We start from the raw sequence: 288,358 nt of genomic DNA, 5'->3' as shown, positions 1-288,358 counted from the left end.
TCCCACTCACTCTCAAAAGAACTTTAAGAAAGGTTCTCCATGGCTGATGCTTCAGTTTCTGGGGCTTTTTATGCCGACATAAAAGCCACGAGAAAGGCAAACTTGACAGAGGTCTTAAACGGAGACAGCCCTAGAACACTCTGCTTCAATTCCAGAGAGGGAATCGAAAACAAGAGGAAGATTCCCTTTGGGAAGCCTCTGCTTAGTATGAGGTCTGAGCCTAGTTGCTCCCTTAAAGAATTGTCAGACAGACGTATGCTGACAATTGCACTCTGAGGGAGCTGACTGATAGGGCCAGATATAAATCTGACAGGAGGAAGCCCAGAATATTTTGAACTTCACGATCATTACATGATCCGTCAGCAGCAGACATGTATTGCACAAACTTTGACCAGATTCACCCATAAACTTTGTGTTCACTCTCCTAGTATTCGTGAGAGTGAAGATGACTCTGAAGGAACCAGACCATCAAACGCCATTGTGCTGCACATGGATATAGAATTGCACCCTGTGACTGAAGGTCTGGCCTGAGGGGAAGGAGCTCTGGGTTCCGGTAGTTAAGCTGTGCTAGCAAGGGAGACCTTGGCCTATTTGGCCAATAAGGCATCACTGCCTCTACCTCCACAATTTCTGTTCTGAGTCTTCATAGAAACTCCATGATATATGGAACTGGAAGAACCACAAAGGTCCTGCTGCATTTCCATGATCCATCAGGGCATCTATCCTGAAGCCTTGGAGATACTGGCCCCACGTATAATACTTCTCCAATTTCTTGTTGCACAGGGAGTCGAACGGATCGACTTCTGGACTGACCCCCAGGGACAAAATTTGCCTGACAACCTCCACATGGAGAAACCATTTGTTGTTGTGGAATTGGACTCTGGAAAGAAAGTCCGGTAGAATATTCTGGACTCCGGAGACATAAGCCGCTGAGATGTTGGCTAGAATCTTCTGAGCCCAAGACATAATTGGCTTGTAGGGTGCAGAAGGCTGCCCATAGTTTCGGAATGTTCAGCACAATCTTGTGAAGCTGACAGCCCCACCTGCCTTGAGCTATCCCCAATAGGCAGTAAGCCCCCATCCCATATTGCTGGCATCGGATGTGATTGTCAACCAATAAATGGGGCAATGGAGTGGCAAATGGGTAAGTTTCTCTGTTGCAGCCACCAGGGACTCTCTCTCATGACTGCGGTTATGTAGATGACCTGAATTCTGTTTCCTGGCTCCCACTGCTAGAGAAACCCCTTCTGGAAGAGCCGCATTCTCCAGAGCATCCACTTGACCATCAGATCCATAGACACCATAGTGCCGATAATTTTAGACACTGAAAGGCACGCAGGTAGGAAGAAACCAGGGCCAGAAGTATTCTGTTCCAGAGCATCGGGATCCAGAGGCAAAGCAATGGTCCTCTTGATTATATCGAACTAAACCTTGAGGTACACAAGAGACTGAATGGGCTCCAGGTGGCTCTTTTCCAGATTCAGCAGCCAGCCACATTTGAGGAGCATTGAACAGACCTGAGCTCTGGGCTCCAGCAGCTGCCCTCTGTCTTGAGATAGTAGGGGAAGGTCATTCAGGTAATGATGCAGGCGTATGCCCTTTGTTTTGATAAAAACTATATAAACCAATGAGACCTTGAAAAACATGTCGAGCGATGTTGAAAGCCTGCATGGTAAACAAGTGAGCTGGAGATGGTCTTGACCAGAGGTGAACCAAAGAAACTTGTGGAAGACTTCTACAATGGGCACATGCATGTAAGCATCTATGGAAGCAAGCCAGTCACCTGGCTGGACCCCTATAAATCAGGGACAATGTCTCCGTCTTGAACTTCTTCTTTTGATAAAAATTGTTTTAGGTGCGTGTGGTCAATTACCGTCCTCTGCAAGCCGTTCTTCTTCTTCATGACCATAAAGAGGGGCAAGTACATGCCCTGAAAACTTCCGCATTCTGAGACTGGCACAGTAGCACCTTGAAACACCAGAGACTTTACGTAATACAAGAGTATGTGCTTCTTTACCTTGGAGTGAGGAAAATCTGTGGAAACTAATCTGAGGTGAGGTGGACATCTAAAGGACCATGCGTGTCCTGAAATTATCGCTTTGACGTTCCAATAGTTTGAGGCCCAAACCCAGCTTCTCGAATAACCGAGGGCAAGTTGTTTTTTTAGCAAACGTTTGAGGAAATATCTGGCCTCTTCACAAGCTCTTCCTAAAATCCTGACCTGGTCTGTAAAAGTGTGCAACCCCCGCACACTCTGAACTTTGTCTTCTTGATTGTGTTGTCTTCTGGCCTAGCAGGTGCTGGTCCTGAGGCAAAACCTCGACTTGCCAACTGTGGCCCGAGTTATGGTGCTATTCAGCTTGTTGCCAAAAGATGAAGTTCCCTCAAAGGGATCTTACATCAAGCCTGCTAGAGGCGGGGTCAGCAAGCCAAGGCCACAGCCATATCGCTTACTTAGCCATAACCACTATGCGGATGATGTCAATTGAAACCTCACCATGGAAACCGATGCTAGCTCCGGCTCCTGAACTACCGAGTCTCTGGCCACTTCATCTGAAAACGTTCTTGAATACTGCATCCACACATCCAAAACAATGTCCCTTAGTTCCGTTAGGAATGGGAAATTAGAACGTTCTCTTTAGAGCTGCTTAAGGAACTTCCTCTTGCTTTTGCATGAGACTCTACAGGTTCTACCCATGTACTTGCCCCCTTCATTGCTTTGACCAAAGGTGTCACAAGGGCAAAGTGACTCTCATCTTCCTCTGCCTCACTGTCTGAGGTCTTCATAGATGGATTGCCGTCCTAGTGGGTGAACCCGCCATAACGGCTGTTGGACATTGCGTGTGGCTTGTACCCCACTCTTTAAGGGACTCTTGCACCACGAACCTCACCGAACCTCACCAGAGATTTTATTTGCTGGAAATCACCATCCCTTTCTCCAACCGCCCGGACATAGCATGGCTCACACAGAGACTTGCCCTCTGGGACCTCAGTCCTGCATCCCCAGCAAGCTCCTTCCTTGGAGCAGCTGACATGGCGGTGGGTGCGGTGCATAGAGGAGGATTCAGAGCTTCTGCATTGAAGGTTGGACTTTGAGAGTGACTTATAATGACTAAATCTGGACGAAGAATGTTGATGTTGTGGCCCAATGAGGTCTTTATCATCTCATGCCGTGTATTGTCAATTTGACCTTGAAAGACTCACAAAAAAACAAAATAGGGTAAAAAGGAAAGGGTTAAAAAACCCAAAAGGCGTGCCCAGGCAAGCGAGGAAAGAAGAGGGTTAAACACACCCTCTCATACCTGCTACACAAGGGCTGGCCACAAGGGGGGGGCAGTGATACATCCATAGTATTGAACTGCACAGACAGCCAACCTGCACAGGTGATAGAATCATCGAGGGATCACACACACAGGGTGTTAATGCATATACCGGTGATGATTGCACACAGCATTTAGGGAAACTGCTGCAAGATGCCTACAGAGCAATCCCAAAATTAACAGTACTGACCGCTGATTGAATTTCTCCAATGTAATGACGCCACCGCCGCCCACAGAGCGCATGTGCTGAGTCCCTGGGCTGGAGTAACCCAGGGACACCAGGCCAGAAGAGACAGTGGCGACTTGGAACGCTAATGCGCTCCAGCCACCTTAGGCTGAAAGACACTAGAGCCAAGAAAGAAAACATACAAACACACAAAACTGTTGGCATAGAATATGTAATATAAAAGCATACAGCACCACGCACAGCATCCCCCACGACCATGCCTGGACACTGAAGATGCTGCTGCAAGGGCCAAAGGCATTTATGGTCTCCCGCTAATAGCTGGGATGTTTTGGCCGTACTGATGCTTTGCCTGAAAATGGCTAGGCTTAAGCTCTTCATGGCACCGCAGCCATCACCCTTCTCCACCCTGCTAATAGCTGGGGACTGCTGGAGACTCCACATGGCACCGCATCCATCGCCCTTCTCCACCCCATTAATAACTGGGGACTGCTGGAGACTCCACACGTCTTCTGGGGCACAGCTTGCCGAACAACCAGGCCTCGATTGTAGACACTTTATCCAAGGTAAGACTTCAACCCTTCCTGTCCTTAGGAGGAGGACAAAAAAGGAACGTGGCCTCTGGCTCTGAGCAAAAATTTATTGAATGGGGTCCTATAGGAGTGGAGAGGAGGCGGGGTTAACCCATACGTATGCTGCCATGGAGTCTGTCAGCAAAACGTTTTTATAGTTTTGGATAGAGTGGAGAGGGATTAGAGCGCTTGTCGCTTTTTATTGCTGTCTGTGCCCCTGTTAAAGAGATTCACCCTCTCTATTTGTTCTGTTTACCATTATCATTAAAAGTGAAAGTAAAAAAAAATCACAAATTTTGGATTGTCCCCAGAAAGGTAAGTGCCCAGAGGGCAAATCTTCCAATGGGGACACTAGTTCTGGTGGTCTGGGGGTCCCCAAGGAACACCCTTAATTTGCAGAGATTTCCTCTCACTTCCTGTTTGGCTATGGGACAGGATATAAAGGGAAATCTCTGAAATGGGACACAGATGGTGAAAAAAAACTGACAGGGGTTATAACCCTCCCTTGCTCTTTCCAAAATGGAAAACAAAGTTCTGCCTTTAGTTCTACTTTAATATGTCACAGGAGTAGACATTCATTTTTTGTTCAATGCAAAACTAGGCATTGTAGGAAATACCTGTAAGAGCCAAGAATTTGCACAGCCACACCAACAACTTTGCTATTTTGCTATCCGGTTAAAAACTCAGAGACAATGCCTGACATCATAGAGGGAGAGCCACACCATACATACACTTCAATTAATATAGACTTGCATTAGTCACGTTCACTTGTGGTAATGCCTGCTGAAAGCGCCATGCTGTCTAATTTTTACTGCAGCCGTGAAGCATCGCAGCTCCAGCATGTGTGCAGCTGTGAACGGCTGCATGTTAGCGTTCAGGTAGGCATTTGAAGGCAGTGAAACCCGAGTTTACTGTTGCTCGACTGTACATGTGAACAAGACCTTAGAGTTATAGGCATTCCATAAACAGTTTTTTTTTTTAAGTTTTTCTTCCTGAACTTTCACTGGAATTAAGTTATGTGGAAAGATTTAATGCAATCAATGTCAATGCTTGACACTTGTGGGTATATTTATAAAAAAAAAAATAATGTATAGGAATTCACCCAGTAAAAGTACACGTACATTTATTCTGTGCGAATAGGGCAAAATGAATGTTATTAAAGTGGAAGTAAACCTTCCTATTGTTTTCTGCCAAGGAAGCTGCCATCTTGGCCTCTGTTTAATCTTCAACTGCCATGATGCTGCCCATGCGATAAGTTATGATACTAGCCATTGGATGGTTTGACAGCTTGGTTGAGAGCACAAACAATGTGACACTTACATTGCGGTCACTTGCTGGAAATGTAACTGTTTTTTCTAAACTGTTAAATCAGTGGGTTTACTTCCGCTTTAAGCCATCTGCTGAGCTGGATGAATGTTTTTAATTGATTTAAAACAGAAAATACCATAGTTGGCCAGTAGATGTCGCTAAATATCATAAGAATTATTTAGGATATCTATTGCCATCTAGTGGCCAAACACCTTATTTTCTATTTGAAATCAATAAAAAATATAATCTAATCTAATATAAACTAACAAATCTAACAAAATATAATATAATAATAATATAATCTAACAAAGGAAATAACCTAATAACATATTTTTTTGTCCCATTTACAGAAAACGAATATACACGCACTTTCACTGCATGAATTGGTGTGCATTTTTTTAATACAAATACTCTCCTTGTATATTATTGTATAATAATACCTTTCAACAGCTTAAAGAGTTTTCAAAGACCATGTTAAACTGCTTGCCACACACAGTCTTCTTTTCTATGTGGGGTGTTGAGTTTTCTTTACTTGTTATAAACATATATTTGTTTTCACTCCAACATATTAATCCAATTCAATGTACCAAGCTCACAAGCAACTTGTCTCATACAGTGTACAAGGTATTAGATAAACCATGTTTTGACTTGCAATATCCAACTCAGCAGGATTTGACCTCTGATGTCTATTTCAGTTATTTGTTATTCTCATTGTGCATATTTATAACCACTTTCAGGGCCTGTTCCAACTTTCTTAATTAAAACCATAAATATTTCCCATCCTTTAATGGCATCCAAAAGACATGAGTTAATGAGAATAATTGTTTTCAATGCATTCCACTTCTTGAGCTTTGAAGTTCAGCAAGTCTCTGTCTCTATAGTACAGCAGAAGGATGTAATTTCTATCATTTTATGTCTCTAGATCAGTTCAAGAAGAAATATTTGGGGATTAGCAATAAATATTCTATATAGTTTATGTCTTCATAATCCTGTTACTATGCTGACACGTGAAAATAAGCATTTCTGGGGATCTCACATGATATAGTCTTGAGTTTGTGACGTACTTTATCTCTTTATTGCCCTGTAAGATAAATGTTTTGAAAATGCCCTGGTAAGTTCTGTGTTGTGTTTATCACAGCCATTATGGTGCTTTTTTTTGTGCTATTGGCATAATGCATGCTGGTGTTACAGTTCTTTCTTTGAGAGGCTGTGGGGCAGCACAGTGGCTTAGAAGTTAGCACTTCTTTCTGTGCACTGTGGCCCCTGGTTTGAATCCTTGACAGGATACTATCTGCCTGCATGTTCTCCTGTCCTTGCTTGGTTATTCCCTGGGTACTCGGGTTTCCTTCAACTCTCCAAAGACATGCTGGTAGGTTAATTGTTTCCTGCCTGCGCATGTAAGGTGGGGACTTTAGATTGTAAGCTGGGCCGCATTCACACCTCAGTGTTTTGTAGCTTGAAGCCCCAAGCTCGAAAACGCTGGAAGAGAAAAAAATCTATTATTCTCTATGGGGTTGGTTCACATCTCCACTCCAAGTAGCCTGAAGCCAGATGCCTAAAGCTCCAAAAAGTTCTGCATTTTTGGTGCTTTTTTATTCCAATAGAAATGAATGGAAAACGCAAGAATTGCATGGTTTTTGTGCACTCATGTGCGTTTTGTCACGCGTTTTTACGCAATTTTCTTCTCAAACACAAAATAAAAAATTGTAATATATGAACAAATAAATGTAAAATAAATACACAAATAAGAAAAAAAAAACAAAACATTGTCAATAGATAATAAATAAAATAATAAATTAATAATATGTAATAATAAATAAATAAATAATAATTGACCCCTAACCTTAAAAAATATTTAAAATAAATTATGAATAATAATAATAATAATAATAATAATAAAATAATAATAAACACCCAAACCCAAACAGAAAAAATATTAATAATAATAACATAAATAATAATAATAATAATTTATTATTATTATTACTATTATTATTAATAAATAATAATCATAATTATTATTATTATTTATTTATTTTGTGTTAGGGTGTTTATTTATTATTATTTTATGTTATTATTATTTTTTTAAGGGTTATGGGTTAAGGTTAGGGCATTATTTATTTATTTATTATTACATAGTATTCATTTATTGTATTTATGCACAGTGGTGCAGTGGGTAGCACTCTCGCCTTGCAGTAAGAAGGGTTGCTGGTTCGAATCCCGACCACGACACTACCTGCCTGGAGTTTGCATGTTCTCCCTGTGTCTGCGTGGGTTTCCTCCGGGTACTCCGGTTTCCTCCCACACTCCAAAGACATGCTGGTAGGTTAATTGGATCCTGTCTAAATTGGCCCTAGTATAGGTATGAATGTGAGTTAGGGACCTTAGATTGTAAGCTCCTTGAGGGTATAGGGACTGATGTGAATGTATAATATATATATATATGTAAAGCGCTGCGTAAATTGACGGCGCTATATAAGTACCTGAAATAAATAAATAAATAAAATTTATTTATGATCATTTTTATTTATTTTCTTGTCTATTTATTTTACATTTATTTATTTATTTATTTATTTATTTATCTATTTATTATTATTATTATTTATTTTGTGTTAGGGTGTTTATTTATTATTATTTTATTTTATTATTATTTTTTATGGGTTAGGGATTAAGGTTAGAGCATTATTTATTTATTTATTTATTTATTATTACATAGTATTCATTTATTGTATTTATTTATTTATGATCATTTTTATTTAATTTCTTGTCTATTTATTTTACATTGATTTATTTATTTATTTATTCTTATTATTATTATTATTGTTATTAGTAGTAGTAGTATTAATAACAACCTAACCCTAACAAAAAATAATCAAATAAAAAAAAATAAATAGTAATAAAACAATAATAAAAAAAAAAACCCTAACCACTAATCCTAACCCCAACCTAACCTCAACTCTAACTTGAATCCCTTACGCTAACAACAACAACAACAAAAATAATAAGTGAATTATAGTAATAAAAAAGAGATAAAAGCTAGTATTAAAAGCTAAAAAGCTGAAAAGCTGCAACAGATGATAGTTTTCTCTGTTGGCTAATAAAAAATGCCAAAGCTTTTATTTTATTTTTTTAAGGTACTTATATAGCATCGTCAATTTACGCAGCGCTTTACATATACATTGTACATTCACATCGGTCCCTACCCTCAAGGAGCTTACAATCTAAGGTCCCTAACTCACATTCATACACTAGGGCCAATTTAGACAGAAGCCAATTAACCTACCAGCATGTCTTTGGAGTGTGGGAGGAAACCGGAGTACCCGGAGGAAACCCACGCAGGCACAGGGAGAACATGCAAACTCCAGGCAGGTAGTGTTGTGGTTGGGATTTTTTTTACTTCTAGGCGAGAGTGTTACCCACTACACCACTGTGCTGCCCAAAAGCTTAAAAACGCTGCATGAAAATGTGCATAAAAATGCACCTAAATTGCGCATAAAAACGCCCGGAAAAATGCTCGAAGACACTACGCGTAGGTGTGAATGCAGCCCAAAGGCAGGGACTGAAGTGACTGTACAATATATTTATTACAGGTACTACACTATATGAAGTGCTGTGTAAATTGTCATAGCTTTATAAATACCTGTAATACATAATATTTTGTAGGATATGGATTTTAATTTGGCAACATGCATTTTATTCCAAAATTATTTTATTGAAAAGTATTTTTTTCTAACATTTCAGCCATAATTACAGAGCAGTTGAATACCTTGTGTGATACAGAAGTAGTAGTTACAAACGCAGGAGGGCTTAAAAATATAAGGAAAACAGTTTTTTCATTCCAGAGTCAACTTATACAGCCAAAGGTAAACTTTTTGAACAAAGTGAAGTTTCTTGTCAAAGGAGAAGGCTTGGGCTAAGCTGAGGGAGAAGCAAGACCCAATGAGAACAGCCCCCCCCCCCCCCCCCCCGCCCAGGGGCCTACCTGGTGAGGCTAACATTAGGGGGTTGAATGGAGTTTAAGCTGGGTGTCTGCTAAGTGAGGTCTGAATTTTCTAAAGCATGAGGGATGTGATGTCTAGGAGGGAGTAGGTGGCCGGCAGGGATATAAGGAGAAGGCTTGGTGTGACAGGGTATCTGTGTGGGGTGGTGGGTATAAGTAAAGTATACTTTTGGTGGGAAAGGGGGGTGCGTGCGATGTGGGGGGGGGAGAGGTGGGGAGTAAGGAGATGGGTTCGTAGAGGCAGTGGAGGCCACTTTGCCTCTGTAGATGTTTGTACCAAGGGCAGAGGACATTTTTCCAAATGATTATGTGTAGTTAGGCCCAAGAGTTGTGAGTGATTATGTTGCCCCTGGTCTATCATGGTCTAGCAGCAGGTTCCAGTTAGATAGTTAGAAAGGAGGGTATATAATTGTAGCGGTACCCCCGTAGGGGCTGCTGAAAGGTGTGGCCCATCTGTGACCCCTCCCAGCCCGGCATTCACTTCCCAATCACCTTTGAGACATTGAACAGTCCAGATGTTTGTTTTGGTATTTTATTGAGGGATTTGAACTTGGATAGAGATAGGAGTACATGGGATGCCCAGTAGAACGAACAATTCTTTGATTGCTTTCCAATCAGTTGGAACGACTATATATACTTTACAGCTCCAGTCTCCTCCAGCACAACACTTGCTTGCAGACTGTTTCTCTCACTCTCTCTCTCTCTCTCTCTCTCTCTCTCTCTCTCTCTTGCACAACACTTCACTTCCAGGTACAACTAGCACATGGTTAGGCCCAACACTGACTCAGTCAGGCCCTAGAAACTGCCATTTGTAGGCAGGGACTGTGGGTCCCTTTTAATGTAGCAAAAATATAGAATAGGAAGTCCTTCAGTGCTAGCTGACCTATGGTGGACTACTGCTCCCAGCAATCCCTCTTCAGGCCCTGCCAGCCCTCCTGGCTGCAGTTGCCCGACTCCACTGCCTGCAGCATCACAGTCCTTACCACTGGCTCTGCATCCATCCCAGACTGCACACTCCCAGCCTTCTCCAGCGTACCTCCCTAGTCTTCCCGACTGTGCCTGTCACTCACCAACCCTCCTGGCCACACATACACCAGTGGTTCCCTCGTGAAGACTTGTCCGGCAGTACTAGCTCCTGCTGTCCTCTCTGAGCCTCCTGTCCAGATCCAACATGCATTCTTGAAGGGATCCTTCCTGTACCTGAGTCCCAGGCCCAAGGTCACCCCCCAGACTGGGGGACGCCCTTCAAGGCTCCGACAGCCCAGCACTCCATCCTCAGTTCTTCAACCCAACAACAACTACCCATCTGGGTGGACTTTAGATGTAGCAAGGGCCCAGACACCTAGAGGCCTAATGATGACCTCCAGAGTCAGGGAGAGCTGACATCCTTCTTTGTAGAGTGGGTTACTAGGCATAGTGGGTGTAATGCAAGATAGAATGATTGAGCGCCAGTCACTTTTTGAATGCAAACAAAAGATATTTATTGTCTCTTAACAAAAACTGGGGGAGAGAGGGTTAGGGCCTGAACACCCTTAGGCAGATGCAAACTGCTGTCTCCTATGGCAACTGAACTTGTAGGTTGACTTCAACACAAATCTGTACACATACTAGACTTGGTATCGCCGCTGTGTAGGTCCTGGCCGCCATCTCACAGCCTCTCGCTGTAGCTTTTCTCACTGAGCTCCCAGTCTTCTCACCAAACCTTTAGAACCCAGCTACCCACTGGATCCCCTGAGCTCTTCCACAGCTAATCCGCTGTACACTCCAAGCGTCACCCATGCTATCTGCTAGGTCCCTGGCTTGGCTCTCAGCTAACCCACTGAATCCTCTTCAAGTGTCACCCACGCTCACCCGCTGGGTCCCTGACTTGAACGGTGAAGCTTTCCAAACTTGTTCACCATCCCCGGCTAGTGAAAAAGGCTGCTTTGGTACTACTAGCCAGGTTCCTGGCCTAGCAGCCCGGGCAATACGACACACGTCCACCCAGACAGCCATCCAGGTGGCACAGAACCCCAATCACCTGACTCCACCCAAATAAATAGGCTCTCCCAGCAGACCAAGGGACCCTAGAAAATCCCTGCCCATTGGCTGAGATACCCCATGCATCCATAATCTGTCCTTGCTATGCCCTTGTCTTATCCAATGTCACTAGCTACCAGGACACCTAGTGATGAAGAGAGAAGTGCAGCAATTCCAGAATTAGGGGGAAATCAATTGATCTCCTAACAATTGGCCAAGGCAACTAACGCCTGGCAACTAAATTTAATAGCAACCCTGCCTAAACATCAGGGTGCTACATCCTCCCCCTGCCTAGGAAAACAACGTCTCTGAGTTTGCAGAAAAACCATTTGAGTTCTCAAGCCTGAGAGCGAATGTCCTGGCAAAAATACTGGGATTGGTGGGGAAACAGGAAAGGAATAATAACACAATAACAATGCATGTGGCATATCACATGAAGTAGGTATGCACAACCTATACATATACATGAGCAAGTGGGAGTTCACACAGGGCAGATAAATAGTAGACATTATATACAATTTTACGTGTGGCGTACCAGTTAAGGGAAAATATAAACAGTAGCCTTATATCCTAACTATCTACCTAATTTTTACAATAATGAGAACATAAAAGGTTAGCATTGCTATCCACTTTGAATCACTGTCTCTCCCTGTCCAAGGAAGATGCAATGGGTGCAGGAACACCTGAAAGAAAAAAACAGACAGCAACGAAATGCATCCTATCCCTATAAAAACACAGTGTAATATGTACATAAGTGAATTTTAAGTAAATGTTGACTTCCTCTCACCCGAGAGCAGCATAGCAGTGTAAATACACCCTATAATATGCCTAAACGACAATGATCTCAACATCTAAACATACATATAAATGAAATTGGGCCCCATCCTCATCCGAGGATACACCCTTTCCACAGCTATCTTACAAAAACTTTCTAATCATTCTCTATCAAATAAGTACAAAATGTGAACAAAGGCTCACTCAGGCTGGCACGACTCACGCCACCTGGTGGCCAGCATATTAATACCAATCCTGGTACACATAATAGTCCATTATTTAATTGTAAGGTGAGATCTTGCCCCTTTGTCACAGCTTATTCTACCTAACTAGCTAAAGACCCCAGTGTCTTTGAAGCCCCAAAGTCCATCAGGTTTTCACTCGGGTTTAAACAACATTTCCCAGCAGTCTCCCTTCTCAGGGACAACTCCGGGGACAAGAGGCAACAAACAGCCAGGCTATAGTGCAAGGGACTGCAGTTCTGAACACAGTTCCCCTTGGAGTAGTAATCTTAGTCTGTCCTCACAACAGCCGGGGACAGAGAATGAAGTTGCTTAGCTGAAGAAACAACATGCTGAATGTCCGATCAACACATTACTTTTCCAAGGAAGACATACTGGCAATTCCAGAACACTAGCCAGCATGACTCAAGCGGGCACTCCCCTGTATCTGCCGGCAGCATACAGTCCCCCACAGTCCCAGCAATACAGCTAACAGGAATGTTCCCCACTAGCAACAATTTCTGTACAAAAGGTGGAGTGGCTTTCAGCATAGCGTCCCAACTCCATAAAGCACACATTTGTAATCCACATGGTGTCAGTTGTGTTGCGTTTGATATAAAATATGATTTTTCTATAAGACTGTCATAACATTGTGGTTTCACAGAAACAAATGCTGTTGGATACAATGGGAACATAGATACCATTGTTGTATTCAACTGACAGTTTGAATAGGCTATTGTCTCTATAGCTACAGTAAACAGTTAATATATTACTTATTGCATTTATTATAGCAGAGTACCATCTTGAGGTAGAATTTGAGAGTGCATCTCTAATTAAAACAATAGAGATGTCTTTCTGTTAGTCGGTTGTTAAGATAAATGAGTTTGTAACCATTGTCAACAAACTAGGACATATAAAAAGGATTCTCAGGTATAAGCTGGAAGCCACTTCATCATGCATTAGAGCCAAGGACACTCAAATCTGTTCCAGCCAAGAAGAAGGTGCCTGATCTCCAGAAGCAACGGAGCTCATGAACACACAGTAACCGGAGTTAAGTAACTTTTAAGTGTATTTCTACTGTTACAGACCATAGGCTGTTTATTTGCTAGGCATTTTGCTTGTTATAGATATCTGTCAGTCGTGTACTGTATTCCTAATATTGTAATAGTTTTGTATGTACAGCATTTTTGTATAGTAAAAGCACATTTACTCATTGCACAGATCTCAGTTTCCTTGTTTATACCACAATGTAACCTTGCTAGATAGACACAAGCAAACCAATTGGGGGCTCGTCCAGGATAATTTGGGGGCTCGTGCCGCGATATATTGTGCTAAAGTTCAACTGAAGCAGACCTGTTTTTCTATGGTGAGTGATGAGTCTTTTTGGGAAAGATGCAAGAAGTTTTTCACACCTGGATTTGGGGATCCTCTGCCATTCCTCCTTGCAGATCCTCTCCAGTTCTGTCAGGTTGGATGGTAAACATTGGTGGACATCCATTTTTAGGTCTCTCCAGAGATGCTCAATTGGGTTTAAGTCAGAGCTCTGGCTGGGCCATTCAATAACAGTCACGGAGTTGTTGTGAAGCCACTTCTTCCTTATTTTAGCTGTGTGCTTAGGGTCATTGTCTTGTTGGAAGGTAAACCTTTGGCCCAGTCTGAGGTTCTGAGCACTCTGGAGAAGGTTTTCATCCAGGATATCCCTGTACTTGGCCGCATTCATCTTTCCCTCGATTGCAACCAGTCGTCCTGTTCCTGCAGCTGAAAAACACCCCCATAGCATGATGCTGTCACCACCATGCTTCATTGTTGGGACTGTATTGGACAGGTGATGAGCAGTTCCTGGTTTTCTCCACACATGCTGCTCAGAATTAAGGCCAAAAAGTTCTATGTTGGTCTCATCAGACCAGAGAATCTTATTTCTCACCATCTTAGAGTCCTTCAGGTGTTTTTTAGCAAACTCCATGCGGGCTTTAATGTGTCTTGCACTGAGGAGAGGTTTCCGTCGGGCCACTCTGCCATAAAGCCCCGACTGGTGGAGGGCTGCAGTGATGATTGACTTCGTGCAATTTTCTCCCATCTCCCGACTGCATCTCTGGAACTCAGCCACAGTGTTCTTTGTGTTCTTCTTTACCTCTCTCACCAAGGCCCTTCTCCCCCAATAGCTCAGTTTGGCCGGACGGCCAGCTCCAGGAAGGGTTCTGGTCGTCCCAATCGTCTTCCATTTAAGGATCATGGAGGCCACTGTGCTCTTTGGAACCTTAAGTGCAGCAGAAATTTTTTTGTAACCTTGGCCAGATCTGTGCCTTGCCACAATTCTGTCTCTGAGCTCTTCAGGCAGTTATTTTGACCTCATGATTCTCATTTGCTCTGACATGTACTGTGAGCTGTAAGGTCTTATATAGACAGGTGTGTGGCTTTCCTAATCAAGTCCAATCGGTATAAACAAACACAGCTGGACTCAAATGAAGGTGTAGAGCCATCTCAAGGATGATCAGAAGAAATGGACAGCACCTGAGTTAAATATATGAGTGTCACAGCAAAGGGTCTGAATACTTAGGACCATATGATATTACAGTTTTTCTTTTTTAATAAATCTGCAAAAATTTCAACAATTCTGTGTTTTTCTGTCAGTATGGGGTGCTGTGTGTACATTAATGAGGAAAAAAAATGAACTTAAATGATTTTAGCAAATGGCTGCAATATAACAAAGAGTGAAAAATTTAAGGGGGTCTGAATACTTTCCGTCCCCACTTTATATCCATGGACATGATAAAGACTGTAATAGCGACCTGTAAAGTGTGTGGAGATGTGCGACAATGGCCATTGCAAAATTACTCCACTGGGTCGATTAAGAGGGCAGAGAGGCCTGCAGAGATCTGCCAGATTGACTTCATCAGTCCCCTGACCCATGGAAACAATGGACTGAGTTATTGTTGTACTGCACTGGACACCTATTCAGGACTTTTGCTTGTTCATCCTTGCAAACATGCAGATCAAGCCGCAATGCTGCAACTGCTCCATAACCTTGTCGTTGCTTATGGTTGTCCCAAACAAGTAAAAAGTGATAACGGTTCACACTTCAGTGGTTCAACAGTACAGCAATGGGCCAAAGATTCTGGAGTGTACTGGTTATGCCACATCCCATACCATCCACAGGCAGCTGGTTTGATTGAAAAATACAATGGGCTATTGAAGGACCATATACGCAAGCTTACACCCACACATACACTAAGGGGGTGGGATCTGGTCCTCACACAAGCAGTCATGTTGTTAAATTCTAGGCCAATAGCCAAAAGCACATCATATAAGAGGATGGTAGGGGCTGGGGCACAGATTCCACAGCTGGAGTGCAGAGTTCAGTATTTACATAAGGTTCATTAAAGGTACAGGGCTTAACGGGTACCATGTTACTGCTTCCCATGACATGAAACCAAGAGTGACATATCTGAAGCTGAAACCTATCTAGGAATGAGAGGGAATCTGGCAGGAAGGTTTGAAATTACATTTGCATTGGCAGAGGAGCTTCAGAATAGTGGCTGGGGCTCTGATTGGTTAGTGGACACTTCTCAGCAAGAGTAGAAAGTGAGGTTGTATAACATCAAACCTTCCAAAATAAACAGCAGCGATCTGGGAAATATCAGTAAATTGCCTTTCCTACCTATTGATGTTCTTTGGCAGGGTATGAAGTGGATACAGGCAGGTGGGAAATTGTTGGTCAGAGATCCAGGCAAGAAGTTAGTTAGAGGAGAGATTGTAGCTGAAGGGCCAGGTCTACTGTTTATGTAATATTAGAAGGAACAGATAATCCGCTGTGTTTTCCACTCCATGGGTTGTCTCCAATTTGGTCCACAGGAAGACCAGAGAAAAGTGTTTACATGATGGATAGAATGATGGAAGACTGCAAGAGCTGTGGAGAGCAAGGCCTTTGATGTATTACAAGCCTGGACTTGTTTCTAAAGAACTTTAGAATGGACTTTCTAATGAACTTTTAGCCAAAGATTGAAACACTTTCTCAGTGACAGAAATATGGGAGGGGGTGCATTGAAGGAAAATTAATGGTTAGAATGAGTTTAGTAATGAAGAGATTTTCTGTGTGTAGTCTGAGAAAAAAAATCAAGGGCGGAATGTATTGCGTTTGATATAAAATATGATTTTTCTATAAGACTGTCATATCATTTTGGTTTCACAGACACAGAACTTCTCAAACAAATGCTGTTGGATACAATGGGAATGTAGATACCACTGTTGTATTCACTTGACAGTTTGAATAGGCTATTGTCTCTATAGCTACAGTAAACAGTTACTATAATACCTGTTGCATAAATTATACCAGAGTGCCATTTTGAGGTAGAATTTGAGAGTGCATCTCTAATTAAAACAATAGAGATGTCTTTCTGTTAGTCGGATGTTAAGGTAAATGGGTTTGTAACCATTGTCAACAAACTGGGACATATAAAAAGGATTGTCAGGTATAAGCTGGAAGCCACTTCATCATGCATTAGAACCAAGGACACTCAAATCTGTTCCAGCCAAGAAGAAGGTGCCTGATCTCCAGAAGCAACGGAGCTCATGAACACACAGCTACCGGAGCTAAGTAACTTTTAAGTGTATTTCTACTGTTACAGATAATAGGCTGTTTATTTGCTAGGCATTTTGCTTGTTATGGATATCTGTCACTCTTGTACTGTATTCTTAATATTGTAATAGTTTTGTATGTACAGCATTTTTGTATAGTAAAAGCACATTTACTGTCAGGAACCATGAATCAGACCGAGACAGAAGTAAAATTAAATCACACTTGTTTAATAACAATAATGTAAACAGAGTAAGCATAGTCAAAACAAGCCCGAGTTCAGTAACCAGATGGGGTAGTCAGCCAAGCAAATGTCAAAGAGCCAGAGATAAACGTAGTAGTACAGCAAGCAGGATCAGGAGCCAGAAGGAACGTCAGCCAAGCAAGTCTTCAACAGGAATGCAGGAGAAAGTCTCTGTGATGTTGACAAAGGCGAAGGCAGAGATCACATGAGCTGGACGACTTTAACTAGGCAGGACTGACGAGCAGAATCAACAACAGCTGGGTAACTGTGGAGAGAGATGGGAGCTGGCAATTAGCCGACAGCTGAGCAGCCAGCTCAGAGAAGGAAGGGCTGAGCCCAGCCCTGACATTTAGACACTGCACACATCTCAGTTTCCTTGCTTATATCACAAAGTAACTTTGATAGACACAAGCAAAACACAGTGAACACAATTCAAGAGCATTCACCAGTAATACCTGGGATCTGGCAACTTCAGAGTTTCTCCATTGGCATTTACCAAAATAATGTAATAGTGACTGTCTCTCTTGTTAGGCCTGTGGATGATCACCCCGTCTGAGTTAATTTTGTGACCATAGCCCCAGGTTTGCAATAAGGGAATATATTTCTCAGCAATCTTGGGTGAAAAATTTGGAAAGTCCACCCGCAAAGGGATCCGAAGGAAACTTCGCACAGCCTCATCCACCCGTTGTGTTTCCTTGTCCTGGATCTCTTCCTCTAGATGGGCCAGTATATAGGTGTACAGATATCCATATTCCTCAGCCACTTTCTTAATAGTTATGCGCTGTATTCTTGACAGCCGGGGCAGTGTCTTAGGGTCTCTGTGCCCGGTTAGGACCCGTGCGTCTGGGGCACGCTGAACCGGGTGTCCTGCAATAGTATCGGGTTTGCAATCAAACTTATTCACTGAGATTGGTTTGGTGAGCTTAACCTTAGGGACCCACTTCTCCCAGCGATCCTCCTCAAAGGACTTAGTAATACACACAGTTGGAGCAGTATTAGCAGACAATTCAATCTTAACACTTATAGTAGGTTCAGGAGAAATCTCATTCTACTCCAAGTCACATAATTGCTCCTCTTCACTGTCGCTCCACTTTCCAGTCCATGACAAATTGTCTGAAAACAGTTCAGAGATCCCATCAGAGGGGATGTCCAAATTGGATATAGTGGAGCATTCTTTGGCCAGGAAATAGTTGCACTTGGAGCTGGCTTTAATTGGCACAACCACATTATCTCCTTTAATGGCCCACAGGTATCACCTCCCCCACTGGCACACCACTTTCACCCCTTGCAGGCTTACCTGACTCTGGCACCCTTTTCCTCTGTGATTCTGCCATCAAGGAGAGCAGGTGGGCCCGACCACGGCCTCAAGGGGTGACTGGAGTACTGGGTCCTGGAGCAGCCACAGACACAAGAGGAGCAATTTCTCTCACAAGCCAAATTATATTAGGTGGACTCTCAATACCACTCCCAGCTGGGTGCGGCGACATTCTTGTCTCACCTTGCTTGCAGTATCCGCAGGGGTGGGGCTGGTGAGACTACCCCGAGTAGGGGTTACTCGCAGCATCCACAGATGATCCAAGGCCTCAGATGCATGGCCAAACCGGAACATTTCCCGCAGATCAGTTCCAAAGCCTCATAGCCTCCAGCCGTGTACAGGGCAAGACTACCCTTAGGTGTATACTGCACTCCGGTGTCAGTCAGAACACCTTTCGACTCGCTCAGACCAAATCCAACACCCGGAGCATACATCTTCCAATCTGCCATCGTACTTCCAAACAGCGCCATCTTCTCCAACCCACAACCGGGCACACGTGGCAGCACTTCCTTATCCTCCTCTGCAGAGCAGGGGCTCCTCCCTTCTGCCAACAGATTGGTGCAGATACTTTCTGGAAACTTCAGCGCACGCTTCTTTTCTTTCACGGCACGCCAAACCTTTAATAGAGTCCATTTTAACTCTTGCAGCACTGGCATAAAGTGTCAAAAGACCAGGCTGGTTAGGGCCAGAACACCCTTAGATAGATGCAATATTAATGGGCAGACTCCGAGACTTCTATAGGCAGACAGCTATACAGGTGAAGGCCTGCAGCCAGACCCCACTTCTTTATAGGTAGGAGACGCTGTCTCCTATGGCAACAGTTGTAAAAAAGTTACTAACTGTAATGGTATCTAACTATTTGCAACTCAAACAGTTTTCCGCTTACCCCACAATCACTCACTGTGGTTCTTCACTCTATGAGCTCCCAGTCTCTCTCACTAGACTTCAGATCCAATAGCCACTGGATCCCCTGAGCTCTTCCACTGTTAGCACTCAGTATCTTCCTCAAGCGTATCCCCCCGCTTCCCTACTGGGTCTCTGGCTTGGCACTCACAGATACTCTTCAAGCGTCACCCCTGCAGACATGCTAGGTCTCTAGCTTGGCACTAACTGATGCTCCACAAGCGTCACCTCTACTGTCCTGCTGGCTCTCTGACTTGGCACTTGCTGAAGTTTTCCCACTTCTTCACTGTCCCCAGTTGGCGAGAAGTCTACTCTGGTACTGGCCTCAGCTTACTCACAGTGGTCTCCAGTAACAAGGTGGGTGGTCCCTTAGTGGCGACAGCTTCCCCTCTACCTCTGACCACGGAACTGTTACTTCTGGTTAGACTGCAAGCCCGCAGTCCCAACACTAGGCTGCTCTCCTGCTTCTGGATAGGCAGGCCCTCAGGCAGCCTAGCAGCCAGATGTCCCCAGGATAAGCCTTAAGTTCCTGGCCTAGCAGCCCGGGGCAATACGACACACATCCACCCAGACAGCAGTCCAAGTGGCACACAACTCTGATCACCTGACTCCACCCAAATAAATAGGCTCTCCCAGCAGGCCAAGGGACCCAAAAAAAACCCTGCCCATTGGCTGAGTTACCCCATTCATTCATAAGTCTGTCCTTGCTATGCCTATGTCTTCTCCAATGTCACCAGCTACCAGGCCAGCTAGTGACAGAAGAGAGAAGTGCAGCAATTCCAGAATTAGGGGGAAATCAATTGATCTCCAAACAATTGGTCAAGGCAACTATCGCCTGGCAACTAAATTTACTAGCAACCCTGCCTAAACATCAGGGTGCTACAAATATATGTGGCGTACCACATGAAGTAGGTATACGTAACATATGTACATAGGCAAGAGGCATTTCACACAAGGGCAGATAAATAGAGGACAGTATTTACAGTTTTACGTGTGGCATACCACCCGAACAAATGAAGGAAAAATACAATAACAGTAGCTTTATATCCTAACTATCTATCTACTATATACATCTGTAAAGAACAGAAAGTTTAGCATTGTTATACAAGCTGTGGTCATTGTCTCTCCTTAGAAAAAGAGGACACGATGGGTGCTGGAACACCTGAAAGAGAAGAAAATAGAGAGCATAGAAACACATCCTATTCCTATAGCAATACAGTGCAATATGTACATAAGTAAAGTTTGTTTACGCTCAGCCGAGAGCAACAAAGTGGTGCAAAAAAAATGAACACAGTAATATATCTCAATATACATTTATATACTTTAGCAATGACTATACCTAATCGTATGTACAGTTGAAAATGGACCCCACCCCCTCAAGGATGCCACCCCTATTCCACAGCAATACTGGAAAATAACTTTTACTTAACAATCTACATTAAAATATTAGCAAAGCTGCAATCAGGACTCACTCAGGTTGGCCCTCTCCCATGAGCAAGGAGCCACTTTGGTTCTTCCCCACATAGTTGAAATGGATAATAACACAGTCTATGAGGAATAAAAATGTTACTTGTGACCTTCCCACGGAGCCAGACGAAATCCTGATGTAGCTGTAGCCGGTTGCTAGGGATGACCACTGCAGGAATAACGCCTTTGCCCCACGTTGGGCGCCATGTAGCAAGGGCCCTAATGATGACCTCCAGAGTCAGGGAGAGCTGACATCCTTCTTTGTAGAGTAGGTTACTAGGCGTAGTGGGTGTAATGCAAGACAGAATGATTAGGCGCCAGTTACTTTTTGAATGCGAACAAAAGAGATTTATTGTCTCTTAACACAAACTGGGGGAGAGAGGGTTAGGGCCTGAACACCCTCAGGCAGATGCAATAGCAACTGGCAGACTCTGAGATAGAATAGGCAGGCAGCTATACAGGTTGAGGGCCTTTAAGCTGGTTGCAGCACTGTATTTGTAGAACTACTGTCTCCTATGGCAACTGACCTTGCAGGTTGACTTCAGCACAGATCTGTACACATACCAGATTTGGTATTCCCGTTGTGTATGACCTGGCTTCCAGCTCACAGCCTCTCCCTGTAGCTTTTCTCACTGAGCTCCCAGTCTTCTCACCAGACCTTCAGATCCCAGTCGCCCGCTGGATCCCCTGAGCTCTTCCACAGCTAACCCGCTGTACACACCAAGCGTCACCATGCTACCTGCTGGGTCCCTGGCTTGGCTCTCAGTCAACCTGCTGAATCCTCTTCAAGAGTCACCCACGCTCACCCGCTGGGTCTCTGACTTGAACACTGAAGTTTTCCCAACTTGTTAAACGCCCTGTCAAGTCACCGTCAAGTGAAAAAGGCTGCTCTGGTATTCATTTAGACTTCACAAACCTGGCCTCTGATAACAGGAGTAGTTGTCCCTTACTGGCGACTGTGCCCCCTTTATCTCTGACCTCTGGTTCTCACTTGCCTCTGGTAACAGGAGTGGTTGTCCTATGTGGCAACTGCTTCTCCTTTACCTCTGGGAACACTCCATTCACCGTCTGGCTGAACCTCTGCAACGATCAGGCTCCCCTCAGGCTGAGTCTATACACACATGGCTAGGCCTCAGGCTTAGGCCTAACCTTCAGCTGCTGCTTCACATACAGCCCCCAGGCCTCAGCCTGGGGTTAAAAGAACACTGATCACATGACTCCTTCCCCTTAAATAGACTCTCCCAGCACGCTTAGCCACAAATATGATTGTCTGAGAAATTATGTCTATTCACAACCTGAACTCACTGTGGTCTTGTCATTCTAAAGTCAAAGGCAGCAGTGCCATCTATTGACAGAAGAGAGAAGTGCAGCAATTCCAGAATTAGGGGAAAGTCAGTGGCTATCCTAACAATTAGCCAGGACAATTACTACCTGGCAAACTAAATTTGTTAGCAGCTCTGCCTAAACACTAGGGTGCTACATCGGTATTTAAGGAGGCCTGCCCCCTGCCAATCCAAGTTGACGATTGGTCAGGGCTCCTTAGAACACCCCAGGCAGCTCCACCTGTCTTCCCCTCCTCTCTTCTAGAATCCTCTAGATGCCAGAGGGAGGTAACCGAGAAGTGATGCTGTCTGTGAGTCATCAGCCTACTCTGAGCCACTCCCCGCCCACACAGATCAAAACAAACAGCTAGGCCTGCCTAAATTTACCTGCACTCACTAAATCCTAACTCTAGCACCTACCTAAATAGAGGGTGCTACATAATATTTTTTCATGTGGGATTATATTTGAAAAAATGCCACTTGGTCCAGATCTGTGGAAAAGGAGTTTGAGGAATGATTGACAGTAATTGAGAGGTTAGGGCTACTCTTCGAAAAAGTCAGGAGACGAAACTAGTCAGGGTCAGACCGCATGACAGATGGAAGTGACAACAGACCCCTGCCGGAAATGAGCAAGGGGATCAGGTGAGACTCCTTCTAAGCAGCATACTAGCAGTTTCTCACACATGTTTGTAGGAGATTTGATGGGCTTAATGATGTAATACTTTTGTGAGTGGCATTTTATTAGATTTTAATAAAAAGCTGGTTTTATAGAATTACAATGATGGTTTTTCTTTTCCTTCTTTAGTGTTTAGTGATGATTTAGTGTGAAAATAGCGAATATTCATTTGCTATCATCACACATCTGGGTGGGCTTGGAGCGCAGTGCTCTGCACCTCAAGCCCACCCTTTTTTGAAGCCTATTAGAGCCTCTGGCTCTAATCACGTGCTTCAAAAAACACTCTCCCCATTGGAGTCCATGCATCGGGCGTCCTGTATGTAGATCAGGGTGCCGGATACATGGATAGGGGGGGCAGCGCCCTTGCGCCCTCTATGGACGGGCCGCCACTGCCCAGATCGGATCTTAGAGCGAACTGTTAAATGGTACATGAATCGGATCGCATGGGTGTGAACAACCATGTGATCTGATTCCAGTGCGGACCAAAAAAAAGGGTCCTGCACTATTTTGGTGAGAATGCGATGCGATTTCAGCCATACAGTCTGTATGGCTGAATTCGCATTGCACAGACATCGCATGTGATCTCCACAGCAATGCAGTACGAATCACATGCAATGTCTGTGGTCACACCAGTGTAAACCCAGCCTTAGGGCTGGTTCACAACACAAAAACACACTCTAGGTCCATTCCGGTTTCTGCATGCGCGTTTCTGGCACATTCTGGTGTGTTTTTGATGCGTTTACAGTAGCATCCCAGATGCTTTTTTTCTTCTTTTTCCCTGTTTTTTTTTTTTCATTGTACTGGGGTCTGGTGCGTTTTTGATGCGTTTTACTGCATTCCAGTACAGCCCAGTGCAGGAACTACTTTTCTGGTACTGGAAAGCCCTGGAATTGACCACACTGGTGTGAACTATGCCATTGGAAACCATATAATCTACTTTACATGCATTTTTAATGCAGAACTGGCCCTTAAACCCAAAAGCAAACATTTATTATATTGCAGCTTACTATTTCCTAGATGACTAGTGATGGCTGTATTAGACCTGGGCATTTTAGACTAAGCAGCCCAGATCCCCTGCAGGAGCCAGCAGGAGAGGGGAGGGGGAACCTGGCAGCTCTGCGGGGGGAGGAGAGGGAGCCAGGAGAGAGCACACAGGGGCCCAATGAGAGAACAGGGGCCCAGGGGCAGCAGAAAGAAGATGGATAGGAGCAGAGGTGTAACTAGAACATTCAGGGCCCTGGTGCAAGAAATCACAAAGTTCTCCCTTGGCCTCTGGTCCTGGGGTTCTTCCCACTGATCCTGGGACCTTTTATTCCTATTGTGGGGCCATTTATTAAGGTCCAGATGCGTGACCTTTTTACATGTTCTGCAGCGGGCCTACCCCCACTGTAATAGAATGCCAGGGCCTAGTCGCTAGTGCGACCTCTGATACCCTGGTAGTTCCGCTAATGGGTGCTAGCAATATTTTGAGGGTTCTGTAGTACCCCTCTAAGAGAGAGAGGGAAGTGTGTCACTTACCACAGGGTGTTTGAAATGGATAGCATGTGCTCACATCACAGGAATGGACTATATGATATTGTGTTAGTTATATGACATTGGTGGAATGGACTATTGAGCACTCTATATGACTTTTTTTATCATATGGACACTTTAAGGGATATGTTGTGTAAGTAATATAGGTTCTTTTTGTTTCATGTTGAACTCCAAATTTATGTTTATGGGAGAAGTATGGGAATAAGTTTTTTTGTAGAATCATACTTATCTAGCTGGATGCAGCATCAGTCCCCCGCCAGCTCTAACACTGAGAACCGAGTGATCGAAACACTGCTGATCGCTCGGCTCTCAGGGCTCCCTGAGCAGAGAGCTGGTGACTATCAGTCATCGGCTCTTTACTCTGCCCCCCACCTCCCTCACTGGAGCACTGGGCTGTGGAGGGGGCGAGAGTGGCCGGCTCGCTGAGAGGCTGAGCCTGGTGCAGGTCCAGGCATGTGGGCGGATCCTGACCATATTGTCACGATCTTACCCGAGCCTGGACAGGCACTGTGACACCAGCCGACAGTGGGCTTCAGCCTGCTGTCTGCTGAAAACGGGTCACATGAGTGCAGAACGAACTGCACTCCTGTGATCCATGGGAGAAGTTCAGCCAAACAAGCTTTGGCTGTACTTCTCCTTTAGGTTACACAGATGTTCACATATGCAATTTATTTATGTTATGATTTAAGGTGGCAACAGTGATTTTCTTGCTTGAATCACTATTAAGGAGGGGATTTTTTTTCACTTGTTTTATTTTTCATTTTATTCACTTGCGGGGTGTGCTTGTTTGTAATTGTATTTTTCTTAGTCTAAGTGGAGATACTTTTTGAGATGTTTAATTCATTAAACCTCCCGTTTTTTTTATTGTCAGTTCCAAGTTACCTTCTATTCTTAGGTATATGGCCTATCAAACAAATTTTAATTGTGCCACTGAAGGAGAACATTTAACAAAATGTCATGCCACTGGCACTTGGACAAGATTATCCCAAGATTTATGCAAATCTGTCCTTTACTATCTGAGGCATCTCCCTGATGTAAAAAAATTCACATGGACATTTCAGAAAATATATTTCATAAATGGTTTGAAACGTAAAATAACCATTGATCTTGACCTGATGACCCCCCATGCAGGCAATTGTAAATAGTGCTGATCGATAGAAGAAATAGCTGTTTTCCCCAAAAAATTGCAACAATTCTAGAAAGAATTCAATTTTACAGAACATATAATTAGGACTCCTCTAGCAGTCTATAATATGCCTAGAACACCTAAATCAGGAGAAATGTTGTAGTATAATTTAAAGTTATTTTGTGTTACAAGAATGGAGTCAGCAGATGCTCTTATTTTCCTATGATATTTTAAGCAATCATTGGTCTCATGAAAATAAGGATTTGTTTTCTGTATAAAGAGGACCTACTCCCGGTTCACACATATGCAATGTGGGAACCAACCAGCATGATTCCAGTACGGGTTCCCACATCGCATGTCACTCACAGGCAGTTCACACTGCCCTCTGCGAATCGCTGCAGGTGTCAATAGAAAGTCAATGACACCCCCAGATGCAGTGGTGGCTGGTGGGTTTTTCTTTGGGGAGGGCAACAAACAACCACCCCCCCGGCTGCCAGCGTTGCGCTGCTACCCTCCCCCCCATATGCCAGTCGGTCCGGCCTTTACCCCATCTAGGTGGCGGGTGGCAGGAGGTGGATTGCGGGCAGCAGCTCCGATGGGTAGCTGGCGGTGGGCTGGGAGCAGCGGCTCCGGTGTCCTCAGTGCGGCGGGTGGCTAGCAGTGGGCTGGAAACCACGGCTCCGGGGTTTTTAGTGTGACAGGTGGCTGGTGGTCAGCGTAGAGCAGTAGCTCCGGTGTCCTCAGTGTGGCGGGTGGCTGATGGCAGGCTGGGAGCAGAGGCTTCGGTGTCCTCAGCGCAGCAAGTGTCAGGCTGGGAGCAGCGGCTCCAGTGTCCCCAGTGGGGGGAGGTTGGCAGCAGGCTGAGAGCAGTGGCTCCGGTGTCCTTTCCTCCATGGCTTCCGTGCCGTGCGTGTCCTCTCTCCTCCTCCTTCTCCTAGGTGTCCAATAGGATCGCCTGACATTTTGACCAATTGGTAAACGGGTCTCACACCCGCTTCCTGATTGGCGGGGAGGAGATTTAGTGTGAAAATAGTGAATATTAATTCGCTATTGTCACACAACTGGGTGCGCCCATGGGCCCACCCTTTTTTGAAGCCTATTAGAGCCTCTGGCTCTGAACATGTGCTTAAAAAAACACTCCCCTCCCCAATTGGAATCCATGCATCCGACGTTCTGTATGTAGATCAGGGTGCCGGACGCATGGATAGGAGGGCAGCTCTTTATGGATGGGCCTCTACTGCCGATTCCAGTGCAGACCAAAAAAGGGTCCTGCACCATTTTGGTGCAAATGCGATGAGATTTGACCTCTGATCTTGGGGTTCTTCCCACTGATCCTGGGACCTTTTACTTCTATTGTGGGGCCATTCATTAGGGTCCAGATGTATGACCTTTTTACATGTTCTACAATGCCCCCCCCCAACTGTGGTAGAATGCCAGGGCAGAGTCACTAGTGCAACCTTTATGACCCTGGTAGTTCCGCCAATGGGTGCTAGCAAAATTTTGAGTGTTCTATAGCACCCTTCTGGTCCCGCCCCTAGTGACAGGGAGGCTGCATGGGCCCCCTGCAGCACGGTCGCAGTTGACCCCTGAAGCTCCGACATTGAAGCATTATACAGTGGGGGGGAGCATTGAGCAGTATACAGTATGGGGGGAGCAATATACATTGGGGGGGAACAGTGGGCAGTATACAGTGGGGGGGGCAAAGAGCAGTATTTGGGGGAAAAGTGGGCAGTATACAGTGGGGGGAGCAGTGAGCAGTATACGGGGGAGGCAGCAGTGAGCAATATACAGTGTGGGGGAGAGAAGTGGGCAGTATACAGTTTAGAGGGGGCAATAGGGGGGAGCAGTGAGCAGTATACAGTGGGGGGGAGCAGCGTGTAGTAAACATTGTGGGGGGAGCAGTATACAGGTTGGGGGGAGCAGTGAGCAGTATACAGGGGGGAAGAGGAGCAGGGAGCTTTACACGGAGGGTCAGTGGGCAGTTTACAGTGGGGTCAGTGGGCAGTATACAGTGGGGAGGGCAATGAGCAGTATACAGTGAGGGGGAGGAGTATACAGTGTGAGGGGAGCAGTGAGCAGTCTATAGTGGTTGGGAGCAGTATATGGGGGAGAGGAGCAGGGAGCTGTATACAGGGGGGACAATCGGCAGTATACAGTGGGGGTTGGGCAGTGTGCAGTATACAGTGGGGGGGCAATGACCAGTGTAGCACCCTGGTGTTAGGCAGGATTACTAACAAATTTAGTTTGCTCGACAGTAACCAGCCTGGCTGATTGTTAGGGAGATCCACTGACCTATTCCTAAATCTGGGTTTGGTGCACCTCTCTTCAGTCACTAGGAGGCATTGTTACCTGTGGTATTAGATTGACAAGGGCTTAGTAAATCCGGACTAGGAGTGGATGGGTTGTCTCAGCCAATTGACAAGAGTTTCTTTGCCCTCAGCCTGCTGGGAGAGCCTATTTATTCGGGAGGGGTCAGGTGATCAGGGTTCAGTGCCACTTGGACGGCTGTCTGGGTGGACGTGTGTTGAAAAGCTCCTTGCTGCTAGGCCAGAAGCCCGAGTCCTATTCGGGAGTAGCTGACTGCTAGGCGGTCTGAGGCCTATCTAGTTTTGAAGCAAGCAGCACGGGATTGGGGCTTCGGGCTTGGAGCCCAACCAAGTTGCAGGGGGTTCTACCGGCTGAACAACCAAGTAGTTGCCACAGGTGAAGGAAAGCAGTTGCCATCAGAGACGACCACTCCTGTCGCCAGAGGCAAGCGAGAACCAGAGTCAGAAGTAAAGGGGACACAGTCGCCCGCAAGGGACAATCTCTCCTGTTATCAGAGGCCAGGTTCTGTGAAGACTGAAGAAGTACCAGAGCAGCCTTTTTCACTAGCCGTGGATGGTGAAGAACTTGGGAAAGCTTCAGCAGAGTCAAGCTAGGGACCCAGCGGTACAGTGTGGGTGACGCTTGCAGAGGATTCAGCAGGTTAGCTGAAGAGCCAAGTCAGGGACCCAACGGGACAGTGTGGGTGACACTTGGAAGCCACAGCGGGATAGTTGTGAAGGAGCTCAAGGGATTCAGTGGCGGCTTGGACCTGAAGAGTCTAGTAAGAGACTGGGAGCTCAGTGAGAGGATCTACAACGGGATACTGTGAGTTGTGATCTGTGTTGAAGTTACCAGATCAGTTGCTATAGGAGACAGCGGTCTACAGATACAGTTTGCTGCAATTCAGCTTAAAGGCCCTTGAACCGTATAGATGTTCTTCTATTCCTATTTTCTCTCAGAGTCTGCCAAGTATTTTGCATCTGCCTAAGAGTGTTCAGGCCCTAACCCTCTCTCCCCAGTTCTGCTAAGAGACAATAAATCTTTTTTGCATTCTCAACGTGTCTGGCATCCAACTTACTCCATCTACACCACACCCACTATGCCTAGTAACCCACACTGTGAAGATAAAAGTCAGCTCTCCCTGACTCTGGAGGTCACCATTAGGCCTCTAGGGGTCAGGCCATGGCTACACTAGTATACAGGGAGGGGGGAGCAGTGAGCAGTTTACAAACTGCTCACTGCTTACATTTATAAATGACTCCTCAGATATGGAATAGAGTTGAATTTAAAAAAAGGCTGCCATCAGCAGGGCTGGATGGTTCACCTGTATCCTCCGCCCGCACCTAAATGCCAGAGCCTCATGCACCAGGGCTAAACATTAAGTGTGCACAAGGCCTTACATCTGTGTTCCTGTCAGAGCCTCCCTGCCCATTTGTGTCCCCAGCAGAATCTCCCCACACAATTTTGTCCTCATCAGACTCTCCCTAAAAGCCTGTGTCCCCATTAACACCTCTCCTTGCACATTCCTGTTTCCATCACAGCCACTCCCCACACATGTGTGTCCCCAACAGAACTCCTGCCACACGTTTGTGTCCCCCCAGAGCCACCTCCCCCATTAAAACTCCTCCCCCCAACACTTGTATCCCCTATCAGAGCCCCCTCCACACTTGTGTCCCCCTCAGAGCCCCCTCCACACTTGTGTCCCCCCCATCAGAGCCCCCTCCTCAGTTGTGTCCCCCCATCAGAGCCCCCTCCACACTTGTGTCCCCAATCAGAGCCCCCTCCACACATTTGTCCCCCTTCAGAGCCCCCTAGACACTTGTGTCCCCCCATCAGAGCCCCCTGCACACTTGTATCCCCCATCAGAGCCTCCTCCACACTTGTGTCCCCCATCAGAGCCCCCTACAAACTTGTGTCCTCATCAGAGTCCCCTCCACACTTGTGTCCGCCATCAGAGCCCCCTTCACACTTGTGTCCCCTCATTAGAGCCTCCTCCACACTTGTGTCCTCATCAGAGTCCCCTCTACAATTGTGTCCTCATCAGAGTCCCCTCCACACTTGTGTCCCCTTAAGAGCCCCCTCCACACTTGTGTCCCCATCAGAGCCCCCTCCACACTTGTGTCCCCCATCAGAGCCCCCTCCACACTTGTGTCCCCCATCAGAGCCCCCTCCACACTTGTGTCCCCAATCAGAGCCCCCTCCACACATTTGTCCCCCATCAGAGCCCCCTAGACACTTGTGTCCCCCCATCAGAGCCCCCTGCACACTTGTATCCCCCATCAGAGCCTCCTCCACACTTGTGTCCCCCATCAGAGCCCCCTACAAACTTGTGTCCTCATCAGAGTCCCCTCCACACTTGTGTCCCCCATCAGAGCCCCCTTCACACTTGTGTCCCCTCATTAGAGCCTCCTCCACACTTGTGTCCTCATCAGAGTCCCCTCTACAATTGTGTCCTCATCAGAGTCCCCTCCACACTTGTGTCCCCTTAAGAGCCCCCTCCACACTTGTGTCCCCATCAGAGCCCCCTCCACACTTGTGTCCCCCATCAAAGCCCCCTCCACACTTGTGTCCCCCATCAGAGCCCCCTCCACACTTTTGTCCCCCTATCAGAGCCCCCTTCACATTTGTGTCCCCATCAGAGCCCCCTCCACACTTGTATCCCCCATCAGAGCCCCCTCCACACTTGTGTCCCCATCAGAGCCCCCTCCACACTTGTGTCCCCCATCAGAGCCCCTTCCACACTTGTGTCCCCCATCAGAGCCCCCTCCACACTTTTGTCCCCCTATCAGAGCCCCCTCCACATTTGTGTCCCCATCAGAGCCCCCTCCACACTTGTATCCCCCATCATAGCCCCTCCACACTTGTATCCCCCATCAGAGCCCCCTCTACACTTGTATCCCCCATCAAAGCCTCCTCCACACTTGTGTCCCCCATCAGAGCCCCCTCCACACTTGTGTCCTCATCAGAGCCCCCTCCACACTTGTGTCCTCATCAGAGCCCCCTCCACACTTGTATCCCCCATCAGAGCCCCCTCCACACTTGTATCCCCCATCAGAGCCCCCTCCACACTTGTATCCCCCATCAAAGCCTCCTCCACACTTGTGTCCCCCATCAGAGCCCCTCCACACTTGTGTCCTCATCAGAGTCCCCTCCACACTTGTGTCCTCATCAGAGTCCCCTCCACACTTGTGTCCCCATTAGAGTCCCCACCACACTTGTGTCCCCCATCAGAGCCCCCTCCACACTTGTGTCCTCATCAGACCCCCCCCCGAACATCTACATCTCCATCAGAGCCACCCCACACACAGTTTTGTCCCCATCAGAGCCCCCCCTTCATTTGTTTTCTCCTTCACAGCCCCACACACACAGTTTCGTCCCCTTCTATACTTGTGTCCCCAGCACACATTCCTTTCCCCATCACCGCCTGCTTTTCCCCCCTGTAGATCAGTGTGTTCTGTGCTGCTTCTCTGAAGGTCTGGCACTAGAGGAGACCTACCGCACTTCCTGGGTCCCGCCCCCCTTTTACACAGACACACTGTTACACTGAATCTAGCTGGGAGCTGGGAGGTGCACAGATCTGCCCTGAAATAACATGGGCTTTGTTGGCTTAGTCGAGTTGCGGGACTTGCGCTGCACACCCCCTCAATGCCTGAAAGAACAAGAAAAAAGAAAGTTACACCCAAGCACATAAAATCACCCCCACAATTTTGAGGCCCCCCCACCCCAACATATACACATGCACCAATGTAAACGCATGCATTGGGGCGCCTACACGTGAAAACCTCGATTGCGATACACATGTTACATATCGCCACGTACGCTGGAGTGAGAGCAATAATTCACCACCAGACCTCCTCTTAACACTAAACTGATACCTATAGGGGCTTTTGAAGCGTCGCCTATAGAAAATATAGGGTAGTGAAGTTTGTCGCCATTTCACGAACGCTCGTAAATATAAGGTTTGGCATATTGGGTATCTATTTACTTGGTGCAACCTTGTCTTTTATATTTAACCCAAAATGCGGGTACTTGATTGTGTTTGTTTGCACTAAAATTCACAGTAGTGTGTTTGTTACTGATATTTTGCGGTAATATCGTGTGACATAAAAACTACCACTATTTTATTCTCTAGCCACTCCAGCCCTGGAGGATTTGGCAGCTCAATACTAGAGCACTTTCTACAATTTGGCACTGTGCTGCTTTAACTGGTAATTGCGCGGTCATGCAATGTTGTACCCAAACTAAATTTGCATCCTTTTTTTCCCACAAATAGAGCTTTCTTTTGATGGTATTTGATTGTGTCTGCGATTTTTATTTTTTGCGATATAAATGGAAAAAGACCGAAAATTTAGAAAAAAATGATATTTTCTACTTTTTGTTATAAAAAAAATTTAATAAACTCATGTAGCGCTGACAACCTTTGTTTCTAGCTCTATGTGTATTATACAGTACATAGGTTGTGTTAGTGCCATCTTGTGGACAATTGAGAAAGTACAATATGTTTACATTTCATGATCAAGTGAAATGACATGGAAGTGATTCATTGTTTACTTCGGAAATTTAGCTCTGACCCACCCACAATGCTCCTGGACAAGGTGAGAACTGAACTGCATTGTGGGAGGATATAAAAGGGTAAGGAACGGCCATCTTGGGTCTCTTGTTCCTGGGACGCGTGGCCTGCCAGCAGAACCCCATGGGTGTGTGTGTCCTACAGGGTTGCGGCCTACTTTGCGAAGGAGCGGAGCAGCTGCAAGGGTCCTGCCATCACAGCGTGCTGGAGCAGCCAAAGTGATCATTCCAGAGACCCGTGGGGTGATAACCGAGGACTCCTGGTCATTTGTGAACGAAACAGTGTGACGGCGTGGTGGTGTCTCAATACAGACTGAGAACTGCTGAAACTGAGACATCCATCTGCCTGGATCTCGTGTGGTGAGAGGGTTAACACCCAGAAGTTTGTTTAACTATTACATACACAGTTAGAACTGTTACAGAGTGTTACTGGGACTGATAGTCCCACGGAACAAGTGAAGTTGGAGAACTTTACACCTGAATAGACTTTATTTTTTACACTACGTTGGTGTGATAGTATAGTCATTGTAATAATTCTTTATATAAATATGTTATTCACTCAAAGAAAGAAGTTATTTGTGGTTATTACTGAAGTTTGTGTGCAGTGTTGTCATTTCTCCTGCAGGTGGAGCTACCAGCACCCAGGTAGAGGTAACTATAACTATAAGTGTATATTGTGGGTTAAAGTTGATACTCATATTATTACAACACTGCACTACATTTGTGTCAAGGGGATTGAACAATTTAAGAAGGGTGAAGAGCATACAGGACAGGCCCGCTTAAACCAGCAGCTCCATTGAGAGTTATTGCTACATGTGGGGGCTCATCTGGGATCACTGTCGCTCTAACGCCAAGCACCCTCTTAAGAACCCTAAAATGGATCCCCCAACTGTGGCACAGTGGTGTGAGGCGGAAGGCGTCCGTTCAGAAGCGAGCGTGGCCATGGAACTCTGGGGAGATATCTGGGAGAAGGAACACATCAACCAAGTGGTAAAAACACTATCCCCAGGACAAAGAGTCAAAGTGGTAAGTAAGGCCTGATCATGAGGCGTTCCGCACCTATGCATTATTGAAATGGCGGAAGGGAGTTCCGGAAAATTTCAGGGGTGCAAGGTGTTGAACTCGCTGACAAGACCAAATTCCACCTGACTCACGCAAAGGAAGAAGGGGAGAATCCTGCCACCTTCTCCCAAATGAGTCCCACAGGAATCAGGGTCCCCTCACAGTCAGCGCTGGCCACAATTGAGCCAGAACTCATCACAGCCCTGGGAAATTTGGTGTCCCAGTGTCAAAAAGGGAACCCAACCTATTCAGGGACTGGGTACCGAAAACTGGGTATTTTCTCGGGCCAACGGCCTGTACCCAAAGGAGAGGATACCTTTGAAGAATGGTTGGAACAGACCACGCAGGTATTGGATGAGTGGGACATCCCTGAAACTCAGAAGAAACAGCGGATTACTGAGAGTCTCAAAGGGCCTGCTTCCAAGGCCATTCGAAATCTAAAGCTCAGCAAACAGGACTGTGTAGCCCAAGACTACTTAGATATCCTGCAAGATGTGTTTGGACGTACTGAAAAGGTTTCCGACCTAATTTACCAATTAGAACACACCTATCAGGAAGCTGGAGAGAAGTTGTCGGACTATATGAGACGGCTGGACAAGGTCATTCATCAGATATTACTGAAGAAGGGACTAGATACTTGTAAGGTGGATGAAATTCGAGCCAAACAGGTCTTAAGGGGTGCCCAGCCTTTGGACCCCATCACCCTCCAGTTAAGGACTCGCCAAGATGGAGGTATATTAAAGTACCCAGATCTAATTCGGATTGTACGGGAGGAAGAAGCTATTCTGGAAAGGAAGAAGGAGAACCTTCAAGAACCAAAGCACACTGTTGGAGTTCGAACAGTTAATGTGATGGAGGATGATCCCCAGATTGAGCTTCTTAAGACTCAGGTGGCTCAGTTGATGGAAATGATGGCTTTGCTGACCATGAGACCCCCAAATCCGCCCAATAAAGGAACAGAAAAATTGAAGAGAGTATCAAATTCCACCTTCAGGAGCAGATCTAGACTTTGTTTCAACTGTGGAGGAGTTGGGCACTTCGGAAACGTGTGCCCGAGTCCAAGGGCAGCAGTACAACGCCAAAAGCTGGCGGAAAACTTCAAAGGGCCCTAGTGAAGGAGTCAGTTGGGCGCCCCGTAACTGTCATCAACTCCAACGAAACTCAAGTTCCCAAAGTTCTGAGAGTAAAGGGAGGAATGAAGAGGAGTGAACGTCCATGGAAGCGAAGAGTCAAGATATGTTCTAGTAGGCAGAAGAAGCCGAAAACTCAGGGAGAATTTCCCCGCAACCTAGTGGGACCCTCTCCGATTATCCCAATCCAGGTAGAAGGAATCTACGCTAAGGCCCTGTTGGATACCGGAGCTCAAGTGACCTTATTATACAAAGATTTCTACATGAAGCATCTACAGCATCTGCCCCTGCAAAAGTTGGAAGAATTGGAGATATGGGGTCTAGGTACCCAGAACTTTCCTTATGAGGGATATATCCCTATCAAACTCACCTTTGACCCAAGTGTGGCAGGGAAGGCGGAGACTTTCGACACCCTGGCGGTTGTATGCCCCCGCCCCTCTGGGGCTCATAAAAGTTCCCTTATCATTGGAACGAATATTGATCTGGTCGGAAGACTCCTGACACCGCTTGTACAGAAGGAAAGTGCCCCGGCCGTGAAGATGCATCCCATGCTGACCCAAGTGTACAGGAACATAGTACACGAACAAAAGGCCCCACCAGAAGGGGTGGGAAAAGTTTGGCGTTTGGACCGAAATGAAGAACTGCTACAACCGGGTGAAGTGGTATGCATGAGAGCCTCTGTCAAGTTGAGTTGGAGACAACCTGGTCCTTTCATTGTCTTGGAGACAGATACTTGGGAAGAAGATGTGGATCTGGAGATACTCCCAAAAGTGTTATCTACTAAGGCACTTAAGAGAAGCAGGGGGAGAGTCTCAGTCAGTGTTCGGAACACGATAGCCTTGCCTGTGAAGATACCAGCAAGAATGCTACTTGGGCAAGCGAATCAAGCAACCCCGGTTTCGCCAAGAGATGTGAAAAAGGGGCCAGAAGAGGAGATTCCCATAGAGAATTTTTACCCGAAAAACACCTCCCTTACGCCTGCATGGATGGAGAGGGCCAAAGCCCAGCTCATGAGATGGAAGGAAGTTTTCTCTAAAAGCGAGTTTGGTGTGGGGTATGCCAAGAGTGCAGAGCACAAGATCCGGTTGGAGGAAGACAAACCTTTTTGGGTAAGGGTCAGGAGGATCCCGCTGGGAGATCTTGAAGACCTCAGAGAACAGCTGGCTGAGCTGAAGAGGACTGGGATTATCAAAGAGTCCAGGAGTCCATACGCCTCTCCGATAGTGGTGGTGAGGAAGAAAAATGGGTGACTCCGGCTGTGTATTGATTACAGGACTCTGAACCGACGGACCATTCCTGATCAATACACTACCCCCCGTATAGAAGATGCCCTACAGAGCCTGTCAGGGGTGAAGTGGTTCAGTGTATTAGCTCTGAAGAGTGGTTATTATCAGATCCCCATGAGTCCTGAGGATAAGGAGAAGACTGCTTTCATCACCCCTGTGGGGTTCTATGAATTCAACTGGATGCCACAAGGTCTGTCTGGGGCCCCAGCAATGTTCCAGCAGCTCATGGAAAAGACGGTAGGCGACATGAATTTGATTGAGGTCTTAGTATACTTAGACGATATCATTGTGTTTGGCCAAACTATTGAAGAGCATGAAGAGCGACTGGAAAAAGTTCTAAAGAGGCTACTTGAAGAGGGTTTGAAACTTTCAATGGAGAAGTGTCAATTCTACCAATCTTCAGTGAACTATCTAGGGCACATTGTGTCTGAAGAAGGGATAGCAACTGACCCTGAGAAATTGGAAGCTGTTATCTCCTGGCCAAGGCCCACGAATGTGACTGAGCTCAGGTCATTCCTAGGATTCTGCTCCTACTACCGGAGGTTTGTGGAGGGGTTCACAAAGATAGCTCACCCACTTACAGAACTACTGAAGAATCAGGAAGAGGCCGATGTGGATTCAGAGAAACCTGGGAGACAAAAAGAAGGGCCCCGGAAGAAAAAGGAATCTATCATGGATCAGTGGACCCAAGAATGTGAAGAGACATTCAGTTTATTGAAGAAGAGTCTTACAACTGCTTCGGTGTTAGCTTATACGGATCCTACCAAGCCCTATGAACTGCATGTGGATGCCAGCCGAGATGGGCTGGGCGGAGTGCTCTATAAGAATAACAATGGACAATTAAGGCCTGTTGCTTATGTGAGCCGAAGCTTGTCTCCTGCTGAGAAGAACTACCCAACTCATAAGCTTGAGTTTCTGGCCTTGAAGTGGGTTGTGGTGGAAAAGCTGAGAGATTATCTGTATGGTGTATGGTGCCGAATTTGTAGTTAAAACAGATAACAACCCCCTCACATACTTATTCACCACCGCAAAATTGTACGCTACAGGCCATAGGTGGTTGGCTGCTCTCTCAATATTCTCCTTCAGCCTGAAATACAGACCGGGAGTGGGCAACAGAGATGCAGACCCCACAGCCCCCTGAGCTCACAAGAGGATTGGACTCAATTTGCCTCTGATGGGGTAAGAGCCCTTTGTGAAGGAACAGTAAAGCAGGAGAAAGGTGGAGCCAGAGCTGAAGAGATTGGAGTAACTACCGCAGGAGTACCCAGGTATTACTGTAATGCCTCCCAGATTGCTGCAGAGGGTTTACCTAAGTTATCAAGGAAAGATCTTAGGAGAGATCAACAAGAAGATCCACTCTGCAGCTTGGTATTGTAAGCTCTGGAGGGAAAACACCCTGATTTACTTTTGAGAAGTGCCCAAAAAGAAGCTCTGTTGTTACACAAAGAGTGGGATCGGTTGCAGTTGTTGCAAGGAATGGTCTACCGTAGGGGCCCCTCTTTAGATCCGGAGGAGAAGTGGCAACTGTTGCTGCCAGAGAAGCACCGAGAGACAGTGTTAATCGCTCTGCATGATTGTCATGGGCATTTGGGGTCAGAAAGAACTCTTCAGTTGATAAGAGATAGATTCTACTGGCCTTACATGAGGAAAGAAGTGGAGAGTTACTGTCACTCCTGCCATAGGTGTATCCAGAGAAAGACGCTGCCACAATGGGCAGCCCCAATGGGATATTTATCAAGCCAAGGCCCCATGGATCTAGTTTGCATAGACTTCCTGTGTCTCGAGTCTGACTTGAGTGGGCAAGGAAATATTCTGGTAGTCACAGACCATTCTACCAGATATGCTCAAGCTTTCTTCATGAAAGATCAGAAGGCGGTCACAGTGGCAAAGACATTAGTGGAGAAGTTCTTCGTCCATTACGGCTTACCAGAGAGGATCCACTCAGATCAAGGAAGAAACTTTGAGAGTACACTCATCAGGAGGTTGCTGGATCTATTAGGAATTCAAAAGTCCAGAACTACACCCTATCATCCGCAAGGAGACCCTCAGCTGGGGAGGTTTAATAGAACTCTTCTTAATATGTTAGGGACACTAACCTCTGAACAAAAGCCCAACTGGAGTAAGCATATTGCCGCTTTAGTGCATGCATATAACAGCACCAAGAGTGACGTCACCGGGTACTCACCTTATCGGTTGATGTTTGGGCGTGAGGCTAGGTTACCAGTGGATCTAGCTATTGGAACTTCTCTGGATCATCACCAACAGCCGAAGAGAGTAGTGAGGCTCTCAGGCCAGAAGCTCCGGAGTTTGTGCCATTGTCTGAAAAAGCTGAGAAGTGTTTATCTTCCACTGAAGTAGAAGAAAATAGTGTCCATCCAGAAATAGAGGACACACCAAAAGAGCAGAGGGGAAAGAGGAACATTCACCCACCCAATAGACTAACATACAATACATTGGGCGAGTGTTCTGAAACAACAAAAGTTACCAGCAAAAGGAATGCTGATGAGCCTAGTTCCTCCTCAGTCAACCTGGACAACGAGAGCCCTGTTTCACCCATTGACACATCTGTATCTGATACTAAGGTGACAGTTGTGGGTACACAGAGTAGCTTTCCAACACCTGAGAATTGGTGGGAGGCTCCTCTGTCGGTCCTGTGTACTCGGTTAGAGGCTAAGATGTGTAGCAGGAACAAGGTCTTACATATCTTTGGGGACCAAAGATTTAAAGCAGGGGGAGAATGTAGCGCTGACAACCTTTGTTTCTAGCTCTATGTGTATTATACAGTACATAGGTTGTGTTAGTGCCATCTTGTGGACAATTGAGAAAGTACAATACGTTTACGTTTCATGATCAAGTGAAATGACATGGAAGTGATTCATTGTTTACTTCGGAACTTTAGCTCTGACCCACCCACAATGCTCCTGGACAAGGTGAGAACTGAACTGCATTGTGGGAGGATATAAAAGGGTAAGGAGCGGCCATCTTAGGTCTCTTGTTCCTGGGATGCGTGGCCTGCCAGCAGAACCCCGTGGGTGTGTGTGTCCTACAGGGTTGCGGCCTACTTTGCGAAGGAGCGGAGCAGCTGCAAGGGTCCTGCCATCACATCACAGCGTGCTGGAGCAGCCGAAGTGATCATTCCGGAGACCCGTGGGGAGATAACCGAGGACTCCTGGTCGTTTGTGAACGGAACAGTGTGACGGCGTGGTGGTGTCTCGATACGGACTGAGAACTGCTGAAACGGAGACATCCATCTGCCCAGATCTCGTGCGGTGAGAGGGTTAACACCCAGAAGTTTGTTTAACTATTACATACACAGTTAGAACTGTTACAGAGTGTTGCTGGGACTGATAGTCCCACGGAACAAGTGAAGTTGGAGAACTTTACACCTGAATAGACTTCAGTATTCAAGAACGGATGCTAGATGCTTGTTTCTTCATATAAGAACACTTAGCCAACCTGTTGGATTACAATTGTTTTAGTGTGATACATTACGCTGCGCAACACCCAGGAGGATCCCCTTGTGGATTACAATTATAAAAGCTAGCGAAGACTGAAGAAGTTCGGACTTCCTTATCATTGCAGGGCCCTGCATTTAGTTACAAGGGATAGTGACTTTAAGGTCTAGAGCAGGGGGAGCTCCCGGGTATATTTATATATAATTAGATATATCTGTGTCTGTTACTGATTGTCACAACCATTTCTTATACTGTTACACTACGTTGGTGTGTTAGTATAGTCATTGTAATAATTCTTTATATAAATATATTATTCACTCAAAGAAAGAAGTTATTTGTGGTTATTACTGAAGTTTGTGTGCAGTGTTGTCATTTCTCCTGCAGGTGGAGCTACCAGCACCCAGGTAGAGGTAACTATAACTATAAGTGTATATTGTGGGTTAAAGTTGATACTCATATTATTACAACACTGCACTACATTTGTGTCAAGGGGATTGAACAATTTAAGAAGGGTGAAGAGCATAGAGGACAGGCCCGCTTAAACCAGCAGCTCCATCGAGAGTTATTGCTACACTCAATTTTAGTCATACATTTAGGCCAAAATGTATTCAGCCACATGTCTTTGGTAAAAAAAATGTCAATAAGCGTATATTTATTGGTTTGCACAAAAGTTATAGCATCTACAAACTAGGGCACATTTTCTGGAATTTATGCAGCTTTTAGTTTATGACTCTCATTTCTTGAGGTGCTAAAATGGCAGGGCAGTAAACCCCCCCCCCCCCAAATGACCCAATTTTGGAAAGTAGACACCCCAAGGAAATTGCTGAGAGGCATGTTGAGCCCATTGAATATTTTATTTTTTTTATCACAAGTGATTGAACAATGACAAAAAAATGGCATGGTTATATGTGGAATTACACCCCAAAATACATTCTACTGCTTCTTCTGAGTATGGGGATACCTCATGTGTGAGACTTTTTGGGAGCCTAGCTGCATACAGGACCCCAAAAAACAATTACCGCTTTCAGGATTTCTAAGGGTGTAAATTTTTGATTTCACTCCTCACTACCTATCACAGTTTTGATGGCCATAAAATGCCAAGATAGCATAACCCCCCCCCCCAAATGACCCCATTTTGGAAATTAGACACCCCAAGCTATTGATGAGAGGCATGCTGAGTCCATGGAATATTTTATATTTTGCCACAAGTTTTGGGAAAATTCCAATTTTTTTTTTTTTTACACAACGTTGTTACTAAATGATATGTTGTTCAAATATGGCATGATTATATGTGGAATTACACCCCAAAATACATTCTGCTGCTTCTCCTGAATACGGGGATACCACATGTGTTGAACTTTTTGGCAGTCTAACCGCGTACAGGACCCTGAAAACCAATCACCGCCTTCAGGCTTTCTAAGGGCGTACATTTTTGATTTCACTTCTCACTGCCTATCACAGTTTTGGAGGCCATGAAATGCCCAGATAGCACAAAACCCCCTCAAATGACCCCATTTTGTAAATTTCCCGAAACTTGTGACAAAATATAAATTATTTCATGGACTCAACATGTCTATCAGCAAATTTTTGCAATTTTTTTTCACACAGTATTTGCGCAGCGATTTTTCAAACGCAATTTTTTGGGAAAAAACACACTTTTTTTAATTTTAATGCACTAAAACACACTATATTGCCCAAATGTTTGATGGAATAAAAAAGATGATCTTATACCGAGTACATAGATACCAAACACGGCATGCTTTAAAATTGCGCACAAACGTGCAGCAGCGACAAACTACATACATTTTTAAAGCCTTAAAAGCCTTTACAGCTTACCATTTTAGATTTACAGAGGAGGTCTACTGCTAAAATGACTGCCCTCGAACTGACCTTCGCGGTGATACCTCACATGCATTGTGCAATTGCTGTTTACATATGACACCAGACTGACGCTTGCGTTCGCCTTTGCTCGTGAGCACAGGGGGCACTGTGGTGGTGAAATCACCTCCGGCGCTGGAGTCACAGCTTTACGTATCGTGGGAGCAAGATAGATAAACCCGGTGCTGCAACTGAATGGCATACCTGCTAAGCAAATGATGGTTAACAATAAAACAAAGTAACATTACAGTGTAACAGCGTAACAGTAAGACTTACCATACCTGCAAAGCAATTACAATAAAACATAGTCAAAATAAAATATTGCAATCTGTGCCTAAAAAAATATATGCTGAATATATGCAGAAGCATGGGGCAATCCGCCCCTAATGTTAGGAGCAAATCGCTCCTCCACCGCTGCCCCCATGCTTCGGTATATATGCTCTTTTTTTTTTAACTGTGGTGGTGAAATCACCTCCGACAGCGCTGGAGTCACGGCTTTATGTATCGTGGGAGCAAACGCTGTTGCTGTCAAAATAAATAAACCCGTGCTGCAGCTGAATGGCATAACATACCATGGCAGCAGCAATTTCTAACTTAAAAACAGACGTGCAGGCGATAGCTCACCGCCTGGATACTGTGGAACAGGCATCACAACTAGACGCGGTGGCTATTAAACAGGTGCAGCGCACCTATGACACTCAGTTGCCCCACTTACTGGAATTGCATCGCCATGGGGAGGATCTTGATAACCGTGGCCGCAGACATAATATAAGAGTAAGGGGAGTCCCTGAGGCGATTGAACCGGCAGCCATACCACAGGCCATATGCTCAATTTTTAATGACCTCCTAGGCCACCCAGAAGACTCCCCTATTGAAATGGAGAGATCCCATCGTGCATTGCGACTCCCACCCAAGGATTTGGAACCCCCAAGGGATGTTATTTGTTGTATTGTGAACTTTCCACTTGTCTACTCTGTCATTATCTCAAGGTTCAAGATCCCGAGACTCACCCTAAATTAAAGGCTCATGTAAGTCCTCGGGGTCGCGGGAAAATGTTGGTCTCGTCCATACTATTACCCCACAAGCAGTAGTATTTATACTACATTTGCTAACCTACCGGCTCTTTTTCCTTTCCCTTTTCTCTCTTCTCCCCCCCCTTTTTTTTAGGTGATATAGAACCACTATCTTCACCTCCGGTACCTACACTTATACATAGTGTGTGACCCTCACACGAATATTCCCAAATCCTTTCTCTGTTTCTGTCCCTAAGTGTCCTCTCCCCCCCCCTTCTCCCCCCCTTTTTTTTCCTCCCTGCCTCTCCTCCTCTCCTCTTCCCCTTTTCGTCTCCCAATTTTCGCTCCTCCTTACTTGGGGCATCCTGTGCATCTCTACTCCCCCTTCAGCCAACCCCCCACTGAGGTTTAGAGTTACCCCACGTACATTAACTCACCAGGCCTTATTAGGCATACACCTCAGTATACCATGCAAAAAATCCCCCCCACAAATTGTCTCTTTTATTAAAATGTGTTTCGCTTAATGTGAAAGGGTTAAATATTTCAGAAAAAAGGTTGCAGGTCTTGTCCGCACTCTCCAAGCATAAAGCTCAATTTCTCTTTCTCCAAGAGACTCACTTTAGATCGGACTCTATACCCAAACTTTCCAATCGCCTGTACCAGACAGCGATACATTCCACTAACGCCGCTGCGAAAACTAAATTAGTGTCCATTCTAATTTCTAAATATGCACAATTTAATATGAAAGATACCCAGAGGGTAGGTTTGTTTTCATAAAGGGCCATTTCGCTTCCAAAACAGTAACATTAGCTAACATATACTGTCCAAATGAACATCAAGTGTCATTTATGAAGAAGGTAGTTAACTTTCTGTCTACCTTTACAGAGGGAATACTCATCCTGGGAGGGGACTTTATTGTGCCACTGAATCCCGATATAGACACCTCATCAGGTACAGCTACTTTGACATACCAGACCTTACGCCAAATCAAATTGCAACTACAGAATCTAAATTTGCACAATACTTGGCACATTTTATTCCCAACAGAAAAAGATTACACGTTCTACTCCGCCCTGTTTCAAAAATACTCTAGAATTGATTATTTTTTCTCTCCCAAAGAGATTTAACCTATCTTACTCAAGCAACGATAGAGCCAATGTTTTTATCGGATCATCGTCCAATCTCTTGTACTTTGACCTTTCCTGAAACAGAGTACAGAACTAAAACATGGAGAGGAAATCCTTCTTTATTGAAGGACCCAGACAATCTTTCCAGGCTCAAATCACGGATTCAGCTCTATTTCGCAGAAAATGACACTCCGGGTATCTCCCCAATTTCACTTTGGGAGACCCTCAAGTGTACGGTCCAAGGAGAATTATTGGCTCCAGCGGCAGCTGCTAAAAGAAAACACCAGGAAATGGTCGAGACACTAATAGACAAATTTCATAGACTGGAAACTCTCCACAAACATTCATAGTCACAAAAATCTTTGCTGGACCTATTACACACATGCTCCCTTCTGCTGGAAGAACTGGGAAAGCGTACAAAACGCCAATATGTGCTTCGTCAGAAGGTATTCTACGAGCAGCAATAAAAGGGGAAAACTTTTGGCTAGGGCAGTGCAAGCCTCAAGAGGCTCCCTCACAATTCACCACATATGCGACCGTCATGGAACACTACACGTGACTAATGAGGACATAGCTAAAAACATTGAGAGGTATTACTCTAAGCTTTACAACCTAGGTTCAGAAGACACTAACCCAATGTCCCCGGAATCAAGAAAGGAGGCAATTGCAGAGTTTTTAATTCAATATTGCACACAAACTATTACGAAACAGCAGGCTGAGGAGATGGAAGGCCCCCTTTCTGAACAGGAGTTACAGACTGCTGTGAAACAAATGAAACCTGGTAAGAGCCCAGGCCCTGACTGGCTATCATTACAATATTATAAATGCTTTATGGATGTCTTGTCTCCTAAGATGATTACGACCTCTCAGTACCTGATATTTCTACGGGCCACATGTTAGATACGCATATTACGGTTCTCCCTAAGGAAGGTAAAGATGTCACGCAAGTATCAAATTATAGGCCTATCTCTCTACTTAACGTAGATATAAAATTATATGCAAAGATTTTGGCCAATAGACTGTTACCCCTCCTTCCTTCCTAATCTCATGTCTCTAGACCAAGTAGGTTTTGTTCCGGGTAGAGAGGCTAGGGACAATACTATACAAGCATTGAATATCCACCACTGGCTGACATCATCTAAAACCCCGGGGTTTTTTTTGTCGTTGGACGCGGAGAAGGCGTTCGACAGAGTGGCCTGGTACTATATGCGTGAGGTTCTGAAAGCGACGGGACTTCAGTTGCGCATGTTGACTCATATTATGGCATTATACTCCAACCCTATCGCATGTGTACGGGTAAATGACCACCTGTCAGACGCCTTGGCAACGGCACTCGCCAGGGTTGCCCCTTGTCCCCACTGATTTATGTCCTTACCCTGGAACCCTTCCTAAATAAACTAAAATTGAACACTAACATCACGGGAGTCCAGATAGGAGACAGGAAATTTAAAGTAGCCGCTTATGCAAATGACATTCTGTTACCACTGAGGTCACCCCAGATTACCCTGCCGAACTTGTTGAAGGATATAGAACATTTTGGTACTTTGTCAAATTTTAAAGTAAATTATGCAAAATCACATGCATTAAATATTTCACTTACCTCACAGGACATAGACCGATGTCAACATTATTTTCCATTTCAGTGGAAGGGTGATGCAATCACATACTTAGGTGTACAGATCACTGCTAAACTGTCCGACTTATACAAACATAATTTTCATGTAATTTTGAATAAAACAAAATCAGATCTAAAAGACTGGGCAGGTTTAAACGTCTCATGGTTTGGCCGCTATTTGATGCAGACCATTCCAATCCATCTTCCGACAGCCTTCTTTGCGACATATAGGCAGGCCTGCTCAAGATTTATCTGGAGGGACTCCCCGCCACGTATCAAGTATACTCGGTTGACTCGCACCAAGATTAAGGGAGGGATAGGCTTGCCTGACCTCTATAAATACTATTTAGCTTGCCATCTCACCAGAATCGCTGACGGGAATATTTGTTGCGATAAAAGCTATGGATATACATTGAAAACTCCTTTTCAGGATTCCCAATTCGTGATCCCCCCTGGCTCCTGCCTAAACACTGGCCAATAGAGTCTCTGACAAACCCTCTCATTCATCCATCTCTGATGGCCTACTCACAGGCAGCTTAATCTACAGCCCTTTCCTCTGCTCCAGGGCCCCTGACCACGCTAAAAGGAAATCCTGACTTTCCACCAGGAAACATAGGCTCATTTCTAAGATACGAATGGCCCCACAAAGATATGAGGGCACAACACTTCTTCTCAAAAGGCACCCCTTACTCTTATGACAATTTGGTGGACATTTGGTGACTAACAAAATCCTTCCCCATTTGGACTTATAGACAAATACGGAACTTCCTGTCTACACAATCAACGCCTTCAACATGGACAAGACAGCTCACACCATTTGAATCCTTCTTTACAAGAAACACACCACAAAGACATTTAATATCCTTTATTTACATAGTTTTGCTAGAAGAGGCTAACATTACTAGAGAATCTGCACGCAACGCATGGGATAGGGCATTACACATTTCCTTATCAGATGAGGAATGGGAAACCATACATGAATACACACATAAGGGTTCCATGAATGTTGCTATTCAAGAAATTGTTACAAAATCTAAACACGTTGGTACAGATCTCCCTCACTCCTCCACAAATTCTCACCCTCTATACCTAACACGTGCTGGAGGTGTGGTACAGCAGAAGGCAATATGCTCCACATTTGGTGGGACTGTGATTCCATACAACCTTTCTGAAAAAAGATACATGATATCATCACAAAGGTCACCACATATACCTTAAACTACACCCCAGCGCAATATTTATTGCATCACTCGACAATGTCTAAAAAAGACTATTACAAATCACTAGCTATGCACATGGTGAATGCGGCAAGACTTTGTGTTTCAATACATTGGCGATCTAGTACCCCCCCAACTGTTAAAGAGTGGTTCGCTAGGCTCTCTAAAATAGAAGAGATGGAGGAACTGATACATATCTCCCAAGATCGGATACAAAAATTTACAACCATATGGGCATGCTGGACCCACTTTAAGATTGTTTTGCATTCTGTTTTTCTCTCTGGTACATAACATGACCTGAAGAATATTTGTAGCTCATAAAAACTTTTGTATGATGTCCATGATGTTCGAATTTAACATTTATCTGTTTTTTGACTTCAATAAAAAAATTTAAGAAAAAAAAAAAAACTGTAAAAAAACTTCGAACTGAACATTGCAGATTAGGGTCTCTCAAAATGTGATGGCCATCACATCTTTTGAGACCTCGAGACCCTGTGTACGTGTGCCTAGGACTGTGTGGTGCTGTACCCTAGGCTAATACTCAGCTAATGTGTGGTAGCGTTCAAAACAGTCACCAATGCAAAGACCAGGTTGGTCAGGACAGGAGAGACAATAATAGCGGGTGTCACACCTATATCCATGCTTTCTACAGACACAACATCTTCTTTGGGGGTTTCTTTGGGTAGGGGTACCAGAGAGGACATGCAGAAAATGCCTCTCAGGAACCCGGCTTACTGCATTTGCATTGGGAAGTTGGACCAAAGCACCATCTGGAAACAGAAGGGCTCTGATGATCTCTTCCTGGAATTTAAGAAAGGATCCAGTTCGTCCTGAAGCTTTGTATAGCACAAAAACATTCAGCAAAGTCAATTGAAATAAATAAACAAACATTTTTTTGTACCAGTGTCTGGCCTTACGGGCAATTAGGTACGGTACCAACAACTGGTCATTGAGGTCCACCCCTCCCATATTAAGGTTATATTCGTGGACACAGAGGGTTTTCTCCACAACACCAGTCGCCGTAGGAATTTGGACCATTGTGTCTGCGTGAAGGAAGGACAGAACGAAAACATTCTTATTATCCCTCCACTTCACAGCGAGCAAATTATTACATTTCAAGCAGGCTCTCTCCCCCAGCCTAAGACAGGAATCTACAACCTGCTGGGGAAAGCCCCGGAGATTAGATCGCACGGTGCCACATGCGCCAATTTGATGATCAAACAAGTGACTAAAAAGTGGCATGCTTGTGTAATAATTGTCCACATACAAGTGGTACCCCTTTCTGAATAAGGGTGACACCAAGTCCCACACAATCTTACCAGTGCTCCATATGTAGTCAGGGTAGTTCTCTGGCTCTACGTAACTATCTCTTCCCTCATAAACCATAAAACTATACAGTGGGGAAAAAAAGTATTTAGTCAGCCACCAATTGTGCAAGTTCTCCCACTTAAAAAGGTGAGAGAGGCCTGTAACTGTCATCATAGGTATACCTCAACTATGAGAGACAAAATGTGGAAACAAATCCAGAAAATCACATGGCACCCGCTTGAACTTGTTATCAGTATAAAAGACACCTGTCCACAACCTCAAACAGTCACACTCCAAACTCCACTACGGTGAAGACCAAAGAGCTGTCGAAGGACACCAGAAACAAAATTGTAGACCTGCACCATGCTGGGAAGACTAAATCTGCAACAGGCAAGCAGCTTGGTGTGAAGAAATCAACTGTGGGAGCAATAATTAGAAGATGGAAGACATACAAGACCACTAATAATCCCTCGATTTGGGGCTCCACGCAAGATCTCACCCCATGGGGTCAAAATGACCACAAGAACGGTGAGCAAAAATCCCAGAACCACACGGGGGGACCTAGTGAATGACCAGCAGAGAGCTGGGACCAACGTAACAAAGCCTACCATCAGTAACACACTATGCCGCCAGGGACTCAGATCCTGCAGTGCCAGATGTGTCCCCCTGCTTCAACCAGTATATGTCCGGGCCCATCTGAGGTTTGCTAGAGAGCATTTGGATGATCCAGAAGAGGATTGGGAGAATGTCATATGGTCAGATGAAACCAAAGTAGAACTGTTTGGTAGAAACACAACTCGTTGTGTTTGGAGGAGAGAGAATGCTGAGTTGCAACCAAAGAACACCATACCTGTTGTGAAGCATGAGGGTGGCAACATCATGCTTTGGGGCTGTTTCTCTGCAAAGGCAACAGGACAACTGATCCGTGTACATGAAAGAATGAATGGGGTCATGTATCGTGAGATTTTGAGTGCAAACGTCCTCCCATCAGCAAGGGCATTGAAGATGAAACATGGCTGGGTCTTTCAGCATGACAATGATCTGAAACACACCACTCGGACAACGAAGGAGTGGCTTCGTAAGAAGCATTTCAAGGTCCTGACACTGGTTTCATTCTCCAGATCTCAGCCCCATAGAAAACCTTTGGAGGGAGTTGAAAGTCCATGTTGCCCAGCGACAGCCCCAAAACATCACTGCTCTAGAGGAAATCTGCATGGAGGAATGGGCCAACATACCAGCAACAGTGTGTGACAACCTTGTGAAGACCTATGCCCCGTACACACGGTCGGACTTTGTTTGGATCTTCCGACAACAAAATCCTAGGATTTTTTCCGACTGATGTTGGCTCAAACTTGTTTTGCGTACACACAGTCGCACAAAGTTGTCGGAATTTCCGATTGCCAAGAACGCGGTGACGTCAAGCACGTACGACGAGACTAGAAAAGGCCAGTTCAGAACCAAGTGCGGCACCCTTTGGGCTCCTTTTGCTAATCTCGTGTTAGTAAAAGTTTAGTGATAGACGATTCGCGCTTTTTCAGACTCGTGGCTTTCAGATCGTTTTCTGCCATTCAGTTTGTGCTTGTGGGTTTGTATCTGCTCTTCAGTGCGTGCAAGCAAGTTCCGCGTGACTTTAAGTAGTCATTGTGTTCTTGTTCGTTCGTTACTGTTTTTCAGGACGCTCTTCACAGGCCTTGCTGTTCTTCAGTGCGTTCTGTTACTGCGTTCTGAGCAGCCGACCGTTTTCTAGCCATGTTTCGTATACGTACTCCTCGTAGAGTTCGTGCTGTGCGGGGGCTTGGTGTTGGGGTCCTGATCTTGACACAAGTCCAGTCCATGAACAGGGTGGGGAGGAGTTCATGGACCAAGAATTGGTTGCTTCAGCGTGACCAGTTCTCTCATATGCCTTTGCTCCGTGAGATCCATGAGAATAATCCTGATGATTTCAGGAACTTTCTCAGGATGACGGACCCTGTATTTCACCGTCTGCTGGCTTCGCTGCCCCCCTATATCAGCAGGCAGGATACCTGCATGAGGCAAGCCATCACTCCGGAGCAGAGGCTGGTCGCTACCCTGCGGTACTTGGCGACAGGGAGAAGCCTGCAGGACCTCAAGTTCTCTACAGGCATCTCCCCCCAGGCTCTGGGTATCATTATCCCAGAGACCTGTTCTGCCATCATCCAGGTCCTGCAGAAGGAGTATATGAAGGTAAGATTTTTATCCTTTAATATCACATTTTATTGTATTTAATGTTTGCTAAGATATTGTATTTCTTTCCTCATTCCCTAATTACCATGATTGTAATATGCTGTGAATGTCCCCTTTGTTCTCATGCATGCTGGTTTTTTAGGTATTTATTTTTTAAGTCCTTCATACATATCTGCCTTCAATAACCTCCCCAACATGTTCTCCTGCCCCTATATTCACCTCATGTAGTCACTTAACAATGTATTTTATCAGCTCCATAGTAGTGCTTTACCCCAAACACCCCCTAAAATGTTTAGAAATTTCATTTGTGCTTTAAATTCAGGCAGAGTGGCAGAGGTTTTTTTTTTTGTAGTGTCCCCAAATCATTTTTCTAAACCCTCCCTCCCCCCAACTGCTAAGTCAGCTGATCCCAATTCTCTATCTATCCTCAATCATCTATCTGCTGACTTTGCCAAACCCATACACACTATACCCATCTCTTTACTGGTCAGATTTATGGATGAATTCCCCAAAGCATGTAGTGCAAGGGCCTGCCTGTATACTTTCCAATGGTACTCTTTAAAGTTTTTGTATTCTATTATTATCTTGATAGGTAATATCAGAATGTCCAAATATCCTCAAATGTGTACAGTGTGTATTTATATCTTTGTATTATGACACTTCTTACCTGTCCAGTGGGCTGCCAATAGTGTAACTAAGGAGGGGCTGTTACAAGTAATACCCTGTATTTAGGCATTCATCTCTCAATGAAGTGAAGAGGGTTACCTGTCCACGATCCCCCCCCCCCCTATAATGTTAGAAATGACCCATGAGGGGGGGGGGGGGTTGAATATGATAGGTGTACCTTATACTTTGGTGTTAATTTCCCCTTAATAAATGCTATCTGGAGGTTGGCCAAGAATGTTTGTGCCTAATCTGCTTGCCATGTTTATGTGCAAAAATAGTAAATTATTTTTGTTTTCCTCAACAGTTTCCTTCCACGCCACAGGAATGGCAGACTGTGGCCTCCCACTTTGCCCAGTGGTGGGACTTTCCTAACTGCGGAGGGGCAATTGATGGGAAACACGTTCACATCGTCCCACCACCCAACTCGGGGTCGTACTATTTCAACTATAAGGGGTTCAATAGTATTGTGATGTTGGCGGTGGTGTCGGCTAATTACGACTTTTTGTATGTGGACGTGGGGAAGAATGGCCGGATGTCCGATGGTGGAGTCATCGCCCAGATGGAGTTCTACAGGCATCTCCAGAATGGCAGCTTGGACTTGCCACCTCCAGAGGACAATGTGGAAGGACTCCCATTCGTCTTCGTTGCGGATGAAGCATTTGCATTGGGGGACCATCTTATGCGGCCATTCCCGATGAAGACCCTCACCCCGGAACAGAGGGTTTTTAATTACCGGCTGGCCAGAGCCAGAAGAGTGGTGGAGAACACATTTGGAATCATGGCCAGCCGGTTCCGCCTATTTCTGACACCCATCCATGTGGCGGAGTATAAACTTAATCATCTAATCCTGGTGTGCTGTGTTCTCCATAAATTTTTACGCCAACATTCTGCCAACTATGCTGGCTCAGTTGGGCCTGAGGCCGGAAATCTACATGATACAACCCTGACGGCGCTTAAAAGTGGCCGTCCTGGCTTCCCTGAGTGCCCGTGATGTCCGGTTAAGATACCTTGAGTTCTTTGCGGGTAGGGGGGCCATCAATATGTCAATTTGTGAAGCATTTATCAAATAAAAAAAACAAATTTAATCTTTGGTGACATTTACTGCTTGTGTTTGTTTTAGCTGACCCTGACAGCAATGTGTGGAGTCCTGAAAATGGCGTGATTGTGTAACCTTATACAAAGCACTGTTGGCTGTTATTTACTAAAGGCGTATACACTTTTTATACTACAAGTGCTCTTGAAACTGCACTGAAACTGCACTTGTAGTGCAAAGAGGATTTGCCCTTAGGAAATAACCACCATTTTCTCAGAAAACAGCAATTACATCACCACAAAAGTGTTGTAGCGTTGAGACAATAATCCACACATTCTTGATTAACAAACTTTTTAATACCTGCACAATCACATGTGCATTTAGAAACAGTTTTTAAAACAAACCAACATGTTTGTTGTATAACAATTTTTGGGGTGGCATTATCAAAAATAGAAATGTCCATTTACGATAAAACAGGCCTGTGTAAAACCAACAAGAAACACAACAATCTTGAACTTACAAAGTTCACATATGGTAAAACTTGAAGGCAATCTCAGACATGAGTATTTAGGAACTGTGTTTGATATTGCGTTCAGATGGGGTGAAGTCACCCCTTGAAAAGCCAAATTTGGAAGATGCACACCAATTTACGAATGTCAACATGTGCTAGCTGCCATCATGGGGGATCAAGGGACGTGTTTTGTGGGAGCAACCCCTTCCTCACCGCTACTTTATTATTGAGGAAGGGGTTGCACCCCCAAAACGCGTCCATTGATCTCCCGTGATGGCAGATAGCACATGTTGGCACACTGTGTGCATCCTCCAAATTTGGTATTTCGAAACATCACTAAAAAATTTAAAAGATTGTACCTCACAAAAAAAGAGATTTTGTGGGGTTTTAAATTCGCCCCAAAACATCAATGATGTTATTATTTTTTTGATCACATCATTGATTTTTTTCTTGATGTTTTCCAATTCTAAATTACACCCCATTATCTCCCCGATCAGGATCTGGGCACTTTCTGATGGGAAAGGATCTCGATCCATAACCTCACGATCACCTAAAAAGAGAGAAACCAAACAAAAACAGGTATCAAAAATCTGCCAGCATCCATCTCTTACCTGAGCCTGTGGTCGCAGACACTCACCTGTTGTGGTGCCTATTTCCACCACATCTTCTTCCTCCTCCTGCTCCACTTGTGTTGGGGGTATTTCACCTTCTTCCAGAGGTGGGGGTCTCTGGTCTCCTCAGATGAGGGGTGTCCTCCGAGTCTTTTCTCCCCTATGTAAAACAAAAATGGTATAATTAGCACACAGATATTTGATGGCAGAACTATAAATAGGAAACATTGCTTGGAAATGGTGTACAATTGTCAATTTTAGCAGAGTTCCAAGATGTCGCTTTTTTAGTGTCCTTTGTCAACCTGCAATACTTTACCTGTTTTGTACAAGCTTCACAGATGGAGCTCCCCCTATAGTATACACTGGAGCACCTGTGTGGGCCCCCTAATAAAAAGGGTGTTCTTGTGTCCCACACTAGTGCTCCAGTTTCCAGATGTGAAAACAGCTGCTGAGTGTCCTCTCCTTACACAGAATCTAGTTTGCATTTCATTCTAGTAACAAAGCCATCTACACAACCAAATATTTTGCATCCAAGTAGGCCCTAAAAAATGTAGGAAAATGCATATGGCCTAAATAATGGTGTTTTAGAGGCCGAAAAAAAAAATGTTTGATACGAACGAATAATGGGCCCATGAACATTAAAATTGACATTTTAAACTGTACAACAATTAAGAAAAGCATATGGAGCAGCACGAACGTAATAAAGACAAAAAGAATAGGAACACAGCACAACTGCTTACTTTTTTGCAGCACTCTCCGGATCTTTCGGTACTGCTCGGGCTCTCTTAATTTTAGGTCCGACCACCGCTTCCTGAGCTGATCTTTCGATCGTCGTACCCCGAAATTCCTGTGCAGACTTTTGACCACTTTCGCAATGATCTTGGCCTTTCTGATATTGGGGTTGGGGTAAGGCCCATACTTCCCGTCATAGTCGGCCTTCTTCAGGATGTCGACCATCTCCAACATCTCCCCAAAGGACATATTTGTGGCCTTAAATCTTCTCCTTCTGGATCGGGACGTGTCCGGATCCGGGCTTTCCTCCTCCTCCTCCTCGTTCCTGTAATTAGCACGCACCTGCTGTGACTCCGCCATGTGCTCTTCACCCACTGCGCCGAACGAAAAGGGGCAGGGAATAGACTAGAAAGAACGTCAGGGGGGGCGGAGTTACACACATGCGCAGTGTGTATAAAGCGTAACACACGTGCGTATTATGTACGATCTGTGAGCGGAGGAAGGAGCATTGGACGCGCCAATCGTAAGGTAAGAGACATACTTGTGCCTATACTGCTTCTAGATTGAGGTCTATATTGTAACAAGATTAGGAGAGTTTGGTCTGACATTAGGCTTTGTCTTGTGTTGTGTCTTGCAGTGAACATGGATATCTTATTACAAGATAATGACTTCATGTCAATATTCATTGACATGTTCAGGGAGCTGCCCTGTCTGTGGGAGATCAACCACCCACATTACAGGAACCAAACAAAGAGGAAGGCAGCACTGGAGCAATTGTGTAAAATTGTGAAGCAGGTGATCCCCACGGCAGACATCACATATTTGAAGATCTTAATTGGTGGCCTGAGGAGCACATATGTAAGGGAGTGCCAGAAAGTCCAGGATTCGCAGAGATCCGGGGCAGCAGATGACATCTATGTCCCCAGGATGTGGTACTATGACAGGCTGCATTTTCTGGCAGGCCAGACTGAACCCAGGTCATCACTCTCCAGTCTTCCTTCCACGCTTCCTTCCCCCCCAGCTGAGGCTTCTGATGCCCAACCTGGGCCTTCCAGGCAGCAACATGTGGAGGAGTCCAGCTTGAGCCAGGTATAGCATTCCTCTAAATATTTCTGCTTGTCCAATCAATGATGTTAACTAGATGTTAGTTTGGAGTACTCATTTCTGATTCTGATTGATGAAGCAAAAACTAAAACCATGTCCCTTTTTCATACACAGGGAAGTCTCAGCCAGGAGGTGGCCGGGCCGAGCCGGCTGCCTGATATGCCGGTCCCTCCCCAACACCTGGAAAGAGAAAGTGGCAGGAGGAGGAGTGCCCTAGATGAGGCTGCCATAGGCCTCTTTTGGAGGGCTACAGAGGCCCTGGGAGCACCACACACCGTGGAGGATGACTTTGCTGCCATCATTGCCTCTAAAATGCAGAGGATGGAGGAGGGACAACAACTCATGTGTGAGTCGCTCATATTGGAGGCTCTTAATAAAGGTATGAGGGCCCAAATTACATCTGAGACACACCTTTGCGAACTCACACATGGTCCTCCTCTTCCTCCTGCAGGTCCTCCTCCTCCTCCTTCTCCTCCAGGTCCTCCTAGTCCTCCTCTTCCTCCAGGTCCTACTCCTCCTCCTGCCACATCTCCAACAGCACAGCCACAGCCCGGAATGAAGCATGGAAGGAAGACCAGAAAGTGAGGACCCTGGATCCAGTCTGGTCGGCCAAAAGATGCAGCCTCTTGTGGTACCACAGCCTGGGGACACAGATGTCATCTGCTGCTTTCCGGATCTCTGCGACTTCTGGACCAGACTGGCCTCCCTTACATATGGACTCCTCAGGCCACCAATTTTGATGTTCAAGAATTGATGTCTGCCCTGGGGATCCCAGGCTTCGCTAATTTCTCCTGTTGATCCAGCGTTGCCTCCCTCTTTGTTTGGTTCTGAGCCCTTAATAAAGGATTTTTGTTTTGAATTATACTTGCCTATGTGTGTTTTACTTCAAAAAGGACAGTTGGTTTGTGAGGATTCAGGTACATTTCAAAAATACAATGTGAAATTAACAAGGGACACCAACAACAAACAATCTCCTTGAGATTAAATAATAAAAGATATCAATGGTGTTGTGGTAACTTGACACACAAAACACACACAAAAATAGTCTGGAGTAAAACTAAAAATAACATTAAACAAAGATCAGCCTTGGAAAAAATACAAACATAAAATCTAAACGAAAAATGGCTTTAAATAAAAAAAAAAAAAATAAAACAAAAAAAAAAAAAAAATTATGTCAGATGTGACAAATAACAATATATTCAGGGAATCCCAAGAAAAAAACAAAAAAATAAGTTTGTGAGAAGCGTGTGTGAATATGAGCAGCAAAGCTATTTAATTCTTGTCACATTATAAAGAAGAAGAGAGTGCGCTGTATTAAACCATTTTTAACATTGCAGCGTGACGAAAGTGCTGTATCCATTGCGAACGCTAATTTTACCTGACCGAGCTGTTCCGTGTCGAAATTTCTTCTGAGCATGCGTGGCACTTTGGGCGTCGGAACAGGCCACACACGGTCGGAATTGACGCGATCGGATTTTGTTGTTGGAAAATTTTATCTCCTGCTCTCCAACTTTGTGTGTCGGTAAATCCGATGGAAAATGTCAGATGGAGCCCACACACGGTCGGAATTTCCGATAACACGCTCCGATCGGACATTTTCCATTGGAAAATCCGACCGTGTGTACGGGGCATTACAGAAAACGTTTGACCTCTGTCATTGCCAACAAAGGATATTTAACATAGTATTAAGATGAACTTTTGATATTGACCAAATACTTATTTTACACCATAATTTGCAAATACATTCTTTCAAAAATCAGACAATGTGATTGTCTGGATTTGTTTCCACATTTTGTCTCTCTTATTTGAGGTATACCTATGATGACAATTACAGGCCTCTCTCATCTTTTTAAGTGCTAGAACTTGCACAATTGGTGGCTGACTAAATACCTTTTTGCCCCACTGTATGTATAGCCTGTGGCCCTGTCACAGAGCTTATCCATCTTGACCCCATACCTGGCATGCTTGCTGAGAAGATACTGTTTGAATGACAAGCGGCCAGAAAACTTATTCAGGGACTCTTCAACGCAGACAACTTGATGGGGAGTAAACAAGGCTGCAAAACGTTGTTTGAAGTGGTTTATGAGGGGCCGAATTTTGTAGAGCCGATCAAATTCAGGGTCACCCCGAGGATGACAAAGTTCATTATCATTGAAGTGCATGAACCGCAAGATCTGCTCGTATTGTGTCCTGGTCATGGAGGCAGAGAACACAGGCATATGGTTAATTGGGTCAGTGGACCAATATGACCGCAACTCTCTCTTTTTAGTTATGCCCATGAGGAGGGATAGACCCAGGAAGGTTTCCATTCTCTGGCAAGGGTCAGCTGGGGATTAGCGGCGATGAATTGACCAGCATATAAATTGCTTTGGTCCACAATAGATCTATAGAGATCTTCGGTGAAAAACAGCTAATAAAAATCAAGTGACGTAAAATCAACTGTTTTCACCTGAATTCCGGGTTGGCCAGTGAATAGGGGAAGTACGGGTGCTGCAAAAGTGGTGGGTTCCCAATTAGGATTGATGAATGCAGCAGAAAGGGCACTATGGGCTCGATGGGCCTGTCTTTGTCTTCTTGGTGGCGACGGGACACTACTCGTGCTTGTCACCTCGCCAGCTTGAACTGCACTTATGGGACTCGCCACGTCACCAAGTGTTACTGCAGTGCTGGATGTACGACCAGGATGTACTAGGCCGCTGCTGCTTGCCAGTTCACCAGAAGGATGAGTGGCGCTAGTACTGGCTCTCTGCTCCATACGAGGGACCTGCGGTTCTTGCACCTCAACGACAGCAGAAGAAGAATGGGGTCTGGTACGCCTGACCTTGGCAGGGACCACAACTCCATCGTCAGAGCTATCTGTCAGGGTGCCGCTGCTGTCTACAGGTTTGTATTCTGAGCCTGAATCTGACAGATGAGTGACTTTCTCTTCACTATCTGTCATGCTCAGAGGCCTCAGTGTAGGCCTCTTCATTACTATACTTTCAATTTGACATTTTGGTCTCTAAATTTACTGGTACAGTATTGAGACTCACAAGAAAAAAAGCACCTGACTGTCAGCGACTGATTCAAACGCTACCAAAAAAACTGTTAGCGTTCGCAGGGATCAGGCCTGACTCTAACACTGCAGTTATGTGTGTTGTGTTTTGTAAGTGAGAGTGATCAATTGATACTGCACTTGGGTGGGCTGGGTGGGCTGGGCTAAACGCAGGTGCTAGCAGGTATCTGGGCTGATCCCGCTAACACTGTGTTTTTGGGCACCCAAACTGCTGGGGACGCTAATATAGTTCTGATCAGATCAGATATCGTTCCGTTCAGACACTATACTACTAAGGGAGGCGTATGGTGCGTGCATGGGTGTTAGCGCTACTGGCACTAATCTGATCCTGCCTGAGGCAACGCAGACCCTATCTGATGCTAAAACCTAACTTTGATCTCCCGCTGGGTGATCTGGGGGTTAAACCTTTATTGGGTAAAATACGGCGGGTGCCCTGACGCTATAAAAAATAAACTAAACTGCGTCACCCGTGACACTTATACAGTGATCACAGGTGACAGGGGGTAATCAAGGAGTTAAACCTTTATTGGGGGTGTTAGGGGGGTCCCTAGACCTATCTGGGCCTAAGACTAATTACCCTAACACTGATTTTTGTCACTAATGACACCAGTACAGCGATAAAAAAAAATCTGAATGCTGCACTGGGTGACACAGTGACAGGTGGTGAAGGGGTTAACTGGGGGGGTGATCGGGGGGGTGATTGGGGGTGAATTGTGTGCCTACGTGACCTGGTGTCAGTGTAGTGTTGGTGCAACTCACTGTTAGATGTTATCTCTCCTTGGTCTGGAACGGAAAAGACCAACACGAGGAGAGATGACATCACTTTACCTGTCAGTGTTTACAGTTACACGACAAGGGAAGGATCTCATTCGCCAGGTCCGATCACCAGGTCCAGGACAGATTTCATTGGCCATGAGATTGATTAGTTTTGGATTGAATCCGATCATCGCGGTCACCGAGGGGGCCCTTTGGCAGCCACGCGCCCGACGTAGTATGATGGCGATTCACCTGCCCGTGCCATTCTGCCGCAGTACAACTGCGGCGGCTGGTCGGGAACAGGTTAAGGTATCTGCTTTCATAAAATACTGTATTTTTTGGCGTATAACACGCACAGGCGTATAACATGCACAGGCGTATAACATGCACATTCATTTTAAGAGGGAAGTTTCAGGAAAAAACCTTAAATTTTAAATAAGGAACTTTGAAGCAAAATAAGGGTCAGTGCCATCTGCAGCCTCACAAGTGTCATTAATGCAGCCTCATCAGTCCACATCAATGCAGCTTCACCATTGCCATCAATGCAGCAGCCTCACCATTGCCATCAAATCAGCAGCCTCACCATTGCCATCAGTGCAGTCTGATCGATGTCCATCTGCAGCCTAGAGGGGGCAGGGAGGGGGTGGGACAAGCGCCAACAGATTACATACAGTGAGAATCTCCTATGATAGACAGAACAGTGGTCTAATGGCTTCCCAGGAGACGGGACTTCCTATTACAGAGACCGCCAAGTAAACAGGAGATTCTCACTGCATGTAATCTGACGGCGCTCGTCCTGCCCCCCCGTCCTCTCGTCCTCTCTGAGGCAGCTAAAATTGAAATATTGGCGTATAACACGCACGCGATGTTTGCACCCGATTTTCAGGGTGAAAAAGTGTATATTATATGCCAATAAATACAGTATATAATATTTGTGGGTTTTGTGTAATCTTCAGGCTTAAAATGACTTCTTAAACAAATGTGCAAAAAACCCAAAAGCGGCTCTGGCAGCAAAAGGGTTAATATCTGTTTTGTATATTATAGCAAATTCTAAAAAGGTATGCTATGGTTTGATATTGTAAGTCATGAAAGCAACTATGATTTTAACTGAGTTATGTTACTCCTAACAAAAAACAACATGGACCCATTGGTGACAGCCTTTGAATGAAATTGCATGCGTTAATCTCTATTTCTCCTGTTGATTCATTTATATTCTCTTCCGTTTCCTTCGCCTTTCTAATGCACTTCAGGTTTTCACTAAACTCCGCTGTTTCCTTCATATGGGTTCCAGATGCCCTATGGTAGAGCAGCACTTATACATGAATGGCTTTGCAACTTGGCCTGAAATATATCCATGCGTTGCTCTCTGATTGATATTGTTCCTGATATAATTATCTCTAATATGCCATAAATAACTAAAAACAAGCCTTGTGTTTCTTTTGTAACATTGTTAATTATAGGGCTTTGTGGGACAACATGTGGATAGCTATCAGAGAGAAGATTTGTGTGTGTACTGCATATGTGTAAAATGTACTGAAAGATAAAGACGACTTTGGAGCTTGCCCAAGAAAGCAGAGAAAGTGTCTCAGTTTTAGTTTCTTTAATTCATTTATATGTGTGTGTGTGTGTTATACTTTTCAATTTATGTACATTTCTATTTCTACAAGACATAACATAACAAGATATAATTACATGTTATTACATTCTTTCTTAGATTGAATAACGGTCTTAGCCTAGGTTTACACTATTGTTTACACTATTGTGGGTGCAGAAGTGCATGTAAATCATGTGGTTCTTTGTGGCTGCCGTAGGACTGGTCAGGACTTTTCCCCTGCAGGAAACACAGGTACAGCAGCCTATACAAATGAATGGGCAACCGCGAAAAAACACAGCATGCAGGACACACAGTGGTGGGAAACTAGTCTTACAAGGTAGCATGGTGTTTGATGAAAGCGGTGGTGTACCTAGCACATCTGGCACCCAGGGTCAGTCATTTTTTACACCCCCCCCCCCAAAAAAAAGTGGTATGAAGAAACCATAGGATGCATTAAGGTGAAAAAAACACGAGGGTTTACAACCCCTTTAAGGTTTTGGAGTGGCCTAATGAAAGTCCGGGCTTAAACCTGATTGAGATGCTGTGGCCTTAAACAGACAGTTTATGCTCGAGAACCCTCCAATGTGGCTGAGTTAAAACAATTCTGCAAAGAAGTGTGGGCCAAGATTCCTCCACAGTGATATGAAAGACTTAGGTTTAGGGGGTAATTACTTTTTCACATAGGGCCAGGCAGGTTTGTACAATGTTTTTCCCTTAAATGAAATCATCTGCATTTTGTATTTACTCAGGCAATCTTTGTGCAATATTAAAATTTTCTGATGGTGATGACGAAGTGCGTCTGGAGGAAGGCACGTAGTGACGTCACCATGCGATTGGAGTAGGAGGACGGGCTCCGCTTTGTTTATGCCGGCCGGCATTTTTTTACGCAATGCTATCTTCTTTTAAGTGTAAGTGCAATACTTTGTTTTAATAAACGATGTTCAGACTATATTACACTATGGCCAGTTTTTTCTTTTCCTGAGTACCCAATTGAGTGAACGAACACTATAGCGGAACAAAGGGAGCGATCCGTACCATCCGAATCACCGTCCCTTTTGTGGTCATCTGCAAGCTTAGAGGCCTAGGCTGGGTTATAGCCATCTGCCTTTTAAGCTTGCCATCTGGTAAGCAGAATCTACAGCTACGGTGGTCGGGCACTTTTCTTATTTGTGTGTGAACACTGCGGTGATATTAAGGATACGAATACTTTGAATGATTTTTCTTGTCTCCATATCATTTTTTGTGGACATATACAGCAAATATTCTAGCGCAGCTTTTCTAATTTTATTGGACTTTCTGTGTTTTCGCACTGTATGCTGCTGCTTTTTCACAAGTCCATTCATTTAATCAATTTTTTCTAGCACGGTATCCTCTTTTGCATACCAATATTAAAATTTGTTTGATGATCTGAATAATGTGACAAATATCCAAAAAAATAAAAAATCAGGAAGAGGGCAAATACATTTTCACAACACTGTATTTTATAACTGAAAAATCTATGGTAATTGTTTTAGCAATTTATATGTTCTATATTTGAGGCTTACATCTACTTTAAGACATGCCAACATATGGGATTAATGAGTAAATTAAAGTGATAATAAAGTCTATTTTTTAAATAAAAAAACAAGTGGTTATAATTACCTACTGTGTGACATGATATTGCACAAAAAGCATCCTCTTTTGCTTCTCTCTGCTCCAGGGGGCCTTTTTAGCAAGCCGGGTGCTAAGGAGGCATTGGGGTTTATTTACTAAACGCAAATCCACTTTGCACTAAAAGTGCACTGCAAGTGCATTTGGAAGTGCAATCGCTGTAGATCTGAGGGGGAAATAAAAAACAGCATTTTTGCTTGTACGTGATTGGATAATAAAATCAGCAGAGCTTCCCCTTATTTCAGATCTTCCCCTCAGATCTAAAGCGACTGCCCTTCCAAGTACACTTGTAGTGCAAAGTCGATTTGCCTTTAGCAAATCAACCCCACTGTGTGCTACCAAGCTGGGCTGTGTGTAAGCTGGTTAGCAATGTTCTTGTTCCCTCCTCACAGAAGTTTGGCTGACAACAGCAGGAGCCTATGTGAAAGAAGGAAAGTGAGGGAGCAGTGCTGAAGTGACATGGAGCCTGGTAAATGTTTAGAGATGGTGAGGGGGGTTATCTTAATGGAGAGAATACATTAAGGTAAAAAAACACTCAGACATTAGGACAACTTTACCTACGTCTGTACCGCCCACCGCACATATACTGTGGCAGGTTGGCCTGGCTGCGCGAAACAACATATCTGTATGTTGTTCGCAACTTCTGGGTCTGGGGCATGCGCCGGCCACCCATGATCATTCGGAGGAGAGACAAAACGGCAGTCTGCCTATGTAAACAAGGCAGATCATCGCTGTGTCAGACAGGAAGAGAGAGATCTTGTGTTCCTGCTAATCAGGAACACAGATGTGTCTCTACCTCGAGTCAGACACAGTTAGAAAGCACTCCTTAGGAGCACACTTAACCCTTTGAAATTGCACTGAAAGTGCACTTGGAAGTGCAGTCGCTGTAGATCCAAGGAGGGCATGCAAGGAAAATAAAAAACAGCATTTTAGCTTGCACATTATTGGATAATAAATTCAGCAGAGCTTCCCCTCATTTCAGATCGACCCCTCAGATTTACCGCGACTGCACTTCCAAGTGCACTTTCAGTGCAATCTCAAGTGCACTTAGCACTTGTAGTTTAATAATAATAATAATAATACATTTTATTTATAGTGCCATTTTCAACAAAAGATCTCAAAGTGCTACAGTTTAAAAACAAAAAAGAAAATTGAGCAATTTAACACAAAACAAATATCTAAAAGGGACAAAAAGCTTTGCTAAAAAGAAATGTCTTAAGACCTTTTTTAAAACAGTCAGTAGATTGAGGGGCCCTCAAGGTGTCCGGTAGGGCATTCCACAGGCGCGGGGCAGCAGCACAAAAGGCCCTGCCTCCCATTGTCCTAAGTTTAGTTCTGGGTATATGAAGAAGGTTTGAGTGAATGGAGCGGAGGGAAAATGTTGTGCTTTGTGGTTTGAGAGTAGTTTTGTAGTGCAGTGGATTTGCCTTTTGTGAATAACCCTCTTAGTGTCAGATTTTTCCGTCGCAATATCGCAGTCCCGTTAAAAAACGCTGATCGTCGCCATTACTAGTAAAAATTAAAATAAAAAAAAAATATCCTATAGTTTGTAGACGTGATAACTTTTGCCCAAACCAATCAATATAAGCCAATTGGGATTTATTTTACCAAAAATATGTAGCAGAATACATATTGACCCAAATTGTTAAAGAAATTAGATTTTTTACATATTTTTATTGGGTATGTTTTATAGCAGAAAGTAAAAAATATTGTTTTTTTTTCAAAATGATTACTCTTTTTGTTTATAGAGCAAAAAATAAAAACTGCAGAGGTGATCAAATACCACCAAAAGAAAGTTCTATTTGTGGGAAAAAAAGGACATAAATTTTGTTTGGGTACAAAGTCGCACGACCACACAACTGTCAGTTAAAGTAACACAGTGCCGTATCGCAAAAAATGACCTGGACATTAAGGGGGTAAAATCTCCTGGGCCTGAAGTGGTTAAGCTTATCTTTCTTTAGGCATTCATATTCCAAACTCAGTAAATTTTTGGAGGCAAGAGAACCAAGGGACAGTGCAGAAGAATGGAGATATTGAACTAAAAACAACACATCTGGCCTTGTTTTTATTTACTTTTATATTTATTCTATATATTCATTTTTTAATTTTACATGCAACCTTTTCTGAGCATGATGACATTATCGTAAGAAATGATGCAAATGCATTGATTTTAACATCACATTTATTTCACGTACAATGCCTTTTTACATTTATTTAATCATTTAATAATTAACAATCAATATGTACATTTTGTTTCAAAGCTGAGACAAAACTTGTCTCGACATAAAGAAATTTACATTATCAATATTTCCTGTTGATTCTTTGTACCCTGATATTAGTTTAAAGACACTCTGTGCATTCTAGTTTTTTTTTTCTATTTTATAGAAAAGTTCCTAATAAATACAGTAGATACAGATAAAATAATTGTATTGTATAATATGGTAAAACCTGTTGTATAATACTGTTTGACCAGCCCAACGACTTCAATGATCATTTAATGGCACTACTTTCACATTCTGACTTTACGGATACACCACTCTAATCGTTTGAAAAAGCTGACGATACCTGTGATGCATGCGGTATGTACCACAGGGAAATACTTAGGAATTTTGAGATCCCCAAAATGGTTCCTGGATCCATAGAATATTTTACTGGGTGTTATTGAGAACCAACATCTTTGTCCATAGGTGTTGATCTTTTTTTAATTTTTGGAAACCACAACCTTTTTGAGATCCCAAAATAGGAGTAAATCATTCATTCAATCTGCATTAAAGTAAAAAAAAAAAAAAAAAAAAAAAAAAAGATTCTTATTTAGGTCACCAGCTCCCAAGACTTCAGAGGGAATGGAAAGCTAGGGAAAAAAAAAAGTATTTAAGGGCGTAGGTTTGAATTTTTTTCTCTTGTCCTTGGCATGTGGTGGACCAAGCATATAAAGTAAAAAGAGGCCAATAATTATGATAGTTGATGAATGTTTGTATGTGCATTGGTAAACATACATGTCTTTGTCTCTACTTATGTTGGTATCTGGTGTCATTAAAATCATCTAAAAACCCGGATGCATTCAGCCCATTAAACCGAAACAATAAAGCAAGCATTGAACTAAAATATAGGCAGTTAATGTACAAAGTCAAAGTATCTCCACAGTTTGTAGTTAGACAGGCAGTATATGAACTAAATGAAATAGGTGCAGAGGAAAGAGTAATTAAACTGTGGTAATTGTGCTTTTATGGCACACATAATTGTTTTAGAACATATTTTATCAATAATTACTACTTGAAATAAGGGCACTAGAGAAATGAAGGAGAACGTCTATGCATAGTGATATCACTAATGCCTTCAAGGAAACCCTACAAATGTGTTAAAGTCAGAAATCCTTCTCATTTTTCCTTAATCTGTAATACAATGTGGGCAGAATTCAAAGTGCTAGCTCCTTTCATATGGCTTGAGTCTACTTCCTGAAGCTTGTTCTTTGTAAATCCCTCTCCTTCTAGTTGATGTATCACCAGTCAGATTTAAAAGTCCAAAGCAGGTTTATGTATGACTGGTGAGTGTGTATTGAGACTCCAGTTGGTGTGTTTTGGAATGCTTTTCCCACATTGCAAACAGGTACAGAAAAGAGGTTCCCAAATCACCAGGTTAACAAGTGGGAATGGGATGAACAGCTGTTTCTTGATAAATACCTGAAGCATTAAGAGGGTAGGCTCTCTATATCTGAAGGCATTATTTTACATTTGACTGAAAAGAACTTTTGAAGAGTAACCTTATGTTGACACAAAGTAAGCATTGGGGGGGGGGGGGGGGTTCGATGTGCTGTGTCACCAAAGCTTTGGTATCATCTGCCACTGTAATGTGTCAATTGTAATCTGCAATTTGCATAAAGCAGTCCAGCCCCTAATGCTTTATTCATTTGTGCAGAAATACAGTTCCTCTTTTATATGACACAAACATTTTTGATGGGTATTATAAATGTTATACTCAATTTGCAATGAAACACCAATAAATCATATTTATTTACTCGTTCTTAACAACATTTGATAAATGCAAGGTAATAATTTTAACACACCAAATAAATAAACGGCTTGTAAATATATAATGCATATGATTGTCCCTGCATTTTACGAAGCAATATGAAATAAATTTGAAAAATAGTATTTCATATATATATATATATATATATACAGTATATATACAAATGCATAAATTAAAAAATATCCATTCCATTTCTTTAAAATAATGCATATACAAAATAAGCAGAAATAGTGCAAAGCAAATAATATTAATATAATTCTTAAGAAAAACATTTTAGAATTACTTTGAAATAAAGTAAGTCACACAGGCTTGTATCAAGCTCAATAATACCTACAGTATAGTACAAATAGAAAAAATTCAATAGATTTAATACAGTGTATTGACAGAGAAATACTTGATTTATACAATTTATTTGAACTAGACCACAAGTGCATTGATAATTAGAATATCTTGTATAAAAATAGGAGGAAGTGTCTGTTTTGCTTAATTCATTTTCTCACACCTACTAGTAAAAACTCAGTTGAAATGAGAATGTTTTTAATGTTCAACACAGATACGGTAATTTCTTCAACTTTTTTGCATGGTGTTCCATTCAAATTTTTAACTTAATCTTACCCCCTTCAGTTAATTGCATAGATGTTCAAATGCCGCACGAAAAAATTTTTTATCGCTGTAATTACCTTTATATTGTACTTTATTGTGGCACTTCCTGTCTCTCCTCCCATGGGAGTAGGCGTGTTTATTGCCTTTCCCCGGCGCCGCACTGTCTCCTGGGAGCTTAGTGTCAGGCTTCCCAAGATTCAGTGCGGGAACAATGATCATGCTTGTGAACAAGCTGTGAATGAACCGCATCCAGGAAATCAATGCTTGTGGGCTTCACATGCCCACAAGCAAGATGGAAACAGCCAGCATCACATTTTTAAAGTTATTCTTCAGTACGAAAACAGACAGAGGCGAAAATATTACATCCAAACTGTGAGTATTATTTTGGGATTAGCAAAGTGTCTCAATGACCTAAAAAAATAAAAAAAAGATTGGTCGCCGGACTCCCACTTTAAAGGCTCAAAGCAAACTGGTCAACCACCTGCTTTGTGAATCACTCAAAAACTGGGGCAACAAGATTTCCATGCTAGATTTCTCAGCTCCCCTGCTGTGGATATAACACAGATAAGGAATGGTATCCATCTGGAATTTTTCCATTCTGTTGAAAAAAAAAAAAATCCAACTGCAAAGGTGGGGCAAAGTGATTGATTTACTAAAGGGGATGAGAATGTTCACTCAATAAATTGTGTGAATATTGACTTAAATTATCCAATAATGTTCAAACAATACAAGAGAACAGGAATTTGCTATTCGCATAATTGAACAATCAAAGTAAATATTCATATAATTTATTGAGAGAACATTGTGCACTTCCTAAGTAAATCAGCCTCAGTATCAATATAGAGATCTTATTGTAGCAGACCTCAAGATACAATAAATTATTGATGATTCAACTCACCAGCATCTACCCAAAACTGAAATTTTTGTTTTGGCTGGATTTTACCTGCTAAGGTATAAAAGGCTAACACAAGATTGTTTAGAGTTTCAATAATGTCAGTTACAAATAAATTATTTTTACATTGGACAAGATTTTATGGCCCCTTGTTTCAAAAAAATTACATAATTTTCTTCCCCCAAAAAAAACGCTATTAATGCAAATAATAAATCAAGAATAAAAATATATATTGTAACCAACTTTCATGAAATAAAGCATTTAATTTTTCTTGTATGTAATCTTTATTTACTGCTAAGAATGGGAGATATGGCCACACAATACTGCCCTTTTTTAACATAGATTTCATAATACTGAGCGTGACTAATATTTTAAAAACAGGATTCTAAGAATTGATTGTATTGATAAGAATTGTATTTGTCATAGTTTCCTTTGTAAGTACTTGACAGGGACAAGGGTGTTCAGTAAAGTGCGCTGTTGATATAATTAGCTGCCAAAATCCTTGTAATTTTGTTCAGCCAGTCTTGTAATTCACACACTTCTACCATAGCACATCTGGAGTCTGGAAACTTGTGATCTCTGTTCATGTGTCCAAATGTTCCCCTTCCTATGTTACCTGCTTGCTTGTTAGACTATGAAGGAACACTATCACGTAGCTAAAGGGTCCTTTCTGTGCTTCCCTCTGCAGGTAAAATGCTTAAGCACACCAATCCTTTCTCCACTGCATGATAAGCATGATTTGCTAAAGGCATTACTTCCTAGTATAATGCCTATGAGGAATCTCATTTATCCAGGTCACGGTATAGCTGGTGGTAGTTAATAAAATTCAATTGGACTTGTTTTGTAATGTTGAAGATGTTTCATAGTTTATACTAACCATTTCTGCAGTTTTAATGAGTGCCAGCAATTATCATCATCTGCCTTGACCATAGAATGTGTCAAGGCAGATGTTCATTGACCAAGAGCAGGGTGGGAGGTGTGAAGGTTGTAGGATCTAGTTACATAAACATGTGAAGGTTGTAGGTTCTAGTTACATAATTCCATCCTTGGTATCAGGAAGTCTGCATAGGTTTTGGTCTTTATATTAACATGACTGAAGGTGTGAATTGTTGTTGAAGCTCTGGGATACAGATGGCATTATATGTGGGGAGACAAACTGTGGAAAATTTACTAAGGGCAAATGGACTGTTTACTTTTTTCCCCCCAAAGCTTTGCTAATTTTTTTTCCTTGTATTTAAACAGCCTACAGTATTTGCCTTTAATAAATCAAGCCTATTATGTCAAATGCCCTTAGTTCTATTCAGGGATGGCTGTTCCAGTTTGACATAGATGGACTCTTTCATGCTACCTTCAAATTAGATGTCCTCTCTGTCCAAAATTGGCATCACACTGTCCTCAAAAGAATGTCCGTTTTCCTTAAAGTGCAGGAAAACCGCTATGTCTTGACTTGTAGAATTTGCTCACCTATGATGGGCCATTAATTTGTTGAGTTGTTTTGTCTTCATAGTGCACACATCCCTTCTTTATCCCTTCCACTGAATTGCATTTACCAAGTTACTTTGCTTGGGGTGAGGAGCTGGGTCTTTCAGATGCACAGACTTCTGTTTCACAGTGTTATGGGCTTGGAAGACACAGGGGTGTAATATTTCCCAAGAATCTTCCTGAGTTTCTCTGATACTTCAGCTACATACAGGATGACTATATTACACTGTGTGTTCTGAATCTTCCCTCTTTTTGATGGTCCTGTGTTTTTACTTGCCCTTCTGGATATTTCATTAAAAGCCCAGTCTAGGTAGCTCAAACGTCATCCTGAGATGTCTGTTTTTTGTTTTTAGTTAATTTAGTTTTTGTTGTTACCATTTTAGTCCAATATTACAGACATCTAATAACCTCTAGTTTGTGTTCCAGTGGGTGGTGGGAGTCAAACGCCAGACACTGACCTGTGTGCGTATAAATCTGCATGAATAAATTCCTGATATGTCAACATACAGCAACAAAAGCAGTAAAAAAGCCTAGAAAAGCCTGGAAGCCTGGAGTGGTGATGTCACCCATGGACTTGAATAGCCCATCCATTGTCAGCGATCCTTACTCCTCCTGCAACGGTGTTGCTCATACAGGGGAAAATGATCACATGACTGGAGCAGTCTTTTTTCTTACACAGGTTAGTAAGTATAGGTGTTAGGAGGGGAGAGGAGACAGTTTTAAGAGTAGATGTAGTATTAGGCTTCACTTGAACTGCTTGAAATGTTACTTTCCCCCTAAAAATATCAATGCAGTGCCTGCACTGCCTATCTTCACTTTCCACAACCACTGAGTCTTCAGTATCTAATACACTGCTGATTATGTTGGATGCCTGGTCCCCAGCTGAGCATTGTGGTTGCTTCCACCAGGTACTACATCAATACTGTGTCCAGTAGTGAAGAAAAAGTCGAGGAGGAACCAGAGAGCCTAGAGGGGGATGAGGCATCCAGATACAGAAGATTCTTTGGGCAATGATAGCTCTGCAACAGAGCAAAGTGGGCAACAGAACAAGCGAGTATTGCAACTCTGATCATATCCCTAAACTTTGTCGAGTGATGTGGTTTTCGTTTGAGATGATAATGCTTACATAAGTACTAAGATTGCTACACTATAAATCTAAAAAACTACACATACAGTGATAGTTCTTAATACATTTATATCTCTCTTATAATACAGTATGTACCATCAAGTGATTATAATTGCATCTGCTTTGCACATTCCAGTAACTTCAGATGTCTTGATATTTTTTTTGCTATACTTAGTATGGTCTCCAGACAGGCTCATCCATTCTCCCGCTGCTGCCCAAAGTTGTGGGAGAATTACTATGGCTTCCATCTGCATCCACTCCATCACTCTGGTTGGCCAGGTTGTGATTCATCAAGTTATTTCCAGCTGCCACACTAGTGCAAGAAGAAAGCATTCGTGAAGGAGAACGTTCTCCAGCAACCATGGAGAAATGGTATGATCCAGAAGATGTGCCATAGTATAAATGATAAGGAGATGCATTGGCTTGGAATGGTCCACTTTGGTTTTGAGATGAACCAGGATATGGTGGAGGAAGGTATGTGGGATGGAAACGTGTTGTGGTAGGCATACCTGTCACACTAATGCCTCCTATTCCAGTTGTTGAGGGAGAAGCCGTGTAGGAAAATGCAGAAGACATGGCTCCAGGATAGTGCACTCGAGCATCTGAGAATCTTGTCTCTGAGAGAGATGGCAAAGTAGAGAAGGAACGATCAAATGGTCGTGGATCTGAGAAAGGGCTTAGATCTTGTGCTGCAGTTAAAAGAATAAACAAAGCTCAGTTAATTGTGAATGACAAACTACTAAATGCAACCATACATCAAGGCTGTATCCGCATAAAACTTTACATAAATCTTTTTGTGCTATAAAATAATATTATTACAGGCAGGGCTTCACATTTTTTACGCCACTTCTGCTGAACACACACCCATGGTCAGTAAGGAAGTGGGACAAAGAGAAGCGTTCTGAGCACACAGCGAGGAGAGTTTTCTAGTGCTGATAGTAGACACCTTTTATGTAAGTGCACACTTTGTATGTTTTAAATTATTTTTAATAAAGGGGATTACACTATTGTGGGTTTCTCTGATGTTTGTCTAAAGTGTGACAATTGTTAGCCTAACTGGAACTGAGGGGAAATCCCCCTTTTGCAATACCTGTTCCAGCTGCAATTGTCAATAGAGTATTTTAAAGCAGTAGTAATTAGTAAATGGCAGTTGGAGAAAAAAAAATTACCTGCAAAGCAATGTCATAATGAGCTAGTATGCATTGCATACTAGCACATTATGCAAGACTTACCTTAAAACGAAGCCTTCCAGCGCCGCGCTGTCACAGCTGAGAGGGCTTACATCTTCCCCTGGTCTTTCTTCCAGGTTCGCAGCCTCTGGCTACATGAGTGGCATGTGCATGGGACCTGCCGTTTTTACGGCACGGGCTCTGAAGGTCCGGCGTGGTATGCAGGACCTTCAGAGCGCATGCGCCGGTAATGTCAATGGCTGCATGCACTCTGAATCGCTCTTAAACAGTGCAAGTTTAGGAGATATTCACAGTACCTCACAGTACCTTACCTGTAGGTATAAGTGGCGTAACAGAGCTACCACTATCACTTTCCCCAAGCAAGAAGTGAAGGGAAATCTTGTAAAGGTAGAAATTAACAGCAATAAAAACAGCCTTTCCCAGCCTGAAGTTCTGCTGTAGATCTGTCTTTGTCTTTCATATTACCAGGTAAGTTCTGCAACTATAATAACTGCTTTTACACACAAACTCTTTGTGAGTCCCAAAAGAAAAAGAAACCAAATTTGCTGTCTGCAACCTAACCATTTCATTTTTGTATCATATAATAAACTATGCAAATTATAACCAATAATAAAACCTGTAGACTGCAGCAGTAGTAAATTGTACAGACATAGCGAAGGAAGTAAATCTTCCACTAACACTACTAATTACTATTGTAATTTTACAGATACATTGATGTAATGTGTCATGTGTACTTTTTCAGATGTGGGCAAGTTTACACAAATTCCCCATTAATATGAAGGGAATTTTAGCTACCACACCATGTAAAGGATTAAAACGGTTAACCCAAAGGAAGATGCCTTGTTAATTGCACAGCATAAATGGTTTACTTCATTGCGTGCATCCCCATGTCACACATAATGTGAAGAATTTACACATGGAACGAGCTGACTTTTTAATGCATTTCTCAGATGCACTGCAGTTTTACTGTATATAGCTATATAAACAAATGTATATATGTATGAGTATTTGTATGTTGCATTTATACTCATAATATGCGTTGTCCACTCTTATATTGTCCTATGTGCCACAGCCGACTGGCTTGAGTGTTGAAGTGCACTTTGACTTTGCCAATCAAAATATTTCAAGGATATGTTTATTTTCTTCTCAAAATCACACCAGCTGCTTCACCAAGTGAATGAGCCCATTTATCCCTAAGAATTTGGCCATTGTAAGATTGAGCCCAGGGACCAAGAGCTTCCAAATCTGACCTGATATATCTACGGAAATGTCAATGTTTTGGATTGGGAAAGCGGTGAGGTGTGGTATGTATATAAATTAGAAGCCATGTAGAGGTCAGAACTGCTGATTAGTTGTGTCCGTGTTCCTGGTTTATGGTATCATTGCTTATGCTTTGCTAATAATCTGTCTTCTCTAACCTCTAGGAATTCTGCCATGTTAAAGACTGTCTTGCCCATGCTATTAAGTTAATTAGTGATAAGAAATCTGTAAAGTGAGAAATTATTTCGTTAATTGTAGACATTTATACTGAAAGACGGTTTGAGGATTATGCAAGTGCCCAGAGACTAGTGTCCCATCCACATTACAGGTATTTTTATGTAATATATTTTCCTCTGTTTCAGAGAAAATTTAGACATGAAGGCAAATTCACCCACATCTGTAAATATTTTTTTAGATTTTTCAGGCCAGTTTACCGGAAGGCAAGTGCAGAGGATGAATGCCAGCAAATACGAATGAGAATGTAAAGCTAGAATTAATAACGAGTCATTTACAAACACATCCAGTGTTTCAAAGCAATAGCTGCCACTAAAAGTAAGTGTAGTATATAATGTATACAGCGAATGTTACGGACATTTGGATTTCTCTATGAAGAACCTGTGGGCAGATGGAATCCATGTCCATCAAGACATGAATAAGCTAGTTTGGGGTGGAGGAACTTGACTGGCCTGCACAGAGTCCTGACCTCAACCCCACAAAACACCTTTGGGATTAGAGCGGAGACTGCTAGCCAGACCTTCTCGTCCAGCATCAGTGCCTGACCTCACAAATGCGGTTCTGGAAGAATGGTCAAACATTCCCATAGACACAATCCTAAACCTTGTGGACAGCCTTCCCAGAAAAGTTGAAGCCGTTATAGTTGCAAAGGGTGGGCCAACTCAATATTGTACCCTACGGACTAAGACTGGGATACCATTAAATCGACCTCTCTGCTCTTCTCAAGACCTCCTGCTTTCAAGCTCTCTCATCTCCTCCTCCCATGCTCATCTCCAGGATTTCTCCAGAGTCTTTCCTATCCTCTGGAACTCGCTACCGCCGTCTATCTGGCTATCCCCTACTCTTGCTACCTTCAGGCAATCCCTGAAAACTCATCTCTTCAGGAAAGCCTATCACGTCTCCAACTAATCTCCTACCACTTCCACCAGCTCATTCCCCACAGCTACAACCTTTTGTACCATCTGCCCCACCCTATTAGATTGTAAGCTCTTCTGAGCAGGGCCCTCTTAATCCTCTTGTATTTTATTGTATTATAACTGTATTGTCTCCCTTTTATATTGTAAAGTGCTGCGTAAACTGTTGGCGCTATATAAATCCTGTATAATAATAATAAAGTTCAGGTGCATGTAAAGGCAAGCATCCCAATACTTTTGACAATATAGTATATATGTATATATCTTCATTAAAGCACATGATAAAGTAGACTAATACGGAACAAAACAAAATACCTTATTGTATGACAAGTATATGTATTCCAACAGGATTATGTTTTGGTTTATATCTCTCTCTCTGCTATACATGCCACCTAATCAGTTTCAGAATAGTTAGAATGGTTTGCCAAGAATTTCGATTTAGAATATGGAAACTTCCAACTCCTGCTGACATTAGATATTGGCCCTAAAATAACAGTATATGTTGTTTCTCTCATAGCTGGATTCTTGTGGGGAACAGGAAATTCCTATGTTTGCTACTAGATGTCAGACACAATTATGGTACAGCAGCTGTATAATGTTCAGGTCTCTTTTATTCCAAAAAGGACAAGGTTTTATATGTTTCCTTAAGCTCAGCTCAAAGAAGAAAAACATTTACAATAATTGTAGCTAGATGGAGAAGTAGTGCATGTACAGTATGTGAGGGTTGGGCTGTGTTAGTGGGGTAGCCTCACAATTATTTTTTTCAGGAAATATTGAAAAAAAGTATGTTTTGGTTAAAAATGCCTTTTTCGGCATTGGAAGTCACTCAATATTAAACATTTGGAATTACTCTGTCTAAAAGGTAAAGTATTACAGCAACAAAATATACTGTAGTCATACATTACTAGACCTTCCCCGATGATGTGACCCAGTTAAACCTCACCAGCAACAATTAGGTAGCACAGAAATTTATTAGAGGAGAGCTTGAATGTAAGTTGCACCTACAGTGACTGTCACAAAAATCTCTGTCTAAAGAGACAGAATTGGGTTCCTTCTGGCTGATGATAGATGATGACAGATTTGACCATGTATGGCTAATAAGATATAAACAAACCAGTTCCATGTGCTAGCGTTATACCCTGCTAGTTTATGTCTCCTAAATAGTCTCATCATGGCCGTTCAAATCTAGCGGAGGTGAGGTCAATATCATCATATGGTGTTTACCTGACTCCTTAGCTGGGTCCTAGCTCTTGAGAGGTGAAGTACCTATTCAGATTCACTGGGAGGGATTGTGTTCTCTGAAATCATTATGCTGCCTGCATGTCAGACAATGGCTATTTCAAAGAAAAACATTCGTTTTGTTCTAGTCAAGGATAAAGTGTAATGCCCCGTACACACGGTCGAACTTTGTTCGGACATTCCGACAACAAAATCCTAGGATTTTTTCTGATGGATGTTGGCTCAAACTTGTCTTGCATACACACGGTCACACAAAGTTGTCGGAAAATCCGATCGTTCTAAACGCGGTGACGTAAAACACGTACGTCGGGACTATAAACGGGGCAGTGGCCAATAGCTTTCATCTCTTTATTTATTCTGAGCATGCATGGCACTTTGTCCGTCGGATTTGTGTACACACGATCGGAATTTCCGACAACGGATTTTGTTGTCGGAAAATTTTATATCCTGTTCTCAAACTTTGTGTGTCGGAAAATCTGATGGAAAATGTGTGATGGAGCCTACACACGGTCAGAATTTCCGACAACAAGGTCCTATCACACATTTTCCGTCGGAAAATCCGACCATGTGTACAGGGCATAACAAGTGTCCCTTTAACCATGTGAATTTTCAGGCCCTTTCTGCATAAATCCTCTTGAGACCCAGATAGTTTTTTTCTGTTTCAGCAATGTCTTAGTTCCATGCATTATATTTTTTAGGTTTTGTAGTCTACCCTAGCGTATTATACGAATTTTTTTTTGGGGGGGGGGGGCAGACAGGGCTTTAATTTGGTCACAAATTTGGATACATATACTTTTAATTCTTTGGTTTTTTTTTTTATAATAATTATTAAAATATTACAAATAAAAACATTTTCATTTAATTTTTTCCCAACACGCTTTTTTTTTGTAATTTGTGCATCCCCATATACTCACTTCAAAACATAATCAATAAAGTCTCTTGATTAAAATAATAATAAAGCTCAAAGGGAATGTATGTGTTTTACTGGTGGAAAAAAGAGGAACTTTATTCCCCATTCGACACTACATAGCTGTGCATGTGGGTAGAAAAAAAGTTTGTATAAATTATTAGTGCAACAGTAAAGGGGTTTTATAGGTTCAATTTTTTAAAAATAAAAATAACAAACATGCCTATACTTACCTGCTCCGTACAAGGGTTTTGCATAGAGCAGCCCCGATCCTCCTCTTCTGGGGTGCCCTGCCGGCGTTCTGGCCCCTCTTCTTCATTGGGTGCCCCCACGGAGAGCCGCTGTCCAAGGGGGCACCGTGCGGGCAAGCTCCCGAGTCCCGCTGCTGCGTCTATTGACACAGACAGCAGGACTCGGCCCCGACTCATGTGTCACTGGATTTGATTGACAGCAGTGGGAGCCAATGGCTCCTGCTGCTATGAATCTATCCAATGAGGACACGAGACAGGGGCTGGAGCTCATGGGCTTGTGCATGTCGCTGGAACAGATGGGCTCAGGTAAGATAAAGGGGGGGCTCTGGGGCAGCTGCAACATAGAAGGATTTTCAACTTAATGCGTAGAATGCATTAGGGTGAAAAACCATGAGACTTTACAATCCCCTTATGAAAAAATTAAATTGGTTTGACAAGGGCACAAATTAGAGCAACTGCAACTTTTTCACAGGTTTGCTATTGCTAAAAATTTAGATGACATGGCTTTAATTCCTGTGAACATTTGATGCTTACGCAATGAATGCAAATGTAATTCAGATCATCTGACTTTATTGTTGCAACATGGGGATTAATCTGGGGAGGGAATGAAACAATAAAATATATTGTATATTAATTTACTTGCATTTTTTTGTTTTATATCATGTTTTGTCTTCATGAGAGGTCTGGATATGATCAATCCAACCCCCATGCAGCTGTGCAGCAACAGATTACTTCTAATTGTTTTAAACAGTGCTGGGGACTTAAGTGGTTAAGAATGTAATAAGAAAAGTGTACGTGTATTTGGTCAATTTTTTTTAAAGTTTTGACACTATTTTTTACTTTACATATTGATAGATGTTTTACATTTATTGTGTCTAATTTTTTATTTTAAGATAAACATTTAGGTCCCATTCACACATGCGTTTAAGCACATACCAACACATGTACACGTGGTTAGCCATTGTTTTCCACCTGTGTGATGCGTTGACCTACATTGTCGTAAATATTTGGATGCATTGATTTGTGGTACAGGGCCAATGATAATTACTGCTGTGTATCACAATGCATGATGGTTGCTAAAGCACATAAAAACACATGAAAATGCACAAGAAAAGGTGTGAAATCATCCATGACACTCAGACTGCAGAACAAGAAAGCCCAGCACTATTATTATCATTATTCTTATTATTCAGAATGTATATAGTCTGAACAGTTTATGCTGCACTTTACAACATATAGAGAGACAGTACATTTTCATGTGTTCCAATATAATTCAAGACAAGGGGTTAAGGCCCTACTTGTGAGAGCTTACAATCTACAGTACTTCTGCTTTCATGCATACACTACCTGCATGTATGAAATTAAACATCAAAAATACATATATCATAGTTGTAAGCTCCTTAAAGGCTGGGATTGATAAAAAAGTACAGTATATAAAGTGCTGCATAAATGATCAGCACTATATAAATAACTTAAATAAACAAAAATAAAAACAGTATAAAAATATAAAATATATATTAAACAGTATAAAATATTTTTATGCTGTTTGTATTATTGTAGAGAATGACTTTTTACAATGGCTAGGAAATGGGAAAACACACTACCGAAAAGGAAAGTACACTACCGTTAATTTGGCTGCTTCTCAAACAGTAGGTGCTGGAACTCAACCACAACCCCCCAAAACCCCTCCCCTACACACACCCTCCAAATCACATCAAATAGTGGGTGTGGTCATATTTCACAAACAGTAGAAGGGACTTAAAGGGGCATTAAATATCAGGATTGCATTACATACAGAGTGCAGAGTTCATGGGGGTTACACACAGAGTGCAGAGCTGTTACTTGTAAACACAGAAACCAGACTTCTGTGTTTACAAGTGATTGTGGTGAGCATGCACCAAAGGGTCTGAGCCAGAGGTGGTGGAACTGAGTTCCACCAAGTTCCCCCTGAAAAAAAGCCCTGTAGCTTGCTGAAGTAATGTTTCTTTTTTTTATCCCTAAACCAGGGTTCTACAGTATATAAATGTGCAGTGCTTCACCTGTGTTATCTATGGTGATCATTAAACATCTTAAAAGGGAATCTTCTTCTATTTTTCATGCCAATGCCAATCATACATAATGCCTCCTTCTTTACAGATTACATTTTGTTACTTTGACAGTTATAGACATGCAGAGGTTGATTTACCAAAATTGGAGAATGCAAAATCTGATGTAGCTGTGCATGGTAGCCAATCAGCTTCAAACTACAGCTTATTCATGTAAACTTTGACCTTGATTGGTTTCTATGCGGAGCTGCACCAGATTTTGCACTCTCTAGTTTTAGTAAATCAAACCCATAGACTTACATAATAAAGCAGTGTAGTAGCCCATAGAAAACCATTGCACCATTCATTATTTTTAGCATCTAGAACAATGAAAGATGATTATCAACTGATTACTATGATTTACAACAGATTTGATGTTAGATCAATTAGATGGCCTTTTCTGTAGATTAAAATAATGATACAAATACAGAACATAGGTTGTTCTCATGGGAGACCGACAAGACGATCAATACGTTATTCACTGCCTCTGGCAAAATAAAGTGCTGCCTTCCCACAGGAGAAACTTTGTGGAAGCTACTTAACAAAATACGGTATTTTTCACTGCCCCCTAGCATGAGCACATAAGCAGAACACTTACACATATAAATACATGTGCTCTTATATACACACATACATTCACGTGCTTGCCTTTTAGTAGTGTTGGCACTTGCAATGACAACTCGGCAGTGTTCTGTTTAATTGCATGCCAAATACCTCTTGCTTAGGGGCATTTCCCATGGAGATGAAAAAGCCCTTGTTTCCAGTCCCAAAATATTGTAAACGGTTATGCTGCCAGAAGTGACTACTTGGTTATGAGGAAACAGTGAAGAATAACTGTTCTAAAACATCCAGAATTTAGCAAGTCACCTAATCATTTTTCTTAATCATAAACTTAGTGATTACATGTTTCAAAGATCTTACCAATAAAGAATACTCAGTCTTCCTATAGATTATTTATTATTTATATCAATGTGCACAAAATGAACCTCTTCTTTTTTCAGCAAAATAAAAATGTTGGTATTCTACCGGTTTAGCAGTAAAAAAGGAATGATGAATCTGTTGCACAAAACAATGTGTTTAATCAAATATATTGGTGTCTCTTATTAGGATTTGTGTTGTGGAGGGACAAGATTGAGGTGAAGTTTGTAACATTTATGTCAGGCAGCAACAGCTATCATGGAACTACACATATTTTAAAAGTCAACATTTGATCCATGCACTAAATCTAGTGCACCAAAAATCTCAGTCTTTTTTCTTTAAGCCTTAACTTCTTTACTAAGTTATTCAGTAGCAAGTATGGAAGTCATGATATGGGGCAAGTGCAGGAACTGTCATTGTGTCTGACAAAAGTTTAGAATGTCAGCTCACACAGTTTGTGTGCCCTATTGTAATTTGTGCTGCTTGAAATTTGAAGACTTTCATTGCTGATCTCCATTGGAAATGCTAGCTGCTTGACTGTTTCTGACTTAAAGAAAACATGCACTTTGCCAATTTAACCCCTTCATGCCCAGAGGTCACTGAAACCTTATATGCCCTGGATGCCCTATCCTGAAGCCTAGAGTCTGCTTGACTTAATAACTGAACTATAACTCTATAATTAATTTGCATTCCTAAATAGTTTTATGTTTAAGAAAATATAAAGCTTTTCTTGGAACAATGATTTAAAGCCCAAGTCCGGGCAAAAAAAAGTTTTCCCTTGCGGTGCTCACACTGCAAAGGTCAACTGCTTGTTTTGTCTAGGGGTGAGGAGAAAGCTCATACTCACCCGATTCTTCGTTCCACTCCATGGTCCAGTTTTGGACTGTTCCTGGTCTATGGACCCTGCTCTCGGCTTGATGAGATCATGAATAGTCCACAATTCAAGTGTGGGGGTGCCAGACTAGTCTTGTGCTGGGAGGATTGGAGGATTAGGTAAGTATATCTCTCTTCTTCTCTCCCCTAAACAAAAACGAGCAGTTAACCCGTGCAGTGCGGGCACATCCCCACTGCATAGGAAAACTTTTTTTTCCTTGTAGATGGGCTTTAATAATAACCCAGCTTTATCTTTTTTCTATTGTAGGCTGACAATTTTTATTAGTTTCTGAATTAATTTAAGATAATTTTTTGTAATAGTGTAATTGGATGTGACAATTACAGTATTAAATGGAGGCACACTGCCATCTTTAAGCTGCAGTTCCATCTGACAACCTAAGGCTTATTATATTTGAATGAAACCTTCAGCCTGCATTTGATCACAATGTCATAGCTGACACTCTAATTGGTTCCCAATCTTTAGTGTCAGTAATCAGTAGCTTTCAGTAACATCTGGATCTGACAGGTAGCAGCTGTGACCTGTCAGCAGGGGGAACAAAGATTAAAGTTCTATCAGCATTGGGTAGGGGAACTTTAATGTAAAAACTGTAGGTGGTAAGGTATTAATCTATCACTCCTCCCTGGTAAATTTTTACCGATCCTTCTTTCCTGCTTTGCTCTGTTCAGCACCAGGAACATGGAGGAGAATGAGATCTACTTCATGGGACAGAGCTGGGACAATCAGCATTGTCATATGGGGAGTTCCTAGCCCTGTATAAGTTATGACTTCCTCAACTCAAAGCTAATGCAGGAATAACTGTCCTGAACAAAGCAGTGTGGGAGCAAAAAGAAGATGAATTTAAATTGAGTGAGGTTATTGTTTTTCATTACATGAGCAAAGCACAGTTTCACTTTAAATACTTTAAGATGATGTAAGACAAAGTAGATCATAAAATCACTTAATTAATTTTAGACCATGTAGATAACTGCAACAATGGATTTTCCATCTTACCCTGTAATTGAGATTGAGCTTGGCTGCTGAATGGGTTTGGGTTAGCCAGTGATGGTCGTGGATTTGGGTTGGGCTGAACCCTTATACTTTGCCGCCGTATAAGCTCTAGATCACTATAGCGTTCGGTGAAATGCTTCCCCTGTTCTTCAAGTTTCTGCCGATGCCCTAAAACAACCAGAAGTAAATAGCAATTTAATCAGATGCAAGAGGCTGTGATATAAACAAGGGGGGGGGGGGGCAAAGGCATAGCAATTTTGCAAGATAGGTACCTAATGATAAATAACAGTTCTTTTGGCCACAGTTGAAACCATGTTTGTGTGTAAAATTAGAACAGATTTCTAGTGGGATTATCAAGCAAAGCTTGCACATAGGCATCTGGTCTGCATATGAGGCAAGACATTCTTTTACAATGTATTTATATTCATGACCACATAAAAAAAAAATTGAATGTAATTTACTAAATAATGCTGGGTCATCGCTCAGATAATTTATTATATTATATCCTATTATGACCACTCAGGCTCGAAGCCTGACCCCAACCAAAATGCACAGCTTGGTAATCTAGTGTGAGGGATGGGAATAGAACTTTCATCCTGTAATTTCTGTGAAGTGTAAAACCTAATTGTCTCACAACTTTTAAATTCTTTATTGTCCTTTACCACCAAGTTACAATTTGTGACTTATTTTTTGCTAGGAAATGCCTAGGAAAAATTCAAGTGAAAATATAATCGCAAATAATATCCTGCACACAATTTTTTTAAAACCAGCTATAGTTCCACTTTAGAAAAAGAGCAATCGCTATTAAGGAAATATTATGGAAAGGTTGTGAGTCCATAGATTCTGATAGCTATTTCGTTTTCTATTGGGACATTGAAATAACACATTAGTAACATAATTTGTTGTTATAAGGAGAATGAAACAAGCTTTAACTGGATTTGCACATGTAAGATTTTGTACTTTAAAGCAAACCTGTGCTTTGTCCAGGGCAAAGCAACAGGTTTATTTTAATAGCAACCCCATCAGCAGCATGTGCTGTCTTTCCTTTTACTCCCCATCCGCCGTGTTCAACCACTGACAGTGAAAAAACGACCTCCTGTGTGATAGTGATAATGTCTTGGGATTGGTCACTGCTGAAGTTTACACTGAATTACTTTCACTTCTGAAGCCTAAATGGAGCAGCAGGGGAACAAATGGAAGGTAAATATGTGCAGCTGGTAAGGCTGACATTGAAGTGGAACAGTTACTTTGCCTTCATGGACAAAACACTGGTTCATTTTAAGAATAAGTAAAATATTCAAAATGTCATTAGTTTTAACCATAATAGTGATACGTGCTGATGAACTGTGGAAGCAATAGAAAAGACAATTTGAACAATTTGGACAGTATAAACAACTGTAGAGAATGATTAACCCACATACTAAGTGTAATGTTACAAGACTGTTAGCTGATATGAATGCTAAAATGGGAAAAGATGAAGCATATAGACCAACAATAGGCTCCTTCAATTTGCATTAAGTAAGCAATGATAATCAAAGCAGTACAGATTGTGATAATAAAAGCATACGTACAACAACATGGATATCACCCAATGACAACTCAAACCAGATAGATCACTGTCTATCTGATAGAAGGCATGGAAGAAATATAATGCCCAAAATGGGATTTTAGACACAACATATTACAGTACTCTTATAGACAAAAAATATCATGTATGAACATAAGGAAAAGAACAAAGGTAAAGTGACTTGATTTTATTGAACTGAGTACAGATGGAAGTATAAAGTAGCAATATGGAAATAATTTAAAATTACTAAAACAGACAAAGCAGAAAATAAATAAGAAAGAGAGGAAAGTACAAAAGTATTGAGAGACTCAGCAAAAATGTTCTTGGCCACCATCGAGAAGAAGGGAAGACAACTGGTTTAATATACAGGATAACAAGGCAATAGAAAAAGGAATACATTAATTACATTTAAAAAAAAGAGTTGTTTGTAAAAAAAAAAAAAAAATCAAGATAGAAATCAGCTCAATGAACTCTTTAGCGTAAAGAAAAAGCTTCAACCACAAATAATGATAATCATGGAAACCTAATTGGGAAAGAGAAGACAGTACTTAAATATTGGGCTGACAACATTGAAGAACTATCAAAGAAATGTAGAATCTCAAAGTGAAAATTGAGAAGCCTTTTTTTTAGCCCAGCCATTGAACAAGGGAAATTCAGTAAAGTCAGAAGAGTTGATGGCATAAATTCAGAATTGACAAAACATGGAGGGCTGATTTTATGGAGGTGGAGGTATGAGGTATGGAGGTATATATACAGTATGAACTAAAAGCTGAGCTATGGAATGAGGCACTATTGTTAGAAAAGCAGAAAATGGAAGTAGCTTGCCCAATCTAGAAGAAAGAACATTAAAACAATACGTAAAAATGTTGCTAATTGGTATGAAATACCAGCCCCCAGCAACTTTCAGAACACTCCTGCTTCACCAGAATGCTGGACTGTTCTGATTGGTAAAGCTTTGAAACGTCCTGATGGTACTAAAGTTTGCCCACTGCTTCATGCCTCCTGCACATTCCTATTGCCTGGTGTAGCAGCCCATCTTACTGATGGACTCATTATATTGGCAGACTAATATGAATGGAGATGTGGGGTGTGGGAGGGATCTATTTAGCTCTGGTACTGTCTGAAAGTTTTGTAGTTTTGTCAGACTGGCCCAGAATGGGGGCAAAGCAAGGGGTACTGAAAGCGGTTACAGATACGTTACAGATACGTGTATACTATTTTCGAAGTGCACATTAGCAAATTAATCCCCACATTGGATGATTGCCATGTGTGAAACCACACTTTATTAAAAAAAAAACCTAGGAAATGCTCTTTTACAAATTTTTGTAAATATACTTTTTTCTTGGTGTTAATAAGGCAACTAAAAAGAATACATTAAAAATACATATACATCATTCAAAGTGTAGTTTCATAATTGCCAGCTAAATTCATTATCAAATGTAAATTGTAGACTTTTGATACAAAACACATAAATGATATCTGATCCCAACAAAAGTGCTTACTGTTAAATGCAATCCTACTTAAAATGCATTGGAATGGCTTTACATTAGCACTAAATTGTCATTTTGATAATTGCGTACTGTCAATATAATTAATAAATATATAAAATATCCTGCTTTTCAGCTTGTCATGATTTAGTCACATTCTAAATAATACCATTCTATTGCTGGTACATAGGACACATTGTTTATAGTAAATAGTAAGGCATAGGATTTATTAATATAATACTAAATCAATAATCATCTCACATCAAATATTCTACACACTGAATAACAGACAGTAACGTCAATACACAGGAAAAAAGATTGGGGTGTTTTCCAGGAATCAGCTGGGTGAAATTCTGCACTGCAGAAAGTAACTTGAGAAATTTACTGAATTAGCAGCTAGCAAATTAAATTGTGTCCCGATCTTGAAATTAAATAATGCCTTTGGGAGATATACGATGCTGTATTTTCATACATGTTTCCATATGACAGATCACGTTCAGAATTATGTAGAATGCCTTTATATAGATTGTATTGTTGGATGTTTTTAGGTTTACTAATTATTTTAATTCTCTATGATTTAAGGTCTATCAAATTATTGGAGGAAAAGTGGTTGGAGAAAGGTTACATAAAAATAAAAATTAAAAAAAAGGATGCCAACCAAATGGCAAACCCACACAGTGGATTTATTTTTTTTATGTTCTGCTGCAGTGCAAACAAAAACATAGGTACATAGGTAAGTATGAGGAAAAATAGTTTCAGGTGGAATGCCCATTATTAGGTTTACTGAATAAACACTTCCTCTGCAATAAAATGTGGACAGAGAAAGGTTACATTCTTATAAAAACCATGTATATAGCATGTGTATATATATATATATATATATATATATATATATATATATATATATTAAAGTATGCAGCATATCATAAGGAGTGGCTTTAAGTTAGAGTACAACTCACCCATCCGACATAATATGGAATCGCCCCGGATTTGAAAGTAAAATACTATGCCATGTATTGATTCAATACAGGACACAGTTTGACCTGTATTTTTGTGCAAGCCTTTTATCTATTTAATGGCAGCCACTAAATGACATCTTCCCGGCTTGCCCAGTGGCTTGTTTCACTTAGTAAACAGGCAGGTCAGGGAAATCCTGAGTAATGCCAATGACCAAATTTGGTCATGATTATATTTGGTCAATGATGTCAGGCAGTGTCACTGGCTGGCTAGTTGACATTCAGCAGCCAGCTGGTGACCTGTCAGTCATAGCAAAAATCAGGCAGGAGTAGGATCGCCACGTGCAGGTCTTCATTTTTGTTTTGTTTTTTGCATTTGGTTCCAATTAAAAATCCACACTAGACCCTTATGTAGGACAAGGTTTTGATATGGATTTTGGGGGGGGGGACCCTCTCTAAATCCAAACTAGTCCCTTATCAAGGACATTAGCTTTGTGATGTTACGTCTTCCAGAGTACATTGTACAGGTGCACAACTTCACATGCAGGAATAAGTTATCTCTCAAGCACGTTGTTCAAATGAATAGCGTGTTTTTAGTGTTGCCCTTTAAGCAATCACACTCCCCTTTCCCACGATGTCCTGCATTTTGCCAGAACAAATTTGTCTACCCTAGGTACAGCTTCCAATAAAGTTCAATATACCGTATATTTTCTCTAACTGACCATCCACTGAGAGCATGTGCACAAATTCCTCTCAACTTTAACCTACTGTGAAGCCAGTTTTTAAGGCAGCAGTATGGCCTTACCACTGCTATACACTGCTGCTTAAAAAATACTACACATTATTAAAAGATTGCTTTGTGCTTTATAGATGTGCTTGGCACGCTACTAGCTTCTGGAATCCTGAAGCTGGAAGAGTGCTATTAAATGAATAGTGTGTCTGTAAATAAAATTAAATTGGTAGGGGAGCCTGGTCACATGACCTGTCAAAGGCTATCCTTCAATCATGGCACTCTCTCTTCTGCATTAGACAGAGACAGCTCTGCACTTGGAGTCCATTGATACTACCTCTAGGCCAGTGATGGAGAACGTTGGCACCCCAGATGTTTTGGAACTACATTTCCCATGATGCTCAACTACACTGCAGAGTGCATGAGCATCATGGGAAATGTAGTTCCAAAACATCTGGGGTGCCAAGGTTCACCATCACTGCTCTAGGCCGTACACAGGAGGAAAAGTCTGCAGGAGTAAGAGCATTGTGATCCACTAATCAGGGTTGCAATGCTTTGCAGGCTCCAAAAATAAATAAATAAATAAATGTGCATTAATCAATATCAGTGCATTTATCATTTTTTCAAAAGCCAGAATTAGACCTTAAAAGTGTAAAGACAATGGGCAAAGTTTCCTGAAGAAAAATCATATCTCCAACAGTATAGCCTGGCTCTGTAGTTGCATCCATCTGTACAAGCTGACCACTGCTAGATGGTGAGATGGTGTTTTTTGGAGAGAGTAGACCTCCTCTGCATTGCGCTGAATGACTCAGTAACAGATTTTTCAGAGCAAGAAGTACTTAGAGCCAGGAGGTTGTAGGTAATATTCCTGGAAACAAGACTTCTTCATAATAAAAACAACCATCATTGGCAACTTTTCAAAGTTTGGGTCAAAAATGTATGATTTTTAGCCAAATGCAATTATACATTTTACAGCTGCAATATGCAGTCATTATTGTCAGGTTTTTGATATTTACCACCATAAACATTATTCATGCGTTATCACACACATATTACTATGCATATTTTATAGAAATTAAGAAGGCAAAATGAAAAGGTTTCTATGAAATGCTAGAACAGTGTTTTTCAACTCCAGTCCTCAAGGCGCCCCAACAGGTCATGTTTTCAGGCTTCCCATTATTTTGCACAGGTGATTTGATCAGTTTCACTGCCTTAGTAATTACCACATCTGAAATCCTGAAAACATGACCCGTTGGGGCACCTTGAGGACTGGAGTTAAGAAACACTGCTAGAACATAAATCTCTGCAACAGAAGAAATCTAAAATGAGGTGTGGCCACGCTATTCTATGAAGGACATGAGAAGGGAGCGGAAGTCTGTGGAATGAATTTGTTGAAAATGTTAACCAACCAGATTGTAATTGCCATGTGTTTACTGCAGCTTAGGGAATAAAGCTGTATGACAAGCACATTTCCATTATGCAGTTTTTAAATATGGCCTATCAGAGTATGTGTACACTAATGAGTTGACTTAATTTGTGTGTTTACCTTCCGTTGCATTTACACGGGTCTACAGTGGATTGCTTCACAGATAATCTCTGCTGTGCACTCAAAGAGGCGTGTCCTATTTAGTAGTGTTAAACACACGTTAATTATGGTTGTTTGTAATGCACCTTAATTTTTCTCTTTCCCTACGGAGAACCATTACCAAAGCACCTGAATACAAACACAATGCAAATGACAAAAAGGCTATCCAATTGCAGTGTACATGTTTATGTACATCCATATACTTAGCTAAACCTATCAGGGGGGAGGAGGGGATGGGGTTAATTTGCATATGATAGATAACTATAAATGGACTTCCTTTATCCCTTTTAATGATTTTGATGTTTTCTCAGGATGAGTATTAAAAAGACTGCCTGCAGAAAGTTGAACATTCCCAGCTCTGAAGTGGGAAGACACACGCCAGAAGGGTGAAATGAGATGGTCACACTACATTCCTTTGTTTGTTAGGACTGTACAGTGGGAATCTTTCAGTCCTTGCCTGGAGCACTAGGGACATTTATTAAAACTGAGAGTTGTCTATAGGAGGAAATCGTGTATTCTGATCAGTGGTTAACTATCATGTGCAGGAAATTAGGCTAAAAAGGACTGTTATCTCCAATATACAAATATTCAGACCATACAAATTATTCTGGTGCAAAATCTGGCTTTATACAGAATGAAGGAATCAGGTAGTTTAGTTAACTGGGAGAGAAAATGTGAGCCAATTTCAGTTGTGCCGATGGTATGTTCTTAAATTTAGGTGCAAAAAAAGTCACATAAAAATGTACTCAATTTACTTCAAAACAGCTGTTTACTAAAATATATGCTAAACCTCTTCCTTGAAGCAGATATATAAGATACAAATGAATGCAGTTCTGTAATCATTAATGCCAAATTAAACTTTTAGTTTAAATCAGCTAAATAAATTCCAGGTGCATCAAACCAAAAAGTGTGCTAACGCTTATGGCCAATTGACATCTATGTGTTGCAGCAACACATGTGTTAACATGTAGTTACCACATCAAATGTTGAATGCATTTACACACCCCAACACACTAAGGCAGCGCATATGCTATGCAATATGTTGAAATGCAGGGTAACATTTTTTTGATATGTCTGATAATTGAGATGATTTTGTGCATCGGAAACCTATTATTTTAAATGGGCTGTCTTAATACAACGCATGTTAATGCTTGACATAACAGATGTTAATGCATGTGCACGAATGCATGAACCAAACATAAAAAGACTCCTACAGTTTAGCCACATCCTGTTTAGAAAAGCCTGTCCCCTGCCAAAATGTTGCAGAGAAGGACGATTGCTTACTTTATGAAAACAGTGGTCTCTCTGCAGAGGTCCGACACACCCACTGCTGAGTCAGAGTTGGAGCTTTCCAATCAGCAAGGAACATAAGCTTTGCTGATTAAGGTGCTCTGACTCACCAAGGAGTGTGTCAAGCCTCTGCTGATAGACAATTGCTTCTACACACACAGAAAGGGTCCTTCTAACTTTCTGGCAGTGGATGGGCTTTTCTACTCTAAAGAAAACAAACTGTAATGCCTCGTACACATGATTAGATTCTCCGACAACAACTAATTAGCCACTCGGACCACTTCTGTGGGTGGTGGAATGGGCTCCTGCCTTTCCCGGGCTCTACCGTCCGATTGCGGTGCCCGGGAGCGATGCAGCTGGCAGCAATGGCTGCCCTTAACAAAGAGAGAGGAACTGATGTCGATTACCTCTCTCTCTCTCTCTTTGTAACCCCGGAACTTACTTACCAGTGACCAGGAAAGCAGCCGATCAGATTGATCTATGTCTGATCAGCTGCATGGGAGGCTAGAGGAGAGATTTGGGGTCTAATAGACCCCAGATCTTTCCATAAAGAGGACCTGTTATGGCCCACGCTGTCATAAGGGATGTTGTTTATCCCTTGTAATAGCAATAAAGTAAATCCAAAAAAAAAAAGTGTAAAAATGTTTTTTTGTAAAAAATATATAATAATAATAGTAAAGAAAATTTCAAGTGCCCTCGTCCCACCGCGCCGATGCTCTAATGTGAATGCATATGTTACTCCCGCAAGTAAACCGTGATCGCATCACGCATGTGAGGTATTTTTACGAACGTCAGAACAATAATTCTAGCACCAGACTTCCTGTGAAACTTTAAAATGGTAACATGTAAAGCCATTTTAACCACTTCCGGACCAGTTTTACTGTGGCAGGTTGGCTCGGCTGGGCAAATCGATGAGTAAGACTAAGTATGAACACCGATCTCTCTCTCCTCCTAGACAGTCCTATCCCCCTATGGTTAGAACACAGTGAGGGAACACAGTTAACCCCTTGATCGCCCCCTAGTGTTAACCCCTTCCCTACCAGTGACATTTATACAGTAACCAGTGCACTTTTATAGCACTGATCGATGTATAATTGTCAATGGTCCCAAAAAATGAGTCAAATTTGTCTGCTGCAATATAAGATCGCCGCCATTACTAGTAAAAAAAAAAAATTATAATAAAAATGCCATAAATCTATCCCCTATTTTGTAGACGCTATAACTTTTGCGCAAACCAGTTAATATAAGCTTATTGCATTTTTCTTTACCAAAAATATGTAGAAGAATACATATCAGCCTAAACTAAGGAAAAAATTAGTTTTTTTGAAAAAAAATGTGGGATATTTATTATAGCAAAAAGTAAAAGATATTGTGTTTTTTTCAATATTATCGCTCTTCTTTTGTTTATAGCGCAAAAAATAAAAACCGCAGAGGTGAACAAATACCACCAAAAGAAAGCTCTATTTGTGGGAAAAAAGGACATCAATTTTGTTTGGGTGCAACGTCACATGTCCGCGCAATTGTCAGTTAAAGCGACGCAGTGCCGTATCGTGGTTAAAGTGTCGCTGTCACGGACTTTGGGCTGCAGTAGAACCATTGCCGGGAGAACTCTGTGTTTTAATGTGTTCTTAAGTTATCCAGACAGAGCTGGCCACTAATTGCTTTTGGCTTCTTATGCATAAGTTAGTCCTATGGGGGAGCCTATCTTGTCTGGGGTGGTCATTTGGTCATTGTCATGATAATAGGATTAGCTCTACTGTCTAAAGTGACCATTGTGTGAGAGAATGGGAGTAGCCCTTATCTAATGGTTTTCTGTATAAATTCAGTGTGTGTTTCTCAAATAAAGCAGTTCTTATTCTAGTTTACTCCAAGACTGGTGTTGTCTGGTTGTTGGGGTTTCTATAGCCAGATACATTGGTCTCGTGTTCCAGGTCTTGGGAAGAAGCTTCTTGGTGGAAATACCCAACAGGGTATCCGGATTTCGTCACAGTCACCTATGGAGAATTTTAAGCACTATAGTTTGCCGTCATTTCACAGGCAGACACAATTTTTAAGCGTGACTATTTACTCGGCATAACATCATCTTTCACGTTATACAAAAAATTGGGCTAACTTTAGTGTTTTTTTTTTAATTCATGGAAGTGTTTTTTCCCCAAAAAATTGCATTTGAAAAACTGCTGCACAAATACCGCGTGACATAAAAAATTGCAACACCCACCATTTTACTATATAGGGCCTCTGCTAAAAATATGTATATATATATATATACATATATATATATATATATATATATATATATATATATATATATATATACATATATATATAAAATGTTTGGGAGTTCTAAGTAATTTTTCAGCAAAAAAAAGTAGAATTTTACATGTAGGAGCGAAGTGTCAGAATTGGCCCAGATAGCAAGTGGTCAAATCACAGGCCTCAATGCTCGATTCCTTTTGGAAGGTATTTCATATACAGTATGTATTGCATCTGTGTATTTAGCTATTTACCTTAGTTCAAACTTAAGGAACATATATAAAATATCGCTGTTTGATGATTGTCAAGGGTCAGACATGGTTTGGGGAAAATTGTCATGTACAGTGGGGAAAATAATTATTTGATCCCTTGCAGTATTAGTAAGTTTGCCTACTTACAAAGAAATGAAGGGTCTCTAATTTTTATCATACATGTATTTTAAATGATAGAGATAGAATATCAACCAAAAATCCATAAAAAACACATAAAACTAATGCTATAAATTTAGTTGCAGTTCAGTGAGTAAAGTACCGTATTTATCGGCGTATAACATGCACCCTAATTTTAAGAGGGAAGTTTCAGGAAAAAAACTTTCCACAGCCCCCACCTCTGCACAGTACACAGCCCCCCACCCTCTGAACTCCTTTGTTGCCTTGGCGGTATGTTTTGGGTCATTGTTATGCTGGAAGACCTATCCACGACACATCTTCAGTGTTCTGGCTGAGGGAAGAAGGTTGTCATCCAAAATTTTACAATACATGGCCCCATCCACTGGCCCCTCAATATGGCAAAGTTGGCCTGTACCTTTAGCAGAGAAACAGGCCCAAAGCATCATGTTTCCACCTCCATGCTTAACTGCAGGGATGGTGTTCTTAGAGTCATATTCAACATTTTTTCCTCCAAACACGACGAGTTGTGTTAATGCCAAAGAGCTAAATTTTGGTCTCATCTGACCACAGTACTTTCTCCCAGTCCTTCTCTGAACATTTAGATGTTCATTGGCATGACTGTACATGCGCCTTCTTAAAGGGGGACTCGCCGTGTTTGGAGGAAGAAAAATGCTGACTATGACCCTAAGAACACCATCATTACAGACAAGCATGGTGGTAGTAACTTTATGGTGGGGCAGTTTATCTGCTAAAGTTACAGACTGACTTTGCCGCATTAGGGTGGGTGCGTGGGCAATGGATGGAGCGATGTATTGTAAAATCTTGATGATTTTGATGAGAACCTTCTTCCCTCAGGCAGAACACTGAAGATGGGTCATGGATGGGTCTTTTAGCATGACAATGGTCCATACTGCCAAGGCAACAAAGGAGTGGCTAAAGAAGAAGCACATTAAGGTCCTTGAGTGGCCTAGCCAGTCTCCAGACCTTAATCCTATAGAAAATGTATGGAGGGAGCTGAAACTTTGAGTTGCCAAGTGACAGCCAAGAAACCTTAAGGATTTAGAGAAGATCTGTAAAGAAGAGTGGACCAAAATCCCTCCTGAGATGTGTGCAAACCTTGTCACTAATTACAAGAAATGTCTTACCTCTGTGCTTGCTAACAAGGGTTTCTCCACTAAGTACTAAGTCATGTTTTGCTTGGGGATCAAATACTTATTTTACTCACTGAACTGAATTTATAACATTTGTATCGTGTTTTTTTTTTTTTGGTTGATGTTCTGTCTCTATCATTTAAAATACACATGATAAAAATGATAGACCCTTCATTTGTAAGTGGTTACTAGCTCAATATGGAATACTTACCTTAGAACGATGCCCTGCAATGCCGTCCACACTCCGCTCCCACGGCCGACATCTTTCACTGGAGTTACTTCCGGGTTCGCAGGCTCTTGTGCTGTGATTGGCTGGAGCCGCGATTACGTCAATCCTGCGCATGAGCCGCTGGTCACGACACGGGCCCTAAAAAAATGGCACCAGCGGACCGTTTCAGTGCTCATGCGCCGATGACATCAGCAGCAGTGAAACTGTGCAAGTTTAGGAGATATTTACATTACCTACAGGTAAGCCTTATTATAGGCTTACCTGTAGGTATAAGTGGTGTAATAGAGTTTACAACCACTTTAAATAAAACTGTGGTAGCTAAACAGATATCACAAAAATGGTTGGCCAAAATTAGAAACCGTTTACAAGGTAAACATTTATCTGTTGCAACACTATATTTTGTTGTTTGCTTGGAGTTCGACTTTAAAGCAACACAAATATGTATAAGGGGGTCAAATTCTGAACTCAGGTCACTTTTGCATTGTGTCAGATAGTACAACAAGAGGAAGTTAGATTATAATTTTTATGCAATTGAAAACATATGTAATGCTGTACATTTCCCAGTGAATCAATTCATCCTTTTTTAACATCTGTGTACCAAGCGCAAGTATCTTATTGGTGCCAAAAATCTGTAACCATTCAAAATCTCTTTACCGCTGCCAGAGAAGGAAAAATGATTAGTAGAGATACAATAACACCAACGCCATGTTTTTCAGTATAGGCTGCTCTCATAGAACAAATATTTAGGCAATGGTATTAGGTACCCCTACAGGGAAGGAAGGACATATATGACAACGGGCTTAGTCAGTTAACTTTTCTCCAAAAATAGCAACATTTAGTTAATTTGGCAATTATACGACAATGAAACAGAATTGTCTTCCTTCACAGCATGAGTGTAACTGAGATATTTTTTTCTTTTTCTGCTTCAGTGGCATCAGTGACAGATTAGACCTACTAGTAATACCAAGAGTTGGCTTTCTAATTATTTCTCATCGCAGCTTGTGATTTAGATACAGTTATAACAGTAAGCCCCATGTTGCAACATCAGCGTGATTTGACATGCGATTTGACATGTCAAATCGCATGCCAAATCGAAGCCTATTGCCGGCAACGGCACTGTCCCAATCGGTGTGACGCCGACTTTGTGGCGTCACACCAATTTCCAAAAGTAGTTCCTGCAATACTTTTGGCGACTTCGGGGGTGATTTCAATAGACATATGTGCATGAACCCGCACAGATGTCTTTCAAATCGCCCCCGAACTCTCACTGAAATGAGGGTTTGAAATCGTGCGAGTTCAGCTGAACTCGAAGATTTCAAACCTACGTTCAGTGTGAACGAGGGCTTAGGGATATACACAAATGGCCTTAGCCAATTCCTTGAATATTCCTTAGGAGCCTGCCGGGACTAGTTCAAGTAAGTGGGGAGCGGGGGGGAATGGGCTTGGTAAAAACAGGCGCTTGATCCCCGGTTTTACAGCCCCCTGGCCGGCCACCTGAACGTTAGCATTCAGCTACTCAGGGATGTGCAAATTGCTTCGCGTCATAAATTATACCCCCTTTGTCATGTTCAGTGGGCAGTACCGCTGCCAAATGTACACATTCACGTGAAAAGAGCCATGCCCCAAATGCAGGCCAAACACTTGGTTCACGGTTGCTGCATGGCATTTACATACAAAATCCCCATTCAGCTTTCAAACAAAAGGGCATTTAGGAAGCGGCAGTATAATAAGTAATAATGAATGCCTGGCAGGCATTGCTCTACTGCCCTCTTGAACGTGTTCCACCATGGATCACTTTTCAGAGGGATTTTAAGGGCTGCCTCCTTTGTGAACAAGCCCTTGGTGAGAATGGATTGTCTAAGATTGTCTTCCTCGCTTTTCAGACTTGCTCTCACATTTAAAATGTTAAAAAGTTTCCTTGAAACTAATTTCTTAAAAATGTTCTATATTTCTACCTCTCCAGACACTGCTTTACATAGCGTATTTAATTGTATGCACTTTTTAGATGACAAACTTTATTAAAGTGGTCTTTACTCTCTCAGTCAACATCTCAATCAACACTGACTATTTTTAATCCTTACTCTGCTAGAATTGAATAGAAATTGCTCCAGAAGTTGGATCATAATGATCCAACTTGTGGTGTGACTTGTGTGCTGAAGATGTTGAAGGGGAACCCCTGCCAAAATGGAAAAAAATGAGTGTGGGGTCCCCCCCGGACAATGCCAGAACCTTCGGTCTGGTATGGATTTTAAGGTGGCGTGTGATCCCCCCCAAAATCCATACCAGGTCCTTACCCGAGCACCCAGCCCGGCAGGTCAGGATTGAGGGGGGGATGAGCGAGCGCCCCCCCCTTGGACTATACCAGGCCACATGTCCTCAACATGGGGGTGCGTGCTTTGTCCCCATGTTGATGGGGACAAGGGCCTCTTCCCGACAACCATGGCAGGTGGTTGACGGGGTCTGTGGGCAGGAGCTCATTGGAATCTGGAAGCCCCCTTTAAGAAGGGGGCCCCTAGATCCCTGCCCCCCACCCTATGTGAATTAGTAGGGGGTACATTGTACCCCCTACTCATTCACCTAAAAAAAGTGTCAAAAACAAATATAGTACACAGGTTTTTAAAGTATTTTATTAAGGCAGCTCCGGCGTCTCTTCCGATTCCTTCTCCCCTCTCCGGCTCTTCTCCCTCCTCCGGCGATGTCTTCTCCCACTGCCGGTCCTTCTCCTTCTCCGGTTCTTCTCCAGAGAAGGGGCAGGGGGAGCCCCCCCTGCCCCAAACCCCTCCCCCCACCTATCCTGACCTGCGGGGCTGCATGCTCGTTTAAGGGTCTGGTATGGATTTTTTGGGGGGACCTCACGCCAATTTGTTTTTCATTTTGGCGGGGGTTCCCCTTCAACATCCTCAGCACACAAGTCACACTGCAAGTTGGATCATCATGATCCGACTTCTGGTGCAACTTCTATTCAAATCAATGGGTTCCCATAGGGAACCATTGATTTTGAATAGAGGCAGAGAAACGCCTGACGAGGCTTAACGCTCTGTTTGCAGCGTTAAACCGCGTTTAACAGCCTTTACTGGCATCTGGCATTTTTAGGACTGCTCTTGAAGGTGATTTTAGGGCATTCAGACAACAGCCCATAAACTCCCCTGCTGATAAACATCCAAAAACATCCATGTATGTGTATGGACACATAGGATAACATAGAGGAGAGTTTATGGGCTGTTAAAAAAAAACGCCCAAACTCCCAAAAACGGCTGTTTATGAGCTTCAATGTGCATGGAGCCTAAAATTCTATTTCTATTTTTATCTATAGTTTGTAATCAGATGTGGTAATAGATTCAGTCATATTCAACAATATGCACACTGTGCTTCTTTCTAAGTAGTGTTATACCACTGGAGTTCTAAAACATTCTAATCCAAGGACCCAGATAAAAAAAAAATGTATGCCATATTGGGAGGCGACCTAAGAAAAGAATTATCACTAAAATGTCAGCAGAGCCATAAAAATAATAATAGCCATATTATAAAAAAATACCTAAACCATAAACAAGTTTGCTTCCATTAAAGTACAGTTCTTATTCTTATAGTGTTTATTCATTTGTAAAGGGAACAATTCAATTGTTAACCCCTTTAAGCCACCTCCTGGTGGCGCTTTAAGGCAGGCTATAGATGGGTTAGTATTTTTTTTGTTCAAACAGTGGGTTCAACCTGATTGTCACATCCACACACTTGACATGAATGGGGGATCCTTCCTTTTGAGTTATTGTATTCTGATGGTGGGGAGACTTCCAGGTTATAGCCAGCAGCGCTGATCAAGCGGGGAAAATCCGACAGGGTGGTGGTACAGAAGTCAACTAGTAGACTGACTTCTGTACAACCACAGGGACCATACATAGATTAATATTCGGCTGGTCCCTGCTGAGCAGGCTAAATTTCAATCAACATATGGTCGGCTTAAGTGTTTAATGTTGGGAGGTGGAGCAGCTTCATGACAGTTGTAATTGGCTCTGTGAATGGTCACACATTTGGGAGTTCGTCCCACTAATTCCCAACCAAAAGATATGACCAAGAGCTGCTCAGCTGTTTGGCACATAACCTCAGACTGCTGAGGATGTGTAGTGGATGGGCATTTAGGCCTACTTTTGCTGCTGCTCATTATACTGTATATGTTGTGTGGTTAGGAAAAGGTTATCAAAACAATTGCTATAATAATATACAGTATGCAGAGAGCTATAATGATAGCTAGATCAATAGATGCCTGATTGCCATGTCATTGTAAATGGTCATACATATACAATACCTTTTAGAAGTAGTAATCCAGGCAAATATAAAAGGTGTTAATTATTACAGCTTTATAATAATAGTATAAAAGGACTTTTTAATGCAAGCTATGTAGGTACCTGAATGTGACTTGGTATATGACTCTTTCAGTCCCTCTGCAGCAGAGCCTCACTCACGCTCTAGCTTGCCAATTGAGTCTGTGCTGTCCTTACAGTCATTGTGCTATATCACTTGCCACTGATCTACTAATTCTGTACTTGAAAAACTAGGGTACCCATCGCAAACACACCCATGACCCAAGTTGTGTCCTGTCCCATAGGAACTATGGTTCCTATAAATTCAAATCTCTTTCATGTCTGAAAAAGTCATTGAAAAAAAAGGTATTAAAGCAACTAAGTCACTGAACCAAACTTGTTTAATGATTTAACCATGTAAAAGGATAACATAAATACTTACATTTCCTGCTGTCCATGACACTGATTGCTACTCCTTTGTGAAGAAAACCTCCTCTGAAATGTCACCTCCACTGAACATGTCCAGGTGTGTCAATTTATGGTGTCCCCTACATCACTCAGCGATTCTTCCAGGTGACCCCTATATCACCATTGAGTCCTGCAGTCATGTGTAAGTCTGCTGGAGAAACTATTATACGCAGCGTGGGGGTAGAATAAATCAACACTCCAGGGAGTTTGGTCTTCAGAAGACTTTTTAGAGGAGGATCTACTGGCAGCAGTAGGGGGTAAGGTCACTTTATTCTTTTATAGGATCTGCTTATTTAAGCAAGTTTAGTAAAGCATCAGATTAATCTTAGTCCTAACTGTTGCTCCTTGACTGCACAGAAACACGAATCTCCCAAAGGGTGGCTAAACATAGGGCCTATAACATAAAAAGCTCTGGGCTCAGCCAGCCCATCACCTCACATCCACCTTGGACATCCCCAGTATGTTATGCAGTTTTATAAAATTCAACTACATTTTTTTTAAAGTCGTCACATAATGGTCACCTTTCACTTCTTCTCCCAGTGTTGGGCAGTCCTCAAAATGTTCTCTGCATACATAAAGTGTATATGAAGGACCCCATGTTGACACTTTAGAGGTGGGCCTATGATGTCCTACATTCACAGTATTTTTATAAGTTTTCTGAGTTAAGTGATGCTGAGCATCTTTCCACCTGGAAGACTGAGGACTTTCCACCTAGAAGTACTGCTATGAACTGCTTTGAACTGCTATGAACTGAAGGTGACTACTGCAGTCAGAGATGTTTCAAGTGACCATGTGAAAGAAATTTGGCTTTGAGCTTTAAGCACATGTGGAAATTAAAAAAAAAATATTGAGACCCATGTGCGACCACTCCTTTTTCTCAATATGTCTTAACAAAGCAAATAAAAAAAGGCTTTGCTCTGTGCAATAGGAGAAATAGGAGACATCGTTGTTAAAGCAGAAAACCATTGCAATGGTAAAGCTTTACCTCTGAGACATCTTGGCTCTAACCATTCTGGCTAGGGAGTCTTTTTAGAACTTATTTAAAAAGCAGTATGCTATAGTTCACAGCAGCCATCAGAAATCAGCTTTTACAATGTATGTTTTGTAAAACAAATACATCAATTAAACATGTCAATACAACACCAAAGAAGAGGTCTAAACTGAAAGACCGCTTCAAATGATGTTACATGAAATATAGAGAGACTTATATTTTTTAGCTTAAAACTTCTGTAAGCGATAAGTATCATAAATCAGTAAACTAATTGAAAGTGTTGTCAACATGTCTGTTGAGAATAGTCACATATGTGCTTGGTTAATGTAATTTCTGTTGTGCTCTCAACGTGTGCTCTTTGAGGCTGGATATATGAATGGACATACCAGTAGCATTTAACCTCAAAGGGCTGCAAAGTGTCAGCATATTGTAGCCAAATTAAATGTAATGTTTAATATTTGCATTTACACAAAGGCAGTTCTTGCATGCTAATAAGACAGTTACTTAAAGGGAATGTAAAACGGTTTTGTATACATTTGTTCTCTTAATTATACTGACCAGGCCTAAAAATACATTAAAAAAAAATTCTTGTTCTTTTTGAAATATTGCATATGTAAATTTTGTATTCTCATATCCAACCATCTGCCAGTGCTGTAATATCCTGGTATCCTCAGAAAAAGCATGTTATTTACATAGCTCAATAGCTCTAGCTATTGACACACAACTTATTTGAGCTATTGACACACACACACCACTGAATGGAGTTAATTTACAGTAGAGAGCAGAGACTGTTCGCTTACCACAGTGGGTGTTTACTTAGCCCAGTGAATAAGATGAAGATAAGTTCACCTTGATTACCCAGTCATGTGCAAAGGAAAAATAAAAAACAAGATTTTAGTTAGCACTGGTTGGATGATTTAGGTGAACACACATTAATGTTATCCTCTTATTCACTAAGGTGAGTAAACATAATTTTTTTAAAGTAAACATTCAATTTTGTGAGCAAACAGTCTCTACTCCTTTAGTAAATCACTATAATGAGCCTGAACCATGACTTATCCCCTTCTCTACCTGCCTGACTTTTAAGGTAGTTCCCAAAAAGTTTCAGTCAGAGAGAGAATCTTAAAGTCAAACTCTAAGGGAAAAACGTTAAACGCTCTGGGACACAGGTGCCATAAGTATTACCAATGATTTTATAAACATCCATTAAAAAAATAGACTAAATACATTAAATAAATCTGACTCCAAACAATCATATTTTCCTTTGAAGTTCTAGTTTAGCATTTGCAGCAGTGCATAGAAAAGAGTGAACTGTCTCTACCCCTTTAGTAAATCACCGTAATGAGCCTGATCAATGACTTATCCCCTTCCCTACCTGACCCCTTATCCCCTTTCCTACCTGGCTGCTTTTTAAGGTGGTAACCAAAAAGTTTCAGTCAAACTCTCTAGAAAACCTATTATGCTCTAGGACACCACTGTCAGGGATATTACATATTTATTCAAATACCAAGGATTTTATAAACATCCATTACAAAAAAAATACATGAAATGAATCTGACTCCAAGCCATCACATTTTTGCTTTGAAATTCTTGTTTAGCATTTTCAGTGGTGCATAGAAAACAAAGAAGTCTGATTTATACTCACCAGCAATTACTGTAAATTACAATGTGAAAATATTTATTAAGTTGAAACAATCCATTTTAAACCCAGCCTCATATTTATTTGGCTTGATTTACTGATCTTTCACATTAAAACATCAGCCAGCATGTTTGCAATTATAGACAGTTTGGCTAGGGTATATACCGCCTGTCAACCATGCAATGTGTCTAAAAAATGTCGCTGGCACTGATCTATAGTTACAGGATAACAGTGCTTTGGAAAATTCAATACTAGAGATCAGAGGAGTGAAGGGACAGATTTTTAAAACCCATAGGAGGGAATAAAATATACTATGTTTTAGTTTAGTAAATACAAATTGAAGCTGAACTCCAGGAATTCAGCAGGCATACTATGAGTTAAGTGCAACAAGGTGCCTGCCACCTAATGAACTTATTTTTAATTTACATCTGAAAAGTTTGTTATGCTCCTGGAAGATAGTTTTTGGGGCTACTATGCTGGACCTTCTGGTCTCATTTCCTTCAAGTGTAGAGTTGTTGCAGCTACTATGCCTGCTCTGGCCCTCCCCTGTCCAATCACAGAAGTCTTTATATTATGTGAACTTATTCACAAAATACAAAGGCTTCTCCAATTGGACAGCAGAGGGGAGGGGCGGGCAAAGCTGCTGTGTGTACTTCTCTCCTCTCATGGCCTCAAGTGTTTCCTCTGGGAATTTCATAAACCTGTAATCTGTAAATAACAGATAAGTCCAGGAGGAGGCAGGCACCTCATTGGACTTAACAGATAGTATGCCTGCACCTTTTACAAAGTTGCTGAATTCCTGGAATTCAGCTTTAATTGAAAATTGAAGAGAAAAAATATTACAGGCGTCCTGCATTCGCTTATGGGCATAGTGCTTGAAAGAAAATATATTCCATGAAGTATTGGATCTTGTCTTTAAACTGGTATGGATCCTTTCTGCTATTGTTAGTAGGCATGAACTCTCCCAAAGTGTGGAATCTGGGAAGAGCCCAGTCTTTGCCAGGGATCCCCGAATGAGGACTGGAAAAATAAGAACAAATTCTTAAAATGTGGCCCTTGGGTTTTCCCTAACTGGCAACCGCTGATGAGCAGGCAACCAAAGCAAGGTATCAAATCACCAGACCAGTGAAGTTCACAGACAGGGAAAGTGTCTCAACATAGGCAGAAAGCCAGGACAGGCAGCATTCCATCTTTAATACTAGAGACAGAATGCTGAGAATGGCCACATACCTGGTAACACCATATTTGAGCCTAGAGAGAAGATGCCTGCTTGGAGATTAGCAACATGAATAAAAGACTGATAGTTTCCCATTGTAGGATAGTGGGAACCATTAATTCCTTACGATCTTGTTGTAAATAAGCCTTCTCCAACTATATATTTCTATGAGTTCTTGACCCCAATTAATCCTTGAATGCAGTTCTATTCAAATTCTCTCCTTCAGTTTACCAGACAGTAGAATCTTTCAGCTGTTGTAAATGGATTTACATCATGAAGTGCAGGTACTCATGACTAATTTGTAACTATCTGTGCATATACATCTGTGTAGCTAAAAATCATCATTAAATAAAATCACCAAGTGCCCATAGCCTGATGTCCTGTAATTGACCATATTTCTCTAGGACTCTAGCATTTCCTCCTTTTTAAAATTATAAACATTTTCAATTTAAACATTTCTGACTTTGATGGCATTCACAGTGGTTAAAAGTATTACATATAACGATCAACATTTAACAGGAAATTCATGCTTTTTTTCTCTTCCTGTTTGTTCATCTTTGTCAACACTTCAGCATGAAATGTGCGAGCATATTTTCATCGTTTTTTATTTCCTATCAGAATAAGTGTTGATAGTCAAAAAATTACAGTAGTATATTACCTGTTTTAAAACGTGTTGGATGTTGTACATATATATACTAAAATAGGCAGCTGCTACTTTCTAAATTAAACACATGCTTTATGATGTGTTACTTTGGGGGTTATTTACGAAAGAAAGTCCACTTAGCACTACAAATGCAAACTACAAGTGCAACATGCACTTGAAATTGCACTACAAGTGCACTTGGAAGTGCAGTCGCTATAAATCTGAGGGGTAGATCTGAAATGAGGAGAAGCTCTGCTGATTTTATTATCCAATCTTGTGCAAGCTAAAATGCTGTTTTTTATTTTACTTGCATGTCCCCCTAGGATCTACAGTGACTGCACTTTGCACTTGTAGTTTGCACTTGTAGTGCAAAGTGGATTTGCCTTTCGTAAATAACCCCCAAAGTAACACATCATAAAGCATGCATGAGCTTGAAAGAATAATATCACTGAAAAATACAGATATGTTGAGTGATTATTTTTGCATATACATCTGCAAACATACAGAAGGACATTCCAGGGCTTAAAAGGGTGGATTGGATCATGCCTTATTATTATATATTTGCTTTTATTTGGAATCCAAAAATGAGAAGCATGCTAGTGAACCAAAGTGTACACTGAATCAATCTTCAATGTAGGTCACAGTTATCAGTTATGAATGCCCATGGTAAGTAGTTATCCTGTAGAGTTGAAACATTAAAGGCTAGGAAGATTAGTATAAAGAGACATGGGGGTTGGTTTACTGCAAAATCTGGTGCAGCTGTGCATGTTTCAGCTTGTTCAAACTTTGACAAAAAAACTGGAAGCTGATTGGTTTCTGTCCAGAGCTGCAACAGATTTGGCACTCTCCAGTTTTATTACATCAACCCATAATCTTTTTTAGCCTAGGTTCACACTGATGCGGGTTGGAAATTGTGTAAGTTCAGCTGAACTCGCAAGATTTCCAACCCGCATGTCAATTCGACTTCAGGAGTGATTTCAGAAACATCTGTGAGGATTTCTGCACATATGTCTATTGAAATCGCGCCTGAAGTTGCCAAAAGTAGTGCAGGAACTACTTTTGGGAATCGGTGCGACGTTGCACCGACTCAGACGTTGCCATTGCCGGCAATAACCGGCAAATTGACATGCAATTTGTCATGTCAAATCGCGTGTCAAAACAGCCGATGTGAACGTGGGCTTTAGTGACATACAGTATAAGGAGAATATGGCCTAAAAAGCTGCAGCTGCACTTATATTACCACATTTCAGGCAAGGGATATACCTAGAGACTCTCTGAACTAAGAGATAAAAAAACTAAATTTTGATTGCACAGATCACAGTACACTTAGATGCCCTGGATGGATTGGTATGGTCCTTCAGGCAGGGAGGAGGAGTACACACAATCAAGCCCTTTCATGGCAGATCAGTTTTTCTGTGGGATACAAAGTGTGCCACAGTAATTGGCAGCCATGGTCAATTGGGTGTTGTCTTACAGAACATGGTTTATTGTTATACACCTTTTCGAAAATAAGGTAGGAATTGTAACCAAATAATTGTTTTGTAAACTGAAAAAGATGATTGCTGCTGTATGAAAATGGTATTGAGTTTCCTAAATAAAATACCATGGCATAATTACAAATAATCTTAGTCATTAAACTGTCTTTAACAAACGATCACACAGTTCATGATTTTACATTTTTCTTGTATTGAATTCTTTTGCAGCTTTCTGCATTTGGTCACATCTATGACCTGCAAAGGAAGTTGATGCTGAAGACTTTCCTCTGCTAGACAATATGATTGTGAGTCTAAAGAAGGAGGACATAGCTATAAAACACCGGTAGCTGTTGCTCTCTCTATTCTGATCAGGGTCTGAATGCATCTGGAGGGCCTGAAAGCGGGAGTACCTCAACTCATGGCTACCAACCCAACATATATTATTTATACAAGGTCAGAAGGAAAAAACCCTCCACCCCAGCCCTTCATGCCATTTATTGACCAGATTGGGCTTTTTAATTCCTGAACTGTGCTACGCAAATGCAGGTGATTTCAGAGTTTAATACAAGCTTGTTTCAGGGCTGTGGAGCAGAAAGCATGCTAGGCATTGTCTACTGCAAAGGTTACCTAATTGGACATATCCTGTATAATGGTAGGGAGTGAGCGATAGATGCTGGCTAATTACAGCATCATTTAAACTTTTCTAATACAGAATATTTGAGATTATGTCAATAGTGTAAGAAATAAAAATATCTGCAATTCCATTAACATTTCAGTGCCTAAAGAGAATGCTTTGCTTGTCCTATTAGTTTTGAAGATCACACATGACCTACCCCAGAAGTCTCTGAATTTTGGAAATCAGACATAATCCTGTGTTAGTCATGCAAATTTAGGAGCCTCATGAATGGGGAAGGGAAGTTCTGTATGTCTGACCACACATCTACACAACTGCATCAAGAACTTTTTTTAAGAAGCACAGATAAGACTTTGCAAGCAAAATAAAAGTGATTTTTTTTTTGCAACTACATCCTGTAACACTGCAATGTCTCTTGATGTTTCATTAAAGTGATACTAAAGGACCGTTTTTTATTTTTTTTAAATAACAAACATGTCATACTTACCTCCACTGTGCAGCTCGTTTTGCACAGAGTAGCCCCGAACATCCATTTCTCGGGTCCCTCGGCGGCTCTTGCTGCTCCTCCCCGCATTAAATAACCCCCTTGGAGAAGCGCCCGTATCATTGGATTCGATTGACAGCAGCGGGAGCCAATGGCTGCACTGCTATCATTCTATCCAATCAAGAACCAGGAACCCGTGAAGAGAGGGACAGCTGGGACGTGTCGATAGAAATTCGGGGCTCGGGTAAGTAAAACGGGGGGGCTAGGGGGCCGGTGACTGCAAGGTGTTTTTTCACCTTAATGCATAGGATGCATTAAGGTGAAAAAACACAAGCCTTTATGACCCCTTTAATAGAACTTAAACAGTGTAATGATTATCTTTGCAATGTGTACAATATGTTAAACAGATGCAAGTACAGATAATCTACTGATATGGGTAGGTGTGTTAAAATTTAAAGAGGAGAAACCAGGTCAAAATTAGCTATCAGTTTTGTCTTTAATACTTAATCAAAAGCAGGATTTTTGCTTGGACATGATGGGCGAAGTGAACACAGCATATTTTTATTCACTAAGCTAAGTGAACTTTTACTTTGCTAACTGACTGGTCAGTATAAATCAACCATTTTAAAATGTAACTTTTTTGCCATTTTGGGTAGAGTGAGTGCCGGTTCACACTAGACGCGGCACGACTTGCAGGTCGCCTCACCGAGGCAACCTGCACACGACTGCCGGGGCGACTTGCAAGACGACTTCTGTATAGAAGTCTATGCAAGTCGCCCCCAAAGTAGTACAGGAACCTTTTTCTAAGTTGGAGCGACTTGCGTCGCTCCTATTAGAAGGGTTCCGTAGCACAGAACGGGAGGCGACTTGTCAGGCGACTAGGTCGCCTGACAAGTCGCCCCTGTGTGAACCGGCCCTAAGGGATGGATTTTTTTTCCCCATCCTTGTCCCACTGGTGAGTATTCCCTTCACTTCCTGCCCCATAGCCAAAATAGAAAGTGTAAGGAAATTCCTCAAAAGTGAGAGATTCCCAGGGCGCCACCAGGGTCACCAGAACTGGTGTCCCCATTGGAAGATTTCCCCTCTAATAATGTTCTGATGTCAACCCAAAATTTAGCATTTTCTTTTACCTGCGATGATAATGGTAAACAGGACAAATAGAGAGGGGGAATCTCACTAAAGGGGGCACAGACAGCAATGGAAGGTGTCAGGTGTTCTAATACCTGCCCACTCCATCCAAAACTAACAAAAAAGTTTTAGTTACACTTTAAGTAAATTAACACAGCTGAGAGCTGCTCAGCATTAAAGTGTTAGCATTCTGAGCCTACCTAATGTGGAACAACGCATCTTTGCATAAAAGGAGCTGTGTCATGATATACAGAATAATTCATTTCGGTGGTATAAAATAAAATAAATGAGCAGAGTAGAGTACATTTTTCCCTTGTAGTTATGCTTGTGCCCTCTGAGATAAGGTGACTAGGACTAAATGCGCCTCCTGCAGTTATGTTTCTTTTTCTGCATTCAAGGGCCTTGCAGTAGATGAACTTCCTATAGTTATTCAATGGACTACAAACATGTGAACTGCTAATGTCTTTGTTTAAAAGTAAGTCTGTTGTTGACACCCCTGCCTCTAATATATCCTGCTTCCTCTTTTTTTCTCTATTTCTCATCATTATGAGTATTTTTATGTCATTGGTTGACCAAACCCATACATTTTTTAAAGTGGACCTCCACCCAAAAGGAGATGCTCCGCTTGCTCGCACCCCCCACCCTCCACTGCCACATTTGGCACTTTTTGGGGTTGAGCAGGTAGCTGGTTTTGACAGGTACCCGCTCCCACCATTGAGTAAGATGGCTGCGGCAATCTCTGAGTATTTCCAGCTCCTCCTACTTTCCCCTGCTGCTTTCTGTGTTCCAGAAGACGGCGAGACCATTCAGTAAGCGCAGCGTGACTCGCGCATGCACAGTAGGAAAGTGAAGATGCCGGTACCTGCACCTGAAGCTGATTGAAGAATCAGCTCGGGGGTGCCGACATCGCTGGATCCCTGGACAGGTAAGTGTACAGTATTTGTAACTGCTGACTTTATTTTTTTTTTTTTACAGACTGGAGCTCCTCTTTAAGATGATTGACAATAATGATGCTTCAGAAACTTATATCTGAATAATCATTTATTATTTCCAGGGCAAAAGCAGCAGATTCAGGGTAGAAAGGGGATTGATTGTGGGATTGTTTTTAACCCTTTGACCTCCCCTTCTTTTCCTGTACATCTTAGCTCCATCCTGTATCTAGTGACCTGTGAATTACCCCTCGCTGTCTTTATCCTGCACATCTGAACATTATCCTCTTCATCTCTATCCTCTCACTGGATGCAACCTGTACAATAACCCCTTGGCCTCCTCCTTCCTCTGTGTATGACCTATGATGTTGCTGTATCTAGGGTACGATTGCCAAAGTCCATGTTTTTTTGTCAACCTTAATACAAACTTATTTTTTAATTTCCAAAAAAATGTGGCAGAAAAAGGCCATCTTGAGATGTCTACTTTCCATAAAGGGGTCATTTCAAGGGTGTTCATGCTGTCCTGTTTTATAACTGTTTTTCTTTCCTTTGTATAATAAAATATGTAAAAACCCAGCAGTTATTAAATACCACCATAAAGATGTGTATGTCTAAAAAAAATATATACAATAAATTTGGGTACAGTGCAGATATCAGCCAAATCACAGCACTGAAAATTTAAAAATGTCTTGATAGGAGTATATATAGATTGGTACTCAGGTGTTGTTGCTCTGTTGCTGAATACAGCCCAGTTTGCATCTGTGCTCATTCTGCAGTTTAGATGAGTATGTCCTAATCTGATCACTGAAGGGTAGATGGTACTTCTCTTTTAAGTGACAAAGTGAGCTATGAATTACAAATGAAAATGGAAAGTAATTTGTATTATCCAAACAAACTTATTACATTTGTATGGTTGATGCTGTTATATTAGATAGTTTGGTTAACTGAAGTCTCCTGAGAAAATCGGAACATTGTATGCAATTTATAAAAGTGATCCTTCACATCTCTAATTGGGAGCATCATTTGCTCTTTTTATCTTAAATTGAAAACGATAAATTAAATTTATGGTAACAAGTTATGAAAGCTGGTGTAAATAAAGTCAATTAGGCTCATTTTTGCTTTAATTATCATGCTTAGAACTTACGTCTTGGTTCTCGTGGACCATCCACAGTCACTTTGATGGCTCTGTGGTATGTAGCAACTTGCGTAGGGCTTGTGAAAACGGTGATTGTCAAAGTGAAACTCTTGCCTGCCGACCAAAAGAAAAAGATACATAAGTGAACACTGCTTACTTTATGTATGTTACAGTAGTGGCCTCTATAGGCTGGGACGCCAAGAGCTCTGAGGTTGCTAAGGTTCTGAAACCACAGAAAAAAGATGTACATCCCTGTGTAAAGCACAGTGTATCTGATACTGCAAACCCCCCATAACCATTTTCGTCTGTATTAGTGATATCTCACAAAGTGGATATAATACAGCTGTGGGGAAGTTATGAGTTCCCAATTGGTCAGCCATCTAGAACTTAAATGCATTGAAACCTTAAAACCTAAAACCCCTTAAATGCATGTATAATTCATAGAAAATACTAGTGTCACACTAATGTAATTCAGGACATGGTTTCTTGCACAGTTCAATATAAATTATACATAGAGCGAAAGAGGTAAGTACAGCTTGCTTGAGCACAAAATTTAGAATACTGCTTCCCAAATTTACTGATTTTATAAACCTTGGAGGGATGTGGATGTCTATTCAGTGGAACAAATAAGAGTATATAAAGTAGCTTTGAGCTGAATTTGAGACACATAAAAACTGCTATTAAATCCAGCAATAGAAACAAATATTACATGTTACATAAAACTGGTAAAAGTATTTGCATCTTTCTTTGTATTGGCTTCCTGTGATCACTTGTGCAAGAGCACCAAGAGAATAAGGGGCAGCACTGTAAGTCAGTTTAGGCCTCTACTGATTTGCACAGTGCACACTAAAAATGTAGCAACTTATTTTTGTTAATAAATCATGTAATGTTAGTTTTCTCATTGCATTGCTCATAACATGGCAAATTAGATATTAAAGTGGACCTAACTTCAAAAAGTCAAGATTTGCTATCTACAACGTAATAGCAAATATATAGAAATGTTAATTTTGCCTAAACATAAAATCTATCTTTTGCCTTGAATCTCTCCTGTGCCTGATCACTCATGTGCCTTAAAGTGGAAGTAAACCCGAAATGTATTTTTAATTAAGTCTTGTAACTTGTACAATATAGGATTTAATTTCATCTGTGCAGTCTTGCCAAAAAGAGTTAATCCAGCTCCGAGCATTCCTCTTATCTTTTTTCAGTGAGATAAAAACCGACAGACAGAGAAATACCAGTCAGTTCTCCCCCTTGCTGTGAGTGACAGGCTATTTACATATTTCATGCAGGAGCCTGAGAGAGACATTCGGTGTACTTCACAATTCACATCCCCCACCCTCCTCCCCTCTTTCTTCTTCAGATTGGCTGCCTTTCCTGGATTTTGACTGGATGCTTCTCATCATGGGGTGTGATCCTCAGAAGGAGGAAATGCATGGTGCAGTGAACTCACAGGATGGCCAGCAGAACACACACATACAAGTGATCTGATTTAGGGGAGATGTATCTAGTTAGAGCTGGGCAGAGGAGAAACTCCAGTGATTGGATTATTCATGTCATCTGACTGCTCCCACCAAGTCCCTACACATGTCACCTGACTGCTCCCACCAAGTCCCTACTCGTGTCACCTGACTGCTCCCACCAAGTCCCTACTCATGTCACCTGACTGCTCCCACCAAGTCCCTACTCGTGTCACCTGATTGCTCCTACCAAGCCCCTACCCAAGTCACCTGACTGCTCCCACAAAGTCCCTACTCCTATCACCTGTCTGCTCCCACCAAGTCCCTACCTGAGTCACCTGACTGCTCCCACCAAGTCCCTACTCGTGTCACCTGACTGCTCCCACCAAGTCCCTACACATATCACCTAACTGCACCCACCTAGTCCCTTCCCGAGTCACCTGACTGCTCCCACCAAGTCCCTACCTGAGTCACCTGACTGATTCCCACCAAGTACCTACCCGAGTCATCTGACTGCTCCAACCAAGTCCCTACCTGAGTCACCTGACTGCTCCCACCAAGTCCCTACCAGAGTCACCTGACTGCTCCCACCAAGTCCCTACTCATATCACCTGACTGCTCCCACCAAGTCCCTACTCATGTCACCTGACTGCTCAAACCAAGTCCCTACTCGTGTCACCTGACTGCTCCCACCAAGACCCTACTCGTGTCACCTGACTTCTCCCACCAAGTCCCTACTCGTGTCACCTGACTGCTCCCACCAAATCCCTACCCGTGTCATCTGACTGCTCCCACCAAGTCCCTACCCATGTCACCTGACTGCTCCCACCAAGTCCCTACTAGAGGACGGTGACAGCAGGGCAGTGGATGGTGTCAGTGGGGCAGAGGACGGTGTTAGTGTGGCAGAGGACAGTGTCTGTGGGGCAGTGGACGATGTCAGTAGGGCAGAGGACGGTGTCAGTGGGGCAGAGGATGTTGTTAGTGGGGCAGTGGACGGTGTCAGTAGAGCAGTGGACGGTATCAGTGGGGCAGTGGGGCAGTGGGGCAGTGGACGGTGTCAGTAGAACAGTGGACAGTGGATGGTGCCAGTGGGGCAGAGGACAGTGTCAGTGGGGCAATGGACGGTGTCAGTGGGGCAGAGGACGGTGTCAGTAGAGCAGTGGACGGTGTCAGTAGGGCAGTGGACGGTGTCAGTATTTTTTTTAATTTTTATGTAGTTTTTTTGATTAACATTTTAATTTGTTCTTAATTTTTTTTCAACAATCCTTTTTGGGGACGGGGGATGGGGGCTTGGGGCTCTGGACCACATCGGTAGGGGTCTAAACAGACCCCTGACATCTCCCCATTGAGACAGAGAAAGGGACAGTGGACACAGATTCCCCAGTCCTTTTCTCTCCACTGAAGATGAATGGAGAGAAGACAGAGGCTCTTCTTCATTCATAAACTGAAGCAGAGTAACACACAGTTTACTCTGCTCAGTTATCACATGACATAGAGAGCGATCAGTAAGGAACACTCTCTATGTCCCATTCAGGAAAGGAAGGCACCTTCCTCTGCTCCCCATCCTGACAGAATCCCCCCCCCCCCACCGCAGCCCACTGGAGAGGAGGGAAGCCAGCTGCGTGGGGGTCGAGGGGGGCAGAGGAAGACACAGAGACACAGAGATGAAGGGGGGGGGTGGAGGAGAACACGGGCGCTGGGGGAGGAGAAAGACACGAAGGACAGTCGGGGATGATGGTGCAGTGAGGACAGCTGTAAGCACCGATCTCCCTGCATGGCTTTTCATCAGCCGTTTCTCCCTCTCTCCCTCCCGCGGCTATCAGCTGAAAAGTCATGCAGGGGGATTGGTGCTCATAGCTGTCCCCGCCGCACCAATCATCCCCAACTGTCACTGGACATCCATATGTGCAGGACTGACAGGGGGCGTGAGCACGCTCTGCTTTTGCCCAGAACGCACTTTGCCTTTCCTGTGCGCGCTCTGACCAAGGGGAATGTAGAGGTGTGTGGGGAGTCTGCTGATCTCACGACTCCACCCACTGAGCGCTGCACAATAGAACCACCCACTGAATCTGGAGTTTTTTGGGGGAGATATTTGAAAGGTAAGGATACATGCAGTAGGCATGTATATCCTTATAGTTTAGCACTATGCAATTACTTTATAATTGATGAGAGTGTGTTTACATCCATTTAAAGCGGTATTAAACCCAAAAGCAAACATTTATTTTAGTGCAGTTTACCATTTCTTAGATTTCATGGCTGCCTTAGCTTTCTTTTTTTTAGGTTTATTTTTTTTTCTCTGGTGACCCAACAAGTAAGTCTGTTGTTTTTTAAAAGAAAAAGCTCTTCAGCAGAATGTATCAGTTACTGGCAGGGTGCTTACAGTGATCATTTTTTATACATTTGTGTAAAACATCCCAAAAGGAAAACAACTGTTGCTGTATCTGCTCATAAAGTATTAGCTGGCACTTGGCTTCAATTTGTTAGTGTATTTAAATCTGCTAGAACAACTAACACTCCCCACAGACTGATAATGCTACTGTTCAAAGATGCCCCCTATGCTCTTTCATCCTGACTGGGGGCACACTAATACAGAAGGTGTGTTACTGGCCAGATCCCCAGGTGAAAATAGAGGAAAAAATCCTAAAAAAAAGAAAACTAATGCAACCATCACATCGGAGGATTACAGTTTTAAATTTGACTTTAATACCACTCTAAGACTAGTAGCTTTGCAGCTGAAGTGTGAGATCATCTACGGCACAGCTGCCTCAGACTGCTAGTCTTGTAAGATTTGGAGCGAGATTTGGTGATGTAATTACTGTGCTGCTCACTGTTGTCTTTGCTGGAGAGAAAGCTCTATCTAAAGAGCTTCAGACAAGCATCTCCATGCTTCTGCTTCATTCATTCTGTGGATCTGTGCTTTCTCCACAAATGCTTCTGCCTTTAGAATATTACCCCAACTGTTAGCAGATACCTGGTCACTGAGGGGCAGCTCTAAAGAAACAAAGCTCTGTAACTCTACTCCCAGACAGATACACAGTGTAGAATAAGGCATGGCTATAGGGAACTAAGCAATTGCAAGGAGCCTACAGGCAATATAGTTAATACCCTACTGTGCTTTAAGCATGATTAAAGTGGTTGTAAAGCCTAAACATTTGTTTCCTTGCATTGAGGTAAAAAATATTTAGGTGTCAGCATCCCCCCTCACCCCCCCCTTTCACTTACCTGAGCCCTCATTTGATCCAGCGCCATGCACGTCTGTAGCTCTTCTCTCCCTTCACTCCCGGGGCTCGCTGGCCTTGCTGGGGTGCCAGCAGCCATTGGCTCCCAGTGCTGTCAATCAAAGCCAGTGACGAGGGAGCGGGCAGTCCCCCTGTCTGTGTTAATGGATGCAACAGCAGGGCTCAGGAGAGAGCACGCATGAAGCAGCTTCCCGTGGGGGCACTGGACTGAGGGGAGGAGCCAGGAGCACCGAGGCCCGAATAGAGGAGGTTTTTTTTTTTTTTTATTTACCTTTACAATCACTTTAAGCGTCTGTATTTTCCCACTTAAACAGGCAATATTTTTCTAATTTTACATGACACTATGGCACACAGCTCTTGTGATAAGTAGGGTGATCTAATATAGCAAACAAAGTATAGAATACGGAAAGCATTGCCCTTGTGATGCGTGTACTAACATTTATAATATATTACAGAGGAATGATACTCACAAACATGAAATAAAAGCTTGCGTGTGCTTATAAACATCTGCTATCCAATGAACGTGACATAAAAAAACAACACTAGTTCTCTACAAAAAAACTATATTGTACTGTACTGTATATAAGTACTGAAAATTGCTGAGGTTTTTTTTGGGGCCCTGCCCCCCTTTCATCAGAACCTTTCAGTGCCAGCTTTCTATTGTTTAAATAGTGGCACTTCATCTGGCTGCTTACAAAAGAATTGGATATTGATTTTCCAAAGTCACCCATGTTTCAATTAATGCTCACCATTAGGGATGAGCCGAACACCCCCCTGTTCGGTTCGCACCAGAACATGCGAACAGGAAAAAAGTTCGTTCGAACATGCGAACACCGTTAAAGTCTATGGGACATGAACATGAATAATCAAAAGTGCTAATTTTAAAGGCTTATATGAAAGTTATTGTCATAAAAAGTGTTTGGGGACCTGGGTCCTGCCCCAGGGGACATGGATCAATGCAAAAAAAAGTTTTAAAAACGGCCGTTTTTTCAGGAGCAGTGATTTTAATAATGCTTAAAGTCAAACAATAAAAGTGTAATATCCCTTTAAATTTCGTAGCTGGGGGGTGTCTATAGTATGCCTGTAAAGGGGCGCATGTTTCCTGTGTTTAGAACAGTCTGACAGCAAAATGACACTTTGAAGGAAAAAACTCATTTAAAACTACTCGCGGCTATTGCATTGCCGACAATACACATAGAAGTTCATTGATAAAAACAGCATGGGAATTCCCCAAAGGGGAACCCCGAACCAAAATTAAAAAAAAAAAATGACGTGGGAGTCCTCCTAAATTCCATACCAGGCCCTTCAGGTCTGGTATGGATATTAAGGGGAACCCCGGCCAAAATTAAAAAAAAAAAATGACGTGGGGTTCCCCCTAAATTCCATACCAGACCCTTCAGGTCTGGTATGGATTTTAAGTGGAACCCCGCGCCAAAAAAAAAAAAAAAAACGGCGTGGGGTCCCCCCAAAAATCCATACCAGACCCTTATCCGAGCACGCAACCTGGCAGGCCGCAGGAAAAGAGGGGGGGACGAGAGTGCGGCCCCCCCTCCCTCCTGAACCATACCAGGCCACATGCCCTCAACATTGGGAGGGTGCTTTGGGGTAGCCCCCCAAAACACCTTGTCCCCATGTTGATGAGGACAAGGGCCTCATCCCCACAACCCTGGCCGGTGGTTGTGGGGGTCTGCGGGCGGGGGGCTTATCGGAATCTGGAAGCCCCCTTTAACAAGGTGACCCCCAGATCCCGGCCCCCCCCTGTGTGAAATGGTAAGGGGGTACATAAGTACCCCTACCATTTCACGAAGAAAGTGTCAAAAATGTTAAAAATGACAAGAGACAGTTTTTGACAATTCCTTTATTTAAATGCTTCTTCTTTCTTCTATCTTCCTTCATCTTCTGGTTCTTCTGGTTCTTCTGGCTCTTCTGGTTCTTCCTCCGGCGTTCTCGTCCAGCATCTCCTCCGCGGCGTCTTCTGTCTTCTTCTCCTCGGGCCGCTCCGCACCCATGGCATGGGGGGGAGGCTCCCGCTCTTCTCTTCTTCTTTTCTTCTCTTCTTCTCTTCTTCATTTTCTTCTCCGGGCCGCTCCGCAATCCATGCTGGCATGGAGGGAGGCTCCCGCTGTGTGACGGCGCTCCTCGTCTGATAGTTCTTAAATAACGGGGGGGCGGGGCCACCCGGTGACCCCGCCCCCCTCTGACGCACGGTGACTTGACGGGACTTCCCTGTGGCATTCCCCGTGACGTCACAGGGAAGTGCCGTCAAGTCACCGTGCGTCAGAGGGGGCGGGGTCACCGGGTGGCCCCGCCCCCCGTTATTTAAGAACTGTCAGACGAGGAGCGCCGTCACACAGCGGGAGCCTCCCTCCATGCCAGCATGGATTGCGGAGCGGCCCGGAGAAGAAAAGAAGAAGAGAAGAAGAGAAGAAAAGAAGAAGAGAAGAGCGGGAGCCTCCCCCCCATGCCATGGGTGCGGAGCGGCCCGAGGAGAAGAAGATAGAAGACGCCGCGGAGGAGATGCTGGACGAGAACGCCGGAGGAAGAACCAGAAGAGCCAGAAGAACCAGAAGAACCAGAAGATGAAGGAAGATAGAAGAAAGAAGAAGCATTTAAATAAAGGAATTGTCAAAAACTGTCTCTTGTCATTTTTAACATTTTTGACACTTTTTTCGTGAAATGGTAGGGGTACTTATGTACCCCCTTACCATTTCACACAGGGGGGGGGCCGGGATCTGGGGGTCACCTTGTTAAAGGGGGCTTCCAGATTCCGATAAGCCCTCCGCCCGCAGACCCCCACAACCACCGGCCAGGGTTGTGGGGATGAGGCCCTTGTCCTCATCAACATGGGGACAAGGTGTTTTGGGGGGCTACCCCAAAGCACCCTCCCAATGTTGAGGGCATGTGGCCTGGTACGGTTCAGGAGGGAGGGGGGGCCGCACTCTCGTCCCCCCTCTTTTCCTGCGGCCTGCCAGGTTGCGTGCTCGGATAAGGGTCTGGTATGGATTTTTGGGGGGACCCCACGCCGTTTTTTTTTTTTTTTTTGGCGCGGGGTTCCCCTTAAAATCCATACCAGACCTGAAGGGTCTGGTATGGAATTTAGGGGGAACCCCACGTCATTTTTTTTTTAAAATTTTGTCCGGGGTTCCCCTTAATATCCATACCAGACCTGAAGGGCCTGGTATGGAATTTAGGGGGACTCCCACGTCATTTTTTTTTTTTAATTTTGGTTCGGGGTTCCCCTTTGGGGAATTCCCATGCCGTTTTTATCAATGAACTTCTATGTGTATTGTCGGCAATGCAATAGCCGCGAGTAGTTTTAAATGAGTTTTTTCCTTCAAAATGTCATTTTGCTGTCAGACTGTTCTAAACACAGGAAACATGCGCCCCTTTACAGGCACACTATAGACACCCCCCAGGTACGAAATTTAAAGGGATATTACACTTTTATTGATTGACTTTAAGCATTATTAAAATCACTGCTCCTGAAAAAACGGCCGTTTTTAAAACTTTTTTTTGCATTGATCCATGTCCCCTGGGGCAGGACCCAGGTCCCCAAACACTTTTTATGACAATAACTTGCATATTAGCCTTTAAAATTAGCACTTTGGATTTCTCCCATAGACTTTTAAAGGGTGTTCCGCGGCATTCGAATTTGCCGCGAACACCCCAAATTGTTCGCTGTTCGGTGAACTTGCGAACAGCCAATGTTCGAGTCGAACATGAGTTCGACTCGAACTCGAAGCTCATCCCTACTCACCATGACACACTGGTGTTGTTTTAAGGATGTCATATCCATGTCACTTTCAATGGTCAGCCATTGTTTATATGCAAATGCAAGCTTTTATTTCACGTTTGTGAGGGTACAACTATTTGGTTTTGTATATAATCATATTAGTACATGCTTCACAAGGCCATTGCACCAAATGTTCTCTACTTAGCCTACAGGCAATATTGATGATGACTAGTCCTTTGTCCTCTGCTCACCTTTTTGAGCACAGATTCCACAGTACAGGTCTCCTTTAATTCTTCCAGCAATACTGGTACTACAAATGGTTGTACAGTAATAGGATATTTGATAATGGGAGTAAGCTGTTTTGAAGTACAATATACAGTGGGGACGGAAAGTATTCAGACCCCCTTAAATTTTTCACTCTTTGTTATATTGCAGCCATTTGCGAAAATCATTTAAGTTCATTTTTTTCCACATTAATGTACACACAGCACCCCATATTGACAGAAAAACGCAGACTTGTTGACATTTTTGCAGATTTATTAAAAAAGAAAAACTGAAATATCACATGGTCCTAAGTATTCAGACCCTTTGCTCAGTATTTAGTAGAAGCACTCTTTTGATCTAATACAGCCATGAGCCTTTTTGGGAAAGATGTAACAAGTTTTTCACACCTGGATTTGGGGATCCTCTGCCATTCCTACTTGCAGATCCTCTCCAGTTCTGTCAGGTTGAATGGTAAACATTAGTAGACAGCCCTTTTTAGGTCTCTCCAGAGATGCTCAATTAGGTTTAAGTCAGGGCTCTGGCTGGGCCATTCAAGAACATTCCGGGTCATTGTCTTGTTGGAAGGTAAACCTTCGGCCCAGTCTGAGGTCCTGAGTACTCTGGAGAAGGATATCCCTGTACTTGGCCGCATTCATCTTTTCCTGGATTGCAAGCAGTCGTCCTGTCCCTGCAGCTGAAAAACACCCCCACAGCATGATGCTGCCACCACCATGCTTCACTGTTGGGACTGTATTGGACAGGTGATGAGCAGTGCCTGGTTTTCTCCACACATACCGCTTAGAATTAAGGCCAAAAAGTTCTATCTTGGTCTCATCAGACCAGAGAATCTTATTTCTCATCATCTTGGAGTCCTTCAGGTGTTTTTTACCAAACTCCATGTGGGCTTTCATGTGTCTTGCACTGAGGAGAGGTTTCCGTCGGGCCACTCTGCCATAAAGCCCTGACTGGTGAAGGGCTGCAGTGATGGTTGACTTTCTACAACTTTCTCCCAACTCCCGACTGCATCTCTGGAGCTCAGCCACAGTGACCTTTGGGTTCTTCTTTACCTCTCCCACCAAGGCTCTTCTCCCCCGATAGCTCAGTTTGGCCGGACGGCCAGCTCTAGGAAGAGTTCTGGTCGTCCCAAACGTCTTCCATTTAAGGATTATGGAGGCCACTGTGCTCTTAGGAACCTTAAGTGCAGCAGAAATTTTTTTGTAACCTTGGCTATATCTGTACCTTGCCACAATTCTGTCTCTGAGCTCTTCAGGCAGTTCCTTTGACCTCATGATTCTCATTTGCTCTGACATGCACTGTGAGCTGTAAGGTCTTATATAGACAGGTGTGTGGCTTTCCTAATCAAGTCCTATCAGTATAATCAAACACAGCTGGACTCAAATGAAGGTGTAGAACCATCTCAAGGATGATCAGCAGAAATGGACAACACCTGAGTTAAATATATGAGTGTCACAGCAAAGGGTCTGAATATTTAGGACCATGTGATATTTCAGTTTTTCTTTTTTAATAAAAATACAAAAATGTCAACAATTCTGTGTTTTTCTGTCAATATGGGGTACTGTGTGTACATTAATGGGGAAAGAAATTAACTTAAATGATTTTAGCAAATGGCTGCAATATAACAAAGAGTGAAAAATTTAAGGGGGTCTGAATACTTTCCGTCCCCACGGTATATAAGAAATTTACTAGTTGTCATGCACCACTCCCATCCGTTTATGTAATTTCCTGTTAAGCAGAAATGTTTTCTTTCCTTTCACTATATGACCATTTGTGGTTGGCACCAATTTAAAGCAGATATCAGTAGCTTCTTTGTGGTATGTAGTGATTACAAGCAGTGGAAATGTTGGTCAGTTTTTTGCACCTAAAGTTTTCTCTGTTCAAGGAACTATGGGGTTGATTTACTAAAGGCAAATTGACTGTGCACTTTGCAAAGTGCAATTGCAGCAGTTGCTCCAGAGCTTAGTAAATGAGGTAAAGCGTCACTTTGCAAAGAGTACCCAATCATGTGCAAGAAAAAAAAACACAAAAAAAACAGCATTTTTGCTTGCACATGATTGGATGATGGAAGTAATTTGCTAAGCCCTGGTGCAATTGCACTTTGCAAAGTGCACAGTCTGGGGGAGATTTACTACAACTGGAGCATTGAGAATCTGGTGCAGCTGTGCATGGTAGCCAATCAGCTTCTAAGTTAAGTTTGTTTAATTAAACATTGACAATAAAACCTGGAAGCTGATTGGTTTCTATGCAGAGCCACACCAGATTTTGCGCTCTCCAGTCTTAGTAAATTCCCCTTATAATGTGCCTTTAGTAAATCAACCACTATGAGTGTGCTTGCTTTCTGTGTATGCTAACGGGTCTTTGACAGCTCTTGAAATTTGTATAAGTATAGTTCTCGACAGCAATTTTAGGGAGCAAATAAAACCAGTCATTGAAAAAAGTAATTGAATTTCTAGTGCTGTCTAGTAAAAAACTTAAAACAGTTCTAACCTCTGTCCACCCACTTTAACTGAATATGAATGCTACATATTGCACTGAAACCATATTTCAAAGAGTGCCACACTAGTACTGTGGGTAGATCTACACCATCTAACTTTCCCTCAATTTATCTATCTCTTTTTCTCTCTGCTTGATAGTATTGACAATTTAATACATCAGACAGTCTCTAAGTGACAGATGGAAAGAAGTCTGTATTGGGCAAGTCTGGGAATAGTTCTCCTGCATTAAAAACAGGTAAGGAAAATAAGTATTCAGATCACTTAAACTGTTTCTAAAGTTAAAAATGTTTTCTTTTTTTTACCTTAATGCAGGGAATGAAGCCTTTTACCGCTTGTTGAGGTTTAATAAAGGAATAATAATAAGTGATAACTACAAATCTATATAGAGGAATCAGGAACCCCTTCCCCTGCTGGGGATCCCTCTAGTGAAAACTAAAGATCTATATAGGAGATAAGGACCTCCTTCCTCCTGCTGGTAATCCCTCTAGTAATAACTAAAAATCTATTTAGGGGAATCAGGATCTCCTTTCTCCTGCTGGTAAATCTTCTAGTGATAACTAAATATCTATATAGAGGAAACAGGACCTCCTTTCCCCTGCTGGTGATCCATCTAGTGATAACCTAATATCTATATAGGAGAATCTCAACCTCCTAGTTCCTGCTTGTAATCTCTCTAGTTATAACTAAAGATCTATATGGGGGAATTGGGAGCTCATTCCTCCTGCTAGTAATCCCTCTAGTGATCTTTATAGGACAATCTGGACCTTCTGCCTCCTGCTGTTGATCCCTCTAGTGATGTCTAAATATCTATATAGAGGATTCAGGGCCTCCTTCCGCCCACGCTAACGATCCCTCTAGTGATACTCCCCAGAATTCTATTTGCTTTTCCCAAAGCATGGTCACACCCACCCCCAAATCTTCTACCTCTGACACGGTGCTCCCAGTATTATACTCTGTCAGAGGATGTTTTCCATAAATGCATTATTTTACATTTAGGAACTTTAAACTGCAGTTTCCACTGCTTTCACATTTTTCCAGCAATGGCAAATCATGTTCCATGTTACAGACACCTCCAGGGATATCAACCCTTTTACACACCTTTGTGTCAGCAAAAAGACATACCTTGCCAACCAAACCTTCAGTTAAATAAATTGCAAACAGATTAAACAGAACAGGACCTAGTACAGAGCCTTGTGGTACACCACTACTGACTAGTCTCTGTTCCCGAATAAACCCCATTTACAACCACATTATAATATCTCTCCTTTCTTGTTCAATATTTTTATTGGCTCAGTATAAGACATTGTTTTCAGAATACAAAAAGTGATAACATGAGGTCTCAGAGTGCATGACATCATATAGATCATATAGAAAAACATTACCATTGACATCAATCAAACAGCAAAAAGAAAACAGACAAGCTTTTATGTAAAACCTTGTCTTAAACTCAAGTTGGTAATTTAAAGGCAGTAAAAGAAAAAAATGTAACCATGGGCTATTAGTTTGTATCAGGCAATATTCCTAATGCGATGATAAGCATCTAAGTCTAAGAAGTGGAAGCTTACAAGAAGTTGAAGGATAAATTCACTTTTTGTAACATGTTACACCCCCACAACCCCCTGGCTCCCTGTTGTGACAGGTGGTGGCCATGTGCGGGGCAACGCCATTCATTCACAGAGTTCTGTAAACAGAAAACTACAAGGTCCGGCAGCCTTTGTGGCTGTCGGCTTATAGTTCTCAATGAACCACCATGGCGCTGTTGAGCGCTGTGGTAATTCACTAATGCTTATTGTTAGTGTGTAACTGCTGTATGGCCAGACAGCTTACACACAGACTCTGCAAGAGCCTTGCATTGGACCCACAATCTACTGTTCGTGGGTGCAATGTATTACAGGCTCCCAATAAAAACAATAATAAATGCACATTTGCAAATTTTTTTTACCTGCAAAAAGATGTGTATTCATTATTTTTTTAAAAAGGTGAATTTATCCTTTAAGTCTAATTTGGTGGAAAAAAGAGAAGGGGGGGCAAGGAGGGTAGAGGAGGGTCCCAGGGGCCAGGGAGCCTTGCTCCAGAGGGGGTAGGGGGGTAAAATTATGTAGAGTCAAGTTGAAAATGCTACGGAAGCAATAAAGAGTCATCAAAATGAGGAGGTAGGAAATGGCATACTCAGGGTTTCCACAGTTTTGTGTAATATTCTATCCTATCTTGGAGAACTGTGTCAATTTTGGCATGGATCATAGACCTAATGATCCTGTGTTTGGGCTCTACTATATCAAGGGAGTTAGTCTTCCAAGCCTTTGATATGTTTTTTTTGGCAGCTGTAGTTATTTGAAGGAACAGTTTAAATTTAATTCGAGTTAGGTTTGGGGGAGCATAAAGCTGTGCCAGAAAGGGGGCAGAGAGGGACTATGATAGAAAACAGTGTAAAAATTACAGTGTAGAAATGATTTAAAATATCTCCTCCAAAAACTGGCTAGCTATGGGGCAGGACCACTACATATGTAAATGGGTACCTCTATCTTTAGAACCTCGAAAACAGGTTGGCGGGTGGTTTGGAGCAAATTTGGAAATTCTAGCAGGAACTAAGTACCAGTGGGTCAAGACTTTATAGTTAGCTTCCAATGCTTTAATGTTTTGTACAGAAGATTTGGTTGGGGCCGAGGCATCATCTAATCAATTGCTTCTGAGGAGAATCTGAGGTCTTGTCCCTAGTGGCTCATATACCTGGGGGGTTTAGAATCAGGTTTTGAAGGTAGAGGTGAGATATGAGACCTGGGATGTGAGGGTCTCATTTGCACACATTTTCAAACTTAGTCAACTGGTTTAGAGAGGAGCTTAGTGTAAGGTAGGAGGAGTAAAAATGTATGAGATGTAAGTAGAGGAAAATTTCTGAGTTGGGAAGGCCATGTGATTACTGGTAGGATGAAAATAACTTGAAGGCTGCAGCGTTAGTCAGCTTGTGTAGCCAATTAAGTTCACAGCCTACCAGACGTGGAAGGAGACAGGAAAGGCGAAAGCTGGGTAGAACGACAGTTTCTTAATAAAGGCTAGTAGTAGATTATGAGGTGATTGAAGTGTGAACAGGGTTTTGAGGTGGTCCCATAATAGGAGAAAGTGATTTGTGAATAGGCTGTGATATCTACCCTTTAGTCAACTGTGTTTTCAGTGAACCACCCAAAGGTTAGCTGGATTGGATTAATCCAATTCAGCTGATTTTAGTTGGACTGAGTAAGGCTAATTTTCTAAGGGAGCTGAGAATCTTCACACAATAAATTGCAAACATATTCATATTAAAAGGACATTTCTGTTATTTTTTTTTTTTTTTATCTGTACATCCAAAGTGAAAAGGAATTTACCTTTCACACAATTAGATAAATGTAGTGATTAATCACATAATTTATTGTAAATCAGCCCAAAATATTATATACTAATTAACACCTTCAGATGTCTTTTCTCAGGGACTGTATAGCTGTAAAGCTGGCGACATGCATTACAAATTGATTGTACAGTCTCAGTGCAATTTCCTTTAGCTTTACTAATAACAATGTGTGTGAATTATGTAGTCTATTGGTAGATCTACAGGAGTTTGTAGAATCAGATTGTAACTTGTGTGGCCAGCTTGAACACATTTTTTTCCATCATCAAAAAAAATACAGTCATCTAATATTAGCTTATTTGTGTATTGTTACCATATTTTAACACAAACTAAAACAATCAAACCAAGAAAATATTCTTTGTTAGGCTAAGTTCACACTGGCATTGAAAGCAGGCGTTTGAAGGGCGTTTTAAAAGCTCTTCAAACACCTATGAAACTGATACTATGGACAGCACACAGTGCTGTTCACATTAGCAAAACATGAAGCGTTAGACTTGCATCGCTTCGCTTCAACATTGAAGCCTTATGTGGAGTATGGAGGAGTTTGATGCCTTTCAACACCTGCCAGTCAAGTTTATGGTAATTACGCAGGAGGAATATAACATCCCACATATCCCTTTAATGATAGAGGAGAGCATAGAGTGTCCTGCAGTCACTTCCTTCTATGCACTTCCCGTTTGTGCTGCTTGAAGATGGCTGACATCAACTTCTGAGGTGTGTAAATCATGATACAGAGCATGAAAGTGCTCTTTAGAATATCTCTTAGAGAGACAATGGGATGTACCCAATAGCGCCTGAATGCCCTTCTCCTCTTCCTCTGCTCAGCTAATTTCTCATACATCAACATCATCTGCAGGAGGCCAAACATGAGATAAAGCATAGTAAAGGAATCTATGCTGCTGCCTTCCCTGCTAATGGTGTATGCACAGGAAGCATTCACTATAACAAGACACACCTCAAATAATTTATTTCCTGTAATTTCACTTCCCTTTATAAAAAAAAAATAGGCATTTGTGCAGCGGTTTTAACTCACCTTAGCACGCATTAAACGTGCCAAAACCGCGCATAGGGCGTTTTGGAAGCATTTTGAAAGCATCATTATGTCTTGTAAAATACCAGTGTAATGACCATACTAAAGCGCATTAACGCTATAGAAGCGTTTGTTAAGAGTGAGAAATTTAAGTGTGAACAATCCCTTAGAGAAGTGATCCTTGTGGGGGGATGTGGCTTTGGGCAACAAAGAGTGTTTGCAAAGGCTCCATTGAGAGAAATCCGTCCTGCTAATCACTATTGTTTCCTCAAGATAAGTCTGCACCTGCTTCCCCTCTGCATGAAAGTTCATGCTGCTGGAGATATAAATAAGCATGTTCATGCGAAAATTGTTTGACATAAAAAAAAACTGGGATTTAAGTGTGCTTTCCTTTTTGACCAATAACGCATGTTGAAAAATATTTTAAAGTCTATGTAAAGCCAAAGCCTTTTTTTTTTAGTTTTTTTTAGTTTTGCATAGAGTAGGGAACAATTAAACCCATCATAGGTTATTTTTTTGCTGTCTGTGTCCTGCTAGGGAGATTTCCTATCCTATTCATATCAAAAAATGAGAGGAAATCTCTCCAAAGCAAAGGAAATTTCCATCTGAATAACTAAAATTTCTATTCCTCCATATTATTTCACTGCAAGGGTGCAATAAAAACTTGGCAGAAGTTCTAAGCCTTGCCCACACTATCCAAAACTAAAAAAAGTTTTGCCTTTACATACACTTTAAAGTGTATTTCCATATTTGCAGACAAATTGGGATAATACCTACAGTACTTTATACAGTATGTGTTATTTGTTCCTATTCACATTTAAATAAATATATAAATTGCTGTTAACTTTTCTTTTTTTTACTTGGTCTTTTCTGAAAACCTCAAAACTGAAAACACTCTACTTAGCTCTCTTCTTCTAGGTAATGTTCATGAGGGGGCTGAGGAAGTACTATATGTTTACAATAATTAACCCTGTCTATGGGTTTTGCGTTATATGTTGATGCACTTTTATTCCTTTTATCTGTCCCTGAAATGTCCCTAAATAAGCACATTGTAAGTTATTCCGAACAGTACAAGCTGACTATAGAGTTCTGTGTATGATTCTTTTCCAAAGAAAGAACTAGAAAGTTGAGAATAGGGATGAGCTTCGAGTTCGAGTCGAACTCATGTTCGACTCGAACATTGGCTGTTCGCAAGTTCACCGAACAGCGAACAATTTGGGGTGTTCGCGGCAAATTCGAATGCCGCGGAACACCCTTTAAAAGTCTATGGGAGAAATCAAAAGTGCTAATTTTAAAGGCTAATATGCAAGTTATTGTCATAAAAAGTGTTTGGGGACCTGGGTCCTGCCCCAGGGGACATGGATCAATGCAAAAAAAAGTTTTAAAAACGGCCGTTTTTTCAGGAGCAGTGATTTTAATAATACTTAAAGTCAATCAATAAAAGTGTAATATCCCTTTAAATTTCGTACCTGGGGGGTGTCTATAGTGTGCCTGTAAAGGGGCGCATGTTTCCTGTGTTTAGAACAGTCTGACAGCAAAATGACATTTTGAAGGAAAAAACTCATTTAAAACTACCCGCGGCTATTGCATTGCCGACAATACACATAGAAGTTCATTGATAAAAACGGCATGGGAATTCCCCAAAGGGGAACCCCGAACCAAAATTAAAAAAAAAAAATGACGTGGGGGTCCCCCTAAATTCCATACCAGGCCCTTCAGGTCTGGTATGGATATTAAGGGGAACCCCGGACAAAATTAAAAAAAAAAAAATGACGTGGGGTTCCCCCTAAATTCCATACCAGACCCTTCAGGTCTGGTATGGATTTTAAGGGGAACCCCGCGCCAAAAAAAAAAAAAAAAAACGGCGTGGGGTCCCCCCAAAAATCCATACCAGACCCTTATCCGAGCACGCAACCTGGCAGGCCGCAGGAAAAGAGGGGGGGACGAGTGCGGCCCCCCCTCCCTCCTGAACCGTACCAGGCCACATGCCCTCAACATTGGGAGGGTGCTTTGGGGTAGCCCCCCAAAACACCTTGTCCCCATGTTGATGAGGACAAGGGCCTCATCCCCACAACCCTGGCCGGTGGTTGTGGGGGTCTGCGGGCGGGGGGCTTATCGGAATCTGGAAGCCCCCTTTAACAAGGTGACCCCCAGATCCCGGCCCCCCCCCTGTGTGAAATGGTAAGGGGGTACATAAGTACCCCTACCATTTCACGAAAAAAGTGTCAAAAATGTTAAAAATGACAAGAGACAGTTTTTGACAATTCCTTTATTTAAATGCTTCTTCTTTCTTCTATCTTGCTTCATCTTCTGGTTCTTCTGGCTCTTCTGGTTCTTCCTCCGGCGTTCTCGTCCAGCATCTCCTCCGCGGCGTCTTCTGTCTTCTTCTCCTCGGGCCGCTCCGCACCCATGGCATGGGGGGGAGGCTCCCGCTCTTCTCTTCTTCTCTTCTTCTTTTCTTCTTTTCTTCTTTTCTTCTCTTCTTCTCTTCTTCTTCATTTTCTTCTCCGGGCCGCTCCGCAATCCATGCTGACATGGAGGGAGGCTCCCGCTGTGTGACGGCGCTCCTCGTCTGACAGTTCTTAAATAACGGGGGGGCGGGGCCACCCGGTGACCCCGCCCCCTCTGACGCACGGTGACTTGACGGGACTTCCCTGTGGCATTCCCCTCCGACGAGAACGCCGGAGGAAGAACCAGAAGAGCCAGAAGAACCAGAAGATGAAGCAAGATAGAAGAAAGAAGAAGCATTTAAATAAAGGAATTGTCAAAAACTGTCTCTTGTCATTTTTAACATTTTTGACACTTTTTTCGTGAAATGGTAGGGGTACTTATGTACCCCCTTACCATTTCACACAGGGGGGGGGCCGGGATCTGGGGGTCACCTTGTTAAAGGGGGCTTCCAGATTCCGATAAGCCCCCCGCCCGCAGACCCCCACAACCACCGGCCAGGGTTGTGGGGATGAGGCCCTTGTCCTCATCAACATGGGGACAAGGTGTTTTGGGGGCTACCCCAAAGCACCCTCCCAATGTTGAGGGCATGTGGCCTGGTACGGTTCAGGAGGGAGGGGGGGCCGCACTCGTCCCCCCCTCTTTTCCTGCGGCCTGCCAGGTTGCGTGCTCGGATAAGGGTCTGGTATGGATTTTTGGGGGGACCCCACGCCGTTTTTTTTTTTAAATTTTGGCCGGGGTTCCCCTTAATATCCATACCAGACCTGAAGGGCCTGGTATGGAATTTAGGGGGACCCCCACGTCATTTTTTTTTTTTAATTTTGGCCGGGGTTCCCCTTAATATCCATACCAGACCTGAAGGGCCTGGTATGGAATTTAGGGGGACCCCCACGTCATTTTTTTTTTTTAATTTTGGTTCGGGGTTCCCCTTTGGGGAATTCCCATGCCGTTTTTATCAATGAACTTCTATGTGTATTGTCGGCAATGCAATAGCCGCGGGTAGTTTTAAATGAATTTTTTCCTTCAAAATGTCATTTTGCTGTCAGACTGTTCTAAACACAGGAAACATGCGCCCCTTTACAGGCACACTATAGACACCCCCCAGGTACGAAATTTAAAGGGATATTACACTTTTATTGTTTGACTTTAAGCATTATTAAAATCACTGCTCCTGAAAAAACGGCCGTTTTTAAAACTTTTTTTTGCATTGATCCATGTCCCCTGGGGCAGGACCCAGGTCCCCAAACACTTTTTATGACAATAACTTGCATATAAGCCTTGAAAATTAGCACTTTTGATTATTCATGTTCGTGTCCCATAGACTTTAACGGTGTTCGCATGTTCGAACGAACTTTTTTCCTGTTCGCATGTTCTGGTGCGAACCGAACAGGGGGGTGTTCGGCTCATCCCTAGTTGAGAAATAATAACAAATAAAATAACGTATGCTGTGTGAACGGGAACACATAATAAACATTTAGTGGGGGGTTCTTAAATTTGGCTGCAAAGGTGGAAATGCATTTAAACCTCTCATACCCATAATATTTTGGACATTGCTGACGTATGTCATATTTTTTTAACTCAGGGATTGGCTACAATGCACAGCTGCACCAGATTTTGCACTCTCCAGTTTTAGTAAATCAACCTCTAAGGCCCTTATTAATGACTCTTAGTGGTTGATTTACTAAAGACAAATAGACTGTGCACTTTGCAAAGTGCATTTGCACTCTGCAAGAGCAGTTGCTCCAGAGCTTAGTAAATGAGCAGAAGCTCTGCTGACTACCATCATCCAATCATGTGCAAGCAAACATGCTGTTTTTTTTATTTACCTTTGCATGTGATTGGGTGTTCTTTGCAAAGTGAAGCTTTACCTCATTTACTAAGCTCTGGAGCAATTGCACCTGCAGAGTGCAACTGCACTTTGCAACGTGCACAGTCTAGTTGCCTTTAGTAAATCAACCCCTTAGTATTCCTAGTAGTTTTGATAGTAAGAAGAGAGTTTAGAGCTACTGGGGCAACCATCTGTTGCAGAATGGTCCCACCCAATCAAAAAAGTCTGAGAGGTGGAATGTAGGTATGTTGGAGTGTTTTATTATGCTTCAGCGGACACACCCTTAATGCCAGCTATCCTATTTACATCTATATTTACATCTAATAACCAGCATATTATTTAGCAGAATGAAATTACAATCTGTTAAACACCAAATAATAATAAACCATATCTTTTGCATATTTCTTCTTAGGAAGTTTAATGTGTCCTATTAGCCTTCCGGACCTTGCAATTTAGGCATGTTTGTTGTATTACTGATTGATATTTCATACATTAGTGCAACTTTTTATGAAGGCGACTCTATTACAACAGGTATTTTAGAATACGTTTAAAATTGAGAAGTTGAGATAGCTGACAGTTAAAATTTAAGTAAAAAACCAGACTCAAGGATGTGTATTGTTCTAGACTGTTTACAACAGGGCCATTTACAACAGGCCTTATTAGAAGCCTTTTGAGGACCCTGGCCAGTGGAGGTTTATGATATCCCTACTTTCCTTCTTATCTGGCCTGTGTTATGTCAAATGTGTCACCTTCTCTGGGGTTTATCAGACCTCACAATCATCACATTCATGGTCTATTTTCTTATTTTAGCTTCTGCTCAAGCCTCCTCAAGAGTATAAACAGGGGTACTGCATGCTTGTAGGGTTCTGTGGCATTCTATCACACTGCAATGAGCTCTGGCAGCCAGCCAAGTTCAGGGCCAATTTACTCTGACATGCAATAACAATCCTGCGTATGACAGAAGGCCTTACCCTATATTACCAACCAATTGTACCCAAAACAGCCTATTTTATCTTATCTAATGTTTAGAATTATACAAATATATTCACTGCCTAACGTTTTGATAGTAGTACCAGTATACAAAAGCCTTGTGATAGATATAAGTCTATAAAGAGCTCTTATGCTGGAGTTTTTGAAATTACAGCAAGACGCACAAGATGAATCAGTTCAAAGAAAAGACTTGGAATTATAAAGCATTCCGGATTGGAAATTTGTTTTGGAAGCATGAACAAACTCTAACAGGATAATTGAGTGCAGAAATAAGAGCTTAATTCATAAAAGGAGAGATTTTTCCATTTGCCAATGTGCAGCCAGTTAAGTGCTGACTTTGAAAGAGAAGAAAATAATAATACACATCTTTTAGAAACTCAAACAAGAAAACGGAAATGTTACAGAAATGTAAGCAATCTGGGTTTAGTAACATAAAACAAGTAAATTACAATTAGGCTATAAAACAATATATGAATTTAAAAGAAACATAACAGTGAACATTTGTATCTGTCAAAATAACAAGCCTTCCTTAGGATTTTGGTCCATGGCCTAAGTCTTTGGTAAATAGGCGTGCCAGGTGCACTTGTGTTCACTTTCAAGACAATAATGTGCGGAAGATTTAAAAAAAAAAAGAATTTTTGTTGAACACAACTGGACTGAGTACAGATTATTCAAGCTAAATGGAAATCAGTTTACCAGTCACTTCTTATTATTATTTTGAATGCACTGTGCAGAAGAAAAAAATGTTTTTTTATAGCTTCCAGCCTATGGCAGGAAATTAAGTTGCTCCTAAATGTACTGCTATTATAGGTTCTGGCAGCATGCTCTTGCTTTAGAAAGCTGTTCTAAGCCAATATAGGGATTTTCAACATTTATTCAATGCATTACCGCAGCTGACAGAACATGACAGAGCAAATGCACACCACACCCTGAAAATATGTACCTTTAATGGTAGTCATTCCACAATGAAGGTAATGAAGTTCTCCTTTGAATTTTAAAGTGTATATATATATATATATATATATATATATATATATATATATATATATATATATATATATATATATATACACAGTGGGGACGGAAAGTATTCAGACCCCCTTACATTTTTCACTCTTTGTTATATTGCAGCCATTTGCTAAAATCATTTAAGTTCATTTTTTTCCCTCATTAATGTACACACAGCACCCCATATTGACAGAAAAAACACAGAATTGTTGACATTTTCAGATTTATTAAAAAAGAAAAACTGAAATATCACATGCTCAGTATTTAGTAGAAGCACCCTTTTGATCTAATATAGCCATGAGTCTTTCTGGGAAAGATGCAACAAGTTTTTCACACCTGGATTTGGAGATCATCTGCCATTTCTCCTTGCAGATCCTCTCCAGTTCTGTCAGGTTGGATGGTAAACGTTGGTGGACAGCCATTTTTAGGTCTCTCCAGAGATGCTCAATTGGGTTTCAGGGCTCTGGCTGGGCCATTCAAGAACAGTCACAGAGTTGTTGTGAAGCCACTCCTTCGTTATTTTAGCTGTGTGCTTAGGGTCATTGTCTTGTTGAATGGTAAACCTTCGGCCCAGTCTGAGGTCCTGAGCACTCTGGAGAAGGTTTTCGTCCAGGATATCCCTGTACTTGGCCGCATTCATCTTTCCCTCGATTGCAACCAGTCATCCTGTCCCTGCAGCTGAAAAACACCCCCACAGCATGATGCTGCCACCACCATGCTTCACTGTTGGGACTGTATTGAACAGGTGATGAGCAGTGCCTGGTTTTCTCCACACATACCGCTTAGATTTCAGGCCAAAAAGTTCTATCTTGGTCTCATCAGACCAGAGAATCTTATTTCTCACCATCTTGGAGTCCTTCAGTTGTTTTTTGGCAAACTCCGTGCAGGCTTTCATGTGTCTTGCACTGAGGAGAGGCTTCCGTAGGGCCACTCTGCCATAAAGCCCCGACTGGTGGATGGCTGACTTTCTACAAATTTCTTCCATCTCCCGACTGCATCTCTGGATCTCAGCCACAGTGATCTTTGGGTTCTTCTTTACCTCTCTCACCAAGACTCTTCTCCCCCGATGGCTCAGTTTGGCCAGACGGTCAGCTCTAGGAAGAGTTCTGGTCATCCCAAACGTCTTCCATTTAAGGATTATGGAGGCCACTGTGCTCTTAGGAACCTTAAGTGCAGCAAAAATTTTTTTGTAACTTTGGCCAGATCTGTTCCTTGCCACAATTCTGTCTCTGAGTTCTTCAGGCAGTTCCTTCGACCTCATGATTCTCATTTGCTCTGACATGCACTGTGAGCTGTAAGGTTCTTATATAGACAGGTGTATGGCTTTCCTAATCAAGTCCAATCAGTATAATCAAACACAGCTGGACTCAAATGAAGGTGTAGAACCATCTCAAGGATGATCAGCAGAAATGGACAGCACCTGAGTTAAATATATGAGTGTCACAGCAAAGGGTCTGAATACTTAGGACCGTGTGATATTTCAGTTTTTCTTTTTTAATAAATTTGCAAAAATGTCAACAATTCTGTGTTTTTTCTGTCAATATGGGGTGCTGTGTGTACATTAATGAGGAAAACAAATGAACTTAAATGATTTTAGCAAATGACTGCAATATAACAAAGAGTGAAAAATTTAAGGGGATCTGAATACTTTCCGTCCCCACTGTATATATATATATATATATATATATATATATATATATATATATATATATATATATATATCACTATTGGAAGATGTACCCTTATCGCTTATTCTGGTGACAGATCTAATCATTTTGGATTTCCCATCACTTTTTCTCTAGGTGACATTGGTCACCATGACAAAAAGAGTGGGGAGAATCTACTTAGCAGGGACAAAAGCAACAGTAAAATTTTGACAAGGATTGTAAACCTTCCATTACTCTATCCAAAACTGAAAAAAAAAGTTTTCGCTACTTTATGTTTATCTTTAGTTCTAGCATGTAAGTGAAGCCTCACAAAGAAAATTATTAAAGTGATCTATGCCTTCGCCCATACAGGGCACAGTAAAAGGATCATATAACACTCCACCATACTCTATAATCATATATTGAGGAAAACTATAAAAATAGAACCAAAAGGACAAAAACTAGATAAAAGGTACCTATACATTTTTTCACAGTACTCTACAGCAGCTTACAAATTGTGGTAAACGCTGTAAAAGACCTTATACTTGATCATACAAAAGACAATAAAATATTTACAAAGCGGTAAATTATCAATTACTCATAAGCATGTCCGTTAACCTAAACTCTAAACTTTAAAGACATTTGCCAACACGAATCCCCACCACCAATTCTTAGTGAAACTGACCATGCGTTATCCCGTTCTGTGGGCCACATTTGCCACACATTCATTACTACCTAAATGAGAATTTTAGCCTAAGCCCTGATTTGTAAAAGTAGCCTTTAATCCTCTGCATGTAGTGCTGTATTTATAACATCTGCAAGTTGCATGGGTGAATTCTGGCCTATGAACAATAAATGCATTTAAATTGTGAACTTGTTTGGATTCCACCATTTGTAATGAAAATGCCACTAATTAAAATATAATTTTATGCTAGGTAGACTTTTTAAATAATAACTTATATGCTTTCATTTATAGGTTTAAACAAATATGTAATCATAAAATATGTATACAAATTCCTCACTATACATATATATAAATTCAATTTGCGTGATCTTGTGACTCATCTGTTGGAGATCAAAGACAATGCACTACATTATAGCTTGTCCTTTTTTTCTGGTAGCAAACCAGCAAAGTTTTCACCCAAAAGTTTGCAGTTTGCAAATTGTGTGAATCACATTGCCGCAAACTTCATGCTTGCAGATGATTAATTGTTTGAAAAAAACAAAGTTTCATCTCATTCGCTATTTCATAACATGGAGAACCCATTAGTGGCACATGAAGCCCTTATTTAGCTTTCCATGGCAGTTAGACCGAACTCAAAGTTCTGATGTTAAAAATAACACCTAATTTTACTATCTGTTTTCAGTGGGGTTGGGATTTGGGAGCCTATAATTAAAAAGGTTCACTCTACATGACATCTATGTTCTTTTTTTGCTTCACTGGGAAACTTGACTTGGGAAGTTTGTTTAAGGGTTCTGCTATTCCGGACATGAACATCATGATGTGAAAATAATCCTCCTATACAAACACATATTTATCATATTTCTAACATAGGGTTATTTATGCATTAACATCATGAAATTAAAGGTTGTTTACATTTGGAAATACTCAAAGTCAAGGGGGTAACCTACCTCTTCCGCTTCTTCCTACAAAACGGAGGTCATTGAATCGGGCTACTTGGTTTTTCATGACAGCAGAGGCATTCCTTAGCTCAGCTGAATAGTTCTCATCATTTCCAGCCATAACCGTCACAACTGTCCCATCAGGGACCTCGCCCAGCGATACAACCTGAAGATAAGAAAAAATATGATTCACTATCCTTATAGAAATGTATTATTTATAGTTTACCTACACCAGGGTATACAGCTTCAGTCAGAGCATTATGCCAAGACCCTTGAAGGCTGATGAGCATGCAGCAGTGCTTATACTATATGTCATTTATACTTGTCATAAATTGTAGCTGTGGTCACTCTGAATATCCAGTCATATGCAGATTACATAAATAAACAGGAATTTGTACATGGCTGGGTATTTGTCAATGAAAGGATAACTGAATTGTATGTTGTATTGAGTGAAGATTCTCAACTCCATTAGTATACCAGCCTCATTATGTACTTAATCATCATGTACTTAAAACCCATGATCATTTTTTTTTTGTACCTGTAGGAACTTTTATACTAAACCAAATGCCAGCTTTTCTGAACTGGCAAATCTCTGACATTACCTTGCAGATGGAGCTTGTCTGCCCCTTTTATCCTTCTGCACAATTATATTGGCCAGTGATCAAGCCCATTTTAGTGATGGGCCAATAGAAATGTAGAATTTAACAGGGAACTGGCAATCTGGACAGATCATAGCTTTCCCATTTCAAAATAGCTGGCATTCAGCCATAGCACAGGTGAATCAATGGTAAATGAGACCTATTACAGGTATATCATTTTTTTTTCAACGTACCATGCAATTTTTCTCCAGCAGTTTGTAAACTGTGTAAGGTGTTCCAGAATGACAGCAGGTGCAAATACACAACAAACACACACAAAATACCATATATATATGTATATATATATATATATATATATATGTAAAGTGCTGCCATTCAGATTTCTCTTTTCTAAAAGCATGGATTTTTTTTAGCAGGGATGCAAGTTGAACACAGTTCCGGCAACTCCAGCACTGAATGTATGTAATAGCAAAGGGGGGCTGGGGTGTACTGGAGCGTCTATTAATGCTGGCTGATGGGCATATCTATTGTTGTGGAAGGAAGATCTATTTTTGTTGGGGGGTGGTAGGCTGCTGTGATGTCAATTATTGCTGGGAGGAATCTACTGTTAAGGAAGGGGTTAATTGTTGCTGGCTGCTGGAGTCTATTGATGCTGGCTGCTGGGAGATCTATAGTTGCTGGCAGACGTCTAATGTTGCTGGGGAGGATCTGTTGTCCTGAGGGGGTATTTTATTGTGGAGGTTCTATTGTTGCTGGGGGGTTTATTGTTGCTGGCTGCAGGGGATCTATTTTACTGCCTTTCTTGTTATTAACAAATTCCATACACATTTATTAGCATCGAAAAAAAAAACTTTAGTCTTTTAGGTTCTGTAGTCCTAAAAAGGGGCGGTACTGGGAGGTGGATAGGGGGAGGGACCAGGGAGCAATGCTTAGGGGTGGGCAGAGAAAGGAAGACAAGGTATTACTTGGAAGGAGGAAGTACCTGCACATATTCTCTGACAAAAAAACCCTGAGTTTAACACAGAAACATGTAGAGTGATTAAGCCCTAGGACATTTCTGTGTGGACAGTATGGATTAATGTATGAACATAGCAACATAGCATTGCAATGCCAAACTACAAAGTAGCCTATGTGTGTTGTAATTTTAGATAGTGGTCTTTAAAGTACACCTGTTCTGACAAACATATAGGCTTCCTTTTGAAAATGCTATTCACCTGACTGTCTTTCTTTTTAATATTGACCCAATAGGTATGAAGCAAGTGAAGTAAGGATGTGTGCCTGTTCCAGGTCAATAATGCAAAAAATATGGAAGCTATTGAATCAGCATGGAAGTCAGGCAATTGCCATTTTGAAGAACCAAAAAAGGCCACAATGGCAGACTCCATATTTCCTTGGTTTAAGTACTTCATTAAAGCAAATATAATTAGTGAACTCATACCTGTAATTAAAAAAAGAAAAGAAACTGGAGCATAACAGAACCCGTAAGGGTCTATAACGACTAAGGCATTGCAGCATTGTAATGTAAAATGCACCTTTTCCCACACATTAGTGCACAATATTGCATAACATGCAGTGCTGTGTATTTTGGAGCCATTCATTTTGAATGGCACCCCAATGTACCTAGGTAGTGCAGCACAATGTATTTGCTTTGTAGTGCACCACAACTCACAGATGTGAACCATTCCTTCATTGTGATGCACCACATAAAAAATAGTGCATGTCCAATTTTCATTGTGTTCCTGTGTGTCATTTAAATGAGCTGCCTTAATGCAACACACAGTAACCCACACAAATTGCACAATACTGTGTGTTTTTTACTGCAACACTCTAGGTATAAATGGGCCCTGGTACTTTCAGTCTTAAAGTTCTAAAGTAGACAGTCATTACTTGTACACAGCTATAATTCATTAACATTTTCACCTAAACACTGATATGATCATCAAAGATGTTCTGCTAAGTACATTAAGTTACTCTATATAATTAAAGGTGCACTATAATGTTATGGGGTTTTGTGAGCAAACTTCACAAAAGCAAATAAACAAATTTTGATAGGTGAGGGACATCCCCGAAAGTCACACTCCCATGCAGTTTAATTATGAAAACGTTCATAGATGAAATGGATACAATGAGCATTAGACACAACAACTGACATTTTTTTTTTAATCCAACATACTTGATATTTCTGTAGAGTAAATCTTTTGCAAATCTAAGCAATTTAAACTACGCATATCATAAACAAATGTAAGCAGAGGTTATCTTCTGTTAGATCGATATAATTGTATTTAGAGGTTTAGTTCAACTTTTCCTTGGCTTCGCCCCCTTCCACCACCAAAGTTTTTGCTTTAAGAACGTTTGTTCGATTTTCCAATCTTCAGAGGAGTCAAATCAACCATAGTGCCCAGTAAATTCGAAGGAGCAAGATGGAAATTTTTTCCCAAATCAATGAATTTCTAAAACTGTATGTGTTTTATATTTGGTAAATTACATTAATTCCATAATCAAATGCTAAGAGAACAACATTTGTTAAGTCATCGAATGTACTGAGAATTTTCATACTATTTTTCATATGAACATTCATTCTAAAATCTACTAGCGTATGGTCAGCTATATAATGTGACAATTGACCTTGCTGATCTATATTGAAGCCAGGAGTGGGATGAGGCAAGGTCAAGATTGAACTACAGGTAAGGTTGCTCACAATTTGTTTCTAATAGTATCTGCCCATACCGCTGGATCAGCTGTTTGTTTTGATATACTATTTTATTGGCCCCATTTGGCATTTTTTCCTCATATGCTCAGTTTGATTTGCCCTGATTTGTGACAGCTTTTCTTTTGGTTGATTTAAAGTGGTGCATCACTTTAAATGCCGGTTCATACTGGAACGGAGTGGGGGAAACCCACACTCTCTGTGGGTTTCCTGCACCACATTCAAAACACAAAGAGGCTGATTTATTAAAACTGGAGAGTGCAAAATCTGGTGCAGCTGTGCATGGTGCATGGCCAATCAGCTTCTAACTTCAGCTTGTTCAATTAAGCTTTGAGAAAAAAAAAACCCTGGAAGCCGATTGGTTTCTATGAAAAACTGCACTTTTGCACGCTCCAATATTAGTAAATCAACCCCAATGTGTCTACAATCTGCTGTGAGTGTCAGTGTAAAGTTAACGACACCCTAAATGCAAGAAGCAAACGCAGTGCGTTTGCCTGCACTGGATTGTATATTACCAAAATACCATGTGATCCAGTTGCAGTGTGCTTTTAAAAGTAGTGCACGCACTACTTTTGTTGCAAGGCAGTGCAATTTCAGCCCATTCAAATGAATGGACTGAACACACACTGCGCTCAAATCACCTAGGAATCGCACAGGAACGCGAGCATGTTCCTGTGTGATTCCCGGTGTGAACTAACCTTAAATGATGAATTTGCTCATGTGAGAAATAATCTGGACAGACAAATGCCCTAGATCCTAACGTGTTATAGTTTATATTATATGGAAATAATCAGGATCTTTAAATGCTAAACATATGTCTGCTTTCAGATCTACAAATATTATAAAACATCTTGTTATATCCTGGGTTTTTTAAATTTATACACCATATTATTATGTCTATTAAAATAACATTAGTAGCATTCTCTTTTCAATGGCTTGCATTAGCTTTCTTTACTCTGATTATGTGTATAGGTTTAAATATATTGTAGTGACCTATCATGCATTATCTTAATCCTACTTTGTCTTGCCATCTGTCATATACAGTTCTTACACGTCCCTTTTTTGTTATAAAACATATGTATGCCTGAGCAGCTTCCAATCTTAATACTAAGCAATAATATTTGTAATAATCTATAAAGTTTACCTATGTATAACATTAATTGACATAAGGTACTGTATATATCAGAAGTTCTTCATTTTCAATACATTTTTATTGAGATTTTAAATAAATGAAATAGGAAAATTACAGGTACTCCCCTTTTTTTTCAAATAAATAATTAACTGATAACCACATGTATATTACAACCTCAGAAATATTGTTGCTTTACAGTTGTGAAAGTGTTACAAAATAGTATTTTTTTAGACATTCCCTAAAGAAAAATCCTAATGGGATGTCAACATTTGTGTAATTGGGACTTTGAGAAGTTACTTTTTTGGTGAGCAAGGTGGAACATTGACTACAAGAGAGTGTGCATTGGAAGCAAAGAATAAGACGGAAAATATTGGCCAATTTGAGGGGGGAAGGATAACTGTTGGAGGGTAAAGCAAGATACCTTTCCTTTGACATCCTTGTAAGTTCATTTACCAGGAATGCAGGGTATCCTGCATGCAGTGATTGACAGAAGTGCATTCTCCATTTATCTCCATTTAACAACCAATCATCTCCCCCTTCTTGTTAATAGGGTGGATTAGAACATGTGGTAGACACTGATTGGTTGCTAGAAGAAAAATACAGTTATTAAAATAAGATATTTAATACATGATGTGTTAATATCATGTTTCCAATTAAAGGGTATACATAGTTTAACTGGGAGAATGGCTCTTGTTTAAAGCCTTAAAAACCATCTTGTATATTAAACTTTTATTCAAAGGTTTTTTCCGATTCCTCCTTTTTCTGGTATTTTCTACATTGACAATGCATTAAGCATTGTCTTAAATAGAGATGGAGTAGCCTAAGAATATTTGTGCTAAAATTATTTCCATTCACCTGCCCTAACATATTTTGTTTATTCTATTAAAAAAAAAAATGTATATCTAAAATTAAGAGGACAATCATGTAACTTGCACTCGGAATAATTAGCTTTGCTGCCATGAACAAATGTCTGGATAGAGACTTGGATAGGGTTCAGGGTTCTTTGACATTAAAACCATTTTGAGCAAGCTGTATATTTTTATGCCTGCAAGTTAATAGTTCAACATTAAAGTGAGTACCAGAATGTTTTTTACATTGGGCCTCCTCATCAAATATGCGTCATAGGCCCTTTATCACAGTAACATCTCAGGCAGAGGTCTAAAGTTTTTTGGTTTCTTTTTGTTATGATTTTATAGCAGCTTATCTGTTCCTTGTTGTAAACTAAACATCTGTATGTTTGTAGCATTTAGAGAAGTTTTTGCCTGACACTGTTTTCCACGTTTTTGCCTAAACTTATGGGTACCGCCATTCATTATATTATATGTTACATAATGATAAAAAATACCATAGATGTAGGTGTGGTAGGTTGCAGAGGTTGTTTTAGTTTAAGTGCTCTATAGATATATAGGCCAACCTGTCTACCTTGGATTTGTAATGTGCAGCATGTAGATTTTCAGATAGCATCTTTGGCATGGTACTGGTAGTAAGGTTTAGTGTATTTTTCTTTGTTGTGTCCTATCTCTTATTTAGACTGCCCTGAAAAGAGGATGCTTTCCAAACATTATTAATGGAACCTCCTAGCTGGAAACCTTGGTAATTCAAAAACAGATGACATGGGACCATTTTAGGGTTTAATGAAAAGTGATTTTGTCCCATTATTCTAAGACTGTGTGGGTTATTGAGGACACATTGCCCAAACCTGATTTCCTAACCTGTGGTTATATTCAGGGAATATTAAGAACTAGATGCTAAAAATTCACCTACTGACATTTATTTTACTGAAACCTATATGTGGGGTTATCAAATAACCAATAGTGCTCAATACAGGTGTACAGTTGCAAGTGCATGAATCAAAGGCTCCGATATTTTATGGTCGTGTGAGTGTATTACCAGTAATATTCTTGACATGATTTATGGTGTTGATTTACTAAAGGCAAACAGGCTGTTTGTTTTGTTTTGCAAGGGAAATTTCCCTTAGCTTAGTGAATGAGGTGGAGCTCTGCTGACTTCCATCATCCAATCACATGCAAGCAGAAATATTTTTCCTTTTCTTTGCTCGTAAATTATCATTCTCTAAGCTAAGGGAAAATACCCCTGCAAAGTGAACAGCCTATTTGCCCTTAGTAAATAAACCTTGCATCATTCTACAAAAACGTGTTTATCCTATAAATGTAGACCTTTTAAAATGATGGCTTAATGGTTCACAGTACATACTAAATATTTAAGAAGTATTAGAAGGTATCTGAACCCAGAAGGTATATAATAATTTTACCTCTTCATGCTCAAGAATATCATATTTGAGTTGGGTTCTTTTGCTCTATAGATGCATCCAATACATATAATACTGTAGTTTACTTGAAAATTCATAACATTCTGAGGTTCTTAAACTATCTATGTTTGGAAGTGCACTTTAAGGGTCCATGGACACTGGGCCTAAAAACGCTGCTTCTACGGGAGTTTTGTATTTTGCTTGTAGAAGCAACTCAACGTTATAATATGTGTCCATACACATTAGGGCATTTAGAGGCATATTTTAAACTCAGCATTTAGAGGGAGAGAAAAAACCCTTCTGGTTTAATTTTTGAGAGGAGGTTTTTGCCAGAAAAAATGCTAAACGCTCCTTAACACCTGTACAAAAACGCTCTATATGAGCAATTTTTTCTGTCAACAGAACTGGTATTTTTTTAAGCCCAGTGTGCATGGACCCTTAGAATATGTAACATAAAGTATCAGGTTGTTGGCAAAGATGTCACGCTCAGTGTTCCAGTTTATATTTGTACATCCAAATTTTGTTAACCAGCTATGGCCAGGTGTTACTTAGACAAAACATCTAAAAAAATCTACCCATAGATAAGAGGGTGATTGGATGTAAAGGTCTGATCTAACTACTCTCAGGGCAGAAAATCATCCGAGTGCTGCAGAGCAATAAATATGCAAAGACGGCTCTCTTCATGTAAAGATGATGGGGAGAAGGTGACATGTCAATAGTGATCGGGACAGGTTTTCTAACCCACACAATTGATATTACCCTTGAAGGCTGGAATAATATGGGTATCTGGCTGATCAAGCAACTGTTATCTCATGTCTATGGGCTACTTTAAAGTGACAGAATTCTCCCTGTCAATTTCCACTGCAACATATTGTGGTATTATAGAGGATTCCTCTTATTTAGATTTTAACAGAAGAGTCTAAATAGAGAGGCATTGTGGTTGATTTGCCAAAGGATTAGAGCATGTTCACTTCAATCATCTAATCGTGCATAGCTTCACCTCATCCACTAAACTAAATGAACACACAATTTGCAAACTGAACATACACTTTGTTAAGTAAACAGACTCTACACCCTTAGTAATTTAAACCCATTATTAAAAAAGTTACAATCAATCTTGTCAAAATGCCTTTTCTGTGTCAGTACATAGGAACAACAAGGGAGACTCAGAAAACGTATGTGTCACGACTCATTGTTTGGACTGGGTATCAAGTTATTGCTTCTTTTTGTCAGGGGATCTTTACCTGCATTGCAATATTACTTTTGAATTTGGTTGGTATCTGAATAAGTGCTCTACTAAAAATATATTATGCCTTTCCCACAAAGACAAAGGTGAGACCTCCATCTGTGGCCTTAGAGTGATTTTTTTATATATTAAGTGAAAACGTGAAAAAGAATAGTATACTAGGGTGTGATCTGAATATAGAATGTGCCTGTGGAGCTTTTGAAATGTTACAATAATAGTTGGCATGAAAAAGTTATTTAGACTATAATATTGGTACACTGATGAGTAGAATCTGTACTCTGAATCAAACAGGTGGAAGGGTTCTTAAGGTGTTCCCAATTTTGTATGCCATTTTTTTATCTCTTTAATGACATTGTAGAATAGTATACTAGGGCGTGAACTGAATACTGAATGTGCTTATTGAACTTTTAGAAAGCTTTGATAATAGGTGTATTAAGAAAGTTATGTTGACTGTAATATTGTGAGCGAACATTATTCAAAATTTTGTGTGATATTGAAAAACGAAAACATGGATATAAGGAACAGTTTCCAGCTAAGGTCACATCTTCTTGGGAAGTATGTATAGTATATATAATAACCTATATTGTAAAAGTAACAGCTTTAAATTTCTTCCTATAAACGGTTCTACAAAATTAATGTTGATAAGAATATGACTTTGGTGACTTTGGGAATGAATTGTTTTAGGTATATACAATATTTAATGCAGTAAATGTATGTGGTGCTCAGAAGCTATTCTAGGTGCTATAGTAATGTGTATGTATAAAATAACTAAGTATATAAGGCAGTATGAATATACAGTTTCAATATACAAAAAAAAAGTCTATTATTACCACTACAATTGTATATATATATATATATATATATCCCTCTATTTGTCTATCTATCTTGATCCATTCATTCATGTACAAAATTGTATTGGACAATTGCTACACTATGTTTGTCTGTCTGTATATGCAGCATAAGCTTTCAGTAATAACTATACCTCAAGGACTGTATAGTTTTAATAGCTGCCAGAAGCATGTTCCAACATTATTATTATTTTTTTTTAAGCATTAGTCCTCTAATTTCACACTTTATTTCTCAACCTATAGTATATATTAAGCCAAATAACAAAGGTGTTGCTAGAAACTGGCTTAACAGTTGTCATTTCTTTGAATTGAGGTTGGTGTAGATGGTGTAACTGCATTTTACATTACAGACCTCAAACCTACTCGTTGTCACTACCTGTGTTAAAGTATGCTGTTTAGCTTGTATATTTTTTCCAACAAAACGTCTCCTTAGATGTGTTTTTCTCAGCTCTAGCTTGTCTGACCACAAAGATCTCATGTTTAGAATGTGTTAAAAACCAGCCCACCAGTTTCCCACCATCAGATACAATTAAAAAAACCTTTGCACATGTACTATATTTTAGGTTTGTAACAGCTGTAACTATAAAATGTGCATCTATTAAATGCTTAAATATGCAAATCTTTTAAACATATGTTAATGTCATAGCTTGTTCTTGCAGTCAAGCCTTTTTGTAAAAAGAGATTTACTTTATCATTTAAATATTCTAAAGTTATTTGCTGAAAGGTATAAGTTGTGTACCATACCAGAAGACCTGCTTCAGAGAACTGATAGGGTTATGGGGAAATAAATCCAAATAAAAAGTATATTAATCATTTGACTAAAACCAAAAAGGAAAAACATTGAAAATGACGCCTTCTGTAATTTAAATGAATTATTAATTACTTGTATAATGTTTTTTTACAGACAGATATTTTACTTATTTTTCAATTTGCTGTGTATTTATTTTTCCTACAATTCAGCTTTGTCAAAATATTTCAAATAACATACCGGCGTATAAGTAAATAGGTTTTTGCTGAATTAATGGTTATGGCTGGCTCTTTTTTTCTGATTATTAGACATGATAATCTTTGAAAGGGAAGGAGTGACACTGAGGTTAAGTTGCTGGTCTCTGAAGTGGTGTACCAATTATACCAAACCATACTCCATAACCATCTCTGATTCAGTGCATCTGGTTTAGGAGCACTTTACAGCTTCATTAAGTTACCTTAATTTCAACTTTCATTGCATTGTGCTGCATTATAAAACATGCTGATTTTGCAAATGTTATTACAATAGTTATTGTTATATATGTTATTATATATGTTTTTTCAGCTATTGTAATAAGGCACAGTATTCAGCCACCCCCTTGTTGCTGTGTATAACTATATAAAAATACATTCTAAAAAAATGTATGTTTCTCAGAGGTGCCCAATTGTTATAGCCAATATTAACTAAAGGATAATATATATTTACAATAATTACTAGAGCTACGATCACTAACTAAGTCATTTTAGGATGCTGGCCTATAATAAAACATCAGTACTTCAGGCTCAATATATTTCATGCTGTAGTAATATGTGAATTAGCATTAGCATTCCTGGTTTTGCAGAATACAATTGTGTAAACATTAAAATATCTTTTTTGGAAAGTTAAAAATGGAGATTATGATTATACAACAATAGCACCCAATGCACATACACACATAAGCAAAGCACAACCATTCATGTTCTGTAGTGTAAACAGGCAAATAATGCCTACTTCATATACTTGAAATCATATTACCTTGAAGGCTACTGGTAATGTCTTGTTGCATCTCCAGTGTGAAGGCAAAACGGAGCAAAGGAAGTTGGGGCTGTCAGTCCTGACCAGTTCTCCTGCATGATCCGCCAGGACATCCACCACCGTTCGTATCTCTGTCCTTGTCCTTCCGGTGCCAGAAGAGCTGATGGTTCCATTGCTGTCCCCCATTTTTCCGCAGGAGAAAGAAGTTGATGGAGGAGTGAAGCGCCGGTTGGTACTGGGGTCTACGGGAATATGCATTACAACAGTAGGAGTTAAAATGTGGCAGACACTGTTTCCTCTTATAATTAACCTAATGTCTCTTTCGTTAGCTCTAACCAAGAGCCCTCAAGACGAGGCAGTAACTTCTCTCTTGAAAATTATCGCTAATCTTTGCAGAAAAGAAGAAGAAAAAAAAAAAAGTCCAGTGAAAGATCAGAAGCTCAGGAAGTGACTGTCTGATCTGAAATCTGCAGGGGTGGCGAAGAGGAGGGAGCATGTGAAGAAATGTTGCACCCAACCTTGTACGCTCAAGTTTCTGTACCCTCCTATAGCACCAAAAACCACAACATAAATGTTACAAAGTCTTTCTGTAGCTTAGATCCCAGTAGCAGCAGCACTGCATACAAATGACACTAGACAAGCATTGAGCAGTGGTGGAGCAGCCTGCTCTTCTGCAAAGGTCCCTTGTGAAGTAGCAGAACAGGCTCAATGCAGATCTTTTCTGGTTAAATAGATGCAGGCACTCTGACTGCACGGAACAGAAGATTTCTTTATATCACAGTCCAGAAACTCTACAAAATGTAAAAAAAGTATGGGAGAAAAACAGAAGTTAGCACACATCTGTCTCCTTCTTCCTGATGTAGTTCATTAAAGACGCAATGTCAGCTTAAAAAAGACACAGGGGTGGTGCTGACTGTGTTATTGATGGTTAAAGGGTTTCTCTGAAGACTTTATTTTCAGAGCTGTGTGTTAATGGAACAATCCATTAAAGATAAGTTACACTCTGTCCTTTTTTTGTGGCTAAAAGCCCAGCAGCCAGCGTGGATAACATACAAAAGTGAAAAAGAAAGTTCTTTTTTTTTTTTTTAGCTCATTCCAACTAACAGAACATAAGCTGGCAAGATTCTTATCTCATATGTATGAGCACAGAGGGGGGAAAAAGGAAAAATCCTAGTAGTTTCTTCTACTGATCTGCCAAGAAAAAGTGCAAGAGTGCTGCTCTGTCATGCAGCATTTACACCAAAGCTGTCACTGAGTGGGGAGGAGGAGAGAGTGACTGGCAATGCACCGTGTCCCCATCTAGTCCCCAGTTAGAAGAGCACATGCTAACACAAGGGGGAGTGCCTGACTGGATAACTCCCCCTGCAAACTCGCACATGCTGCTCTCGATATGAAAAAAAGAGTATACATGTAAAGCTTATAGTACAGCCTGACATCTCCTTCCCTTCCAAAACTTCAGAACCACCAGGAAATTAATTAACATTATAATGGTATCATCCTTTATTTGTAAATTTGATTGTTTTTAAGAAACTTCATTGATTGTGCTATAGCTTGCCTGTGGTTAGAGACCAAAAAGCACAGTCATCATTTCTGGGAGCAAAATAAAATATCTACTGCAATATATACTAGATGAAAAAAAAATCCAATAGATGACATCAAATATCAGGCAGGGTTTCCTTTGGCTGTACAGAAAATAGGACAACATTTGGAGAATTTTAGATGTTTGTTTACCTCTAGGATATATAATATGAAAAACTGTCACTGTTAAAGCATAGAAATGGCATTGGTAATTTATAATATGCAACAATTACCCAAAGAATATTGAGTGCACTATATACGGGTAAAAAAGAAGTATATTCTTTATGTGTTAATAAAATTAACAAAATTTGCAGCGCTGTACATTTTGTTAATATTATTCGTATTTGAAACACATTTATGGAATTCTGAATAGTGTTAGCGGATTTTTTCATATAATTTGTTAAATTGTGTATTATTTATTTTTTCACAATTTCACTAATAGCATGCAGGTTTATCTGTTACTTACACAGTCTTTATGAATATTTTTTATACTAGACCATATCCCCTTAACTAAATGAAATAAAGCAAAGAAGGGAGAAAATATGTTTGTGTGTATATATATATATATATATATATATATATATATATATATATATATAATATTTGCAAATTGTATAATACAATCTTTTTAATATACATCAATGCAAATAAGTGTTTAATTAATTTGCACCTTGCATGCTGTTCGTCCATCATTTTTTTTTCACTAAATACAATTCTAATAAACAAGATCTGATAAACGAATGTATGAAATCTATATTCTATCTATTCACGTGATCTATTCACATGATGTTTTATTAAAAGTGTTACTGATTGTTTCTGACTATTTTGATAAAAAAAAAAAAATGCCAGTGTACAAAATAATTATGTGATTTAGAACTCAAATGCATTACCTAAATTGATTCAAATGTTTCCAGTGCGGTATACGTGCATGTGCTATGTAGTTTACCTCTAAATTTCGTCAACGAGAAACACTTTTCCTGCCTGGTTTTGCTGTCATTTACTGTAATTAATAATTCATATTACCAACAGTTTGCATTAAAAGGCAAATTACTTCATCTTATGAATAATCCTTTAAGCCTTTCACGGTAATTGTAGCTGTGTTGTAAATGTCCAAGCATAATACACCTTAAAATATTGAAATAATAGAATTATGGCAAGGGTCTTGATATTTTTATTTTATCTAATATTACAATTCAACATGAATAACACCACCAGTAATGTAGGAATAATTGGCCAGTCACTGTCTAAAAAACAAATGCATTTACAAAATGAAAAATGAATTCTGAAAATCATATTGTTAGATGATGTTTTATCAGAAGATGTGAATTCTTTTATACGGAGAACATAAATTAAGAAAACGTAAAGAACTAAATTCTACTTAATATTCTTGGACTGGTTTACTACAAAATGAAATTTGTTCTGTTTGTATTAGAATGTATTACTTTGATTAAAATAAGAAAAATGTACCCCTTGGGTTAATCAACCCATCTACAGTATCTTTAATCAAACTTTTGGTGGAATTAAATGGACAATATTTGTACGGGGAAAAAGAGTATCGAAAAGGGATTCTCCCCAAAAGAAAACTAGCTGACTCTAATGTGATCTATACTGTATATAATGAACATGAAGCAATCAAATCAAGCAGCATCCTTTCACACATACTGAACCACTAACAGTCTGGTATGAGCACAACTATGGTATGTACACAAAATAGGGTGTACTATTAAAAGAGAGCTGTTGTGGGTTAAACTGTACAAAACATATCGTGCTTGCTGTTTGTTTTAGAAATGCATTTCCTTCTCTCTGTTTCATTCTTTTACCTGTTCAATCATACAGATCAGCTGAAATGAAGGGTTCTCTGATATGAGATTAATGATACAATTAATAAAAAGCTAAAACTTTGCATCGAAAACTGTTTTTGAAGTTCAAAGCATTTAGAATACAAAAAAAAAAAATGATATTTCTACAAACCTGATTGGGTATTAGAAATTAATACATATGCCTTTTATTTTAAAGGATGGTACTGTGGATTAACTTATGTTTCCATCAGTCCATTTATATTATACGGATGCTGTAATACTTCAGTTGAAAATGGATTTGTAGAATGCACCCCTATAGTACATTGTACACTAAGCTAGCACTACTTTCCGTCATAAACCGTTTTTCTGCACAGACTCAGCAGGGATGATTAACAGAAGCAGAACCTCATTTAAAGTATAACTTTTTTTTTTTTTAGCTTTGGATAGAGGGGAGAGGAATTAGAACACCTGTCAGTTTTTATTGCCGCCTGTGCCCCTCCGTTAGGGAGATTCACCTTCTCTATTTGTCCTGTTAACCATTAATACGGTAGCGTAAAAATGAAAGAAAATCCCATTTTTTGGGTTGTCACCAGAACAGGAATAGAGGGGGAATATTCATATGGGGATACTGGTTCTGGTGACCCTGCTGACAACCAGGGATTACCCCCACAATTTCCTCTCACTTCCTGTTTTGACTATGGACAGGAAGTGAGGGGAAATCTCTGCACAAGGAAACAGATGGCAGCAAAGTGGTTGTACTTTTGAGGAACTTCATTTACTCAGATAATGTTTCTAAACGAAACATAATTTTTTATTTAGTACAAGTATTACATTAAAAGCATATACACAGGAAAGCCTCAGGCTGCATGGCAAAAATATATCTAGCTGGTGTCAACGAAGGTCTGTATGGTGGCATGTGCAGTAGAGGACTATTTGGAAGCTGAGAATACAGTGATGGCTGGCAGTGGGACACTGCAATGCCCTGTGTAGGACGGATGTCAACTAAAACACATTTTGAGGCTATCCTCTGATTTGACACAAGATATAAGGGGTATATTTGATGAGCAGCTTTTAGATATCACTCTGAATGCCACATACACTGTAAAAATTGTCACCATGTGGTCTGCGGCTTTAATATTTTGCTTGGAATTTCACTAGTTTACCTCCCAGGTACCAAGTAGGCTTTGGGGTGCAAACAGTATTCTACATCCACCTGTATTGACCCATATACTCTCGAAGAAGCGGAAAAAAACATTCCAAAAAACAAAAAATAGGAACTATCAGTACTTGTGTGGCAGCCCTGAGCAGCTGGGGGGTGAATAGTTAAACTGCAGCTCAACCACCTACTTTTACCACCCCCAGGCCACCAATGTGAACCAGCCCTAAATGTTCCCCCCATTCTGCTTTTATACAGTTTTCAGTGTCAGAAATTAAAAAAAGGAACCCAAACCGCACATTTTCCACTGCTGATTGTTTAGCAAGAGTAGCATTTTTTTTTATAAAGTAAAAACAATTTTACAGCATTGCCATCTTTCCCTATGTTTAACAACATTGCTTTGTAGCTTATGCTGCTTCTTGTTGTAGTTCTAGTATTTAGTATAAGACACCTGACCGAATTTACATTTTTATGCTTTCAAGCTGAACGCCATGTGAACAGATAAATACACAACAAGTACATTTGCAGGATTTGTAATTGCAAAATGTATTTCCATTTGTTCCTGAGATTTATACTGGTCTGCCAGGCAGCACTGCCAGCCTGGTGATCTGAGTTTTCTTTGCTGTGGTTAAGTATTACAGCTTGGTCACCCCTCTGCCCACAGCCTGTGATCAGAGCGTGAAGAAGCATGAGAACCTTGTGGGTGGCACACTTGGTTGGCACCTGGTGCTGCATCTCCCTCTTTCAGTCTGAGCCCTGCTGTACTGGAGATGACAAGAGGCTAATACTAAGTGAAATACAGGAATTTACACAGTTGCATTATAAATACATTTAATATTTTTTTAAGAACACATAACATAACATAAACAGCTGTGATGGTAAAAGTTTTCTCAGCCACATAAAGGGGTAGTTAGAAAAAAGCAAGATCAAGCATCACAGGTTCTCCTCTGTGCAGAGATCCAAAAAACATGTCCAAATATTTGTGTAAGTGAGGAAAATAAGAAGAAACCTGAAAATGGCAGATATGCTGGTGACTGCAGTACATTCAATGAACTGTTCACACCACTAGTTGTCACTGCAGTCACATTAAACATCTGACCAAATTGAGTGTATAGTAATAGTGATCTTTGCGATATGGATACAGTTAACCTAAATACTTTCTGGATATGTTACTTGTATAATTGTTTCTCTTTGAAAAATAACGTATACCTTAAAAGATTTCCTGGTGCTAGGATCACTAACCCTTTTGGCACTCGGGTTAAATAAAATCCAAATTCAATAGCTACCATCTGCATGCAGGTCTCGTAGATATAAAATAGCTCTGAACTTGGAAAAGAGCAGATTTTAGCTTGAAAAGTTACTCATGAATTAAAGGAGATTTTACCTTTTCTTCAGTTAATAAGTAAAAGTTAACTATATAGATATCTATATATATATATATATATATATATATATATATATATATATATATATATATGTATATATCTATATAGATATCTATAGATCTATATAGATATCTATATAGATAGATATATATATCTATCTATATATATATATCTATATATAGATATATATCTATATATCTATATATATATGGATATATATATATATATCTTTATAGATATCTATATAGATATCTATATAGTGCTACCCCCGCAAGAGCCGCTGGTTAATATGGTTATTTCCCAACCTGCCCAGCCACTCTGGAGACAAGAAGCAGTCCTTGCAGCTTTGTTTTTTTATTTTTTATTTAGGGGAATTGAACTTGGGTAAGGGCTCTTATGGGATGTCCACTTGATCAGCAAACAAACTCTTCAGGGACTCACATATATTTACTTTTCCTCTTCTACCTCCAGTACAGACTTGCTTGTAGAACTACATCTCCCAGGACCAGCTAGCACTGACTGTTTGATCCAACACAATCTCAGTTAGATCCAAGCGAATGTCTTTTGCATGCAGGGACCATGGGCCCCTTTTGGAGCAAAAAAGAGGTCTGTGATGCTAGCTGTTATTTGTCTGCCGCTACTGCTCCCAGTACCACCCTTTTAGGCACTGCCAGCCTGCCTGGCTGCAGCTGCCCCTTTTACTAGCCCTTCTGGCTACTTTTCCACAGTCCTCCCAGACTGACTCTGCATCCATTCCAGACTGCTTGCACCCAGTCTCAACACTCACCAGCCCTCTTGGCTGTCTTCCTCCCTAGATATTTGTCTGGCAGTGTCCTCCTGCTGTCCTCTCATTGCTCCTGTGCTTCCTGGTCAGGATCCCTCCATGTGTCATGAGAAGGGATCCCTTCTGCATCCGAACCCAGACCTGGGTTAACCCCCCCAGACTGGGGAGCTACTCTCAAAGGCCTCCAACAGCATAACACTCCATCTCCATCTTCCACCTGAACTCCACTGCCCCAGCTGGGCTAACCCTGAGTATTTGAGGCCACAGACCCCTCCCAACTGCTTCTGGAATGTTCTCCAAGTTTCCAGCAAGCATGGATAAGTCACCAGAGAAGCTGCTGCTTAGTCATCCAGCCTTCCCTGAGTCATTTACAAACCTGACCCAGAAAAACACACAGGCTTGGCTGCCAGCCTACACTAACAAAACCCCTAACCTTAGCATTCTAGCCACACCAGACAGATACTACTTATCGTAATTTTCCTTTTCTGACAAGCTCCATGTCAGGACAGCTGGCGGCTGGGCCCATACCCAGCTGTGCTGACATGGAGCCATAAGGGATATATATATATATATATATATATATATATATATATATATATATATATATATATATATATTTTTTTTTTTTTTTTACTATATTTTTATATTTTATGTATTAATTTCAGACATTTTTATAATGCAGACAATTTATCACATTGGTCCCTGCCCTCAGGGAGCTTTCAAGCACAAACATACTTGCACATACAAAGCTCAATTAAGACAGGAGCCAATTAACAGTGGGGTTGATTTACTAAAACTGGAGTGCAAAATCTGGTGCAGCTGTGCATGGTAGCCAATTAGCTTTGAACTTCAGCTTTAGCTGCACCGGATTTTGCATTCTCCAGTTTTAGAAATTCAAGGCCAGTTTTGTCTTTGGAAACCACGAGGAACCTGGAGAAATCAGAGGAAACATAGGGAAGCACAGGGAGAACATGCAAACTCCATGCAGACATTGTCCCAGCTGGGATCCAATGACCAATAACCCTAGTGCTGCAAGGCCAAAGTGCTAGCTACTAAGCCACTGTGCTCCCTCAATTTAGATACATTTTTGCTTGCACATGAATGGATGATGGAAGTCAGTAGACAGTGGCGGTACGTCCATTAAGGGTGCCGCCCCTTCTCTCCAGTCACCCCCTCTGTGTAGTATGGATAGATTCATGCATTGCATTGCATGAATCTATCCATGGGTGCTGTAGCCACCCCCTATTCAGGCCCCTTTTCGGACGCTGGGCGCCTGAATTACAGCGGCGGGGGAGTGTTTTTGAAGCACCTGATTAGAGCCATAGGCTCTAATAGGCTTCAAAAAAGGTGAACTGCGAGCACAAACCATTGCGCTCACAGCCCACCCAGGTGTGTTAGCAAAGCATATTAATATTTGCTTTTCTAACACAGAACCGCCTCTCTGCAGGGCATGGATGTAATACCAGTCATCTGGTTGGCTTAAGGCAGAGGCAATCCCATTGACCGCCTAGCAGACCAGAAATAAGATGCGCACGGAGGACACAGGAGCCATCGCCACGCTACCCATCCCACAGCTCGCCGCCTGACCCCTTGCCTGACCCACTACCACGATGGGGTAATTGCCGGGCAGACAGCGGGTGGGTGGACGAGTAGGCAGGGGGGCATTTGCTGGGCACAGTGGCTGCATATTATGGGCACAGAGGCTGCATTTGATGGGGCACAGTTGGCTGCATTTGCTGGGCATAGTGACTGAATATTATGGGCACAGAGGCTGCAATTGATGGGCACAGTTGGCTGCATTTGCTGGGCACAGTGGCTGCATATTATGGGCACAGAGGCTGCAATTGATGGGGCACAGTTGGCTGCATTTGATGGGAACAGAGGCTGCATATGATGGGCACAGTTGGCTGCATATGATGTGCACAGTTGGCAGCATATGATGGGCACAGTTGTCTGCATATGATAGGCACAGTTGGCTGCATATTATGAGCACAGTTGGCTGCATTTGCTGGTCACAAAGGCTGCATATGATGGGCAGAGTTGGCTGCATATGATGGGCACAGTGGCTGCATATGATGGGCAGAGTTGGCTGCATTTGCTAGGCACAGAGGCTGCAAGTGATGGGCACAGTTGCTGCATATGATGGACACAGTTGGCTGCATATGATGGGCAGAGTGGCTGCATTTGCTGGGCACAGTTGGCTGCATATGATGGGTACAGTGGCTGCATATGATGGACACAGTGGCTGCATATGATGGGCACAGTTGGCTGCATATGATGGGCAGAGTGGCTGCACATGATGGGCAGAGTGGCTGCATTTGCTGGGCACAGTTGGCTGCATATGATGGGTACAGTGGCTGCATATGATGGACACAGTGGCTGCATTTGGTGGCACATTGGCTGCAATTAATGCTTTTGTTTCAGTATTTTCAGAATTTTTCAGTTTGTTTGCGGCCCCCCAAAAATTTTGAGCACCAGCCGCCACTGTCAGTAGACCTTCACTTCATTCACTAAGCTCTGGGGTAAATTCCCTTGCAAATGCAACTCTCTTTGCAAAATGAATAACCTATTTGCCTTGTGAAGGAGAATTGCTGTCTTTTTTAATTCACCCCGCACAAGCCTGGAGCTACCACAGATTTAGTTAAGTTCACTTAGTAGTTAACTTAAAAAAGCAGCAGTATGGATTTAAAAAAAAAAATGTGCAGAAAGAACTCTGTGGGAGACTGTAGGCTCCAAACTGTGGTCGACATTTTATGCATGGACTATGAAGTGCAAGTTCTAATGAGCATAATCTATTGCAGTATGACTGAGAGCAGACAGCTATATGTGCACTCATTTATAAGGCAGCCCCTTAATATCACTTGAAGTAACCCTTTACTTAGAGTATTTATAAGTTGCCATTACTGACTTCCTGGTCTGTAAATACTAGTTGCCTAGCTGTCATGCTGACACAATGACTTCAATGAGTCTTTACCCAGAATAAGTATGCAGTTCTGGATGTCTGAAAAGGTAGTAAAGCCAAAGACAGTCAGGCAGGTATCGTTTTCAGAAGCAGATCAACCTCTTATAGCACAACCTCCGTAGGAGCCGCTGGTTAGAATGAGTCCTCTGTTCTTTGTCTCAACCTCCTTAAGAACTTCAGCCCCTCTGACACACTAAGTTGAGTGTACAAAGGATGCAATATCACAGAAAGTCATTGAAAGTAATACTTAGTGCCCGGTAGTAGTACTACATCACAGAAAACAGGCACTGAACCAGTTAGTAAAGGCAAACAATATGCTGTCACATGATATGGTTGGTAACAGAGTAAACATAGAAATGGGTAATAACCCTATTTAACATACAGGGTGATTAGTGATTATCTAGGCATAAGATGACACTTGGGGGTTGATTTACTAAAACCGGAGCACTCAGAATCTGGTGCAGCTGTGCATGGTAGCCAATCAGCTTCTAACTTCAGCTTGTTCAATTAAGCTTTGACAAAAAACCTAGAAGCTGATTGGTTTCTATGCACTGCTGCACCACATTTTGCACACTCCAGTTTTAGTAAATCAACCCCTTGGTGTGCAGATCAGCATAAGCAGTAGCAAGGTCACCTAAAGTGCAGCAGTGGGCACTAATAAAGCTTGATTTTTTGAACACTGCCAAAGTGCATTAACAGTGACTATGCTAGGCCTAGATAGACTGGATGTGCTCTGCCCATAGAAATTAAGGAAAGGGGAGAAGGGAACAAAGGGGACTTTCAGGATGGTTTAACCACTTGACCACTGGGCACTTAAACACCCTTCCTAACCAGACCAATTTTCAGCTTTCAGTGCTCTCACACTTTGAATGACAATTACTCAGTCATGCAACATTGTACCCATATGAAATTTTTGTCCTTTTTTCACAAAAATAGAGCTTTCTTTTGGTGGTATTTAATCACCGCTGGGTTTTTAATTTTTTGCACTATAAATGAAAAAAAGACCGAAAATTCTGTAAAAAAAAAATACATTTTTCTTTGTTTCTGTTATAAAATTTTGCAAATTAGTAATTTTTCATAACAAATTTTGGCCAAATTTTTTACTGCTACATATCTTTTGGTAAAAATAATCCAAATCCGTGTATATTATTTGGTCTTTGTGAAAGCTATGGTGCCAATCACTGAAAATTGATCACACCTGAAGTACTGACAGTCTAGCTAATTTCTTGAGACCCTAATAAGCCAGGACAGTACAAATATCCCCCAAATGACCCCTTTTTGGAAAGTAGACATTCAAATGTATTTAGAAAGAGGCATTGTGAGTTTTTTGAAGTTGTAATTTTTTCCCACAATTCTTTGCAAAATCAAGATTTTTTTTCTTTATTTACAAAAGTGTCATATTATCAGGTTATTTCTCACACACAGCATATGTATATCACAAATTGCACCCCAAAATACATTCTACTACTCCTCCAGAGTATGATGATACCACATGTGTGAGACTTTTACACAACATGGCCACATACAGAGGCCTAACATGTAACACATCCAATTTCTTGACTACCTCTTGCACTTTTGAAGGCCCTGGAGCACCAGGACAATAAAAAGCCCCAAAAATGACCCCATTATGGAAAGAAAACACCCCAACGTATAATTTATGAGGCATATCGAGTCTTTTGAGCATGTCATTTTTTTCTACAAGTTTTTGGAAAATGTGGAAAGAAAATGAAAACACATTTTTTTTTGCACAAAGTTGTCCATTTTTACAATATTTCTAACAAGTAGCATGTACATACCAAAAGTATAATAATACCACATGTGTGAGACTTTTACACAGCCTGGCCACATACAGAGGTCCAACATGCAGGTAGCACCATCAGGCATTATAGGGGCATAAATTTCAAATCTAATTTGACTACCTATTACACTTTGAGGCACTGTAGGGGCATGGATGAGCCGTGGATGGGGATGGCTAAGCATGGTTGAGCCATGAATGTGGATGGCTGGGTATGGCTAAGTATGGATCGGATGGCTGAGTATGGCTGAGTGGGTATGGCTGGGTGGGTACGGATGGGATGGCTGAGTATGTCTGAGTATGGCTGGGTCGGGTATGGCTGAGTGTTTATGGGATGGCTGAGTATGGCTAGGTATGGATGGGATGGCTGGGTCGGGTATTGCTGAGGCTGGGTATGGCTGAGTTTGGATGGGATGGATGAGTATTGCTGAGTATGGATGGATGAGTATTGCTGAGTATGGATGGATGGATGAGTATTGCTGATGATGGATGAGTATGGATGGATGGATGAGTATTGCTGAGCATGGATGAGTATGGATGGCTGAGCATGGATGAGTAGATGAGTATTGCTGAGCATGGATGGATGGATTAGTATTGCTGAGTATGGATGGATGGATTAGTATTGCTGAGTATGGATGGATGGATGAGTATTGCTGAGTATGGATGGATGAGTATTGCTGAGTATGGATGAGTATGGATGGATGGATGAGTATTGCTGAGTATGGATGGATGGATGAGTATTGCTGAGGATGGATGAGTATGGATGGATGGTTGAGTATTGATGGGTATTGCTGGGATGGATGAGTATTGCTGGGATGGATGAGTATTGATGAGTATTGCTGGGATGGATGAGTATTGCTGGGATAGATGCGTATTGATGGGATGAATGAGTAGTGATGGAATGTATGAGAATTGCTGGAATGGATGAGTATTGCTGGGATGGATGAGTATTGCTGGTATGGATGGATTAGTGCTGGAGTGGGTACATATCAGCGCTGTGGGCACTGCACATCCAGCCCAAAGTGCTGCAGCACTTGATCTCTCCCCTCTCTGTACTGATCGGTACGAGGAGGGGAGAGAGGAACTGTATGTGACGCTGGTTTGTTTACATGTGATCGCTCCATCATTTGATGGAGCGATCACATGGTAAACACCCACTATCAGCGGCCATTTACCGTGATCAATGATCACGGATGTTCCCGGGTGCGTGCCCCAGGGGGTCCATGGACGCCCTCCCAGAATAAGCCGACCGCGCTGTAGCCGTCTTTCGGCTATGGCCCGGTCGGCATGTGGTTAACGAGAGGGGCAGTACTTTATGCTGATCTTCTGCCGGCTACCCCTGGGGCCCATTAAACACTTCCCTCCCGCCGCTTGTCATATGACGTTCTGGACTTTGAGCGGTGATATCTGAATGATGCCTGCAACTACAGGCATCATTCAGATATCGTCTTTTAGAGCCAGCGATTCCCTACGCCCTAAGAACGATCATAGCGGCTTATCAGCCGCTTGGGAAAGAAAATCTATCACTTGCCTGAATAAAAGCACCTAACACAATACACAAAAACACTGGTTAGGCACACATTTAACCCTTTGATCATGCTAGATGTTTTTACCCCCTCCCAGCCAGTGTCATTAGTTCAGTGACAGTGCATATTTTAGCTCGATCACTGGTTCCCACAAAGTGTCAAAAGTGACAGTTAGTGTCCGACTGTCCACTGCAATATCGTAGTCCCGCTATAAGTCGCTAATTGTGGCCATTACTAGTATTAAAAAATAAATAAATAAATAAAAATTCCAGTATATATCCCATCGTTTGTAAACGCTATAACTTTTGAGCAAACCAATCATTATACACTTATTTGGATTTTTTTTAACCAAAGACATTTAGCAGAATATATATTGGCCTAAATGTATGAAGAATGTTTATTTTTTACTTTTTTTTATTTGATATGTATAATAGCAGAAATTAAAAATATATATATATTTTTTCAAAATTGTCAGTCTTTTTTTGTTTATAGCGCAAAAAATTAAAAACCGCAGTGGTGATCAATTACCACAAAAAGAAAGCTCTATTTGTGGGAAAAAAATGACATAAATTTTATTTGGGTACAGCATTGCATGTGCGGGCGATTGTCAGTTAAAGTAACACAGTGCCGTATCGCAAAAAATGGCCTGGTCATGAAGGGGGGTAAATCTTCCACAGGCCAAGTGGTTAAACCAAAGCAATCACAACTAATTAAAATAAAACTTGAAACAGATGAAAATATGGTTTACATTCAGACACCGTTGGGAGCAATATTTAGTGCAGTGCATTTCTAACATGTTACATGTTACACCGTGACTATGGATGTAACATGTGTCTATTAACTCATTATAAAATCAGCTTCACTATTTTGGTTTGCAAAGTCATTTGACGCACATTAAGTAGATTTATATACTCTGTGGCTTTTGAAGAATGTTAACAGTAAAGGAAAAGTGCTGGATTGAAAAAAAACAAACATACATTCTTACATGCCTGCTGCAGCATTAGCCCCATGCTGCGAGTTGTCCCCCACTGGCACTAAGAACTGAGAACTGAGCAGTCATGTGACCACTAATCACTCAGTTCTTTTTCTGTTCTGAGCAAAAAGCGGTGACTGCTTTTTGCTCGGCCCTGCCAGTGCTCACTGGAGCACCAGGCTGTGGAGTGGGCAGGGTCAGCTGGCTTAGGTCTCAGAGGCTGAGCCAGTGGCCAGTCAAGAATCTGGGTGGATCCCGACAATAATTCTCTCAAAGACTAAAGCAGGTCTAAGTTGAGTGTACAAAGGATGTAATATCACAGAAAATCATTGAAAGTAATACTTAGTGCCCGGTAGTAGTACTATATCAAAGAAAACAACAAACAAACATACATTCTTACCTGCCTGCTGCAGCATTGGCCTGATGCTGTGAGCTGTCCCCCAGCGGCTCTAAGCCTGAGAACTGAGCAGTCATGTGACCACTGATTGCTCAGTTCTCTTTCTGTTCTGAGCAAAAAGCAGTGACTGTCAGTCACTGCTTTCTGCTCGGCCCTTCCAGTGCCCACTGGAGCATCAGCTTGTGGAGTGGTCAGGGGCAGCTGGCTCAGGTCTCAGAGGCTGATTCAGCTGCCAGTCAAGAATCTGGGTGGATCCCAACAGTAATTCTCTCAGAGACTGGAGTAGGTCTGTGACATCAGCCAACAGTGGATTGTAGCTCACTGTTGGCTGACTCTGGGTCACAAGAGTGCAAAAGTAAGTGCACTTCTATGACCTACTTGAGAAGTATGACCAAAAACACCTTGACCATACCTCTCTTTTAAAATGTTTTTGCCTGGACTTCAGATTTAATCTGTAAACCCTGGACATTGCATACTTTAATTTTAGTGCAACTGAGCAAAGTGTCAGTGCATGCCAACAAAATAGGTAAATACTACCTTCTTGAATATGTTATGCAGTAGCACTATTTGGACAGTTTTGGGTACACTGAAGAAGTCCATGAACATGAGCCCTTTATGAAGAAATATACCAATCGTATTTTTCCAGCATGTTGCTGTATAGCTTTATATGTATATGTAGCACCCTCTACATTAGGTAGGTCTTAGAAGTAGGATTTTTGTAGTGCAGGTAAATTTAATAAGGCCTAGCTGTAAGCTTGGCCTGTTTGTTTTGATCTGTGGGCTGTGAGTGGCCTAGAGTAGCAGCAGGTGACTCACATGCAGCATCACCTCTCGGTTACCTCCCTCTGGCTTCTAGAGGATTCTAGAAGAGAGGAGGGGAAGAGAGGTGGAGTGCCTGGGGTGTTCTGAGGAGCCCTGGCCAATCCCTAACTAGGATTGGCAGGGGGCAGGCCTCCTAAAATACCTAGCGTCAGACCTGCTGGGGAGGAGTTGTCGGGTAGAAGAAGCTGGAGATGGAGTGCTAGGTTGTCGGGCCTTTCAGGCACTCCCCAGTCTGGTGGGGGGGGTGACCTTAGGCCTGTGGGGTTTGGGTGCAAGTTGGAGCCTTTCTGAGAAACAAAGAAGGATCGAGATAGGAGGCACAGAGAGGGACCGGGAAGGACAACGGGAGCAAGTGTTGCCGACAAGTCTCTGGGAGGGATCTACCGGAGTGCAGCCAGGAGGGCTGGTGAGTGACAGGCACAGTTGGGAAAGCTGGGGAGGAATGCCGGAGCAGACTGGCAGTGTGCAGTCTGAGATAGATGTAGAGCCAGCAGGAGAGACTGTGATGTCATGGGCAGTGGAGTCGGGCAGCTGCAGTCGGGAGGGTGGGCAGGGCCTGAAGAGGACTGACTGGGAGCAGTAGTTCACCATAGGACAGCTAGCATTAAAAGACTTTCTTTCACTATTTGTTGCTACACTAAAGGGGCTTGCGGTCCCTGCCTGCAAATGGCAGTTGCTAAGCCCTGACAGAGTCAGAGTTGGGTCCACCATGTGCTAGCTGTGCCTGGAACCAAGTATTGTACAAGAGAGAGAAACAGTGTACAAATTAGTGTTGGGCTAGAGGAGGCTGGAGATCTAGAGGCGTAAATACAGGTTCCAACTGATCTTCCAATTTATTCTACTATCGATTCTGGGCATCCCATAATTTCCCTTACCCTATCCAAGTTCAAAATCCCTCAATAAAATACAAAACAAACATTCGGACTGTTCATTGTCTCTAAGGTGAATAGGAAGTGAATGCCTGGCTGGGCAGAGGTGACGGGTGGGACCACAATATCCAGCAGTCCCTACGGAGGGGGGGCACCGCTACATATAATTGTAAATATTCAACTTCATGTTGTTTTACAGCTGTCATCCACAGCTGTGGTTTGTTACTTTCAGTAGAAACAATACAAACCACACTGTTTGTAAGCCCTAATTGTGGGAAGATAAACAATTCATAGATGAAAATAAAACCAGTTATAAAGCGTTGACAACATTAACACCTGTGCTGTTGGTGTTTCTACAAAAGCGTATTTTTTGTGATAGAATGCTGATGTGCTAAAGCCAAACTAAAGCCATACTTTTTTTTTATTATATATATGAAAAAAATAATCCCTGTATTTTTTTTTTGGCAAGATTTCCCTTATTTTACACAGAAAGTAAGAGGAATTTCCTCCAAAGTGAGGGAACTCTATAGTTGTCAGCAGGGTCACCAGAACTAGTGTCCCCTCTATCCCTCTATTCTTGTTCTGGTGACAACTAAAAACTTGCATTTTTTTCACCTTCACTCTTGATAATAACAGTCTTTAGGACAAATAGAGAGGGTGAATCTCCCTAATAGGGGCACAAACAGTAATAAAAACCAGACGTGTGGTCTATCCCCTCTCTACTCTATACAAAACTTAAAAAATAAAGTTTTCCCTTTAGTTATACTTTAAATGGGGTTCTGCTTCTGTTAATCATCCCTGCCGAGTCTCTGCAGAAATGCTGTTTATCATTGAAAGTAGTGCTAGTTTAGTGTACAATGTGAATGTACTATAGGTGAACATCCTACAAATCCATTTTCTACTGTCTACTGTGTTTCTACTGGCTGCAGTTGCACTTTAAGCTTCCCAGACCTAGTTTGTGTAATAGATTTCATACTTTTGGACCTATTAGATTAGCAGTGATCCAAGAACCTCTAGGACTGCCCTGCTGGCAGCACATTTACATTTTTTAATTTTTACAATGAATTTCAGAATTGTATAGGTACTTCATGAAAATTCAGCTACTTCTAGGTGGGCCTAAATTAACTTTTATAGAACTGCATTAGTGGTATTGATACTGTTTTGTTGTTGACTGTGACTTTAACCACTTGCTGACCAAGCCTTTTCTTAAACTTTTTGTTTATTAGTTTAAATTACTATTTTTTGCTAGAAAATTACTTAGAACCCCCAAACATTATATATACATATTTTTTTTTAGCAGAGATCCTAGATAATAAAATGGTAATCGTAATATTTTATGTCACTCTGTATTTGTGCAGAAGTCTTTTAAACATATTTTAAAAAAAATACATTTCTTTGAATTAAGAAAACACAAAAAAGCAAAGTTACCCCAATTCTTTTGTTTAATGTGAAAGATGATATTACGCTGAGTAAATAGATACCTAACATGTCATACTTTAAAATTGTGCACACTCATGGAAAGGCAACAAAGGTAGGTGACATTTTACATTTATTTACAGGTTACCTGTTTATCGTTACAGAGGAGGTCTAGCACTAGAATTATTGCTCTCACTTTAACGATCGCAATGATAATACCTCGCATGTGTCGCTTGAACACCATTTACATATGCGGTCGCGACTTGCGTAAGCGTTCGTTTCTCCATACGAGCACGGAAGGATGGGGCACTTTAAAAAAAAAATGTTTTCTTATTTATTTTACACTGTCCCTTTGTTTTTATTTTTTTTTATCACTTTTAATACTATTACAAGGAATGTAGACAAACCTTGTAATATAAATAAGCATGATGGGTCCTCTTTATTAAGAGATGTGGGGTCAAAAAGACCCCAGATCTCCCATTTACCTTTAAAAGCATAAAATTTGTTACATTTTGACTTTAAGAAAAAAAAAATCCTGTCGATCTGCCCGAGGGCCGGAAGTGACGTCGGAGGTCGCTCCGGTCCTCCAAGGGCATAGAGCCGAGTGGGGGCCATCGTGCCCTTACTTGACTTCCTACCTACCCATCCAACGGATCAAATAATTTCTGGGTTTACCAACAGATCCGGTGAAGGTGGAATCGACCGGAAAGTGGCAGGAGGGGGCACCTCTCCCGCCACCCCCAAAAGTGATCCTGTGACAAATCCACCACCCGGATCACTTTTAGCAGATGCTGAAACCATAGTAAAAAATAATAACAGGGTTATGTAAGTTAGTTGCTGCCATAATCCTGGTGTTAAATGTCAAAGTAATGATTGGTTGGCAAGTGGTTTTAACCACTTTTCTACTAGAGCAATTTTGTGTCAAAGTAAATAGATACTAAACATGTGAAGCCTAAACAATTTGCTCCTGTAAAATTGCCAAAAACATGGTGCCCAAAATTGGTTACATGGTGACAATTTTAAAGCCTTACAGGTTATCAGTTGAGAGTTATCAAAGTAATGCCTCACATTTGTGGTGCAGTCTATGTTTACGTACATGTGCGTGGCCTATGCACTTTTTGTTTGCAGTCGGGTGTGTACGGGGGCATTTTTTTTTTTAGAAACCTACCTGCTTGTGTCTCAACAATAAGTTTGTTCTTGCCAATGCAAAACTATCCTGCCATTATACACATTTTTAAACACCTGTATTTAAGGACTGGCACTTTATTTTATTTAGAAGAAGAAGCCTGCCTGTGCCTTGTGTCTTCTCATTTGGGCATGATCTTACTGCTACAAAACTGTCCTGGCACTGCACAATTTTTACACAGCTGTATCCAAGTGCTGATGCTCTATTTTTTGTAGTACAACACCTGTCTGTGTCTTGTATCTTCTCGTTAAATTGGTTGTAAAGGCAGAAGGTTTTTTATCTTAATGCAATCTATTCATTACGATAAAAAACCTGTGTGCAGCAGCCTCCCTCAGCCCCCCAATACTTACCTGAGCACCATCCAGGGATGTGCACAAGTGCCTCGGCCATACGGGACTCTGCCTCCTGATTGGCTGATACACAGCAACAGCGCCATTGCCTCCCACTGCTGTCAATCAAAGTCAGTTAGCCAATCAGGAGAGAGAGGAGGATGGAACTGCGGCTCCGTGTCTGAATGGACACACAAAGGTGCGGCTTGGCTCGGGTGCCCCCATAGCAATCTGCTTGCTGTGGGGGCACTCAACAGGAGGGAGGGACCAGGAGCACCTGCGAGGGACCCGAAAAGAGGAGGATCCAGGCTGCTCTGTGCAAAACCAACTACACAGCAAGTAAGGAAATATGTTTGTTATTTTATTTATTTTTTTAAAACAAGACTTTAGTATCACTTTAAGGGCCGGTTCCCACTGGTGCGATGTCCGACATTGGATGTGATTCGCACTGCACTGCAGTGTAAATCACATGTGATCTCTGTGCGATGCGATTTCCTCCATACAGATAGTATGGCTAAATTTGCATCATATTCGGGCCAAATTCGCACAGGACCCTTTTTTTGGTCCGCAGCAGAATCTAATCCGATTCCTGTCCGAATTTGCAGTTTGCACTACGATATGCGAACTGATTTTGGGGAGTCATTAACTTTCAATTGACACTCCCAGCATTCACATAGGGCAGTGTAAACTGCTGCCAGGAGACATGCGATGCGGGAACTCGCAATGGATTCGCAGGGTTCCCGCATCACTGCAGTGTGAACTGAACCTAATGCCTGATCTGAAAAAATTGCTGCTAGCCAGTTTTTACACACACCTCAGGCCTGACACATTTTTTTCCCATCCATATACAAGGACTTTAGTTCTAAATTTTTAGCAAGACACATTCCTGTGGCTTTCCACAATGTATTTAGGTCCTTCGCACTGCCACGACTTCAAATTTTGAGACTTAAGTCGCGTGACATGTGAAACCCTATGTTAGTCAATGAGAGCTGTCTTAACCACTTCAGCCCCAGAAGGTTTTACCCCCTTCATGACCAGGCCATTTTTTGCGACGCGGCACTGCGTTACTTTAGCTGACAATTGCGCGGTCGTGCGACGCTGTACCCAAATAAAATTGATGTCCTTTTTTCCCACAAATAGAGCTTTTTTTTGGTGTCATTTGATCACCACTGCGTTTTTTATTTTTTGAGCTATAAACAAAATCTGTCAATTTTGAAAAAAAAACAATATTTTTTATTTTCTGCTATAAACATACTCAATAAAAACATTTTTAAAAATTTCTTCATCTGTTTAGGCCAATATGTATTCTGCTACATATCTTTGGTAACCCCCCCCCAATAAGCGTATATTGATTGATTTGCACAAAAGTTATAGCGTCTACAATATAGGGGATAGATTCATGGCATTTTAATTTTTTTACTAGTTATGGTGGCAAACAGTGATTTTTAGTGGGACTGTGACATTGCGGTATACAGATCGAGCACCTAACTGACATTTTTGACACTTTTTTAGGAACCAGTGACATTATTACAGTGATCAGTGCTAAAAATATGCACTGACATTGTACTAATGACACTGGCAGGAAAGGGGTTAACTGTGTTCCCTGGGTGTATTTACTAACTGTGTGGGGGATGGGCTGCCTGGGATAACACAGAGATCCAACTTCCTGCAAAGCAGAAAGACAGGATCTCAGTGTAATCCACTGTCAGAACGGAGATCTGCCTTGTTTACTTCGGCAGATCCCCGTTCTGTCTCTGCAGGGAACGATTGCGAGCGGCCGGCTCCCCCGCTGGCCAATCGGCGTGCGTGCGCCCACAGAAGCTGATGGGCACTTATTGGCAGCTGTGGTGGCACATCTGATGGGGCTGTGCTGATAATCAATGTGCTGATTGTCAGCACAGACCCCCCCCCCCCTCTGACAGGGAGGCTCTCCCTGTCAGCGCGAACTGAGGAATGGGTGGTTCTGGTTTCTGGTTTCACGTAATGATCAGCTGTGATTGGTCACAGATGATCACGTGGTAAGGAGCCTCCATCAGAGGCTCCATACCACGATCGGAGATGCAGTGTGTCAGACTGACACACAGCAACTCAGATCGCTGCGATGCGCGCCCGTGTGGGCGCGCGCTATCATGTTATCCTGCTGGACTTCATATGACGTCCAGTCAGGATAACAGAACCACCGCCTGGCCATCATCATTCTGCTATAGACTGGGTGGGAAGTGGTTAATGAATGATGTGATGCTCTGCTGACTTCAATCATCCAATCATGTGCAAGCAAATAGGCCGTATTTTTTTAAAATTATTTTCCTTGTCTGTGATTGGGTTTTCAGAATGAAACTTCACCACATCCACTAAGGTCTGGATCAAATTCCTTTACAAAGTGGACAGCCTTTAAAAATCAAATAAGATGGTGCTATGCTGTGTCTAGGACACTTTATCTTACACTATATGGATTAAGAATGTTATGATCAATAAATCTATGGTTTTAATATTTTGAAAACGTTTGCTAGTACATTTTAGCTTAATCATTTTAAGATGGGAGTCTTTTCTTTGTAAAAAAAAAAAAGACTTCCCTTGGTAAACACGTGTGTAAAATTTGCTGTCTAAATTCATTCATAAATTGAACCCAGGCTTGGTATGAAATAAACTGAAAAATTATGCAGTAGCTCAAATAATTCTCTTGGTTGGTCTGGCTGGATTTTATGGGCTGCTTTAAATAATTTGCTTTGCGATGCATGAGAAAATTTAGAAAAGCATAACACATTTATCTATCTGTTTCAACATTTATTTAGCATTTACTCAAGAACAAATAAAATGGGAGGGATAGAAATGCAATTCCTTAAATGTGTTAATTTATCCTTTCAAGAATGGGTTTACCAGTTCTTCAACTAGTTAATTTCATATTCCATGTTTTTTGGTACCCAGCAAATGTGGGGAGTTCATATAACTTACATTCAATGAATGAAAATATAAAAACCATAAAATAATGTGATCCAGTAATGCTCTTTACTTCTTAAGACACTCATGCATGATCCGCCCTGGTCCGGAGGTATTTCAGCCAGAGCTAACTGACTGTTCACTCCACATGATCTCACTATGAGGAAGGGTCTCCACTCACGTCTAGATTTTTTATCTCTTAAAATTATCCAGGTAACATTGGGTCATCTTTGACTCTGCACTTATGCACACTAGGTCATTGCCTTTATTGCTTACGTTGCACTCTTATTGAAGTGCGCTAATAACAATATTTTTATTGACACATATCCTGTTTGTGCACATCTATGTTGACCTCCACAGTGAGACTTTCTCAGATTCACATATCACCTGCAACATTCACATTATTCCCTTTGTGGGAACCCATTTACATATTAGTATTTTGACACAATAGGTATTTTTTGTATCTTCACCATTTTACGAGGTTATATTTTTTACTTATGTATTTTCCCCCCTTTTTTTCACAGAACCAGATGCATGACAAGTGCACATACACTACACTAAAGGAATATGCCACAATGCTCGGTTATCCCCGTGGTTGCTTCCTTTGGTCCTTAACTTGTTTGGGGTGGGTCTTCCGCCTCAACCCCGGGCAAGACAGCCTATCTGGGACCACCGTTCATTCCCCCATAGGAGCTGGTCTCAGCCCAAGGGCTGCTGTGTGAGTAACTGAGAACTGGCTTGGTTACGAGATGTTTTTCTCCCTCTTAGAGGGTACCATATATTAATATATTTATTATCCATTTATCCTTTTAGTATACCTATGCATCTAACTTCTGATGAATGGCTGTATGCCATGAAACGTGTCAAATTCCCAACCTAGGGTGCCAAGACAAGCTTGACATAACTATGAATTTTTAACCTGTATATGTATTAATGTATGAGTTCATATGGGTATATTTTGCTAATCTTGTCTTCATTATGTCTGGCATTATCTATGCTGTATTTATTATACCAATTATGTCTGTTGAACATTTATTAAATATTTTATCATTACTACTATGTTTAAAACATTGATTCTTTATTGCCAATTGTTGATATAGTACATTGTGTCTTATTATGTTATGAATTATTACATGTCATTATGACAATTTAATTCTGGGATATGTTCTTCATTCATTATTATCTACAACGGCATGCCTCGTGCAAAGTCCCACTTCTTCTTCTTCTCTTTCTACCCATGCATGAGCTTGTTAATCTTTATGTGACCAGAGGTTATTGAAGCCTAAATGCCCAGGCCAAATTTAGAAAATGATTATTATTATACACAATGTATATAGCGTCAACAGTTTGTGCAGAGCTTTACAATGTAGAGGGGAGACAGCACAATTACAATACAGTTCCACACAGAAGGGACAGGATCGCCCTGCTCGTGGGGCTTACATTGTAAAGGGAAGGGGGAGGTGGTACAAAAGGTAATAGCTGCGGGGGATGATTTGATGGGATGGCTTAGGTACAGTTCTTAGGTGGGTGTGGGTGTGGGATAGGCTTCCCTAAATAAATTAGTTTTCAGGGATCTCCTAAAGGTGGACAGGGTAGGGACAGATCGGACATATCAGCGCAGGGATTTCATGATGGGAGAGGCTCTAGAGAAGTCCTGTAGGTGAGCGTGGGAGGAAGTAACAAGGGAGCTAGAGAGCAGGAGGTCCTGGGATGAGCAAAGGGGACGATTTGGGCGATATCTGCAGATGAGGTTGGTGATGTAACTGGGGGCGATGTTGTAGATGGCCTTGTATGTTGTATTGTTGAATTTTATACGGTGGGGTAGTGGAAGCCAGTGAAAAGATTGGCAGAGAGGGGCAGGAGTCACGGATCAGTTAGTGAAGTGTAGAGTCTAGCAGCAGCATTCATAATAGACTGAAGGGGGATAGCATATTTTAGCATAGTTTTCACATTATTAAATTTTTAGGGACCGAAAATGCATTTTATTTATACTTAACAGTTTTTTGTAACTTTTAAACTTTTATATTTAACAGCTACAGCCACGGACAATGGGCATGATGAGGTACAATAATAGCTGAGGCGACGTCAATGTGATCACATGATGGGAAACCAATCAAGTTGTATGGGTTACTTTTGTCAGGAATTCTTTTAATTTATTCTTTCGTTATTTATGCACTGATATTTTAATAAATGACTGGATATTTTGTGTGCTCTGATCTGACATTAGTACACACATGCACTTTCTTAAATGTTAGGAATAGCCACTTCAAACAATGTTATGCAAAAGTATGGGCTGCTGATTATTAGTTATAGACCAGTACCAGTTATTTTATTTCAGCCATTTTTTTTACTTGTTGAAGTAAATTGGACAAAGCTTTATAAAAAAAATAATTGTTTGTTTTTGCATCACTCTAAATGCAAAAGTTTAAGTTTCAAAAGTTTTTTTTTTGCTTTAACCTGATGGGCATATTTGTTTTTTTAACCTGACTATGAGGAGAATCTATTTAAAAAAACATTAGTTGAACAAATGTCACAAGCATTTCTCCAGGCTGCATGCATTTTCTTTACACCTTCTCTAATATTATTATTTCCTATGATTGTCAGCTTCATTTAGTGGCCAAAACGTTGTACATTTTCTAAAAAAAATATACTGTATTTCAGTCCAGCAAAATGTTTTATAAATAGAACCCCCAAGAGTTGGAGAGTTGGAGAGTGTTGCAGACATGGGGGGGGGGGGGTTATTTACTAAAGGCTAATCCACTTTAGACTACAAGTGCACTTGGATGTGCAGTCACTGTAGATCTGAGGGGGGGGGACTTGCAAGGACTATAAAAAAAACAGCATTTTTGCTTGCACATGATTGGATGATAGAAATCAGCAGAGCTTCCCCTCATTTCAGATCTTTCCCTCAGATCTACAGCGACTGCACGTCAGCTAGCACTGAAGGACTTGTGCATGAAAGCTTAGATAATTATTTTACATTATAATAGATGGAAATCTCCCCAGTGGCCCAAATGGTACATATAAGATTGCTTGATTACCTTTTGATTACGCTATTGCAGCCATCACTAAATGGGTGGCTGCGGTCCGTACACAGACTGAATGACAATCCTATCTGCACTGCAGCTCCGTCATTTAGCAGCCTGGATGTCCTCTCCCGGGTGGTATCCTCCTTCCCCCACCACCATGACACAGCATTCATCCTTTTCAGCAGGCAGAAGGCGCAGCATGTCTGGGAAGAGGGCGGGAGCTGCCCAACTTTTCTAGTTAACAAGCCAGCGATTTGGTGCTAGGATGCACCTTCCAGAATTTCAATTCAATACTCTATTGTTTGGTTAAAAATCACCCAAAAAAGTTATTTTTTGCTGTTTTTGTTGGCAGTCTTTGCCCTTTCTTAATGGCCCTTTTAATTCACTGCCACTCAACACGGGCACTATTACAGCTGCAATGGAGGATCCTTCTGCTTTTCCTGGCTTTGATGGTAAGCTGCCAGGAGAAGGGAGGGGAATGCTGGCTGGAAGTTAGCTCTGCCCATTGGTGCCCACCTTTTATTTCCTGATGGGCTTTCATTTTGTCTTTAATGAAGCCCACTGTACACTGCTTGTATTTTGGCGAGTGTGCATTGAGTTAGGATGGGCCGCCACTGGGAGCGCCAGAAGGATCCATCGGTCCAGAAGCTCCTTAGGGGGTAGCACTACACATTTATTATAGGAAGAATGCAAAGCACATTGTTGGCTAGGGAAGCACTTTAAAGGGACCTTATTGATAGGAAAATTGTGGGCCCCCAGGAGCTTCTTACCATAATGTGTTATGCACAACAGGCTAGCCTGTCAATTGCTTTGGTCTAATGACAGGGTTGCTTTAAGAAAGCAAATTATACTACCTACATAACATATTTAGGGTTGCACCGATACCACTTTTTTAAGACCGAGTACAAGTACCGATTTTTTTTCAAGTACTCGCCGATACCGATTAACGATACTTTTTTTTAATGTCATGTGACAGTGGCACCAATATACAGCACTGATGGTGGCGTGGACTGTGTCAGTAGCTTTTTATTTTTATTTTATCTTTTACAATTTATTTTTTTGCTATTTTTTACATTTTATAGATTTTTACAATGCCTTCTTTTTTCTTTGGGGGGAGGGGGGGTATAAATGGACAGTGTCAGTGTTATTTTATTTTTTTATTTTTACAATTTAACCATTTAAATAATTTTCTATTACAATTCGTTCTTTCTTTATTTCTTTAATTATTTATTTTTTATCAGCCCTGTGGGGGGAGGGGGGCCTTGACATCTCCTCTTTGAGACAGGGAAAGGGACTGAGGACACAGATTCCCCAGTTTCTTTCTCTGCAGCCTCAGCTGCACTAAAGATGAATGGACAGGAGACAGAGGCTTCTGTTCATTCATAAACTGAGACATCATAAACATTGTTTACGATGCTCAGTTATGAATGGACAGTCAGTGATCACTGCCTCTGTTTATTCAGAAAAGAAAGGAGCCAGTAAAAACCAGAGGAGTACAGAGGAGGACACGGAGGGGGAGCACAGAGGGGGACCGGAGGAGCATGGAGGAGGACACGGAGGGGGAGCACAGAGGGGGACCGGAGGAGCATGGAGGAGGAGGCGGAGGGGGAGCATAGAGGGGTACCAGAGGAGCACGGAGGAGGACCAGAGCAAACTCAGGGAGCCGGTGGAGGACTTGGAGGAGGACCCAGGAAGCCGCAGGAGGACACAGGGAACAGTCGGGACAATCGGTGTGGGCAGTTACAAGCACCAATCTCCCTGTATACCTTTCAATAAAGCAGCTGAAAGCTGCGGGAGGGAGAGGAGGAGAAGCAGCATGACAGCTGCTTTATTAAAAGTTATACAGGGAGATCGGTGCTTGTAACTGCCCGTACCGATCATCTGTGAGGCTGCCTGGCCCCTCCTGCTATGCTCAGGATGCAGGTATCGGAGCATTTGCACAAGTACTAATTTTCTGAATTCATTATATAAAATGGTCATAAAATTATAAATGTTTAGACAGGTTGATATCTTCTGGGAAAATAACTCCTTGCCCCTTCACACTTTAACCACACGTTGTAGCGTGACAGCATATATGTTTTCAGTATGACAAGGTGCCCATCAGAAAAAAATAAGAACTTATCCTTCTGCTTGGTTACTACAGCCATAACTTTACCACATCCTTTAGTCTAGGTAACAAACAAAACCACATGGAAATGAAAACAACATTTCTGGAAACAGTTGACCCCTAACCAAAAATCTAAGTGCAAAAACATGGCAGATATTTAAAAGTAGTTATAATTACTTAACAAACAACTTACCTAATATTTTTACCCTTATTATAACATCTCTTGGGTTTTGCTTTGAGAGAAAGAGAACTTATTGGCAAAAACATTGGGAGCAGTTAGGATAAATTTGAATGATGATTTTCCAAATTAATTTTGTCTTAAGACTTTTGTCCTAAGACTGCAATTATGTGACTTTATAGTGTATAGGCTTTGCTTACCCTACCTCCTATGAAATATATCCTACCTATGAACCCTAATCTAGCTACAGTATTCAAGTGGTTTTGGTAATTTGCTAGAAAAAAAAGAAGAGATCCCTACTTTCACAACAGACTAGTTGTGTCATTTCAACAGATCCCAGCCTCCCACTGTTTGAAATGGTAACGGGTACATTGTACCCCTACCTTTTCACAAAAAAAGTGTCAAAATGTTAAAAAGCCACAAGACACATCTTGGGACATGTCTTTTTTTTTAAATAAAAAAATAAAAATGTCCCACGAAATCCGCCGGACCGAAAAAAAAACAACCCTGCACGCTGCCACCGATCCGCCTCCATGGGAGGCACCCTTGTTAACCACTTGCCGACCACCTAACGCAGATATACTGCGGCAGAATGGCACAGGCAGGCAAAATCATGTACCTGGTATGTGATCTGCCACCCGCGGGCTGGGGGCGCATCGCGCCCCCCCCCCGGTGCCCGAGGCAGTCGGCTTCGTTAGGGGAGCGATACAGGTTGAGGGGGAGGCCACTCATTCGTGGCCACCCCCTCGCGATTGCTCCCCATGAATTAGATTCTTCCTCTGCTGCTGTATAGTAAACAGCGGCAGAGGAAGTGCTGTCATCGCTCCTCAGCTCGGTATTTTCCGTTCCGGCGCCAAGGAGAGAAGAAACAACACACATAGTAAAACACACCAGGCACACATTACACCCCCCATCACCCCCGATCACTCCCTAATCACCCCCCAATCACCCCCCCGTGACACAGTGACACCAAGCAGTTTTTTTTTTTCTGATTACTGCATTGGTGTCAGTTTGTGACAGTTAGTGTGGTAGGGCAGTTAGTGTTAGCACCCTTTAGGTCTGGGGTACCCCCCTAACCCCCCCTAATAAAGTTTTAACCCCTTGATCACCCCCCCGTTGCCAGTGTCACTTTTTCTGATCGCTGTGTTAGTGTCACTGGTGACGCTAGTTAGGGAGGTAAATATTTAGGTTCGCCGTCAGTGTTTTATAGCGTCAGGGACCCCCATATACTACCTAATAAAGGTTTTAACCCCTTGATTGCCCCCTAGTTAACCCTTTCACCAGTGATCACCGTATAACTGTTACGGGTGATGCTGGTTAGTTCGTTTATTTTTTATAGTATCAGGGCACCCGCCGTTTATTACCTAATAAAGGTTTAGCCCCCTAATCGCCCGGCGGTGATATAACTTAGGTTTTAGGATCAGATAGGGTCTGCGTCGCCCCAGGCAGCGTCGGGTTAGTGCCAGTACCGCTAACACCCACACACGCACCGTACACCTCCCTTAGTGGTATAGTATCTGAACGGATCAATATCTGATCCGATCAGATCTATACTAGCGTCCCCAGCAGTTTAGGGTTCCCAAAAACGCAGTGTTAGTGGGATCAGCCCAGATACCTGCTAGCATCTGCGTTTTGCCCCTCCGCCTGGCCCAGCCCAGCCCACCCAAGTGCAGTATCAATCGATCACTGTCACTTACAAAACACTAAATGCATAACTGCAGCGTTCGCAGAGTCAGGCCTGATCCCTGCGATCGCTAACAGTTTTTTTGGTAGCGTTTTGGTGAACTGGCAAGCACCAGCCCCAGGCAGCGTCAGGTTAGTGCCAGTAGCGCTAACACCCACTCACGCACCCTACACCTCCCTTAGTGGTATAGTATCTGAACAGATCAATATCTGATCCGATCAGATTTATACTAGCGTCCCCAGCAGTTTAGGGTTCCCAAAAACACAGTGTTAGCGGGATCAGCCCAGATACCTGCTAGCACCTGCGTTTTGCCCCTCCGCCCAGCCCAGCCCAGCCCACCCAAGTGCAGTATCAATTAATCACTGTCACAAAACTCTAAACGCATAACTGCAGCGTTCGCAGAGTCAGGCCTGATCCCTGCGATCGCTAACAGTTTTTTTGGTAGCGTTTTGGTGAACTGGCAAGCACGAGCGGCCTAGTACACCCCGGTCGTAGTCAAACCAGCACTGCAGTAACACTTGGTGACGTGGCGAGTCCCATAAGTGCAGTTCAAGCTGGTGAGGTGGCAAGCACAAGTAGTGTCCCGCTGCCACCAAGAAGAAGACAAACAGGCCCGTCGTGCCCATAATGCCCTTCCTGCTGCATTCGCCAATCCTAATTGGGAACCCACCACTTCTGCAGCACCTGTACTTCCCCCATTCACATCCCCAACCAAATGCCGTTGGCTGCATGAGAGGCATTTTCTTTATGTCCTCCCGAGTACCCCTACCCAACAAACCCCTCCAAAAAAGATGTCGTGTCTGCAGCAAGCGCGGATATAGGCGTGACACCCACTATTATTGTCCCTCTTGTCCTGACAATCCTGGTCTTTGCATTGGTGAATGTTTTGAACGCTGCCATACACTAGTTGGGTATTAGTGTAGGGTACAGCATTGCACAGACTAGGTACACTTTCACAGGGAACCTGGAACCGGTTACAGTTATAAAAGTCACAATTACAAAAAAAAGTGTAAAAAAAAAAAAGAACACAAAAAAATATATAAAATAAAAAAAAACAAAAATAGTTGTTGTTTTATTGTTCTCTCTCTCTCTATTCTCTCTCTATTGTTCTGCTCTTTTTTACTGTATTCTATTCTGCAATGTTTTATTGTTATTATGTTTTATCATGTTTGCTTTTCAGGTATGCAATTTTTTACTTTACTGTTTACTGTGTTTTATTGTTAACCATTTTTTGTTTTCAGGTACGCCATCCAGCTGCAGCGCAGATTTATTTATCTTGACAGCAACAGCGTTTGCTCCCACGATATATAAAGCCGTGACTCCAGCGGAGGTGATATATGCCGAAGCATGGGGGCAGCAGGGGCGGAGGAGCAATTTGCTCCTAACTTTTGGGGCAGATGCCCCCATGCTTCGGCATATATAAATGGTGCATGTATGCCCATCATTAGAAGTGGGTGGATGAAGGGAGGTATTCTAATGGTGGGCATACCCACCAATCAATCTCTTTTTTTCGTTCAGCCCACAGGCTGCATGAAAAAAAAAGATTACAATATATGCCCAACAAGCACCAGCAACATACTGGTATGTTGCTGGACTTTGAGTGATTATACCAGAATGATGCCTGCAGGTTTAGGTATCGTCTTGGTATCATTCTTTTCAGCCAGCGGTCGGCTTTCATGTAAAAGCAATCCTAGCAGCTAATTAGCTTCTAGACTGCTTTTACAAGCAGTGGGAGGGAATGTCCCCCCCACCGTCTTCCATGTTTTTCTCTAGCTCTCCTGTCCCAACAGGGAACCTGAGGATGCAACCGGTGATTCTGCCAGCTGACCATAGAGCTGATCAGAGACCAGAGTGGCTCCAAACATCTCTATGGCCTAAGAAACCGGAAGCTACGAGCATTTCATGACTTAGGTTTCGCCGGATGTAAACAGCGCCATTGGGAAATTGGGAAAGCATTTTATCACACCTATCTTGGTGTGGTCAGATGCTTTGAGGGCAGAGGAGGGATCTAGGGTCTAATAGAACCCATTTTTTTTCAAAAAAGAGTACCTGTCACTACCTATTGCCATTATAGGGGATATTTACATTCCCTGACATAACTATAAAAATGATAAAAAAAAAAAAAATGAAAGGAACAGTTTAAAAATAAGATAAAATAGCAAAAAAAATAATAAAGGAAAAAAAAAAAAAAAGCACCCCTGTCCCCCCCTGCTCTCGCGCAAAGGCGAACACAAGCGTTGGTCTGGCGTCAAATGTAAACAGCAATTGCACCATGCATGTGAGGTATCACCGTGAAGGTCAGATTAAGGGCAGTAATTTTAGCAGTAGGCCTCCTCTGTAAATCTAAAGTGGTAACCTGTAAAGACTTTTAAAGGCTTTTAAAAATGTATGTAGTTTGTCGCCACTGCACGTTTGTGCGCAATTTTAAAGTATGTCATGTTTGGTATCCATGTGCTCGGCCTAAGATCATCTTTTTTATCTCATCAAACATTTGGGCAATATAGTGTGTTTTAGTGCATTAAAATTTAAAAAAGTGTGTTTTTTCCCCAAAAAAACGTGTTTGAAAAATCGATGCACAAATACTGTGTGAAAAAAAAATGACACACCCACCATTTTAATCTGTAGGGCCTTTGCTTTAAAAAAATATATAATGTTTGGGGGTTCAAAGTAATTTTCTTGCAAAAAAAATTATTTTTTCATGTAAACAAATAGTGTCTTCAAGTGGTTAGAAGAGTGGGTGATGTGTGACATACGCTTCTAAATGTTGTGCATAAAATGCCGGGACTGTTCAAAACACCCCCAAATGACCCCATTTTGAAAAGTAGACACCCCAAGCTATTTGCATGTCGAGTCCATGGAATATTTTATATTGTGACACAAGTTGCGGGAAAAAGACACATTTTTTTTTTTTTGCACAAAGTTGTCACTAAATGATATATTGCTCAAACATGCCATGGAAATATGTGAAATTACACCCCAAAATACATTCTGTTGCTTCTGCTGAGTACGGGGATATCACATGTGTGGGACTTTTTGGGAGCCTAGCCGCATACGGGACCCCAAAAACCAAGCACCACCTTTAGGGTTTCTAAGGGTGTAAATTTTTGATTTCACTCCTCACTGCCTATCACAGTTTCGGAGGCCATGGAATGCCCAGATGGCACAACCCCCCCCCCTCCTAATGACCCCATTTTGGAAAGTAGACACCCCAAGATATTTGCTGAGAGGTATGGTGAGTATTTTGCAGACCTCACTTTTTGTCACAAAGTTTTGAAAATTGAAAAAAGAAAAAAAAAAAATTTTTCTTTTCTTTCTTCATTTTCAAAAACAAATGAGAGCTGCAAAATACTCACCATGCCTCTCAGCAAATAGCTTGGGGTGTCTACTTTCCAAAATGGGGTCATTTGGGGGGGGGTTTTGTGCCATCTTGGCATTTTATGGCTTGGAAACTGTGATAGGTAGTGAGGAGTGAAATAAAAAATTTACGTCCTTAGAAAGCCTGAAGGCGGTGCTTGGTTTTCGGGGCCCGTACGCAGCTAGGCTCCCAAAAAGTCCCACACATGTGGTATCCCCATACTCAGGAGAAGCAGCAGAATGTATTTTGGGGTGTAATTCCACATATGCCCATGGCATGTTTGAGCAATATATAATTTAGTGACAACTTTGTGCAAAAAAAAAAAAAAAAAGTTTGTCATTTTCCCGCAACTTGTGGCAAAATATAAAATATTCCATGGACTCAACATGCCTCTCAGCAAATAGCTTGGGGTGTCTACTTTCCAAAATGGGGTCATTTGGGGGGGGAGGTTTGAACTGTCCTGGCATTTTATGGCCTTCAAAACTGTGATAGGTAGTGAGGAGTAGGGATGAGCTTCGAGTTTGGGTCGAACCCATGTTCGACTCGAACATCGGCTGTTTGCAAGTTCGCCGAACAGCGAACAATTTGGGGTGTTCGCGGCAAATTCGAATGCCACGGAACACCCTTTAAAAGTCTATGGGAGAAATCAAAAGTGCTAATTTTAAAGGCTTATATGCATGGTATTGTCATAAAAAGTGTTTGGGGATCTGGATCCTGCCCCAGGGGACATGGATCAATGCAAAAAAAAGTTTTTAAAATGGCCGTTTTTTCGGGAGCAGTGATTTTATTAATGCTTAAAGTGAAACAATATAAGTGTAATATCCCTTTAAATTTCGTAGCTGGGGGGTGTCTATAGTATGCCTGTAAAGGGGCGCATGTTTCCCATGTTTAGAACAGTCTGACAGCAAAATTACATTTCAAGAGAAAAAAGTCATTTAAAACTACTCGCGGCTATTAATGCATTGCCGGTCCGACAATACACATAGAAGTAACATTGATAAAAACGGCATGGGAATTCCCCACAGGGGAACCCCGAACCAAAATTAAAAAAAAAAATGACTTGGGGGGTCCCCCTAAATTCCATACCAGGCCCTTCAGGTCTGGTATGGATATTAAGGGGAACCCCGGCCAAAATTTAAAAAAAAAAATGATGTGGGGGTTCCCCCTAAATTCCATATCAAGCCCTTCAGGTCTGGTATGGATATTAAGGGGAACCCCGGACAAATTTTTTTTTAAAAAATGACGTGGGGGGTCCCCCTAAATTCCAGACCCTTCAGGTCTGGTATGGGTATTAAGGGGAACCACGCGCCAAAATTAAAAAAAAAACAGCATGGGGTCCCCCCAAAAATCCATACCAGACCCTTATCCGAGCATGCAACCTGGCAGGCCGCAGGAAAAGAGGGGGGGACGAGAGAGCGCCCCTCCCCTCCTGAACCATACTAGGCCACATGCCCTCAACATTGGGAGGGTGCTTTGGGGTAGCCCCCCAAAACACTTTGTCCCCATGTTGATGAGGACAAGGGCCTCATCCCCAGAACCCTGAACGGTGGTTGTGGGGGTCTGCGGGCGGGGGGCTTATCGGAATCTGGAAGCCCCCTTTAACAAGGGGACCCCCAGATCCCGGCCCTCCCCCTGTGTGAAATGGTAAGGGGGTACAAAAGTACCCCTTCCATTTCACTAAAAAAGTGTCAAAAATGTTAAAAATGACAAGAGACAGTTTCTGACAATTCCTTTATTTAAATGCTTCTTCTTTCTTCTATCTTCCTTCATCTTCATCTTCTTCTTCTTCTGGTCCTTCTGGTTCTTCTGGTTCTTCGTCTGGTGTTCTCGTCCAGCATCTCCTCCGCGGCGTCTTCTTCCCTTCTTCTCCTCGGGCCGCTCCGCATCCATGGCATGGAGGGAGGCTCCCGCTCTTCTCTTCATCTTCTTCTCTTCTTCATCTTCTCTTCTTCATCTTCTTCTCCTCTTCATCTTCTTCTCTTCTTCATCTTCTTCTCCGGGTCGCTCCACATCCATGCTGGCATGGAGGGAGGCTCCCGCTGTGTGATGCTTCTCCTCTTCTGACGGTTCTTAAATAACGGGGGGCGGAGCCACCTGGTGACCCCGCCCCCTCTGACATACGGGACATGACGGGACTTCCCTGTGGCATTCCCTGTGATGTCACAGGGAAGTCCCTTCAAGTCACCGTGCGTCAGAGGGGGGCGGGGTCACCGGGTGGCCCCACCCCCCATTATTTAAGAACCGTCAGAAGAGGAGAAGCGTCACACAGCAGGAGCCTCCCTCCATGCCATGGATGTGGAGCAGCCCGGAGAAGAAGATGAAGAAGAGAAGAAGATGAAGAAGAGAAGAAGATGAAGAGAAGAGCGGGAGCCTCCCTCCATGCCATGGATGCGGAGCGGCCCGAGGAGAAGAAGGGAAGAAGACGCCGCGGAGGAGATGCTGGACGAGAACACCGGAGGAAGAACCAGAAGAACCAGAAGAACCAGAAGAAGAAGATGAAGGAAGATAGAAGAAAGAAGAAAGAAGAAGCATTTAAATAAAGGAATTGTCAAAAACTGTCTCTTGTCATTTTTAACATTTTTGACACTTTTTTAGTGAAATGGTAGGGGTACTTTTGTACCCCCTTACCATTTCACACAGGGGGGAGGGCCGGGATCTGGGGGTCCCCTTGTTAAAGGGGGCTTCCAGATTCCGATAAGCCCCCCACCCGCAGACCCCCACAACCACCGGCCACGGTTGTGGGGATGAGACCCTTGTCCTCATCAACATGGGGACAAGGTGTTGTGGGGGGCTACCCCAAATACCCTCCCAATCTTGAGGGCATGTGGCCTGGTACGGTTCAGGAGGGGGGCCGCTCTCGTCCCCCCTCTTTTCCTGCAGCCTGCCAGGTTGCGTGCTCGGATAAGGGTCTGGTATGGATTTTTGGGGGGACCCCACGCCGTTTTTTTTTTAAAATTTTGGCGCGGGGTTCCCCTTAAAATCAATACCAGACCTGAAGGGTCTGGTATGGAATTTAGGGGAACCCCCACGTCATTTTTTAAAAAAATTTTGGCCGGGGTTCCCCTTAATATCCATACCAGACCTGAAGGGCCTGGTATGGAATTTAGGGGGACCCCCACGTCATTTTTTTTTTAAATTTTGGTTCGGGGTTCCCCTGTGGGGAATTCCCATGCCATTTTTATCAATTAACTTTTGTATTGTCGGACCGGCAATGCATTAAAAGCCACGAGTAGTTTTAAATGACTTTTTTTCCTTTGAAATGTCATTTTGCTGTCAGACTGTTCTAAACACGGGAAACATGCGCCCCTTTACAGCCATTCTATAGACACCCCCCAGCTATGAAATTTAAAGGGATATTACACTTTTATTGTTTCACTTTAAGCATTATTAAAATCACTGCTCCCGAAAAAACGGCCATTTTTAAAACTTTTTTGCATTGATCCATGTCCCCTGGGGCAGGACCCAGGTCCCCAAACACTTTTTATGACAATAACTTGCATATAAGCCTTTAAAATTAGCACTTTTGATTATTCATGTTCGTGTCCCATAGACTTTAACGGTGTTCGCGTGTTCGAACAAACTTTTTTTCTGTTCGTATGTTCTGGTGCGAACCGAACAGGGGGGTGTTCGGCTTATCCCTAGTGAGTAGTGAAATCAAAAATTTACGCCCTTAGAAATCCTGAATGTGGTGCTTGGTTTTCAGGACCCCGTACGCGGCTAGGCTCTCAAAAAGTCCCACACATGTGGTATCCCCGTAGTCAGGAGAAGCAGCAGAATGTATTTTGGGGTGCAATTCCACATATGCCCATGGCCTGTGTGAACAATATATCATTTAGTGACAACTTTTTGTAATTTGGGTGTCTACTTTCCAAAATGGAGTCATTTGGGGGGTTTTGTACTGCCCTGCCATTTTAGCACCTCAAGAAATGAGATAGGCAGTCATAAACTAAAAGCTGTGTAAATTCCAGAAAATGTACCTTAGTTGTAGACGCTATAACTTTTGCGCAAACCAATAAATATACGCTTATTGACATTTTTTTTAACAAAGACATGTGGCTGAATACATTTTGGACTAAATGTATGAATAAAATTGAGTTTATTGTATTTTTTTTATAACAAAAAGTAGAATTTTCGGTCTTTTTCCGTTTATAGCGCAAAAAATAAAAACGGCAGATGTGATCAAATAACATCAAAAGAAAGCTCTATTTGTGGGAACAAAAGGACGCAAATTTCGTTTGGGTACAGCATTGCATGACCGCGCAATTAGCAGTTAAATCGACGCAGTGCCAAATTGTAAAAAGTGCTCTGGTCAGGAAGGGGGTAAATCCTTCCAGGGCTGAAGTGGTTAAAGGGGGCTTCCAGATTCCGATAAGCCCCCTGCTCGCAGACCCCCACAACCACCAGGCAAGGGATGTGGGGATGAGGCCCTTGTCCCCATCAACATGGGGACTAGGTGCTTTGGGGGCTACCCTAAAGCACCCTCCCCATTCTGAGGGCATGTGGCCTGGTACGGTTCAGGAGGGGGGACGCTATCTTGTCCCACCCTCTTTTCCTGTGGCCTGCCAGGTTGCATGTTCGGATAAGGGTCTGGTATGGATTTTTGGGGGGATTTTTTTTTTAAATTTTGGCGCGGGATTCTCCTTAAAATCCATACCAGACCTGAAGGGTCCGGTATGGATTTCGAGGGGGACCCCTAAGCCATTTAAAAAAAAAAAATTGGCGCAGTGTTCCCCTTAATATCCATACCAGACCTGAAGGGCCTGGTATGGAATTTGGAGGGACCCCCACGCAATTTTTTTTAAAAATTTTGGTTCGGGGTTCTCCTTAATATTTATATCAGACCCAAAGGGCCTGGTATGGATTTTTGGGGGGACCCCATGCCATTTTTTTCAATCACTTTTATCTGTATTACCAAGACCCGACAATTCAATACAGTCATGAGTAGTTTTAAATGACTTCTTTTCCTTTAGAAATGTAATTTTGTGCAGGGACTGTTCTAAACATGGGAAAAATTTGTGACTTTACAGGCATACTATAGACGCCCCCCAGGTATAAAATTTAAAGGAATATTTCACTTTTATTGTTTCACTTTAAACATTATTAAAATCACTGCTCTCGAAAAAACTGCCGTTTTTAAAACTTTTTTTTGCATTGATACATGTCCCCTGGGGCAGGACCCAGGTCCCCAAACATTTTTTATGAAAATAACTTGCATATTAACCCTTAAAATTATCACTTTTGATTTTAACACGTTCATGTCCCATAGACTTTAATGGTGTTTGCGTGTTCGAACAAATTTTTTGCCTGTTCGTATGTTCTGCTGCGAACAGAACCGGGGGGTGTTCGGCTCATCCCTAATTGCAAATGTAGACCAGAAATTTCCAGCTCAAACAGCTGGCAACTTCTTTGAGATCATCTATCACACTGTTTGGTTCATTAAATTATTAAGGTTACCAGTGTCACATGGCATACCCAGGTATGGACATCTTAAAACCCACAGTGCAATGACTACATGAAAAATGGAACAATTGTGATTTGAGAGACCCTGTCTTCAGTTTACAGTTATTATTCTAAAACAAGCATCCTATGTTTGTGTAGAACACAAGTAGCTGTTATTTCAAATAACAGATTTTCACAGTTAAGATATAGTCATATTTATCTGTCGATAACTTTGTTGTTACTTACGGAACTAAAGTGACATATTATTTTTGTGGAAAAAAAATACTTTTATTGCTTGTAATGTCTCCAGGGATTGTTTTTTTTTTGTTTTTTTTTCCAGTTTAGACCTGTGGTAGTTTTTAAACTACTAGTGTTATTGTAGATAGAAAATATTATTTTTATTTTAGCACCTGTTCTGATTCCTGATATATTAACATGTTGTTTCTAGTACAATGCCTGATGAAGGTATTCACAAATACTGTGAAATTATTTTGGGGGTATTTTTGACATATAATTACAAAATATTTAAATATAAAACCCTAAAAATGTTAGTGTGTAAAGAAGAAAAAAAAAGAATTCCAATAAAGTGGTTGAAGAGAGAAAGGGAAGGCAGGGCCATTTAGGTTAACTAGTAATAACTAGGGACTAAAAAAGAAACCACAGAGGGTCTGTCTATCTGTATTTGCAATACAATAAAACAGAGCACTTGTTTTATGTTTTAGCTATATATTAGACACACATGTAAAGAAGCAGCATGCTTCCTAATAGATATTGCTTTAATATGTCTGTTAATATGTCTGTTTTCAGAACACAATCAAACAAATTGGATATATAGAACCCCTTTCAAATAGGGAGTGCTGAGCTAGCAGTGTGGTCTGGCACAAGAAGGCTTTGCATACTGTACATTCAGCAGTACACAGAATAATTACATATTTCAGTTTCTTTACAGAACAAATAACTTTTTATGCCCAAATCAAAATATGCTAGGATTTTGCCAAAAAAAGGATGAAATATACCTTTGTAAGAATAAGCAGAAAGATTAATACTTATACTTCTTTAAGGATACTGTTCATCAACAATCACTGAGAACTAAGAAAACACAATTCTGTGTTTGTACACTTGGCAAGTAATATCAATTTTAAAAGGAATGATATACATCCCAACATTTTTAAATGAAAGCCCAACCGTGAACCAAAACACAGGGCTGTGGAGGGAAAAGCACTGCCAAGTTGTGAGAACACGTATTGCGGCGCTCCTCTCCTTCTGTGACCTTGCAGTCACTTAGTTACTTGCTGACTGCAAAGATTAGGAAGGGAAGGTCAGAAACACGGACTCCAACCCTCTGACACCTATGATAAGCATATTCTTCACCTCTACCCAACAACCCAAGGTCACAAGATGCCATCCTATGTGCAAAAGGCATCCAAACATGCAACAGACACTCTGCCTACCTCCTCACCAGCGCTTCAACACTTGTCAGAGACTGCGGGCCAACTTACCCAGGGTATGAGATTAGGTTGGGACTAGAGGTTTCTAGCATCCACAATCAAAAGCTGTGACATACACTGCAATCTTTTCCTATTAAAGCTGACCTGGAAACACTTGCATTGAGAGTGAAAGAAGCCTATAAGAAAGATTATTTTGAGGTACGTCAAGACCTATCTCTTATGAACTCTAGAGTTGCCTGTCTTGAATGAGGCAAGGCAGGCATTGAACACAGACTTACCCCACCTAAACAATTCAGGGAAAACTCAAGGCCTCAATCCTTCTAATTTCTCATTGTTCTAGGTGACATGGAGAAAAGGAACAGCCTCTCTATTTGAGTTCTGCTGGAGGCAACATCAGGAGTTAACCTCCACCTAAACAATTCAGGGAAAACTCAAGGCCTCAATCCTTCTAATTTCTCATTGTTCTAGGTGACATTGAGAAAAGGAGCAGCCTCTCTATTTGAGTTCTGCTGGAGGCAACATCAGGAGTTAACCTCCCAACCATTGTAGTGGGACTCCCTAATATCTTACTAGACCATATAGCCATTGCAGAACTAGAAATGCATTCACCATGCTACTGGCCCACTATTCAGTGATCCAAACAGACCTCGGGACATTATATGCCAGATCCAATTTTACAGAATAAAAATGACCATCTTGCAAAAAGCCTGTAAGAGAAACCCATATCAATTTGATGGGATAAAAATTAGGGTTGCACAGATACTGATACTGGTATTGGTATAGATGCCTTAACTAAGCATTTGCACGAGTACTCGTACTCGTGCAAATGCTCCCATACCTGAAACTGATACATTTGCGGTGCAATTCAAGCCCATACAAAATGTATGGGCTCAAATCGCACTCCAAAGAATCGCATGTGATTCGAACAGGAATGCGGTACGATTCCTGTCTGAATCATATGCCGTTTCTCCAACTGTTCCTGTGTGAACCCAGGCTTGTCATAGTGACTTCAGCCTGGGTTCACACCGGAGTGGTGCACCGCATTCCTTTTCAAATTGCATGCGATAGCAAAGTTATTGGTACTCGTATCGGCGAGTACTTGACTGAAAGTATTGGTACTCATACTCGCTGAGAAAAAAACAATATTGATGCAACTCTAATACAAATACATACCCTCCCAACCAAAACACCATCCTAAACTGTTGCATTTATAGATGAACAAAAACACCTTGGTGTTTTCTTAGGTCACAGTCGTTAGAAACTAAAATCAAGAAAAAGCATGAAAGTCTACAGAAAAAAATAATCCACTGGGATTGATTTACCATAAGATTAGATCATTTTCACTTAAATTGGTGAAAATAAAGCTGGAAAAAAAAATTGGTTTTCTTTGTTTCTGTTATAAAATTTTGCATATAAATAATCTTTCTTCATAAATTTAGGCAAAAATGTATACTGCTACATTTTTTTGGTAAAAATAACCCAAATCAGTGTATATTATTTAGTCCATAGAGAAGTAATAGAATCCACAAACTATATTATATATATATCTGAAAATCAATCAGTCCTGATGTACTGATGGCCCACCTTTTTTTTGAGGCCCAAAAAAATGCCAGGACAGTACAAATACCTCCCAAGTGACCCCTTTTTGGAAAGTAGACCGTTTGGGAAAAATAAGAAATTTAAAAAAGTATTTTTTTAATAATTAGTTTTTACACACTGTCACTAGTGCAGTACAGCATCATCATATAATTGGTGTGGTGGTGATCAAGGACACTGACTGGTAACAGTATGCAAAATAAGTAAATAAATAAAATAAATTAATAGACTGAAAATTTTGGAAAAAAAAAAAGTTTTCTTTGTTTCTGTTATAAAATGTTGTAAATAAGTATGTTTTCTCCTTCACTGATGGGCACTGATGAGACTGCACTGTCGGGCACTGATAAGGTGGGACTGATGGGCACTGATGGGCACTGATGAGATAGTACTAATGAGATAGTACTAATCAATCAGGGCTGATGAGGTGGCACTGATGGGCACTGATGATGGGCACTAATATGCAGCACTGATGGGCACTGATAGTTGCCACTGATGGGCACTGATAGGTGGCACTGATATGCATCACTGATGGGCATTGACAGGCGGCACTGATGGGCACTCATAGGTGGCACTGATGGGCACTGATAGGCGACACTGATGGGTACTTATAGGTGACAATGATGGGCCCTTATAGGCGGCACTGATGGGCACTGTTAGGTGGCACTCATGGGCACTGATAGGTGGCACTGATAGGTGACACTGATGGACACTGGCACTGATGAGGAGGCACTGGCAAGCATTATTGATGGGCACTGATTGACATCTATAATGGCCATTGATTGGCACTACTGGGCACTGATTGGCATCCCTGGCGGTCATGGGTGGGCATACCTGGTGGTCATAGGTGGGCATGGGTGGACATCCTCGGGGGGCTGCACTGATAATCAATCAGGGCAGACCCCCCCGTCAGGAGAACAGCCGATCGCCTCTCCTCTACTCGCGTCTGCCAATGCGAGTGGAGGAAAAGCTGATAAACGGCTCTTCCTGTTTACACTGTGATCAGTTGTGATTTGACACAGCTGATCACATGTTAAGAGCCTACGTCAGAGGCTCTTTACCTAGATCAGAGATGCAGAGTGTCAGACTGACACACCAAACCACTAATCGCCACGCTGCGCGCAATCGCGGCTTAACCTGCTGGACGTCATATGAGGCCCAGTCAGGATAATGAAACCACTTTCCAGCTGCTATATGGCGGGCAGGAAATGGTTAAAGATATTCTGCTTTTAAACTGCTGAAAAAATGGATGCATGAACTGAAATATCATTGATAGTCTGAGAAGAGATAACTTCCCCCTCTTTCTACAACTATGTACCAGCCAGGGCCGGTACAAGGGGTGGGCGGAAGGGGCGGATGCCCTGGGCGGGACCATTTACTGGAGCAATGGGGGCGCAGTAGAAGTGCTGGTATACTGGCCGCGCTACATAAATAACAACAGCATGTGCCGAGTGCGCTCCTGCACTTGGCACAAGCCTGAGACCAGTCCCGCCCCTCACTTCTTACAAGTGAGAGAACGCCTGTCATCTCCTGCAGTGATTCCCCCCCCCCCTCCCTCTCCTCAGTGACTCCACTGTTAATGCGAGTATCACTCGCACAGCCAGGCCGCCCATCTGCTCCCCCAACTGAAGTGCAGACCGGGTCTCCTGCTTGTCATAATGACTGCAGCAGATCCGGCTCCTGAAGCCAGCGAGCAGTGTTCCCGACCCCCAGCCCGCCCCTGTCTGTATTCTCAGAAAGCTAAAACTCACAGCAAGGAGATGCAGGATGATCTGTGCAGTCACATGGCAAATCTTATCCAATCATGCTACTCCAGCCCCTCCCCTTTCCCCTGCCGCCAGATTTGGACAACTTTTAAGCAGCAGTTCCAGAGGAGGAGGAAGTGGCTAAATAACCCCTCTGCTCCTCTGAGTCACAGTGAGTTTTGTTTTCCTTTGCTTCAGGAATAGAAAGCAGCAGCATGGACAGTGATAGGGAGAGGGGCAGCAGCATGGTAGGTTGGTTGTTTAGTGCAGGCAGCAGAGAGAAAGGGGAACAGGATCCGAGGAAGACATGCTCTTACAGTTTGTTCATGTTCATCCTGACACCAGGCTGTGAAAGATCTTCATCAGAGGGGCAGAACACAGACTTGTATTCCTTTAAACTAGCAGAAATTTTGTTTCTTACATTAGATCTCTACCTGGGATAAAAGAATGCAAGGTCTGTGTGTTCTGTACCTCTGCTTCATCTTAAAGCCTTAGGGCTCGTTCATACTCATTTTGCTTTCTAAAGAGCACTCGAGCACTCCACATGCAGATCACTCTTTAGAAGGCATTAGACACCCACAGCCACTGCCTTTATGCAGCTAACGGGAGTAGCAGTTGGGGGTGAGGGTAAAAACTTGGCTCAACTGCAGGGTTTAACAGCCCCCCTCACCACTTGTGTTAATGAGTTCTAACATTGCTGGTGTTAAGATAAGACAATAAAAATACCACATTACTCTCAACTTTTGTGTATATATATATATATGTATGTGTGTGTGTATGTGTGTGTGTGTGTATATATATATATATATATATATATATATATATATATATATACACACACACTTATTTAGTTTATTTTTGGTGGTATGATTTACTGGTAAAAATTATTAGTGCCCCCCAAGTTTTGACTGTGGCATCTTGTGTACCCCCCCCCCCCCCCCATATATTGTTCCTAGTCGCCGCTGCGCCCAACAGGCGATTCCTAGTCCTGGCCGGCGGGACTTCACAGAGAGGCTGGCCGGGAGGTGGGATGGAAAACAAGCATGGAGTGCTGCCACCTGCCAGAGCTATTAAAATGGGAGTGTGATCAAGGAGGACATCATCACTCAAGTAAGCAGATTTATTAATTAATTAGCAATGGTATTGGTAATATGCCCCAGGAAGGGGGTTAATGCACTGTCACTGATGTATTAGTGGCCAGTGGCAGTTAATTAACCCCCTTGTGCTGCTTTAGTGGTACCAGTGTCCGTGTTAATTAACCCACTGGTACCACTAATGCAGCACAAAGGGGTTAATTAACTGCCACTGGCCACTAATACATCAGTGACAGTGCATTAACCCCCTTCCTGGGGCATATTACCAATACCATTGCTAATTAACCACTTGCTAACCCACTGCAGGTGGCAGCTACAGGCACCAGGACATACCCACATGTCGCTGCCTGTTTCGGGTTTCTCCCACCTACTCCCCTGTAATTGTACACAGCGAGAGTCTGGTATTTGTGGCTGGGATCTGCTGATCGGCTGTGTCTAATCACAGCCCAGAGCTCTGTGTTAACAATCAACACAGCGCTCTGTACAGAGGGAACAATCACTTTTTTTTTCTTTTCTGTGCAAAGCAGGGAAAATAAACAAATCAGTCAGTAGTAAAAAGCAGCTTACATTACACATTGTTAGATACAATTAACCCCTTGATTCCCCCTAGATGTTAACCCCTTTCCAGCCAGTACCTTTAGGAAAGACTACAGTTGAATGTTACATGTTTCAGTGAAAAATAGTGTAATCCCTTGATTTTGCACTTTTATATGTTAATATTTTGTATTGAGGGTTCTTTTTTGCTGAAGGCCATGTATGTTGGTTGAGAAGTTTGTGATATTTTTTGATTTTGCATTTTTCCTATTTATGTGAATATTTGGTATTGGGGCACTACCTCACACAAAATAATGCAAAACTGAAAACTTTAGTATGTTCACATGGGCCTTGACAGAAAAAATAGTTAACAGGCCTTTCTACAAGCACATTTTTTTGCATTATTATTTCAAAGTGCCTCCAATAAAAATACATATAATTAAAATGTGTGAGTGAACTCTGTTTCTATTGCATTAAACTTAATTGAATTTGTATTGTTTTAAGTATATTCTTGTTTTGAAACAACATTAATTCTTTCTTAAAAACGGGGGGGGGGGGGGCGCAGTTTGCCATCTTCGCCCTGGGCACCAAATGGCCTTGTCCCAGCACTGGTACCAGCACAAGTGTGCATGCTTACTCAGACATGCAAAATACTCACATTTTAACTCCCATTCATTTTTTACCAAGCGCTATAGTAAATTTGCAAATTAACGCTTGTCTAAAAAGCGTTTGTGAACGTGAAAATGCACGATATATAGCCAAATGCAAGTTTCAACCATTGATTGTAATTGTACAATTGTTATTTCCACACAAAAAAAATATTTTTGAGATTAATTGTTTATTTCTCTAAAATAAATTGTCCTTGCTGGGTTTTTATGTTGCTTCTTCATATTTTTTTTCTAAGAATGCTAGTAATGTGTAATGTTTTCATGTTTTGGTAAAATATATTTTTCACAAAAATCTAATCTGAAACTCCCACAGGTGTCTTCACAAACCAAAAACAATACCATTGCTGATGCAAATTTTAAATGAGTCACAATTTTGTGTGTTGTTTAGTATTTCCAAATAATCGTAATTTGACCTCAAAAAATTTGATATGTGTACCAACATCAGAAATAAAAATGTCATTCCCAAAATTCAGTTGGTAACATCACTATTTCACATTTACGCACCAAGAACCACCAAATATCACAGAATAAAATCTAGAAACATAACTCATGACTAATGTCATTCCACCACCTATAGGTAAATGTCTTAAGAAAAGCAGTATTTATGTGTATTTATGTGTAGGAGCGTTCCACCACCATTGCAAATCATGCCATAAGTTTTCCATGGGCAAGGACAATAATTAACATTAAGATTTCCCCACCAGCACTAATTGCAGCCGCTTACCAAGCAAAATCCCCCAAAATTAGAGATGTTCTATAGCAGCATGCTGACAGTAATCAGCCATAACCAGCCTTCAAAACAGATGGCATATGCCAGAAACAATTTGTTCAAAGGTTCTCCGGCCTTTCACAGTACACCTGCATTGATTAACTTATTGCGCTCCTGGGACTTAGGACTGTTTGACACCAAAGAGATGCATCCTCCATCCATGTAACAGCACGGTGGCTAATGGGTTAGCACTTCTGCCTAGCAGTGCTGGGGTTGATGGTTCAAATCCCAAACATGCCACTTCATGTTGAGAAGTTGTCTGTTCTCCCTATGTTGTTAAAGATAACTCCTGACTCAGGTCCTTACATAACTTATGTCTAAATGTAGTATTTATGTGTAGGAGGCTTCCGCTACCATTGTAAATTGTGTCATATATTTTCCATGGGCAAGGACAATAATTGGCCTTAAGATTTCCCCACCAGCAGCACAGTGGCTAACTGATTAGCACTTCCACTTAGCAGCACTTGGGTCAATTTTAATCCCAAATATGCTGCTACCTGGCTAGAGGTTTGTATGTTCTTCCTCTGTTGTGGTTTTAAATTTTATTTTTCACCAGTGATTACATTTTTGATGGGTTTGACATAATGGAAACCCAAGAAATGACATTATAAATTAATTTATAAATTATAAATTTGCACCAAATCTAGAACTGTGTATTTTGGGCCAAATATGGATGTATAAGTCTGGTGTGATCCTGCACGCATATTTTAATGTTGAATGCCGATGATGTATGACAAATGCAATTTGTCAACAATTTGTGTGAAGCAGCCCTCACAAAGTTGTAATTTCTTGTTTTGTAACCTCACATGCCCAACAACGTACAAGTTTAATTTGTAGATTTGTGGTATCACTGATCATGGCCAGAGCCTTGGACATTTGTTAATTTTACATTTACCCTGCACAGATATATATGCTGATGCATTCTTTCATTTGTAACTTGAGGCATACATGAAGAGACAGAATCAATTACACTGGTGGGTGTGTCTTTTACCGAGTGAGTAGAGGTGTGCTAGCAATCCTAGCTAGGTTATATAAAGGCCTGCAGTTATGGTGGTTGTTTGGCCTGAGAAGAGGCCAGAGTCTTTGCTTATAGTGGTTTACAAACAGATATTTCCTTTTTTTTGTTGAGGGGTGCATAATGCCTGACCCACACCCCATTAAGGCTGTGGTTTGATTATTGCTTTATGTGTTTGCTGGCATAGTAGTGCATTTAGGCCCTCAAAAATGTGTTTTTGTGTGCATGGTTTTTGCTTGTGTGCTGCCTTTTTGGAGTTTGTGTTAATTTTGTCTGTTTTTACTTATGATAATCCTGCAATTTAACTATTTAGGGGTTTGAGGCAAGGAGTTCTGATCACCAAAAAGGCTTGTCATGGTTGTTTTTAGCTTGATTTTTATCCCTGCTTTTCTACCTTGTAGATTGTAAGCTCTTTTGAGCAGGGCCCCTCTAACTATATTGTCAAATGCTGGAGCATCATTTCCATGCCTTTAATTTTTTTTGGCGAAGTACATTAATGTACCAAATGTTTATACTAATGTTGAAATAAAAAAATGATTCTTTTTTGCTTTATGTTTGACTTTTGCAGACTATAAATACATATTTTATAAGTGCAAACTATATTAAATCTAGTTGCATACAAAAGTATTTGGTTGTACACACATGCAAGTCCTTGAGTAGAAAGTGTAATGGGAGGAGGGGGAAGAAAAAATAAAATAAAAAACAAAAATAAATCCAATGCTGAATTTCAGGGCTCTATTAATTCTTTTGTGGACTAGGTAAACCATGAAATTAAACCATGAATTTTCTATCCATACAAGGCCTGGCATAGATTTTAAGGGAAACTCCATGCCAAAATTTTTGTTAAAAATGGTGTGGGGTCCCCCCGAAATCCATACTGAACCCTTATCCAAGCATGCAGCCTGGCAGGTCAGGATAGAGGGGGACGAGCGAGCGCCCCCCCCCCCCTCTTGAACCGTACCAGGCCACATGCCCCCAACATAGGGGGGTGGGTGCTTTGGGGCAGGGAGGCTTCGCAAGGGGGCACCCAGATCCCGCCCCCCTATATGAATGGGTATCAGATACATTATACCCCTACCCATTCACCAAAAGAGTGTCAAAATGTAAAAACCACAAGATACAGTCTTTGACAATCCTTTTAAAAAAAAAGTTTCCTGCGATGTCCATCCACCATCCATCACGCCGCCCGATGGACCTGAAAAATAGAAAAATAGAACACAGCTTTGCCTCTATGGGAGGCATCCTGCCAACTGCTGTCTCTATGCTTTGACAGCTGTTATATTGGCAAGGGCAGGGCAACCCAGTGACGTAACCGGGTGACCACGCCCCTTCTGTCATGTGCCATCATGTTACATGGGAAGGGGGGGTCATCAGGTTATGTCACAGAGTGGCCCCACCCTTGCCTATATAACAGCTGTGAAAGAGAAGAAAAAGTGTGTAAATGTCCCTCGCGCTACTCTGCGTAATAGGTGAATATGTGAAAGTGCAAAAAATCAAATATGAAAAATAAATAAGACAAGCGAAAAAATCTGCAGCAAAACCTAATAGTGTTCACAGCACATAACAATGAATAAAATAAATAAAGTGATCTCTGTATATTACTTCATGAACATTTATTACCTTTGTACTCACCATTCTCCGTAGAAGATGAGAAATTATCGCCTATCTGTCCCCTATAAGTGAACTAATTTTAATGTGCCCATAAGAGCATTTTCCTTGCATCTTTGCACATACGATTTTTTTGCACATTCATTGATTTTTCCCACTTTTATGCCTATTTATTGGACACTTGCTTTCACTTGTTATGATTTTTATGTCCTTTGTTGGAATTAATTTCTCACAATCTTTCCAATTTTACATTTGAGGTTTTTCACTCCTCTTTGGCTGCACATTGCACTTTATGTATTTTAGAATATTTGCCAATCTGCGCGAGACCACTTTATTTATTTTGTGAAAGAGAAGAGACAGCAGTCGGTGGGAGTCCTCCCATAGAGGTGGTGCTTTGTTCATTTTTTCAATTTTTCGGGTCCATTGGGCAGCATCATGGACGGTGGATGGACAATGCGGGACACTTTTTTTTTTAAACAAAAACTGTCTCTTGTAGTTTTTACATTTTGACAATTTTTTGGTGAATGGGTAGGGGTATGATGTACCCGCTACTCATTCACACAGGGGGGACTGGGATCTGGGGGCCCCTTTGTTAAAGGGGGCTTACAGATTCCAATAAGCCCCCCCCCGCAGATCCTGACAACCACAGCCCAGGGTTGCCGGGAACATGGGGACAGAGCCCCCCCTGCCCCAAAGCACCCACCCCCCCATATTGAGGGCATGTGGCCTGGTATGGTTTAGGAGGGGGGGCACTCGCTCATCCCCTACCTATCCTGACCTGCCAGGCTGCATGTTCAGATAAGGGTCTGGCATGGATTTTGGGGGGTACCCCACGCCAATTTTTTAAAAGATTTTGGTGTGGAGTTCCCCTTACAATCCATACCAGACCCGAAGGCCGTTTTTTTATTCATTTTTTATCATCTATATTGTCGGGAGGTGGCAATACATTACAGCCGCGAGCAAGTTTAAATTACATTTCTTCCTTTAATAATGTCATTATTGCTGCGGCATGTTCTATACATTGCAGAGATGCGCCACTTTATAGGCAGATTAAGGGGACGCCCCAGGCATGATATTTAAAGGAATATTTCATTTTTATTGTTTCACTTTAAGCTTCATTAAAATCTCTGCTCCTTTAAATACGATTGTTTGAAAAACTTTTTTTTTTTTGCATTGATACATGTCCCATAGGGCAGTACCCAGATCCCCATACACTTTTTATGGCAATAACTTGCATATAAGCCTTTTAAAATGACGACCTTTGATTTTTCATGTTCCTGTCCTATAGACTTTATTAGCATTCACATCCTCACTAAAAATAGTTGAATGCTTAATAGCCAATGCCACATCAGCATGAACATGGTTGTTTCCACAATATTAATGCCTCAAATGCAAAACATTATTGTATAGAATTAAAAGAATCAATCATTAGTAATTGTATTTTCTATGTATGATTCTGCTCAGCTCAGTAGGCTAGTGATCTGCACTCCTACCTTGAACGACTCAGACCATGGGTTCACATCCCGCACATGGTATCACCTACTGGAAGCTTGCATTGTACTCAGCAGCATATGCTGAAAATAGGCAAATGCCAATTAGCCAATGCTACATCAGTTTGGTTGATTCCATAATATTAACTCTTCAAATGCATACAATGGTATTCAATAATATTATGGTGTGGAATTCCAAAAAGCACACACAAGTAAACGTGCGTGTGTTAGTTTACATGTTTTTGTTTTTAATTTGCTTGTGCACTGGAAAAGTCAACACAGCTACCTTAGGTGGGTGGTAGATTGGCTGGGATTATGAACTCATAAACTGAGTGCTTTGTAGAGGTCAGTGCACACCACCAAGCCATGGTGCTAAGTACGCTGAGTCTTGCATAATAGTGTAGTATGATTAAAGAATGAACATTAATAATTACTGCTTTATAGTCTAGTGAAAAAGAAATTAACATGAAAATAAAACCATATAACAGATATGTAAAAAAAAAAAAGTCAACACAGCTACCTTAGGTGGGTGGTAGATTGTAACTGTAAATGTTCAATACATGTAACTTTACGGAATAGCAGACATCACTCTGTAATACTCATTCATAACTGCATTCGTTAGCAAAAGAAGAAAACAAACTAGGAATACTAATTGGAATACACATGAATAGATGCACACAAGGTAGAGCACATCTCACATAAGAATGTTTTATTCACATTTATGTGATCATGGCTGCAGTGCAGTTCCATATAATAAACTCTTTTGCAATTGCCACTTGTAAATTCTCTGATTCGCCGATTTTGTATTTACAAGCGCATGTTCGCCGCTATTGGTGCGCTTTCACATGTTCGCCCAGTCGATATATTAATTGACTTAATTGGGTGTCACTAAATGTAGAGCGACCATTACTTCCCCCTTTTCTTAGTAAATCAACCCCATATTCTCAAGTAGACTCAAGTGGGGTGCAAGTACAATCTGATTGTATTTAACCTAAACACTCTGCAGATTGCTATGTAAAGTTATATTGTCTAAGCCTGCAAATGTATGGCATTGGACAGGGTAGGAGTAGTTGTGGTTATGGCCACACTCATCACTGAGTGGAAGATTTGCAAAACAACAAAGCTTTCTAACCTTAATACCGAATGCTTCTCCCCAAAAATAGTTGACCAGCGAGTGTCTCAGCGAGTGTCTCAGCGAGTATCTCAGTGAGTGTGTCATGCTACCAAAGACATAAGATCTTGACCCACTTATTTTGAAAACGGCTGCGTGGGATAACCTTTCTCCTGACATGGCTTATGTCTTGGAAATGCTGACAAATTTCAATAGAAGACTTCCTTGATTCTAGGAAAGTAGACATGTGACTGTGGTAGCACTTTGCCCACAGATATACAGTAAGTGCCAGTGAAGAACACTAAATAAAAAGAAATATATATCATGTTCTGTTAAATTGCACTTGTTATATTTAAGTGAAAGAACAGATCAAATGGAAGTATCACACCTGTTATATCGTATCCTGAACTGTTTGGACCCCACTTTTACAAAAAAATGTGTTTTCCTTGTACTATATACAGTATGCTTATAGTGTCACCTGACCTAAGTATTTTTCCCATAGAATCTTCTTCTTTTAAAGAAATGAATTACATGTTGTTAAATTTTGGTCCTTATTTCTGTCTCAAAAAGCAGGCAAATGGCATCATCTTTACACTTCAACCTTGCATGGAAATGGATGGACAAGTTTAAAGATGTTGCATAATGTAGTTTTCCAGGTGTATCCAGTCTGGAATACCTCTCTCTGCCCTTTTTATCACCTTTTTGCACTTTACAGTTGTAGTGTCACAGTGGGCACAAGGCACACCAGGATTATTATATCTCAGCCAGCATGAGTGCATAGGAAATACCTACATGTGAGGTTTATTTTAAAAATATTGTAATGGGACGAGCAGGATCATGAGCTAATGAACTCTTTCATTATAAAGAAAAGGTCTACAATTTGTGTTGCTTCTTCTGAAACTACTCATATCCATTTAGCATCCCATTGATGTCTTGTCTCCTAAAGATGGGCCTATTTCTATTTTAGAATGTTTTTCTGCCATGTTTCTGGTTACTCATTATGGTAACAACAGTTGCAAACTCAGGTTTTCAGAATTTTGTACAGTGGTAAGTGTCCTGAGATTACTTGTTCAGGTACCTTGTAATCTCTTTCTGTATAGCCACACACATACAAGTACACACATAATTACTTTAATCTGTGAACATATCAAATTTGTCTAGTTGTTCTGAGGCAGCAAGAAGCCAGATGGTGAAAAATCTAACCTACGGCATTCGCCCCCAACAAATATGTTCCTAGAGTATTTTTAAAGACTAAGAAATTCTGTGGACATCCAAAATCTAAGGGGGGACAGTATACAATCCTTTAATGTTTATGGGTATCTTTAACAGGTTTTCCATTTGCTCAAGGAAGTTTTCCAAGGCTTGACAGCCAGAGAAAACCAAGCAGCTCTGAATGTGGTAGAATCCACACAGCTGCTTAGTGGCAAATTACCATAAAATGAATGAAGTGCAGGAGTTTTCCATACCAGAGTGTAGATATGAAAAACCCTTTAATATCTATAATGCAAAAACTGAGACTTTGGCTAGCAATAGACCTGGCATCATTCTTGCCAGACTTTTGTATGAAATATCTTTCTATAAACAGTAACAATTTTATCCACTAAAAAGGTCACTCAAGTTCAAAATATGTCAAATGATATTGACATTATGCTTCCACCTACAGGAAATGTGCACATGTAGTAGGTTTGATCATTTGATTATCTTGAAATGTAAAAATAGACAAGCAAAAAAGATTGGTAATCTAAGGGCTCGTTCACATGTGTGGTGCTCTCTGAAGAGCAATGTGCCTTTGGATCACTCTCCAGAGAGACGTGCTGTGTGACACCCTTGATCTCTGCACTTGCACTCTGCAAGTATGTGCATTCGGTTGTGGGGCACCTGCTGTGCAGCCCCATTCAGTTGACGAAAGTGATGGGGGGTATAATTCTTGACACAGCATGTGTGTACCCCTTCCACTGCCTCTACAGCTAAAGGGGGTAGCAGTTGGAGGCCAGTAAAAGTATGGCTCAACCGCAGGGTTTTATCTCTCAACTCCATGTGTGAACGAGCCCTTAGGGAAAACGGACAAACAATTCCAGATGTGCACACTCTTTTTTGTATCAACATTCATCTACAAAAGATATTACTGAGTACTGTGTAGCAATTTCTTCTTAAAATTTACAACAGAAGCAGTGAAGTACAAATCAGCTACCCCTGCTCATCCCTGCCAGCAGTAATTTATGAGCCATCCTGTCTTCTAATGTCTTAAGCAGGAGTCTCTAAACTGCGGCCCGAGGGCTAGACGTAGCCCTTTGAATGTCTACATGTCTATATCTGGCCCTATTCCTTCAGTTATATGAGGCACTATTCCTTCCACTGACACCAGTGATGGGGTACTATTCCTCCCACTGACACCAATGATGGGTCACTATTCCTTCTACTGACACCAATGGTGGGGCACTATTCCCCTCACCAATACCAATGATGGGACAGTATTCCTTCCACTGACACCAAAGATTGGAAACTATTCCTTGCATTGACACCAATTATAGGACATTGTTCCTCCTACTAACACCAATGACGGGACTCTTTTCCTTCCACTGACAACAATAATGGGGCACTATTTCGCTCACCAATCCCAATGATGGGACAGTTTTCCTTCCACTGACACCAATGATAGGGCACTATTTTCCCCACCAATATCCATCATGGGACAGTCTTCCTTCTACTCCTTGACACCAATGATGGGAAAATATTCCTTCCACTGACACCAATGATGGGACACTATTCCTTCCACTGACACTAATGATGGGGAACTAATTATCCCACTGACACCATTTATGGGGCTCTTTTCCTTTTACTGATATCAATGATGTAATTTTTTTTTACTCCCACTGACCACCAAATCTATGGCATTTTCTTTAGCCCACCGATGCCAGGGCATTTTCTACTTGCACTGGACACAATCAGGCCCCCCTAAAGTTTGAAGGGCAATAAATTGGCCCTTTGTTTGGAAAGTTTGGAGACCCCTGCTCTAAAATAAACACAGAGAAAGAGGGAGAACAAGGGGAGTTGAGCTGAAGAAAGGTGATTTGAACAACGTCAGTGCTTTAGCTGTGAATCGGAGGTTAAATTGTTCTACAGTGTCTGCAGCAACAGAGATCATGGGGGGATTGGTTTAAAGCTCATTTACTGCTTGTAAAGAAAATATGAATACTTGTGTGTCCACAGCCAGGCCACAGGTTAACTTCAAAGGCCTGCCAGAACATGGTGGATCTAGCATTGTTAACTATATTTACTGAGAAAGCATCAACAGAAAACCTAATATATGCATCCAAGCCAAAGCATTCCATTAGCAATTTATCATTTGCAACTCATTGCTGGTGGGAAGCTGCAGGTAACTTTACTGAAACCCCTATTTAAAAAAAAAAGATAGAACTTTGCTTTGGTCAATAGTATTTAATAAATGAAATTGGTAAGAATGTTCCACCCATCTTTAAAATATCGTATTCCCCAATTTCTAGTATTATTTACCAGTCAACAGTATTTGAGCCAAGCATTCATTTCATATTTATCAAACCAACATTGATAAATCTCAAAGTTAAATGCTGGCCACATGTTTTGCTATATGATTGAACGATATACTGTATTTACAATCCTCTAATTTATCAAATCTGTACTGAGAGGGCCTACCTAAACTTTCTGTTCAAAGCCCAACTTTTTTCAAAGTCTCCAGGCATGGTCATGTGATGCACTTGCTCTTTGGTTATCTCCTGGATGTAGACAATCCTCTACTGATGCAGAAGGCTACTCTCTCAATACACTGTAAACAATGAACACCATGGATCAAACCAATATTACCAGTTTTTTTAGCTTTGATTAGATGGTGCAGAGTTGAATAATTTATGTGTTTGTAATATTTCACAAGAATTCTGATAGCATTTTTTTTCTGCACAATTACTGTACCCATAATTCCAGAGTCCCATTGTCAGTATATTTTATATCATGGTAAGCCAGGCCAACCATCCACATCAGTCCCGGGCTTCCCCGTGGATCAGGAGATCCTAGGAAAGGAAGTAGTGAGTGGCAATTCGGCCCCCTGTAAAAGTGATCGGGCAGCCATGATCCTAGTAGAACCGCTTAAACTCAAGGACATATAGATACGTCCATTTGTGGGAAGTGGTTAAAGCCCAACTCCAACCAAAATGTTTTGTTAATTTTAAATAGAATGGGAGAAGCTTTAAATATTCTGTCAGGTGTTTCTGTGACCCCATGGAAAAAATATATTTGATTGCTTCCTGTGTGTGATACAACAAAATCACCTTTGTTCAGTGCAGTGGGGAAAAGCTAAGCTTTAGCAGGTTTGTACTGGTGTCTGTTTCACTCATAAGAAAATTCCTCTTGTGTCCTGCATTGTCACTAAGACAGGATCTGTGGGTAAATCTCCTCGAAAGGTTGTACATTTTTTCTACTCTGTGCAAAATAGTGTCCTAAATTTCTGCAAAAACAGCAACAAGTTAGTTGTTATTTGAGTTGCACATGCAGAGTATATATCTGATCAATTGGTAGTGCACGGTGACATTTGGGCTGTATATAGCTAACTGCACACATTACAATCTGATGTTACAATCTTCTTTAGACTTACAAACAGCTGTGCACTGCAATACCTACTTGAACAGTCCTTTCAATTCATATCATATTTTGGATCCTTATGCTACAGATTTAGGGTATCTAAAGAAAACCACACTATTGGATCATAATGTGGGGTCAGCTTATCACAGCAGACACTACTTGTCTTCACCATAATGATAAACAAAGTTTTCTGGATTTGGATTGTCCTACAGGCCTTAGGCATACACATGCATGCAGTGTTCATTTACAGTAAAGTGTCATAAAGGATAGGGCAAATCTTAGTGGGGATTCATTTCCTAATGTCTGAATGTCCTCTATGCTCCCTTATATTCTGTCTAGTTTGAATACTGTCTATTCCATCACAGTACAGGATTTGCAACATCTCTGTAGTGATTGGATTCTGTTTAATCAATGCAAAAGGAGACTATGGAATTGTGATTAGTGAAGACAACTGCATTACTGAACACTTTGCACATGGGAAAAGATTAAATCGGAGCTCCACCCAAAAGGGGAAGTTCCTCCTTAAGGCCTCCTCCCCTGCTCCTGTTTCTGACCACCTAGGCAATTGGAAGCAGAAGTTCTCCTTCCCCCCTCCCTCCCGAAGTCCTCTGGGACACATGACAGGTCCCAGAAGACACCTGGACCATTCTCCCAGAAGACACCTGGACCATTCTCATTGCGCAGCACCGCTCACAAATGCGCACTGGGCAGCTGGCTGTGAAGCCGCAAGCTGTCACACCTGGGTGCCCATAGCAAAGATGCCAGCGCCAGTGAGAGAAGACACAGGTAGAAACTGGCTGGGGTAAGCACACCACTACAGTTTTTGTAGCTGCTGACTTTTAATTTGCACTTAAGAGACTGGAGCTCCTCTTTAATAATATACAATAAATGGAGAATATACATAGCAAACTTCAAAAGCCTACAACAATTTTTTACAATTTTGGGATAGAGGCTGTCTCAAAGGGCAATGGAATGGCAGATGGTTGAAGGAGATGACACAGTTGAAACTTTTTGGCCAAATAAAGGTAACATCAGGTATTGATATGTATTTACAGTAAAGCAAGAAAGTAATTTTTGACTGTTCCATTTATATATTTTTTAAAAACAATCTTTATTGGGTCTTTATAAGGAATCACTGCAATTTCATTTTAAAATACAGAGTGACACAATTTTAACTCATGTATGTGCAAATTGAATGTGTCCAGCAAATCTGCAGTCAATGTAATATTTGCCAGGTTGCCAGGTACTATTTGTACAGAGTGAAATTTACAATAAGCAACATATTTGAAAGAAATCTTATAAACACACTTTATACGCACCAGCACCTTTGCAGCCATTGTGCTACCTGCTGGGTGTTTGGTGTGTCCTGTACCTTTAAGAAGGGGTGGACTCCCTTCAGTCCACCTGCCCTCACTTATCCATTAGAATGCATGTGCCTCCACTGTGGGGACACCTAAATTTTAGTGTTAGGACCACAGATTACAGGGTGCCGTGACGTGGCTCTGTGGCTTACGCATGCGTTTGCGAATGCGTGCGGACTGAACCCCTGTTTTTAACGCGTACTGTTAGACAGGTCAATTGGTTGTCTGCGAGCTGGTGGTAAGTAGGCTTGGAATTTTTTCCTGGGCATTCCCCAGGTTTTGTTGTTATCTGTTTGTGGCCTTCCAATGCCTCTTACTGCGATAGCCAGTTATAAGTGAGGGTGGTGGCAAGATTTTTGCAATCACGTGGATGTGTGTATTGGTCCAGCAATGCACCAGCACCTTTGCAGTCATTGTGCTACCTGCTGGGTGTTTGGTGTGTCCTGTACCTTTAAGAAGGGGTGGGCTCCCTTCAGTCCACCTGCCCTCACTTATCCATTAGAATGCATGTGCCTCCACTGTGGGGACACCTAAATTTTAGTGTTAGGACCACAGATTACAGGGTGCCGTGACGTGGCTCTGTGGCTTACGCATGCGTTTGCAAATGAGTGCGGACTGAACCCCTGTTTTTAACGCGTACTGTTAGACAGGTCAATTGGTTGTCTGCGAGCTGGTGGTAAGTAGGCTTGGAATTTTTTCCTGGGCATTCCCCAGGTTTTGTTGTTAACACTTTATACAAAGTATTCCTATGGATAGCAAAGATAAAAACAACTAAAACAATATTTATGGTGCTTACTGCAATTGTTAGAAAAGCAATAAGTAATAAGAAAGTGGATTTAAAAAGAAAGTACACATTTAGTGCACTTATAAAAATTGTAATTATGATTAGTAAGAGGAGCATGCAACAAGTGCAACAGGGGCCGCTCCTTGGACTTTTAAGACAGAAATAAAGGTAATGGAGTAAATAAAAAGGCAACCATGGGCCACTTTTATTGAGTACACAATATCTGATAAATTTTGTAGTCATAAACAATCACATTAAAATATACAAAAGGTACACCAATGAACCAATTAATACATAGGCATATATATCAAACCCAAAGCTAATAATCCAGGAACTGCCAGAGTCAAGCTGAGGTCAGTCCATGAAGATTTGTAGCATACATCCTGACATGTTTCGAAAATTTTATTGGTACATATTTTCCTTAATCAGGGAAGATTTATACTTGGGTGACTTTTTCTTTACCCTCAACATAGATATAGTTACATAGTATTTGTACAATAGTACATAAAAAACAAGTGATTTTACATAATTAGCTATACAGTATTTAGGCTTAAAGGTACTTACATATAGGGTTCATTGAAAAGACATGGGGAAGTGGTAAAAACAAATGTGGGCAATCCACGTTGGCTGAAAGAGTTCGCATGGACACAAAGATGGACAAGCATGCAACGCAGAGCCTGCCACTGATTCACATCCTCAAGAGACGCTCCGATGTTAAACCAGCAAAGGAGTATTCCTGTCTGAAAGGCCATAAATAAAGGAATTTCAATCAATGTTTTTAGAATAGGTATACAAGCACAACTAGTGTGCTGTAACAACAGGACAAGGGCATGTGTTACCCAGAATTGCCTATATAAGCTAGTATGTTACCTTTCACTGTGCTGATAGAGGTGCAGACATCAGAGCAGCAGTCCTCAGACTGAGATATGCCAGCTGTGTCTGAGCACTATATAGTGAGTCAGCTTATGAGAGAGACAATCCTCACAGGTTGTTTGGGTAATGCTGGTTATTCTGCCCCATTAGCTGTAAGAAAAATAGCTGAGGCCAGAACTCAGAGCATCTCTCTGACGTGGAGGCGTGCAGCGCAGCCCCGCACCTGGGTGCGTGATGACATCACGAGCTGGAACGTCACCAGCAAAAGGAAAGTCCCTACCTGTGTTAAGGAAACATAGTGGGGACAGGTAGAAGTGGAGATCCCCGTCATCCATTTAGCCATGCATGGGTGGAGCCTACCCGCCAGGTATTTGCGAAGAAACAGCACAGCCCAGGGAGCACACCATATGCCACCCAGTGGACAAAGAGGACAATAACAGCCAGCATGTGTACAATGAAGAATACATGAAAATAACCAAAAACAAACAATAAAAATGCAGAGGAAAAAGAAAAAAACATGGCGATTAAATATTAAATGAACATGGTTAACAATGAAGTGAATCATCCACATTGCACGCATGCAATTATAGAAATGATGATATAGTCACAGAGCTCTATTGTGAGAGATAAATCGCAGTACAGAGGTGCTAAAGTGTCACTAATTGTAATGTCCCCATACTGTTAAAAGGGGCGCCTTTATAGCTAATAAATTTGTGAAGCCATGGTGTGAGAGATGTAGCATAGAAATGCCATATCCAGAACTTGAAAAAAGAAGCTATAAATTCAGTTCACAGCCCCCTGAAACTAAGCTCGGAAAAAAAGATTTAAAGTTGAAAGCCTCATTTAGGCCAGGTGGTGAGGTGGCCTGTAAATTAAATATCCATCTCAACTCACATTGGAGGAGACGCTTGTTAAAGTCACCGCCTCTGGAGTTGAAGTGGATACGATCAAGTGCCAGGAAGTTTACCTTGGGGATAGATTCTGGGTGAACTAATGCCATATGGTGACCAATAGGCACATTGGGGTCTCATTTGCGTACGGTGGATAGGTGTTGGTATATTCGTTTCCAGAATTTATTTATAGTTTTCCGACATAGTAGCACCTACATTCACACGTGAATAGGTACACTATGCCGGGTGTCCTACAGTTTACATAATGTTTAGGATGAAAATTGCATCTATTGGGTAAATCGATGTGTCTGTGCCTATCCATGTATTGGCAATAGGCACATTCACCACACGCAAAGGTTCCCAAAGTTTTGCATATAACACCTTTATAAGGTTTGTATTTGCTTACTACCAGTTTGTCACCCACAGAGGGAGCCTTCCTGTAAACGACAGCTGGTACGTCAGAGACATGTGGAACAAGCAACGAATCCGTCGTTAGTAGGTGCCAATACTTATTCAGGATACGCCTAACTTGTTTGTGCTGTGTCGAGTAAGTGGTGATAATTCTGGTTGTATTATCATTTGAAGGTTGTTTTTGTATATCCAATAGATCTCGACGACATAAATTAATTGTCTTTCTATAAGCTTTCTTAAGACAAGTATTGGAGTATCCCCTTTCTTAAGAAAGCTTATAAGAAGACAATTATTTTATCTCGTCCTGATCACTTGATCACTTGATCGTATCCACTTCAACTCCAGAGGCGGTGACTTTAACAAGCGTCTCCTCCAATGTGAGTTGAGATGGATATTTAATTTACAGGCCACCTCACCACCTGGCTTAAATGAGGCTTTCAACTTTAAATCTTTTCTTCCGGGCTTTGTTTCAGGGGGCTGTGAATTGAATTTATAGCTTCTTTTTTCAAGTTCTGGATATGGCATTTCTGTGCTACATCCCTCACACCATGGCTTCACAAATTTATTAGCTATGAAGGTGCCCCTTTTGACATTATGAGGACATTACAATTAGTGACACTTTAGCACCTCTGTACTGCAATTTATCTCTCACAGTAGAGCTCTGTGACTATATCACCATTTCTATAATTGCATGCGTGCAATGTGGATGATTCACTTTATTGTTAACCGTGTCCATTTGATATTTAATAGCAACATTTCTTTCTTTCTTTACTCCTCTGCATTTTTATTGTTTGTTTTTGGTAGGCTCCACCCGTGCATTGCTAAATGGATGACGGGGATCTCCTTGTCTCCATGCGGGCCATATGTGCGGTGAGGAGCTCCTACCTTTCCCCACTGTGTTTCCTTAACACAGGAGGGGACTTTCCTTTCGCCGGTGACGCGCCAGCGCGTGACGTCATCATGCCCCAAGGGTCGCCTCCACGTCAGAGAGACGCTCTGAATTCTGGCCTCAGCTGTTTTTCATACAGCCAATGGGGCAGAATAACCAGCATTACCCAAACAACCTGTGAGGATTGGCTCTCTCATCAGCTGACTCACTATATAGTGCTCAGACACAGCTGGCATGTCTCAGTCTGAGGACTGCTGCTCTGATGTCTGCACCTCTATCAGCACAGTGAAAGGTAACATACTAGATTATAGAGGCAATTCTGGGTAACACATGCCCTTGTCCTGTTGTTACAGCACACAAGTTGTGCTTGTATACCTATTCTAAAAACATTGATTGAATTTCCTTTGTCTATTTATGGCCTTTCAGACAGCAATACTCCTTTGTTGGTTTAACATCAGGGTGTCTCTTGTGAATGTGAATCAGTGGCCGGCTCTGGGTTGCATGATTGTCCATCTTTGTGTCCATGCGAACACTTTCAGCCAACGTGGATTCCCCGCATTTGTTTTTACCATTTCCCTATATGTAAGTACCTTTAAGCCCAAATACTATATAGCTCATTATGTAAAATCACTTGTTTTTTTATGTACTATTGTACAAATACTATGTAACTATATCTATGTTGCAAATAATGATAAAGTCACCCAAGTATAAAACCCCCCTGATGAAGGAAAATATGTACCAATAAAATTTCCGAAACATGTCAAGATGTATGCTACAAATTTTCATGGACTGACCTCAGCTTGGGTTTGATATATATGTCTATGTATTAATTGGTTAATTGTTGTAACTTTTGTTTATTTTAATGTGATTGTTTATGACTACAAAATTTATCAGATATTGTGTACTCAATAAAAGTGGCCCATGGTTGCCTTTTATTTACACCATTACCTTTATTTCTGCCTTAAAAGTCCAAAGGGGCGGCCCCTGTTGCACTTGTTGCATGTTCCTCTTTTCTCGTGTTTTGAGGATGTTGGCAGTCCTACACATTTAATTCCCATAAATAACCTTCTTCTCTCATGATTAGTAAGGTAGCCCATAATCAATGCACCTGATATCACATCTGCTCCTTTTTCTTTTCATTGAAAATATATGATTAAAGGAACACATTCATCATCCTAGTTTTAAAAGAATTCTTTAACAGCTGTAAAAAGAAAACCAGGTCTGCAAAAAACTCTAAGTGAATTTGCAGGTTGCTAAAAAAAGTAAGGCTAATCCTTAAGCTAGTTAAATCTGTAAAGGGAAACTATAATGGTTTTTGGTAATTTTTTAAAATTTCTGTTTTACAATTCCGTGCTTATAAAATAATTTCTAATATAATAGGTATTATTTGTACAAAATCTTTATTTTAAAAATAAGCAGTTGTTACAGATTGGGATGAGTATATGTGCTTGGGTTTGGTTTGCATGCTGTTTGACGAACCCCTCGAAACCCTACTGAAGTCTAGGGGGGGTGAATCTTGAAAATCAATTATGTCCAATTGTGTCCAAGCTAATAGGGATTATCAAACAAAAAACATGGAGACCTGTACACTGCCACAGGGGGCATGTACCTATACAAAATTACATTATAAAAAATACCACTCAGAAAGGAAAGTATTCTCCTTTTCATGCGGTAGCAACAGTATTAAAACATCAATCCTTTCAATTACATGCTTCGGCGATGTCTTTAAGCTGTATTTGCTTTTGGGGTCAACCAATATAGTTTTTACAGGGCTGATACGGAATTTTCGGCTGCCTTTCAGGACGATAGCTGATATCAGGTGCCGATATTCTGTAGATTTAAAATTTTTATTTTCACACTGTCCTTTTAAAAAAAAGTTTTTATCACTGTTATTGCTGTCACAAGGAATGTAAACATCCCTTGTGACAGTAATAGGCAGTGACGGGTACTCTTTATGGAGGGATCTGGGGTCTATAAGAAAAACCCCTCCTCTGCATTTGAAAGTATTCAAAACGTTGTTGAATACTTTCTATTTTTTAAAACTGGCACCTTTAGGATGCCAGTAATCCGGAAGTGATGTCATGACATCGCTTCTGGGTTACTAGGTTACTAGATTCGAGACCCGAACAAAGCCGATCTGGCTTTGTTCGGGTCTTCGGCCAGCCAGCAGACATGCTGGCTGGTCGTTCGGGCCTACAGTTGGCAGGGCCCCACCGAGAAGGCCCCACCAGGAGGGCCCCACCCGCTGCTTGTAATAACAGCTGAGCGGCTGCTGAGCCGCATCGGTTGTTATTACAAGAAAGCTGACTGTCCGTTCTAAAGAACGGTACTGCTGCAGGCATCACCCCGGTACAACCCTTTGAAGCAATATTGGTAACATCAGTAAGTTTATGACCAATACAGATACTTAAAAAAAATAATATCGGCCGCACCAATAACCGGTCAACCTCAAATTTCGTTTAATGGAGCAGTATGACGGTCATGAACAGCTTCAGCAACACTATACATTTATATATATTGATGAATTAGAGCAGAGACTGCAAGCCAGGCTTTCTCATCCAACTTCAGGGCCTGACCTTACAAATGCGCTTCTGGAAGAAGGGTTAAAAATTCCCATAGACACACTCCTAAACCTTGTGGACAGAGTTGAAGCTGTGATAGCTGCAAAGGGTGGGCCAACTCAATATTGAATGCTACGGACTAAGACTGGGATATCATTAAAGTTCATGTACGTGTAAAGGCAGGCGTCCCAAGACTTTTGACAATATAGTGTATATAGTGCAGCTACCACTCGACAAGTGTGGACACACCGCACTTGACAAACAAATATAAAATAAAAAAACAGTTAAGCGCTCCAATATGTATAAAAATGCAAAATTCACAAAAGAAATCAAATAGTGTCTGACATACCTCAAAATACACATTAACCACTTCAGCCCCGGAAGAATTTACCCCCTTCCTGCCCAGAGCACTTTTTGCGATTCGGCACTGCGTCGCTTTAACTGACTATTGCGCGGTCGTGCGGCGTGGCTCCCAAACAAAAAACAAAAAATTTTTTTGAAAAAAACGCATTATTTTTTGCTTTTTGCAATAATAAATATCCCCCAAAAATATATAAAAAAAAAATTTGTTTTCCTCAGTTTAGGCCGATACGTATTCTTCTATATATTTTTGGTAAAAAAATCGCAATAAGCGTTTATTGATTGGTTTGCGCAAAAGTTATAGCGTTTACAAAATAGGGGATAGTTTTATGGCATTTTTATAAATTTTTTTATTTTTTTACTAGTAGTGGCGGCGATCAGCGTTTTTTATCTTGACTGCGACATTATGGCGGACACGTCGGACAATTTTGGCGTGATTTTGGGACCATTCACATTTATACAGCGATCCGTGTGATTAAAATCGCATTGATTACTGTGTAGATGTGACTGGCAGTGAAGGGGTTAACCCCTAGGGAGCGGGGAGGGGTTAAATTTATCCTAGGGATGTGTTCTAACTGTAGGGGGGATGGGCTAGCAGTGTCACTACACTGATCACTGCTCCCAATGACAGGGAGCAGAAATCATTGACACTGTCACTAGGCAGAACAGGGAGATGCTTGTTTACCTTAGCATCTCCCCATTCTTCGTCTCCGTGAGGAGATCGTGGGAACCCCGCGGCGATCGGGTCCGCAGGACCCGCGACCCGACTCACGGAGCTCCCGGGCGGCGCACGCAATGGCATGGCGACAATTTCAAAAGGACTTACAGGTACGTCCTTTTGCCTAGCCGTGCCATTGTGCCGACGTACATCGGCATGCGCCGGTCGGCAAGCAGTTAATATTCAAGTCATGTGCAAATTATATACATATCCAATAATATATTATTAACCGCATTCAGTACCCTCTTTTTTCTTTTAAAGAAAAGTGAAAAAAATTAATATATATATATATAGGGATATATAGATATAGATAGATATACAGTATCTCACAAAAGTGAGTACACCCCTCACATTTTATATATCTATATATACAGTATATATATATATATCTATATATATATACAGTATCTCACAAAAGTGCGTACACCCCTCACATTCTTCTAAATATTTTATTATATCTTTTCATATGACAACACTGAAGAAATGACACTTTGCTACAATGTAAAGTAGTGAGTGTACAGCTTGTAAAAAGTGTAAATTTGCTGCCCCCTCAAAATAACTCAACACACAGCCATTAATGTCTAAACCACTGGCAACAAAAGTGAGTACACCCATGAGTGAAAATATCCAAATGGGTCCAATTAGCCATTTTCCCTCCCCAGTGTCATGTGACTCGTTAGTGTTTACAAGGTCTCAGGTGTGAATGGGAAGCAGGTGTGTTAAATTTGGTGTTATCGCTCTCAATCTCTCATATTGGTCACTGGAAGTTCAACATGGGACCTCATGGCAAAGAACTCTCTGGGATCTGAAAAAAAAGAAATGTTGCTCTACATAAAGATGGCCTAGGCTATAAGAAGATTGCCAAGACCCTGAAACTGAGCTGCAATGTTGAGTGCACGTGTTCAGCGTCATATCCAGAGGTTGTCTTTGTGAAATAGACGTATGAGTGCTGCCAGCATTGCTGCAGAGGTTGAAGGGGTGGGGGTCAGCCTGTCAGTGCTCAGACCATACGCTGCACACTGCATCAAATTGGTCTGAATGGCTGTCATCCCAGAAGGAAGCCTCTTCTAAAGATAATGCACAAGAAAGCCTGCAAACAGTTTGCTGAAGACAAGCAGACTAAGGACATAGATTACTGGAACCAAGTCCTGTTGTCTGATGAGACTGAGATAAAGTTATTTGGTTCAGATGGTGTCAAGCGTGTGTGGCAGCAACCAGCTGAGGAGTACAAAGACAAGTGTGACTTGTCTACAGTCAAGCATGGTGGTGGGAGTGTTATGGTCTGGGGCTGCATGAGTGCTTCCGGCACTGGGGAGCTACAGTTCATTGAGTGAACCATGAATGCCAACATGTACTTTTACACCGTAAGCAGAGCATGATCCCCTCTCTTTTATATATATATATGTGTGTGTGTAGAAAAAAATAGATATATCAAATTCCCCTGTGAAATGAATCTATGCAAATCTTCTTAGTGGTAATAACGCAGCAAATCTTCACCAACCACCAACATCAGCATGCCCTCCACCATACCTTAATGGGTATCCTCTCATCTGGTAATATGGACCTCATTATGAAAATGGAGGTCGAAGCACTTATATACAATGATAGTAACAGTCAGTCCAACATTTGGTTCTTCTTTTGTATAATCTCCTCACAGTACAGTGCATGCCTTGTATGAACAAGACTTACACCGAGAACGAACAGTGTAGTATGCCCCAAACCATTTATTAAAATAACAAAACAAATTCACTCACAAAGCAAGCAGTATATGCACATGTATAATCCCCAACAATACAGATAAACCTCCAACAAAAGCATGTCCTCGCCCTGGCCAGCGTGATGGCATCAACGTCCAGCTAACGCGTTGTGACCAATCGCCTCTCTTAAAGTGTAAAAAATGAAAGTTATTCTAAAGCACCTCTCCTAAAAATTTTTTGAGTGCCCCCCACCTCCACATACACACACATACAAACCTAAATGCACGCATGGGGGGTGCTTACGCACAAAAAGGTTCATTGCACTACACGTTACATATTGTTTTGCATGCTGGAGTGAGAGCAATAATTCTAGTCCCATTATTCATCGTTAATTGTAAATTGATGACCTGTAGGGGCTTTTAAAGCATTGCCTATGGAAAATATAGGGTTCTTAAATCTGTCACCATTTCACTGGCGCATGCAATTTTAAGGCTTGAAAAGTTGTCTATTTATGCGGCACAACCTCATCTTTTATATTATAAAGCCTGTGCTGTGCCGCTGTTTAGGTTTACAGAAAGAAGTTCCCCAAATCACCCTCATTCCCAGCATCTTCAGGCGCCATTTATGCCTCACCTACACCACAATGTCAGGTACCCAGCCACCATTATTGGACCCAGAATGCCATATGCTTGTTACCATTACTTTGCACAGAAAGCCATCCCTGCCATAGGACTTGGGAGCTAAATTGAAGAAAAGGACCTCCAAGGTAGTATTCTCAGAAATACTACAAGTACCTCGAGCCACACCAGAAAGGCAGAGGAAGATTAGGGAAGTAAACAAGTGGCCGAGGAGCTGATGTAGTAAGGAGGGGTTTGGGTTCCTGGAGAACTGGGCCGACTTCTCATTTGGTCACCAGCTCTATAGAAGGGACAGGCTGCACCTAAATGAGGAGGGTGCAGATCTGCTGGGAGTGAAGATGGCCGAAAAGTTAGAGGGGCTTTTAAACTAGGCGACAGTGGGGAGGGTCCAGAGGTAGAGGTAGTCAGCGCGGAACCCTTTTCCAGAGGGTAGTATTGGGGGCATTAGTGGTAGGTTGACTAAAGCACCTAAACCCGAGGTAAGTATAGTAACAAGTCCTATTTAATGAAAAACACAAGGCGCCACTCTAAGTGCAGAGATACCATAAAGTTTATTTTGCAAGATTAGAAAGGATGGTACTCACAAAGGTACATGACTAAAAGCATGTTGGCAATGTAGCTGGAGTGTCCTGAAGTCTGTATAGTCCCGATCTGGACGGCGTTAGTATCCGATGGGCAGGCTCAGTGGTGAAAACCGTCGCTGCCTGCCACTGGAACGCACGCTGAGAACCAGGGAGCAAGTGAGATGAGGTCACTTCCGGGTAGCGGGACGTGTAGGCAACGCATTTGTGGAGCTACGCTCCTTCCTCAGGCCAGACCGGGACTATACAGACTTCAGGACACTCCAGCTACATTGCCAACATGCTTTTAATCATGTACCTTTGTGAGTACCATCCTTTCTAGTCTTGCAAAATAAACTTTATGGTATCTCTGCACTTAGAGTGGCGCCTTGTGTTTTTCATTTTACAGTACCCAGAGGATCGCTTCTTTCCTAAACAAGGCAGCCTTCTAATGTGGTCAGTACTCTATTTAATACATGGACTATCATTCAGCCTATATGGACATTACAGTATAATTTCCTTCTGACAAATTAATGTTCATCTATCAGTATTATTATTGATATTGTTTTTATTATTTCTTAATTGTTTTTTAAATTTACAACTGTGTTGGGCCCAGCGCTCACTTTTACCTATTGTTAACAAGTCCTATTTGCAACCTCAAAACACCCAATAAGGAGACAGTATGCGACCAGTCTAAACTAAGTGGAATGTTCATCAATGCCAGAAGTCGGATAAGGCACAGGCCCAAGACGGCGGCTCCCCGTCCTCCTCATCTGCCGCTCGCGCAGCTGTCAAGAGTGAGATCCTGGAAGCGATCGCTGCATGTCAAACGTCCCTCACCACCAGAATAGAGGAGGTAAAGATTGACATCCCTTTGCTCAGACAAGACATGCAGCAGCTGAGGGACAGAGTCGGGGAATCGGAACAACACCTAGGCTGGATGGAGCATACCATCCCCCAACTGCAGGAATCATCTGACCAAGCGAGCCGCCTCATTGCCCAACTCCAACAGAAGCATGATGACCTTGAAAATCTCACGAGGAGGAACAACTTGTGATTCATAGGTCTCCCTGAGGGCACAGAGGGTAACAACCCGGTTACCTTTTTGGAGGAGCTATTAGTCACAGCATATGGACGCGAGGCCTTTTCACAATCATTAGTTGTGGAATGCGCACACCGGATGCCCGCCAAAAAGCCACCCCAGGGAGCACCCCCAGGAGTCTTCATTGCTAAGTTCCTCAACTACAAGGACCATGATGCCATACTCCGCTTATCCAGAGAGAAGGGTAATATACCCCTGCACAATCCTCAGATTATGGCCTTTCCTGATTTCTCTGCAGAGGTCCAGCGGCAATGCAGCCAATTCACAGATATCAAGAGGCGCCTGCGAGTTCGCCATCTGAAATACACCATGCTGTTCCACGCCCATCTTCGGGTCGTTGGAGAAGACCCTGTTCATTTGTTTGAGAAACTAAGGGCCGCCAGCGACTGGCTTGATCAACTCAATCCCGCCTGATCCGTGAGTACTGTATGGGTTTGTGCTATCTCCCCCATGCCTACCATCCCACTTTGATCATAGCCCGGGACCCTGACATACACAGAGGGATGCATTCATGTTCAGACTATTTCTGTTGGCTTATGTTTTGTTTATGTTCCCTGTTAGTGCACCCCTCTCTACTAACACTGACTATACCACTGTCCAGGCCACAGATCTCAGTTATTATGGGACTACCCTATGTCATATTACCACTTGTGGACTACACTGCAGTCAATTTCCCCATTTTTATTTTTGCTCACCACTGGTGAGCCACCGGGGTCCCACTGCATGCAGTGATCTTCAGAGGATTTTCGTCCCCTCCCTCCCCCCCTAAAAGATCGTTTCAGGAAGCACCCTACGAATAACTATACCTTCTATGATTTCAAGTGAACTACCCCAGCTGGTGACCCGCCTTTTTTGGACACCGTGCTGGCGTCCATTACGATACTTCCATAAGTTGGGTTTTTTTTTTGGGACTTATGCACGTGGGAGGGTTAGGGTTTTGCTGCTACTATTATTGATATTTCTGGAGGCTATTATATATGTTTTTGCACAAATTTGACCATTGATATGCTGCGTAGGGGTGAATATGGCTGCCTGGCCTACATACTATATTGCGATTTGTCTATGGCAAGGTTGAAATTTCTAACACGGAATGTCCGTGGGTTGGGAGATAAGTTCCTTAAAAGTCAAAGGGCAGACATAATTGTATTGGTAGAGACCCATGTGCAGGGATACCTGCAGCGGGCGCTGCGGCACCCCTGGATTGTTTGGGCTTATCATGCCACCCATACCACATACTCCAGGGGTGTCTCAGTGCTTGTAGCCAAGTCAGTGTCCTTTGAACTTCAATCTGTGACATTGGATCCCCAGGGCAGATATGTATTTTTACACGCTAAGATAGCGGATAACCCCATATTGATAATGGCCTGGTATATCCCCCCTTTAACTCCACCATTCCTAGTGAGGGATTCTCGTACATGACCAAACAACCAACTGCATCGCCAATATGGCTGGGAAACTTTAATATGGTGGCCAACCCCTCCCTTGACCTTTTGAGACAGGGTTCACAACTGCTCATGCCTGATCGAGACACCAGGTTTAGCCGCCTAATGAAGAGTTTCGACTTGGTGGACACCTGGCCAAACCTTTATCCTAAGCGCCAAGCCTACTCGTGCTTTTCTAGCTCCCATTCTACCATGTCCTGAATAGACCTTGTGTGGCTATCCAGTACCCTAATCCCCAGACTGCAAAACGCTGGATTTGGCCCCCAAATGCTGTCGGACCATTCCCCATAATGGATTGAACTGACTCCATTTAACAAGACCCCGCCCTCAGAATTGGAGACTAAACCCCTTCTGGCTGACCATACTCCCTGATACGGATAGATTAGTCATGGAATGGGGGTTCTTCTTTCAAAATAATACTGACACATCCTCCCCACTGACCGTATGAGAAGCATTCAAAAAACACGTTAGAATGCTCCTTGTTTAATGCATTTCCAGGTTTAGGAGAAATTTGAAGTCATAATACATAATACTATCCTCCTGAAATGGAGGATAGCTATGTGGCATCTCCCTCGCCCGCCACACTGGCACAGCTGAAGCTCCAAAAAAGGGCGGTTGACCAGCTGTGCCAGGAGCGGTTTCGGTACAAGATGTTCTTTAGTAAACAAAAGATTTTCGAGCAGGGTGAACGCCCAGGCAAACTGCTTGCTTACTTGGCCCATCTGGACTCCAGACCCCCAGTGGTCATTACCCTAAGGTCTGATACGATGGGGGACATTACAGACCCCGCCTTGCTTGTCAGGGAATTCGCTGGCTTCTTTAAGGAAGTATACACATCTAAAGCTAGCTATCCTCCACAAGACCTGGAAATTCTCCTTGGCACCCTTACGCTCCCTAAATTAACTGATGAACAGGTAGAGATGCTAGAGGCCCTGCACTCATCTTCCACGATGTGGAAAGAAGGTATTGATAGCATATAGGAAAAAGTGGACTCTGGCTTTTCAAAGGAGTTGAAAGCCTCACTCAAGGAACTCAATGAAAGAGAAAAGAAAATAATAATTAATACATAAAACAGAGTTGTAAAGCAGATTAAGGACCATATTTTTCTGTGATAAAAAGATTAAAATAGACCCCATAAAATATCCAAACATATTTATTCAATGCACAACATGTAAGCAGCTTTATTAGGCCATAATTTCACAGAAAAGGATCAAGAAACAAAAGGCAGGGTGTATTATTTCACATATCCAAATATCATACACAAGCAGCTTCAGTAGGCTGTTCTTATTTCACTAAGAACAGCTAGAATTATTGTGCAGCGCAGTACATAGGCAGCGTTATTAGGCTGTAATTTAAAATGGAGAGACCAGACATGTTTTAGCATACATTTTATTAAAAATGCACTGTATTATTTCAAAGACAATGCCTATAAATATGTTGTATTGTCTCCATGCACTGTATGCAAGCAGCTTTTACTAGGCCACAGTTATTTAAGAAAAAACAGGAAGGATTATTTTTCAAAAAATCAAAATGAGTGTTTTATTTGACAGGAAAAGCCAGCTTTTAATCGAAATATCAGTATTACATATAGTTACATAGTTACATACTAGGTGAGGTTGAAAAAAGTCCAACCCATGTCCAACCCATCAAATCCAACCCATGTGTGTGCTTATATGTCAGTATTACATTGTATATCCCTGTATGTTGCGGTCGTTCAGGTGCTTATCTAATAGTTTCTTGAAACTATCGCTGCTCCCCGCTGAGACCACCGCCCGTGGAAGGGAATTCCACATCCTTGCCGCTCTTACAGTAAAGAACCCTCTACGTAGTTTAAGGTTAATCCTCTTTTCTTCTAATTTTAATGAGTGGCCACGAGTCTTGTTTAACTCACTTCTGCGAAAAAGTTTTATCCCTATTGTGGGGTCACTAGTATGGTATTTGTATATTGAAATCATATCCCCTCTCAAGTGTCTCTTCTCCAGAGAGAATAAGTTCAGTGCTCGCAACCTTTCCTCATAACTAATATCCTCCAGACCCTTTATTTGCTTTGTTGCCCTTCTTTGTACTCACTCCATTTCCAGTACATCTTTCCTGAGAACTGGTGCCCAGAACTGGACAGCATACTCTAGATGCGGCCAGACCAGAGTCTTGTAGAGCGGGAGAATTATCATTTTATCTCTGGAGTTGATCTCCTTTTTAATGCATGCCAATATTCTGTTTGCTTTGTGAGCAGCAGCTTGGCATTGCATGCCATTGCTGAGCCTATCGTCTACTAGGTCCTTTTCCATCCTAGATTCCCCCAGAGGTTCTCCCTCCAGTGTATTCATATTCATTTTTTTGCCACCCAAATGCATTATTTTACATTTTATAATATATATATATATACATTGAACCTCATTTGCCATGTAGTTGTCCACCCCATTAATTTGTTCAGATCTTCTTGCAAGGTTTCCACATCCTGTGGAGAAGATATTGCCCTGCTTAGCTTAGTATCATCCACAAATACAGAGATTGAACTGTTTACCCCATCCTCCAGGTCATTTATGAACAAATTAACTAGAATTGGTCCCAGCACAGAACCCTGGGGGACCCCACTATCCACCCCTGACCATTCCGAGTACTCCCCCTTTATCACCACCCTCTGAACCCCTTGTAGCCAGTTTTCAATCCATGTACTCACCCTATGGTCCATGCCAATGGACCTTATTTTGTACAGTAAACGTTTAAGGGGAACTGTGTCAAATGCTTTTGCAAAATCCAGATACACTACGTCTACGGGCCTTCCTTTATCTAGATGGCAACTCACCTCTTCATAGAAGGTTAATAGATTGGTTTGACAAGAATGACTCCTTATGAATCCATGCTGATTACTGCTAATGATACCATTCTCATTACTAAAATTTTGTATATAGTCCCTTATCACCTCCAAGAGTTTACTTACTATTGATGTTAGGCTAACTGGTTTGTAATTCCCAGGGATGTATTTTGGGCCCTTTTTAAATATTGGTGCTACATTGGCTTTTCTCCAATCAGCTGGTACCATTCCAGTCAGTAGACTGTCAGTAAAAATTGGGAACAATGTTCTGGCAATTACTTGACTGAGTTCCCTAAGTACCCTGTGCAAGCCATCTGGTCCCGGTGATTTATTAATGTTAAGTTTCCCAAGTCTAATTTTAATTCTGTCCTCTGTTAACCATGTAGGTGCTTCCTGTAATGTGTCATGAGGATAAATACTGCAGTTTTGGTTACTGAAGCCCCCCGATTCCCTCGTGAAGACTGAGGAGAAGAATAAATTCAATACCTTCCCCATCTCCCAATCCTTTGTAACCAGATGTCCTTCCTCATTCTTTATGGGGCCAATATGGTCTGTCCTCCTTTTTTTACTGTTTACATACTTAAAGAATTTCTTGAGATTTTTTTTGCTCTCCTCCGCTATGTGTCTTTCATGTTCTATTTTAGCCGTCCTTATTGCACCCTTACAGTTCTTGTTGCATTCTTTATAAAGTCTGAATGCTGATGATGATCCCTCAACCTAGTATTTTTTGAAGGCCTTCTCCTTTGCTTTTATATGCATTTTTACATTGGAGTTAAGCCATTCAGGACTTTTGATCGCTCTTTTAAATTTACTACCCTATGGGATGCATTGGCTAATGCCCTTATTTAATATGCTCTTAAAGCAAATCCATCTCTCCTTCGTGTTATTTGTTCCTAAGATTTTATCCCAATTTATGCCTTCTAGAAAGGCTCGTAGCTTAGAGCATTTTTGAAATTCCGTGTCTTTGTATTCCCCTTATGTTTCCTATTTGTGTTATTTATACTGAAGCCAATTGACCTGTGATCGCAGTTACCTAAATGGCACCGTATTTCCACATCCGTGATCAGGTCTGTATTGTTGGTAATCAGTAGATCCAGTAACGCTTTATTTCTAGTTGGTGCGTCTACCATCTGACCCATAAAATTGTCCTGCAAGACATATAGGAACTGGCAAGCCTTAGATTAATGCGCGGTTTCCTCCGCCCAGTCTATGTCTGGATAGTTAAAATCCCCCATTATGATAACACTTCCCATCCTTGCTGCTAATCCAAATGGTGATAGGAGATCTGTCTCCCCTTCCTCCCTCAGGATAGGGGGCCTATAGCATACTCCCAGTATTATTTTCCCCTTAGCTTCATCCCTTTGGAGCTCCATCCATAAGGATTCCACCTCCTCCTTAGCTCCTTTAGTGATGTCATCTCTCACATTCACTTGTACATTATTCTTGATATATAGGCATACCCCTCCCCCTTTTTTAGCCTCTCTACCCTTGCGATAAAGGGTATACCCTTGGATGTTTGCCAGCCAATCATGAGAGCTGTTGAACCAGGTCTCTGAAATTTCCACAAAATCCAAATCTTCCTCGTACAACAGTATCTCTAGTTCACCCATCTTGTGTATATAGTATATTATATTATAGTGTATTTATTTCACTGAAAAGTGCCCAAAATATATTGTAGTTACTACTCTGACTGTTTTTAAAGACCTTTCTAGGCTCCAGTTTGAGCAGGAGAGACACTAGCTAGATTTTCATTAAAAAAGAGAAAAATTACAGTGTTTTGATTCTGCTGAAAAAAGTAGATGCTGGCCAGCTAAGATACAAGAAATCCACATCAGAGTGTATTTGCTTAACTAAAAAAGCTCCCCCAAATATTTTTGTGACTATGCTCACAGTTTTTAAAGGAGCTCTGATCTTTTTTTTTTTTTAGTTAGCAGCTACAAATACTGTATCTGCTGACTTCTAATAACAATAAACTTACCAGCCCCTGGTTCACCAGGGGCTGGCTCTTTGGTGGTCTTTGAGCCATCAGTGCCACCGCGTTGACTGTGGGAAGCCAGCTGCGACTTCCTGCTGGGTCATAGCTGACATCTCACTGTGCATGCATGAGATGCACTGTGCTTTCTGAATGGTGCGGGATCTGGGGGGGTGTACCTATAAAATCTAGGTGCCCGCTCGCTGAAAAAAAAAAAATCAACAATGAGGAGGGGGGTGGACCGGGATAAGAGGAACTTTTCAGATGAAGTCTCGCTTTAGCCACTTTTACTAGCCCACTTTTTTAACAGGCCAGACACCACAATCCAACCTTTACTAAAAAAAATCAACATTAGACTGTATTTATGTGACTCCCTGCAAAGCATTTAAACACAAATATTGCTATTACAGCCCACCCAATTCTTTTGATGCCAAGGACAGGTATGGTCCAACTGGGGCTTTAATGATAACTTAAAGCTGAATTCTAGGCAGATATAAATGACAAAAACTAATGCAGCTCTGTAAATATTAATACCTCAAAGGTACACAGTGTGAATTTGACCTGGTTTTCAGCCTCTTGCATCTTGCAATTCCAGTACAGGGGGGTTAGTGGCAGCTCTGCTTTGACAGTAATATTACAGAAAATGCATTTTTAACTTATTTTTTGACTTGATAATGAGCGATGTCTTGATATACTAGTAGCGTAAAGACACAGCCGAGTATAAAAGAGAAGTGAGGCACCTCTAAGTGTAGCAATATGGTTACCATTAATAAAGGTACAACATTTAGCAACTCACAAGGTTGGTGAATAAAACAGGGACATCTAAGTATGCAGGCATCCAGGTAAAGCTGTCCACATAGACCATCCTCTGCACCGCCATCAATGTCATCCCTTCCATGCCGTGCTCAACAAGCGTTTCAGCCTCGCTTTCAGATCGCTCTACTTGATAGTCTTCTCGGTCATGATTGCAGACTGACAGCGGTGAGAGCCGGCGGTGCATATAGAAGCTTTACCCTGGATGCCTGCATACTTAGATGTGCCTCTTTTAATAATCAACCATGTGAGTTGTTAAATGTTGTACCTTCATTAAATGTAACCATATTGCTACACTTAAAGGTGGCTCTCTTCTCTTTTATACTCTGTATAAAATATAAAATAAAAAATACAAAATACTCTGATTTTGCTTCTAATCCCCTCGTGGAAGCTGCCTTCTGTGGATGGACTTTTTATGGTTACACAACATTGCTATAATCTTTTTATATGGACTACTATAAACTGAAGGACTTATGAATAAATGGTTGTGGAACAAATTACCTGAGTTTCCATTATTTCTTATGGGGAAATTTGCTTTGATATAAGAGTGCTTTGGATTACAAGTATGTTTCAAAAACGAACTATGCTCGTAATCCAAGGTTTTACTGTATTTCTTTATTTTAAGTTTTATTGTGCTGTTAAGTTTTATCTTGAGGGACAAATTTTTATTTAGTATTCAATAAAAATATCTATCTGTTGGAGACTGCTCAGTTTCAGTTGTCATTTTATAAAGTAGAAATGTGTTTTGCTGGTTGCAGGACTGAATCTGGTGGAATGCAAGCACTTAGGCTGCCTGCACATTATCAATACAACTGCCCCACTGAAAGCCTGTTGAAAGCCTCTGCAGACTCTTTGCACCCCTCCTTTCCAGGGAGCATACCACCTTAATATTCTGGTATTAAGGTTGAGCTTTCTGCAGCTGAGGGATATGGTGCTATAGGTAATCATTCCTGTCATATGTCAAGCATGGGTTGCCTATTAGGCCCAAGACCCTTTTAGTGCTTGACTTGCCTCAGTTTCTTTCGCATCCTGCCGTTCCTGTTGCACCAAATCCTGGTGATCCAAACACTCACTTAGGAGGTGGTAGTTACAGGTATATGCAAAAGGAAAGCCTTAGCAGTAGTCATCCTCTGAGCAACGGAGGGGTTTCATTTGACTTTCACTGGGGCTGAGATGGAATTGCTAAGAAACCAGGTGCATTAGGGGACCCAGGTCAGTCAACCAGTGCCCTGGAAACACCTAAGCGGCTTTTAATGTGTAGTGCAGTTTCCAGCAACCCAAGCTACCCAAAAGCAAGCTGCTCAGAAGTGGTGTGTCCCCACTTCTGGAAAAAAATTAAAGTTCAACCCCAGCCTAAACTTGTTACCTTGTTTAAGAGTGAGGAAGGATTAGAGTGACTGTCAAGTTTTTGTTGCCATCTGTGTCCCTACCGGGGAGATTTACTTCTGTCAGGACAAAAAGTGACAGGAAAGCTCTTCAGTGGGGACACATTTTTTGAAGAATGGGGAAGGGTTGGAAATTTTGGCATTGTTTTTTTTTCCTGTCTGTGTCTTTCTGTCTTTATGATAACCACACTCACCATTTGTTTTACAAGTGAAAATAAATTCCTGAATGTGGTCACAGACAGAAATAAAAAGCTAACAGGATTTTTAACTATTCCCCATTCTATCCATAATTATAAACAAAATGTGGCTGTAGTTACGCATTAACAATGAGAGTGTGTTCTCTGAAAAATATCCATGGCATGGAAGTAAATATGTCATGTGAATACAAAGAGGCAGAATTTCTGGAGTATGTATATTCTTATTATTCAGGCAAAAAAAAGAAACACCAGGAATATAGTTTACCTCAACTATATTAATAAAGACTTTACTAAGGAACACAGTAGCTGAAGCACAGATCATGGAGAACATATTTAGCAGATTTTATCATTACAAAATAATGATGCAATTACAGACCATGTACCCTAATGCTGCCTAAAAATTAAAGTGACAGCAAGATATAGAACACTCTGATGATACTTTATTTCATATGCTATAAAACTTTCTGGGTTATTTTTCTTCTTTGATGTGTCTTGGTAAGGAGATTTTCTTGCACTTTGTCCCAGAGGCACAACAGGAAGTGTGAGAAAATCTCTCCAAAGTGAGGTAAATCCCTATCACTTTGGAAGGATACCCCTCACTTTCTGTTCTGCGACAATGGTAAAATGTAGTGTTTTTCATCTCTTTTTTGTGTCCAGTGATCAGAGCTGGGCTGATGCAGAGGCAGGAGAATCTCCTTGAAAGGATCCTGTCCTGCCTCTGTGCCAGCCAACTGCCTCATGCACTCTGCAAGACTAGGTTTTCAAACTGAAAGCCCAGACCCAGGGATTATACTGGGAGAGTTGCTGTACCAATGGTAAAATTGGAGCTCCACTGTCAGTGTGACAGTTGGCTCTGCCCTGTATATGAAGCGCTTCCAGAACATTTTTGGCTACCATAAAATTACTGAAATACTGGCTTATTATGACCAATGAGTACAGTTGCAATATGCCCACTTGCATTAAGTTTTTTTTGGACCAAAGAGTGGTAACCCTGAGTGCAGAGTAAAGGAGGCTGTCAATTCTGCATCCTGTGCCAGCCGAGTCCCTGTCACTGTACACTGTGGACATGCAGGTACAACCTTTCTCAGCTTGGAAGGAGAGGGTAAACGCACAGTGGCACCCAAAGGACCTGGTTCTGGCAATGCAAGTTAAGAGGACAAAGACAGAGAATGTTTTTTTCTAGCTAATATATAGATATCAGTACCAATCTACAATATTAGTTTTCAATAATACACTTCAAGCTTCTTTTTACAGAAGCAAGAAGCATTCTGATGGCAAAAAAAAGCAAAACACGCACACATATATACTGTATATACACACACACTATATTACCAAAAGTATTAGGACACCTGCCTTTACACGCACATGAACTTTAATGGCATCCCAGTATTAGTCCGTAGGATTCAATATTGAGTCTTTCTAGCTAATATATAGATATCATTAACAATCTGATACACTATCATCCATGTCTTAATGGACCTTGCTTTGTGCACTGGTGTGCAGTCATGTTGGAACAGGAAGGGACTATCCCCAAACAGTTCCCACAAAGACGTGGATGAGCAAGTTTGGGGGTGGAGGAACTTGACTGGCCTGCACAGAGTCCTGACCTCAACCCGATAGAACACCTTTGGGATAAATTAGAGCAGAGACTGTGAGCCAGGCCTTCTCGCCCAACATCAGTGCCTGACCTTACAAATGCGCTTCTGGAAGAATGGTCAAACATTCCCATAGACACACTCCTAAACCTTGTGGACAGCCTACCCAGAAACCCAGAAGAGTTGAAGCTGTTATAGCTGCAAAGGGTGGGCCAACGCAATGTTTTTTTAAAACTGGGATGCCATTAAAGTTAATATGCATGTAAAGGCAGGTGTCCCAATACTTTTGGTAATATAGTATATATATATATATATATATATATATATATATATATATATATATATATATATAACAATCTGATACACTATCATCCATGTCTTAATGGACCTTGCTTTGTGCACTGGTGTGCAGTCATGTTGGAACAGGAAGGGACCATCCCCAAACAGTTCCCACAAAGACGTGGATGAGCAAGTTTGGGGGTGGAGGAACTTGACTGGCCTGCACAGAGTCCTGACCTCAACCCGATAGAACACCTTTGGGATAAATTAGAGCAGAGACTGTGACCCAGGCCTTCTCGCCCAACATCAGTGCCTGACCTTACAAATGCGCTTCTGGAAGAATGGTCAAACATTCCCATAGACACACTCCTAAACCTTGTGGACAGCCTACCCAGAAACCCAGAAGAGTTGAAGCTGTTATAGCTGCAAAGGGTGGGCCAACGCAATGTTTTTTTAAGACTGGGATGCCATTAAAGTTAATGTGCATGTAAAGGCAGGTGTCCCAATACTTTTGGTAATATAGTATATATATATATATATATATATATATATATATATATATATATATATATATATATATATATATATATATATATATATATATATATATAAAATATACATTTTGTGTAGACAGGTAGAGAGCCAGGATGAATAATTATTATGGTGCATTAAATATGGTGTCTTGAGGCTACTGTTATTTGGGGAAAACCCACAATTTCCTTCTACATAGCAAATGCCAAGCAAAGCAGGTAATTAGCTAAAGTAGCTCCACCACAGTAATGTTCTCTAACTGCTGAATGGTTTGGCTGATTTCATTGCTGCTTAACCAACACATATTAGGCTAAAGGAAGACATACAAAGTGAATTGCTATTTATTAGGAATAAGCATTTTTCCTTCACTGGGCACAGTGATATTTAAAAAAAAAAACAAAAAAAACAGTGTAACTAAAAGACAGGAAGCCTTGGTGCAAAATCCAGTGTTACCTAGGTTCCATGCTTTGTTAGCTTTAGTGTTGGCACCAAGCTTTTAGTTAGGCGAACATGTATAAATCCTTCCGATCACCTTAGCTTTCACATGGTCTAAATTTCAAAGGTTAAGTTGTATTTAGAAGATTTTTCTAAAAGCAGCTGGACTCATACAATGCAAAGTAATCATGTTATTCATATATAAAGATTACCAACATACAGTTTAGCCAATTACCAAATAGGCAGAGTAGGTATCAGCCTATGGGCCCCACGCTGTTTAAGGGTCCTGAGACAATTGATTAAAATAATATTGATTTGATCTTGAAAGAAAATTACACAAAATCTTTCTTAATTGTTTACAAAAGACGTAAAAAAAATGAAACGACTCAGTAACTAAAACTAAATGAAAAATTCTATAGAGAAAATACAGTATTGATGTAATGTACCCAATAACAACTTAAAGTACATAAACCATACACATCAGGCTCAAATTACAGTTTGTCTCTTAAAAGCTCATCTTCTTTTCAGACAGAAAAAACTTTGTTGCAACATACAGTATGTACAGTAATAATGGTCATCTCGGTCTAGCAGCTGACGTGCACACTATTCAGTTCAATGTTATCCCACTAGAGTGCGTGCACAAGAAAGTTCCAGAAACCTGCGATGGATGCCACAAGGTTTCTACTGCCTAGGGGTCTCCACAGAATTTATTCATTTAATTTGTTTATTTATTATAATTGGGAATTCTTTGCAAAGTAAAATGCCATCAAATCCACTAAACTCTGTGCATAAGTGCCTTCCAAAATGTAAGTTCTCTTTTAAAAGTGAGCAGCCTATTTGCCTTTAGTAAATCAACCCCACTGGCTGCAAGCGCTGATCAGTGCATTCTGGCGGGGGGAAGTTCCCGCTGTCAGAATACAATCGCATAGCAGGAGAGATACCTGCATCAACATTGCTTGTGTTGATGTGGGGATCTCCCCATTTTTTTTTCATTTTACCCACAGGTTCAACGAAAAAAACTCTGTGTGTATACCCAGCTTAAAGCCTCGTACATACGATCGGATTGTTGGACAACAAAACTGTGGACTTTTGTCCGAGGGGCTTTGGCCCAAACTTGTCTTGCATACAAACACGAACATAGTGACATACTATGTGTTTTTTCAGCTCTTTAGTGCCACCCTTTGGGCTACTTCTGCTAATTTTGTGTTAGTAGAAGTTTGGTGAGTGTTGATTCACACTTTTCGTTTAGCGCTTTTCATTTTGCTCTTTTCAGTTTGTTTCTGAACGGCTGTTCGTCAACCAGACATGTTGCGGAATCGGAGGAGATAACGTGTTATTTATTATTGGCCTTGGAGTTATTGCTTTGACATTATTTTTTAGGTTGAATAATGATTTGATTTGGTATATTTTCTATAATTTTGGATGCATCTAATGGACTTTTTGGTTAAGTTCTATTGGCAGATAGCATGTCAAGCTTTATTTGTTTTCTTTTTTTAATGCACAATAAAAAAATTGAGTAGAATAATACTTGACTATGTGTTTTACTTCAAATGACAGTTTGGGAGTAGGCAGTTACATTTAAAAAAATACAATGTAAAATTGACAAGGGACACCAACACAGTTGTATCTTTGATCTTAAAAACTATGGGATAATGGTGTTGTGGTAACTTGCCCCAAAAAATATTTTAAAAAAAGCATAATAATATTATTCTTGATATCACTAGAAAAAAAAGCCTTTGAAAATTTGTTTGCAATAACTCCATCATTATCACCAGCAAAGCAGCTTCATTATTATCCCATTAAAGAAGAAGAGAATTGTGCGCTGCATTTCGAGATTTCATAATTTGCCACGTCACAAATGTTAATTCTCCATTACAAACGCTAGTTTACAAGACCGAGCGCTTCTGGCTCGTCCTTGCTTCCGAGCATGCGTGTTTGTACTTTGGACTTTTGTCCGACGGACTTGTGTGCATACGCTCGGAAAATCCGACAACAGTCATTTGTCCGTGGAAAATTTTAAAACCTGCTAGATATCATTTGTCCGCGGAAAATCCGACAACAATTGTCCGATGGAGCATACACATGGTTGGATTTTTCGCCAACAGCCTGTCATCACACATTTCCCATCGGAAAATCCGATCGTGTGTACGAGGCTTAAGGCACCATGCACACTGGGCTTAAAAAAACATCTGTTCCCTTAGGAGTAAAAAAACGCTCATATAGAGCATATTTTGTACAAAGTTTAGACGAGTTTAGGAGAGTTTTACGTTTTTCTGCCAGTAAGCTCCAATAGAAACGTGACAAAAAGGGTTTTTTTTCCTGCTTCTAAACGTTGAGCTCAAAATATGCCTGTAAATGTCCTAATGTGCATAGACACATTGAGCTACTTCTACAACCAGAACACAAAACTTCTGTAAAAGCAACGTTTTTTTAAGCCAGTGTGCATGGAGCCTAGCAACATGTTTGCTAACGCTTTACAACTTTAATCATGATTATAATTGTTATAGGATGCAAAGCCTAAACACATTAGTGCTCTTGTTATTAGTGTATGCTGTTGATTTTTAAATAATAAAGTTAAAGAAGACCAGTGCCAGATTCCAGTATGTTTTGTTTCTGTGATTGGATTGTGAGAGGACAGAAACCCAGGCAGTGGGTAGAGTTCTCTTTCTCTGTGTTTTAAAGGATAAGTTCACCTTTTGTAACATGTTACATGTTACACCCATATTCAGGATGTAACATTTAATATTGCTACAGATGCACCATCCCCCGCACTTCCCGACCCCCATTTTGACAGAGGGCGGGGGACCTTCTCCCTCCCGCTCGCTGTCACAATCTAAAGAAAATGCGGCCATGCGGGGGGCTCCCCCTGCCCAGCCGCATCATTCATTCACAGTGTTCTGTGAATGTGAAAACTAAAAGTACCAACAGCATTTGCGGCTGTCAGCTTGTAGTACTCAATGAACTACCAGGGCGCTGTTGAACGCTCTAGCAGTTCATTGAGTCTTCCATTCTGGTGTAACTGCTTGCCCATATCCGAGGTATGGACAGACACCTACACAGTCTGCAGGACCGTGGCATTACACCCATGATCTGCTGATTGTGGGTGCAATGCTTTACAGGTTCCTAACAAAAAAAGTAATAAATGCATATTTTTTTACCTTATTTTTTTGGAAAGGTGAACTTTAACCTTTAAACTTGATTAGCTGTGCTATTTCTGAAAATGCTAGTTTTTTGGCTGTCTCTGGTTTGATACTTTCTAAACCACTGAAGAAGTCCACAACAAGTGAAGTTAGAGTAAAGCTGAGCATACACGTTTTTTTTTTTTGTTTTGTTTTTTATTTCGTTTGGCTAGCAGGCTTAATGAAAAAAAAAACTAACAGATGGAGGAATTCTCGTCTCCAGGACATTATATTCTGACAGTGGCACCCTCTGCTTTCACAATACACTGATCAGCAGCTGCAGCCGCTGATCTAGAGAGGTTTTCCAGCATGTTCCTTCAACAGAAATCAATCAATCAAATTCTGTCAAGCAGGGACTGCTGCACAATGATGGAAATTCGACTGGTCCCTGCTGAACAGGCTGAATTTCAGCCAGCGTATGGCCAGGTGGCGTGACATAGAACACACTAAAGACGCATGGTTTCCAGCCATGTAGCATTTTTTTTTAGCTAGAGAAGGGAAGGTTTAGAATCTTTTAGAATCTCTATTAAGCTTTTGATCCTGTCTCTGTCATGGTAAGAGTAATTTCTTTTCAATGTCCTGAAGAGAGAGTATCACGGAGATATGATGGGAAATCTCTCCAAACCCCTTATTTATACCTATTGCCGTACTTTTAGTTACTGACAAGGTCATGAAGTGAGGGTAAATCCTGTCACAAGGGTCACAGCAATAAAAGCCCGACAGAAGTAACATCACTTTCCCGATATATCCAAAGACTAGCATGTTTTAGGTTTTAGTGAATTATATAAGGATGAGTCTGGAGCAGTGCAGTGTTTCTCAACCTTTTTTCAGTCAAGGCACCCTTTAAAATACTCCACAATCAAGGCACCCCATTCTAAAATGAAAGTTTTTCATAACACAGCAACATCTACACACGTAGGACACCCAACTTTAAAGGTGATTTATTCTTACAAACCAAGTATACCTTTGCACACTGATACTAACTAGTATTCCAATGTTGCTCTTCTCCCTCAGTTTCTTTCTCACTCAGCTAATGTGACCCCAGAGCTGATGAAGAGGGGGCAGAGAAGGGCCAAACAAAGATACTGTGCGGGTGCCCAATATCCTCCTTATCAATAACATCATTGGTTGTTCGGATGCAGAAAGCTAGACGGTTATAATGATGCACAATGAAAACCTGTAGCTTTGTGTAACTAAAAGGTAGGCTTGATCTACGCACTGGCTTGTATACAATTTTTCAGCCAATTTCTAGGCAATTTGCCAAGGCACCCCTGAAGAAACCTGAAGGCACCCTGGTTGAAAAAGGCTGGTCTGGAGAATAGTGAAAAAGAGTAATTGATAAAGGATAAGGGTTTTTCCTTTGCTTTCCTTAGATCAAAATTCTTCTTTAGTCAAGACCAGAGCATTTTAAGTTTGATACAGCCTGCACATGAGACATTGAGATATCATTCAGCCAATGTATTTGGTCATTGGAACAACTGTTGAAACAAAAACTTATTTTGTGGGCAGACAGGAGATTCCAGTCTAAATCAGCTGCAAGACAATAGAGTTACATAAATGTTAACCGAATGCTGTAACCCAGACATAGTGTTTTGTCATTTAGAGAAAGTATAGCTAAAGTAGACTTGAGCGCTTTACAAAATGCAGAACTTCACCAGACAAAATGAGAGTGGTTATCAACCTTGCATGACGAGCTTGAAGTTGTGGTCAATTTTTTTGTCTTTATCTGTACCTTGCAGATTTTGTTGTTTCCCCTTTCTCAAAGGCACACATTTGACTGTCTGCAGTCGCTGTCTGTATCTTACCATACAATGGAGATGTTGTGGTTACTTCTGAGAAAAACTTGATATTTGATGTTCCTAAATGGACAGCAGGAAATCTCTTATCACTTATCAGACGCATCCTATTTGGTAAAATACCTCACCTTTTATTCTCTCAGCACACATCTTAAAGATGACAAAATAATGAATTCAGGGCTGATATACATCTTCAAAATGACTTTAGACTACTAGGTGTGAATCCTCAAATGTTTTGATTGTTACAATAATTTTGGCCTTGTCATTTAATAAACAACCTGATAAACACACACACACACTTTTTGTCTGAATTTTTGGCGTGTTACTGTACCTTTGTGCATTTTTATATATGCCCCATAGTTTTGAGTTAGGGACATACTGTACAGAGGTGCATTTGCACAGCAGTGTGGCCTCAACATATATTTGCAAGTTATGAAAATACAACTTCTGTTTTTAACCTGAGTAATCAGGACAGTTTAGTTGGAGTCTTTTTTTTCTGGCTAGCCTGAAAGTATGCTGAAGACCACTTGTGTATCGTTTTATATATTGCCTTGGCCATTTGCACCCCTTGCATTTTTACTAAATTCAAACTGTTCCAAACGGCTGCCACTATTTGAAAATAAATAAATAAAAATAAAATATATATACACACACACACAGAATATATATATATATATATTCAACTGGGCATGAGACAAGGACACCAGGAATACTCCAAGTAACTTTGTCCTGCCCTTTTTTTCAGCAAGGCAGCAAACACAGTTTTCAGTACAAAAGGGTTTTGTATAGCAAGTCCGAAACTAAATATCTGCTCATCCGAACTATTAACCAAACTCACACCTTATAATGTCCTAGCTAACAGTCTGTCCCCTCAAAAGGTTCCCCAAAACAAACAGGCAGCACCTATGCCTTTTAGGTGTTCTGTCAGAACTTAGCCTTTTCACCCAACAACAGGCTCCCACAGCAGAGGGAGCATGAGAGAGGGCAGTAGAACCCCAAGCATCAGTCAGCTCACATATGTAAAAGTCTGTGGACAGCTGAGACTAATAATGTGGTCTGACTATCAGGTTAGATTTGGACCTAAGAATGTAGACTTTATCCCACTCAAAGCATTACAAAGCTGCACCCCAAACTGAGCAAAGAACCTAATCGCTGAGAGCCTGTGAGTTCGTAGTTTGGGCATTGTGCTTGTTGATAGATAAAAAAGTGAGGTGTGAAATAATCACATATCAGTGGTCACTTCAAGAAAGGTTGAAGTGTCTTCCCATCCCTGGATTCTGCCATGTGGTTAAGGGAGTCTGAAGAAACTGGATTCCTTGGGAAAGATGTGCGTGACCTTCCCAAGTGAGCCTGAAAACTGATGGGAAAATGGCTGCTTATCATGCACATGATATTATGATATCATATCATAATATGTGACGTGTCTTCCTGAGGGGTTGATGTTTCGGCAACGCTGAGTATTCAGAGCCTCAGAGTACTGTATAGTAGCTTGGGCACACTGAGTCATGTGAAGGCTCCCAGTGATGGAAAGTGTATTTACTCTGAAGTTAAAGCCATGTCCTCTGAAATGCTCTGTAACATAAAGAGAACGTGTAGTCACCACAGCTTCTGAGATCATCACCTGACTGGGTGACTGTAAGGTCTGTGGATAGCTTTACTCGGAAAGCTTCACTTTTTCCACATTTTGTTATGTTACATCCTTATTCCAAAATGGATTATATTCATTATTTTCCTCAAAATTCTACAAAGAATACCCCATAATGACAATATGAAAGAACTTTTTTTTCAATCTTTGCAAATTTATTATAAATAAATAATCACATGTGCATAAATAGAAACAAAATTCTCTGGTTTGATGAAACAAAGATTGAACTCTTTGGCCTGAATGATAAGCATCATGTCTGGAGGAAACCAGGCACCATTACCTGGCCAATACCATCACTACAGTGAAGCATGGTGGTGGCAACATGATGCTGTGGGATGTTTTTCAGAGGCAGGAACTGAGAGGCTAGTCAGGATCGAGGGAAAGATGAATTCAGCAATGTACAGAGACATCCTTGTTGAAAACCTGCTCCAGAGCGCTCTGAACCTCAGACTGGGGTGAAGGTTCATCTTCCAACAGGACAATGACCCTAAGCACACAGCCAAGATAACAAAGGAGTGGTTACGGGACAACTCTGTGAATGTCCTTGAGTGGGCCAGCCAGAGCCCAGACCTAAACCTGATTAAACATCTCTGGAGAGATCTGAAAATGGCTGTGTACCGACACTCCCCATCCAACCTGATGGAGCTTGAGAGGTCCTGCAAAAAAGAATGGGAGAAACTACTCAAAAATAGGTGTGCCAAGCTTGTAGCATCATACTCAAAAATTCATGAGGCTGTAATTGTGCCAAAGGTGCTTCAACAAACTTATGTAAATGGGATTTTTTTTTTTTTGTTTTTTATTTTTAATACATTTGCAAAGATTTAAAGAAACTTCTTTCATGTTGTCATGATGGAGTATTGTTTGTAGAATTTTGGAATTAGGCTGTAACATAACAAAATGCGGAAAAAGTGAAGCACTGTGAATACTTTATGGTTGCACTGTACATGGTCCTTTAGATTTGCATCCATTTAATATACAACTATATAGACTAGACTGAAATGAGGGACAAATGAGGAGGAAAGAGGTACAGGGGGACTGTGTTCCAAATCAGGGACAGTCGCTTGAAATCAAGGACAGTTGGGAGCTATGATATTTTGTATTACCAGATTTGGTTCTGTTTTGTTGCCTTGTTGCACACATCTTTGCAGGAGAAGGTAAAGCCTCAATGTGTGAGACGTGACATCAAAAAAATTTCTATTTCACACATCTCTGTTCTTTCCCCACTGTGCGTGACTAAGCACGTATATATGTTTGAGTGCATTTGTGAGTATTAGAGCAACAATATGTATGAGGGAGTGTATATGCATCTGACTAATTATATATGAGATTGTCTGTTTTTTTGTCTGTGTTGTTTTCTGGTTAAAGCATTGTGTGAGGGCTTACAAGGTGATACTTTTATAATAGTTATAATTCATTTTACACATTAGCTCAATTCACAATGCTTTACACAATGTTAAGTATTTTTAAATCCTATTGGACTTAAAGTGGAGTTCCACCCACTTTTACAACTCTTCAGCATCCCTCACTAAACTGTGCACTGTAAACGAATTGGATATTTTTAAATTTTTTTTCTCAGCACCTACTGTATATCTGCTGTATTCATTTTTCACTTCCTCCTCCCTGGCCGTGGCCCATCGCATCATTTCCTGTTTGCAATGCCTTCTGGGAATGGGCGGCAACTTCCTCTGACACTGCCGTTGCTATGGAAACCTGACCTGAAACCTATTACACTGCTTGTGCTGCACTGAGCATGTGCGAGATCTGCAAGGATGAGATGCAGGAAGAAATACAGTCTGGGTTCAGATGCCCACACTTAAGATATTCACGGCCTGCTGTAAGTTTATAAAATAACAAACTACTGCTATAAACTAACAAACAGACCTTAGTTTACAGACTAACTTTACTAGAATACATTAAGCTTGTGTATTATAGGGTTTTTTTTATTTAAAAAGTATAATTTCGGCCGGAACACCACTTTAAATAAAATTAACTGTCACTTTCTTTAAGATTTGTATTCTTATTCAAGAGCCCAACTCCAGGCTCATCAGCCCAACCCCCCTCCATTTTGTCCCCACCAGCAGAAGCATCTCCTAAACCTAAAAAAGGAGATGTTATTATTACATTTATACCTTCATAACTCATGAATGCTGCATAATGATGTGGCACCACAATCTGGGGTGTTATCCAGTGATTCCAGGCAGGGGTGAGCTGTTGATGCCATGTGAATACATGAAGTAGGTTGAATGATTTTGAGTTTCATTCAGACTAGAAGAGGAGTGGCACAGATCCACTGGGACATCTTTTCACTGTATTACCATATGCTGTAGTAATATGAAGATGAAAGACGTCCTAGGATGGCCTTACATGGAATGAATTTCATCTGGTTTCTAATGCTGGCCATACACTATGCGAAAAATCGACTGAATTCCGGTTTATTTAGACAGTTTGTTCATTTTTCAGCCAGTTAATGGGCACAAATCAGTAATAGGTTGGGACATTTTTGAGCCAAAAAACGAAGGACAAGTTTGGAAATTTTCTGTAAAACGAACAATAAATTGAAAGTTTAATGTGTTTCTCGTCCAAACTATTTGCACTAGGTATATGTGAAAAAAAGAACAAAAAATAGATTAATTTATGTCCATTGAATGATTTATCGGTCATTACATGATGACACTATCGTTTGCTCTCACGGCCGAATGTTCATTTTTCGAAAATGGGTTTGAACGATTTTTCATATAGTGTATGGCAGCATTAGGAACAGGATAAAAATTTGATCCATTGATGGCTCTGCTGGCACCACTCAGCCTCACATCCTTTGATTAAAATACCAAAGGAGCTGGGCAGAAAATTGTCGGCCAAACAGTGCCTACATCATGGCTGGATCTAAGGGAGCTGAGCCCCCCAAAGCCAAGGAGTTTCCACTATGAAACATTCCACCCACCACCACTATCCGTCACTATTAGCACTACAGCGCTACCTACATCCATTTATTAATACAGAAGAACTGTGGTTGCTTGCTAGAACCGCCCAGCATCTGAGCAACCACCCACATGCACACAGGCTCTGCCCCCTGCCTTCAGAGGAGGGGAACTTTGTCCTCCAAACCTGCTGGAAGTGCCCAGCCTCCCAGCTTTCCCCATAGCTGCCAGCTACACTGTGATGGAACCGAATGGAATGGAGTGATAAAAAGAGAGTATGGGAGACCGTGAATATTCAATATTGGGGGAGGAGTGGCTCTGGAGACCCTAATGTAAAGGATAAAGATTCTTTTAAGAGAATGTGTATGAACACCGCTCTAGGTCAGTCTCCCATCACCACCTCAACTAAAACACTAAACAGGTGCAGGCGGTCCCTCATTCTGCGAGTGGTACAGCCAACATGCTAAATATGGCAAAGGCTGCATGTAATTACATATTTCAAATACTTAATGTTACAATTAATGAAGGAAGTAATGTCATGATTTCTGTCATTACTAGTATAATGCACAAAATCTCCCCTCTTAATATGTAAACAGCAGAGACATCCACTAATGCTGCATGCCAAAGTGTCTTTAAGCCAGTGTGAAGGATTTTCCTTCCTGCTGGGAAATAAACTTGGAGACAGATACCTGCCTAACGTTGGAGCCCTGTGGGAGACTACCTTAATGCCCTAGGACAGCACTTGTGTGTAGATCGGATCGTTATACAAAATAGGTAAATACCTTTCAACAATGTTTCTAATCTTATTAAACCTAGCGCTGTAGGGAGTGGAGAAGACAAGGATATTATTTGATCTAGAAACCTTTCCCTTTTTAGCTTTCTGTAATTCCTCATGAGGTGTTTTCTTAGCAATACTCAAAGCTCTATTCAGAACAGATTTCAAATAACCCCTACACACAAAGTGATCTCACATCAGTTTAGCCTCTTTGTCAAAATTCTCATCACTACATACTCTACAGAGTCTCAAAAACTGGCCAACGGGGATGCTTTTAATGGTGTGAAGGGGGTTCTCTGAATGGACTCTGAGTACTGAATTGCCATTCACTGGATAAAATGACATCCAAAAAGGAAACTGAATTTGGATCCTTGTTGGTCAGTTTTTGAGACTCCGTAGAGCAGCGGTCTCCAAATACTGCCCTCTGCTTGCCTTTATCCGGCCCTTGGGGCACTATTCCTCGAACTGATAGGAGACACGATTCTGCCAACTGACAGTGGCAATGGGGCACTATTTCTCCTATTGACACCAGCAATGGGGCACCATTTCTCCAATTGACACCAGCAATCAGACACCATTTCTCCCATTGAGTCCAGCAATGGGACACTGTTCCTCCACCCAATACCAAATGTGATGTTTACTCCCACTGATGCCATGAAAATTTAAACTCCCGATGGCCACAGTCTGGCCCCCCTAAAGTCTGAAGGACAAAAAAATGAACCTTTGTTTAGAGAGTTTGGAGACCCCTGGAGAGTATGTAGTGATGATATTAATTTTGACAAATACGATATAGAAATCTGTTCTGGATAGAGCTTTGAGTATTGCTATGAAAACACTTCATGGGGAATTACTGAAAGATAAAAAAAGAAAGGTTTCTAGATCTAATAATATCCCTGTCTTCTACACTTACTGCAATGCTGAGTTTAGCAAGATTAGAAACAGCCTTTGCCATCTACAGTATGTTGGCCGTACCACTTGCAGATTAAGGGACCACCTGCATGACCATCTTTATGATATTCACAAGAAACATTCAACTAATATAGCTAATCACTTCAATGGTTGCCATGCAGGTGATCCCTCAGCTGTATCTATACAAGGTGTAGAACAGATCATAGTCCCCAGGAGAGGTGGTGATAAGTTCAGGTTCTTATGTAAAAAGCAAGTGTTTTGGATCTTCTGTCTGGGTACATAGAAACACATAGGTCTTAACCATGAATGGGATGTTTCACATTTTTTTAATTTAATGTAGTCCATTCTTTGTTTTTGCCACATTTGTCTTGATAGACATGTTTTCTAATTGTGTCTAACTTTTTCTGATTTTTCTATTTTTCTGATTTTCTTCCTTATTTAGTTTGTTCTTTAAATGATTTATTTTATATTTGATGTTTTATCTGTATATATATATATATGTCTGAATTTTTGTATCCTCAAATTGTTCTACACAGATTTTTCTAATTACAAGTGCGGCCAACGAGATTTCTTCTTTGCCCCTGATGTTAATTGAGTTGACTCTGGTGACCCTGGGAGGGTGGATCTAGGGACCCTGATGTGATAAGGGGGGTGCTCTGGGGACTGGACCTGGATGTGAGGAAGGGGGGTACTGGGCTGTGGACTCTTATGTAAGCAATAGGGGTCCTCAAGGGAGTGGACCCTGATGTAAAGAAGTGTGAACTCCGGGAAGTGGACCCTGATGTAAGGAAGTGGGGTGCTTTGGGGAGTGGACCCTGATGGAAGGGAGGGGGGGCTCTGGGAAGTGGATCATAATGTAAGGAAGAAAGGGGGATCTGGGGACCCTGATGAAAGCAGGGGGACTGTGGAGACCCTGATGTAAACGGGGGGACTCCAGGAACCCTGATTTAAGGTGGGGCTCCTGATGTAAGGTGAGGATGGCTCTGGAGACCCTGATGTAAGGAGGGGGGCTCTGGGAACCCTGATGTAAAGGGGGGTGACTCTGGGGACTCTGATGTAAGGGGGAGTCCCTGATGAAAAAGGGGGGTGTCTCAGGAAACCCTGATGTAATGAGGGGGGCTCTGAGGACCCTGATGTAAGGAAGAGGGGGGACCCTGATGTAACTAGGGAAACTTATGAGGCACTCTTGCGAATCTTTATTTAAGGGAATGACTGTGGGGACTCTGATGTAAGGAGGGGAACTGTAGGGACCTTAATGTAAGAGAGGGTGACTTTTGGGACCCTGACATATGGGGGGTGGCTCTAGGGACCCTGATATTGCTGGGAACTCAGGACCCTGATGTAAGGAGGGTGGCTCTGGGGACACTGATGTTAGGAGGGGGAGCCCTGGGAACCCTGTTGTAAGGGGACAGACTCTAGGGACCCTGATGTTGGGGGAAGGACTCTAGGGTCCCTGATGAAAATAGGGGAGAAGAGACTATGGGAACCCTGATGTAAGTGGGTGACCCTGATGTAGGGGGCATGGTCTTGGGACTCTGATTTAAAGCGGAGTTCCGCTGAAAAAAAAAAATAAAAGTCAGCAGCTACAAATACTGGAGCTGCTGACTTTTAATATTAGGACACTTACCTGTCCAGGGCGCCCACGATGTCCTCACCCGAAGCTGATCTGTCCCTCGGCTCCCAGGTGGAGGCCTTGCAGCTTCACAGCCAGGTTCCCTACTGCACATGCACGAGTCGTGCTGTGCATCCTCACTGCGCCCTGCTGTCTTCTGGCACCTGTGTGTCTCCCAGAAGACAGTGGGGGGGACAGAGGAGGGAATGGACATGGCGTAGATCGCAGCGGAATCTGCAGCAATCTATTGCCGGAAGTGGGAGCAAATACCTGTACTAGACAGGTATCTGCTCCCCCTGAAAGGTGCCAAATGTGACACCAGAGGGGGGGGAGGAACCAGAAAAGCTTAAGTTCCATTTTGGTTGGAACTCTACTTTAAGAAGGAGGGGGACCGTGATATGTAAAGGGGGGACTCTAGGGACCTGATGCAACAAGGGAAACTCTGTGAACTCTCCTTTAATGGAGTGACTCTAGGGAGGGAATAGGGCTCTGGGGACCCTAATATTGGGGGTGACTCTGGGGGCCCTAACATGGGGGGGAGTAACTCTAGGGACCCTGATATTCAGGAGGACTCTGGAGACTCTGTTTGAGGGGGAGCTCTAGTGGGAATTTTTAATGTAAGGGGGGGAAACCTCCAACTTTTAAACAAACTCTGTCCTCTGCATCACTTACTACTGACCTCTGAACTCTGTCTCACCTACTATTGACCTCTGAACTCTACCTTACTTACTACTGGACCCTGTCCTCTGCTCTGCTGACCTCTATCCTCCCCCTTGCAGACCCTGAACACTGACCTTCTGAACCCTGTCCTCCACCCTGGCATCTGTACACTGCCCTAGAAACTAATGGCCTCTGTACACTGCCATGGAAACTGCTGACCCGATCCTTTTCCCTGCTGTCCCCCTATACACTACCCAGCTGAACTCTTATCCTCTGCTCCCCTGACATTTTTTACTGCATTCCCCACTTTAAACAGGCTAGATCCGCCCATGGGCTGTATCCAATCAGATAGAGGCATTATTTGGGTATTTTCAGAATGCCACGCTGTTTAGCATTAGATTTCTTTTGTTCAGCTAGCAGTTTAAGCAAAAAAAAAAATCTATGATTGTGTGGCCAGCTTTAGGTAAATTTGGTAAATCATTATTTCACTATAATTCACCCCAATGGTAGATCAGTTTTTTTATGGATATGGCAATGTACCATATAGAGTGTGACAAAGTACATGTATTGTTCAGTAATCTAAAGTAAAAATCAGTCCCTTTGTAAATCACTCCACTAGTGAGACTCGCTTGCCTTTCAATTTTCAGCCCTCATAACCTTATTTTAAACATGGAAATGAATCAGCATTTGGTTAGTTTTATTTGAATATTAGATTGATACAATAAAACAATACATTCATACTTTTCCTCTGTGGTTAAAGTATATCTAAAAGCAAAACATTTTTTATTTATTTTTTGGTATGGATAAGGTAATGAGGGGCTAGATCCATTGTCAAGCTTCCTTTGCTCTTTGTGTTCTCGTTAGGGAGATTTAATTTCTTTAACTGGGTTAATCACCAATATCATCGGGAATGAAAATGAGAGTAAATGCACAGTTTTGAGTTGCCGCCAGAACAGGAAAATGGTGAATCTTCTAATGGGGACACTTGTTCCCACATCAGCTGTCCAGGGGATTTCCCTCACATTTGAAACACACTTTTTCACTTCCTGCTGAATTTACAGAACAGGAAGTGAAGAGAAGTCTCCATTATAAGACACGGGTGACAAGAAAAAAAAAACTTAGAGCAATTATAACCCTCTTCTACACATTGCAAAAAATGTTTTTAAGTTTTGGCTTTAGATATACTTTAAATTAGATTCCAGTCACCATCCTTTTTCACAATAAAGGAAATTGGCTCAAATAAATGAGAAATTATATTTGTTTTTCCATATTTATTTAATAACAGTTAATATATTTCTTATGAATGGTGGAAGTTCTTTGACGTAGTATTGAAAACATGTTTGCAGTTCCTCAACATTCATGTAACACATGTTGTTCTAATTCTATTTTTTATATTGGCTTAATGTACAGCAGATATGAAACTGTCGATATTCTGCATCGGATATGTATTTTTTAACCGATTGCCGACCGGGCCATAGCCAAAAAAACTACTATAGCGCGGTCGTATAACTCTGGGAGGGCGTACTATTACATCCTCACAGAATTGCGCGCACCCAGGAATGTCCGTGACCCTCTCTTCACGCTGATTGGTACAGTGTGGGAGCCAGTGCAGCAGCTCTGTGGGCTGGATCTGAAGTGCCCACAGTGCTGATCTTTGCCCATCCCTGGCTCATCCATCTACATTCATGCTCATCCATGCTCCATCTCTGGCTCATCCATCCTCAATCATGCTCCATCCTGTCAGAGGAATAGCAGAAACCGAACTTGCCAGTATCGGCGCTTCCCTGTGCACCTGCGCAGCAAAGTAGCGCTACGGCGCATACAGGTGCGCGATACAGTGGGCTGGCGCACACGGGTGCATGATGCGGCACATTGGCGCGTGCACACCATAGCGCACACAACGTGAGATCCCCCCTATAAAAGGCAGATCAGCCCCTTGCTTAATTGCTGGTTTATCTTTTCAGCTTCCAGTGTTCCTGTTCCAAGCTCTGTGTACCTGTGCCTGCCAGTTGAGACCCAGATTGACCCTGACCTCCTCTGAATCTCTCCAGCACTTGACCCTCGGCTTGCTTAAAGGACTTCTCTATTTGCCTAATCTCTGTGTTTGACCCTCGGCTTGCTTAAGGACTTCGCTATTGCCTGAACCCTGTGTTTGACCCCCGGCTTGCTTAAAGGACTTCTCTATTGCTTGATCTCTGTGTATGACCCCGGCTTGCCTAAAGGACTTCTTCACTGCCTGATCCCTGTGTTTGACCCTCGACCTCCTCCTCAGACTCTGCTCCAGTCTCCATTTCTGGATCAAGGTGTCAGAGCCCCAGCCGGGCTTCTCATCCAGTCCAGTGTCAAGTCATCTCTCCTTCAGAAGATCTCCACGCAAGCCTCTTCTACCTGCTGGCGGCCCATGCCTCTCTATGCCCTATACCATCTGTGCCACCTTCAGGGGTAGAGCGCACTCAGCTGCAAGGGGAGCCGCTCTAAGCATCTCGGCCTTGGTGAGTACCTGACACATCCCTGGATCATCCATCCTCATTCATGCTCCATTCCTGGCTCCTCCATCCACATTCATGCTCCATCCCTGGCTCATCCATCCACATTCATGCTCATTCATGCTCCATCGCTGGCTCATTCATCCATCCATCCCTGGCTCATCCATCCACATTCATGCTCAGCCATGCTCCATCCCTGGCTCATCCATCTACATTCATGCTCATCCATGCTCCATCCCTGGCTTATCCATCCACATTCATGCTCATTCATGCTCCATCCCTGGCTCATCCAATCATCCATCCCCATCCATGGCTCATCCATGTTCATCCATGGCTCATCCATGCCACATCAGTGATCATCCATGCCACATCAGTGATCATCCATGCCGCATCAGTGATCATCCTTGCTACATCCATGCCACATCAGTGCTCATCTGTGCCACATCAGTGATCATCCATGCCACATCAGTGCTCATCCCTGCCATATCAGTGCTCAACCATGCCACATCCATACCACATCAGTTCTCATCCATGCCACATCAGTGCTCATCTGTGCCACATCCATGACACTACAGTGCCCATCAGTGCCTCACAAAGGTGTAAAAGGTGTAATAGGTAGTCAAATTAGATTTGAAATGTATGCCCCTAGAACACCTGATGGTGCTCCCTGCACGTTGGGCCTCTCTATGTGGCCAGGCTGCGTAAAAGTGGATGAGTAGCAGAATATATTTTGGGGTGTAATTTTTGCTATGTACATGCTGTGTGCTAGAAATACCGTATTTATCGGCGTATAACACGCACCCCAAGTTTAGGAGGGAATTTTAAGGAAAAAACTTTTCAAGGAAAAAACTTACATTTAAATGCCCATCAATGCAGCCTTATCAGTGTCCATCTGCAGCCTTGTAGTGTCATTTGCAGCCTTGTCAGTGTCATTTGCAGCCTTGTAGTGTCATCTGAAGCCTTGTAGTGTCACCTGCAGCCTTGTAGTGTCATTTGCAGCCTTGTAGTGTCATCTGCAGCCTTGCCCAGTGACAGTGCAGACTTGTCAGTGTCACTGCAGTTTTTAAATATGGCGCCGCCGAGAGACACAGAGCCGGTCCGGTTGTCTCTCGGCAGCTCTCGGCTGCTTTCGGCTCCTCTCGTAGTCCTGTGGGCGGAGCCGAGCGCCGCTGATATACATACATAGCCGAGTGTACTCCGCTTACAGTCACGCCCAGTCCCTGTGTTATGTCCATCATAGGGCAGGACTGGGCATGATTGTGAGCGGAGCTAGCCGAACCTAGCCGACTACACTCGGCTATGTAAGTATGTCGGCGGCGCTCGCTTCTCCACTCACAGTCAGCGGGGGATCGGCGGGGATTGGCGTATAACACGCACCTGCGAGTTATGTGTTATACGCCAATAAATACGGTATCTTATAAATGAACAACCTTGTGTAAAAAAATATGCGTTTTCATTTTCTTTCCACATTTTCCAAAAACGTGTGGGAAAAAAATGGAGGAGACTCATTATGCCTTATAGAATATACGTCGGGGGTGTTTACTTTCTGAAATGGGGTAATTTATTGGGCGTTTCCATTGTCCTGGTTCTCCAGGACCTTCAAAAGTGCGATAGGTTGTCAAGAAATTATATGTGTAATTTATATCCCTAGAAGGTGCTCCCTGCATGTTGGGCCTCTGTATGTGGCCAGGCTGTGTAAAAGTCTTACACATGTGGTATCGCCATGCTCAGGAAGAGTAGCAGAATGTATTTTAGGGTGTAATGTGTGGTATGCATATGCTGTGTGTGAGAAATAACTTGTTATCATGACAATTTTGTGAAAAAACAAAAAAAAGGAAAAAAATCTTAATTTTGCAAAGAATTGTGGGAAAAAAATTACAACTTCAAAAAACTCACCATGCCTCTTACTAAATACCTTGGAATGTCTACTTTCAAAAAAGGGGTCATTTGGGGGGCATTTGTACTTTCCTGGCTTGTTAGTGTCTCAAGAAATGAGTTAGGCCGTTAGTACATCAGGTGTGGTCATTTTTCAATGATTGGCACCATAGCTTGTAGACTCTAATGCCCCCTACACACGATCGGATTTTCCGACAACAAAACCATGGAATTTTGTTCGAAGGTTGTTGGCTCCAACTTGTCTTGCATACACACAGTCACACAAATGTTGGCCAACAATTACAAACGTGGTTACGTACAAGACGTACGTGGTGTCTCCATTGCGAACGCTAGTTTTACAAGACCGAGTGCTTCCAGCTTGTACTTGATTCTGAACATGCGTGGACTTTTGCGCGACTGACTTGTGTACACACGATCGGACTTTCCGACAACAAACATTTGTTGGCGGAAAATTTGAGAACCTGCTAGCCAACATTTGTTGGCAGAAAGTCCGACAACAAATGTTCGATGGAGTATACACACGGTCGTACTTTCCGCCAACAAGCTCACATCCAACATTTGTTGTCGGAAAATCCGATCATGTGTACGGGAAATAAAACTTTCACAAAGACCAAATAATATACACCGATTTGGGTTATTTTGGCCAAAATTTGGCCAAAATTTATGAAGAAAAATTACTAATTTGAAAAATTTTATAACAAAAATTAAGAAAAATGCATCCTTTTACAACATTTTTGGTCTTTTTTCATTTGTAGCGCAAAAAATAAAAAACCCAGTGGTGATTAAATACCACCAAAAGAAAGCTCTATTTGTGTGAAAAAAGGTCAAAAATGTCATATGGGTACAGTGTTGCATGTGTAATTGTCATTCAAAATGTGAGAGCACTGAAAGCTAAAAATTGGTCTGGTTAGGAAGGGGGTTTAAGTGCCCAGTGGTCAAGCGGTTAAACTAAAGCATGAAAGTAATACTCATAGAATTTTGTTTAATTTGGGTGTCCCAAGATTTCTTCTTTTGCCAAAAAGAAGTCCAGTCCAAATGGTTGGTCTGGGGGGGAAACTGCTAGTATTGAACTAGGAAGGCATAGTATCAATGTCAATGGTGTTGATTTACTAAAACTGGAGAGTGCCAAATCTGGTGCAGCTCTGCATAGAAACCATATGAATGAATACTTTTTAATATTACATAGTATGAGTGCTGTAAACCAGAGGTTCTGGATGCACTCAATTGCAATTTTTTTTAAAGGTTCGCTGCCATTTTCAACACAGCATAACAACTCTTATACTAAACTACAAGGTCAGCCGGCTTGCCAGACAGACTAGTCACACCACGCTTTCAGACACGACCAATTACTACTCCTCCCGCCCTTCACCATTTCCAATGAAAATATAAAAGTATGCAAAATTTTTGAAGAACCTCTTACATAATGTTCAGCCAGGCCTGTGATTCAGACATCCCTGCAAAACAGCAATGTCAAATGCTCAAATTCCAATTGGCTTTTTCCAAAACACACTTCTAGCCTGTTTGTGCTGAGAGGTGAAATTTGGGGGGTATAGGGTTTGGGCTAGTAGGGTTTATTCAGGGGAGAGGATTTGTGCTGGGGGGGGAGGATTTGTGCTAAGAGGTGGAATTTGAGAGGGGGTGAATGATTTGTGGTGGGAGGGGGGATTAATGCTGGGTTGGATTTGGGGGAGAGGGGATTAGAGCTGGGAGGGTGGATTTGGGAGTGGAGAGGATCTTTGCTGGGGGTATGATTTGTGCTGGATTGGAGGGATTTTTTAGGGGTAATTTGTGCTAGGAGGTTGAATTTGGGGGGCAGATGATTTGTGCTAGAAGGTTACACAACCCGGACCTCTGCAGTCTTTTAATTTTGTAATCCTGACTATACACTCTGCACATTACACACACCTGACTCAAGCATTTTGTGTATTACATACTCCTGATCCCTGCATTCTGTACATTCAACATTCCCGACCCCTGTGCTCTGCATGTATCGTATTCCTGACCCCTGCTCTCTGTGTGATATACACTCCTGAACCCTGCATTCTGAGTTTTATATACTCCTGAACCTTGCACTCTGTGTGTTACATATTCCTGATCCCAAAACTCTGTGTTTTATGTATTCCTGCCCCCTACCCTCTGGGGTTGATGTACTAAAAATGGAGTGTGCAAAATCTGGTGCAGCTCTGCATAGAAAGCTAATAGAACAAGCTGAAGTTAGAAACTAAAAGGCTAACATGCAGAGCTGTACCTGATTTTGCACTCTTCAGTTTTAGTAAATCAACCCCTCTATGTGTTATCTACTCCTATACTCAGCGCTGACCACAGCACTACATGTTTTACAGACTCCTGCACTATATACACTAAATATAGTTATATAATAATTGCTGATTGTTAATCAGTCACTGACTATTTTAATGAATTTCTTCTTTAAGATAGGCTGAGACAAAGTGTTAGCTCTATGTCTATATTCTGTGTGCACAAAATCAAATGTAATAGAAGAGGTTTATTGTTAAAAACTGAGTGTGCTAATATTTAATTATATATATATATGTCACGAGTGCCATCAGATTACATACAGTGAGAATCTCCTGTTTACTTGGCGGACTCTGTAATAGGAAGTCAATAGATGGCAATGGCGAGGCTGCTGCATTTATGGCAATGGCGAGGCTGCTGCATTTATGGCAATGGTGAGGCTGCTGCATTTATGGCAATGGTGAGACTGCACTGATGTGAACTAATAAGGCTGCATTGATGGCACTTGTGAGGCTGCAGGTGGGCATTAATCAGGCTGCATTGATGGCAATGGTGAGGCTGCAGATGGGCACTGACCCTTATTTTGCTTCAAAGTTCCTTATTTAAAATTTAAGTTTTTTCCTGAAACTTCCCTCTTAAAATGAATGTGTGTGTTATACGCCTGTGCGTGTTATATGCCGAGAAATACGGTATATATATATATATATATATATATATATATATGAGATTCTTGCTTATGGCACAGCAATCAAAGCATATTTTATGGGTACAAGAAGGCTTTTGTTTTATTTAACCATGCCCCTTTAAGTCCCACCCCCCACTGCTAACACAATTTGGACACTTTAATTGTTTATCACGGTGCTCTGCATACGCTGCATTACTATTTGCCTTGGGGTACCCACAGGTGCCACAGGTCTTTTACAATCTTACCAACGCCCCTGCACCAAAGGTAAGCACACTGACCACCAATAAAAGGGGAACACACTAACCAACAATATAAGGGGAGAACAATGACCACCTGTGTAAGGGTAGCACACTGATAAACAATGCATTTAAAGCACACTAAGCATTAACCGCCATTGTAAAGGGACATAACTTATGTTGTACATAATGCTGAACACCACACTCTATAATTATTGTGCAGTGCTGAGCATTAATTACTTTGCATTTCTGGAGGTTAGTTGTTGTGCAGTGTTGAGTGTTAATTGTTGTGCAGTGTTGGGGATTAATTTTGTGCAATGCTGGGGGTTAATTGATATGCAGTGCTGGGGGTTAATTGCGGTACAGTGCTGGGGATAAACTTTGTATAATGCTGGAAGTTAATTGTTGTGCAGTGGTGGGGGGTAATTATTGAGCTGTTCTGGGAGTTAATCATTATGCAGCAATGAGGTTTATTCTTGTGAAAATCTGGGGGATAATTTTGGTGTTGTGATAGGAGTTTATTAATTTACTGGTTGTTATTGCTCGCCCTGAAACATGCTGGGGGTCATTGCTGGGGATTATCATTGCTGGCCCTGACACTTGCTGGGAGTTATCTTAGCTGGCCCATACACTTGTAAGGGATTATCATTTCTGACCCCGATGGGGTCTATTTCATAACCGCAATCTCTTCAGTGTACCTCCAGGCAAATGTTGTCTATAGAAAAAGAGAGAGGTGGCACACCACAAGAAACACCTACTTTTTGGCCACTCCCTTTTCTGCTTGGTGTACTGCTTTATTGGCTATTAGTACTGACCTGCCCTTCCCCAGTCACTCAATGCTGTGATACAGATAATTGCAGGAGGCTGACATCAAGTCAATGTTTATGCATATCTGTTAATGCAACACATAGTCTGAATGGGCTTTTAAAAATTTGAAAGAATACCTTTGAATGAAATCAAAGCTAAATTGTTTTTGTAATATTTGCCTGAAGATCATCTTTAACCTTGTGAGTTTTAAATACATTCATTTAGGTGATGGCAGTGTTGGACTAGAGTACCTGGAACGTATTAGCAAAAGCTGTGCACAATGTATGCTATGGCTTACAGGCTGTGTTGATGGGCTTTCATCAATTTCAAATAGGTTTTGCTTTTCAATGCAAGTCTATAGCATCAGAAAAACTTAATGAAGTAGGTCAAATGAAGTTTAGAAGCAGGTCAGCTCAGTAACATGAATATACTGGCTAGGAAGTTCAACCCTACCTGCAAACCACTATGACTGTTGTCATCTTCTAAGGGACTGCTGAATTCAACTTACTGCTTGCAAAAGACTGCTGACATTTTTCAAAAAACGGCCAGAAATTGTTTGTGCTACAAGAGGCGCAAGATGACATGTTATCTATCAATGACTGTTCTCAAATTTATGTAGAAGTTTTACAGACAGTCCAAACCACAGTAATAGGCCGGAGTGGTAAAAATGTTACTAAATAGTCTAAGTGGTTGGGAAATAGGATCTGCAACTTACAATGTTTTGTACTATACTGTATATTCGATCCATATTGCTGATACAATATTCTTTATTATTCCTCCTATTTGCCTCTCCTGCACATTTTATTACACCCCATTCACTAATTCTTTGCTGGTAGAGATAGCATCCACAGTGACATGGTTAGTTAATAATCCACAGACAGTTCCCTCATCCTAACTGTACTGTACATGGAAAATTGTCTTCTAACTATATCCAACTTCACACCATTTACTAACTGTGGAATAGTGAAACAGTTGGTGAATAATTCACATAGGAATGAATGTTATGATCATTGATTTGACTGGGTGCTGCAGCTGACCCAGCATATCTTCAGCACAACTTGAATATTGATGTGATGTGATATAATGGGATCTTCCAAGAATTGTTTGGATTTTGCACTAAGATTCAAAGTATGTTAATGATCTTTGTTACTCGATAGTTGTTACAGCATCCTAATCTGCATTTATTTCCGATTATACATATATGGGCATTTTTTCTACAATGAGCAAGTGTTTTGTTTGGGACAAAGCATCTATGTGCGTCAATGTGTATTTTGTGATTGTGACATTAAAATTAGGGGTGTACTCACTTTTGTTGCCAGCGGTTTAGACATTAATGACTGTGTGTTGAGTTATTTTGAGGGCACAGCAAATTTACACTGTTATACAAGCTGTACACTCACTACTTTACATTGTAGCAAAGTGTCATTTCTTCAGGGTTGTCATATGAAAAGATATAATAAAATATTTACAAAAATGTGAAGGATGTACTCACTTTTGTGAGATACTGTATATATGAGGTAGAGACCTTAACCTATAAGCTCCTTGAAGGAACGGACTGGTGTATAAATGTACAGTATGTAAAGTGCTGCATAAATTGTCAAGGCTATATAAATACCTAAAATAAATAAATACCCTTAGTATCACTAACAAGATCAGACATGTTAGCCATACAAGGCTTGGTGAGGAATCTGAGCACAATAGGGTTGATTTACTAAAGGCAATAACACTGTGCATTTTTGCAAGTGCAGTTGCTCCATAGCTTAGTAAATGAGGGGGAGCTCTGCTGACGTCTGTCATCCAATCAAGTAAAGGCCCAATCAACTAAGCTCTGGAGCAACTGCACTTGCAGAGTGCAACTACACTTGCATAGGTGTGTGCAAGGGGCGTGCCAAGCATGCCTGGGCAAGCCCTAATTACTCTGTGTGGTGCTGACCCCCCTACTGCCTGGGCTCCCCCCCATGTTACTCCCCCCTGCAGTGCTGCTGGCTGCCCTCCTCTTCTCTCCTCTCCTCTACTCTCGGCTGCATGGGATGTTTCCCATGTGCAAAGCGCACAGTTGTTTTCCCTTTAGTAAATCATCCCCACTGACTTAAAGAGTAGGGCAAACTGTTACCTTACTCAGCTAGCATTATGATTAGTACCAGTGCTACCTGCTTCAAGAATGTAGCCATGACATTCCATAGGGCCTGGTTTAAAAAATCTGACTGATTAGATTGCAAATAAAAGAATAGAATTTAGGGGTGCCACACAGCCTAAACAATACATTTGCTCTTTCGTGGATACATACAACTTTTTGTTTTTTAGATCTTTTACGTGAGCCAACCTGTTACAGAGCAGTTAATCCTTGTTTATGATTTGATAACAATAAATCTAATTTCTTTGCTTATCTGACTATGTCAGGGGAAAACCAAAAGTAGTGGTTAATGTGATGGAAAGACAATGAGAGTCATTTTTTTTAATTAACGACTTAAATTAGTAAACTCTGACATTTTTTTTCAATATTCTGGAAATTCCCTGGAATTTATTTAAGCTTTAAATATAAACCCCTTTTTAACAACATCCCATATAAAACAAATATAAAATATGTAGACAGCCACAGTGATAACAACAAAATCGTACAGCAGAATAGCTTAAAAGCGGTTATATACCCCTTTAGCACATTTAAGACTTACCTGTAGGTAAAATGAATATCTCCTAAACCTGTACGGTTTAGGAGAAATTCACCTTGCATGCAGCCGTTGACGTCAGCTGCACATGCACTCTGAAGGTCCGGTGGACACTGCTGGAAAAAACTCTTGCGCGCATTCGCCGGAGTGACGTCATTGTGGCTTCGGCTACTTGCAGCGTGGGAACTGGGAACTTGGAAAAATCACAGAGGCAACATGTCAGCTCCCTCAGCAATAACCAGGGGCAGTGCGGAAGCTTTGTTTTAAGGTAAGTATTTCATAATGAGCTAGTATGCAGTGCATACTAACTCATTATGCCTTTTGCCTTACAGGTTTTTTTTTTTTTTTTACTAGGGCATACAACCGCTTTAAAGCAAGCTAGGCTTTTTAGACAGTGGCTGGCTGTTTGTTAACCTAACAATAGTATGATGGCTGCCAGACTTTATCTTCCCTTGTATAGTCAAAACAAATGCATATTAAGTCCTGCAAGTGTACGTGTGCATAGAGACATGATTTATGGTTACTTGTTGCAGCTCATGTGTGTAGCAAGTGACCCAGAAATACAAGAGTACAAAAAAAGAAAATATTTAAAGGCCCCTCAGCCTGTCTTCTCATACTATTGTTTACCCCCCTTACCCCTGGGCAGATGGGGATGACCTCCAGGCAGCTTGGTGGGCTAGCATTTCAACTTAAGAGCCCTTTCGCATTGCAGCTGCGGCCATGTTAGAGGTAAAGTGCCGCTAGTTTTAGCGGAGCTTTACCGTCACTTTAGCTGCGCTTTTCAGTTACTAGCAGGGCACTTTAAACTCCCGCTAGTGGCCAAGGAAAGGGTTAATAGTGCCCTGTAGCACCGCTGATGAAACACTTTGCAGGCACTTTGGCAGCAGTGCCCATTTCAATTGGCAGGAGCGGTGGGGGAGCGGTGTATACAACGATACTCCACCGCCCCAAAGACGCTACTTGCAGGACTTTTTTTAACGTCCTGCCTGCGCAGCGCCCCAGTGTGAAAGCACTCGGGCTTTCACACTGGGACTGCAGATCAGGCATTTTTCAGGTGCTTTACAGGCGTTATTTTTAGTGCTAAATCTCCTGAAAAATGCCTCCAGTGTGAAAGGGATCTAAGGGCAGAATCCTTCATTTTTTGGGGGGGGGGGAAGGAATTGGCAACAGTTACTTTAGTGCATTTCAGAGAGTTTATCAAGACACAATAGCTAAACAAATTGCACTCACTACCCTGATGACATCAGGTATGTAAAGTGTATGCTCGGCATAAAATGGTTCTATGGTACAAATTCAAATCATATACCACAAAAAAGGAAAAATTATTATATTAGAGCAATGAGTCCATAAGGAAAGCCCTTAAAGACATGAAAAATGAAGGCAGCATCTGGGACAGTTCCCACCAGCAGAACATGTTAACACCAAAAAGAAAAGAAAGAGGGAGAGAGCGCCCATACCTAGTCTAGTATTTATTAAAACTCAATAAAAATGAGGAGTATAATGCTGGCCATACACTAGATGAAAAATCGTTCGAATGCGCGTTCGGGAAATGAACACACGTTTGTGAGAGCAAATGATCATGCCATCATGTAATGACCGATTTCCAAACAGCAAATCTTTACTTTTCAAAAAAAAAAACACTTTGCAAAAAAGTTTGAGTATTGCATATTTGGTCTGTTGTACTAGTTTTTTTACAAGATAGGTGTATCACAATTGACGATGTTGCAGGTTATATAGTTGGTGGTATGTACTATTTGGCGTGACCTATTGATGTGACCATTCTTTGACACAAATATTTCGCTTCGGGGTTAAATGTTTTTTTACCCGTGCGCAGTAGCAACCATTTGTTTTTTTCACAGACGAAAAACGCATCAATCTTACAATTTATCGTTCATTCAGCAGGAGTTTTCCAAACTTGTCGTTAAATTTTTTGCAACAAAAACTTCACAACCGATTACCGATTTGTGCCCATTAACTTTGCCGAATAACTGTCCAAATGACATATTTTTTAACGATTTTTCGCCTAGTGTACAGCCAGCATAACTCAATAAAAACTCAAAACTCATTTGACAGATGTGCTCATATATTCATTTTATATGTGAGTGCAATATACACTTTTCATTTTTAATGAATTCTAATAAATACTACACACACGTAGTGGCGCTCTCTTTCCCTTTTCCTTTTCTTTCTGGTATTAAGGCAAATTAAACTCAATAGATAGAAGGTTATGGCACAGGATACTCAAAGATAGGAAAAAAATAGCTCCAGATTTCTCTACTTGCAACAGTCAATGCAGGCTATGGACTGTTAAGTCAAGGCTGGCAATCAATATAGCTGGACTGTTAAACACAACCAGTTGGCACAAGTACCTATCAGGATGAGCAGCCAGAATGTCCTGCAGTGTCCACCTGCAGCAGCTTGTACCCAGTTTTCTAGGACACTATTCAGCAGTGAAGTCTCTGTCCAAGATGCTCCATACAGTCCGCCATATTTCTTCCAGCTGGGCCATTCTGGTGAGGCAAAGCTCTGACATTTTCTGTGAGTGTCATATTTGCCCTCTCCCTCTCATCTCCAACACATTCCTATGGCTGATTACAATGATGGGCTACTTTACTGACCAAAAGGAACATTCGGCAGTTGGGGTAGGCAAGCTTTTTTACAGTAAAAGCTGTGAAAATGTGGAATAGACTCACTCGAGAACTCGTTCTGGTCAGCTTAGTGGATTGTTTTAAAAAAGAGTAGGGTGCCTTCCTAAATTAACAAAACATAATTGGTTATTAATATTAATAGGTAATAACACCAGCGATTGTTGATCCAGGGAATATTCAATTGCTCTGTAGGGTTTTTTTGCCTTCCCCTGGATCAACTGTGAGTATGGGATTCTGTATTTGGTGGTTTTGTATTTATTAATGCTATTTTTTTTCTATTGTTTCAGCTAGATGAACTTATGTCCTCTTCAACTAGACTATGTAATTGCCAGAGTTTGTTCAATTAGAAAGCCAATTTTTTAACCTATAATTTTTGATTTTAGAAAATCCCAACACATTGTTGCCATAGAAAAGGGCCAAATCAGTGAAAAGTACAAATCAATTTACCTAGGCCTTGCCAGTTCCACATTCTTTTAGTACAGGGTCTGCATGTTATTGATGTAGAGGTTCCCTGTAAATGATGAGGGGAGTGAGCAGCAGAATTTAGGTTAGAGCTTTGTTTAGTACAGCTTTGTTTAGGGGTTAGGTCAGTGTTAAGTGTAAGGGTTAAGTGTTATGGAGGAGATTAGGAGAGCACACGTAAGTGGGGATTGAATGATTTTGGCACACCATAGGGGTTAAGTATTGGGAGAGTGTATATTTAAACTAAGCTCTGCTAAATTTCCCCTGCAACCCTCCTTCTCCAAGCCATAATCCAGTGAGTAGCCCCTCTGTAAGCTGTTAACTTTGCTTTGTCTAGAGCCACAGCCTACAGGTTGGTTTACCTCCTGTACAGTAAAAGTCTGAAGTGGCCGTTCCTGCGCAATTTGTCCCCATTACCTTGAATGGACCATATAGTGAGACTTTTTTTGGCAACAGTATAGCTTTATGTGTTTGGGTTTAGGTACACTATACGTGAGGTTGAGGGTGCTTTAATATAAGGGATATTTTTTTTCTTTCATTTATGCTACGAGAAATGTGGGTTCTTAACTTGTTCTTGACACAGACAACTTCAGATGAATAAATGTACATAATTGTAGATAACAACTGCCAGGTCCATTTCTTAAAAGGTGTAGAGAAGCTGTCAACCTGCTAAAATAAAATATTATTATTGAGAATAAATTCCATGCACACTTTGCTAAAATGCTAAAACTATTTTTTTCCTCAGTTTAGATATGTATTCTTCTACATATTTTTGGTAAAAAAATCGCAATAAGCATATTAATTGGTTTGCGATAGTTGGATAGTTTCTTTGACATTTTTATTATTATTTTTTTTTATTAGTAATGGCAGCGATCTGCGATTTTTACTGTGACTGCGACATTATAGCAGACACATCGGACACTTTTGACACTATTTTGGGACCATTGTCATTTATACAGCGATCAGTTCTATAAAAATACACTGATTACTGTGTAAATGACACTGGCAGGGAAGGGGTTAAACACTAGGGGGCGATCAAGGGGTTAAGTGTGTCCTAGAGAGTGATTCTAACTGTGGGGGGATGGGCTTCCACTGACATGACAGCGATCACTGCTCCCGATGACAGGGAGCAGTAGATCCCTGTCATGTCACTAGGCAGAACGGGGAAATGCCTTGTTTACATAGGCATCTCCCTGTTCTGCGGCTCCGTGACACGATTGCTGGGACACCGACAGACATCGAGTCTGGGGGTCCCGTGGGCACAGTCATGCAGTACGCGGCGGGCGCGTGCCTGCTAGCCCCGCCAATTAAAGGGGACGTACATTTGCCCACCGCTGCCATTGTGCCGATGTATATCGGCGTGCAGCGGTCGGCAAGTATAATTGATCACAGGTGAGGCACCATGGCAACTGCAGATCAAACAAATGCTAAGATGGCAGCTTCCTTGACTGTAAATGACAGGACAGTTTAGTTCTGCTTTAAAAATACTAAAACCTAAAGAATGAGAAGTGACAAGTTTCTTAAGATAAATAAAGACCAGTAGACCTTTTTTTTCCAGCCATTTTGCAGAGGCCTTAAAGGTGAGAGCTATAGGGTGGCAAAGTGTTTAGATCTTTCATACTATTGTGCTGGTATACCTATACTGTACCCTTTTATTCATTGTGCAAGTTGAAACTGACTCAGAGAAAAGGAAAATTAATGTGTGACCAAAGGAAAGTCTGTGAAAATTCCCAGTAAAGAACACGCAGTCTGAGTTTTTAGATTGTTCACTGGTTATGTACTGACTAAGAAGATGTAAAGAGCAGAGGGTCAGCTAGCCGTCACAATGCACAGGTGTCGTCTCTACTCACAAGCTGTCATTCTTCATGAGAGAGGATGAGTAAGGAGTTACAAGATGTGAAACTCGAAAGCACACTTCTCAAGATGCTTTATGTAAAAGAAAATACTGTATCTCATCAAGCACACCTTGTTGTATAACGAAACTTTATCTTTCTAATAATAAAAATAATAATACACTATTTACTAATTATACACTATTTTTTTCTGTTTTTGTTTTCACTTTTGCAAGTTTTTAGCAAGTCTATTTTTTTTTCCAGTTCCCTGCTATTATCTAGATATACAAAAGCCCGGGTGTTTTGTCAAATTAACCACTTCAGCCCTGGAAGCTTCACCCGCATTCACGACCAGGCCATTTTTTGCGATACAGCACTGCGTTAGTTTAACTGACAATTGCGCGGTCATTCGGCGCTGTGCCCAAATAAAATTTGTGTTCTTTTTTTCCCCCACAAATAGAGCTTTCCTTTGGCGGTATTTGATTACTTCTGCAGTTTTTATTTTTTGTGCTATAAACAAAAAAAGACCGACAATTATGAAAAAAAAAATTTTTTACCTAGTGCTATCAAACAGATCCATTAAAAAAGTTTTAAAAAATCGAATTTCTTCATAAATTTAGGCCAATATGTATTCTGCTACAAGCTTTTGGTAAAAGAATTCCCAATAAGCATATATTGATCGGTTTGCACAAAAGTTTTATTTTTTTGATTGTTTTTACTAGTAATAACGGTGATCGGCGATTTTTAGCAGGACTGCAACATTGTGGCAGATAAACCTGACACTGAGTAACACTTTTTGGGGACCAGTAACAATAATACAGTTATCAGTGCTAAAAAATTGCACTGTCACTGTACTAATGACACTGCCAGGGTTAACATCAGGGGCAATCAAAGGGTTAAATGAGTGCTTTCTAACTGTGGGGGGGGGCTGCTTTGACTGGGGTAAGACAGAGATCTGTGTTCCTGCTTAGCAGGAACACAAAATCTTCATCTTTCCCTCTTACAGAACAGCAGTCTGCCTTGTTTACATAGGCAGACCAAAACTCTGCCTCTCCTCAGAATGATTGCAAGGTGTCAGTGAACATCGGGTCTGCCAGACTCGCTGATCGGCTCCCGTTGTATCCAATCACAGTGGGAGCAGGTTGCCAGCAGCGCGTGCCCCAGCCCCGGTGCACAAAATCACATACAGGTAAGTGATTTCACGCAGGAGGGCCGTCCTGCCACATTATATCTGAGTGGGGCAGTCCAGAAGTGGGTAAGGTTCACTGGTTCCCTAGTGAATTCTACATAATGAAAAAGAAATGCTGCAGCACAGGTAAGGAAAGGGAGAAACCAGCAAGGTTGGCCTCAATGCCATTTTCGTTTATATCCAAAGGATGGATCCTCCATGATGTGTGAATCTATGTCTTACTAGGCTCCTATAACGTGGAGTCTAGTTATCCGGTAAGGGCACATCTTTTATTAGCACGGTGGAAGGGGCACTTTGGGTGTTTTTGTCATCCATTATCTCACAAGATAAGACTTCAAGGATTTCTTCATTTATTTTGGACACTTTATGGGCTGATCACCATTATTTAGTTATTATATTACTCACAAGTTATTAGTGTGGCAGTCTTTCTGTTTTAAATTCTACATAGTGATATAAAGCAAAGAGGGGATAGGGGAAACTCAGCTCACAGCTATCCCCTGGGTGTCATTGAAACAGGAAAATCTCCCCAGCAGCAACATAGAGATTAAAAGCTCAGCTGTTTTTAGACAGGGTTTTGTGGAACCCTAAGATTCTTTCAGAGGTTTCTAGGGGTTCCTTGAACAATGAGCAAGTTCTTCCTCTCAAATACGCCTGACACCTACTGTACATTCATTTAGCTATCTGTTTATGGGATATTTTTCCCACTGTTCACCAATGTAAGGAGCATTCTAGCATTCTTTCCACTTTCCACCAATGTAACAGTCATTCTTCTCAATGTCCACCAGTGTATGGAGAATTCTTCCTCCTGTCCAGCAATGTAATAGGCATTTTTTCCACTGTCCACCAATGTAAGGAGCATTTTTCCTACTGCCCACCAATGTAAGTAGCATTCTTCCTACTGACCACCAATGTAAGGTGCATTCTTCTTACTGAGTACAAATGTATAAAGCATTCTTCCTACTGCCCATTATTGTAAGAAGCATTCCTTCCACTGACTACCAATGTAAGGAGTATTCTTCCAACTGCCAACCATGCTGTTTTTGTACTCCTCACCTGGTTGCCTGCACACACGCTTGACTCCATCTGAACCAAATAAGTTTATCTTGGTCTCATCAGATCACAGGACATGGTTCCAGTAATCCATGTCCTTAGTCTGCTTGTCTTCAGCAAACTGTTTCCGGGCTTTCTGGTGCATCATCTTTAGAAAAGGCTTCCTTCTGGGAAAACAGCCGTGCAGACCAATTTGATGCAGTGTGCGGCGTATGGTCTGAGCACTGACAGGCTGACTCCCCACCCCTTCAACATCTGCAGCAATGCTGGCAGCACTTATACGTCTATTTCCCAAAGACAACCTCTAGATATGGCGCTGAGCATGTGCACTCAACTCCTTTGGTCAACCATGGTGAGGCCTGTTCTGAGTGGAACCTGTCCTGTTAACCTCCCTGGCGGTATTCCCGAGTGTGGCTCGAGGTTAAATTTCAGTACCATTAGCGGTAACCCCGAGCCACACTCTGGATTGCATCTCAGGATCCTGTTACTTACCTTGGTCCAGGTCCAGGTTACTTACCTTGTGCCCAGGATCCTGCGATGTCCCCCCGCTGTATCTGCGGGCTGTGTCCTCCGCCCAATGCCTCTGTATTTTCCGGGCTCTGTTCCCCGTGAGTGTCGCGACGCATGGGGGCAGAGCCCGGTGGCAAATTCAAAAAGTACAAAATTCATAACACATACAGTACACTGTAAATTACAGATTACATTACTGTATGAAATCATTTCACCTCCCTTTTGTCCCTAGTGCTTTGTCCATTGCCCTGCATGCACTTTTATATTATATATACTGTTCTTATTGCCTGGAAAATTGAGATTGTCCATGGCAACCAAAAAGTGTCCCTTTACGTCAAAAGCGTTTTGAGACCAGCTAGAAAACAGAGATAATAAATTAGAACACTTGCAGAAATGAGTGATAGTGATTTGTGGGGAAATTCATTTTATTATTATTATATTATTATTTTGTATAATTATTTATAGTTTATTTATTATATTATAATTTAATTGGGCCCAATTTGGGCATTTTCACCTAGGGGTGTACTCACTTTTGTTGCCAGCGGTTTAGACATTAATGGCTATGTGTTGAGTTATTTTGAGGGGACACCAAATTTACACTGTTGTACAAGCTGTACATTCACTACTTTACATTGTAGCAAAGTGTCATTTCTTCAGTGTTGTCACATGAAAAGATAGAATAAAATACTTAAAAAATGTGAGGGGTGTACCCACTTTTGTGAGATACTGTATGCTGCAGGATTGGAAAAACATAACAAATATATAATCAGGTTTTCTTAAACCTGACTGCAAATGTGGAAATACAATTTAACCACTTGCTAACCAGCCACAGTATATATACTGTGACAGGTCAGCCCTATCACGCAAAACGACGTAACTGTACATCATTTTGTGCAATAGACAGCGGGGGGAGCCAATCAGCGGGTCTGGTAGATGCAATGTCCGCCCGCCACCCGTGATCGCTCCCCAGAGATGTAAACAAGGCAGATCCCCGTTCTGACAGGGAAGAACACAGTGATCTTGTGTTCCTGCTAAGCAGGAATGTGGATCTCTGTGTTCATCCAGTGAGTCCATCCCCCACACAGTTAGCAAGCACCCCTTGGGGACACACTTAACCCTTTAATCGCCCCTGATGTCAACCCCTTCCCTGCGAGTGTCAATAGTACAGAAACAGTGCATATTTTTAGCACTGTTCACTGTTATAATGTCACTGATTTCCAAAAAAAGTGTCAAAAGTGTCAGTTAGGTGTCCGATTTGTCCGCCGCAATGTCACAGTCCCGCTAAAAATCGCTAATCGCCGCCATTACTAGTGAAATATAAATAAGTAAAAATGCCATAAAAATATCCCATAGTTTGTAGACAGGATAACTTTTGCGCAAACCAATCAATACATGCTTATTGGGATTTTTTTACCAAAAATATGTAGCAGAATACATATTGGCAAAAATTGATGAAGAAATTAGATTTTTTACATTTTTTATTGGATATGTATTATAGCTAAAAGTAAAATATATTGGGGTTTTTTTTCAAAATTGACAGCCTTTTTTTTTTTATAGCACAAGAAATAAAAACCGCAGCGGTGATCACATACCACCAAAAAGCTCTATTTATGGAAAAAAAGGACGTCAATTTTATTTGGGTACAGGGTTGCACGACCGCGCAATTGTCAGTTAACCACTTGTCGCCTGCCATATAGCAAAATGACAGCGGTGTCTTGTCGATGAGTGCCTCCCGTCGAATAATGCCTCCACTACGTCACACCAGCTGATTTCCCTATCAGCTGGCATGACGTAAGACTGCACATGCACAGTTCGTCGGATGCATTTTCCGACGGGAGGAACAGAAAACAGTGTAGGAGAGGCTAGAGGAGATATTTTGAGCTCCTGTATCCGGGGACCCACTCAGGGAAAACCCATCAAACTTGGCAGACTTGTAGGGAACACCCATGGCTGCATGTGAAAGAAATTTTGGGTCCAGGGAACCAAAGGGCAGCCAGTACCGACTCCCCAAAGTGAGTCCCTCGCTTCATTTTTCCACGCGGAGGAAGAGAAAACAGTGTAGGAGTGTAGGAGAGGCTCGGGAGATATTTTGAGCTCCTGTATCCGGGGACCCACTCGATGAAAACCCACCAAACTTAGCACACTTGTAGGGAAGACCCATGGCTGCAGGTGGAAGAAATTTCAGGTCCAGGGAACCAAAGGGCAGCCAGTACCGACTCCCCAAAGTGGGCCACTCGCTTCATTTTTCCGCCTGGGGGAAAAAATGGGCGACTTTGAGCTCCGGTTTCCGGGGACCCACACCGAACCGGGGCCCAGAACCCCAACCGGAACCCTCCGGTAACTGGAAAATGGCACTTTGAAACAGTGTAGCTCAGACCAGGTTCACCGGAGAAGGCTCCGGTAGGTCTTATTTAAATATTTCAGGTGGTGCTCTCCGGTTCTATGGGTCTTAAAAATACACCGACACCGGGAGGCTGTGGGGATGCTCTTCGGGTACGCATTGGCCAAGTTTGGGGTTCAGGGAACCTATGGCGGGCCGGTGGCACCCCAAAAGGTTAACTGGTAGAAACCGCACGTTTAACATTGGAGTCTATGGTAAACTTGGTTAACTTGGGGGGATGATATTTCCTCAGCTATTGGGGTTAGGAACACCAAACTTGGCACACTTGTAGGGGAGACCCTACGGTTGGCCCATAACCGTCTCCCAAAGACGGCACCCCTCGCTTCACTTTGCCGCCTAGGGGAAAAACTGCCGATATTGGGGCGACTTTGAGCTCCGGTTTCCAGGGACCCACCAGGTCAAATCCCACCAAATTTGGCACACTTGTTGGGGAGAGCCATGGCTACACATGCAAGAAATTTCGGGTCCAGGGAAGCGAAGAAAGGCCAGTACCGACTCCCCAAAGTAGGCCCCTCACTTAACATGGGAGTCTATGGGAAAACCAGGCCAAATTGTGGCGGATTTCACTTATCGCTCAACCATTCGATGACCGAATGGCCTAGCGACACCAAACTTGCACCCCTTTTTCCCAGATATCACAGCTACACCTCATAAAAATGTGGAGATTCGGGGACCCTTTACCAGGGATTTACCGGGGCCACAATGTTGACCGTCTTCACGGTATCGGTGCTCTCTGACCATGGGTCACAAAATTACAAAACTTAAGGGTGATGTAGAGACACTCTATGGGTACCCCCACACCGAACCGGGGCCCAAAACCCCAACTGGAACTTCCAGTAACCGGAAAATGGCACTTTGAAATGGTGTAGCTCGAACCTGGTTCACCAGGGAAGGCTCCGGTAGGTCTTATTTGAATATATCAGGCCTTTTCTACAGAATGGCACCCCCCTCCACTTTCGGGGACCGGTGGCCCCCTCACACAACACCAGCAAAGATGTGCGTGGTGCTCTCCGGTTCTATGGGTCTTAAAAATACACTGACACAGGGAGGCTGTGGGGATACTCTTCGGGTACGCATTGGCCAAGTTTGGAGTTCAGGGAACCTATGGCGGGCCAGTGGCACCCCAAAAGGTCAGCTGGTAGAAACTGCATGTTTAACATTGGAGTCTATGGTAAACTTGGTTAACTTGGGGGATGATATTTCCTCGGCTATTGGGATTAGGAACACCAAACTTGGCACACTTGTAGGGGAGACCCTACGGTTGGCTCTTAACCGTCTCCCAAAGACGGCACCCCTCACTTCACTTTGCCGCCTAGGGGAAAAACTGCTGATATTGGGGCGACTTTGAGCTCTGGTTTCCGGGGACCCACCGGGTCAAATCACACCAAACTTGGCACACTTGTAGGGGAGAGCCATGGCTATACGTGCAAGAAATTTTGGGTCCAGGGAACTGAAGAAAGGCCAGTACCGACTCCCCAAAGTAGGCCCCTCACTTAACATGGGAGTCTATGGGAAAACCAGGCCAAATTGTGGCGGATTTCACTTATCGCTCAACCATTCGACGACCGAATGGCCTAGCAACACCAAACTTGCACCCCTTTTTCCCAGATATCACAGCTACACCTCTAGGGGAAAAACTGCTGATATTGGGGCGACTTTGAGCTCCGGTTTCCGAGGACCCACCGGGTCAAATCACACCAAACTTGGCACACTTGTAGGGGAGAGCCATGGCTATACGTGCAAGAAATTTTGGGTTCAGGGAACTGAAGAAAGGCCAGTACCGACTCCCCAAAGTAGGCCCCTCACTTAACATGGGAGTCTATAGGGGAACAGACCAAATTGTGGCGGATTTCACTTATCGCTCAACCATTCGACGACCGAATGAGATAGCGACACCAAACTTGCACCCCTTTTTCCCAGATATCACAGCTACACCTCATAAAAATGTGGAGGTCCGGGGACCCTTTACCGGGGGTTTACCGGGGCCAAAATGTTGACTGTCTTCACGGTACCGGTGCTCCCTGACCATGGGTCACAACATTACAAAACTTAGGGGTAATGTAGAAGCACTCTATGGGTACCCCCACACCAAACCGGGGCCCAGAACCCCAACCGGAACCCTCTGGTAACCAGAAAATGGCACTTTGAAACGGTGTAGCTCGGACCCGGTTCACCGGGGAAGGCTCCGGTAGGTCTTATTTAAATATTTCAGGTGGTGCTCTCCGGTTCTATGGGTCTTAAAAATACACTGACACTGGGAGGCTGTGGGGATGCTCTTCGGGTATGCATTGGCCAAGTTTGGGGTTCAGGGTACCTATGGCGGGCCGGTGGCACCCCAAAAGGTCAACTGGTAGAAACCGCACGTTTAACATTGGAGTCTATGGTAAACTTGGTTAACTTGGGGGGATGATATTTCCTTGGCTATTGGGGTTAGGAACGCCAAACGTGGCACACTTGTAGGGGAGACCCTACGGTTGGTCGAAAAATGCATACGACGAACTACGCATGCCCAGTCGATACATCACGCCACAGAGAGCGAGGCAGAATCTTACATTTAAAGCGGAGGTTCACACAAAAATTGAACCCCTGCTTTTCGGAACCCGACCCCTCCGGTGACACATTTGGCACCATTCAGGGGGGAGGGGGGTGCAGATACCTGTCTAAGACAGGTATTTGCACCTACTTCCGGCATAGACTCCCATGGGACACACACAGGTCCCAGAGACAGCGGGGACCAGTAAGGAAGCGCAGCGCGACTGGCGCATGCGCAGTAGGGAACCAGGAAGTGAAGCCGCAACGCTTCACTTCCTGATTCCCTAACAGAGAATGGCGGTGGCAGCACCCGAGGACCGAGGGACGATTCAGTGTCGGGTGCTGACATCGCTGGACCCTGGGACAGGTGAGTGTCCTTATTTTAAAAGTCAGCAGCTGCAGTATTTGTAGCTGCTGACTTTTAAAAAATTTTTCGCAGGACTCCCTCTTTAAGATTCTCTCCCCTTTCACACGCTCCCCGTGGCTTGCCTCCCGTCAGAAAATGCATATGACGAACTGTGCATGTACAGTCGATACGTCACGCCAGCTGATCGGGAAATCAGCTGGAGCAATGTGACGTACTGCGCATGCGCAGTACGTAGGAGGCATTTTTTGACAGGAGGCAATAATCGACGTTAAACCAGTGGAGTGTTGATTATTGCCTCCCGTTGCAAAATGCATACTACGAGTCCCCTCTTTCCTGGGGTGGTATTTTGGGCTCAATCAGAGAGAAACTTCCACACGGTTGCTCGCAGGAGAGTCGGTCTACCTGGGTTTTCTGTCTAAAATCCACCGATACCGACCTGCCAAATTTGGGGTCTCTAGCTCAAAGTATGGGGGAGATATGGACTTCCAAAGGGGACCGACCCATGTTGCCCACCAAGGCCGAGGCGGCAGCGAGCGACCGCTAGATCGGAACCGGTCCCTTGGTGCCCCATGGGCGGTATGAACTTTTCGCTTTACCGGTCCATATCTCCGGAACCGTAGGTCACAGGAACTTCAAACTTGGTAGTTGGGGGTTCATAGAGGCCCCCTAGCTGCAGGCCAAATTTGAAGTCTCTGGAACGAAAGGTGCCCGAAATGTCTTTTCTGAAAACCACCATGCATGCTTTGTGTCGACCTAACTTTCAAACTCTAGCATTTTTTGGGCTCCAGGAAAGTCATCTTCCGAACCGTTTGAGCTAGGAGTCCAATTTTTGGATATGTTGTAGATCTAGATCCCATGAGCCGCCACACCAAATTTGGGGTTCTGGAGATACGAGCCCTCAAAGTCATCCGACCGGTAGACACCAGAACCTAAGTCCGAATTTTCTGAGTAGCAGAACCGGTTTTACTGCCCTAGGGGTGCCGTCTTTGGGAGATGGTTACGGGCCAACCGTACATGTAGTGCATCGTCTCCCCTAGAAGTGTGCCAAGTTTGGTGTTCCTAACCCCAACATCCGAGGAAATATCAGCCCCCCAATTTGACTGAGTTTCCCATAGACTCCAATGTTAAACATGTGATTTCTACCGGTTGACCTTTTGGGGTGCCACCAGCCCGCCAAATGTTCCCTGGTCCCCAAACTTGGCCAGTGAGTACCTGAAGAGCATCCCCACAGCCTCCCGGTGTATTTTTAAGACCCATAGAACCGGAGAGCGCTGCGCACGTCTTTGCCGGTGTTTTGTGAGGGGTCCACTGGTCCCCGAAAATGGAGGGGGATGCCATTCTGTAGAAAAGGCCTAAAATATTCAAATGAGACCTACCGGAGCCTTCCCCGGTGAACTGGGTCCGAGCTACACCATTTCAAAGTGCCATTTTCCAGTTACCAGAGGGTTCCGGTTGGGGTACCGGGCCCCGGTTCGGTGTGGGGGTACCCATAGAGTGTCTCTACATCACCCCCAACCTTTGTAATTTTTTGACCCATGGTCAGGGAGCACTGGTACCGTGAAGACGGTCAACATTGTGGCCCCGGTAAATCCCCTGTAAAAGGTCCCCGAACCTCAAAATTTTTATGAGGTGCAGATGTGCTATCTGGGAAGAAGGGGTGCAAGTTTAGTGTCACTAGCCCATTCGGTCGTTGAATGGTTGAGCGATAAGTGAAATTCGCCACAATTTGGCCTGATTTTCCCATAGACTCCCATGTTAAGTGAGGGGCCTACTTTGGGGAGTTGGTACCGGCCTTCCTTTGGTTCCCTGGACCCAAAATTCTTGCACGTATAGCCATGGCTCTCCCCTACAAGTGTGCCAAGTTTGGTGTGATTTGACCCAGTGGGTCCCCGGAAACCGGAGCTCAAAGTCGCCCCAATATCGGCAGTTTTTCCCCTAGGCGGCAAAGTGAAGCGAGGGGTGCCGTCTTTGGGAGACGGTTACGGGCCAACCGTAGGGTCTCCTCTACAAGTGTGCCAAGTTTGGTGTTCCTAACCCCAATAGCCGAGGAAATATCATCCCCCCAAGTTAACCAAGTTTACCATAGACTCCAATGTTAAACGTGCGGTTTCTACCAGTTGACCTTTTGGGGTGACACCGGCCCGCCATAGGTTCCCTGAACCCCAAACTTGGCCAATGCGTACCCGAAGAGCATCCCCACAGCCTCCCGGTGTCGGAGTATTTTTAAGACCCATAGAACCGGAGAGCACCACGCATGTGTTTGCTGGTGTTGTGTGAGGGGGCCACCGGTCCCCGAAAGTGGAGGGGGGTGCCATTATGTAGAAAAGGCCTGGAATATTCAAATAAGACCTACCGAAGCCTTCCCCGGTGAACCGGGTCCGAGCTACACTGTTTCAAAGTGCCATTTTCTGGTTACTGGAGGGTTTCGGTTGGGGTTCTGGGCCCCGGTCGGTGTGGGGGTACCCATAGAGTGTCTCTACATCACCCTTAAGTTTTGTAATTTTGTGACCCATGGTCAGAGAGCACCGGTACCGTGAAGACGGTCAACATTGTGGCCCCGGTAAATCCCCGGTAAAGGGTCCCCGAACCTCCATATTTTTATTAGGTGTAGCTGTGATATCTGGGAAAAAGTGGTGCAAGTTTGGTGTCGCTAGGCCATTCGGTCGTCGAATGGTTGAGCGATAAGTGAAATCCGCCACAATTTGGCCTGGTTTCCCCATAGACTCCCATGTTAAGTGAGGGGCCTACTTTGGGGAGTCGTTACTGGCCTTCCTTCGGATCCCTGGACCCGAAATTTCTTGCACGTGTAGCCATGGCTCTCCCCTACAAGTGCGCCAAATTTGGTGGGATTTGACCCAGTGAGCCCCTGGAAACCGGAGCTCAAATTCGCCAGTTTTTTACCCCAGGCGGAAAAATAAAGCGAGTGGACCACTTTGGGGAGTCGGTACCGGCTGCCCTTCGGTTCCCTGGTTCTTCCACATGCAGCCATGGGTGTTCCCTACAAGTGTGCCAAGTTTGGTGGGTTTTCATCGAGTGGGTCCCCGGATACAGGAGCTCAAAATATCTCCTGAGCCTCTCCTACACTCCTACACTGTTTTCTCTTCCTCCACACGGAAAAATGAAGCAAGGGGCTCACTTTGGGGAGTCGGTACCGGCTGCCCTTTGGTTCCCTGGACCTGAAATCTCCTCTAGCCTCTCCTACACTGTTTTCTGTTCCTCCCGTCGGAAAATGCATCCGACGAACTGCGCATGTGCAGTCTTACGTCATGCCAGCTGATAGGGAAATCAGCTGGCGTGACGTAGTGGAGGCATTATTCGATGGGAGGCACTCATCGACAAGACAGCGGCAAAGTGGTTTCGATATCCTGACCAGACGTCATGTGATATCCCCAGGATATCAAGCATCGCGTCGATCTTCTAACACACCGCAACACCGATCTAGGTAAAGAGTCTCTCACAGAGACTCTTTACCACGTGATCGGCCGTGTCCAATCATGGCTGACCGCAGTGTAAACAGGAAGAGCCGTTGAGCGTCTGTCAGAAGTGAGTAGAGGAGAGCAGATCGGCTGCTCCTCTGACGGGGGGGTCTGTGCTGATTGATTATCAGCGCAACCCCTCCGAGGATGCCCACACTGGACCACCAGGGATGCCACCAGGACCACATGGGATGTCACCACCAGGTATGCCACCCTAGCCCACCAAGGATGCAAATCAGTGCCCACTATGGATGCCAATCAGTGCCCACAATGGGCATCACTGATTGGCAGACATTATTGTTTGGCACTGATTGGCATCCATCTGTACCATCTATTAGTGTACATCAGTGCCACCTATCAGTGCCCATCCATGCCTATCCGTGCCACCTATCAGTGCCCATCCATGCCACCTATCAGTGCCCATTTGTGCCACCTATCAGTGCCCATTCATGCCACCTATCAGTGCCCATCTGTGCCACCTTTCAGTGCCCATCAGTGCCACATATGTGTACCCATCAGTGCTGCATATCAGTGCCGCCTATCAGTGCCCATCAGTGCCGCCTATCAGTGCCGCATATTAGTGCCCATCAGTGCCATGTCATCAATGCCACCTCATTGGTGCCACCTCATCTGTGCCCATCAGTGCCACCTTATCAGTGCCCGTTAGTGCAGCCCCATCAGTGAAGGAGAAAACTTACTTATTTACAAAGTTTTGTAACAGACGCAAAAAAAATATTTTTTTTTTCAAAATTTTCGGTCTATTTTTTTATTTGTTTAGCAGAAAATAAAAACCCCAGTGGTGATCAAATACCACCAAAAGAAAGCTCTATTTGTGGGAACAAAATGACAAAAATTTATTTTGGATAAAGTGTTGTATGACCGCGCAATTGTCATTCAAAATGTGACAGCGCTGAAAGCTGAAAGTTGGTTTGGGCAGGAAGGTGTATAAGTGCCTTATATTGAAGTGTCATATCACAAAAGATAATCTGGTCATTAAGGGGGTAAAACCTTTCCGGGGCTGAATTGGTTAAACCATAAGATTAAAGCCTGTCCATGTAAACACCCCTGTCGATATTGAATGGTTTGTCCCAACTGTAGCTGCCAAATTTTCTGAACAGCTTGGCCTGTTAAAGTAAGTCTAAAGATAATGGATATACCTTCAGGCCGGGTTCACACTTGTGCGACATACGCTCCAACTTTGGGAGCTCATGTCAGATGTGAAAATCAATGAGAGCCATCTTAACTGGTCCGACACAAGTGGGTCCGACTCTGAAAATGCTCCTTTCACTACTTTGGTCCAACTTTGATCCTACTTCAGCCCATAGAATATCACTGAAGTAGGATCAAAGTCAAATCGCCGTCCTAACTGATCCCACTTTGGCATGCGACTTGTACTCTGAGGCCAGGTTCACACTGTTAGGACACGACAGTCGCACAACCGTGGATCTGACTTTGCCCTGCAACTTGAAGTCTGACATCTGTTCGACTTCCATGAACGGGGATCTGTCTTTGATCCGGACAATGCAGGCACTTTGTGTCTGGTATGAATTTTAGGGGGAACTCCACGCCAAACTGAAAAAAAACAGCATGGGTTCCCCCTCCAACAGCATATCAGGCCCTTAGTCGTACGACTGATCCTCAGTCGTACGACTGTCTTGTCATACCAGTGTGAACCCGGCCTAAGGCTCAACATGTAATAAATACAAATCATTTGGCGGGTGAAACAGATTTCATATTTGAACTGTGCATTTATCTGTTTTCCTGGAGTTCAGTTTTAAAAAAACACAATACACAAAACAATTAAAAACTCAAAATAGGCAAAAAACACAAGTACTAAGGACACTATTTTAAATAAACAAAACTAAGTGAATACCAACTATACCAAAAAGAACTCTAAACAAAAAAAAATATCCTTTTTTTCAAATAATTTCCACCCAAGCAGTCCAATGAGTAAAATAGAGTTTCTATTTCGGCAGATCTAAGACACACATATTGGGAATATGAAATGTTGGGGTAACATATTTTTCAATAGTGTGCTTATTTGCACGCGAGTTACTATTTTCTGAACCTGTGAATTTTTCAGTGGGAATGTGGGGGAACGCAGTTCCGGCACCTTCACTACTGAATGTATGTAATGGCAAGAGGTACTGGGGTATGCTGGAGGGTTTATTGATGCTGGCAGGAATCTTTTTTTGTGTCGGGGTCTATTGTTGCTGAGAAGGTGTTTTGTTGCTGGGAGAGGAGGGGTCCATTTTTGAGGGAGAGGTCTATTGTTGCTGGCCGCTGGAGGGTCTATTGTTGCTGGCTGCTGGGAAATCTGTTGATGTTGCTGGGGGTCTATTGTTGCAGAGGTGGATCTATTGTTGCTGGGGTGGTATTTTGTAAGGGGTGGTCCATTGTGGCTGGAAGGATATAATGTTGTGCTGGGGATCTATTGTTGCTGAGGTGGGTCTAGTGTTGCTTTTTTTTATATATTACTGCTGGGGATGGGTGTATTGTTGCTGAAGTTGGGTTGCTGGCTGCAGAGGATCTATTTTACTGCTTTTCTTGATATCGATAACAAATCCCTTACAAATTGTTTAACTCCACAAAATGATACTTGGTACTGTACTTTCCTAAAGAGGCAGTGTTCAGAGGTGGATAGGGGGGCAAAGACAAGGAGTGACTCAGAAAGGGGGAGTTCCTGCACCTATTCCCTGAGAAAAAAAAGCCCTGATTGTGAGACAATTTAACACAGCAAGCGTATGAGTGCCTCACTCACAAGTGTTTAAAATACAAATAATTAGATTTGATTACAAACTTATAAGTGTGTCATAGGATGCTAAAGTGCTCCAGAAGCCAAATATTTATTTCTAAGCAGGAATTTTTGAACGTTTTGAAAAACCGCACATTGTTCCCTCTTATGACACTAGTTGCCAACAAGCATATGGCAGAACAAGACCCTTGCTACCTAAAAAAGGAATACCAGTGTCAAAGTGCTTGTATTTGAAGTTGACAGACATCTGGTTCTTCCATAACACTAGTGCTTAGAAGATAGTGTGGGGATGTGGAGTGCATGGGCATCCATCTGCCTTCCATGAAAAACAGATAGTTTGTCACCCCTTTTTCTAGGATCTAGTGAAGAAGCAGACACTGTTGACTTGCTGACATTTTTGAAAATGAACTGGTCTTGGACCAGTTTTCAGCTACCAATAAACTTCTGCACATGCTGCTGATTAAATATTTGGTGTATCCTTTCACCCTCCATTTTTTTTCTTCATCCAAAGCTGCTCCTTTCAACATTGCAGGTCAAAAATATTCTGACATGCTGCCACCATTTCCATGTCAGGTCTGTATGAGAAATATCACTTCACAAAGCAGTGTAGTGCAGCGTTTCGGAGCCATGTAGGACCCCTTTGTCAGACATGTCATCATATGCCTGAAGAAGGGGTCCTACGTGGATCCGAAACGTTGCACTACACTGCTCTGTGATGTGATCTTTCTTGAATAAAATACCGTTTGGATGAAATTGATGATCCTCGGTGTGCTGGCGAATATCTACATATCGTATGGGTTCCAGTATCCAGCTGGTGATCGCTACAGCACCCAGCAGCCCAAAGAGCTTGTTCCAGGATAGTATGCGATGGGAATATGGACTGAGGTCTGTATGAGCACACCCAGCCACCATTAGTACATCCCACAACCTGCCACCGTTAACATCTCCTGCCACAGATTAAGGTCTGCTTCCATTACCATCTAAAATGGGGCAATAGCTGCTGCTGGTAAACAGCAATTCTAGTTTGGCGTCCACATTTTTTAACATCTCTTTTACAGTTGCAAATGCTGTGAATTTGGTAAATGGTAAGTGCACTATTACCTTTATCATTTTACAATGATATGGCTAGAGGTTGTGACTCCTTTCAGAGGAAACTTTGTATTCATTGCTAGATTACATTGCTTTCTCTAAATGGCTGAGCACCCAATCAGATAGACTCTACTGTATTCCAGGTATGAGACAGGAATTCTCGACTCAAACCCAGAACACAATGCGGCATGCTGTATGTAGCCTCAGCTACATACAGTTTATACAGCACATCCAGCAGCCTCACATGTTAGTGAGGGACATAGTCATTTGGGCCAAGCTTTAAAGTCAAACAAAAGCTGGAGTTCAGCTTTAAAGTAAATTTGTAATTGTCAATAAGTTCCACAGTCCTTAGGTTTGAAAAATGTGGGGCCTAACTGCATTAATTCCATTGCGTCTAAAAAAAAAACAAACAATAATTCCAAATATTTTCTTTATACTTGAAGGAGGACTAATCTCCCAAAATAACAAATTAACACATTGAACACAAAGAATATAGCCAATGTTCCCAAATAACAAAGGAATAACAGAACTTACGAAAATACGAATCAAGTCAGAACAATGAATATGTACTCTCATGAAATAATGAATCGTTCCAAAAACAAATCATTCTAACGTAACGATTATGACAAAATTAAATTACTTGCTTAAAGAATGAAACCGAAATGAAACAAAATTAATTTTTGGTCGTACTCATCTCTATTGATTTACTAAAACCGGTGAGTGCAAAATCTGGTGCAGTTCTGCATAGAAACCAATCAGCTTCCAGGTACTTTGTCAAAGCTTAATTGAACAAGCTGAAGTTAGAAGCTGATTGGCCACTATGCACAACTGCACAAGATTTTGCACTCTCCAGTTTTAGTAAATAAACCCCAATTGCTCCTATAGTGCCGCAGCTGTAATTACACAAACCACTTGAGTAAGGATGTGCAATCCAAACACCAAAATTCGTTCTATTCTGGATCTGCAAGTTTGCAGTGTGTCTATCTCTTCCTGCAATTTAACCCAAAACCTAAAGTGTATTATATCTTACAGCTTACCAATTATTAGATGCAAGGGGCTGCATTCGTTTTCTTTGTTTAGGCTTTTTTCCCTCTGTGATCTGGCTGGTAACCCACTTATTGTATTAGGGTGCAACAGAGACACCTTTGGACAGCAGTATTGTCAGTCTGGGGGAAGGGTAGTGTTAGGCGTAGTAGCAGATATAGATACACTAAATAAATTGAAGCCAAACTGCAGGTAACACCTTTTAGGCAGTTACAGCAACCGTTTTGTTCCTTTTGGGATAAAGTTTTACATAAATAAATAAAAGCAGATTTTTGTAAGTACCCCTGTCTGTGGTAAATGGTTTGTCCCAATTCTCTAACTGCTACTTCTGAAGGACAGCTTGTTCTGGTGAAAAAACAACAGACTTGCCAGCCAGATCATCAGAAAAAAATAAAATGTTTGTGAATAGCCCACATGAATACAAGCCACCCACTTAACCTGGTGTTCCTGCTGACTTTGAAATATTATCAGCTAGCAGAATAGAGCCAACTAGGATAGTAATAACACCTATGGGCATCTGTCAAGAGTGCAGGATTTGGGGCACTGAGAAAGCAACTCTTTCTTAAGTGGTTTTGAGGTCATGCAGCTGAATAAACCACTACAGCCCCAAAGTCAGTTTGCCCAATGAGTGTCAAGAACGAGAGCAGAACACCCCCTTTCTGTGACTGATTTGGTTAGCATGCAAGGTACAAAGATAGATAAGTAACATAAACATAGAAAACATGGGTGGATTTTTTTTTTTAAAAACGATGTAAAAGTTTACAGCTTGTGTTATAAAGGAAACCTCTGATAAGTGACTTCTCATTCTTAAACTGCTGGTTGCCTGGTTGTCACAATAATCCAGTGGCTTCATTAGATTCTGACTCACTGACCTGGCATAAGTATACAGATTAAGAATGGTATTTGCTTGCTGCATTCTTGTTCTTGATTTGTGACTCGGAAAGTCAAACACTTGGTATTTTGAACATGAAAGAAATGCCATCCTATGTGTTTCTTCCAACTTAGGTTTCTTTTAAATTACACTACTTTACCAAAGTGGAAATCGTTATTGGTGGGCCATTAATAACTAAGAATACAACACACGTGTGTAATACACATTCATAACCAACTTTTAACAATGCACATGCAAATTCATTGACTTTCAGCATCCATCCCCATTATTTGGAACAGCCTATTTCCTAACTTACACTGGAACGGGTTACAAGTATTTTAGAAGTACATGTATTGTATATGTTTGCACTAGGTTTCAAAGCATTACTTGTGTTGGATAGTTTCTTTAGTTATTGAAAATATTTTATTGGTTTCCAATATTTCATTTTAATTAACCTGCATTATCATTCCACTCATTATCGTTATGCCCTGTACACACGGTTGGATTTTCCGACGGAAAATGTGTGATAGAACCTTGTTGTTGGAAAATCCGACCGTGTGTGGCCGACGCACAAAGTTTGAGAGCTTGCTATAAAATTTTCCGACAACAAAATCCGTTGTCGGAAATTCCGATCGTGTGTACACAAATCCGACGCACAAAGTGCCACGCATGCTCAGAATAAATTAAGAGAGGAAAGCTATTGGCTACTGCCCCATTTATAGACCCGACGTACGTGTTTTACGTCACCGCGTTTAGAACGATCGGATTTTCCGACAACTTTGTGTGACCGTTTGTATGCAAGACAAGTTTGAGCCAACATCCGTCGGAAAAAATCCATGGATTTTGTTGTCGTAATGTCCGATCAATGTCGGACCGTGTGTACAGGGCATTAATGTGTATCTAGCAATCTTTTGTTTTCAGTTTTGATTAGATTAGGAATTAGGAATGATTAAAACTCCTGCCAGGTTGTTTGCTGTCTGTGTTCCACTGGGGAAATTTCCCTTCATGTCTTGTCCTGAAGATACAAGGGAGAGGAAATCACTCCAAAGTGCAGGGAAATCCCCTCTTAGGTAGTTGTCACCAAAACATGTCACCATTGGAAGATTTTCTTCCATTCCATTTTGGGTGACAACTGTAAAATTTTGGATTTCCCATCACTTTCTGCGCATTGACAATTAGAAAGTTGAGTTCTCACAGTAAGATCACGGACATCAATAAAGCTTGACACAGGTCTTAACAATTTCCCACTATTCAAAACTAAACAAAAATAAAACGTTTTGGATCTACATATGCTCTGCAGTCTGCCTATATATCTATATTTTTTTCAATAATTTTTGATATCCTAAATATGCAATATTTTGTAACTGTATGTATATGAGCAAAATATAGAGTACATGTTACTGTGGTGTAATACAGTATATCAAATATATAAAACACATTTCTTTTCATTTATTTCTGTGAAAATCCTAAAACATATACTAAATGGAGTGCTTGTTAATATCCTTGAGCCAAACTGTGCCAAAGAGCATAAATATTTCAGAAAAGTAACTAGGTGCCAGATACACTGTAATACTTCTATTAGGGCCTGTTCCCACTGCCTGAATGCCAAGCTTTACGTTTTGGCGTGCGGAACGCTGTCACTTTTTGGATGTATCAAACAGTTTCCTTTTTTTATTTCTAACGTTTAACTTTTAGAGGAGCACAAAGTGACAAATAATTCATGTCTCTGCACAGCAGCGCAGTGTATTGTGCAGCTGTGCAGTGATGTGTGGTGGCTACCTTTGCGCTGTGATAAAATGCAGCATGTCTGCATTTTACTACAGCTCAGTGCACTGCACATTCAGGCTAGGCTGCAGTACAAATGGAGCATATTGAAAATTGTTTTCCATGTGCCCTAGCGGTGACTGGCCAGTGTAGAAAAATGCCAGTCACCAAATGATATGTGAATGAGCTCTAAAAGTACAACTTTCATGGTGCAAATACCATTTTATAATATGTGTTGCCAGTGTAGCCCTACCCCTATAAGGCTACATGAGTGATTTTTCTGGTTGGGGCATCATAAGAAATCTTACAAACCCAACAAAAATCCAAAAAAAATTGTTCTTGTGTGCTACTGCAGATTGTTGGCCAATTATTACAAAATTAATTTAGTGGGATTAATCTCACAGGGGTGTACTTAAATAGAAAAAAATCACTCAGGAGTGTCCTACATAAGTGATTGATGGGCGATTAATCTCCTACTCCCATTCAAGTCTATGGGGGAAAAAAGATCAATGGCTAATAGTTTCAGCTATGCAATTATATTGTGGCATTGTGTGATTGTGGGAGATGGATTGCTCTACTAAATTGTGCTAGTAAAAAAATTCTAATGTAGAAGCTCACATTAAAAGAAATGTTATATAAACATAGAGATCATTCAATAAGATTTAAGTTGCTGAACTGAGCTAATAAAAATCTCCCATGTAGCCCTAGTGTACCAATGTAGCTCTAGCCTGAATTTTTCAGGGAGCCCTTGTGTAAATTGGGGCTACTGCAGAGATTAGGGACGTAGGCAATGAAATCCTTTTGCCACTGAGATATTTATGACAGTTATCTCATTAGCATCACATTGATTTCAGTGTGCTACAAACAAGATGAGTGCCAACAAGTGGTTTGCAGCAACAAAGCGATCACCTGTGTAGCTCTAAGCTAGGAGCTAGTTCGCACAGGGTGATGCAGCAATGCACATTTTGCTGTGGTTACAGCAAGCACACAGCAACGTATGTACAACGGTGCAATGTCATTCAGTTTGAGGCGGACACCAATGCACTAATGCAATGCACTTCAGCGCTGCACCACAAGGCTAAGATGTGAACGATCTGTGTGTGGCTTTAAAAAATGCTCCATGCCTGATTTTAGGTGCATTGCAGTCCATCCAAAATGAATACGTTTCGTAACACTTGAAAACTTGATAATGGATGGTTAATGTGTGTGTGTTAAGATAACAACCTTGTTGAAATGAACCCCAAGTCTGGGGCTACATGGTTGATTAGTTTTCTCATACAATGACATTAATCTCCTAGTGCAAAAATACTAAGGCTACTTTCACGCTGGAAAGTTGGGGACGTCAGCGGTAAAGCGACTCTATTTTTAGCAGCGCTTTACGGAAGTTTTAACCCCCGCTAGCAGCCAAAAAAGGGTTAAAACCGCTCGCAAAGAGCCGCTGTAGCAGCGCTATGCCAGCGGTTCGACGGCGCTTCCCGTTGATTTCAATGGGCAGGGGCACTTTAGGAGCGGTGTATACACCGCTCATACAGCACTGCAAAGATGCGGCTTGCAGGATTTTCTTTGGTGTCCTGCCAACACATCGCTCCAGTGCAGTGGTGGAATTATAGGGGTCGCTGAGATCGCCATGACGACTGGGCCCCTTGCTGCAGGGGGCCCTTGAGGGTCCCCTGTACTCTTCGATCGTCAGCCGAACTGTAATCGGCACTGACTGTGCAGGGAGCTTGTCAAAGTGAAAGCACAGAGTGTGCTGTGCTCTTTGTCACCCCCTACAGTGCAGTACCCGGCAGGAAGAGCTAAGGTAAAGGTCTGCCGTTTTTTATAAGAATATCTATCTACTGTATGTGTGTTTATATGTGTGCATGTATGTGTGTGAGTGTGTATGTATGCATGTGTGTGTATGTATGCATGTGTGTGTGCATATGTATGTGTGTGTGCATGTATGTATGTTAGTGTGCATGTATGTATGTATGTATGTGAGTGTGCATGTATGTGCATGTGTTTATCAGTGGCAGTGCATCCATAAGGGTGCACAGGCACCGCCCCCTCTCTCCAGCCACCCCCTCCCTCTATGACCAATGGATAGATTTATGCTTAGCATGAATCTATCCATGGGCACCGCTGCCACCCCCATATTTAGGTGTCCTGCCTCTTTTCGGGCGCCGAGCTCCTGAATTACAGCAGCGGGGGGTGTTTTTGAAGCACCTGATTAGAGCCATAGGCTCTAATAGTCTTCAAAAATAGGTGAACTGCGAGTACCATGCTTGGCACTCACAGTCCACCCAGGTGTGTTAGAAAAGCAAATTAATATTCACTTTCCTAACACTGAACCGCCTTTCCGCCAGTCAGGTGTGCGGGTCTGTTACTCGTCACCTGATTGGCTGAAACGATAGGCGCAGCTTTTGGACGCCTATCAGGAGGAGAGGATGGGAGATGAGGACGGCAGGAGACGCATGGAGGACCCCACTCGTAGCCACCACCTGCTGCCCCACCGAGACAGGGTAAGTGCTGGGCAGACAGCGGGCGGGCGGGGATTCACAGTTGCAGCATTTGATGGCACACTGGCAGTATTTAATGGGCACAGTGGCAGCATTTGATGTGCACAGTGGCGGCATTTGATGGCACAGTGGTGGCACCTGATGGCACAGTGGCAGATTTCGATGGGCACAGTGGCAGCCTATGATGGGCACAGTGGTGGCGTTTGATGGCACAGTGGCGGCATTTGATTGCACAGTGGCAGCAATTGATGGGCACAGTGGCTGCAATTGATGAGCACAGTGTCTGCAATTGATGTTTTTTTTCTAAATTTCTCAGTTTGCTTGCGCCTCCCTAAAAATTTTGAGCACCAGCCGCCATTGGTTTATATGTTCGTGTATATGTGCATTTATATATGTGTGTGTGTTTACATGTATGTATGCAGATTTTAGATATACACTTTTAATCCTGACCCCCTATATGTGTACAATCAGAACCAATTTTTTATTTTTTTTCCTTGTTCATAGTACCAGCAAAAAAATGCTGTTCCTCCGAAGAGCGATCCATGCTTAGTTCGCTTTTCAGAGGCATTTAAAAGCCGGTAAAGAGGCACTATGTTGCCTACTGACCGCCTGTTTTAACCCCTTAAATGCATCATCACTATCCCGCAACTGCATGCAATGCACACAGTTGCAGAGTGGTTGCAGTGCAGCCCCATTCACCTAGGGGTATACTTCAAGGGTGCCCTGACTGGAAATAGATTGAGAAACACCGACATAGAGGAACTGATCTCTCCATTTTCCTCCTGCAGCCACTGAATGCCTGTGGGAGGGAGAGGAAGAGAAGCGGGGGAAATGGAGAAATCGGTTCCTTTATATGAAGCCACCCACTTGTGACCGGGCCCTGTTGTTCTGCCATCGGGCTCGGAGAAAAGAGCCCTGTCGGGGGGTCAGGGGGGCCCTTTATGGTTTCTTGCATCGGGGCCCTGAAGGTTCCAGTTACGCCACTGCTCCAGTGTGAAAGCACTTGGACTTTCACACTGGAGTGAGAGTAGCGGCTCTTTATAGGTGCTATTTTTAGCGCTATAGCGCCTGTAAAGCGCCTCGGTGTGAAAGCAGCTTAATAGTACGGGATAGTTGAATGATTGTTAAATTATTAGTCTCAGGAGGGACACAACTGAATGGGAAAAAAAATCGCCTTAGAATTTCCTAAATGAGTGGTTATTCTACTCCTGTTGAAATCTATAAAAGCAAAGAGAGGGGATTAATCTCTGTTTCTGCTATGCGATTAAATTGAGACTTTAAGTTGAATTGCTAAAGGAGTAGAAATTGTTCACTTAGCCAACCGAATGTTCATTTAGTGAATATTGAATGATTAAAACTATGTTCAATTAAGCAATCATATGTAAACAAAATACAGCTTTTTATTATTTCGCTTGAACATGATTAGGGCATTCAAAGTGAACACAGCTTCACCTTATTCACTAATCTATGTAAACATTCATTTTGCTTAGTGAACAATTTATACTCCTTTAGTAATTCAACTTAGAGTCTCAATTTAATCGCATAGCAGAAACAGTGTCTCTATTACTTTAGTTAAAAAAACAAAAACAAAAACAAAATACAACTGTAGGGGATCAGTTGTGCCACTGAGAACTCCTATGTTGCAGTTCACAATACATGTGATACACCTCAATTTCACAAGATTTTAGTGCCGGTATTGCGCTAATTAAAATCTCCTATGTAGCTCGCACATCACCCTGGGTCTACTGGTTTAAATAAATCGCCTTGATACTGAGAGATGTAATCACTTATATACCACCATCTCATTAGCAGCACATTGGTTTTAGTTTATTACAAATGAGGTGCATGCCAAAACCTAGTTAAATGTTTTAGTAGCAGTGAGGTTGAATCAACCAGATTATAGCCCCCAGGGTTATTGTTAAGAAGCTACCATGGTACATTTATCTCAGTTATGTACTCTATTCCTTGTTAAAATTAATAAAATATCTAAAAAAAAAAAAAAGAAGAAGCTGGCATTTTGCTTTCAGCTGATTCATTATAAAAAAATAGTGCTGGAAAACAGGCCAAAAGTTATTAAAGAACACACATTTCCTAAAATGCTGCTATAAAAAAAATTACCAGGCACATAACTTCACAAAAAAGGCTTGTAGATGTGACTATTTTTTAGCATTACATGCCATACATACTGTATCTATGCAATATTTTGTATATGCATTTACTATCCAAAAAAATGGCAACTTTTGTTTGAAAAGTCCGTATATACATTTACTATCCAAAAAAATGGCAACTTTTGTTTGAAAAGTCCGAAACTCTTTCTATAAACATGACTTTCATATTGGTAGTTTCTTCCAGTCTGTCACATTATATGATCATATTGATCCAATTATCCAATTCTGCGTCTATTGTCACAAAATAACGTGCTTTTCAACTTCTGTACAAAAATGACAAACAAACCCCAGTAAAAGTAGAAACATTTTTTGTTGCAGCAAAATACCAATTATTAAGTAATGAAACAATTCTAAAATATTTTGTATATAACATAATAACTATAGTAAGCATAATAATATAGCATAACAGCAACCATAATTTAGTGAAGTTGGTCTGCAAAATGTTCTATTTTTTTCTAGAATATGTAAACATAAAAAAAAATAACAAATTTTAACATACAGATAATTATTAGATGATATTTACCTGTACATGAAAAATCAACCTCTAATGGTAAAGATTTTACAAGAAACAATTTACCTAACTGTCAACTCCACCTAGTTGCTGGGTTGCTGGCAATCACATTCTGGCTTCTTTTATCATAAGGGCTCAAGTGGTGATTTATCCCCAGAATTTCAAACCCATTGAGTTGCTGCGGCTATTACAACAAGCCAGATGATAGCATTACAGTTCCCTAATATGTTCTTCTTGCGTAGAATAAATGAACCAACTGAGAATCCACTTTCTAAAAAGTGACACCTTTTCTATGGTGTGTAATAAACAAACTAGTTTGGGGATATCTCACCAATGGAACCCTTGAAGGACGTAAGATGAGGCTAGGTGATTAAACCCAATAATGCTCACCCCATATAAAGCATCAGTTTTGAATAGTGTTTGTCTTGAAAAGAAAAGAGCTTTAAATTCCCATCCTGTCACATGAATGTGTGGGAAAGGATTTCTTTCCCGAAAAAACAATCTGAACTTAAAAAGTAATTTTAAGCATTGCAATACCATATTGATGATAAGTAGTAGGTACAATTTATGCAAAAAAAAACAACAACAAAAAAACATTAAAAATATATCCAAGGTCACAGTATCGACTCCAGTCAGCCAAATTAATTGTTGTAAGGATGTCCAGACAACAACTGTTAACAGCTGTAAATCATTGATTTTCTAAAGGAGTTGAGACTGTTCATTTAGTAAAATCTAAGTTTATTTGTCCAGTTGTGGTTGTTTTTGTTTTTTTTTCTGCACATGGCTTTTAAAAATAACTTTACCTTATTTACCATCTTAAGTAAACATTTTCTACTTCTTTATTAAATCAAATGTAATTAATCAAATAAAATTTGTTTTATAGCAATATCCCAATCATTTACACTGACATATCAAAGTTTACTTACAAGTTATATACATTAAGAAAAGCTCAAAAATACATCCAAAACAAGGGCAAACATCACTATCTCAAAAAAGATGATCAATACATGTTTTGCCCAAAATATATATATTTTTTCAGTAACACCAATCTAATCATAAAAAAGAATCATAAAATATGTGGTAAATATTTAAATCCGTGTAAGGATGCATAGTTCTCAGAATTAAGGCACTGGTGATAATACATTGACCTCCATCCTCTGCTTTTACTCCACTAGGGAATACAGTTAAAAAATAAAATAATTCCTATCATTCTTCAAGCCTTAAAAAATGGAAAACTGCTTACTCATTGTGACTAAAGAAATACGTAATGGTTGATGTAACTAACATCTGAATAGCCATGTAAAATACTCAGAATATTGTAGCACTATAAATTGGGGAAAAAAATTTGTTTTCAAAACCACAAATTCATTATAAAAAAAAAAAATATCAAGAGTTTTTTTGCTTGTTTGGTCATTTGAGTTTAATGGTGCAGATCTAGCAGGTCTAGGAGCAGCTCAAAGTAGGCAGTTTTATAGTGAGCAGTACAGTAAGAGATGGGGCTTACACTTACCACAGTAAATCCATGCTTGACAACTTTAATTCAGGCAACATTTCTGTGGCAGAATGGCCGCACAGTACAGTCAAAGTGTCCTTTTATCAAAATTTGTCATTTGTGGATTTACAATAAGTGTGCCCTCCGCTCTCTTTTATAGATAGAGAGATAGATTTTTCAGAGTTAAATATAAGAGGTTTGAGAATCACACTAACTATAAAATATAGCACTTAAAAACATTAATATCAATAATAACTACAAATATATCTCAGAGTGCTTTCTATAAGTTAAATTATATTACATTGACAACTCCTGATTGACCTATTTGTTTTGCGGAGCTTTAATAGAGCATGTGTTCAGATATGCAGGTAGCAAGCACCTGCTAAAAGGTCGTTGATACAAGCCACAACAAAGGAAACTATGCATCGCATAAGGTTCATGAGCCAGTGGCGGAGACCACTGATCTAGTATGACAGAAACATCACTTCAAACAAAACTTGTGTGATTACTGTAAGTGCTACCCCCACTCCTTTATGATAGATAGATAGATAGATAGATAGATAGATAGATAGATAGATAGATAGATAGATAGATAGATAGATAGATAGATAGATAGATAGATAGATAGAGGCTGGCCATACATTATACAATTTTCTTGTTCAATTTTCCTTTAGATTTACCAAAACCAAATAATATAAGGTCAAACCTAAACACTTTCAAATTACATGCAATCAGGTAGGCCCTTACACTACACAGTTAAAGGTAAATCTAGAGGAAATTGAACAAGAAAATTGTATAATGTATGGCCAGCTTAAGTGTGTTTGTGAATGTGAATCCGCATTTGTTTTTCTTTTTTTTCTGTCTGTATCAGAATCAAAACTACTATCATTTTTAATAATATTATGTTATTACTATTATTATTATTGTACTAAGTAAGCTTTTTCAGCTTTGACTGAATTTATTAGCTATCCCTATCCTCGAGAAAAGTAATGATTGCTGTAAATATAGGCAGACACTACTGTCTGCTAATTTTTATATACTGCTTAGAGTACAAATGTTTGGGGGATGTATCTGGTTGACTGGTAAATGTGTGACTACATCTGCGGTGAAAATAACCTGGTTGAGGCTGTCATGATCTAGCAGCATTTGACATTCAAGGGATTTTAGTTGACATTATAGTATCCAGAATATTCTCAGTGACATTAATAACACATAACGAATAAAAACCAAGCTGCATTTTCACTTTACACAGACATAACATTAAGAACATTCTGTTTGCACATATATATGTTGGAAATCTATTCAATAGATTTTATGTCTTCTATTAAAACTGGTTAGATTCTTAACCATTAATAAAAAATTTAAATAGCATAATCTATGTTGTCCTTTCTATTTTTGTAAATATCCATTTTATCAATTAACCAGCTTGATGAAACAACAATAATAATGTTATTAGCAGTTGAGTGAACACATCACCTATGTAAAAAACATATTTTTATATATTTTAATAAAACTGGTCAGTAAGGGAAATAAAGCAAAGATCTAAAAAAAGATATTGGGAAAGGAGAGAAAAGAAAACTATTACTTAACATCCCCCAGAATGCTACACCAACCACTTCCTAAACCTCAGCCTGGCATGCATCTATAGAACAACTCCAGACCCCTAACCCCAGAGCAGGAAAATTAATGCATTGTTAATCTGTCAGACTGTCCACACTCAGATGCCTTCAAATGTTAAAGAAAATCTACTCACCACGGAAAAAGCCATTGGTAAATGCATTAAATGGTTCAAAAGGGTTACTGGAGTCCATGATGGTGGCCTGGTTGAAGGCGACAGTTTATTCCTTGTGGTTTAGACTGAACTGGCAGAGAGAAAAGGAAAAAATATAAATTTCCTAGAATAAAAGAGGCAGTTCCCCAAAGACATCAAATGTCTCTGAGTTTGTATGGCCACAGGAATGCATAACCACTAATTTGCAGCATAATTTTTTTCCAACTTATAAAACACAAGATAGAAGTAGAAGTTAAATCATCGGCAAAAGCAGAAGAGAACTGATCGAGAATGAAAAACAGATAAAGGAACTCTACCTTTTTTTCACAAATAGGTTGGTTTGATTACACTAGATGTGGTGCTGAAGAGGTTGCAGTTTTTTAAAATTTCAACTGTGCAAGGACTGTGGTTGTGTGGTTGTGTGTGGAAGGCCTCAAAGAGCTTTAAGTCAAATGGAGAAAGAAGACAAAACAGTCATCTTACTCAGTAGATAGAGGGTGATCACCTGATCTTTGATGTCAACAACTCTGTACGCTGTCTGTGGCTTTTCCTACGTCTTTGTGATTGGTGTTAAGTTGACTCATAACTTGTGGAGGAAGACTTAAACCGTAAAGCAGTTGATGCTGCTTTATAAATGAAACAGAAACCTATGTGAAAGTCTGGACTGAAGAAGATTTTTTTAGTAATAGGGGGAAGATCATTAAGCAAGCATTATATGTTTTAGTAAAAAGGGGAAGATCATTAAGCAAGCATTATATGTTTGCATGTTTTTAAATAATGGAGGGTTACATGCTCTTTTAGGGATACCATTGGAAAAAAGTATGCTGGACATTTTTTGAGTTACCAGCACCCCTGTCTGCGTTTGTATGCAAATTGATGATAAATTACTTGTCAGAGACACGTTTCTGCAAAAGAAGCACATACAGATAAAATAATGCACTTTTATAGCATGACCACTATGTTTATGTACGTAGGATAGTGTTTGTGTGTGCCAGCATTTCATTTGCTTTTGAATTCATTCACCGCTTGTGGAGTCAACATAGCCAATGTTTTAAATGGGGTTTGCCGAAGCCCACAAAGAAAGCGTCAAGCTTTCTCACAGTGAATAACAATGTGCCCATCAGCAAAAAATCCTATTGGCTTCTGTTCAGCTAACTTTTAAAATACTGCCACTTCCATTCAGTTATTCAGTTATTGATTCCTGAATGTTCGATTATCCTAGTGATTATGGTGAAGCTTTGTTCACTTTAAATCAATCAGTAATGTGCAGTTGAGTCCCCAGTGCCATATTAAAATAGTGCAGAGACAGCAGCTTTTCATCACAGAGGTATCCCAGAGTTTCCCCAATGCCGTTTTAAAATGGCGCCCAGTCTCAGTGGTTTCTGTGGCCCCTGCTGGCACTCCTGCTGGAACCACCAGCTGTCATTGATAGCTGAGATCCAGTTTTAAAGTGGTTGTAAACTTAGTTACACCACTTGTACCTACAGGTAAGCCTATAATAAGGCTTACCTGTAGTTACTGTAAATATTTCCTAAACCTGCACAGGAGGTTAGGAGATATTTATTACATACGCTTGGGCTGACGTCATCGGAGCATGCCCACTGAAAAAACAGCCTGCTTGTGTCATTTCTTCAGGGCTGGTGCTGTGGCCAGCGGCTCCCGCCCCATGCGCAGGAGTGACGTCATCGCGGCTCCGGCCAATCACAGCACTGGAGCCCGTGAACCCAGAAATAACACCGGGAAACATGTCGGTGGTCACAGCGGTGTGCGGGGACCGCTGCAACAGCTTTGATCTCTCTTTCCCTACTACTAATACATTTTTTGAACATCTTTCTTTGACTGGGCATGGATGTAAAACATCCTTTAAAAACAACTACACTAAGAGCCTTTGCAGCCGAGAATCTATCAGTCATACCTGTCCTGAATCTCTGTTGTTTTTAATCAAAATAGTATGGAATCCTAATTCTCATTACAAATACGTAAATGTACAATGTGAAAATTGTTTGTGGATCATTGTATATATATATGTGATGTCATATATGCTTATTTTCTTTTCTTTAATATGTGTTTCTAGAATAGAAATTTCTCTTGCTAACACTCACCCCTGAGGAAGGAGATATGTGTACTCCGAAACGCATTAGATGCAAGAGTATTTTGTACTGCTGTATGTACATTGATGTAAATATCATACATGCATTCCTTATGTTACATGTTACAAGACTGATTCTTTTTTATATGCTATATTTAATAAAATATTTTTGTATCAAAATACAACCTTATCTTCTATGTGCCTTAAAAGCCCAGGAGCCAAAACAAGTATCTCAATCTCAATGGTTTCCAATCTTGCCACACTGCACTCCTTAGGAACGCCTGTAGTAGATTGCTCTAAACACAATCATGCTTCAGCATTGTGTTTGCATTGAGAGGGATGTGATGTCACAAGTTATGTATGGATGCTGGGACAGAGCTGGTACAGCTGCAACAGCTGCAATGCATGCTGATTTCAGCCAGCAATGAATCACTATTGTAAGTGATCTCTTGCTACACAACCTTATTAAAAAGAAAGAAGTGTAAAAAAAAAGGTAAAATAAATGTAAATATACAGTTGTGCTCATAAGTTTACATACCCTGGCAGAATTTATGATTTCTTATTTTTCAGAGAATATGAATGATACCACAAAAACTTTTCTTTCACTCATGGTTAGTGTTTGGCTAAAACCATTTATTATCAATCAACTGTGTTTACGCTTTTTAAATCATAATGAAAACAGAAACTACCCAAATGACCCTGATCAAAAGTTTACATACCCTGGTGATTTTGACCTGATAACATGCACGTAATTTGACACAAAGGGGTTTGAATGGCTATTAAAGGTAACCATCCTCACCTGTGATCTGTTTGCTTGTAATTATTGTGTGTGTATAAAAGGTCAGTGAGTTTCTGGACTCCTGACAGACCCTTGTATCTTTCATTCAGTGCTGCACTGACGTTTCTGGATTCTGAGTCTTGTCAAAGGATCTGCGGGAAAAGGTAGTTGAACTGTATAAAACAGGAAAGGAATGTAAAAAGATATCCAAGGAATTGAGAATGCCAATCAGCAGTGTTCAAACTCTAATCAAGAAATTTCAGCCACAACTGCCAGGAAAATTGTTTGGGATGCAAAGAAAAAAACACAAATAACTTCAGGTGAAATACAGGACTCTCTATAAACATGTGGTGTGGCTGTTTCAAGGTGTACAATAAGGAGGCACTTGAAGAAAGAAGAGTTGCATGGTCGAGTCGCCAGAAGAAAGCCATTACTATGCAAAAGCCACAAAGTATCCCACTTACAATACGCCACACAGCACAGAGACAAGCCTCAAACCTTCTGGCACAGTCATTTGGAGTGATGAGACCAAAATTGAGCTTTTTGGCCACATCCATAAACGCTTCATTTGGAGAGGAGTCAACAAGGCCTAGGATGAAAGATACACCATTCCTACTGTGAAGCACGGAGGTGGATCGCTGATGTTTTGGGGATGTGTGAGCTACAATGGCACAGGAAATTTGGTCAAAATTGATGGCAAGATGAATGCAGTATGTTATCAAAAAATAGTAGAGGAACATTTGCATTCATCAGCCAGGAAGCTGCGCATGGGACTTACTTGAACATTCCAACATTAAAATGGTCCAAAACACAAGGCCCAGTCAACCTGTCATTGGCTACAGCAGAATAAAGTGAAGGTTCTGTAGTGGCCATCTCAGTCTCCTGACCTCAATATCATTGAGCCACTCTGGGTAGATCTCAAACGGGCAGTTCATGCAAGACAGCCCAAGAAACTGAGGCTTTTTGCCAAGAGGAATGGGGAGCTTTACTATCTGAGAAGATAAAGAGCCTCATCCACAAAAACCACAAAAGACTTCAAGCTTTCATTGATGTTAAAGGGGGCAATACATGGTATTAAGAACTGGGGTATGTAAACTTTTGATCAGGGTCATTTGGGTAGTTTCTGTTGTAATTATGATTTAAAAAGAGTAAACACAGTTGATTGATAATAAATGGCTTCAGCCAAACACTAACCATGAGTAAAAGAAAAGTTTTTGTATTATAATTCATATTCTATGAAAAATGGCCAAGAAATCATAAATTCTGCCAGGGTATGTAAACTTATGAGCACACCTGTGTATATGTATATATATATATATATATATATATATATATATATATATATATATATATATAGTGTGAGTGCTAATAACTCCCCCTTGACTCACCCACCACCACCACTGCGCCACAAACTAAACAAAAATAATCCTACTGCAAAAGCTGCAACTTTAAAAATCAAAATACTGTAAAATAAGTATTTTTAAATAAATGTGACTAAGTGAATCAAAAAAACACAGTGACGCTGAACAATGTGAATAAGTTATAAAACAGTAATAACTAACTGACTCATAATAAGAAATGATTCCTTATAAGAGATATTAATGAGTGACTATACCATATGTTTAAACGGTGTCCACCAAGTGACAAGTGTGGAAATGAAAATAAAAACATAAACTATATCAAGGTGAATCACTGAAGTAAAAAACAGTCTTTGAATTTCAGTTCTCCTCTTCAACTTCCACCAAACCCAGTGTTCAGTGATCCCTCTCCCTATGAAAATCCACTCACCGACTTCCGATGCCCACACTTTCGTGTTAGGGCTCAAAAGCATTAACGATCATATCACAAGGATCACATCGGCAGCTCAAATGCCAGAATCGTGTGCAGGGATTGTTCCATATGTGAAATAAGAAAATACTCCAATAGTGCAAAACCGTATAACAATTTATTAAAAGCACTCCAAATTAAAAGTATAAAACTCACACATTTCCAATGTGAACAAGCAAAGAATTAATTCCACAGCAAGTCGATCTTCAAAGCACAGCACAATCAGCATAAAAAACAGCTACCATAGAGATGCGGTCACGGCGGACCCAAGGTGTGCAGGCGTCAGACTGCTTCTCTCACCTACCCGGCGCCTCACTGCTCTAACAATGCGGCAGCGTCACTTGTCACTGGTGGGGTACGTCATACAGCCACGCCCTTGGGGCGTGGCTGTATGACGTACCCCACCAGTGACGAGTGACGCTGCCGCATTGTATGAGGAAGTGACACATCGTTAGAGCGGTGAGGCGCCGGATAGGTGAGAGAAGCAGTCTGACGCCTGCACACCTCGGGCCCGCCGTGACCGCATCTCTATGGTAGCTGTTTTTTATGCTGATTGTGCTGTGCTTTGAAGATCGACTTGCTGTGGAATTAATTCTTTGCTTGTTCACATTGGAAATGTGTGAGTTTTATACTTTTAATTTGGAGTGCTTTTAATAAATTGTTATAAGGTTTTGCACTATTGGAGTATTTTCTTATTTCACATATGGAACGATTCCTGCACACGATTCTGGCATTTGAGCTGCCAATGTGATCCTTGTGATACGATCGTTAATGCTTTTGAGCCCTAACACGAAAGTGTGGGCATCGGAAGTCGGTGAGTGGATTTTCATAGGGAGAGGGATCACTGAACACTCGGATGTGGTGGAAGTTGAAGAGGAGAACTGAAATTCAAAGACTGTTTTTTACTTCAGCGATTCACCTTGATATAGTTTATGTTTATATTTTCATGTATATATGTAGCGATGTAGTTGCCGCTAGTAACAAACAATCCTCCAATTCACCCCGCTGCCAGACTTCATACATCACTTTCAGAGCCAATGAGCAGTCTTTTGCTGGTTTTGTTTTTGTTGTTTTATTGGGGGTTACAACTTGGATAGGGAATAGGGATATGGGATGCCCATAGAATCTATAATTGCCATCATTTTTTAAGATTTAAGCACAATAGCACTTAGTTAGAGCCAGAAGATTGGATGTGCATTTATACTGAGTATGAATCTCTTCCTGCATCTCCATGCAGACTGTTGCTCCTCCTCTGCTTAACCTCCGCAGACTTTTTCTTCTAAGAATTATCCACCCTTCACTGTGTGAAGGATGAAGACATCACTTTTGACCGTGTAAAAATGATGGTCTTAGAACTCTTTCCCCTCCTGCACAAACTTGTTTCCTCCTGCACAGACTTGTTTCCTCCTGCAAAAACTTAATGTTACTGAGTTAAAGTCATGTCACATGTTCTTCTTTTGAGAGATAAGGACCCACTCTGAATAAGTCCCTAATCAGGCTCTGATTTCTCACTGCTACTAGGCCTGAGGCCTGCAGTACCTCTCCCCCGAGGCCTAGTAGTTTAAAAGCATGTCTTTAAGTGGTGGACTACTGCTCCCAGCCAGTCCAACTTGCAAATTCTGTGCGCTCTGGCCACACGACTTGATACAAATCCCTACAGTCTCTTCTCTGATCCAGCACTCCTCATCATTCACCGTGTGATTGAAGACTTTGCTAATGACCATGTAAAAGCAAAGTTCCCTCACAGACCTCCTGGCGCATCCAGCCCTCCACTGTGGTAACACTCACCGACCTTCCACTGTCCTTGATGAGGAATTTGACAGGACCATACGTTCCGACAGCTTCACCTGCCCCTCTGTTCCAGGAGCTCTTCACCACCGACCGTGTGGTGGCGAAGACATTGTCAATGACCGTGTAGAGGCAAAGTTTCCTCACAGCTCTCCCTGGGCCTCCTCCTGTGATTGGTACACCCCCCCAGATGGTGGTGTCCTCCTGCTGCTGCCTAGTATTCCATTCCTCACTTCACTCAGCCGACAACTCTCCCCAGTGGCATGTTACCTCAGCTTATATAGGAGGCCCCAGATGGGGATTGATCAGGGCTCCCACATGAGCTGCCTGCCACTCCAGTTCTAGGCCCAGACCCTCTTCCAGAACATTCTCCCTGGAAGCAGGGGAGGCGCCTCAGAATTAGAGCACAGGTGATCACACCCACTGCTACTCTGACCACTCCCAGCCCCCAGATCAAAACAGACAGGCCTAGCTTGCAGCATAGGCCTGCCTAAATTTGCCTGTGCTGACAGTCCCTAGTAAAAAAAACTATTAAACTATTACTAGCACCTACCTATTGGTAGAGGGTAGTAATAGTATATATATATATATATATATGTATATATATATATATATATATATATATATATATATATATATATATATATATATATATATACTGTATATATACTGGGTCTATATATATACTGGGTCTAATTAGCCATTTTCTCTAATTAGCCAATGTGACTCATTAGTGTTACAAGGTATGAATGAGGAGCAGGTGTGTTGAATTTGGTGTTATCGTTCTCACTCTCTCATACTGGTCACTGGAAGTTCGACATGGCACCTTATGGCAAAGAACTCTGAGGATCTGAAAAAGGGATTGTTGCTCTACATAAAGATGGCCTAGGCTATAAGAAGATTGCCAAGACCCTGAAACTGAGCTGCAGCATGGTGGTCAAGACCATACAGCAGTTTAACAGGACAGGTTCCACTCAGAACAGGCCTCGCCATGATCAACCAAAGAGATTGAGCGCACATGCTCAGAGGTTGTCTTTGGGAAATAGACATATGAGTGCTGCCAGCATTGCTGCAGAGGTTGAAGGGGTGGGCGGTCAGCCTGTCAGTGCTCAGACCACGCCGCACACTGCATTCAATTGGTCTGCATGCCTGTCATCCCAGAAGGAAGCCTCTTATAAAGATGATGCACAAGAAAGCCCGCAAACAGTTTGCTGAAGACAAGCAGACTAAGGACATGGATTACTGGAACCATGTCCTGTCCTGTGGTCTGGTGAGACCAAAATAAACTTATTGGTCTTCAGATGGTGTCAAGCGTGTGTGGTGGCAACCAGGTGAAGAATACAAAGACAAGTATGTCTTGCCTGCAGTAAAGCATGGTTGTGGAAGTGTCATGGTCTTAGGCTGCATGAGTGCTGCGGGCACTGGGGAGCTACAGTTTATTGAGGGAACCATGAACGCCAACATGTACTGTGACATACTGAAGCAAAGCATGATCCCCTCTCTTCAGAGACTGGGCCACAGGGCAGTAGAGCAACATGACTCTAGGGGTTTTAAACAGAATTAGGCCTGGCGACTCAAAGAGTTAAGCAAGTTGATCCACCTAGAATGAAAGCAGAAAAAAACTTAAAAAGCAGAAATGAAAGCAGAAAAGAAGTGATTGTAAAGGCAGAAGGTTTTTTTTCTTAATGCATATGCATTATGATAAAAAACTTTCTGTGTGCATCAGCCCCCCTCAGCCCCCCTAATACTTACCTGAGCCCCATCTAGATCCAGCAATGTTGCAGGAGTGTCTTGACTGCCCGTGACTCCCCTTCTCTTTGGCTGAGACAGCAGCGTGGTGTCATTGGCTTCTGCTGCTGTCAATCAAAGTCCTTTAGCCAATGAGAAGAGAACAGGGGGTGGGGCAGGGTGGGGCTGGGCCACGGCTCCATGTCTGAATAGACACAGGGAGCTGTGGCTCGGCTCGGGTGCCTCCATAGCAAGCTGCTTCCTGTGGGGGCACTCAACAAGAGGAAGAGGCCAGGAGCACCGAAGAGGGACCCGAGAAGAGGAGGATCTGGGCTGCTCTGTGCAAAACCATTGAACAGAGCAGGTAAGTATGGCATGTTTGTTATTTTTAAAAACAAAAAAAAAGAGTAACTCCAATTTTAGAGAAAAGAAAAGAAAATCCCCTCAGGGTGATTAATGTACATTGCAGGGATTTTAATACGCTTTGTTACAGATTCCTACCTTTTTCTGCTCTGAATGAAAAGCTGCGTGTTCCACCAAATTTTTGTTATTTTACATTAGTTATGTAAAATGGTGTGTATCCCATTATCTGCAGACTGCTTCTGCTCAAAATTCTCTATGACGTACCCCACCAGTGACGAGTGACGC

The 288,358-nt window shown here is 41.7% G+C and overlaps 1 protein-coding gene across 1 annotated transcript; it reads right to left on the bottom strand.

Moving 5' to 3' along the window:
* Nucleotides 1–63,605: 63,605 nt before the first annotated feature.
* Nucleotides 63,606–279,955, bottom strand: RUNX3 (RUNX family transcription factor 3). The gene is made up of 7 exons (XM_073615466.1): nt 279,818–279,955; nt 279,483–279,591; nt 142,848–143,089; nt 132,294–132,450; nt 107,136–107,240; nt 80,456–80,620; nt 63,606–70,262 (listed from the first exon to the last, which is right to left on the bottom strand). Exons 2-7 carry the CDS (start codon nt 279,538–279,540, stop codon nt 69,745–69,747), a joined length of 1,245 nt encoding a protein of 414 aa, XP_073471567.1. The 5' UTR covers nt 279,541–279,591; nt 279,818–279,955; the 3' UTR covers nt 63,606–69,744.
* Nucleotides 279,956–288,358: the final 8,403 nt, after the last annotated feature.

This window comes from Aquarana catesbeiana, linkage group LG02 (assembly GCF_042186555.1).
Source record: "Aquarana catesbeiana isolate 2022-GZ linkage group LG02, ASM4218655v1, whole genome shotgun sequence".
NCBI classification, from domain to species: domain Eukaryota; kingdom Metazoa; phylum Chordata; class Amphibia; order Anura; family Ranidae; genus Aquarana; species Aquarana catesbeiana.
The sequence above is the reverse complement of the archived record's forward strand: the minus strand, read 5'-3'. Positions and strand labels throughout refer to the sequence as shown.

Bases quoted from the DNA above. Each gene is read 5' to 3' on its own strand.
- RUNX3 (XM_073615466.1), bottom strand. From the start codon at position 279,540: ATGGACTCCAGTAACCCTTTTGAACCATTTAATGCATTTACCAATGGC. The intron at 107,241-132,293 runs GTAGGTTACCCC...TTTGGTCGGCAG, and splicing joins TGTAGGAAGAAGCGGAAGAG to GCAAGAGTTTCACTTTGACA. The intron at 70,263-80,455 runs GTAAGATGGAAA...TTTTAACTGCAG, and splicing joins AGCTCAATCTCAATTACAGG to CACAAGATCTAAGCCCTTTC.